At 36.9% G+C, this 288,358-nt stretch overlaps 1 protein-coding gene across 1 annotated transcript; it reads right to left on the bottom strand.

Moving 5' to 3' along the window:
• Positions 1-95,311: 95,311 nt before the first annotated feature.
• LOC134432264 (putative proline-rich protein 21) lies at positions 95,312-237,038 on the bottom strand (the record flags this gene model as incomplete). Its single annotated transcript, XM_063180785.1, has 4 exons — positions 95,312-95,561; positions 236,156-236,595; positions 236,686-236,735; positions 236,996-237,038. Coding segments are annotated over 4 exons (783 nt in total), but the record flags the coding sequence as incomplete, so codon positions are not given.
• Between the last annotated feature and the right edge of the window lie 51,320 nt (positions 237,039-288,358).

Raw genomic sequence — 288,358 nt, 5'->3', positions numbered from 1 at the left:
TTCAGCCATATGTCTTCATAAAATCCCAATGGAACACTTGAATCATTATTACTTCCACACATAAGATCATCATTAACACACTTACATCCAACAAATCTTGTCTGGAAATTGAATTTTAACTATAATTTGAATTTTTACAACATCTTTATTTGTGATGCACTGAAATAAATCATTCTGAGAAAGACAAGAAGGAACTGCTTTTTAAGACTTACTAGTTATGCCCATCATAGGAGATGATTGAAGTTTAGCTGGTTTATAGAAGATAAAATTCACAAATTACTATAATTTCATATACCTAATTAAGAAAAGTCCAGCCTAAACAACATCAGTTTTTAAATACTTATGGCATAACGGCAATTTTGATATAAACTGAAATGGAAATTAGCTAGAAAGGTAGTATCAGTTGAACCAGTATTCCTAGAATCTTTAACTTGTAAGCTTAAAAAAAAAAAAAAAGACAAAATCCCATTCAAAATTTTTGTGACAAAACACATCAATTAAGAACACTGCTAAAAGAACTGACAGAATATATTTAAAAGTTAATTTGTGTGGAGCATTTAAATTTTTATAGCTCTCTTCTCCTCTGTTTTTTAAATTCAGACTTCAAATATTTCAAAATTCCTGATAAACGCTGAGCTGATATCTGCGTTACAGAGACAATCCTGAAAGGATGTGCAAACCCAGCAGCAGACAGACCTGCTGTGTGTGCAGACAGAGTAGAGTAGCCACTGGGAAAGCTGCTTCCCAAGGTGTGCTTCCTGCAGGGGCAAAAATCATCTCTTGCCCATGGTCTTCTTGCAACAGTGGTACAACACTGTACAGCCCAGATGAATGCCATTGCCTTGGAAACATCATTAGACAGGGGTGTCACAGGAAGGAAAAACCACTGTCTTTCTGTGCTTCGAGTGTGAATCCATTTTATGGGGGCCCCATGGAAAATGCTCAAGATCTCACTCCTTGTTTAAAGCTTTAGCCTGGCTGCTGTGACTGAACACTGTGCCCAGTCTTTCTCCTGCTTCTGTTCTCCAGTACAGCATTGCACCTGGAAAAATGCAGACTTTTCCCAGCCTTCTCAATGTACTTTTGGCAGCATTATGCCTTCACAAACATAACAGGTGCAAACCTAAGTTACTCATACCTAGGGGATTTTGATTCACTCACTAGGACACTCTTCTTGTGTGCATTGAGACCTTCATCCATGGAGAGGCATTACTGTGATGTGAGTGAACCAAAGAAAGTCAGAGCAAAAGGAGGAAAGTAAAAGAGCAGAAAATAATCCCACTGAACAACTGAGGCTTGTTGAGATGAGCACACCTGTCTGAATTCAAAACAGAAGAACAGAAGAAAAAGAAAACAAAAATAATTAATAAAAATAACAGAGTGTGAATAGATGAGCAATGATAAACAGTAGGAAGCCTAAAGGTCCATAACACTTTATTTTTTTGCCTATATACAGTGAAAACTGTGGAAGCCAGCAAAGGAGAGATTTGGAAGGAAACTATGAAGGAAAGCATTCTCCCAGGGTCTGAACGCCCATAAGCTGACGCTGTACTGCACAAATCCAGACCTGCACTTCCTTGCACCAGCCAGAGAAACATTAAAAATGGTGATTCTGCTATGTAATTTGAATCCTTTTCAGGTATGTAGCTCACTGCTCACTGGGTGATCCCAGCCTGTTCCCTTTGTTCCCTTTGTGTTTACAAGGTCTGAAGGCTCCCTGAACATTAGAAGGTGGATGTTACAGAATGAGAGCCTTCAGTGAAGTTCAACAGGTTTACTATCAAAAACCCTTAAACAAATACAATGTTTTGAGATTGTAAAGTGGGGATAATTTCTGTTTTCCATTAACAAAATGGTCCACCAAATTAATTTTTCAAATACTAAACTGAAAAACAAATATCTGAACATTAAATTCTGAAAATCTTGGTGCTTGTATTTTTCTGTGTGTCTGGCAGCTAAGAGGACTGTTGTTTCAAATACTTTCAGCTATTAATTATGTTTCTAACAATATTCTGGATCAAACACTCTGCAGTGAGTTTGCAGTTCGATTTCTTTTTTAGTACAATGATTACAAACTGTAAACATCTTCCCTTTTCCCTAAAGATTATATAACTTTATAAACACAGAGAGAAGGGGTGGAGGGTGTGGAAAAAATAAAGAAAGAGAATCTATTGAAGTAGAAATAAAAAAGGAATGTTTGATATGATTAATAATGACTATATAATGGGTTTCACTGGGATATGGAAATACATTCCATGAAGAGAGGAAAAACCTGTGTGAAGGGGCTCAGAGAAAGGCAACCTCAATCTATTTTTCTTTCCCATATCCTTGGTGTTATCTCCAAGCCAGGCTGTAAGGACAACAAATAGTTGACTCAGGTCACTTGGATGTTTCCTTAGGATTTAATGTGGTTAGAGGACTAGCTTATGGTCTGATTTGTTTCATAGGGTGAGGGAGAGAATAAAAAGTAGTAGGAATTCCATGTATCCAATTCTTGTGAATACAACACAAGTATAATTGAGAGACGCTGTTGAGAGATACTGTTGACATTTAATGAAGATGCTTCTGCACAATGTTTAATTTTATTAATCTTTTGTTGAGTGCTTTCACCCTATTAGCGTTTGTCCAACAGACTCTTGAACGTCTGACAGCCTGTTGGGTTAGACAGCCTCCAGAAATTTGTGTTTGCCTGGGACAGCAGTGGGTGGGCCAGCCTCAGGAGGCCAGAATATCTCACTTGTGTCAGGTGCTTAAGTTTTTTAAGATCCTCTTCTGAAAGCTGTTTTAGGACAGAAAATTACATTGTACTAGAAAGCAAATATTTTTGCTAATGGAATAAATTTAGGTGGAAAAATATTTAAATCTTTAGAATTCTGCTTAATGATCACTGTTCTTGTTAGCTGCCCTAACTTGTGAGCCTGCCTCATTAAACCTGTCTCAGATCTGTTGAGACTTCTCCAAAGCCATGTAGAAGTCCCAAAACCCATTTTCCCTCGCCTCTATCACTGAAGATTGCTTTTGAGGCAGTTCAAACAGAGGTTTGGGCAAACTGCTTCTTGTGTAGTGTGGGATGCATTAGTTTGTTTAGATGGTAGTTTTATTCCATATTCCTTTTGATTTTGAAAGTAGTCTCCCACAGTAATTCATAGGACAGTATTCTGGATTTCCCAATCTAACTTTGCTAAATTTAGTAAACAATTTTATTTCTTAATGAGTATAGATTGGTTGCATATTTGTTTTCCCGATTTCAAAACATTTTATGACATTTTAGTGAACCCTAAAAAAGAAACAGCAAATATATATATATATATATATATATATATATATATATATATATATATATATATCCCTCAATTAAGTAAAGATTTTAATTTTTTCTTTGAGAAGTTAGGCCATACTGGATTTTATATAAATTCAACAGAAAAATGCATTGTCTCACTAATACTTCATTAGAGTTTGGGTAATACCTTGGGATTACACAAAATCAAAGGTCGTAAACCTGTCATACGGCTAAAATCATATTTATTTTCACAGAAATTTTAGCAGTGACATATCTGTGCTAATATATCTTCTTCCCATAATGGGAGCTATATGCCAAAAATACTCTAAGGACAAAATCAACACTGCCTTAACTATTTTAAGAAGACATAACAGTAGATGAACGAGTTGTTTATGACACATTTTTCTTCCATCGTTTAATTCGATATAGGTATCATAGGTGATTTTTATCATGCAGAGCTTTATTATTAAGCATTATTTCAAGTAATTTCAAGGGGACTGAGAAGGAAGGTGGTTACTTTCCACCAGGTGCATGTGAAATTTTTATTTATTTCTAAGCAAAGTATTCCACTTTTATTTTCTTCCTAAAGTTTTCATTATGTGGGCTTTCAGAGGAAAGTAGTCAAATTATTTTCCTATTTTAAGCTCATTCATCAATCTTTGTATGAAAGTGATTAACCCATAGTGCTTCTGTTTTAGCTTAAAATATTAATGCTTTAATATTTGAAATGAAATGTTCTTGGCCTTTTTGTGCATCATGTATTATGGTGTTAAAATCCATAAGACAAACTGCAAGTCTATTAGTGATTGTGTCAAGGGCTTTGGCACAAGTAATTATATGACCACACATGTTACATTTGAAAGATTTGTTTAATGCCTTTACTGACTAGAGGTTTTTTTAAAATGCTAGATTTTCACTGTTATGTTCTTGAAGTTGTCATATCATACCTATAAATCCCTTTAATTCAAAAGCATTTATACAAAGAAAAGCAAATAAATATTTTGTGATCCTTTAATCTTTCATATATTTATCAATAAGTAGATTGTTCCCCTCTTTCAAGCTAGGATTTTTCATTATCAATTATGCAAATCTTTGCCTTAAGTAATACCATAAAGGAACTTTTAAGAGAATCAGGAGGAGCGCATGGCTCATTAAGATCTCCCATAACTAACCTTGTCACTTTTTAATACAGGCTGGCTCCCTTAGCCTCACCAACTTGAAATGCAAGCAACCCTTATATCATCATTTATCTTGAAAATCTAGCCCACAACTGTACTTTCCAATTCTCTCATCCAGAAATGTGTCAGAATAATTCACACTTGCTTCTATTGCTGCCTTTGACAATTTGTTCCATTATTCAGTAATCCTCTGCATAAAGAAATTCTGTCTGAACTGCTTATAGATTAATCCTTTCTTTTAGATCTATCTATTATCTCTGGTTTTGTGTAAATTATTATCTCAAACAGTGCCTTAGTGACAGTCTGGTTCTGTTCCTTCACGATTTTACATGGGCCTAATTAAGACCTCATTCTGCTGAGATCTATGCTCTCTGTGCATCTGAATTCAGATATTTTTAACTTCTTTCACCAGCAAATGAAAGTGCCTTTTCTTTTTCATCTCTTATAGAAAAAAGCCGACAACAATACCACAATACCAGAATCAGAGGTGGAGTCTTGTTTACATCAGTTTAGCAAAGCAAAGCATATGAAAAAGCCCTCAAGTCTGACAAAACATCTTAGCACACAAGGAGTTTCCTGGCCTGGTTTCTACTAATAAAGTTATGACAAAAGGAGATTTTCAGGAGTCTTCATTTGTAATATCTGTTCTCCACTACACTGCTTGAGTGAACTGGCAGAAACGAAGGTACTTGGTTTCATCTCTTAGTATCAACAGGACTTTATAAAAGATTTTATGAAAAATGTTTTCCTTTCTGCAGTAAGCGAAGTAGTAACTTGGTGCTCTACTGTTTTCTGAACAGTCCTCCACTTATTTTTGTATCACTATATATTTTTGTGCTGTATCCAGATGTCAAAACAAGGAGCATGGAGGGGGTGGGGGTGAAAGAAGTAAGTTAAGCACTCAATACAAATATGGATTAGTGGGTTAGCTTGATGGGCTGCCTACTTGCATAAATCTCTCTATATATTTGTTTTGCTCCCACTAAGACTTTGTTTACTCAAATAGATTCTGCATTATATTGGTTTTGATTCATCATTACTTCATAAGCTGCTTTGAGATAAATTTACAGACCTGAATGGTCTACATAAAGCCAAAGTTTCTGCAATTCTTTAAAAACTTTGGACATCAACACTATACTTTAGTCAGCTCTATTACTTCTGATTTTCCTGGGTAAGGAACACTGTCAGGAATCTCTACTGATGTTGTCTTCTCTATTATTATAGTACTTAAAGTTTGTACTGCATTTTAAATAAATGAAACACAGACTTTTGATTCTTCTGTCTACAGTTCTCCACTCCTTGACAAATTCTGCTTGGAGAATCTTTATGGAAAGTATTGCATCATCTTGGGCTTGTTCTGGCTTGGTAATTAATTGCACAATGTTGACTTTGATAATGCTGCTACGTATTTATAGAATACCTGAGGTAAAGCTCTCAAAAATACACCTCTTTTTTTAAAATTCCTGAATGGCAAAAATAATTGACATCGATACTCCACAGACACATTCCTTATTGCAATCATCAATTTTGTGCAATATCTGTTATTCCATATTTAGTTTGTTCTAACTTTAGATTACAAAAATATGGAATTATTTTTGTTAAGATGAAAAATTCCTATGTTTTATACAGAAAGAGACATCATGTTTTAATTTGGCATTAAATGTTCAAAAGGGATTCTTAATGATTTGTCAATTCTACAGCACTATATGCAAACTTTTTACTTTTCTATAATACTGCACTTCTGCTTGAGAGCTGCATTTTTTGGTGAAGCTTTCGGGGTTGATAAAAAAAGAAAGAAATCAAAGGAAAATGCCCTTTTTCCTGCCCAGAAAAAGTATCTCATGTCTTCCCCAAAATTTTGATTTTTCAACAAATGCCTTTTCTATTAACTCAGAAGAAAAAATTATCCCCTTCTTTTCTATAGCAAGATTTTTGTTTATATTGTGCACCATAGGTGTACATGTTATTATATTTTTATACAATATATTATATATATAATATTATAATTATAGAATAAAATAAATGATATTATTCTATAATTATATAATATAATATAATATTATAATAATAAATATATTATATTTTTTCTCCTTCATTGTTCTCTTGCCAACACTAATAACACTTGGTCTTTTCACAACAGTGAGTGGAGGTTAGTGGTGAGCAAAAGTAATTTTTTTTTCTGTGTAGAAGTTTGAGTCTAAAGAAGCCCAAAAAGTTTTCAGCCTAAAAACCTTTTCTCTGTTGCTTCCAGTACAGACAGCCAATAACCTAAATTCAGAAGACATGTCATTATTAATGTTTCAGGGGAAAAGGACAACAAACCATGGAAATTTAGTACATGGAAAGAAAACAATTTTATTGTTTTCCATTTCTTTTCCTTTTTGAACACCCAAGAGGTTTTTATTTTGATTTTTCCAAGTTTTAGATCAAATATTTGAAATACAGTAGTTTAAGAATAATTCATCTTCTAAATTATAAAATCCTCATTTTTCATTTTAGAAAAAACTATTTGGAGGAAATGTTACTTAAAATTTCTTCAACCAAAAAATTATTCTTAGTTGCTTTTCCTCTGCTAAGAAAATCCTAGTTCTATTTAATTGACTAAAACAGTTTGCTACCAAGCCTCCACATTTTGCCAGAAGAGACAAGCATGCGGTGGAAAACTGCTCAGTAATTTCATACTTACAGGAAGTGGAGAAAGAGAAAAAGAAAATTGCACTGTAGACCTTGCATTTCTTTTGCAATATTATCTGTGATTCTAAGCATGTTTTATTTTCTTTTTTTTTTCACATGAACATGCTTCCCTGCTCACTCATCTTTTCAATTGACGTATCTGAAAATTGTATTTTAAACATTTTCAAAACTTCCTGCATTTTTAAAATTTATTGTGCCCTGTTCATGTCTAAATAAACAGATAGGTGGATGAGGGGTGGACATACACTTATATAAATACTCATGGGATGTCTGTACTTTCATCATCCTACTTTAATATTTTATATTTGTGCTAGACTGATTTGTTTCCTTTAATCCCTTTGTGAAGCAATATATTGCAGATCTTTTTACTTCCTGCTGTGCCTACTATTAAATAGCACAATTTTTCTTCTTTCTGTTTTCTGTAAGGATTATCCTACCCAGGTCTTCTTGCTTTCTGATTTCATACTGTCCACAATTTTTTTTGCAGTCATTCTGCAGCATTGTCAAAAGATCATAGACTCATAATCTTAAAGAACAAAACAAACTGGAATAAACCACCTAACAAATATTTAACTTTTGATAAAATTTCCAGATTACTTTTTTCCATCTTTCATTTGTCCATGTGCCCAGAGATGTGGTAAAACCACCTACCTAGGCACAGACACAAGGGCATTCACACATCTCAGTAGATACACAGTGAACTGAGGGAGATTTCCATCAGAGCACAGCCATGCTGATACAATGATGAAATTATATTTGAATCAGGATTTTCTGAAGTTTCTGCCTGTGGACAGTGTTTCCAAATTTACTGCAAGGCAGTTTTTTGTGTGTGCACTTTAAACCTAGAATTTCATGGGTTTCTGTCATTGAAGAAATAAAGCATATGCCTGCTTAGGCATTCTCTTCTCTATTAGACATTTTCAAGACTATGCTGTTATCTGCTGGCCCAAACACTTTATGCAGCTATGTCATAGGTCTTGAGCAACTGCAGTCTTATTTGACTAGAGCATTTTAGGGAAGCTCAGTTATGAACAGCAGAAGAGTTGTGCCCACAAAAGGGCAGCAATATTTTTTTTTCATTGATGAGATGAGGTCTGAACTTATTGGTGGTAAATGTACTTCTCTGATATTTTCCAAATGCAGCTTTAGCATAACTACCCCTCCCCAGTCGCAGTACAATTTTGCTTCTGTAATCACTTTTCCCAGGCACTCCCTCAGGAAGTAAAACCCTACCGCCTCCTGGGCTGAAGTAGCTGACATGACAAGAATACCAAGGAGATGCTCTCCCAGATGCTTAACTTGACACATTTCTGTTGTTGTTTTACTTTTGTTGTTTTCCAGCTCTTTAGAATTTTCTTCTCAGGAGAAGCCTTGGTTTTTGTTGTTTCTGTACACCAGATGGACCAAAGATATGAAAATCATCATTTTGAAAAATTTATCTCTGCTTAGTTATTTCCGTGGGCACATTAATAGAAGTAGAGAATCATAGAATAGTTTGGGTTGGAATGGACCTTTAAATGGCATCCACTTCCATGCCTGCTGCTACAGGAAGGGACATCCATCCCAGGTGAGAGCATTGGTGTTTCCAATGCCCACACACTCCCAAAGGCTGGCTTCTGCGTGGTGCAGAGCACCTTCAGCTGTCCGCAGTCAGACTTGCAGCAAGCTGCAGGGCTCCCATGCAACTGAAGGTTATGGAGCACAAATCTCATAAGGAGTGGCTGAGGGAGCCAGCACTGCTTGGCCTGGAAAGGCGCCTCATGGGGAAACCTTACTTCTCTCCACAACTGCCTGAATGGAGGCTGTGTGTCCTGGGTTGGCTGTATGATGCTTTTATCCCCAATCGTCCTGTTTTGTTTATGCTGAATAGTAAGTTTTGCACCTTTAAGACTTATTGCAGAGAGTGAAGGGGGGAGAGAAGTGCAGTATTTTTTTCTTCAGACACTTCTCTCACTCCCCCACATTCCTCCTCCTGGACTGTTGTTGTCTGCGGACAGACAGCGGGACAGAGCTCTTCTTTTGCTTTTTAGTTAGTGTTAGCTAGCTGAGGCAAAGAAGTTCCCTGGACTGTGTTTTTTTCTTTTCTTTGTACCTCTTGAACCCTGCTCTGGACTGAACACCCAGGGGAGCACCTGTAGCTCACATCTCTGGCCCACCGGGCCAGGCCTGGCCTGCAACAATTCCAGCACTGGAGGGACTGATCAGAGACTGAGTGAGCTGCAACCCGGGGACGGGGTTTTCTCAGTTTGTTATCTCTTTTAGAGTGGCAAGGGGTCTCATTGTTTGATATTGTTTTGCTTTTATTGTTTAATGAACAGGTTTTTTTTCCACCTTTCTCCAAGGAGGTATTTTTTTTCCTCCCGGACCAGTTGGGGGGAGGGGCCGATTGGATCTGCTTTTCCCACCGGAGCTCCTTTGGGAATTCTTCCCCAGATTTGCTCTAAACCTGGACACTGTAGCAGTCTGGGGGTTGGCCTCATCTCCCAGATAACAACGACAAGAGGAAATGGCCCCAAGTTGAATCAGGGGAAGTTGAGATTGAATAATAGACAAAATTTTCTTGGTTGAAAGTTTGTCAGGCATTGGAAAAGGCTTCCCAGGGAAGTGGCTGAGGCACCATCGCTGGGGGCATTTGTAAGTTGTGTAGATGTAGCAGTTAATGACATGGTTTAGTACTGGAATTGACAGTGCTTAGTTTACATTTGAACTCTGTGATCTTAGAGGTTCTTTCACACCTAAATGAGTCTATGATTCAACTCTAAATGTTCTGTGCTGCCAGGCTGGGGCCCAACAGAGCTATTAGGAAATATTAATTTTCTTTCCAACGTCTTTATTTCATGTTTAAAATGTGTTTTTTATCATGAAACAAATTTTGATTAAAGGTAAATAAATGAAAATCTGAAAAATAAAAAAATCTGAAAGTATAAAATGTTATTCTGTGCACAGCCTTCTAATACATGCAGCAGATACGTTAACATTAGTATTCAGATCTGTGGAACAAAACATTATTAAAGCAACTGAAGAGTTTTTAATATTATAAATATGTATGACTTTGTAGAATAGTAAGGAAATATATTCTGGTCAAAGCTCTCCTAATGCTGAATATTTTAATGAAACTTACAACATTTTAATATAAGTGCTATAAATTATCCACTTTAAAATTAGATAAAAACTATTTGAGAAATAATTATGGGTGTATGTTCACTAGATTAGAGTTGGAGGACTGAGAGATAAGGGCATTAGGTCAAGTCTTTCAATCTGACTCCAGATACTCACTTCCACTATAATACCTATAAGCACATTATGGCAACAGAATCTCAAGTGTTTAGAGAATTCTAATTCATTCCCACTCTCTTGCTGCTAGACAGTCATTCTTCGGCAGTGTACAAAAACACAAACACAGAATTTGAGCATACTCACAGCATTCCTCTCTTGACCCTTACTGCTGTCCATACTTCTTCTGCCGTGTCCTCAGGCTGCCTGCTGAAGGCAATCAGCATGCAAGACTTACCAAGCAGTTAGTAAATGTTGATTCAGACTGCAGTATTTACTTAATAATAGCATTGCTTTATCCTTGCTTTTAAGTTAATCACAAACAAACCTCTTTCAATCCTTGCCAGGAAGCCTCCCGTAAGTCCACTGCAAATCATAGACATAATCTGTGTAAATAATTAATCTGCTTGAATCTTATGCCAGCAACACCTGCACCAACACTGATTACCAGATATGTAATTACATTTTGTTTGTATTTAAATAGATTTGCCTCTGCTTTCTGTAGTGGAAAGTGCCTCACCTCCCCAGCGATCCAGGGCAGAATTTCTTGACCTTCATTTGGTTCCCTGATGTGAGTGGTCACTGAGGTAAAAAAAAGTGATGTCAGACCATGAGGTTGTACCTTGTTTACTTCCCTCTGAAGTTAGAGGTCAATGGGTTGATCAACAAGGGACAAAATAAACATCTCACAAGCTCAAGTAATAACAAAAAAAGGGATTATTCTTTTGTGACTCCACACTGTTTTCCATTGACTCAGAAACTACCACATAACTGACTTCTGTGGTGCATTGACTTTGGTTGGTTCTCACAAGCTGTATTGTTACTCCTTTTCTTAGTAGTATAGAGGGGAGAAAAAAAGACAGAAAAAAACTTGTTAGCCAAAATTAAAACAATTTATTAAAGCAAAAACAAAGGCCACATGCAGAAGCAAAGGAGAACAAAATATTTATTCTCTACTTTCCATCAGCAGGGGCCCACTTCCTGGGAAGCAGATGTTAGAAGACAAACACTGTAAATAACAAATTAGTGTGTCTTCACCCTTCTTTCTCTGAAGTTTTTTGGTGAGTATTTTTTTTCCTTTTTTTTTTTTGTTTGTTTTGCCTTTTTTTTTTTTTTTTTTTTTTTTTTTTTTTTTTTTTTTTTTTTTTTTTTGCTGAGCAGACCTATACATCACCTTGTTTCGTTTGGGCCAGCTATCCTGGCTGTGTCCCCTCTAATTCACATGGCGTGAGGTTAATGGTTGGACCCAATGACAGTAGAGGCCTATTCCAACCGAAATGATTCTATGATTCTGTCATCCTATATGAAGTGTTCTGCTTAGTAAATCAGCACCAGTTAATTTTACTCGCAAACCTGTACAGCCCACTGCTTTTATTGTGTCCTACTTCAGCTTTTTTTTTTTTGTTGTTCTTTCAGACCATCTGTTCATGACATCTTTCTTGAGAGGCAGGAGACCAACAAAGCATGTCTGCTTCTATATGGTTACAGATTTTGTCCATACAACTTCTCTCTGAAATTTTTCAAATTAGCAAAAACTTATACCATGACTTTCACTCTTGTTTCAGACTCATATATAATGATTTGGGACCATCTTCTCTTTAGGCATATATTTTACCTTTCTCAAAAGTTTGAAAATCTACTATGTAATAATATTGTGTTTTTTCCCATTTCAGGTGATTGCAAAAAGCAAAGGGATAAGCCAGATAACTACGAGGACTTTATATTTCCACACAGATTTAACAGAAGACCTTAACCTCCTATGCTCTAGAAAAAGGCAGACCAAAACAAAGTAATTTATAGTTATGGGATTAGAAATCCTCTGGAGCAATGATGTAAACTAAACCCACAAGAATATGGTATTTTTGACTGACACTAATAAGAGTCAGAACTTCATATAATTCAGTAATATTGTTGAGCAAAACAAAAATTTTCCTCTGACAAGAGAAGGACATACATGTCTTCATTACCCTAAGTAATCTGAAGAAAGCTAAGTATTACCTTCTGGAGTAAACCACATATTGAATTCCAGTGTAACAGTGTATCTCTCCTACAGATATTTTATCAAAATGCTGCCAACTAAAGAATAAGTATTCTCAAGCAGCTGTCTTTAAAAAATCCTTAACATCCTCTGACAAAATAATCAAAATACTTGCTGTGAAGAAGGGTGAAAGAGAGCCAGTGGGATTAGAAATACATTGTCAAATGGCTGTGATTAATTCTTCCAGCTGAAGAAAACATGGCAAGGCTGGCCTTGCATTAGAGTGGGTAAGAAAAGAAAAACCAAGGCAGACAAAAGTGAAAATGAAAGCCTGTAATTCATGTGAAATTAAAAAACTTACTAAAAATTAAAAAAAACCCCTATAATTGAATCTACACAAGGAGGAGAAAAAGAGACCAAAAGTATAGAAATGAAATGGCAATATCATGCTTTATGTTTTAGCTTTCATATTTTCCAGATTCTGTACTGCATTAGTATATAACTATGAACTTCATATAGAGTTCTCCTCACAGTTTAGTCAGACAAAACAATCCTTTTCCAGCCTGAGAACCAAGGACACCATTGCAGCTTCAGGCCCAAAAACTATAAACAGCAAACTAAGGAGAGCAATCTGGGAGGATGGGACTGCATAACTTGAAGCTGTAATTGGACACTTAACCCCAGTGTGTAAATGCACCAAAACCCATAAAAGTGTGAAAACCTGTGACTCAGTGTCCATCTTGGTCATAGCCATGGCCAGGATCTTGTACTGCCCAAGGTGTATCCTTAGAATAAATACCTACTTTATTCCTTTAACTCTGTGTAGCCTCTCAAGGCATCAAATGTGTTCTGTTACTTTGCTTCCAGCATGCACTCACCCATGAATACTGAATACATAACAATCAATAGCTGAAAGAGAGGAAAATTGCAAGCATATTGCTGATGCAAAACAGCATTCAAGCAGTTCTAGATCAGTCTTCCTTAGAGGCTTTGAGCCATCTCATGCCTACCCATGTGGCAAGACTGAGGCCGTGCCAGAATCAGCGGCTGCAGGTGCAAACACACTGGCTGCTGACTGTGTGTTAGCCGGCCCTATCTCAGGGATAGTAACAGTTTCCAGACAGTATGAAATATTTAAAGCTGGTTACAGCACTTACATTTTGCTTCATTGTTTTCAATAAGTACAGCCTTTCTCTGTGTTGAGTACCTGTTGTGGTCCCAATGATCCAGCTGGATTTTTGGCATTTTTCTTCTAATGAGGACTATATTTTTCATCTACTGCTTTAAGATGTAGCAGAGCCATCTCTTTCATCACTGTTGAATATATTCTAAAACAAGATAGCATACTAATGCAAACTCTGTAAGGACTGTCCTCACACTGGAAAGACATGGACTATATAAAAGAATTAGAATAAAATGTTCCATTTTGGTTTTAAGTACAACATTGAAATTTCTCTAATTTATTATAAACCTATCAAATCTATATGGGATACTGCAGCTTTCTGGGCCACAATCATTCAGTGCTGGCTTACATCTATTTTTTCCTCCAACAATATCACCAGGCCTTTTCCTGCAGGACTGTTCTCAATCCAGTCATCACTGATATTGGGGACTGACCTCACCTAGGCACAGGACCTTGAAATTGGCTTTGCTGAGCTTTAGGAGGGTCATGTGGGCCCACTTCTCAAACATTTCAAGGTCCCTCTGGAGGGCATCCTTTCTCTCCAGTGTATCAACTACACCGCACAGCTTGATGCCATCCACAAACTTGCTGAACATGCATTTAATATCATTTTCTGTGTCATTTATCAGGTTATGTAAAAATATTTATTAGTTCCAGTATGGACCCCTGAGTGACACCAGTCCTTACTGGTTCCTACTCTAAGATATGGATATTTAGTTAAGATATAAGATATTTGGATGTGGCCCTCCATTAAACACAAATCTCTGCAGTTCAGAGGTGGGGATCATGTCCAAGACCTAGCAGAAGCCCAGGTAGAAGACATCTGTAGGAGTTCAGTTGTTCTCCAAGGTAAAAGGTTACCTGATTAGTGAGGTACAATTGGCCTGTGGTGAAGCCATGCTGGCTATCCCCAGTCTTTCAAATGCACTGACTTATCTTCCTGCAAGATCTCTTTCACGATTGTAATGGCCACAGAGGGGAGGCTGATAGGTCAGTGTTTCTATCATCCTCCTTTTTACCTCTTTCAAAAAGAAATGTGATGGTTCCCTCATTCAGATCACTGGGGATTTCACCCAGCTGCCCTAATAGTAACAACATCTTTGTCCATGTTATATTTCCATATTTCGAATAACAAAAAAGTTTACTCGGACTGCCTGGAGAACTGAGGGCAAGAGAATAGGTGTTAAGGATTGGCCTGCTTTAAAAAAAAAAGAAAACTGAACATGAAAGTAAAAATCTGAATTTAACTGATAAAGAATCAGTAATTCTTTTCCAGTTAGACTTGTGAATGTATACAGCCTTAATCAAAGTAGAGAAAATATTAGTGTCAATTTAATCAATGAAAACAAATAAGGTATACCTACATTTTATACACATACACACATAATTTTATGCATATAGAGTTGCATAGAGACACACAGATGCTTACAGAGATATTTAAAATGCCTTGTCCATGCAGATATGTAAAGAGAAGTGGAGATTATGAGAATCACATGCAATTTCAGCCTGCATGTGTTCGCATGTCTTTGTAGACACTGTCCAGACCAGTCTCAGGTCAGGTTATAAGAAACAACTCACTCCTCATTACACTCATGAATTACTTAGCTTTTCAGGGGTACATCTTATATGATTTACTGATGGCGTTTGTTTTATAAGTTGTTCCATCCTCAGTCCTAGAAAAGCAAAAAATGAAAATTTGATAGACTCAGCTGACAATAAAGTGGGTTTTCTATATGCTGCCCTTCAAGCTGAAGCACCCACATGTGCACCAGCAGGGACATGAGGACTTAAATAATCTTTCCTAGGGGCAGCAGATTTCAGAGAGGGAAAGAGCAACTGAGAAATTAACAATTAACCGTAAATATATTAAAATGAGAGTAGTTCTCTGCCCAGGTTTCTGCCACAAAGTTAATTAATTTCAGTACATGTGGTAACATTTGACAGCAATAGAAATCCCACTGCAGTTTTGAGAGGAATATAAAGGTATACACACACACATGCAGTGCTTCATAACAGGTTTATGCATATTGAGACATACTGCCTCACCAAATAATATAGAGCTTTTCCTGATAGAAGTTCTCTTCCTGTCTGTTTAAGAGAAAAAGATAAGAGGTTTTGTCATAAAAGTCTTGTCCTGCTTCATATACAAGACAACCTTAAATGCTTCTGTTACTAGAAGTCAAGATTTTTCTGTTTAAATATCTGATGTATCTCACTCTCAGCTACAACTGTCAGAGTTGATGATGACAATTGAGTCAGCTATAGACAACCATGACACAGAAGCAGTGTCAGTGTGAATTTAACATTGTGAGCATCCTCACAGCAAAAAGTCAGATGTATGATATAAAGGAGTCAGTATTTCTGCTATGTAAGATTTTCCTAAAAATCCCTTCCAGTTCAGCTGAAAATTATAAATGAACATCTGAAGATCTGAAATTTGTAAGTGAAAACAATATAAAGAATTTTTTTGATTTTTAAAAATCTTATTTTTTAAAACTCATTCACTTTTTAAAAAAATGTAATTAATATCTAGTTCTAATCTAGGAAACTAAATCCTAAAATGATGAAAAGCAAATATTGTAGAAGTTTTAAAGATTTTTCAATACCTTCAGGAAATATTTTTAAAACAGTGTTTTCCTGTTAAGAGCTTTGAAATTACCTTCTTTGTCGAAAAAGTTTTTGCAATAAGAAATCCTTGAGTGATAGAGAACATAAAATGAATCGTGTGTATATTGCACACGATTCTTGTTTTCTATTGAGTTTTTCTTGCAGAATGCATTCTTTCTTTTCTAAGAAATCTTTTAAGCTATGTTTTTCTTCCCTTCAATATCTTTTAAAACAATGTTAATAATTTTTCAATTCTGGAGAAGAAAAATCTGTAAAATAAGGATATTATTGCCAGTATCTAGCTCTTCATCTAGCTCATCATCTAGTTCTTCTTATTTCCAGTGCTGGTTATCAGACTAAAAAAGCCCCTCAAGAATGTGAAAAACAAAGAACAACTGAAGCTCTGAAGAAGTCAATTTTCAGTAAAATTACATTTTGATTCAATCTTGTCTTTGATGTTTTATCTAATAATGTATCCATTACTAGTTTTGAAAACATATTTATATGGAGCATAATCTTTGTTTTACATTTTTACATTATCATATGTAATGTTCTTGTATAATTCTACAGAGCAGTAGATTCATATTCCTATATGAAACGTGTAATTAGCATAGTTTTTATTTTCAAGAAGGTTCTTTTTGGATAATAGCCAGTTACTTACACCTGCTAAGAAAGTATAAGGAAATAATTTGCACAGAGTTAAGTGCATATATGTATATGTACTTACTGCATACCTATATGCTGACTTACCTATATGTAAGTCAGCATATAGGTATGCAGTTATGATACTTATTGAAAAACAGAGATAGCCATAATTCTTTTATTGGTACCTAAGAAAGGAACCAAGAAAATGGGAGGTCTTTTCCAGGAGAGAAATCAACCAATCAACTACACAGAGAACAGGGGCATCAACGAAAAAAATAAAAATTAAAAATATGGAGCCTGCCAAACATCTCTGGCAAAGGATCAGGATGCAAATGCAACAAGAAGAAATGCTCAGAAGAAATCAGCATCTTGTGAAATATGTTGAGTATAACAAACACAAGAGATGATAGCTTTTCTTGAAAGGAATTTCTTAGTATTAAGGTATAAAAGTAAATTCAACTTTTAAACACCAGCATGAGGAACAGCCCTTGAATTGGGAAACAAATCTTGGTAAGCAAAGATATTGCATTAACCATCACTATTTAAGTCTCTCACCTTGAAAATGAAAACAACATGAACTTCCTCCACAGTTCTCCAGCAAGGTAGCATGCTGCCTGAGAAGATTTAAGGACTGGTATCAGGCTTACATGATTTCTGCTTTGAAAGTGGAAGACTGAGCTGTTCTGCACAAATTAAATGAAAAGACAAATGTGGATGGGATGTTCAGCACTGCAGGTGAAAGGCTACACTTCAATTTGGCAAAATATGTTTAAATTAGGCCTTATAATAGCTTGGTTCCCCATTATTTTGTGCCATTAATTTGGTTTTAGAAAATACTTTAAAACACCTTCACTTGTGAAATCTTTCACAGACAGCTGATTGTCTCCCTAACCGAGAATGGGAGGCAAAATGTCAAGAAGAGCAAGTATTACCTTAACCTTGTATTGCACTGATCAGAACTTGTCTCAAAGTCAATGATTGCAACTTGTTCAGAATAACCTGATGACTCAGTCTCTCAGAATGCTAATCTTCAAATTCAGTGCAGGCGACAAGGGGATTAAAGCCACATTCAGTTGTAATGAGATCAATCATTAAAGGCAAAACAGAGTCCATTGACATGAGATGTCTAGCATGTGTAAATGCTTTTACTTTAAAATTTTCATTAGGGCAAGGATTTAGAATCATTGTTCTGTCATTATATATTGCCTATTATTTTCATCTTATTCTTATTAGATTCTTAATAAAGCTCTCAATTTTCTGCAGATTCTTGCATTGGAGCTTCAATTTATACAGACACCAGGGTGTTTTTTTTGTTTGGCTGGTTTTAACGAGACGAGGAATTTGACTGCACAGCCTCTTCCTATTATTCTTCTGATTTTTTTCCTTTTGAATGTTTGAAAAGATTGTCTCATTCTGAAACTTGCTTTTTCCTGCTTTCTGTAAGAAATAGAACTAGAGATCCCTATTCCTCTCAGAATTATTCTCTGTGTCTGGCCAAGGCATTTGCAAACTGGATTGGGCATAGGCAGTCTCCTACTGGATGATGGTCTGTTCCTGCTCTGCTCCCCCAGCCTCCCAAAATTCCAGGAAGTTAAGGGAAGTGGGGAGCTTTGCTCCTTTGATTCTTTTTTTCTTTGAGTAAAGTATAAGAAAGCTATCTTCAAATGCTGCTTTTTTTTTTATGTTTCACTTTGCACAATTAATTCAGAGAAAGCATTTCATTCCAGAAAGTAAACTATTAATTTATTTGGGGTGGGAAATAGCAAAGGATACTGTACAGGAGTAATTAGCTGAAAATATGTACCAAAGGCAAAAAAATAGAGAAGCGAGAGTGTCAAATTGTGCATGATTCCCATTCACATTGTCTAGGGAGAGCAGTATAATTCCTAAATGTGCAGCTTTTGACCAAGTCTTCTATATTCACAAGGAATTTCGTCTCATTTAAGCCACACAGCAATTTTTTTTAATTGTTGGAACTGAGAAACAAACTGACAAAAATATATGAAACATGAGTAATAATTACAAAAATGCCGTTCTATAGCGTCTATCCCAAAGAATACTTACTTTCCATTTTCTTGTTATGCTCCCTCTCCCCTTTATTGCTTTTGCTGTATATACAAATATCTCTTTTGCTTTTGTGGATGTATTTCCTTAAAAATATGTTTTGAAGACTGTTAAATGAATAACAGAGGCAGGATTCTAAGAAATTCAAGGTAAACTACATGATCTTTAGGAGAGTTAAAGTAATTTAGACACTTGAAATAAAATAGTATTGTAATATTTTTTCCCTGATTCAATGCATGTGAGTTGGCTCATTAACAAGATATAGCTCTTAATTCCAGTATTCTTTAAGACTCATCTCAACTCCAGTGTTACATTGCAATTTTAGATTTATTACATCTACAAAACAGTACAAAGTTGCTGTAATTACAATTACCTATGCTTTCAGATTCCCATTCTCTCACACAGCCTTCCTGGGAGGTTTTAAAGAAAAATAGCTAATAAAATAGGTAAGTGAATCCTGTAACATAGTTGTCATATGACAGATCTCAAAGTATAAGCAGCAAGTTCACTACTGAAGTACATGGCTCTTCTTGTGTTCAATTTCTCCTTACTTACCCTTGATGGAGTCTAAGACATCAAAACAGAAATGAAAAGTAAAAATCCAGAAATTACACAATTTTTGGAAGCAAGAAGTGTTTAATGGAAGAGATTTTTAGTTGCAAGTTGTCTCATTTTCCTGTCTTAAGTAAAGATTCCATAAAAAGTTATTGCTTTCTCAGATAGTTTCCTGAATTTTGTTTCTATCTCACCTGAACATGACAGAGGCAAAGTGGGGAAGAGAGAAGAGAAAGACAGAGGAGTAAAGACAGCAGGAGAAGAAATCACTTCTACAGAGTGATTACTAAGCTAAGTGCCAAATATTCATAACACAAAACATAGACTGTTGCTGTAATGTCATAATTATCAGCTGGAATCTTGCCATGCCATATGCAAAAATAGCCATGTGCCATCTGGTAACCATTTTTTCTCAGGCAAGATGGAAATTAAGGACTATGGCAAAGTTAATCCCTTAGCCTTGGGACAGTGTCAGAACAAGCACACACCACTTGTTTGTATATTTATTTCCTAGGCATGTCCCTTGATACTAACATAATAACTCAAATAAAAAATTCTTATGTTCTAGAATAGGTCTTTCCTAAGGATCTAAGGCAGTTCATAAAAAGAACAGGACATCCATATTGACTAACACTAACTATATTTCTTTGGACTCCATCTTTCACTCTCCTGTTTTGAGTCTACTCTTGCAATGATGCTTTCAGTGTAGTTCTAGGATGCCAGCTCTTAATATTAAAATCTCAACTTTAAAAATTGAGCAAATTTTCTGACTTAATTCACAGTTATGACAGTGTTTAATATGTTTTCTACTGCATCTGAACAGCAATATGTTTCTTGATTTTTATAAACTATATAGCCTTTCCAAATACATCAATTTTTGTATTTACACATTTTGCTAGGCATTGTATGCTTTTTCCTTTAATTGATTTATATATTACTTTTTCCTTTGCATTCCTGTGAACAGAACAGGAGGACAGTCAAGAATAATAACAAATGATGACGTAATCTTTCAATTACTAGCAACATTTGTTTCTCATTAGCCAGAAATTACTTGCATAATGTACATGAAGACCTTAATATAGTTGTATTACTCCAGTACTTAACTTGACTCATAACTTGACTCATGACAAATTTGCTGTGACTAACTGCTCTAATTGCACATGTAACTAAATTCCTGCATCCTAAGTGCATTGGATTCCTGACAACCCAATTCTGCAAGTGTTGTTTTTGTCATTTCCCAAGAAGCCATCCAATATTATAATCCTGAAGATTGCCATGCCCTGAAGAAGGTCCATTAATTTTACTTAGTTTTATGGCTTTTATTATTTGTATACAAGGTCCTATTGTCTCAAGCACAGAGGAAAATCACAGGTGAGGCATTTTCATTTACAATGGTTCCCAAGCATGACTTTGGTGAAAATGCTGTGGCTAGTCCAGTGAACTTTTGCCTGTCTCTTGCTTCCCCAGTCTGCAAACAGAGAATGAGTTTAACCAGTCTTGGGTGACAGCTGAAGCAAAATTCTTTTTCCTTGAGTTCAGGCTGAAAGAAGTGTTGTGGATGCCTTTGACCTAGTCCACAGTACATCATGGGCCATTATTAGCTAGTGTAATCCCCAAACGCATGGATTCAAATGAAAGCAGTACCTTTGCTGGTACTTGTTACAGGTGCCTGAGGGACTGGTTACTGAGATGTATTTTTCAGAAAAGTTTGTCTACACCAGAGTGTTTAATGTAAATAAGGTATCCCCACAATGTTTTTTTATACCAATGTTTTTTCAGAAGCAGCAGAAAGATTCTAAGTCATGTGGAAACAAGGAGTACTCACATTTTGCTCTCTGATTCCCTATTGCTCTACAGTCCTTTAACCATATTTAAAGCAGTATATAGAAATCTCAGGGTTTCTTTACTTTTCCTTTAGGAGCCAGGAAGTGCAGATTTCCTAAATTTTAATAAATTTCCTGAATGAATGGCCCATACCCCATATGACAATGACTTTATAATGCCTGCAAGTCTCAGAACTTCTAGGGACTCTCCCGTGGGATCGGTCCTGTTTCCTTGGCCTGGAATTTTTCTGACCATACTGTTTTCTGCACTGAATTGAAGGTAACTCTTGCCATTTGAAGGCGAATCAGAATCCCATTGTATTGCAAAGGATAAGGTGCTGTTGGAAAAAACCCCATTTTCCTAGCCAGAGCCTCTAACTTTTGGCCTTGATTTGAGGACACAGAAAATTAAATTTCTTTGTAAAGTGTGAATGTTATGGACTGCCATTAAACTTCCCTTACCAGGCACAGTATCTTGAAATTGTCTGTTTTCTTTTTCAGAGGTAAATTTTTCTTTGTTGTAAGTTATCTCAGTCCTAGAAGTTGCCTTAAAAAAACACAAAAGTTCTTCTACTTCTTTTTTCATGCTTATCCCAATATTAGTTAGGCCACAAACATTATTTAATGGCTAGGTACTGAAGGAATACCGCTATATTAGGTACAAATCTGCTGTTTAAAATAAAGATATATGTTGAAATAACTACCTCAGTGAAAGTTTAAGGGGGAAATGATACATTGTCCTTTTTATTCTGGCTGTCAAATACCAAATATTTTGACAGAAATGTCAGTATTTCCCTAACAAAGAAATATTGGCCAAAGCAAGGAACTCCTGAGATAATTGGACAGAACAATAATTACCTTTTAAAATATCAGTGCCCTAATTTTCAAAACAAACCCACTTTTTTATATGCACCTATCACATGTGCCAAGAAATGAAACACCACCATTTCACCTATCACCATCCAAAACCAGAGACAACATGCCAACATTACTCTTTCATGAAACAACACTGTATCACCACCAAAATGAAAATGTCTTTGACATGAAATTACATAAAAATATTTTCCAAAAATATATTAAACATTAAAATACATTTCATATTTCTCTCTGTAAGAAACAAGGATCTTGATATCTTTAAAGGCCAAAAATAAAAGCCTTTCTTATGTAGTCATTGTGAAAATTGAGGCAATAGTAAACTGATGGTAATCTCACTTTTATTGCCCTTGATATTCAGTTTACCTTACAAGTCACAATCTTTGCTCTCAGGTTGAGCTGTAACAACATTAGATGGGATATTCCCAGTTGACTGTGCTACTTAAAATTTAAAGGCAAAATTAGATTTTCAAAGGGAATCAAATAAAACCACACAACAATTTTCCATCACTTTTGACAAGATACCATAGTAAGCAGAGGAAGATGTCAGTCACTGAGCATGGTTTGCAGGAGCTTGAGTATACACAGGGATGGAAAGGTGTTGTGCCTGTCCTTGGAGACTCCTTCCCTCTCACACTACTAAAGAGGATTTCTGGCTGATGTTAGAAAATGAACCATATGACAAAACTGCCATCTTCAAAGAAAACCAGCAGAAAAAGATGCTGGAGACCTGGAAGACCCAACTGAAAATTCATTATCTTCATTTGAATTTGCTTACAAAAAATCTTTTGACTATCACATAGTAGTACATTTATGAGAACCACAGTAGCTTGACATGAAAACCAGATGTATTTTGTAGTTCCTCTGCAAGTTTCAGCTTTTGGTATACATCTTTAATATTGTTGGAACATTTTCGGAAACAGAATACAAATACGTTCTTCAGCATATTAAAAGAAAAGGGAACTCACTAATGAAGACAATGAGTATGATGTATGTATGTTTTTTTTTAAAGTAGGCCTCAGGTACAGGTAAAAAGCATTTGTAATCTATTAAAAAGTATAAAACATTTCATAAATATCTTCTATTACATCTTCACTTAGGGAGAGAAAATTTTTTAACAGTCTTCCTTAAAGTAACCTTGGATAATTTTAGGTTAAAAAAAAAGTAAAACACAGACAAGAAGTCATATTTAGGCAGCCATTTAGCTAAGAATCAAGTTGTTTAATTGTTCTGTGGGAGCCAATATCTTTGTCTTGTAATATAGTATTATATCTAATATAATATTACCAGACTTAGATATAACTTCAAGATATAAAGATATAACTTCAAAATTTTATGCATGTCAAACATCTGTGTTTTGCTGATGCTGCCCAAGAGAGAGCTGTGAACTTTCACTTCAGGGTGGAAGCCGATTGTGTTTCTGTCTAGAAGACATCCATTTTCATTACTATGTTAAATGTGTCCAGGCTGGCATTTTTCACCTCTCAACAGGGCTCAGACCAATGTCTAGTGCTTCACTGATTTATTTTATCAGCTATCTCACATCCACCTATTCAGCAGCAAATGCCCACACGAGAAACACTTGGGTAAACTAAGCTCCTAAGGATGACATAGACTAACATCGATTCCTGCAGATATTAGGTTTTTGCATTTTAATTTCTTTTCTAATTCCCAAAAATTAAACCTATATTTACAGGAATTTGGCAACTACTAAGGTTTTATTCATGTCTCTTTCCAGAACCCTCTCCAGTCCTCTCAGTGTTGTAATCCCCATTGGTCTCTGCTGGCTGAAAAGAGCTCTGTATATTTGCTTTATGTGTATGGTTTAGGTAATGGGGGAGAGTACAGGGGTGTCTCCTATGACAGGATGCCAGAAGCATCCCCTCATATCAGAAAGGACCAGTGCCAGCTGGGTCCAAGGCATTGGCCAAAGCTGTGTCAGTCAGCAACAGAGGTAACGCCGCTGGGATAAAGTACTTAACCAGGAAAAATAGAGCTGTACAACTGCAACCCTGAAAAAGGAGGGAAAACATGTGAGAGAAGGAACTCTTCAGACACCAAGGTCAGTGGAGAATGAGTGGCAGCAGGTGGTCCAGGTGCCAAGGCAGAGATTCCCCTGCAGCCTGTGGTGAAGGCCATGGTGAGGCAGCCCATGGAGGTCCCTGGGGATGCAGAGTTCCATCCACAGCCCATACAGGAACTCAAAGCAGGTGGATGTCTAAAGGAGAATGTGACCCTGCAGGAAGCCCATGCTGGAGCATGCTCCTGTCAGGATCCTGGAGAAAGGAGCCCACAGAGGAGCAGGTTTGGTGGCAGGACTTGTCTCATGGGGGAGCCACCCTAGATCAGGCTATTGGTGCAGGGCTGATCCCTGAGGAAGTTTATGAAGAACTGTGGTTTGTGGAAAGGACTCACACTAGAGAGGTTTACGGAAGACTATTTGCTGTGGGAGGAACCTGACACTTGGCCAGGACAAGAGAATAGGAAGGGAGTGGCAGAGACAATATGTGATGAGGAGACTGCAGCTCCTGTTCCATGTCCCCCTATAGCACAGGTGGGGGAAGAATAGAGAATTGGGGGCAAAGTTGAGTCCAGGAAGAAGAGAAGGGTGGGGAAGAAGTGCTATAATGTTTATTCTTATTTTCCTAATTTGATTTAATTAGCAGTAAATGATATTATTTTCCCCAAGTTGATTCTGATTTGCCCATGACAATAATGGGTGACTGATCTCTCTCTGTCCTTACCTCAACCCAAGAGCCTGTCTTCATATTTTTTCTCTCTGTCCAGGAAGGGATTGATAAAGTATCTTGATGGTGCACCTGGAAAACAGCTGAGGCCAACATTGCATTTTGGGGAAGGAGGAGTTACAATTTTTTACTGTATGTCAGCTTAGCCACATCTTTTTTTCATTGTTTCAGCACTGGATGCTCAGTTTACAATGAATGTTCTTAAGAAAGAAATAGCATATTTGCCATCTCTTTCATTCTAATTAAAGAATGGAATATTGACAAACATATGGTAAATTAAAAGACTAGTATATAGATTGGGCTATTCAACTGCATAAGACCATAGTGGCAAGTATTTTCATCATATAAAGCAATAGCAACATTCATAAGGAGTTGGGTACAACAAAGGCAAAACATTTACAATTTGTGCCAATCTACCTTCCACTAAGTTAGGATCAAATTTGACATATCAGCATTTCTCAGAGAAAATTTTATCAAAATTGTTGTTCTGCTTGAATATACAAGAGATTGGCAAGTATGTGAGACAGGAATGTTAATGGTTAATGGCTCAAAACACTTGGCCACTTGCAAAAGCAGTGGGTGCTTTCCTGCAGATATGCAATGCAGTGCCTTGGTGCAGAGGGGCTGCACACTCAGCACCAGAGGCTGCAAGCAGGTATCAAGCCACTCTTCTCCATTATGTAACGGGCTCGCGTGTGAAAACTTCCCCTTAGCAGGTGGCCTGAAGGAATTCATCCCTTCCAGTGGGCATATTTGGGTCAACTGTGCTGATGTCAGAGGCCTGAAAAGGGACCCTCAAAGTGCCCCACGACCCGCAGCATAGAATCATACAGCGTAGAACTGCCCATCCCAGGGGAGGTACTCAGGTGTTCCCACCCAGCCTGAGCATACAGTAACCCACTAAACTGCCTGTTCCATGGCTTTATCCCAGCCCCAATGGATCAAGACCACAATCGTTGTCTTGACCAAGAAACACTGAAATTGCAACAATTATCTAATCACTGTATCAATGGGTGGTCACTTTATACCTTTCTACCCTTTTGTTGAAAATTAATTTAGCCAATTTTAACTTATCCACACAACAAAGGAATTTACTAGGGCATTGAATGGAGTTTTGGCTTTAGTTCTCTAATATATTAACCTGTGCAGGATGCCACATCAGTAAATTATGTTTAGGTGTTCAGAAGGATAAATCATATTGCTATGCTTGCTGCCATGGCTGCTTTTAAGAATTTGTACTGTGTACAGTCTGTTTGTTACTACAGAGGTTCAGCATAAAAAAGAGCCCGTTTTAGTTTCATAACAAAAATGAAAAATTTCTGATAGTTTGAAGTGGTACAGTCCATGTCAGAATACAATCACTGCAATTTTTTATCAATGACTGGGGGATCTACAGACTACTGGACACACTATCAATGAAAAGTTGATGAGAACACTTGGAACAACTCACAGTTTGGCTCTTTCCTTTAAGCAGAAATAAAGTATTCTACACACCATAGATGGAATTGTAATTTTTAAGTAGCTGATCATTTACCATTTTGTACACCTCTTCCCTCAATCACACTAATAGAATAGTGTTTCCTGTGTTGATGGTAAGGTGAAATAATCCCACACTTTCTCTGAATTTTACTTACCTCACAGCTTTATTGTCTGCTTTTTGCTAAATATCAATTAATAAATCAAATCAATAGAAGAAGTATTTGTAAGCAATATTTCAGCCCAGAAGATGGATATTATGCTACAGTTTGTGGTCGAAGATGAAAAATGTTTATAGTGATTTCTGCTGCACAGTGGGATTTACGGAAAAATAGTACTTATGATTAGTATGCAAAATAATTTTTCAGCATTATTCTGTCTTCAGAAGTGAAAAATGGAGAAAATAACTTGATTCTATGAAGAGAAATTTTTTCATTAACATAAGCATCTGTAATTTATGGATAAGATTCAGATTCAGAAGAATATTGAAAGATTTCTAATAAATTTTTTCTGGTACTTCTCTGTCCAATATCATCATGTTCTAATCAATCTCATGCCAGCTTGAGGATTTGCTCCACATAAGAGTTGCAAAAAACTCCCTGTAAATAATGATGTTCTATATATATATATATGTTTTGGTTTTTGGTTTGTTTTTTTTTTCAGACAACATGGTAGAATTTTCAGGGAAAAAACTCAGAATTTGAAAACATCCTAGAAGCTGCTGTTTGTAATGATATGTGCATCATATGGGTTCTGATGATAATTTTCTGTTCCTATTGAGAAGTATTTTAATTCTCAAGAAAAGGATTTTGGACACTGTAGGTAAAGCCAGAAGGTCTCCTGTTGCTGAGATTGCTGTCTTTTATAGGCTTATAAAACAGCAGATCCACAACCATCTGTTGGCAAGCTTCGCCTTGCTGAAAAAAACAGAACAAAAAAAGACCCAACCAACCCCCCCAACCTAAAAAGAAAAAAAACCTTTCCAAAAAAGTAAAGCACCAACCCCAACTAGCCTAGACTTACATTCATATTTCATGAGGTATCCAAGCTGAGAAAGTGGTTTATGTCACTTTAGAACAGATTCAAAGAATAGGTTGGCCAAATTTCAAATTAAGCCTCAGTGAAGTATTTTGTCATCTCCATGGCGAATTGTTAAATCACAATAGCACTCACAGACTAGAGTCTCATGACTCGATTAGGGCAGAAAGGCATCTTAAGCAAGCTGATCTAATTGAGATTGCTATTTATTGGAAACATTTATTGATTTTCCATTTGTCAACAAGGAACTGCATTAATTTCTGCATGTTAGGACAGAAAAGTTGGTGTGCCCTTATATGATAATGGATGTAATGAAAGTGAGGCTGTAAGACACTGAGAGTGATGCTAAATCTTTCAAGACTTTAGCATTGACCATTTAGGATGAAAAAGCCTGGTAATCAGGAAGGAGAGATAATTTTCTTTTGCAGACTGAGAAATGCAGACAGAGCTCACCAAAATTTAAACTGAGAAGTAACAAGCTCAGTTTCTGGTTGGGATGCATGCCCCCAAACTTCTCCTGTGCCTTCCACGCCCTTCGTTGTACGCTGAATGGGCAAGACCCCCATCAACAGAGAATCTAGGGACACTGTCTAAACAAGTGTCAGCACAACTCTTGTACCACTAAACCCTATTATTTACAAGGGTTTTTGTCAGCACTGAGGGACTCCAATGGCCAGGCTTTGCTCTGCCTTTACTGCTTTGTGTGGTATGGATATATTGTAACACAAATTATTTATACAGCTGTAGAATATGCCCACTACACTAACTAAAATTCAGCCTCTTTTCCTGTTGCCACTAATCGTGTCAATAAATAATTGCATGGGTTGTTTGCCTGGATAAGGATCCTCTCTAGGCCTCAGAGTGCTTACACAGCTGGAAAAAAGCTCAGTTAAAAAATCAGGTCTCTTTATTTTTGCGAAGTAGAAACATTCCTTTCCTCATTTTGAGGATACATGTAGCGAAGAAATGAAAAGTTCACTACTCATTAAGAAATCATTGGGCTCTGGGGTCTCTTTTGGAAGCCAGACTAAGTAATTTAAAGGAATCTCTACTTTGTGCAGTAAAGATTAAAATAACTGGTACAGGTGCAGGAGTTTGTAAGATCCTGGGGAGGGATATGAAGGGGAAAGATTTTTTTCAAACCCATTAGTGATTTTAAAGGCCAAATCTAAGCATGGGTCTAAGCTTCTGCAAAATTAGTGAGACACTTGACTTCAAAGTGAGAGGGGCTTTCAATTGCAGGTAATTCTTTTGCCTCTAAACTTGTGAGAATGGGGTGAAAGCAAGTGAAGCTCACAGCAGACCAGGGACTGCACCAGAACCCTTGCAGGGAGCAGAATCTAGGACTGCCCATGCTACCTGAGCAACCAGGTCAAACATGTCCCCAGTAATGAAGATCTATTCATTACTATAACATGCAGCCCAGCACCGTAGATCACTTTCATGGTCTCCAAAGAAGCTGAGCAGTTATCAGTAACGTTCAAAAATCCACTGGAAAGTCATTCATTTCACTTTATAGTCCTAATTAGCCATTTGTATAGTTCTATAATTAAATATGCTCCTTTCTCATCAAGTTTTTCACTTTAGTAATGATACCACTGTGCCACAAACAGGCCCCATGCTGTTTGGTTTGGGACTTATTCATAGCTTTTAATTGGTCACCCAGTGGTTAGCCAATAACCCCTTCTATGGGAAGCAACACTCCGAATGCTGTTAATGGGCTAGAGGCATAGTGATTGCCTCCTGGTACCCAGCAGTACTGGGAATAAAGCAATTTCCTCCACTGTGTTGTGTGCCCAATAGCTAATCCTCTCCACTCCTGAAATGTACACTATTTGGTTATAAGTATTTGTGCTGTCTTGCTTACCGCTGGGTTGTTAATAGGCAGTGATTCTTCAATGCTCCTTCAGTGAAGTTACAGTCTGGTTGCTGACTGCTAATTAAAATAAGTTTGTACTCTAACACTGCAACTAAAAGGTAGCAAGGTCATATTATTTAATGCTGCAGCTTTTTATTTAACAGTGTTTATACTGTATTTATTTGTGCATATTTTGCAGACAGGCAAAACTATTATTGATCCTGACAATATAGCCAAAATGATCCACAAACTAATAATTCCTTCCTTGGAGTATGATCACTAGGCTTTCCCTGCCCCTTAGTACACAGTTAAAGAACAGTGCATGCATGCAGATTTCTCCCTCAGTCTAGTTCTCAGCTTGGAGAAAATAGTGGTAGATAGCTAACAAAGTTCAAAAATGACTCAATCTGCCAGGAGTCTTCATAGAAATCAAAACACGTATTCATGAGCACTGGAGTAATTCTTAACCCAATTAGCTTTATAGAACAAAGTTATGACTTTCAGAAGCAAATATTATTTATTACTTTTTTGCTACTGTTTTAAAATCCTGTTTTAATAAGAGCCCTATCATCGAGGTATCTGAATGTAATATTCATCTGTTGCATGTAACTATTTCTTTAAGCTTGCCTCCAGCAGATGACAAGCTCGCTCCAGCAGAAGTAATTGTGGTCCATTTACTTTTGCTTCCTACTTTACTAACAGGAAGGCCATATTATTCTTAGCCATATTCTTACTGTAATTAATATCTGAGACAGAAATAAAAGGTTCTGCCTTTTTAAAAGTTGCTTCGAATCTTTCATTTCTCCATATTAGAAAATGAAAGTTTACTTATCTTGTGTCTCCAATGCAATGTAAAGCACTTCAATTTCAACAAGGTGCTAGCACAATGTCTATTTTGGTTATAAAGATTTTCCAGATATTTTTTCTTAAATAAAAGAGACATGCAATTTGGAAATGGGTTCAGTGTTTATGAAAAGCTAATTATCAGGGAACAAATACCATTTGCCCTCCTACTCTTCAATTCAAATATGGATATTCCATCCCAGTCTAAGAGAGATATGCTTTCTCAAGTTCACATCAATGGAGAATGCGCACAGAGTATTACAAATCCTCTAGTCATTCTCTGTAAGCTGAAAGAAAACAAAATTGAAGCAATTTTTTTTCTACTTTGATGCCATTTCTTAAACCAGGCTTTATTTAGCAGCAGTGACAGAGATGCTCAACCTCCAACTGAGTTTGCAGTTGTGAAGAAATTCATGCAACTTTGCTTCATCTTCCTAACCTCTGGAATATAGGTAGTAGATATTAATTAGAAAGAGAAAACAAAAATTTTAAGAAGTCTGGATTACTGGTATGTTTGATATTCACAGAGTTTCTGCATGCAATTTTTGTTAGAAATTCCACTTCCTTGTGTGATTTTTCTTCAGTCTCTTAATTTGTTTCTGTTTTACAGAACAATAAGACTTTATTAACTTCAGACTCAAAAAGAGCACATTTTGTATGTTTGTAAGGCACAAAAGAACACCCTCAGGCTTTTGAGGAAGGCTGATGGTCAGGAACTGTTCAAAATTGATTAGCTATGTTTTGTGTATGAGGCATTATTTTATTTCTCCTTCTCTGAATCAGGAAACAATTGCGCATGAGAGTAATTTCAGCACATTTAATCCTGTTCAGTAGAAATGTTCACATGCAGAGCTGATTGCACAGGCTTTATCTGAGTTTTGATAGACTAGGCATACTGGGGAAAAACACTTGGATAAGCATCCTTAAATGCTACATTGAAGGAAAAATGCAGGATTACATTCATCATAAACCTTACATAATACTGTAGATGGTATATTTTATAGGGCATTATTTTCATAATTTGGGTAGCATTCAAAAAACCCAGCTAAGTATCAGCTGAGGAACCCATTGTGCATTTTATGCATGTGCAGAAAAGTTTGCATATTGTTCAAATTGTACTGAACCTGCTGGAGGCAGGGGTGAGAGCAAGTTGAAAGGATGCTTTTGGCCCAAAGCTTATCTCTCTACCATTCAACACTTTTTAGCAGTCAACACGCCCATTATATTTTTCAAATCAGTTTGTTACTCTTTAATTTATCATCATATGATTTGGAAAATATCTAATTTAAAAAGATGTTTTTTACAATTAATATCCTAGCTAGCATTTCCTCCTGTTCCTCAACCCCCTCAACCCTTGTGAACCCTGCCCTGCCCCCTCTCAATGGATCTGCACAGCATCTATCACCTCAGGTAATTTGGCAGGAAGCCATTTACTCCCCCTCACAGAAAATAAAAACAAAACAAAAACAAAAACCACAACATTACTTGGTGCATAAAAATATGATTAATTTATTGGAAAAGTCAATAGAAATATTTTCATTGATTTTCTTAAGTCTTGAATCAGATTAATACCAAATTCTAATTTAGAGTAGCCATAGATTCAATCTCTGCAAAAGATGTGATAGTCTGTTTGTTTGATCTATGGACACTAAAACTCAGAGAGATTAAAGTAATTTGCTGTCATTTTGTTGGAGTCTATTCTGGAGACTGAAACAGAAGCTGTAATTACTGAATCTCAGACTACTCCCCACCCACCAAGCATAAGGATCAATATTTTTGTTTACCAGTACAGCTCTCTATTCAGCCTTATTATGCTAGGCATTAATAGCTGCCATTATTAAGTTTTTGGTCTTGTGAAGAGCAGATGAATATGTCAAAACCCACATGAACACTCTCTGTTCCCTGAAAGTGGAAGGAAGGTAGATTCCCTTTTAAAATATAACCAAAGCCAATAAGTTTTGCAGGCGATAGCCCCAGGAGCTGGAGCAGAGATTTCAGACACCCACCGGGGTTTGCTGGTGAACACGACCTGGTACAGTTGCTTAGCACTGCATTATGACAGCTCAGCTTGAGTGCTCCTGCTCAGCAGTCTGCTGCTCAGATGTAAGGTTATTTTATTGTCTAAGGTTGCAGGGTGGGCAATAGCTGACAAACTCTGCAGAGACAGTGTTCAGCTGAGTGTATTTAAAGACACCTGAACAACTCTGTGTGTCTGTGCCAGCAAGTGGGAGGAATGTTTGCATCTTCACTTTGTAAAAAAACCCACCCTAAACATGCCCAAAAAGCAGACTGAGAGATTTGTGTGCAAGAAAACTGCCTTCCATTTTTTATTTCTTTTTTTTTCAAACCAACGATACTGAGCATACTCCTTGCAAACAAACTTGAGCACATCAAAGAATACTGTAGGTCCACGTAATCAACTTTCTTTCCCAATTAAAAAAGATCCACAATATTGGCTGTTTGGGCTAAAGGGGAAATGATGTTATTATCACCTGGTTGGAAGAGTTAATCTACTCCACCATGCATCATGATTTAATTATTCCTAATTGATCTTAATGGATATCAAGTCTGGACTTGCTTGGCTTCAATTATAGCAATTTTGCAGGCTCCCTTTGTAGTGGATCTTGGAAAATATCTGATGATTTCTGCCTGTTTACATTTATGTTGGAGCACTTCTAGATTTAGCTAAATGGTACTTGAAGATTTTATGCATTATGGCACCAAGGAGAAAGATAATGGAGATTTTACAAGAGTTATTCTTTGTATATTCTTCGTACATTTTTTGTATATTCTTTGTATCCATTTCTAGTTTATAGAGTATTGGAGCTGTGTTGGTTGCTCCTCTGTTGGTGGCTGTTATGGAAGTTTTAAGGGAGAATGAGTGAAAAACAATCATACTTTTGAGCCAAACATATTTGGGAGTTATGCTTTTTTTTCCATTGTCATTTGATGGAATGTTCATGTACCACCACCCAACAAGCAAGAAAGATTTTTATGAACTAAGAAAACAGTTCTCTGACATGAATTGTTTACGTTGTCTCCTTTTTGGTGTTTTTATTTACATTCTAAATGAATTTAAAAATTTTCTCAGGCTGGCTATTCTAGTGGTCACTAGACAATTACCAAAACAATATTTTAGAACTGTAGAATGGTAGAATATGCTGAGTTGGAAGGAACTCATCAGGATTATTGACTCCATCTCCTGGCCCTGTGCAGAACACCCCCAGAATCACACCATGTGCCTGATAGCATTGTCCAAGCACTTCTGGAACTCGTATAGGTTGGTGCTGCGACCACTCTCCTGGGAGAATGTCCCAGTGCCCAGCTACCCTTCAGATGAAAAATGTTGCTCTGGTATGTCACCTAAACCTCTCCTGACACAGCCTCAGGCTGTTTCCCTGAATCGTCTCGCTGGTAATGAGAGTGAAGTGATTTTCACCTGTCCCTCCACCTCCCCTCCTGAGGATGCTGAAGACCACAATGAGATCCCCCCTCAGTCTCCTCTTCTCCAGACTGAACAGACAAGTGACCTCCGCTGCTCCTGTACTGGGTCGTCAGAGACTGAAATGTTATAGTTAATGGTTTAAACATTGTTGTGGAGGATTTTTTTCCCCTTTATGGCAAAGCTATATAATGAAGCTGCAACCACCAAAGCCCACCCCTCCCACAAAAGGCCTTCTGACTGGAATTTTGGACTGTGAGTTAAGCCAGTGGGAACTTGAGATAAGAAAAAGGTGACGCTATTGTTCTATTATCTCAGGTCTAGGGAGAAGTAAACAGGGCTCAGAGAAAAGGATGTATCTAGAGGAAAGCCAAACCCAGCAGCTGTCCTGAAAATTTTCTCTGGCTGGATCTGGGGAGGAGGAAGGCCACAACACACGGGCTCATCTGCTGAGGCCAGGTTTGCACACACTCCTTTACAACCCATTGGGGAGATAAGTAGAGATTTTGTGGGTGTAGCATAACTTCTGGCCAGAGGGAAATAGCACCCATCCTCCCGTGCACAAACTGGGTCAGTTGTGAAAAACCCCCACCGCAGGGATGCCACGTCCACAGGGGACATTCACATGGAGAGGCAGCTGAGGAGGTATCAAAAACCATCAAAGAACCCCAAAGTACCCCCAGACTCATTCCTGAGGCCTTGCAACTGATAACTGTGTGTCACATGCAAGTGATGCAAAGTGATGCAATAGATCCAGACTCTGTTGGAAGAGACTGACCCAAACTTGCTTCATCCAGTGAAGGTCCCTGGTCATTCCTATCTGGCCTGAATGTATATCAATCCATTGAACCCTATGTTTTGCAGGACTCCCACCACCGAGAAGACTAAAAGAAGAGGATCAAAAGGATACTGCTGTGATGCCTAGAGGGAGGGTTATTTTGTATTCAATCTATCTCTCTGTCACTCTCTCCTTCCCACCCCTTTTCTATTTCTTTCTATTTCTCTCTCTCTCACACACATTTACTGTTAAATAAAACCCATACTATTGACTCTGGCATATGGTCTCACTTGAACCTTAATTCAGGCAAAGCCCTCCAGTAACTTCAAAACCTGGATTTTAACACAGGTCCAGAAGAGTTGTCCTTTAAGAGTTCACATCATTGAAGATTGCACATCTCTCTAATTGGCCCACCACTTTTACCAGGCCTCTCTCTCTTGAGGAAATCAACAGCTCCTCCCAGCTTAATGCTGTTGGTGAATTTAATTAGTACTCCTTCCAGTCCTGTGCCAAAGACATTAATGAAGTGTTGAAGAGAAGTGGGCCAAGGATGGAGTCCTGCAGAACCTTACACGTGAGGAGAGCCCAGCCTGATGTCACCCCACTCAGTAATACCCTTTGTGACCAACCCATGACCAGCCCACCGAATTACTCAGCTGTGTGCTGAATATTTGTCCAGAAGGAATACTGAGAGACTGTATCAAAAGCTATGCTGAAGTTCAAAAAGATTACACCTGCTGGCATTGTAAGATTAACTAGGTGGGTTATCCTGCTTTAGAAAGAAATCAGTTCAACAAACAGGACGCCCTCTTACATACACTGAATAAGCAGAATTAGAGGTTTTAATCAAAGCATTTTTCTACTTTCCCCCTCATTAGTATGCTTTCATAACAGTAGATCAACTGTAATGGTTAATTTTTTGTGTGTGTGAGAAAAAAACTAAGAATTCTATTTTTATAATTGTTTTTGCTAAGCATTCAACACTACTGAAAACATGCTGAATTAAGGCATGAAAATTGACAATCTCTTCTAAGATGACACTAACTTCTCTGGTGCTATCTGAGAGAAAAGCCAGTGGTCCCATATTATGGGATATGTGTTCATAGGGAAATGACATAATTTCTTATTATTCATCAGAAGGCTGTAAACAGGCCGGAGCAACATCAACAAAAGGTTACTAAAACTATGCTTTTTGTGTGTCCTATGAAAAGGTGAAGGCTCAAGATGAAGAAATATGAAATGCTATAAATGTTATGAATAATCTTTAAAGAATATAAATTAGAACATAACTAGAAAATGAATTTAGAAGAAGCATGCATAGACTTTGAGTAAATTCAGTTGCTTGCATTCTCTGATATTTTGTTTCTGGAATAATTTTGATTGTACATCATAATAAATAACTTTAAAGGGAAAATTTAATGCAACTGTCATATTATGCGAGTAGGTGATATTAAGTATGCAGTAACCCAGTGATCTGATATATAGAAATTCAGAAATTTCAAGTATATTTTGAGGATGTCCCTACAAAATTTCTTGCCATTTGCCAGCTAGCCATATAAATGAATCTCAAAAATGCCAACAGATCAGAAAAAAATTTGGTCCTATCAAGAGTGTTAATATTGCTTGGATTATTTGTTCTCCATGGTACTTAAAGAACTTGCTGAAATAGCTTCTTTTTCAAAACAAATATATCTACTGTAAACAGAATGCTGGATGAGTTGGAGATGAAAGAAAAGTTTATTGGCTGGCCTTTCAGACAGTCTTTTCTTATTCCAAGGAAAGTGGTCACCAGAAGATACGAGGAATCCATAAGCATAAAGTCTACAGCCTTCTTTTTCTATTTACCTTAAAAACTTGGTAAGCATTAAGGACATAAGATAAACATCAAATCTAACATAAAATCTTCGAATCAGCAGCACAGGAGTGTTTTATGTCTTTGGAATGAAGATCTGCGTTTGTCCCTCAGCAGCTTGGTTCTCACATACAAAGCACTTGGCAATACAGAAATACCAAACGGCTTTGGTGTCTCGGTTCCCTCTGCACACAGCCATCACAGCCTCAGCTCTGGGATGGAAAGTTGTGCCGCAAGGGCTTGGGGACATCCCTCCTCCACAACTTCAACTGCATCCAATGATAGATACAGCAATGTATTTGTTGATCTATTACTTTGTCCATGGGCATTTCTGCTAGGGCTATGGCTGTCATAGGAAATGCATTTCACTTAGCTATTTGCACATATTGACTCTAACAAGGTTTTGGTACTTCTAAGCAAGTGACCTTCATCTCTCTTGATAGCAGATCAGTTGCTTAAAGAGCTTCCATTGGGCACTGCTGAAAAGAAAATATATTTGAAGAAACAGTGTGTAATTCACTGAAAAGAAAAAGACATTACTCAGCAGACATGTCACTCAGGCCCACACGGACTACAAAAATATGTTCCAAAGCTAAAATACTACATCTTGTTTGCACTTGAAGGGACCAAAAATGATTTACTGTTGGCAGGTTTACCCACAAATATTCAATTTGAGTGCTTTTTGAGAACTGTACCAATGCTATCATGTCTCACTGGGGAGTTATCTAACTGTCAAGACCACATAAAACACTGACTGAAAATCGGCAGAGAGGCAAGATCTCTATTCTCTAAATGTATCCCATATTAACCAGGGTTAGGATTTGCCATTAGTAGAATAGGAAGAGGCATGGCAGAGGAGAGAAATTGACAGACATGTATTCCTTTCGTGCTCTCAAAAATACTCCACATCATATTTTTGCTTTCCTCATTAATGTTGCCACTTTATCAAAAAACTGGGAAAGGAGCAATAGGAGGGGGAAAATTCCGTCCTACATTACACTGAAGATCAAGGAATCTCTGAAGCTTGTGCAAGGCCTTATAACCATTGCTTGCATGGAAGGATATCAAATCACATCTTATCTATTCTCCAGTGCACCTAACTGCGGTCTCATCCACTTCCCTCCAGTGATGAAGCCTTTTATAATGGTACATGTCAGTTAAATTAGAATCCTGACAGATCCATGCCTACTGGCCAGATCCAAAGTCCTTTAAAATCAATGAATAGATTCAAGCCACCACTGCTGCCTCCTGCCAGCTTTTCTGTGTTTGGGAAAGACCACAGGCTAAAGAGTTGTGTTGGTAATCATCAGAGTGAGTACCCCATATGAATAACTTGGAGAGAGCCAACAGAGCAATGCCTAATTAAAAAAAAAAAAAAAAAAAGAAAACTAACAACAAAACCCAGAGGGAAACTTCCAGTAGTTTCTATTCAATAGATCCAGACAAATTGTTCTTAATAACCAGAGCAAACTATTTTCAGTGTTAGAACCCATTCCAGAGGATTTGCAAAACCACATCAGCTCACCTAATCTAGCATCCACTTCCTAGTTCTGCTGGATATTTCAGGGAAACGGCACAATTTCACAATTCATCTAATAATATAAATCTACACAACTGGGAATGTCTTTTTTCCCCTTTCTCAGCTGCTAATCAGAATATGCCCTGAAGCATGAGGATTGGTTGGAGAGAAGATAAAAGCATAGAAGATAATAATGTAACTTATTGAAGTATTGCTTTAGACTCTAATGGATCCCACTACAAATTAATTCTTCGTAGTACAAATGCCCTGTGGTAATGCCCTGAACAACAGATGGATCAGCTGTGTCATGTACACCTAAATGGCTGTGCAAAGGTGTTAGGTTTTAAAGGAAAGATCACTTAGTATTCATATATAAAACACTGTTGGATACTGTGGAACCATGGCTTTGATGCCCTGGAAATAAATGTATTCCTCCTTCTCGGCAGTTTCGCTGTCCACAATACTGGATAGCCTAAGCTTTATGCCCTTATTCTTTATTCAGCCCACCAGTAAATAAATTAATAAGACTAGAAAAAGAGTTAGAGTGCCTGGGGACAGTCAGAATAGTCAATACTCTGTATTTCTACCTATGCTGTGTGCTTTTACATTGCCAAGGAAATCAGAGAAAGGAAGCAGCATGGCTTGTCCCAGTGTGGGATTGGCATTTGCAGGTCGGTAACCATTATGCTTACCTCTAGGCAGTCATTTTGCAGGATAGTACTTGAGGTTCTGAGCAAGCAATAACCATGACACCAGCACTGACTTGCATATCTCTGTTAGCTGTCCTTACAATTCAAACCCAGCAGAACAACCTATGGGAAGCGGACTGACAGAAAGGTTTGGCCATTAGCAGATTCCTTTGTGCTGTTATCCTTTTTATTATGTTCCAGAAAGGTTTTTTTTTTCCCACAGCACTGAAGGACATAGCCTGCAGCAGTAGCCTAGAGAAAGTAGGCATCACCAATGTAGGACAGCAAGGATGAATGATGAATTAATTGCACTGACACGTTTGGGTTTACAGTGTCCTTTCTCCTCTTAGAGAAAGAAGGCCAAGAGGGAGACATTACCTTCATGTTCAGTAGCAAGAGAGCATTTGTGCAAGTTGAATGTCTGTGCTTGAGTCATACGTACTTGAACTGAGGCCAGCGTGAGGGACACACATAAGCTGCTCATTCTGGTGTCTGCTTTCTGTGCTGTCTCCCACGCTAACGTGCCTCATGGAAATAGTGATCCAAAACTGACAATAAGAGAACAGCACCGAAAAAGAGAATTAAGGCTATGTGTGTTTGTCCGCTTCCTTTTATTGCAACTGAACAAGATCCAGACAGGGAAAATGTGAGGGGGGTGTGGTGTACACAACTGTATGTGTGTATGTGTGAGAGGGATCTCTGCTCTGTTTTGCCCTTACCATTAGATATGCTCAACACCTTCTACTCACTAATAACCCTTTTAGGCACAAACCAAATGAGGTTAGATTGCTGCATGCAGCTTCAGTCTCACTGCTGGCCAGGAATATTCTGAGTTACTGTCAGCACACCTCACCTGGCAATAGATGTGACATTCAGTCCTGCACTGTTTGCAGCACAAAGCTACTAAAGAGAAACTCAAAGTAAATACAGGATTGAAGTGGCATAAATCTTTACTCTCATGCTTCTAGCCAAAGAACTCAGTTGCTAGTACAACTGCTAGATTCACAGGAGATGTGACTGGAGTTTAATTTAAAAGGACCTCTTTTCTTTTGAGCGCTACTTTTATAATGAATATTTATTACCATTGTGGACTTCTGCTATATGGAAGATCAAGAGAATTTTTTTTATCTGAAAGTTCTGGTTGATCCCTTGAAGAAATTGACCACATCCTCTTTAATTTTTTCTTGTTGAAATACCAGATCCTGTTGCTACAGGAAAGAGCAATCCCTTTCAAACACTTTGAGAAAGCACAGATGCCAGGAAGTTTGAAATAAATGTCATGCCTTCTTAAATTGTTGGTCTTACTGTGCAAGCACAGCTCAATGGTTTATCACTTAAAAAATTGAAATTATGTATTTTGGATTCACTGCACTGTGTTTGCACTGTATACTTCTGTTCAGAAATTACTGAGTAAAAATGAGAGTGTTGAATAGGGCAAGTTGAAAGAGATTGGCAACATGGGTCTTTAAATGATAGCATTCCCTTCTTCAAAGATAGAGGTGTTAGTGGAGCAGTGCAGCTAATAATCTCCAGCATGTTTGTTCAGCATCAAAATTATTATTGCTGGACAAAAGCCTAGCTTAACTAGAGAGTAAATTTTCTCAAATAAATTAAGTCTAAAAAACCCAAAAAGACTACTTGCAACCAAATAGGTTATATTTCTTTAAGAAGAAATCCGTGCATACTTGAAGTGAGAGGTTAGAAAATTCTTTTAACCTTAGCACAATAGTTATGATACCTATATTTGGGATTAATCCTTAGTTTTGTACCATAGAGGGCTTAGTACAAACACCAGAGCTTAATGTGGCCTTGTGCTAACTCCCTACGTCTTTGACTCAGAGTCCTGTGTCAGCTTATTTACATTTATCAAATAATAATATGGACTAGTGGATGTCTTGAGAACAGAGGTAGAATGCCAGTCTAAGGAATGACAAGAGAAGTGCATCCTTACCTGACAACGTATTTGGGAAACTCCCAGTGAGACAAGATTCATCAGGAGGTCTGGGACTGTAAAATGAAATTTTGAAGAATGGGATGTTCCCAAATGACCACCAAAGACCCTCAAAAGACCCTTAATCATATCCAAAAAATTATGGAAATAATCAGCATATATGTACATATTCAGGAAATGTTAAGACTACATAATAAAAATGTGATGAATATGGATTAGTTTCATGGCTACAACCGGGTCTATTAGGTTGTCCTTATGCATGATTTAGGATAATACCCCATGCATCCAGTGCCACTAAAAAAGTAATATTGGCTTTCTAACCTTGAAAATTGTTTGGAGAGCTTATTTTCCAGTTTTCAGTGACAGACTCAACAATATAATAACATGACTGGCTGACTAATTTTTCCACTTCTATATGGGTTTTTTTTGTTTTTATTCTAGGTGAATAAGCCTTTAATCATTGTATTTTAACAGACAAAAGTATTAATTAAATTTCAATACAGGTCCATTTCTGACTTTCATTTATTGAATGCCACTCTGCACATCTTTCCAGTGCTTGAATCACAGGAGGGAGAATAATTGCAATTTTTTAATGTTTATTTTCTCACAGGTGCTAGTTGAAAAGAAAATAAAACATCTGTGGGAAAGAAGCAGAGAATGAGGCATCTGGGAGAAAGAGCATATGTTACCTTTATACCTCACCTGTTTCCTCTTGGGTGCAGCTGAGCTTAAGTTGAAAATTTAGATTAATTTTTCCACTGCTTTCCTCTTGTATTGACACAAGAGAGAAAGAAAAAGAAAGCCTTTCCAAAATTCATGTCTTCCTTTAAAAATAAGCTCAGAAAAAATATCGCTGGGGAAAAAAATACAGGTTCTGGTAGTTTTGCTGTGCTTTCCTTATTTACCCCCATGAATCTCCTCACAGCCAAAATGTAACAACACTGCAGCTGACTGCTTCTCTGCATAACTCTTTCCTACCCATCCAAATAATTCACATATTCATCAACATCTGAAATGCTGTCAGATGCTACGCTAGTCTTTGTCTTCAAAGCTAAATCTAGTTTAGAGAAACAACCTGCAAATCCTCATGAGTATGCTGTGAACCCCTTGTCATCTTCAAGGACCATAACAGATACCCATATTTTGTCTCTTTCTAACTCTATATGCATCACAATTCATTGATATTTCTGTCCACATCTCATTTAACAATATTTGCAAAGATGGTGATTATCAATTTGGATAGTGACTGCTCCTTTTTGCATACATTAATTTTTTACTACACCTCGCAATTTTCTTTCATTTCCTATGAGCTCTAAAAGTATACTTGCTATATGTTTACAGTGTCATTTATTAGACTTGATCCTTGAAAGCAAATTTTCTGGATGTTTTTGTGCAAGATAACAATGATGGAGATACTTTTTATCCTCCAAATTAACACTTCAGAAACATGTTTATCAAGCTGATTTAAGAAAAGGTTTGAAACAGACATAGCTGGCAGATGAAATTCTAATTGGAGGCCCTTTCGTGATGAACTGGATGATAGAAATGAAGTTACACCCCAGTCTGATGTAGCAAGAAAAAGCAAGAGACAAATTTAACTTCTTTGCAAAACTCAGCTTAGAGCCTCAGAGAGAAGGGGACTTTTGCACAGATCTGGGGGATAAAAAAAAACCCCAAACAAGAAAACAATGAAATCTTCATTCATTGTAAATAAGATGTCTATTGTTTCTTAATATTTCCTAAAGCCAAATATTAACTGAAAGCACAGGCATCCTGGAGTCATACTTGCACTCTTCTGTAAGGCCTATGAAGGAAATGGGTTTTGTACTGACTTCATCCAGTTAAATAAAGGAAAACTTGAGGGTTACATTTAATTTACATAGATTTTGGCTGCCACTGTTACTAGAAGCAAAGACATGGTTGTTTAACAATTAGAATACAACCTTGCATTTCAACTCCTAATTCTATTATCAATATTTGCCTGTTTTGTTTCGTAGTGGGAAAGCCCAGAAAAAGCCCTTTTTCTAATATATCTGGTTTTGCTCTCAACAACTAATAAGAAATGAGGAACATTTTCAAAGTATGATTCAGGACAATGTCAATAAATTAGAAAGTGTTCCAAGAAGAAAAATAAGTCTGTCCTTGACACCAAAACACTAGAATGAACAGCTGTGCTGTTTTAAAAATTATATGTTTAAAGTGTGTAGCTATGATGAAAAGAAAGATAACTTCCACTATACTGTTGGGTATAGCCAGTCTTTTTAACACATTAATCAGACTGGGAAAGTAACATTATAATAAAAAAAATGGGACTTTTTGTGGAGCAAAAACATTAGAAAGGAAAGCCCAGATACTGTCTTAAAACAGTTTTTGACCTGCTGTTATTGGGACAGCTCCTTTGCAAAAGATTTGCAAGAAAAAATAATACCCAAAACTCTACAGAAGGTTCCTTTTAATTAGTCAAGATCTAAACTTTTATACAAGACATGAACAAAAAGATACCCAACTTTTCCTGCACTACTTTGTAAATGAATCATTTAGTATATAACCTAGGTGGTTGTTTTCCTCTCTCCATGATTGGTACTTTATAGTTGTCAGCATTTATTATAGTACATTAACAATGCAATGCATTCATGACCTGGAATAATGACCCTCTAATAGGATCAGGGGACATTTAAAGTTCCTCTTTTCATATATTTTCAAGTCTCTTATGAGCAGAACAATCAAAATTCATTGCCTGAAGGATGTTCTGCTGTTGGACATTCAGAATCATTTGCAATCATCGTTGGTTAAGGCGAGACTTAAGTGCTATAGAAACTATGTAGCTCAAGCTGACCATGGTCAGTGTGTCACTTGTCCTGTTGAGAAAGGACAATTAGCAACAAAACTCCACTGCTGAAAGCTGTTTGCACAAAATGGTACCTTGCTGATATGAGACACAACTGTAATTGCTACTTATTCATAACTTAATAACTACTGTAACTGGTCCTACAATAAACTCTCCCAGAAATGGCAAATATTCAGCACACTTATTTTCAGGCTAGCGGACCAATGAAACCATTACTATTAGTTTTAAGAAAAATAGTTAAATATTTGGGGTAATATGCAGTGAAGCTGAATGCTCTCAGATAAGCAGTGAAATATGCTTTCGTAGTTTCAATCAGTAAATAAATCACTTGTAATGCCATAAAGCAAATTATTCCAATAGTTAGCTATAGGTCTTAAAAATTCAATTTATTTTATTTCCTTTCTGGTATGCTTAGGTATTGAATAATGTAAACCTATCTGTATTGCCCGTTGTTTTCCAGGTGCTAGAGGATTAAGAGCTCTGTGAGGAGAGGCCAGGCTCTTCCCTGTGCACAGGGGGTTCCAGTCATCTCCACTGGACACACCATAGGACATGCCTGAGCCCCTCAGCCAAGGTGGTATTATCATTTGATATTATATGAAAAAAAGAATTAAAAATGCTGGTAGAAGTTATGAGAGAAATAGTGAAAGAAACAGCCCTACAGACACCAGGACAGAGGAGGAGGAGGGGAGAAAATGATTCCAGAGCTGTTCCTGCCAAAGCTGAGATTTCACTGAAGCTTGTGGAGAATCATCCGATGGTTATGGTTGGAAGACACCTCAAAGGTTATCTAGTTCTAACCCCTCAGCTGTGGGCAGGAACCCACACCACACCTTTCTCTACACCAGGTTGCTCAGGGCTTCATCCAGTCTGGCCTTGAACCAGAGAAGGGGCATCCACAGTTTCTCTGAGCAACCTGTTCTTCTACCTCACTTACCTCACAGCAAAGAATTTCTTCCTAGAAACTATTCTAAAACTGCTGTCTTTCAGTTCAAAATCATTGCCCATTATCACTATGTGCCCTCGTAAAAAGTCTTTCTCCAGCCTTTTTTTTTTGGCTCCCTTCAGGTACTAAAAGTACGGTAGCCTTCTCTTCTCCAGGCTTCACACTCACAATGCTCTCAGGCTATCCTTGTAGGAGAGGTGCACCAACCCTCTGATCATCCTGGAGGCCTCCTCTGGACTCCTTCTTTCCACCGGCTTGATTTCCTTCCAGTGCTGGTGATCCCAGAGCTGGTAGAGAGGCAGAATTCACTCCCTGGCTGGATGCAGTCCAGGATGCACTTGCTTTTCAGGGTTGCAAACACGCTGCTGGTTCTTTCCAGCCTTTCATCCACCAGCACCTCCAACTCCAAAGAGCTGCTCTCAATCTCTTCATCCCCCCCCAGTGCTCATGGTGGGGTTGCCCTTATCCAGGTGCAGCACCTTCCACTGGGTTGAACCACAGGAGGTTCCCTGTGCCCTTTCCTTGAGCTTGTGCCGTCCCTCTGGATGGCATCCTGACCTTCAGCTGTTTTAACAGCACCACTCAGCTCGGTGTCAGCACCAGACTTGCTGTGAGTGCACTCAATCCCACTGTCCATGGCACTATGAACTTTTTGAATAGACCAGATCCAGTGTAGATCCCTGAGGGACAGCACTTGTCATCAGTGTCTACCATGACACCTTAGAGCACTGGCCTCTGCAGGCACCTCTGCAGCCAACTCAACTTATCAAGTGGAAAGTACACCAATCAAACCCATATGGCACCAATTTAGAGAAGGATATTTTGGGGAACCATGTCAAAGGAGCCACAGAAGTCCAGATAAATGACATCTGTAATAACCCTCCCCTTGTCCAGTGATGTAATCACCATGCCTTAGAAAGCCACTGGGTTGGTCAAACAGGATTTTCTCTTGGTAAAGCTGAGCTGTCTCTCCTGAATCACCTTGCTATCCTCCATGTGCCTTAGCAGAGTTTCTGGAAGGATCTTTTCCATGATTTTCCCAGTCAGAGTTGGGGCTAGCAGTTTGTTAGTTCCCAACAAACCAGTTTTCAGGAAAAAAAGTAAAATGTAAAATATTTCCCTGACTAAATACTTAATGTACCTTTGTTAAAGGAAGGCCACATGTGGATGGAGCCAGCAGTAGATGGCTGAATGAAAAGTGATCGTTCTATTGTCCTCACGTGCATTAAATCAGATTTTATTAGATGTTGTCCAGAGCTCCAGAATCTCCATAAACACATATGGGAAGATTGGGCTAGACTGATTTGACTACATTATGCAATTTTTCTAGCAATATAATCTTCATAGCTGTAGAAATAATAAAATATTTCGCATCTAATATTTATATTGGAGTAGCTATGTCTTAAAGAATTATACAATTCTAAATACATCACATGTCTCTGTTTTAGTTACTGCCTTTAAAAAACAAATATTTTTTTATAGTGAACATATATAACACTTCCAAGGCAAAAATACTCTTAAAACTAATTGAAATATTATTGTTTTACATGATTTTTTTTTTGTTTAAATGAAATTAAAATCAGTCTAGGTTTATTCTGTACTATTATTTAACTATGCACCTGAATGTGCAGTAGTACATCCTAATTAAGTCAATGTATCCAATTCTCAACTAGGTAAATAAGATACTATTGATTCTGTTATAGATTCACGAACCCTTTGAAAGCTTATTTTAACAGCAAATGAGCTAATGAACTTTCCCTCATTATAAATCTCAAACTGAATATCCTTTATTTTGAATTATTTCAGTATTCATCAATGACAATTTAATACTAGAGTCTATCATTTTTTTCTGTGAGAAACACAGTATGCCTGACAAATAAGTGATTTGGTCTTATTTCTTTATTTATCACAGTTCAAACAGCCATTGAGGTATCTGGATTTAGCAAAAAATTTATTGTGGAACAAATTTCAGAGGGGAAAGAAGAAAGGAGACAGGATAAATGACAAGAGCTCAGAGACCATGCACTTTATACAGGTAGCTTAGAAACAAAAGCAATTAGGCTCTGAAATGCACCTTTTTCTCCTCAAGCTCCTGAATTTGTTTTTTCCTGCATGAACTGTACTGTTATAAAGAGATTTACTTAGGTGTTCAGGGGACCCAAAGCACAGAGATATTTACAAAGAACACTGCAAGGTTACACTGAAAAAGTTTGGCAACAAATCTGTCTATACAAAGAAATGCCCATTCACATGTATTACTCTGGCTTCAGATGCTGGATAATAGTTGCTCTTTTTCCCCCACTTTTTAAAATTGTGATATTTTTGTAAATGTGTTCATGTGACCACAGTTCTGACTTCGTTTCTGAGAGGAAACTAAGTCAGTTAATAATCCAAGACCATATTTGGATAGCTTAATCAACTGATTGTTATAAATCTTACACAAGTGATTAATGACAAGTTTAATTTAACTGGTAAATAAGTACTAGAAAACACCATGAGAGGTAGCAAGATTTCAGTCCTTTGTAAGTTAATTGTGAGCTTATGTGGTAGCACCAAATAGATTGGTGAACTTTTTTTGGCCATACTGGTGCCCTGTTATGACATCATCACAATGTTTTGTATCTCATGGCTTTGTGGCATTTGACTCTTTCACCTGGACTTGTTTTCTACTTATCAGGAAGCCCAGGCTCCCTGGCTTAGTCTGTTGACTTTTGGGACATAAGCCTGATGCTCCATACCCGAAGTCGAACACTGGAGGAACTTAGGTTGAGAATTGATGGCTGGGTGTCTTCAAGTGGCTTAAACAACAGCTAAGCATAAATACCATCAGTTTTCCAACACAATAAATGACTATAGATACAACAGATAGCCTCAGAAGTCAGAAGGCTCTGCATATAAAACAACTTGCTGTAGGCTGAATTACCTCTTTGAAGGAGGAAATACAACTTCCCAATAAACGTTCCATGAGGACTTGTCTATAAAATGTGCAGACCACCCACAAGTCTCAAAGTAGCCTTTGCTACTTTAACATAGGACTTGTGACTGAATTGAGCCCTGTGAACACTGATCCCTGGTTACCTGATGTACATGTATTACTTTATTTTACCTGGCTGTGTCTTTATTGGAAGTCCTTATGTGGTTCTTTGGGTCTGTCTTCAACATCCTGTATCCTTTTTAGGTAGTTGCTCTTGGACTCCTAATTCTGAGTAAGTGAAATATTATTATTTTGTACAGCTTCTCCTTTGGCAGACTAGCAGAGCTGAGCTGGCATCACACTTGCTGTTGTCATGACTCATGTTTGCCTAAGTTAGATTTTTTTATCTACCTCTTCAATGTTGTGCTGTTCTCTTCTGCTTGTCCTTTTAAGCGCAAAATGCTGTTCTGTTCTACTGCCCTCCTACTGAACCTGAATTTGAGCCCTAAGTCTACATCTGTGCTCAGCTGGTTCAAATATTTCACGTGGTCTGTCAGCACACACGTTTAGACATGACTAATAAAAAATGCCTCTGATGAAAGAAAATGCATTAAAAAAAGCATAAAGAAAATGTTTATGACATGACAGAGAGAAATACAGCTACATAGAAAAGCGGTTGTTCAGTATACTTCAGTGTCCAGTAATGTACCAAAAATGTAACTTTTTTTTCCTGAAGACTTCCCATAGGTTTGTGAAGATTTTTTTTTTTAATTTTTGTTCAACCTAATAGTTTGGGGTTTTGGAAAATTTTGGACAAAAACCCTGACAAAACTTATATCTCATCACTCATTCAGAAGGAGCAAATTTATTTTTGCCTTCAGCTGAAGTTTGATCTGCAGTATCCTGGAAGTGTAGGTTAAGGCTTCCATTGATTATGGTAGACCATAGATGCAACTCTCTAGCAGCTAGAGAAGAATTGCTCTGTTATGCAAACTTAATTGACGCTTAAAAGAATCCCTGTACATAAACACAAATAGCTTCTGCAAACAGGAAGAATATGTTGTGAAACTCTTGGGGTGTAAGGTATCTCCCAGAATATTTGGCACCATGTTTATGCCCAAATGGTAACCATTAACCTATTCAGGACAGGAACCACTCAGTTTACAAGTCTGGTATGTGATGGCTTTAAATTTATCTGTGTTTTATGCCTGTTTTGAGGCAGCTTTAAATCTGTTTTAAACCAAATTTATTTAAAGTCTTTTCTGAACATTTTTATTTTGTCTTAAGAGTATCTCAATTTGATAAAATTTAAACCTCTACCTAATCAAGAAAAACTCCTAAGCATTTCAAATTTGAAAAAGCATTCTTAAAAGTACACCTAAGCAATTTTCATGGGGAATAATTAGTGTAAAATCAGTTACATGAAGAAAAGGCACAATAGCAAATTAATTTTTACCCCAATATAATACAAAGTAGGTATTTGTTCTAAAACCCTGTTTTTATTTTCAATTCTCAATTAGGTTATCTGTTTTCTCACCTTTTGAGACAACTTTGAAATATGCGGTACCAAAAAAAGTTTTCCTTTGACAAAAAGCAACTTCTCTAAGATTCAGAAAGGTGAGTTTTTTATAGAATAAAGTTAAACTGAATTCAACACTTGATGAGTGTTCTTGTGTGCTCTACATTTATCATCATCAAAGTATCCTTAAAAATCACTAAAGAAAATAAATTCTTTAAAGATTTAAACATCAGTGTACAAATCAAACCTTTTTTATTCATAAAAAGATACACATATAAGAGTAAAGGAAAACATCAGTCCAAAGAAGTTACACAGACGTTTGATTTTCTGTTTTGAACCAGAAATGTCAGAAAAAAAGTAATATGCCAACTGAAATTTATTCCCTCCTCTTGCTCATCTCAGGAAACACACATGTGAAACCATAACATTGGGATATACAAAAGCTTTTGTGTAACTTTTTGGTGTTTTTTGGCCTAAAGTAAAATCAAGCTGAATTTCTGTGTGAAAAAAGGGTACATTTAGAATGCCAAATACCTTAAATATTTTTTCTTTTTTCTCCATTGTGATGTGAGATCTAATAGCAGCACTGATTTGAATTTGCAAAAAATCTAGAAAACATGGCATTTAAAAACCAGCAAACCTACTTAACCATTTTGATTGTCTGCATCTAAAAGGCAGTTTCTATGCATTGATCTCATATGTAATGTAGTTTGACATCTAATTCACGATTGCTTTGAAGTCTCTGACCAGACCAAGATTAGTGATTCATTGAAAACAGAATCCACAGCCAAAATTGTGTCTGACTTGCCACCAAATACCAGGGGTTTTTATGCTTTTAGTTGTCAATGACAATGTTTGAGTTTCTGTTCCAAATCACATTAAGATGTGACATTTTGCACTGTGTGTATTGTTAAATTGTATATTTTAATTCCTGTGTACTATCAACAACATGTTTGGCATACTAAAAAAGGTTTGATTTAGGTATTACCTAGAATGGCATTCAGCAAAGGCTCTTGCTTCAAGAAATAATTAGTACACGAACTGCCAGATATTTAGGTTAAAAGGGTACCATCAGCTATGTCCTCTTGAATTCAGCAGATATATTACTACAGATTTAATTATTGTTCTGCCCTTGATTCCTTCAAACTGAAAATTAGCTATTCCTATAGCATATGTCTATAATGTGTGATCTGCCAGAAAGATCAAAGCCAGCTTCAAGCAGGCATATTTGAATTCACAGACCAGCCAAACATGGTGGCTAACAGGTTCATGGACCAAATTTATGCATTTCCATGGTGGGATGAGCTGGCTGAGGACCATGAGGAGGATCATGCAGTGCTACTTGCCTTGCTTGAATTGACCCTTACTTCCTTAAACACTGCTTCATGGATGCTCAGGGCAAATCACGTATTGTTGATAGGAAAATTGACAAGGTCTCAACTGAAAACCAAAATTTTACAGACAAAAATTTACAAAGGTTTTCAATGTAAAAACTTCTTTTGGTTTAGTTTAAAATATTTTGGGGACTACTATAAAGTAATTATTACAATGAGAAGAGCTATGGAGTAACCATCTCCACTACTGATTGTCTATGAAGAAAACTCCAGATGTTAATTCCTTCTAACTATCATAGGAGTGGCTGGAAGTGAAATGCAAGTCCAGCACAACTCAGTAGCAATTCTGAGTTTTACTAAGGAGCCAAAATACTAGCTGTAGGCAGGTCAGAATTCGGTGATTACATGTGGGGTGTTTTTGAAAATTCTCTGAATATTTAAGGCGGAAATACACATGTAAGGTTGTCAATGACAATGAGTCATCCTAAAGTTACATTTCTTTTATTTGTTATTATTCTAGGTTTACTGTTTATTTATTGTTCAGTCAAAAATGAGACATTTGTGAAGATTTTACAACACACTAAAAACAAGAAGCAGTACCAATTAATACATGGAAAACATAGTCAACACATAGCAAATTCAGGATTCATTGATGTCTTGACTAAAAATATGAGTTTAAATAATCTTTTAGACCTACTCAAAGCATGCTGCATGGGGGAGGGGGTGGAAGTGTGAGGGAGCAGCACATGGTTTGGAGTGTTTCACTGGCAACACACAAACAGGGGAATGTCAGTCCTGAACCATGACCACAGTGTTTCAGCCGACGAGTGAAATCCAGGTTTCACGTAAACGTGTAGACCTTCATTTCTACTGGACACTTCTGTGAAGATTAGAAAAATAATTAACATCCCACAAGGCTGATTCGCTGTTATACGTAAAAATAAAGCTAAACTTGCTGTGCATGTACATGCACACCCTGTAAGCTGTCAATTTGATTATGCCCTTCTTGCACAGACAAGTTACCCTCCTGCCCCCCTTCACCAAAATTTTGGTGCTTACTGTATTTCAAGTGTTTATATTGTTCTAAGTATATGCATATTAACTGAATGCCATTATACTCACTTTACAGTCAGATATTATTACAATATACCTGTAAAAAGTAATTGTACCATATAATTTCTTTACAGACTAACTAATATGGAGCGGGGAAAATGTTAATAAATATCTGCTGGTGTAGAATGCACAAAAGCACTTTTTCTATGTGTGTGAAATTCTTTCTGGGTAAAGATTCTTACTGACATGCATGCATAATTGTGTATATAAACATTCTTTCCATATGTTGTGCATAATGTGTATTTTTATGTAGTAACATATATTTGTAGGTAGCAGTGCATATGTTCACAGATATGGGTTGACCTTGGTCAGATATATAAGGGATAATTGGCCAAAAGGAATTTGGATCCATACTCTGCTGCTAGATGGAGTTGTAGATAAAAGTGCTAATTTTGGCATATTTTTAAATACAATGTTTAGTAATGTATGCCTACTGTCTCATGGGTTATTCTGTGAGACTTTCAAATGAAGTTCAGCGCTGCTGATTGGAGAGATGGATTTTGCCTCATGGGTGGAGAAGAATAATTGGTTTTACAGAAAGTTTTCATGGAGTTTAACTAAAGCATGCCTGGATTGACTTAGTGTTGAATGTATTATAGGAACTATTGACAGCATAGAAAGGTTAAATAAATTACTATTTACCTACTTGTTTGGCAAATACAGTTACATTAAAAATATTATATTTTACATTTAAGTTGTATATTTAAAAAAACCCCATGGTTTTATGTAATTCTCCATCGTTGATAATATGCTGCATTTGTTCAAACACAGTTAAGAAATTTTAAGGTCATTATTTGATGCAGCTACAGTGGTTGTAAAACCCCAACAAAAGTTTAGGAAAAAGTCTCTAATTAAAATTAGTTTTTCTTCATAGATGTTCTTCCCAGAGAAATTTTTCTCTCTAATGTTAAACAAACAAACAAGCAATCAAAGACAAAAAAACCCACATGAAGAAAAAAACCATAGAGTAGAAGGCTGGATTTAATTTTAGGTTATATTTGCAGAACACTTTTGGATATATTCAGCTCTATAGGAAAATTTTGGATTCTAAAAACAGCTGCAGATATGTTCAGATTCTTACTTTATCTGCATTACCCCTCCTATCACAGATGAAATATCTGGGCAGTGATACCTATAGTATCAAAGGTCAGGTGATAAAAGACAAAAGAAAAGGAAGATCAGATGGGAGAAAGATATTTAAGCTGTTGCCAAGACTAGATAAAGGAACCATGCTCAATGCCTCTGAGGAGGATCCCTTTCGCAGCTGCCAAAGCCAAAATAAACAATTTGGAGGGCTTTTCTAGGACTGGTTATCTCTGGCACAATCCACTTAATTCCTTTAAAAACTAAAAACTGGCTTCCACTTCTCAGTTTGAGAAAAGGGAAAATTTGATGAACAATCTGCTTTCTTCTCAGACAATCAGGAAGTGTATCTAAGTTTTACAAGTGATGGTAGCAGCTTTGTCTCATTTTAGTACCTATACTTTGTGAATCTAAAGGCAAGGCATGACAGCCATAAGTACAGCTCATGCTTTACATAGTATTTTTTGTGGAATTTAACTCTTCTGCCCATTAACACACCAACCAAGTGTCTTCTGTCTTTTCCTGAGAGTGTCCATCCACCTGTATCTGGCTTAGATTTGAAGTTACCAAAGGGTACATTGCAATCCAGCTGAGCTGTAGCTGTTTAAGTCAATGTTCTGTGGTTATTGCAAATACAAAGTGAGATAAATTTTTCTCTGAGAAAAAATGTTTGCCTGTCTGCCACTTGATCTACAGAGAAGTAGGAGATAGACCATATAGATCCACATACCCATTTGGTTTTTTACATTGTTTATAGGTGTGTTTACAGAAATGTGTACACATACCTGAAGCAAACACATCAAAAACATTGTTAAAATTTTCTTTCACTCCTTGCTCTTGGTAAGATTATTCCATCTTTTATTAGTTATATCTACTTTTATTAGTATTACTTATTAGTTATGCAAGTGTTGAAAACTGTCTGAAAACATTAATATCTTTTAACACACATAGATTCTAATATCTATTACACTATGGAGGGCTAGTGAGTTAACTCTGCATGAGCTTCAGTTCTGCTGGAATCAAAATTATACTCAGAGTGCCTTAATCAATTTGCATTTAACCAATGTATGGAAATGAATTTAAGAAATGTTGAAAAATTGGCAGGATGACTTTGCGGTTTAGGCAACAAGTTCTATAGGTTCTTTAAAATACTAATTCAGTCTACAGAAAGAAACTTCTTTCCAGGGAATTTCATAAGACATTCTATTATCTCTTGGTTACAAATTTACAGTTCTGACAAGTAGACCTGACTGATGATATAAATCTGCAGAGTAACTAAGCTGAAAGTGAAACTTCCTTACTTTCACCCTTTTGGGTTTCAAAAGACAGCTGTTTTCCAGCATGTGTTTACCAGCGTATGGTTGGCTAACATACAGATAGTATGAGTCCAAACAACTGCATCATTTGAAAATAAATCTAAAGAAACCAAATAAAATGCCTGTAGGACTGAAAGTATGGTTTTTAGAAGCTGAAATAACAGAGAAAGCAATAAAAGTATAATATCATCAAACTGTCTTAAAGAAAGGCTACTGAGTCCAGCCCTTTGAGGGGTAAGGAGATGGGACCAGATTCATGTAGAAGAGACTGAGGATAGGAATGGATGCATTTTTTGGTATAGTCTTTTTGCTTAACAGTGTCTAAGGGATTTTATTTTCTAGAATTTAGTGTGAGGAGATTTCATCAAGACCGATTTGAGCTCCAGTTGTGTTCAGGATCCCTCTCCTTCACTTTTTCTCAAGAGGCACTGCATATCCCTCAAGCTTAGTTTTTTTTCTTGTTTTCTGCAGGCTTCTGTAGAATATTTACTGCAGTATTTTTAATTATTTTTCTGTTTTAGTTTGTTTCTTGCTTTGTTTTGGGGTTTGTTTGCTTGTTTTTAATCATGTATAGAGACAATAATTCTCTCAAATCTCCCCTTGTAAATTGGGAAACACTTTAGCCAACACAATTTAGCTGTGCTCAGGCTCAGCTTCTCATTTAGCACTTTTCCTTCATCACTAAACAAGCACATCCACACATATAGTCTGCATTAATTTAGCTGTCATTCCTAGAAAATTTATTGAAGGAGTAGGACTCAGTCCTCTTCATGAGCTGAGACTTTTCCAAAAACTTGTAGCATGGAGAAAATTCTATTATTTTTAAGGGGGGAAAAAAAATCATCATGAGGATTTTCAAACACTGGAAGAGGCTTCCAGAGAGGTTATGAAGTCCTTCGGGATATTAAGATACTGATTTGACAAGACCCTGAAAAAGCCACTCTTCACCTTTCCTGCTCTGAGGAGACTAGCCTAAAAACTTCCAATACTTCCCCTCAGTCTACATAATGCCATTATTCTGAGGTTATAAATGACAGCTGGGCACACCAGAAAAAAGCACCTCAAACCACATCAGCAACATGAATGCACTGTGAAATGGGTAAAAATGAGAGTGTCAGAAGTTATTTTTATGTGAGCTCAGACTCTTCCCACCTAAGAACGATCCTGTGTAACTGAGGCAAAGTTATTCTGAGGGGCCTTGCCCTACAGTGAGGGAGTTACTGCACTGGCAATCTCCATGTCTCTCCGCTCTCCAAACCCTATGTGGGGAACACCTATCAGTGGATTTTGCATTTGTTATGGCCTCACAATGCCACTTACAGTCAAAACTGTTTAGGAGAGTCTTCACGACACATTCAGTTCAATCAGGGGGCAGGACACTACATATGTGGTTTATGATCTCATAATCTTTCAGTTCCTACTCCTTGTATCTGCCAGTCTTCTGTGTGTGCTGATGGGTGATAGCCAAGGTTTAGGCAATTACTGTGTTTGTTCTCTCATGCTAATGGTAATACCTGTCATGGAGGAGACCAGTGCTGTGTCAGCACAATTGAAGTGCTCCATCTCAGCTCAGTAAGCGTCCCTCAAGAAGATCACCAAAATATTCAGTAGTGATCCAGTGATACATCCACTGTGTTTTTCTGGTAGTGGGCTAGGAAGGTGTTGGCACAAGTTTTTTCAAGTTTTGTTGAGTCTAGGGAAGCAAGGGCATACGTCCCATGCCTGTTTGTGCTGGTTTTAGCTGGGGAACAGTTAACTTTCCTCACAGTAGCTAGTATGGGCTGCATTTTGGATTTGTGCCGAGCACAGGGTTGATGATACAGAGATGGTTGTTATTGCTGAGTAGTGCTTCCAGAGAGTTAAGGTCTCTTCTGCTGTTTGTGATGGAACAACAGTGAGGTAGGGCTGCATGGGAGCCTGGGATGAGAGACAGCCCCAACAGGTGACCCACACCGACCAGAGGGATATTCCATACTATATGACATCACTCTCAGTATACAAAGTGGGGAGAAAAGGGAGGAAAGTGGGGAAACATTTGGACTGATGATGTTTTTCTTCCCAAGTCACTGTTACGTTCACCTGGAGATGGCTGAATGCCTGCCTGCCTGTGGGGAGCAGTGAATTAATTCCTTATTTTGGTTTGCTTGCATGTGTGACTTTTGCTTTCCCTATTAAATTGTCTTTATCTCAGCCTGTTACTTGTCTGGATTTCTCTGGCTTTTACCATTCTGCTTCTCTCAGCCCAGCCCTGCTGCGTGGGACAGTGATGGAGTGAGCTGCTGTGTGGGGCTTGGTTGATGGCTGGGATTAAAGCACAGCACTGTTGCTGAGTCTGTCTGAAATGGAAGTCCTACCAAATGTAAATCAGAGCTGAGATTTATACAGTAGGTGTGTTCTGAAAGTATTAATTTGCTATATGTTAAATAAAATGGTTATTTTTCAAGTTTTACGTCCTATGGCTGGATGAGAATATTTTTTACTAAAGCACAGGAGAGCCTTTTCATCTGATTCTTATAAATATTTGCAGTTAACCAGTGAAAAATGAATATTGTGAGTCACGAATTGGAAATCTGAATAATAAATTTAAAAGCAATTATCATTAAATTAGGATTAGTTAGAATTTGGAGCATTACTCAAGCAGAGAAAAAGGCAAAATTCATTGAATAAATTTTTTGCTTTGCATTTTTTTACTCTGCTGTGTCATTTGACGTCTGTTTCGGAATTGGGTTATGTAAAATTTTTGAAGAGGAAAACACAAATACACCATTACTTTGACAAGATATAGCTGTATCCTATTCACCATATCCATATTACTTATTAGCTACAAAAGAAGAGTTCATTCCACATGGTTATGTCAGTGAGTTATTATTGTTTAAAAACTCTGTTTTCTCTATGAAATATATGTGGTTTTTATGGCAGGTATATGAAATTTAGATTTTTTTTTAATAATTACTGTGGTACATTAAATATTTGTAACTAATTGACTACATTATCTGTGGCTTAATAAACCCATGTTAATAATTTAAATACTTTGTAATTTCCTAATTTTTAGTTTCTACTTTTTTTTCTTTTTTTATTCATTTATTTTTAAATACCATAAGCTTCTCCTGTTTGGCGTAAATCCTTTTCCACTGGGATCTAGTACTATATGCCTGCTTAACTAACACATGTGTCCTTTCACATTATATGTCTACATTTTTAAATGAAATTAATATTCCTGCGAAACTTAGGAGATCTTTAATGCTGTTCTTTATTAAAAAAGCCTTCTGTGTGCAAGACATACAGAGGAGAGATGGACCAGTAAAACGCTTTTTGGCATTTTGCACATCAGTGGTTAACCAGCGTCAATTTGATTCTTTCCTCCACATGTTGAAACACAGCTCAGAGCATTAAAGTCATTCTCCAGTGATTGGGACAAAAGTAGGTTAGTGGAGTGGGTTGCTAGGAAACCAGTGTCAGTGTCATCTATGACCTTGCAGAGCATAAAGAGACCATATAGATTTATTGAGCTCTGTGGCACATTGTCCAAGTCCTCTCTTGGCTGTCTTATTCTATTTCCATCTGCCATCATGCTGCTGTGCTCCCTCACACATGGACACATGCCCTCCTCCCCCAAAAGCAGCCATGTAAAAGGAGAAGTGCCTCTGCTTTTTGAGACTTCCTAAAGCATCACTGTAATTATTCTGTGGCATTAAGCTACACCATAGTCTCTTAGCTAACTAGAGAAAACAGCACAAGCAAAACTGCATCCTTTTAACAGATAGTTTCATTATTCTGTGGCTGCGAGAAATATCAGTTCTTCTGGAAGGAGAATTATTAAAAATTTATAAATGTTGCAAAATAATTGTGCTGCCACATTCAAAACATTTTTTTCAAATTGCATCCACAGTTTTCACAGCTGAGGTGACTTAAGGTTAAACAATCACATATTGCAAGGAGCTGTGACACTTCCCTTTTTAGAAACAGCTAAATGTTGCAGGTAGGAAGGAAAACAAATGAAAATTTCATACTCACAGAAAGGAAATTTTAAAAAAATTCCTTTGAATATGCAAAATCTTCCTGTTATAAAAATTTCTCTTCCTCTTAGGCAGTTTTAGGTGTTTATTATTTGATGTTGATGTTTGTATTATAGAACTAGAAACAATATGCTGTGGGAGCCAGATAATGAAATCCTAGTCAGTTATGCTAACATTTTACTTTAGAAAAAAGGATCAGGTTTAAAAATCTCAACTGAAAAGTACTATGTTGGGTGTCTGGACTATTCTATGGTCCTCTCCATAATTCAAAGTGGATATATGTTATTTTGTCATTCAGAAATATTTGTGATAGCAAAGGTTATTTTTAGAAAGGGAAGGATCACTTTTCCTATGCAACTAAATTATCCATATTGCTCTCCTTCACCCTGCTAGGTCCCAAATGAATGCTAGAGTGCAAGCAGGTTGCTCTGAACACCACTGAACTCTGTACCACAGCAGCTGAAAAGTGCATTCCATCTTGAAGGGCCTTCTTGGAGGCAATTCCTTGCTTCTTGCATTTAAAAAATGCAAGAAACCAGGGACTGCTTAGGAGAGCATTTCAACTGACTGTATCTGTCCTAGAGGTTCTCAGGCAGCATGGTGACTCTTGGGACATCAAAATTCCAGGCCACATGTGACTCAGTGCTGCCTGGAGATAAGGCTTCTTAACCAGTCCCAGTAAAAAGTAAGCAATTCAGTAGTTTGTTCATTTGTTATTGCTCCCTCTCATGGTATGAAACATAAAAATAGGAGAAATGATGATATATTAGGCAGCTCTATTTCTTCCACAGGAGTTATTGAATCTTTACGTGTGATAGGGCATAGAAGTGAGATACACAAAGTGCTTAGTTTTCCAACATAGCCTACAAGCACAATTCAGGATCTACTGTGCAATCCAGGCCCTAGCCCACCCCAGTGACTCCTCTGGCTCCTAAGTCAGCAAGAAGAGCACCTTTTAGACTCAAAGGTGTGTGAGTGACCTTCGTGACCATTTTAGACTCAAAGTTCCATGGGATGTTCACACTTTTGCAGTTGGATATATCTGCAGGACCCTCTACCACACTAAGAGCCAGAGGATGCTTCATCCCACATTTAATTCAGACACCATGCCTCTTGCAATGGCCAGCCCTCCCTGATGCAGGCCATTGGTGTGAAACAGTGCTCAGCTTGGCACATAACCTAAGTATCATGGACATAGTCAGGATCTGTGCCTCTGCTTTTGAGTTTGTCAGGTAATTAAACAAAAGCTGCCCTAAGTTCTTAATTCAATTTACACTGTTTGTATCATATGACTAATATGGATTCTCAGGTGTACAAGGACACAGAATTTAATTTTTTTCCTGTTATTTTTTTATAATCCATATTGAACTATGTCCACAGGTGGCAGAATAACTGTATAGCTCCCTCTGCTTATAAGTGGATAAACACTGCCAGAGCTATTCAAAGCCTCTCAGCAGGATAAAAAATAAATGCTTTGAAAGTTTCAGGAGAAAAAAAGAGATACAAAAGGGAGATGTATAGCCTTAAGACAGAGACCTGAGTGAAGAGAAATCTCTTCTATCTCAATCTACAACCAGGGGCTCACTAGGGCTCTGACACAGGCCAAAGCGAGTGGCCACTCTTGTAGCTTTGTGTCCTACACAGCCAGCAGCTAACTCTGTGCCTTAAGTGATGGATTAGCAGTGTAACCATAAAAGGTCTTCTAAACTGACTTGAAAATAAGTTAGTATTTTTTTCAACTGGACAGAGAGAAGACTGTGCCTCTCAAATCTCCTAAAATAGGGAAGAAAAAGTTTACATGCATAAAAATTCTAAGAAAAATTATTCAAGTATAAATCTACACTGTTGCCAAACTTTTACTTTCCCACAGCTTTGACGTCCCTCTTTACCTTAAAAGAAACACTCATCTTTAAAGTGAATACTATCTCAGGAAAATAATTTCCTCATCTCAATATTGTTGCCTTTATGCAAAGCAAGGGATTGTACTGTCCTCAGGGTTAGATGGCACATAGTCTGAGGTTGTGTATAATTAGTGTCTGAGATGCAAAGTTGTATTACTGTTGGTCTTCTTCAGAGCAATAAGAACAGTTGTGCTCTTGATTGTCTCTTAAAGCAACAATTAAAATAATAATCAGGAATTTCCCTTTTGCCTCATTTGGATTAAAGTTAATCTGAGGCTATGTCTATATTAATAAGTTAAGAGAGTACCCAGAAATAGCATCATCTATACTAAACTCCCAGATTACTCAGTACTGTGCTTTGCCTTCTGCCCACAAGTACTCCTTGCTGCTTCTGGGCGTTGGTCTCAATTTAATGCCAGGAACATTACCATTAAGGAGTATGCCTACAACTCTGGCATTTTAGAGGTTACAGGGTCAGAGGATTGGGGTGTCACATTGGGTATCAATGATGCCATGGAATACACATAGGAAAATTTTATTGGTACTATGTTCACAGGGTGCTTCAGTGCAGGGACACAAGATTTTTAGGAAGGACCAGGTAGGAAGTTATGGGTGCAGAGTCACCCTTTATGTGAAAGAACAGCTTTTTGGAGCTCTATCTAGGCACTGATGTTAAGCCAACTGAAACCTTATAGGTTAAAGCAGACCAGCATGGCTAACATATATGGTGGTGAGGATTTGTTGTAGGTCAATTGACCAGGGAGAAATGGTGGGCAAGACCTTGTAAAATTGTCTCCAAGTAATCTCGTATTCACAGGGCCTGATCTTCAAAGGGGACTTGACATTTGAATGCTGAGGGAACACAGAGGATGAAGCCAGGCTCTTTCGAGCAGTGTCCACTGACAGGGTCGGGGTAAATGGGCACAAACTGAAACATAAGAGGTTCCCTCTGATCCGCAGCACACTTTTCCACGGTGAATGTGAGCAAGTGCTGGAATTTATTGCTCAGGGTTGTTGTGAAGCCTCCATCTTTGGAAATCTTCAAAAGCTGCCTGGACTTATTTTTTTCAAAGTTTCATCAACAGTTTTCCCAGCTGAGGTGTCTTAATGTTAAACAACCACATATTGTAGGGAGTTGTGACACTCCTGCCATCTGTAATTGATTCCAGATGACTTTGTTTGGACATGTGATTTGGAAAAATGACCTCTAGAGAGCCCATTCAATCTTGACCATCTTGTCCCCAGACCCATTTCTTTTATTACAAATATGTATGGCTGATATAACACAAATTCAGACAGGAGACTCCTAAGTCTTAGCAGCTGACTGAATTTTGCCATCTTTGACTTGGAATTTTGATCTGGTGTAGTGACTTTAAGATGTTTTTTCAAAGTACTCAGTTTTAGTATCCATTGGTGTAAGCAGCAAGATCAGATGTTATAGATGAGTTATGATGAGCTCCCACAAATTATTTTGTGTGTTAAAAAGGTTTATGAAGGTTTAAAGTTCTTTTGCTATCTGACTCTGTTGCTGTAGCTTGGTTTTGGACCCCTTCAATCTCCCTTCAATCGCCTCTTCTCCCCTCGCTGTTGTTGCCCCAGAGAGCTCTGTCCCTCAGTATGTGCACACGTGCCCCTTGCATGGGACAGCTGGGAATGGGGGAGGCCTGTCCCTGGGGGAACATGGTAACACCTCGCCAACAATCAAACTGTGAGAAAGACTCCACCAATGGACTACAAAGGAGAGTCAACTGGTAGACTTTGTGAGGGGCCAAGTATATATATAAGGAAAATATTAAAATATGCTCATATATATTCATGTGGCTGACGCAATTTCCCAGGTGTATAAAAGGCAGAGCCACCATTTCGTGAACGAGCCCCTGGCATCAAGCCACGCTCCTGGCACTGCCCCTTGTGCTTGGTGTATTTTTATTTGGTTCTCAATGAAACTTTTGTTACTCATTCCTACTCAGGGTCTGAGTTGCTTGTAACAGGATATGTATGCAAACCTTGCTAGCTGCTGTTTTAGTACAGAAAGAGTCATAATGATGCCCCTAGATCAACATCTGATGTGAGCACAGGCTGGGGGATGAGCGGATCATGAGCAGTTCTGGTGAGAAGGAGTGGGGGTACTGGTGGGTGAGAGGCTGCACCAGAGCCATCAGTGGGCTCCTGCAGCCCCAAAAGCCAACCCTGTCCTGGCCTGCATCAAAGGCAATGCGGTCAGAAGGTCAAGGGAGTTGTTTCTGCCTCTCCACTCTTGTGAGACCCCACCTGGAGAGCTGCATCCAGCTCTTGAGTCCCTAGCACAGGAAGGATGTGGAGCTGCTGTTGTAAGCCCAGAGAAGGGCCACCAAGATGGTCAGAGGGATGGACCACCCTTCCTCTGGAGAAAGGCTGAGAGAGCTGGGGCTGTTCAGGCCTTTTGTACCTAAATGGGGCCTACAAGAGAGCTGCGGAGGGACTTTTCACAAGGACACATAATGAGACAACAATGTCTTTAGACTGGAAGAGGGTGGGTTTAGACTAGGTTGAAGTTCTTTCCTGTGAGGCACTGGCAGAGGTTGCCCAGAGAAGCTGGAGATGCCCCATCCCTGAGAATGTTTCAGGTTAGGTGGGGCTCTGAGCAATCTTGTCTAGTAGAAGATGTTCCTGCCAAGAGAGTGGGTTGGAACTAGTGAATGATCTTTGAGGTCTCTTCCAACACAAACCATTCTATGGTTCTAGGCAGCTGGGTAACATATTAGCATGTTGATCTAATACTTGCTGAACACTTAGTGATTTTAATTGCATGGGGTGTATACTGGCTTGAAACCTCTGATCCTCATTCAGGCAATAGATATATTTTGAGGAAAAAAAATCACAGGAAGAAAAAATATTAAATTCTCATTGGTAGAGACAGGCTCATCTGAAAGGTAGAGTTAGGCTGGATGTACAGGAGATTCTCAGGCTAACCCAGCAATGTGAGGCTCTCGAGCCTCTGTCCTCTCCAAGAGGAGAGGGGTTCAACCATCACAGTGACACATCAGAGATGTCACCAGGCACATCAAAGAGCAGCTGCACAGCAACCTTTCTTGAACCATTCATCAGCTACATATAACTCAAAATTCCCACCCCTGCAGCATATGGACAGAGTTTAGCAAAAGTATAGCCAGAAATTGTCTGAGCAGTTTTATGTCAAAGGGAACTGGAGGATATGTCAGTTTTCACTTGGAATGTGTTTCCTTTGGCTGTTTATTGTGGCAGAACCTACTTGGAGTGACCAAAGGAGCATAAAAATAAACAGCACCACTTTTTACACTGTATAAGTTAAAAATTATTCATTGGAATCATTGGACCAAAAGATTTCAACCAAAGTATGTGTCTTGTCTTCCATTCTTTTTGTCTGAATGCAATCTTAATTCAACAAGGAAATAAATTTAAAATAGAATTGAATGGTATATCATAAATAATGTTCTTAAGTAGAACATTGAGGGAAAAAGGATAATTTTTAATGTCTGAGTGACTGGGAATGTTACTACAAGAAGCACAGTAGACAGCACAGTAGACAATGTGAGGCTGAGCCCTCTCCCTTATCAGGCATCAGAAGAGTGAGCCTGCCCAGCACAGGACAGGTCTGTGAATGTCACTGCTGCTGCCTTCCCATGGTGCAATCCATAAGCACAGTCTCATAACAAAGAACAGTCTGCTCCAGCTTTTTGGCCCTCAGCGTTCATAAATGCATGTATACAGCATCCTTGCAAATGTCAGTCAGTCAAATGTTTCTGAAAGTATTACTTTCTGTCACTCGCCACAGAAGACTTTATTTTGGGGAAAAATTCAGCCTGAGATGGAGAAATATGTGACTGTAAATAGGAGCCATGAGAAATGTACTCAGATCTTTAGGCTAGTCTTGGAGCTATGTGGATACACAACTGTGATAGTGGTCACAAGGGTTGCAGGTGAAGAGAGAGGCGAGAATGTTGACCTCGCCTGTTCAGAAGGCTTGATTTATTATTTTATGATATATATACTACATTATAACTATACTAAAAGGAATAGCAGGAAAAGCTCTCAGAAGGCTAGCTAAGCTAAGAATAGAAAAGAATGAATAACAAAGAAGCTCTCTCCGACTCTGTCCCAGAGAGAGCTCGGTCCTTGATTGGCCATTAATTATACACATCCAACATGGGCCGATCACAGGTGCACCTGTTGCATTCCACAGCAGCAGATAACCATTGTTTACATTCTTTTTCTGGGGCCTCAGCTTCCCAGAAGGGAAAATCCTAAAGAAAGGATTTTTATGAAAAGATATCTGTGACAGACAACCATGTAAGGATCTAACTTTTTAAAAAATAAATATTTTTTCAGAAGAACCTTGAAGTGTGCCATTGCAGTGTAGCTCAGATATTAAATGACAGGGCTACCTTGCCACCTAGTTGAGTATTTACAATTACACATCCTTCTTCTAAATGTGGTTTGGATTAGAATTAGATGTAAGGAAGAGATATAGGAAGTTATTTTTATAGTTGGCTGTCCAACACTACATACTTCCAAAGTGTCGTTAGGCAGTTTTTCCAGACCTATATTTTAGAACACTGATGTTCAAATGGATGTAGATATCCTTATTTCAGCTACTCATCAGATTATTTTTGTGAATTTACAAAAGTGACCCTTACAAATAGAGATTAATATTCACAACAGAAATTTGATTTTCAACTCAAAATTCAAAGAATTAAATGTCTCATAGATGGATTGTTAGTCACTACCTTGTGAGTATTCTGCAGACTGCATGTTTCTACTGAATCATCACCTCACTCTTGGATTTTTTTTTTCATTTTTTCCCTTACCTATTTTCCTCTTTTCCAACATATTTTTTAATTTTTCAGACCCATGCATGACTGGGTGATCAGAACAGAGATGATACACTGAATGATCAGAAAATTATTATTCCTATTCTATTGGCTTATTTTTCTGCTAGTTTGATGAAATTGATCTGTTCACAGTGTGGTCTAAAGGTTGTCATAAACACTGAGTATCCTGAGAAAGGGGAACAGAGCTTCATCTCTCTTTTGGTGACAAAGACTTATCCAGTAAACTTAACAGATCTATGGTGCCCACCATACCAAATTAATATTTTGGTCCCTAAAAGTTTATAGATACATGTATACTATATGGTATTTACATGTGAATCAAATGTAAGTGAGATTGACCAAATCATTCCCATATATGTGGCCCCGGCTCCATAAAAGTGTGTGCTCGGGGAAAAGCAGCAGCAGGTCTACTTGTACTTTGCACAGTCCCAGTGTTCTCTGTCAGTGTGCTATTGATCAATTAGGCCAAAACATGTATCCCCAGTTTTCACTCTCAGGATTGTTCTGGGACTCGCCATGCCCTTGTCCCTGGAGGTGCCCTGGGAAGCAATGGGCAGGGAAGCACACAGCAGCGCACCTGGGAGCAGGGCAAGGGTGCTGAGGCTCAGCCTGCTGTGTTTCCTGCACCTCTGCTGTTAAAGTGCACGTTCAATGCCCTGCTGAACCTTTTGCCTTAGCTTCTGAACATATTTGTGTACCCCCAGCCCTTGCCAGGAAGGAGGTCAGCCTTGGGTCTCTGAGAGTGTCTTCTTAGCTGCAGAGATTGCAGTGGTCAGACAAGAGCAAATAGCAATTTCCTGCATGCCACCTGCAGAGGCTTCATCTTGGATGCATTTTCTCTGGCAGGCATACCCAAGTCATGGCAAGGTCGCTCTAATACAACTGGATCAGAATGATTCAGCCTAGTATTTGCATCTGTGCTATTGTGTTAATGTGAATACATTTAAATTTCTTCAAAATTTCTTCAAAATTTCTTCTTGATAGTATATTAAAGCCCCCAGGATGCAACATATTCCATCTTGGTTACTCTGCCTTTGATAAGTAAGCAAATAATCTGTTACTTGTAAGCAAAAGAAAGGCATCGTGTATGTGCCATGCATTACTACCTGTCTTTAAAAATAAGTATCTCTTTCTGCCTAGGACCATTTTATATTAGACCTTTAGATATACTGAATAAATGCAAATTATATCGTTTTTATTAATATATGTTATGTTTGCACATATGAATTACTTCAGCCTTGTTTTAAAACAGCTCACAGTATTTCTATCTTATTTTAGGAAGAATAAAGATGATAAAACATGATCTCACCCTGCACCCTGCACCCTGCAGTCTGTGGGACATAAATATGTATTGCAATGCACAAATAAATGGAGTCTGGGCACAGAACACCTTGTAAATGTCTAATTTGAAGATTACAATGAGGGGAACTGTTGAAGTAGAGAAAAAAATGCAAGAGTTCTGAAACAAATTTCTGTAATTTTGATACAGAGTCATTGAGGCAAGCAGCTTCAATGTAGTAGAGCTAAACCACACAGAACAACTTAATTCTTGGACTGAGGGCTGCTTCACCTGCTTCACCTCTTACAGCTCCTATTCAATGAAAAGTATCACAGTAGAGGTTTATCCAGGTGACATTGCTAAAATTATGCAGGAACAGATAACATCCTCAGGAATGCAGAAAAATAGCTATTGGCAAAACAAACTTTTTAGAAGATTTGCCCTTTCAGCAAGAAAGCAAGTGCCAAAAAACCTACAACAGACTTCACAGGTTCCCTGGCCTCCGTGTTGGGAGAGGTAACTAACTCATACTTGCAAGACTTTTATATGCTTTGATTAGGGGTGCAAAACAAATGACCTTACTGAGTCAGCGGAATCGGAAGACAACTGTCACATGCAATAAATGAAACAAATGCAAGTGTTCCTTCCCTGTCTCTGCCCTTTTTTCTTCCATTTCAAGGCTGATGGGCAAAAGCACTAGGCAATAGCAAAGTATTCCTTTTGGACTTGCTTCAAACCATGCAGTTTAACATTCAGAACTTATTGTTGAGGGTTGTCAATGAGGTTAGGTGTCAGGGCAGGGCTGGCAGCATTCAAAGCTGCAATAGCTAGAGAAGATGAAAGTCAGCAGATGCTGTGGCTGGAATTTTGTTCTGCAGAGAGATTAGTGAGTAGCCGGTTGTTCTGCATAGTGTATCCTGAGACCTTTTTACAAAATTCTTATTTCTTACCCCTTATACAAACAGATAATAAAAAAAATGACATCATCTTTCAATAAAACAAGCACACAAAACCCAACAAACAAATCAAAGACAAATAGTGCTTATTATAGGGTCATGCATTTCATTATCTCCTGCCTTTCTTTAAGCTGCCAAACAGGGCCCAAATTCAGCAATGGCTAATATTGCACATTGTTAAACATTGATTAATTAATATGTTTTAACTTTACTGCATTGCTGTGAAGTTCTGGTTATAACAATACCAACCTTAGCAATAAAAATGTTTTGAAATCAGCAGGTCAGACAAAATTGATATTACAACATGCTCGTGATTCTACCAACTTTATGTCATTTTTTTCACTACAGTTATTTTGTGAGAAGAAATCAAGATATTTCCCTTTGAGTTTTCTTCTGTCATAAATATCCTTTTAGGGAAGCAGGCAGTGAATAGGTAAAGGTGCTTTCTACCCAGACTGCCTTTCATAAAGCATGTTCATATACTGAAGTGTCAAAGTCAAGCTAAATATCATCAGTCTAATGTAGGTAACAGTATTCAGGTGTGTGCTTATGAATACAGAATACACAATGTAGTGACTAAAGAATGTCACAGAGTTGAAGTTACTAACAAACTGTAGCTATGAGCACTTCATGGTACTTTAACATTTGAAGGACCTACAGCACAGGTAGCTCATGCAAACATGACAGAAATGTCATAAATAGGAGTTAAATCAGTGAGCACTCGTTTGACAAAAAATTACTTGAAATCTGTTAGAATCTTCTCTTTAATTCTGCTTGAAATTTACTATCCATGGATTGCTGGATTGCCCTGAAGAATGGGGCATTTTTGTCCACTATCTATATGCAGCAGTAGGGCATATATTACAGCCTGGGATATTTACTGAAAGGGATGCCACTGCTTTGGTTCCTGGACTCTGGAATTTATAAATGCATATGCATATGTAAAGATATGTTCTGCCTTTCTAACCTTCATCCCTCACACAACATACAACAAAGCAGAGTGGAAGGGTCAGAGCCATTGTGGGTGCAGTCTAAACAAAGGCGTGTTTAAATGACATATGCAATACTAAGCTGGCAGAATTTTTTGTTTTCAAACTATTTAGTGACATGCAACTGAAAACAGATTTAGGCTTATAAAGAGATGACAAAGAGATCTAGAGATGAGGGCACATTTCCCCAGCAGCTGTGATGCACTCATTTGTCACACTGCAGCACGGCTGCTGCCTGCACAGCACACGGCTCCCTCGACCTTACACCCTCCCTCTGATCTACTGTGGGAACTGTTGCTGCATGAACTGTGAGAAATGCATGCAGGATGAAAGATTCAGGTGGGATTTTGTTTTCCATTCCCTGACAGACCACTTTTCCTTTTCTTTGCAAGATTCCCTATCATAGTCTCTTCCCTTCACTGCCCTTTATTTTGTCCTCTTCCTTGCTGTGATAGTTCCCACAGTAGCCAGGGTGGGAACTTGACAGACAGGCAGTCCTGGTGCCTATTTGGTTTGTTCTGCTGCAGCAGAGACATCTGCAGCAGCACCTGACCTTCCTAGCTGTACAGCACAAAAAGCTGTTCCTATTTATAATAACCATATTTTATAAGAAAAATGAATTCCAAGTTAAGAATCTATGCCTCACCATATCCTATACTGCCTGAGACCAAACTACTCCTGTACCACGAAGTACAGTTTCAGTGGTGTCACTTTCAAAATATACCACCTCAAGAAGCAAGTTTTCTGCATGCTATCGTGTTATAGTGTATTTTAAATCAGAAATGTCTGATAGGCAGAGTAACCTTTCATTGTTTCTTTATCTTCTAAAAGTAGGGTTGTGTGAACTGCAGCTTCCTTCTAGGCAACTGTAGAGAACCTAAATTGCCAAGCCCCCTTTTCTCCAGCTCCCTTAGCTGTTTCTCATCAGTCTTGTGCTCCAGACCCTTCACCAGCTCTGTAGCTCTTTCCTGGACATGTTCCAGCTCCTCAATGTCTTCCTTTGCAATGAGGGGCCCAAAACTGAACATGTACAGAACCCATCTACCACTGTTAACTGACTTCAGTCCCCATCTCTTCAGCTGAGATCTTTTACCCACTTTTAACCAAAATAAAATAGATGGAAGAGAAAGAGAGTAGGAAAAAAGTAAGTAGAAGATCCAAAATTCCTACTCTGGTTCAGACTGGGATGGTTTGCTCTGTTTAATCTTTTTTTGACTCAAGGTTTGACCTTGACTTGTTCAACTATTGCATACAGTAGATGTTTTGCAATTCCACAATCATGACAGCAGCAAAATGATGCAAAGCTCCAGCGAACTTATTGTCTTGCACAGGTGCTTTTATTTTGCTTTCTTTTGTTTTCCTCTCCCTGATACAAAGAGACTTTCAAAAGAAGTCTGTTGGAATGGAAATCCAAAAATCAGCTTTTTTATTTTTACACAGACTTCACATTTCTACTGTGATTTCTTTCATAGATAATTCTCTATTACCATATAGAAGATCTTCCAAGCAATAGCAATTATGACTCTATAAACATCTGAATTCTGTTTCAGGAGATGAGGCTGCCTTCCTCATTGTTCCACCTCCACACACAAAATACTGGAGCTACACTGCCCTAAAAAACACTGCAGTAACTTTCTTTCCTGTGCAATGGGAATATCAGAACACACCCAAGCATGAAGTTTAGATAATGTAAGAATAGCTTTTTTTCTTTTTAGTTAAAACCCAAAACCATTAACACCCTTTGCCCCTCAAATGATGTATTAAGAGAAAATCTACAATTTCCTTGGAACAATACACTTGACTCTTTTTGGAGGTAGATCAGATGAGAAATGTTCTTACTAATTAACTAATACCTGCTATTTCCTGGGCTCTACTCATTGCAAACAGTTTTGTTATTCGCCTTCTTAAAGAGAGGCTCTGAAAGGTAAACCCAAATCGTGTATTCTACGCCAAACCTTTTTCTAGTTGAAGAAAGAAAAGAAGACAATACCTTACCTTTTTCTTGCTTGAATCCACCTTCCCACAACAGTGAAATGACCATAGATAATTAAATAGGCCAGCCTGCAGCCGATTTCTGTATTCCAAAGGAATATGTACTTCTACTTGTATGTTAGGAGCCTTTAATTTGGAATCAGTAATGCAGCTGACAACCTGAACCATGTGGAAGAAGATTATCAGTATTCGACATGAATTCACTAAAGGGAAACAAAGCTCAGTGAATCTCATGGTGTCCTCTCACGACATTACTGCCTGGTTGAGGGGAGAGCAGTGATTGCTGTCCACCTTGACTTCAGCAGGGTGTTTCTTACTGTCTCTTATACGTCAGAAAGTGTGGAGGGGATGAGTGGGCACTGGGCTGGATCGAGAGCAGTCTGAATGGCAGGGCTCAGAGACCTGTGGTCAGCAGCACAGGGTGGTCTTTCCCAGGGGTTAGTATTGGGCCAAGTCTTACCCAGCATATTCATCAGGGAGCTGGATGAAGGGACAGGGTGTACCCCCACAAGTTCTCTGAGGACACAGAGCAGGCAGGAGTGTCTGATGCACCACAGTGCTGTGCTGCCGGTCTGTGCAGACTAGAGAGCTGGCCTCACAGGAACCTGATGGAGCTCAGCAGGGGCAAAGGCAGTGCCCTGTACTTTACAGGATAGAGACTGACCTGCTGGAAAGCAGCTCTGCAGATATGGACCTGGGGGTCAGCAAAATTTTCACAAACCAGAAATATGTCCTTGCTACCACGGAGGACAATGGTATCTTGGGGTGCATTAGGAAGAAAGGGGTCAGTGGGTTGAGGGAGGTGATCCTTCCCCTCTACTCTGCCCTGGTGAGGCCACATCTGGAGCGCTGTGTCCACCTACAGGCTCCCCTGTTCATGAAAGACAGACAACTATTGGAGAGGGTTCACTGGAGGGTTACAAAGATGATTTAGTGACTGGAGCATCTCACTTACAAGGAAAAGGATCTGTTTGGCCTTGAGAAGAAAGACAGAAGGGGAATCTTACCAATGCAGACAAATATCTTACAGGTGAGTATGAAGAGAAGAGGGCCAGTTCTCTACAGTTCTGCCCAGTAGCAGGACAAGTGGCAACAGGCACAAACTAAAATTTTAAAATATAAAAAAAAATATAATATAAAAAATTATTCCATTCAAATATGCAGAAAAACTTCTTTTCTTTCAGGGTGGAAAAGCACTTGAATAGCCTGCCTAAAGAGACTGTGGAGTCTCATTCTCTGAAGATATTCAGATGGATGTGATTCAGTACAACTTTCTCTAGTAATCCTTTTTGAGGAAGGGGGATGATCTTCATAGGTCCCTTCCAAACCTACCCATACTGTTGATTCTGTACCATAATGTACGGCAAAAAATAAATTTATTGCAAATACCTTTCATTCACAAATGACATGAATGCAATATTTATAATAATAAACAAAAAAAGATTTCGTTTTATGATGTTGTTTGACCTTTAGAAATGACAGAGAGCTGATTTATCATTTAGCATTCTCATACTGATTACTTAGAAATATATGTTTCTAACTGTGACGCGTCTTTAATACAAAAATATTATCAAATATTAAAGGAAGAATGCTTTAGCAGGACAAATATATTTTTAAAAATCCATTTATCAGTCTAAAGGCCACAATTATTTCTTAGATCTAAGACATGACCAGGAGGAAAGACTTCACAGAGGTTCTCTTTAGTAACTGCTAGAAAAGAAGATGTTGAGTAGTACTTGAATGTCCCCTTATTTAATCAGAACTACAATAAAAGACACTGGTGCAGTCATATTTTTTGAATATTCCAGGACATGCATTTGATGCTAATGGCTAGTTTGTGATTTTGTGTATTTCAGCAGGCCAAGGACAGATACAGGTCTTAAGGGAGGCATTAGAAGTTGTTTTGTTTCATTCTGTTGTAGTGAATTAAAAGTTTGGCTCTGACAGGATGTATTTTTATTCTCAAGCCACCTACAATCATAAACTGTTCAAGGTTTTCCCAGAATACTGAACTATATTTGAAACTTACAGTAGTTAACTTCAACAGAATTTCTTTAGTCATATGGTTTAAACTTGATCAAGATGAAAACAGATGCAGGTTTGTAGGCTTTTTAGTTCTTCTGCATATTAAAAAAAGGAAAAGGAGGTGAACAAGCCAGCATTCAAGAACAACTACTTTCTTTGCAATGATGATTCAGGTAAAATAATACAATGAGCAGCTTTCTAACCTAGGTACATGTTTCATAACTGATTGCTTCAGCAATCAGTACTAACTGCAGTTTCTATTGCATGTTGCTTGGCCAAATACTACTGAAATGGAGTTTGTACAGAAAGAATAGTGGAAGGTTAAGATCTGAATTTTTTAATACAGGTTAGGAGATTTTTGAACTCTTTTCTTAGTAGAGCTTTCCTGCTGAATATAATGCTTGTAATTGCCCATTAAAGACATTAAGACAGTATTCATTCCAAGACAAACTATAAAAATATACCACTGTACATTGACTTTCCTTCAGTGAACCATAAGGAACCAGCCAAATTTTAATCTAGAAATTAATATCAGCCTATAGTAAAGGAGTATGTCTTAAACGACAGCAGGTAAGAACTCAGACTTGAGGGGTTGCACAAGTATGCAGAAGGAAGAGCAGAATAAGTCAGCTGGTAGAGAGAGGAAGGCAAGCCAAGAGTAATGCTCTTTCATTTGAAGTACTGCTGACTATTGGGGGATTTGAAGCAATGATGCTACAAATCCCCCAATGACTTCTGTTGGTCTTCTAAGACAGTAAAAGGTCTTGCAGTAGGTGCCCAACTGAACAGGTGCCAGGTGTACAGTGACAGAAACTGCAGGAACTCTTCATTGAGGATTACAATGATGTATTAATTAATATCTTCATTAAGATATTCTTCATGAACTCCTTACATTGACAAATTGAAGAAATACACATTGGTGTTTTCAATTGTACTCTAAATTTCATAAATCATGGTGTTTCTACATACTTGGTACTGAAAACCATACCTGCATACCCAGAAACATAGATGAACAAAAAAATCTAAATGATCTGCAGAAAGGACTCCTGCAGTAATTACACATATACCCTAAAATCCCATTATCTTAAAAGTCAAAACTTAAATTATGGAAGAGATCAAATTAGGACAAATGAAATAAATGAGAATTAGGCAAAAATTGCACAGTGAGGGAAGTATTGTAGTTATATTGTCTATATTCCTTCTTAATAATTTCAGCTACTTAGTTTTCAAGTTATTTTGACAAATTTCAGTTTTAGAAGTGGTTTGTGTAAAATTGTCCTTTGACTTCTACTTTTGCTTCTCCAGGATATTGAGAAAGCCAGATCAGGTACTCTCCAAGTACTGTTGGAGAAGATAAAAATAATCTTGACTCTTCTGTGTAATATTTAAAGCTGAAGCCATGCCAAGCCATGACAGATGGCCGTGTAACACAGATAGAGTGAAAAGCCATGGTAAAACACAGAGGACCAGGGGAAAGCATTCCAAATAATATCCAAAGCTGTCTGCTGAACTGTGGCTTCTGTTCCAGGGAGACTGCTTGTAAATTCTCTCAGAGACAGGAGATCTTAACACTTGCATTGGTTACACATCTTCTAGTCTCAGAAGCCCTCTGTATAATAAACAACAACACATTTGTAGTGTAAATTTGCAAATAATGTAGATTTTCACAGATGAAAAGCCTCTGAGAGCAATCAAACTAGCAATGATGTTTGTAACTCAAGATTTTATAATTACCATAAATATTATCACATCTAAATTCCTATGTTATTCCTGTAAGAATTGCTGTGCTAGGCAGTAGTTTTTAAAATCTGCTTTAATTTTGCCATCAGAAAACCATATTTTCTTTGGCTGGTTGGAATCAAAGTTAACTCTTCCTTTTTTGAACAAATTCAGTAGTTGAATTATCCACAAATAAGCACAGCACAAACCTACAAAAATTTGATATTAAGATATTTTTTAGCTAATTCTCTAAACGCACAAGAATTTCCTAAGACAGATGGATTTATGTTGCGTCCGTTCAGCTACATTTTCTAGTATGCAGAAATGTATGTATTTTAGGTTTCCCTCTGAGTTTTGATGCATGGTAGAGCTTCATTAGAGTGTATATATATCATCCGACAGGGTAGGATTATTAATGTAATTAACATTAATGGTATGCTCCTTTTGCTATCACTAAGTAATGGTGTCTGAACAGAAGGCTGAAAATTTGTTTCCCATTGTCATGTGGGCTGAAAACAGATGAATTTACACAAAATTCTTAATCTTCACTGCAGGGGAAATTTCCCCATGCATCCATTTGATTATTACTTAATATTGCTGGAAGCTTTTCTGCTCCTAGCCAGTTGAAGAAGAAGACAGTAGGATCAGATTGTAACAGGTGCAAACAGAGTAATTCCCACAGAGTGCCCCTCGTTTCTTTAAACTGACACTGAAGTTAATTTAGTTACAGTTTCTCACTGAGGACTTCTGCAGGCAGGATTGCAGGACACAGTATTGGCCTTGATTATTTTTCTGGGAAACAAAATCACGTTAATAAGTAGTTGCAATAAGGAACAAGAGTATGTCTAGACGCTGATTGCTTTGTCCTATGTTTCAAAATAAAAATGTGCATTAAACAAATAATTTTGCAGTCTCAAAAAATAAAGATTACTCTTCATCCATGAAAACATCTCAGTAACTGAAACGGTATTTGATTTTTCCTCATCAACTTCTCTGGACCACAGATATATTTTATTAATATTTCCCTTCATTTGTGCAAGTATGTACTTAAGAACTACCTGTTCTTTATTTTAATGATTGCAATAAATAAATTTTTGTAATACATTTATATCTATCCATTCTCTTAAAAATCTGAGAAGTATGGTGAGTAATTTGAAAATATTACACACACACACACACACACACACACAAAGTGTTCCCCTATGCAAATAATGTATTTCCAAAACATGAAATACATTATTTTAGTTTAACCAAAAAACTAGCCCCCCTCCAAAAAAACCAAAAAAACCCCAAAAAAACAAACCAAAAAACCCTAAACCAAAATGGTGTAATGTGAACAAGCCATGGAGGGTTAAGTGGCATAAGCATAAGAATAAGCAATCTAGAATCATAGAATAGCTTAGTTTCAGAAGGTCTAATGTTTCTCACTTCTTCCTGTGCTTAGCTCAAAGCAGGAGTAACTTAGATCAGGGCCTTGTCCAGTTGTATTTTGAATATCTGCAAGAATGGATATATAGTTATTTGATCTTATGAGGACGGCAATACAATTCTTTCTATTTAGGTAGGAGAGTTTGTGAAAAAACCTTCATAATCAATCCATTTGCATTTGTGAAAAAAAGTAATTTCTGTGAGTTTCATGAAATTTTAAAGAAACAAGCACTGTTTTATAGTTTTTTATATTCTTTTGAAATTTGCAATAAATGCATCAGGTTTTCAGTCTCAGATTAGATGCAAATGTCAAATGAATATAAGATTCTTTTATTATGTCATTAAAAATAAAAAAGGACAAGGTCTGTGAACACGAATATTTGCCTGGCGATTTATATTGTTTTTTCTTTACAAAGTTGAAGAAGTATTTTCTAATGTAAGTCCATATTTTAGTGATGAAGCCAGATTAATCAAACACACATTACTATATTTAATATTTGACTATTTTGCCTACATTGCAAATACCTGGAGGAAGTCATAATGAATGTATCATGAGAAGGGTGACAAGATTTAATACAAATCTATAACTGAGGAAAATTGAGAACAGCCTTCCTTCCCCATCTCCACAAAATGAGGCTCTTCCAAACTACATGAGGTGCCTCATTTTATCTTTTATATCACTTTTTGCAAACTTTGTGTTATAATGAACTTAGGCCTAATATTTCCAATGTTAATATAGTGTTGGTTTCGTGGATTGCACAGCTGAAGTTTCTAAACCACAAGTGAGTTATTCTTAATTTATTATTCAGGCACAGCACAGCACCAGTGTCTTAGTAAAACTATCTCTGTCTTTCAGAACTTCTTTAAAAATGCAAATATATATAAACATTTTTAAAGAAAATTGTATTCTTGTAACATGACAAACAGAAGAACAGGACTGCTGTCTTCCCACGCGTGGCCTTGCTTGGCAGAAACTTTCACAGTAAACCAACCCATGCTAGTCCTAAACCATGTACAGAAGAGATTATTGAAGAGATGGGTTTGGAGTTTTTTCATGGACTAGATCAGTGCTCTTAGCTAGCTGACCTTTTGTCTAGTAGTTAAAAAATCAAAGGAGATTTCATATCTGGAGAGAGCTATATATGGGTTATTTTATTAATAGGATGCTCTTTCCAATAATGATTCCAAAACTCTTCAAACACAGCAGTCCAGAAGGACTTCATCCTAAACTCACAGAAATAATGCTTTTAATCTCTTCTGCATGGTTCTCCTATTATAAATGTGCTATGAAAATTCTAATACATCATTGCAATCCTCAAGCATTTTTGTTTATCTATCAGAACTGTTCTCCTCAGGGAAGTCTTGTAGGTGTGAGATAAAATTTAATACAACATTAAATTAGGTATATTTATTTTTTCACTTCTTTCTCTCAAAACAGAATAAACACCTGTGTTCATTTACCTGTAAATTTCTTGAAGTTTTTTTATATTTTTAAGTTCCTTTCCATTTGTGTCCTTTACAATACGCTTCAGCTCTTGGGAGAGGTAACACATAACATTTACTAGTTTCAGTTAGAATTTTTATACCATTACCATGAAATTAAATTGTATCTAACACATTTATTTTGACTAAAAAGAATAAACTTACAGAAGAGCTAATCTTTACCAAAGCCATTGGTACTTTTCAACACAAAATACCAAGGTTTAATAATTTCAGTAGGACTCAGCCATGATAATTTTTATGACCACGCCTTGATTATTTCACTTAGATAATTGAGTAGTTAATTATGAAAGAGTTTGAATCTGATGACTTTTCTTGCAAGGTCATTTCTTATAATAAAATTTTTTTTTTTTACTGAAAAAATGGCTTGATACTTCATTTTGCATCAAAGAATAATGGATGAACTCTTGTTATGCTTTTACTCCTAGCTTTGGAGGCAGGATACAAAATGTGTGTGTTAAAAATAGATGCACCATGCTATCCTTTAATCAGTATGCATTAGATTCACTTACTTATTAGTTCCATTGGCAATAAAATAAAAGGCTGATGATCAAAACATTAATCTACATTAATCTACATTTTCTCTTCATAAGCTAGTTGTGTTTAAAATGACTAAAAGTTATTTGCTAGCCTCAATGTTGCATTTTCACTGTTAGTAAGAAATAAATAAAAGACTTTCAAATGTCTTGTAAAGCTAAGTCCTTTTTCCTTGACTGCATTCTTTCCTCATCAATTCTACCAAACAGGTGTATATGTTTGTTGTCAGCTGTATTTGTCACTGTACAAGCTGTCTCTTGCCAGTTTTTCAGCATGTTGCTAGACATGATTTATTGTGTGCTGTCATTCTATAACTTTACAAAGAAGCCAATCTGACAACAATTTCTGAATTAAGAAGTCATCCAAATTGCAGTCAAAAGAGTATAGAAAAGAGCACAGTTGATAATCTGCAACTTGACATTCACTAAATCTCATAGTACTCCATTATCAGGCATCTTGGATGAGAACAAAACTGAAAGATAATGTATTTCATTCTCATGGAAACAATAAATACAAGTTTATACAAACACCATCAATATTCAAAATACTTTTAAATTAAAGAATGCAAGTTTTTTGCTGTGGTTTTTAGTGTTAGATTGAAAATTAGTCTCCTTGGGCCACAATTATCTCATCATAAAACTGTTCAAAGAAGATAAAACATAGATTATATTCACCATCATATCATAAATCTGGATCAGGTAGAATTAAGGATAACCTAATTGCCCATTTACACATCTGCAATGATTTGTTCCTTTCATGGATACATATATATATACATCTCTGATAAATTGGTATATTGCAATCATATACACAGGGATATAGGACAAATTACTTAGAATAAAATGGGAAATGGTGATATACAAGCTAAAAGATCCATTCACTGAAAAATCTCCGGTCCCCACTTCCAAAATTTAACACCGGTGTCTGAAGATATGTGATGTTATACAAACTCCATTTTCTTTACAATGTTTTTCATTATTCAGTATTCAGCAGAGACAATTCACTTCATATAGTTCCAAATAAAGCTTATAACTTTCTGGTGTAAGATAGCTATCTTCTACAGTACACATTACCTTAGGAAGGCCAATCAATTGGCATTAACATTTGTAGGTTGCTAATGCTGTCTTTTCAAAGTGCCCATTGAAACTTTCTTTCCATTTGACAGATTTTACTGCTATTGTCAGGAACATATGGGTCTCAAGGTGAAAGCCATAATAGGCAATACAAATGTCACTTTGATGCTTCCAAGTGCTTGTTATTATTTTGCAGGGAAGTTTCTGGCCTTATTAAGTCTACTAATGTTGTTTTATCAAATTAATTCAACATTGATGGGTACTACTTTCTGTCTTTCATTTTGTAGTAAGCCAAAAGGAGTTTTCAAATCTGAATGTGGCTAGGTACATGTCCCTTGCATTGACTTCTGATATCAGGAAAGAAACCATATGCAATGGATATGACACATCACTTTTTCCTAGCTTACTACATTTGTTGATGTCATAGAGCCTTCTTGGACAACACTGGTCTCCTCAAATCTGAGTGAGGTTGTTACCAAAAAATCAGTAAAAGGTAAAAAAACTCTTCAACACCAGTGTGACATTAAGAAGCAGGCATTCTTTATTTAGCCAGCTGCACGATGGGATATTTCCTCCGAAATATTGTGCATACTGTATACATGAAAAATTCTCTTTATATACTGTATTTTACATACACATTCATTGATTGTACCAGAATAAACATACATATGATAATAATTTTCCTGAAATCATGAGCAGATTTTCCTTCTCCTTTATACAGGTGCTCTTCTGCCCTGGGGGCCCCTTCGGTGGTCCCTTGTTGTCAGGGACCCAAAAAGAGCTGACTGACTGACGGGTGAACTGCAGAAACTGGGGCTGGGTACCTCCCAATTCTCCTTCTTACACAAAGGGCATTTTGCAGTTCCATGAGCCAGTGGGCTTTGAAGAATTGTAAGCATTGTGTTAGCTCACCTGGTGTAGACAATTTTTCATCTGGCAACACTAATACATCCACAGAAAATAAAAGATACACTTGAGATGAAGATTCATCTAAGCATTGTCATTTTTCTAGTACAGCTCGTGTTGCTTTCTATGAAGGAACTATTTTGACATTTTCCAGAGAAAGAAACCTAACTTTTTTCTGTTTATAGCCCTAATCATCATAAATCACTCAGAGTAAATCATCTCTGCATGCGCACTGAGACTGGAATAACTAATTTGGGTAGCCTATGATAAAAATTATAATGGCAATAAAATTACTAAAAAAAACTTCGAAAGTTCTGGATTTGAAATTTTGATTAAAGACTCTAGATCCACCGCTGAAAGATTAACAGATTGAGCACAGCATAATGTATATTTCCACACAGTATATTTTTGCTATATACAGTGTCCAAGCAGAATTGGCAAAAGTAGGATTCACAGGAAACAAATAACTCAATAAACCCAAGCTGAAGTGGCATATGCCTAAACTAGCCATTAAGAATAGATTAAGAGATGTTTACATTAAAATGAGCCTATCTCTTGAGTTTCAGTATCAACCTTGCGATATTCCTACTCCAAGCTGGTAGGAACTATCTGACGTTCTTGCTTTGAGCTGTGAATCACAGCTAGCCCTTCCTCATAAAATAAATGCAGTGGTCATATTTCCTTCTACTTCATATACTGAGGTCCAATGAAAAGAGTATTTATTCTGTTTCTTCAAAGTCTGTGAGCTGAACACCTCTGGAACCAGGAGTGGTAGTTATGTTTCTTCTTTTCTGTATCTTTTCTGTCTTCCCTTTTTTCTCTTTCTCCATCTAATTCTCTCGTCTCAGAGTTTTGATTAACTTAAAATTGGATGGGCTTGGAGTTTGCTCAGTTGAATGGGCTATGCTAATGCTTTGTGGATGGTTTTATGTTGATTGAATGCTGCTGTAAACTTTTGCCAAAATTCTCTGATTTTCTGAAGATGCCAGTAAAATTTTTTGTTGTCTTGACCTCTGGAGGATACCTTAGTATTTCTCCTCTGTGTTTACTTAGAGCACATAAAAACTGTAAGCCCTTTTAAGAAGCTTATTGAGCCTTAGTTTTTTGTGCCTTACACCATTCCCCAAACTTATTTCTGTATGTGTATTTGACAAATTAACCTTTGATTAATCTTCCATGAAGACTAATTGAACATCCTCTTGGTACACTGCCACACTCTGAAAAGGAGTGGGTGGTTCTTCCAAAAAATATTAGCTCAAGCTCAACTTTTTATTTTTGCTTTTTAGGAAATGTTTTCCAATTCCATTTAAATCTCCTGCTGTGATTAATATATAGTTATCTGTGTCAAAGCTAGACACGCTAAAGCTTTCTTGTATAAGTGAATATTACACTGCAGTCACAATAGTATGAAATTAATAAGTAAGTTAATTACAAAATTTCTTTTGCCCACCTCCAGCCTACAGTCTGGAAGAAACAGAATAAAAAGCATACAGTGTCTTGGTACTGTGCAAGCAGGGTTCAACAATAGCTAATGCATTCTTGAATTATGAGCACTGGTTTGGTCACAAATCTAAAGCAGAGCACAGCATGGAATATTATAAGGAAAATTCACTTAATCTCTGCTAAAGTCAGTAAAATGGGGAAAAAAAAATAAAAGAAGAAGATAATTAAAAAAATAATTTGCCATGAAGGAAAATAATCCTTCAAGTAAGACAGATAAAAGAAAAACCCAAAAACATTCCAGGAAAACCAGTCTGTATAGATTGAAACAAACTTGTATATTCTGTCTTTTCCTTCCTCTTGTCTCTTTGGAGGCTAGATGTCTTTCACTTTTGATTTAATTGTTCAGAAAATAACAGCATGATAAAAGTTTTTTTATGGAAATTTCTCACAGCAAGACAATCAATCATATTTCCAACACATTCTCTGTCTTGAGCCTCTAAGCCTCAAAGACTTTTTTTTTCTATGGAGCTTACTTGTTAATTTAACACTGATCAAAGGCTAAAACATTTATCATGCTTATTAGTGAATAAACCTAGCAGCAGGTATCCCAAGTGAGGAAGCAAATCCTCATTTCCTGCAAGAATGAACTGGAAATTATCCAAAACATTTTTCAGGAGTGATGAGCTGTCAAAAGGAGGCAACTGGCAGATGTGGCAGTTCTAGGGTTAGGAGGAATGAAAAAAAAAAAAAAAAAGAAAAAATAAAAAGGAAAAAAAAGTGCATTGTAAAGGTATCTATAGACTATTTCATGGGGAATATTACACAGTTTCATTAAATTTAGTTCTGAACTCCTGCAGCAACTGACCTTGGAAAGAAGTTGCATTATAAATTATAGTGGAAATTGATCACATTTTCTTCTCTAGTGCTGCAATCTTTCTTAGATCCTAAAAGTGAATGTTGACAGGCTAGGGAGGATTCTTAAAAACGTCTTCTGTACAAACAACTCCACTGTGACCTCAGGAGAAGTAGTAAACCTACATTTACCAGTCTGCAGTAGAAGGAAACAAGGACTACATTCTGCACTGGTTCATCACAAAAGTTTTGGACCCATTCACAACCAGGTAATTTATCCACAAAAGTTTCTTGGGGAAGCAGGATCTTGATAAACCTACTGAGCTAATACTCAAAATAACTAGTAGCTATCATCAGATAACTTGCTTTATTTGATGAAGGTAATCCCACCAACAGTTTTTGATTTGTGCTGCTTGCCTTTCAGCTGAAGATGCTACTGCTTGTCTTTTAATCTTTCCTCTTGTGTGCTTGTTATCGCTTCACTTGGACACAGTCTGATCTTCATCTTGCCCCCAAACACCACTCTATGTTGCTGTACCCAGACCATCTTTGATTCTATCTCACTGAAAGCTGTGGATTTCTAAATTCTTTGGTATCCTCTCTGTCCGCATTTATCTTTCAGGGTACAATGTTTTCACTTAGCTAGATGTTCATCTTGATGTGCTACCCAGGAGCACAAATAGTGTGGGATTATTGCAGTATTTACCTGCAGCGTTTAACAGTACACTGCTGCTCTATAGTTAGAATATATTAACACAGGCATACTTTTTCAGCTCCAGGAACTGCAACACTTACGGATTCTGCAGCAGAAGGGGATACTACATGACAATCTATACAGGGCAAGACACATACATGGCATGAAAAAGGAAAATTAACCTACAGCAGAGACAATAGGTGTCCTGGTTTCATATAGCTGTTATGGTTGAAGTGTATTTTTTATGGATTGAATTTGTGTATTTGATAATAAAGATCTTATAAACGGTGAAATTAGGTAAGAAACTCAACACAGCACACTGGCTGGCAGAGCCAAGATTATGGCTTCAAACCATTCTGACTGCTGGATTACTTTTTGAGATTTTTAAGAATTTTCTTTTTGCCTGGATTACTTCTTTGCAATAGGAGCCCATCAGTATTCTGTGCAACAACTCACTCATTTGCTGTGGAGAAATTTCCAGTTTAGAACTGAATGATATGAAAAGATCTTGTAACTATTCATCTTGGCCACTATTTCCAAGAGCAGAAGACTATTTGAACATACTTTCTTGTGTTAAACAAAGTTTATCGGTAAGAATATAGTTACTATTTTCCATGAAAAAATTAGAAATCCATAGAAATTAGATTATGTGTATGACTGCCTCCGAAGACAGAACACCACAAATAGGCAAAGATTCCCATATTTGTTTTTTTTACACATTTTATTTTCTTTACACATACAAATTTGGTTATTTTTTTTTTCTCTTAATAATCAGCAGCTATTTTCTTGTCAAAGTAGGTAAGAGAAAAGGAAAACACAACAGTTTCAGTGTTTGCACTGAATGTTCTTTGTAGTTCTGAGCAGTAAGTAAGTCAAGGATGTAAGGGAATGCAGAAGTCATGACGTACTTTAAGACTAAGATTTAAATGGCAAATTCCTCAAATGTCTCACATATTGTCAGAAGTTCATAGGCTTATCTGTGGTCTTTCAGATGTTACAAGAGCCTCATTTTACAGACAAACATGACAGCAGAAAAAAAGACCTGCAAAAACTAATTTAAAATGCATGGAAATTATTTTTATTTTGCAGTGGATCTTACCAATTTTATGTTTTCCTGCTGAAGAGAAGTGTGGTTATAATTTGAAGATGTTGTGCTTTGGTACCTATTTTATATTCTCTCAAAGGGAAAATGAGAGGTCTTGTGGAATAAAATAAAGTCTCCTACTTCTTCTGCTGCGACCTTTTCTGAGGATCCTATAAAAAATACAGACTTTCTGGTTGAAAATATGTGATAACAGCTTTTTACGCCAAAAAAGTGAGAAATCAGGATTAATACTCCCTCCTTACCTGCTACTTTTTTTGTCACCAACATCAGTAGTAACCACAATATTAGACATTTGAAACTAACAATAAAAATAATGTCTGAAAAAGAAGACTAGGAACGTGAATGAAATATTTTTCAATTAATGAAACTGATATAACAGTTATTTTTATATATATATATATATTAAGAATATATATATATAAATAAAAAATATATTTATAAATATATATAAATATAAATATTAAATATATATTTATTAAATAAATATATAAAATATATATTTATAAATATAAATATAAATATAAATATAAATATAAATATAAATATAAATATAAATATAAATATAAATAGAAATAGAAATAGAAATAGAAATAGAAATAGAAATAGAAATAAAAATATATAAATATATATATTTTTTTAAGAATATATATATATTCTTAATATATATATATATTCTTTTTAATATATATATATTTTTAAGAATATATATATATTCTTAAAAATCAGATAGGGTTATCACAAGCTAAGACAAAATTCTGGAACAACTTAAATAATTTAAAACAAGCGCGAAATTTTGAACTTGATAAAGGCAGAACATCTTCAAAATCTTGTTTCCTTTTCCTTGCTTTTATTTAGTATTTTTGCATATAAACAGAAGCAGAGCAAAAATTCTTCAGTGCAGTAAGTCGAGTAAGACACATGATGTTTTTAAGTGTAGAGAAGAGATTATATTTCTGATCTTTTCCTTAAAAAAATCAGAAATTGAAATGCTACTATTGCTATGTTCTGCTAAATATATCAATAAAGTTGTGCCAATATGTGTTTTGAAAATTGAACCGAATTAAAAAATCAAACTAGACGTTAAGTACTATTTAGTTATGAAACAATCTCTCTTGAGAAATGGTTGAAAAAAGCTCCATCTCTAAGAATGCTAATAGTTTTATTACACTAAGTATTGGAATATATTATTTAAGGAATAATTTCGTTCTGACAGCAGTCTGGACTAATGTACCATTCCCCTTCTGTAGTTTCTATAATATCTGCCAATAATGTGTTTAGTTACTTGATCTTAAACTCTCCTTTGAATCAGCTGGAGACTTTGATTAGAGCACATATTTTAATAATCAAGTATGGGCTCTGAACATCAGGAGTTGTATGGAAACCTGAGTAATAAATAATGTTTAAAATGTACTAAGTTTCTTTCATGCCTACCAAACATGGTTACAATGCATATTTGAACATATTGTGAGATACCTGTGTAGCATTCCCCTCCTTTCAGCAAGTGTCTTGGGCTAACAATTAAAACCAATATGACATTATACAATCTATTCCTGGCTTTTGAATACTGTAGCAAATATAATAAAGGAAGCAGGAAAATGCCTTGAAAAATGACCATCCAATTGGCCCAACGCAATTCCTACAGAGAGATAAATGTTATTGTTCCATGGACATCAAACAGGCACATAGTAAAATATATTTTACTGAGAAAAGTTCTCAAGCTTTTTTCTCCACATTTTTTTGCAGTTAGTACTTCTTTCACCAAAATCAGGGGCTTTTACCTTGTCTCAAAACGTCAATATTTTGTACTTTTGCTTCATTGTGGTGTGTGATTAAAAGGGCAGGGTACAGAAGAGGTTCCAATGAGCCACCAGCAGGCACCCAAGCTGGTTAGAGCATGGTGTTAATAACATCTAGGTAGTGGGTTTGATCCCTGCACAGGCCTTTCACTTAAGACCTGGAGTCAGCAATCCTTGTGGGTCCCTTCCGACACAGAATATTCTTGAGGAAGCAATGAAAATGATTATTCTGTATTCCAAATACTTTTATGTTTCTCTGTTAAAGCATCCCTTATTTCCTTGATGGACTAAGAGAATAAATTCTGACATTATTTTCATTACCAGTCTCTTCCTTCTTTTTACTTTGCCCCCACATTTTTGAATACTTCCAAGTAATCATTTTATTTTCAGCTACTACAGTCAATTACACTGGAGAATCAAGATCTGGGTCCTCTCAGAGCCAGGCCCAGCTTCCCTAAAAGCCTGTGGCTCCTTCCACTCACATCAGCTAAGTCTCTATTCAGGCTTTGAGGAGGAATCAACTTTTACAGTTACTTACTTATTCATTTATTATTAGGGAAATTATTTTATGATGAATAGTTGCATTACAAGAAGAATAATTTTGGTACTAGTGACACTGTTTTTTGAAAGACACCCCTTGTTATTCAGTTTGGATGACTGCCTGCCAGACACAGATATGGAAATGGCTTTTCCACCTTACTCATTTTAGCTGTTGATTATAATTAATTGGAGCTTCTTAAGGACAAGCATATGTTATGCAGTAGCAGATGTTCAGTATAAAAATTTGTCTTGGGAAAACACATCCAATCAGTGCTTATTTGTGAAAGAGGACTGATGACAAAGAAATAATTAGTGTTCTGTAGACAAATGCTTTAGGACCCTGAGTCCCTGAACTGTGAGGCCGCAGTGTATTGATCTCAAGATATGCCTTTACATATTGCTCATCTGCTAATGACAGGGTAAAACAGAAGAACATGAACTTAAATTCCACTGAACTCAGACACTGAATGACCTAAGGGCTAGAGGATCTTGTGGGCATATTTGGAAGAGTCAACATGCAGAGAACCACAGAATCATAAAACAGTCTGGGTTAGAAGGGACCTTACAGACCATCTAGTTCCAAATCCCCTGCCATCTGGGGCAGGGACACCTTCCCAGATTACTTATGTTCCATCCAACCTGTCCTTAAATGCTTCCAGAGTGGGGTATCCACAACTTCGTTGAGTCACCTGCTCCAGTGCCTCACCACCCTCACAATAAAGAATTTCTTCTTAATGCCTCATCTAGACCCATTCTCAGTTTAAAACTATTTCCCCTTGTCCTATCACTACGTGCCCATGTAAACAGTCTCTCTCCATCTTTCTTGTAAGCTCCCTTAAGGTACTGGAAGGCTGCAATCTGGTCACCCTGAAACTTTCTCTTTTCCAGGCTTCAGAGTCTCAATTCTCTTGGCTTTTCCTCACAGGAGATGTGCTCCATTCCCCTAATCATCTTGGTGGCCTCACCCTGGACTTGCTCCAACAGGTCCTTTTTCTGCTGGGCACCCAATGCTAGACATAGCATTCAGGTGGGGCCTCAGAGCGGAGCAGAGGGGCAGAACCTCTTCCCTCATTTCTCTGGCCATGCCGCTTTGGATGCAGACATGATTGTTTTTCTGGGCTGCAAGGGCAGCCAACTCTTGTCCATCTTCTCATCTACCAGCACCCCCAAGTCCTTCTCCAGTGAGCTGCTCTCAATCTGTTCATCCCCAGGCTTATATTGATAATGGGGCTTGCCCCCATTTGGTCTTTTTAAACCTCATAAGATTTCATGGGCCCAGTTTTTGGGCTTCTCTGGGTGCCTCTTGATGGCATCTCATCCTTCAGGCTTGTCAGCTGCACCACTCAGCTTGGCATCATCTGCCAGCTTGCTGAGGAGCACTTGAGATCTTTTTCTGTGTCTTTAATGAAAACATTGAATAACAAAGAGGAAAGCTTAGCATTTTGTTAACTAGTTTATATCAACATATGACAATAACATATGAGCTGTTGCTAGCCACAGTCAAGCAGTGGGGTAGATGATAGACCAAGTAATGTTGCGAAGATGTAAAATTTTACAGGCTAAATGTAATTTCCTTAAACATTGATAGACTCCTACAGTCACTATGTTGCTACTGGTCATTTCACTATGATTTTCTTGTTCCAAAGGCTCAGTTACAACTATCATTCTTCTCTGAAAAAATATGTCACACTAATAATTGAGTAAGCTCGGCTGAATGTTCTTCCAGGTTATTTAGAACTCAGTCATAGTCTGGGGAGGGGTGATTTGTTGGGTTTTATTTCTCTGCTTGATAGCTGTAGTTAATATCAGAAAAAAAAAAACTTGTGCAAACAGCTCATGAAAGGCAGATGTTCCTCAAATGAAATGATAATTCAAAAGTTTGGCATCATTACAGATTATTTTCTTGTAAAGATAAGTAAATGAGCTCATCAGAAGAATAATAACATATTATGGGGGTAAGGTAAATTTAAACACATATAAAAATGGCATGCATCTGAACATCAACCACTCTCTCTTTACATGGAATAACCAACAATTGGAAGAACAGATTAATTTGATTCATGGTTTTGGTTTTAACTTACCTGTATAAGCAGGGAAGAACAACAAAATAACACAGTAATGTGAAATTTAGCTGGAAGTCCTTGTAGGAGATCATGCAGCAATATTTCAGCTGTGTAGACAAAAATAATATAGACAGAAGGATATGAGTGTCCTTACAGCTGATTCATTTCAAGGAGAATCAATAATGAAGTGGTTTGGCTTAATATTTTTAAAAGCAACGTCAACTAGCAATGTTAAGCTCACTGCTAGTTAATCACTGCATTTGCAAAAAATGGGAGAAAACCTCCCTCTGCTCTTACAGGAGACATCTCAAAATTGTATTTATATTAATAAAAGGCCAAATTTGTACTGAAAATCTATGGAGAGATGACCAACAAGATTGTTTATTTTTTCCAAGGGTGCTGCTGCTCCAAGTGTTGTTTATTTTTATTGAGAGGGTGGTTTCCCTGCCCTGGACAGACTCTGTGCCTGTGTGCAGCCACAGCATCCCCCGAGAGGAGCAGAGTGGCCCTGCTCCAGCCCAAGGTGCCCCAGCCCACCAGCAGCGCCTGGCTCAGGCAAGAAGGCACCAAGTACAAGTAGCCCCAGCTGCCTGTGTTGCCATCTCCTGCCAAGAGGAAGGTGAAGGCCCTCCCCAGATTGTCTCCCCTGGCCGGGTACCAGCCGCCAGAGCGTGCAGCTGGCTTTGCCGACGGAGCAGCTGCCACTGCTGGCGAGACTGGGGGCTGGAAAGGGGCAGGGGCTAGAAGCCATTTCTACCTTTGTCTCCCTACAGCAATCGACAATGGGGGTCACCATCCAGGGCAGATGCTACTCTGCCATTTCAATTTTCTCCTAGTTCCCAAGGATTGGTGAGATTTCAGCAACTTGGTAGCTAGTGGCTATTACTGTTATTTTTTGCCTGTTGCTATTTTGATTTTAAAACTTATTTTCTCACTTGTATCTACTTGTATTTGTTTATCCTTATTGGTAGAAAGGGGTGGGTTAAACTATAGAGGAGGTAACCCATTTTAGGATGTCCTCCTTAAGCTGTCTTAAACCAAGACACTTGGGGTGCACATTAGTGTAGTAGTACCTCAAAAACTACATCAGGGGTCTCTGTTACAGGCACTAGAGTAAATGTATTTTTAAAGTTCTGGTGTCTTTTTCCTCAGATTCCCTGATAGCAATTCTCACATATAGAATACCTTGATATAGAAATTGGGCAGATAGAAACTTTCTAACTCAGTTTTGAGTATTAGAAATCTGTTATTCTTTATTGCAGCATGCTCATCACTTGGAGCATCCTCCCTCTAATTGAGTGCCCTAAACATCAGGTAAAGAGAGTTTTTGCAATATGCACTGATTATATATTCATCAGCTATTCCTGATTATCTGGTATATATCTATCATTTTATTTTACCTGGTTGTTCCCCTATCATAAGTCCTTACATGGCTCTTTGAGGTCCATTTCAGTGGTCTTCAATGTCTGGTGTCTTTTTTAAGTGGCTGTTCCTTGAGTCCCACTTTTGAGTAAGTGCAATATCATTGTTTTGCATAACTTCTACTTTGTCAGCCTTGCAGAGCTGAGCTGGTATCCTGCTTGAGTTTTGCACAACTTCTGCATGCCTTAATTACATCTTTTACCAATTTTTGCAGTTCTGTTCCAGTTCTATTGTCCTTTTCAATAAGAGAAAGGAAAATATTCTTCAGATAAAAGAAAATAGGTCTACTTTCTTGTTCTGGAGTTTCACCTGCTACAATAGACTTATTCTTATCTATATCTTTCCCATTAAATAGTTGTTGTTGTTGTTTTGGCTTGTTTGTTTTGTTGTTTTTATATAGAAGAGTGAATTATCCATGATGAAGGGTAACTAGGTAAAGAATCAGAGTTAGTGAATTTTAGAAATTCAAGATAAACAATTAGTAATAGAAAAAAACATAAAATTAAAAAGTAATCTGTACTTGAAATACATTAACTCAGTTTGTGCAAATTCCATGCAATGCTGAGGTACTCTTTTAAACACTGTAAAGTAAAACAGAATTATAGATGAAGGAAGCCTTAAGGCAAAGAATTAATGAGAAAACTACCTTGTTGTGAAACTCAGCAGATTAGCAGCTATAAAAGGGGTATTATATTTAGAAGTGTTAAAGCTGGTTTGAGTTTTTAAATTTCAGAACGGGAAGTAAGATGAACTCAATAGTGTACATCTGTTAGCAGTTAACTAAAAATAGTCAACACATTGCTGACCTTGAAAATATCCAAGGAAAAAAAAGAAATTAATATAGTGGGAAGGTAAGTGAAAGTTCTGACCTCAGAACAATTAAACAGAAGTTATTCTATTGGTTGATATAGTTTTTAGTGTCCTAGAGCCTCTTGATCCCTAAATGGTTTCAGAAAAGGTAAAGTTGAGAGTCCTCAGAGAGAACCCACAATCTAATGAAAACTACTGTTAAACAAGCACTTTTAGATCCACTTGAAGGTGACAACACTTAATGCTTGAATTACGTTCTTATTTACTTACTCATTTAAGTATCATTACCTATATATTTAGCCCCTCAATAAGGAAAAGTTGCCCCCTTCATGTTACTTCCTTTAGGCAGAAGAATGGAAGAGACACCTGGCCCAGTTCCTGTGATTTAATGCTCAGGTAGACCAGGATCAGTGAGAGGTTGGTGGTGTGCAACACTCAGCAAAAAAAGTCTGAAGCAATTAGAGGGAGAAGGCAAAGACACGCTGGAGGAAGGAGGGGCAATTGATTGTACACATATGCAGCCATCAGCTCCAGAGGAAAACATGCACATCTTCAGTCAATTACAAACTGGACAAGAAACTTGAATGCAAGATTGCTGTCCTTATGAATGTAAGCAAAAGTTTGCATAAGGGAAAAAAATACCAGACCCTAACATTCCTCTCAGCAACATCCATCTGCCTTGGATATAATGAATAAAAGACATATTTCAAATTTTATGCAAAGAAGGGGAGGGTGGAAAATGTGTAGTCCAACAAGCAACAAACCTTGTATGCATATAGTGCAGATGAGCCCTGAGAAATGGTTATGAATAATTCCACACTTCCATGTAAATCAATGGGATTAGCAGGGAAGTCATTTGCTAGTATCAGAGAGAGTCTGTCCCACAATATATGTACAGCAAGATATATAGTAAACCATGTTATGCATGCCTGAATCAATAGGGTTAAATGTGCCTGCATGGATGAGGCATGTATCTAGAGTGAAGAGACATAAAAATTCATTATAATCACATGTGCTTTTGCAAAAAATGAAAGCAGAAAACCCCACATTAAAATATAGTAAAAGACATCAATTGCATTTATACTGCCTACCTTGAACACTTTAAGAGTCACTATGTTCAAGTCAAAAAAAGCTAGGCTGAAAAAGTTTTATCTTAAGCTCTTGGAAGGCAATTAGGGCAGAGTAAACTATGTTCACTTTTTATGCAGTTTAGTCTGAAGTGAGACTCTAGTATGTGCTATAACATTAAAGAGTCTTTGACAGGTTTATATCCTATTGAAAAAAATGCTGACAGTTAGATATCATAAGGGTTTTGCTTTCATATGCAAATCCAAGCTTTTGCGCCTGTTCCATCAACAGTTCAGGAAATTGCAGACATCTTTTAATTAAAATGTTTTAACAATAAAACCTGAGAAAAACTATCCTGAAGTCTCTTTGATGTAACAGAAGATAAATTCTAGTGACAATTTTGCTAATGTATTTGAAAGATGCAACTTTTTTTCCTTTTCCAATAATTGAGTTTAATGTCAAATCACAGATCAGTTCATTATCAATCAGGGCTAGAGGCAGCATGACCCAGTTTAGTGTATTTTGAACTGAGGTGTAAATCTGAGATTGGATTGAATGGTCATGTTTTTCAGATAGTCTCAAGCAGTAAATCAGACACTTCACTTAGAAACAGATTTATTTGAATGGTGTTAGGGGCAGACATCAATAAATAAATTTTTCTTTGTCAGAAGGACTAATTGCTGGCAACCTGAGTTTTAACACGATGTAGGAGCTGGATCACTAAACTAATTTATTTAATCAAGAAAATATCCTGAGACAGAACAACTGAATTTTGAATTTTGGAGCTGTGGGAAAGGTTACAGAGGGATAAGAAAACGTACTTGAAGTTAAATAGGCAGCAGACCTAAAATCTTGTCATAGGATAGTGGCATACAAACTTCATGTCTTTGTTGTATCCTAAGTTTTATTAGGTTCTGATCCACTATTGCTATCTTTCGTGATGCAAAGGGTTCATAAGCTAGTTAAACTGGAAGAAGTCCCACCAGAAATGTTTGTCTGCAGCCTTGTACAAGAGAGTAAGTATGAGCAGGGCCAGTGTTGTGCTTTGTTCAGCTCCTTGCAGCAAAAGGTAAAATACAAAGATAGCTCAAGGGATTTTACTGCCTGTGCTGAATTGAGACTATATGACCTTCTCAGTCTTCAGTTATTCAAGCATTTTGATATCTCTACTATTTTCAAATACTTCCTAGGTTAAGTAAGGATTCACAATAAAGCTGCATGCTTTTACCACAGTAACCAAAAATATCTTCTCCTGCTCTGTGGGAAGAGAAACACAAATTTGTTACACAAAGGAGCACATGGAAAGAATAGGTCTAAGTGAGGTGTCATTGATTCCAATGTTAGCATCTTGTCTTAGTTTAAGACAATTATATGAGGCAGAGACTCCTAAATGAGCTACCTCCCCTTTACTTTTAACCACTCCCCTTTCACCAAAAAAGAGAGATGAATGCAAGATTTTAAGTGAAAAAACAACAGTTTACTAAAAAACGAGTCAGCAGCAACCAAGGTAACATCAATAACCATTAGACACAAAGGTGCTGAATCCTGGGGGCACCGTGGGAGCAAGGAAAACAAGATGGCAGAGAAGGCCCTCCTCCCAAGATGGCAGCTGCCACAGCAGACAGTGTGGCAGAAAACAAAGACAGTATGGAAGATAAGCTGCTAGGCTGATCCTTCCCCCAGAACAAAAGACTGGGAAGGCAGGAGCTTTCCAAGCAGTTCCAGTGGCAGATGGGAGATGCTGGTGTTGTGTGGGGCAGCTCCAATGTGAATGACAGTTTCCCCGTTTTCCCTGCTTCCTGGCTGGACCAGTGCTGCAATTCCAAGTCACTGCTGTGTTGCAGGGGGGAGAAACAGTCCCACTGCGCACTGAGAGGATGCAGCACCAGGTTGGGTGTCCCCTTGTGTTGGTGTGGTGTGTGGGGTCAGTGTTGACACTGCCTCCTCCTGCTGTACTCAGCTGGTGTTGCTGCTGCTGCCCTGGGTCACGGCCCCAGTGTGGGGGAAAATAAATTAAAAAAAAAAAAAAAAAGTAAAAAAATAAATTAAAAAAAGAGCTCTGCTGAGCACAGAATAGCGGTGGCCCTGGCTCTCCCAGTCTCAGCTTGGCACGGTGGCTTGTGGAAAAGTGCTGCAAAATTACTTCTGAAACAGTAATGGATTTTGAAATGCAGCTTCTTGGGTTGCTACTGTGAGACCTGAACCAGGCAATCTTCTCGAAGGCTGGAGAGAAACAAAAGAGGGCTCGAGCATGTATGTTCCCTATTTTTAGACAGACACAGTGCACCATTCATCCATGAATTGGGGCAAAACACACAAGTTAGGTGTCAGGTTTTAAAGAGAAAAGGATGGTTATAACGTTGGGCAAACTGGCATAGAGAAGATATGGAGTACTCAATGATTTTTTGGTTCATCCAGATCGGTTTACATATCTATTGAGATAATCAGTCAAACCCTAAATGGAAATAAATTGAAGTGATGAGAGGAGCAGATACAGAGGATGTACCAAAACCAGACTCAAAGGTGGGAAGGCAAGCAAGGAGGGAGGAAGGCAGGAAGGGAGGGAGGAAGGCAGGAAGGCAGGCGGGACAAAAGGAGGGCAGGAGGGAGGGAGGAAGGGCGTTGCCTTCACTCATTTCTACTGCTTTTCCCAGAGCTGGTGGTGACAGTTGCTGTTTACAGCAAATTCAACCAAGGTGTGTAGTAGTGTCATCCACTCCACCATATATACTGTATTGACAGAGGCTTTATCATATGACAAAGATAAGCTGGAAGTCACTGAAGGTTACCTGCGTATCCTTTAGCACATGAGTTAAACTTCTCCACTCCCCCTTATGCCTAGATGAAGACACTGAGAGAGTCATTAGCCTTCTAAACTTGTTTTCTTATAATGTCTGTTGAGTTGCTTGTAGTTTTCACAAAGTGCTTTTGAGGTAGAAATTAAAAAATACTAGTTTTGAGAATTCTTGGTGGCATTCTTGGTCTGGTGATTTCCAGTCCCATGGTGAAAAATTGATTGAAATTTGGGCAGGATGGGAGTGTAGGGTAAGATGGTCAAACCTGTTGCTTGTGATATCATGGCTCAATGCACCAGTAGGACTACACCAAATACCTATTCAAAATAAAAAGTGCAGGGGAAGCTTGTCACACAATCACCTATAGAGATAGACATTGGAGAAATAAAAGTTAAGCAATTATAAACATATTTGTGTCTTAGTCATGTTTCAGTTCATCAGCTCCATTTCTCTGTCTTTTCCACTTAGTGATTCATTTGGTTGAATTTCAGATCAAAAAGAAAGTAACAAATATGCTGTGCAAAAGAGAAAATTGTTCCATTTTCTCAGGGCATACTCTCTTTAGGTCAGAGACTCTAAGGTGACAGCTACAAATGTACAAATGTATTTAGTATACAGAGACATGTAGCTTCAGGGAGATCTTTTATATCTGTTATTCCAGTTGCAGTTTCTTTAAAATATGGCTCTGAAAATCTCAGAGGAGATTACAGCAGTTCTTATTAACAGGTAAAGTTTAGGTCTGGTCATTTTCTCAGAGAGATTTTAGCAGTTATACTCTTTATTCTTAGTAACATGCCTTCATGAATTTTACCTCTGTCCGCTTTTTACAGAAAAGCAATTCTATGGACTGAGGTGACAATTTACTTTGGCACAGTATCCTGGCTCTGATAATGACCAGTAGTAAACAGGAAAGACATAAGCTTATGGTTTTGCCCTGATGTACCCCACCTTAATAGATCAGTGATTTGACAATGGGCCTGTGGATCATTCAGCTTAGATGACCTTGATGGAGTTAATCTCATAAAGTTGGTCAGCCTCATTTCTCTTTCATGTGTTTTGATTTCAATATTTCCAAGAGTCTGAGTAAAAGAAGAAATGAGTTTACACTCTAATTGTTTGTGGTTTTTCATATTTTAACTTAATAGTCACCAGTCAGAAATGTATCACCAAATAAAATTGAAAATGAGACAAATTTTAAGTTTTAAAATTTTAAAATTTTCCAATCTTCAAGAAAATTCACTTATAAACTTTTGGTCAGAAATGTGCTCTCCGTCTCTGTCTCTGACCTTGTCATTGGTCCTATGAGGGTCAACACACTATCTGAAGTCCAAATCCATTCTCATGGTACATGAGTTTGTAGGTTAAAGATCAAAACCTAAAATTTCAGCATGTTTCCAAAAGAATCAAACAGAACTTTATTTTTCTTTTTCATTACTGTGTTTTACTGTCCTTTCCCTCTGCCAAATGAATGCTACTGCATTTGGTCCTGTGGTACTTTCCAAGGCACTGCTCTCCAAGCTCTTGTTGCCCAGGGTTGTTCCAGCCCAGGTGCAGAATCTGGCACTTTCCCTTGTTGAACTTCATGTGGTTGGTGATTGCCCAGTTCTCCAGTTTGCCAGGTCGCTCTGCAGGGTCACCCTGTCTTTCAGGGAGTCAACAGCTTCTCCTTCCACTCCTGATTTTAAATCATTTATGGAGATGTTGAAGAGCACAGGGCTGAGGATGGAGCCTTGTGGAACCCCACAGGTGGCAGGTCACCAGACTGATGTCACCCCATTCACTATCACCCTTTGTGCCTCACCTGGGAGACAGTTGCTCACCCATGCCATGATGTGTTTATCCAGCTCTGTGCTGCACATTTTCTCCAGAAGGATACTGGGAGAGACACTATTGAAAGCTTTTCTGAATCCATCCACTGGCTTCCCTTGATCAAGGGAACCCATAAGGGCAGTTATTTTGTCATAAGAGGAAGGCAGTAGTTTCTCCTCATGAAGCTGTGCTGGCTGTAACCAATGATTGTGTTGTCTTCCAGGTGTTTTTCAATACTCTGAGATTAATTTTCTGTATAACCTTACCAGGCACTGAAGTGAGACTGACCGGCCTTCTTGCGCTTCTTGGAAATTAGGACAATGATCACCAGCTTCCATCAGCAGGGACACTTCTGGGTTCCCAAGACTGCTCTGAAATAATTGGGAAAGATTTGGTGATGACATCAGCTAACTCTCGGAGGATTTTTGGATGAGGCCCATGAGACCCTGTAGATTGGCAGGCATACAGGTGGAGCAGCAGATCCCACATTATATCAGTGTCTGCTGGGAGCTGATCATTCTTGCAGCCACAGTCCTCCAGCTCAGGGTACTGACACCTCCTTGGTTCATCATCCCTGTTGAAGACAGGAGCAAAGAATGCATTATATACCCTGCCTTGTCCATATCCCTGTTTTCAGTTCTCAATCTACAGCTCAATGTAAAGCAAAGGATGTACCATGACTGAAAAGACATACATGATTTGGTTTGGTAAAATTAATTTAAATATAAATTATTTTAAATACTGCTACAGATCTTCATGCCAGCATGCAAAAGAAAAGAAATTAGGGAAACATTCAAAAGGTGTTCAAATAAGATTTCAAATGAGTTTGGCAGAGTTTAACAGTGTAAATTGTACTCTGCATGAATATATTTAGGAAGTACTTTTCTTACAGCTGCATCTTTAATCTACATTGCACCTTTCTAAACAGTGAATTGTTCTTATGTACTGTGGGAAGTCTTCAAGGCTTTTATATTATTGATATTCACTTATTGATTCAAATTCTTCAGTACTGAGAGTGGAAACTGTTCATGTAACACAAGTACTCATTATACTGCTTAGTGGCTAAGATAATGGTTAAATAATGTACATTTTCCATGCATATTCAAGTATACCCTTTCCATAAAATTATTTACTATTCCAGATAACCAATTCATCACCCCAAGACAAGCAGGTATTTGAAGTTTTTACCAAAATTAGGCTGGTGATTTTGTAAATTGCCTTTGTGGCAAATTCATGATTATTTTCAATGTTTACTATAGTTCTATATGGAATGATAGCAAAATTTTTCTGGTATCTCCACAGGCATTTCCTTACCAACTGAAACAGAGTGAGACCCATGTAATAGATACTTATCTTTAATACCTTTTTCAGTGCTACTAGCAGAAGGGCTACTCAGGTAGCCAGCTGAGAAACCAATTCTCTCTGACCTCCTCTCAGATTAAATGGCCTCTGGAAAATTACTTATAATAGCTTGTGAGGCCTCTGCCATCATCACCCAGGGCTGTCCAGTCACTGGTTTTCTTTTACAAGTTTGATTTTATTGTAGTTGTCTTTGTTATTATTATTATTTAGTGGAATAACAAGCTTGGGGAGGGAGGAATGAATTTTGGTTTAGTCATTCTGAGCCATGTTTTCCAGATTATTTCTAGCATTTTAGGTGCTTGAATTCTGTTTGCTTCTTGTATCATTTCACACCCTCCCACTTCCCAGACACATGCAGGATTTTTGTATTTTAATTGTGGGGTAAACTGACATCTCACAAGAAAATAGTGGGATAGGGAATTCTTTGAAGATAAAGCATTACAAGATTCCCTTTAGAAAGTCACTCATAAACCTCACTGCTGTGTAATCTCTTCTGCTTACACCATCTCTGATGAACAGTGTTATCATGAGAAGGCAGCAAATCAAATTAATGCTTGTCCTTCCAGTTTTATTCTATCTGAGCTGCTGTCAACATTTATCAAAACTACAGCATGTGGACATTCTCTAACCCCATCTATAACTACTTTACATTCTCTAGCACAGTTGTCATTTATTCTGAACATTGTTGCCTCATTCCAGCCGGCAGCTCCACAAAACTGGCCGGCATCTTTATTGTTATATAGATGGTTTAAAACCATGAGCACCTCAAAACCCTAAGTAGAACATACCAGGATCTGACATTGCATTTTTTTCAAATTTTTTTTTTTTTTTTTTAGTTTGGGAACTAAAAATAGTTTATTTAGTCAGAAAATCAGAAAATTACTTGTGACTAGTTCTGTGCACATGACATTTCTCTTTCAAAACAACAGCATTATTTGCAGGAATGGAGGAACCTAGAGAAGCCTCAGAATTCAGATTACAGTGGCTTTTAAGATTTTTTAGGTTTACATTCTTTTTGAAACCAGACATGTAATGGAGAAACTGTCTCAAGACTTTAGGACCTAAAAGTTCCTGAGGAGGGATCAAGTGATTTAAGGCTTGCTGGAAGCAAAGCTGAAGTCCCAGGAACTGAAATCTCAAATCTGCAAGGTGTCTTGGCAGTTTTTTATCTGTAACTGTGGTTTCTGATGGAGAGATCTGCTGAAAGATTTTAATATAGTTGGCATTCCGTTCCAGTAAAGCAGTTTCCTGTGATTCACCAGAGATTTTTGAATACAGCTGGGACTCGTCCACATTAAGAAAATCTTATCAGAAAATCCACAAACTGCTTGCAATTATTGTAACCCCAAATAACAGGATAGTAATTTAAAAAATTGCATACTATGCAGTAAAATTAAACATGAGTCTTTCATTTTTGGAGAGCAAGGATGTTTGAATTAAAAGGGTTTTTCTTGTTGGAGTTGGTGGGTTTTCTCCCCTGCCATCCCTTGCTTTTTCCATTGAGAAGTGTGTCAAAAAGATGGAGCAGCTTTCACATCCCATGAGTTTTTCTTGATAGTTTTAATGGCAATGCATTAGACCAAGAAACAATCTTTCAAAGCGACGTAGAAGGACTGCACTATGCAGCTCCTGTTAAAATCACTGGAAACCTGCTGGAGGCTAAACCTCTTCCTGGCTTTGAAAATATACCCTAAACTGCAGTAATTGCCATTTATCTCTGCTTGAATTAACTGGATGATTAATCATAGTTCATTTCTAAAGTGTTATGAGTCCACTTCTGGGTACCAGTACAGTTGTGTTCCAATGGTATAACTTCATAGTGAAATCCCAAAGCAAGCTCTTTTTCATTTGTCATGTTGTAAGCTCACATATACACAAATGTACGATTTTCATTAATTTTATCAACAAATTACCTTATTTGAAAATAAATAGAAGAGAAATTGTTGTGATAGAAGGGAATATTGTTCATTTTTTATGCATGTTAACTTTTAAATAAAATACTCATAATGAGCTAATGTGAATCTTTGACAAATTAATTGAGCTAATAGACATTGGTTGTAACGAAATGTAATGTTATTATTTGTAATTCTGAAAGGTTAGTGCATATGTACGTGCAAAAATCTCTCTACAATTAATTAAAAGAAGTATTGCAAGCACTATTAAAATTGAAAGATTTATGTGATTGTCTCAAAATGATAAACTATAGGGCTGGGCAACTGACAGGCTGCAATATACCCCTTAAATGTATTAAGAGTATGTCAGCCAACGTAGATACTAGGGGTCTTGGTCTGAAGCTATTAGCACTCTGTTTTCTCACTTACAGATGTTTGACTTTTGATACCAGTGTGTGACTCCCAGTGATGGATTACTTGAGCACAGTGTGAGAAACAGCCTTTTCATATGTTTCTGCATTCTGTAAAAATACTTTCATAAATACAAGCCTTTGTAAAAGCCTTTCATGTCTCTGAAATGTAAAGTGAAAACATACAATATATGAGAGGGATTAGATTATTTGAATTTCATTATATGTACCCTTTGCTGCCTTACATGAAGGTTTCCTTAATAAGTATTAAAATAAGATTTTGTTTAGCCTTACACTACATTCAAAAGGAAGACAGATGTCAAAAAGTTCAGTGAAACTGATTTGTAACTTCTGATACAAGCAGAATTTAAAACCAAAGCCAGAGTTTTGACAGCCTTATAGTAACAGAAGTCTTGAATTTTAATTTGGGTACAAATTTTGTGACCTGTGATTTTTGTTTTTTGTTTGTTTGATATATTTTCTAAATACAAGTCTTTTATGGTATAATGATTAAAATCCACTATCTACTTTCCAACAAACATACTTGTTCAAAACAAAAATATTTTTATCAATGCAAATTCAAAGGAATAGATTCACAAACAAGTAGAGCAATTTCTCATGAAGTCAAGGGATTGGTTCTGGTTATAACAATCCTTGAAAAATCTAAAATCTAAAATCCACCAATATGCTGAAAACCTTCTCAGAATCAAAGGGAATGGAAGCCAGCTGTAAACCAGAAGCAGCATTTCAGTTTGCCACAGCTAGAGGCAAACATGAAACTGACAAAAAACCAAAAACCTGTTACAGCCAAATGCCAGAAAGGATAATTTCCAGATTTCACTGCCTGTCTTTTTGTAATTAACAACAAAAAGAAAGGGGATAATGATAGCTGGTACCAAAATTCACAGCAAATTCTGTAGTGCAGTCATATTTTAAAAGGTCACAGAAACTAGGGGAACAAATCTATGTCACATATCTAGAGTAAACATAAAATCTTAACTTAGACTGTAACACAAAGATTCAGCTTCAAATTATCACCCAGGTCATGGAGATTATCTGAACATGAAACTCGTAGTTTCATGTAGTCCAACAGTAGTCCTACTTGTATTCCCTCTCTTCCGATTTTCTGCTCTCTGAACTTGTCCCACTGTAGTCCGTGCTCAGTATCTATTGTCAATAAAAAGGGAACATAGCCACAGCTCTATTCTCATTTTGACACCTGATAACATCATTAAATCTACATTCCCTCCAACAACAGGCTAGTTTGAAGAGAAGATCACCTTTAGAGTATGTAAAGAACTGATTTAAACAGAATCTGGGTACCTGACTAACTAAAAAATCTATTCTTTCCTTCCCCATCTTCATGAGCCTGGAGAGTCACGAGCAATGAGTGCAGTGCTTGCTCCAGCACAGGTGTCCAGATTTGAAGTTGCTGTTATCACAATGGGTCTCTCAGCAGCTTTGGTAGGCACTGTGCAAAGTTAAGGAGTGTTCTTTGAGTGTTCTGTATATAGGGGAGACATCTGCTTACACAGATCTGTCAGACCTTTTATTTCATGACCCTTGTGTCTGCTATTTAGCCATTGGTCCCACATGGATATTTGTTAGGCAAGAGTCCTTTGCTCAAATGATATAATTGTACTCTAGGTATTAACTGCACTGCTGATTCAAGTTTATTTTGCTCAGGCACGGTAAATTTAATTTAATTATTCACCCTAATTTTCTACTTGGAAGCCTCTAAAAAATCAGAAGTAGGTTGATTTAAACTTGGTTCAACATTATTCTCCAGGACACATTTTCTTTCTGCAAGTTTGTCTGTTTCTTTTCCCAGGTTTTATTTACCTCCTGATGAATGGACTAAAAACACGTGTTGGTTGGCACCAGGTAGCTTGATGTTATCTGAAAGTACTGCGTTCATACTATGAACTTCAAAAATGCAACAGAGTTCCATCTACAGCTTCTTTCCTTCACTCTGAAGACAAAATGAATAAAAATTACTACTTTGTAACTTTTCTTTATCTGCCTTCTAATAGGTTTCATTTTTTCTCCTCTGATTACCAGCGTGTCATGCTCCCTATTCTGGTTCCTTAGCCCATTTGTCCTTCAGTGTGTAACCAGTCCTAGATTGTGTTGTCAAAATCCTCCTCTCTTTTCCATTATGAATTTTTTATTTCTAATTCTTCTGACCTGTTTCCTCCATAGAATGAGTGTCTGCTCATTCTAAAATCATTGCTTTTGTCTTAATTTCCTCCTACATTCTCAACATTTTTTCCATGCCAGCTTCTTCCCTTCCATTGCCACTTCTTACCAGTCTAAACAAACCCCTGGTTGATGATAACATAAGTTCTTCCTCTTGTAATTTCCCTTTGAAAATCTATTCCATAAAATAGTGATGGTTTTCATAAAACAGAATATATTATTTATCATAGTATGGCAAGTACTGGTTGTGTTCAACAGCTCACATGAGTCAACTCAACAATCCAGTGGACTCAATGCATGCTTGATTCTTGACCATTTATAGCTGCCTATGTTCTCACAAAAGAAAATTTATTTCCCCATCAGAAACTCATGTCACTGCTGAGGAATGGATGGGATGCTGCACAGCTAAAATTATGTGAACAAATGTTCTTCTGACAAAAAAAAAGAAAAAAAGCCAACCAAAAAAACCCCTAAAAACCTCGAAAAACACCACCACCACTCCACCACAAACAGAACCAAATCAACCAAAGCTCCACCTGGCTCAAGTCCAAATTATTTCAATTTATGGCCAGGGGTTTCAAGCTAACCAGTTTCACTAATGATATTGAAATTTGAAAAATCTGTCCATGTAACACCAGAATAACACAAGGCTGGCTTTGGCAGATTCAAAGAGTTCTAAGTCAAAGTGTTTGATACACAAAATCCTTGTCTATAAACTGGAGAGACATTGATTTGACAGGTGGACCACTCCGTAGGTAAGGCTGTATGATCACACTCAAAGGGAGTGTGGTCAATGGCTGGATGTCTGGGCGGAGACCAGTGAAAAAAGAGGGTGAGTAACTGCTTTTTACTGACCCCTCAAGGGTCAGTATTGGGCCTGATGCTGTTTAACTTCTTTTTCAGAAATATGAACCGTGGGACTGAATGTGTTCTCAACAGTTTTGATGGTGACACCAAGCTATGTGGTGCAGCTGATGTGGTGGAGGGAAGGGATGCCATCCAGAAGGACTTTGACAGTCTTGGGATGTGGTCTCACGGAGTTAAACAAGTCCATCTGCAATGTTCTGCACATGGGTCAGGGAATCTCCCAAAAATATTTGGTGAGCAGAGATTAGATTGAGAGAATAGAATTGATTTCTGGGCAGAAATATGGGGGATGCTGATAGACAAGAAGAGTCCATCACCTCCTGGAAATAGGCACTTGCAGCACAGAAAACCTCAAAAGAAATGTGGGCAGCAAGTTGAGGGAGCTGATTCTCCGCTGCTACTCAGGTCTCCTGAGATCTCACTTGGAGTGCTGCAACCAGCTCTGGGGGTCTTAGTATGAGAAGACATATTGGAGAGAGTCCAGAGGAGGCCATGGAACAACCGGACTGGAGCATCTCATACAAAGACAGGATGAGTGAGTTCAGGTTTCTCAACTAGAGATGAGAAGGCTCTGGGGAGTCCTTACAGCAGTTTTCTAGTACCTGAAAAAGGTTGGCCGTGAGAGATATGGAGAGGGGTATATTACAAGGATATGTAGTGATGGACAAGATGTAATGGCTTCAAACTGAGAAAGAGTAGGTTTAGATTAGATTTTAGGCAAAAATTATTTACTGTGAGGTTGGAGAGACACTGGCACAGGTTGTTCAGAGATATTGTCAATGCCCCATCCCTGTAAGTGTTCAAAGCCGTGTTGGATGGGGCTTTAAGCAGACAGGTCTAGTGAAAAGTTCCCCAGCCTATGGCAGGGCATTGGAACTAGATAATCTCTAAGATTGCTTCCACCCCAAATCATTCTGTGATTCCATAATTTCCAGATTTTGACTAATTTTTGTGTCTCAGACTGCTTTTTGTACACAAAAATTATGGCTGAAAAGATCAGAAAGTAAATTTCTAAAAGAGGTGATGACTATTGATTATGAAGTTCCTCCTACTGTAATTCACTCACATCCCTTTATGTATGTCTTCCTCCACAGAATCATAATATATGCAATGGAAAACAGCTCTTTTAACAATAGCACACACTTAATTTACCAGAACGGTATGCTGCTCTTGTCTTAGTAAGATGGAAATTTTTATCTTCCTTGGAGACTTGCTTACTGTAGTCATTTCAATGTAGATGAAATGCCAAGCTCTTGGGAGTATAAGTTGTGACATATAGACCAGTAATTGCCGTGGGAAGCTTCAAGGCAGTGAGTCAATACAGGGGACAGGAGAGCTGAGTAATGAAGATGCTTATTCATGGGAAAAGAGAGAACACAGTCATAGCAGTTTCTATGATAAATAAAATAAAACTGTAGCTATTAAGAAGCTAAAATCCCTTCACATTTAATCAGAGAGCTCCTTCACACTCATGAAATTGGTCCCACCTGTAAATGTCTTACCAGTAGGTATGGAGATGCCAGTCCTCATTCTTGCATAGTTCTTCAACTAAGAGAACACAGTTGTGTTGCATATTACATGGATCAACCTATTACACTTTCATAAAATGTGGTAAAAATAACATGAATTTAAAATTAAAATGACACTAAAATATTACATTAAAATAGTTTTGCTGAAATCTGATTTTTAACATGAATATTTAAAATGCAGAAGCTTAGCTGCAAGACATAAATATATCAAAAACATTTTCCATACAGTGTGAAATAAGCTAAATCTTTATGTTAAAATTTGGACTCATGCACTGCAAAACTATCCTATGTGTCCTTAGATTGCTTTAACTTCTCCAATTTGGAGGTCTCATGCTGGACAACATGGCAGAAATTGATACAGTTTTTTGTAAACTGCCCAGTTGATTAACTTTTCTTGACCCTGGACTGAAACGTCTGGCTTGGTTTTTCCCTTTTTCCTTTATAATGAATAGTCCTTAATAAACGAGCATAACAAATGCCAGGATGCAAGTACAAAAGATCATTTGTTTCAAGAGTCTCAGATTAGAAGAGCAATGAAGTGGCCTAAACGCTATGAAAAAGGGTTAATGACCTTTTTGTAACCTCTGACATGGTGGTGAAAAAATAAAGTAAAAACAAAGCATATGGGGGTTTTTTGCATTTGAATTACATAGGAATTTTTACTGTGAGCATTAGACAGTGTTTCATCCTTCTGTTAGTATTTTGTTTGGAGTTGACTTCTCACTAAGAAACCTATGTAGATAAGATATAACTGTTACTCTGATAAACCTGTGAAATTAAGGGCTTCATAGTATAAAAGCTCCGTATTCATATTTAATTGTATAATTTATGTTATGTAGAACTTTTTAGTGCTTGCAAACCAGTTATAGACATGATTACAGCTAAGTTAAAATAATTTTCTTACATTCTTCAGTTTACTGCAATTACAGCTGAATTGAAAATCAGGTGCGAGTACACTCTGAATATTATTCCACATAATCAACACAAGTTTCTTATTAAAAGGAATTGAAACAAACACATGTCTATGGGGATTTTTTGAAAATTAATCCTTCTCAAATGTTCGGAAGATTTGACACCTGCAAAATGTGACTTTATTAAACCTAATTATTTAATTCTGCAACACCTATTAAAGCCAAATCACAGTATGTCGCAGTTTTGCTTGCAGGTGGAGGGAGGAGCCTAGAGCTGTGTGGGGGTTGTATACCAAGAATTTCATCAGGGGGGCATGGCTTCGAGGGCAGTTAAAAAGTGAACACACCCTGGAAACAGCACCATTTCGTTCCATTTCTCCCTCGGGGAAGTTAGCACGACCAACACCGCAGATTTTGTCGCTCGCCCACCGCTGCCCATCCCTTCCTGTCCCTTGGGAAGAACACAACTCCAAGTGCCAAACTCAGCTTTGCTCAGGGGAGTCCGTGTGTGCCACGGTGCTGGTGCAGTGAGCAGCCGTGGGCACGGAGGGGTGCACAAAGACCGAGCCCAGCTGAGCCCCAGCCAAGCTGAGGGAGAGGAGCTGAGCTGAGCTGAGTTCTGCTGACCACAGGTGAGCCCCGTGTCTGAAAAGCAGGTGATACAATGTGGATAATTCCGTCTTGTTTCTGTTGGCTCACGCTCCGGGACAGGCAACACCAGCAGGGGAGAGCATCCACCACCTTGTCCTTCTCTTGGTGGGCCATGTGGAGCTGAGCTGAGGTGTAAACACCTTTTGTGTGTAAAGCATATTGTCTTTTGTGTGTTTTTGTTACTAATATCACTGCTGTTACTGTGGATTTCTCTTTCCACTGCTGTTTATTTTCAGTAGATTGTTATCTCCACCCACAGTCTCTGGTTTTGTTCCTCTCTCACTGGAGCAGGGCAGAGGAAAGCAGAGATGCTTATTTGGAGTTTAATTCTCAGCTGTTTTTTTAAACCACCACACATGACAATCTTTTTCCATCATCATTAATTTCCAATTCAGATTTTGAAGAATTTTTGAGAACAGGAGACATGAACCTCCATGCACTTTTATTAACTATAATCTGTAACTGTTTAACTGTACTGAATCTGAGTCCCATTCATAGACAGCTTAGTAATGTCCATAAAGTAAACCAAGATTTAGAAATATTTCAAACAATATTCTAAATTCAACTGCTGCAAATCAAATGAACCAGATCAACTGAATCAATAATCAACTTATCTCTCCTGCGTAGTATTGCTAAAGTAATTGCCAACCAATCACAGTAAGGTTATCATACGTGTGCTTCAAGCTGTAGTCATGAACTGAAGTTTCCTGAGGAAGACTATATGACAAAAATTTTCCTAAATTACTACTTGAAGGAAAAACTTGTTCCTCAAACACGCTTATTTAGTACCCAAATTATCTAACATGGGGTTAAGTGAGTTTACTTGGATTTTATTGTACTAAGAGTAGGTCTTCCACACCATCTTCATGTTGGCAACATCATTATTCTTCCATTAGTTCAGAGCTAAAAGTGGCCCACTTCACAAAGACCTGCTTCAAAATATTTATGGAATGAGTCATGCCTCAGAAGTTTCTGCTCAAAGTGTTTTCCATCAGTTTATGCACATCTTGCTGTCCAACATTGTAAACCAATAAATCAAAATATCAAAAAGCTGCATTGTGCATATTATGAGGAGTGAAGTCCAAATACCTTTTTCTGTAAAAGGTTTTTGCAATTCCTTCTCTGAAACTTGCAAGTGGTACTCAGAGTCCAAGTATTCTAGCTTAATTGCCAACATCTAATGATATTCAGCAGCACCTTCAGAGTAAACATTTAAGTACTTCTTTACTTCATGATTGCTAGTGTAGACTCAACTAAAGATCAGAAGTTACAAAAAATGTTTTGTAAGGTTTTATTTCAATGGGAATCATTCTATTATTTGTCTGGGAGATGGTCCTGATCTTTTAAGAAGTCACTGCACTAGAAGGTCAAATGATTCACACAGTGGGATGCCTCAGCCTGCTCTGAGAAAATAGGCTGCCCCAGCTCTCCCCAGACCAATCACAGGACATGTCAGCTTCTGGAGATCATAGTGAGCATCAAAAACAGCTCTTTAGGTCACCTTTGGGACTGAGGAGAGCAGGGCACATGCCGTTGGATGCAGGGAAAGTCCCTCCTGGGGCTGCCCAAAACTTCCTAGAGGTTCCCTGGAGGATATGGGAGCTGGTGACAACCATTGGATGCATCCAAGTGTTTTAACCTCACGGCTGAAGGGCTCTGCACTGCACATCTGTGCATGAACTTTTTTGTGAGTGCCCCACCAGTGTCCCTGCACATCTGTGCATGCCCTTCTTTGTGAGTGCACCACTATCCCTTCAGCCCAGAGAGAGGAGCAGGATGATGCTGTTGCTGTTTGTGCTTGTGTGAGTGCTCTGCTGTCTGTGATGTGTATGCCTGGCCATGTAGACACACATTCCTGTGGTGTTTTAGCCTCACTGTTGGTTGTATGGTGTGTCCTGGAGCTGTAGCATCCTTGTCCCTGTTGGGCTGCAGTGCTTGGGTGTCTTTAAAAAACACTAGCTTTTGTTAAAATTTGGTTTAAATTTAAATTTTAAAACTAGATTATGTTGAAATTTATCAGAAAGGTATGACACCTTTTTACAGAGATTTCTTTCAATCTAAGAAATTAAAGGGGAAAAAGCAGGAATGAAGAGTAACTTTCATGTTATACATAACTTTCATATATATTATTATATAAAATTTGTTTTAGCGTCCTCATGTGTTCTAAGTCCTGGAATGGAACTCTATTCCATCTTTCTTCCTTACATTTTCTGTATACTTTATTTCCCTCCCACTGAAAAAAATAAAATGCCATTCATGAACCTTTTTCAGTTATTAATTCTAGGGCAAAATTCAAGACTTTGATAACAAATATTAGCATATATTAATACATATACAGCTTCAGTATGACTGAAGTCACCTTCCAAAGGGCCCGATAGCTCATGAGAGGTACAAGGAGGATTTGTACCTACCTTTTCAAACATTTAGTTCAATGAGATGCAAACTCACTTTTCTTAAGAAGCAGCTCATTTTTCTAATTTCAAAAACATCTTCAAGGGGGTTATCGTAAGTATTTTTCGTTGGTGAATATGTCTCATCTGATTCAAATTATAAAATAATAATAAAAAAAAAAGATAAATAGAATTAAAACAAGCCCATAGATAGAGCAGTTTAGTCTCAATGGGGGTAAACCAGATGGAAAATCCCAAATAAAAAAAAAATTGCATAAGCATTTATTGTGTTTGGATGCCTTAAATGTAAGGACCTTGGTTGACAACCTGCAGTTAACTTCCAAAATGTAGTTTTGGAGGAAGCTAAAATCATTCCAATATCATACTTCAAGGGAAGAGGGAGGGTATAAAGAGTCAAAGCTAATGGATTTTGTTGGCATTTCAGATAAAATTTCATCCACATTTCTACTGATGAAGTAAAAACTAAGCATATAATCTCCAATCAAATATAATACACAATGTTACAGATCCATAATATAAAAAAAGGTACCTTTTATGATTTAAACAAAACCATCTTGACATTATCTAGGTAAAACCACATTCAAAATGCAATTTCTGCTGAGTAAAATGGGCACTTTATTCACATAAATAAAGACAAATCAAATCTTATTACTTTGAGTGAACTTGTCAGTGAATATAATAAAATCAGTGAATATAATTAATAATAATAATAATAATAATAATAATAATAATAATAATAATAATAATAATAATAATAATAATAATAATAATAATGTTTGTTGTTGTTGTTTAATATGCCATGATTTTATTGTAACATTTTCTCTGTCAATAATTTTCTTTGTACCTTGGAAAAGGAAGAGGCGTTGGATTAGTTCATATCAGGATGTACATTCCAATCTAATTATTCTATGATAAACAGGATAATGTTGTTGGTAAGTGCAGGGAGAGGCTTGCTCTCTGGGGAAAGGATATCACCTTCACCTGGAAGGGTATAGTTGTTTGCTCAGCACTGTCAAGTCAACCCCTAAAATATTCCAGCTTTTTAAAAATTTTATTTTCCTGAAGACACCCTATTTATTTATTTATTTATTTATTTATTTATTTATTTATTTATTTATTTATTTATTTATTTATTTTTATGTATATTTATATTTATGTACGATTATATTAACGAGAGGACCAGATGCCTTATCTTCCACAGTTTTCAGAGTGGAAAGTTTTTGAAGCATTTTGTGCCCTGAAATTTTTATGAAAGTGAGGAGAAGAAGTATTCCTGTCTCCAGATACTTGTGCCTCCTTTGCCTTTAATGAGAAATAAATGTCATTACCGTCTTTGTGAAATTTCTGATGATAGTTCCATGTATAAATTATCCAGAAATATGTCAAAAGCCTCCCCCTACTTTTAAATGAGTTGGTTCTGTTATGTCCTTGAAGGACTGTAAGGATTCACTTAGTGTTTAGACTCTATTATAACACAATATGGATTAATAGTTAGGGCAAATGTCATTTTTAAGGATGAAACCCTACACAACACTGCTGACTTTTATCATGAATTCACAGAATTAAAGATGAAAGAGAGAGGAAGACAAAAGCTCCATTTGCTTAAACAAGTCACCTGCTTTCCATGAATTGTGCTTCTTACAAACACATTTCCTGGTGCAGCCTCGTTTTAAAGTGACAGTGGGCTGGGATACCTCAGTGCTCCTAACTGGCTTACAAGAACCAACACTGTGGGACTAAAAAGATTAAGGGCAAACTTTGATTTCTGACCTTTAGTTAGATTTTCGCAATAAGACTTGGTGCTATTTTTCAGCTTTCATTCAATCTCTTCTGATTCTTGTCGGCTTATACCTATGTGTGATGCAGAAGAGGTCTGCAAGCCTGCAAATATGAAATTCTGTTTATTAAAAACTGTTACATATAGTTTAGAAAAATATATTAATGACAAATGTGCTGTTAAAAATATAGAATATTCTAAAACCAAAAAAAAAAATCAAAAGAAGAAATAACGCAAGACAAATAGGAACATGGGAAGAAACTCCTTTTCAATTCTCCAAAATTCATCTCTTGTTTGCTTTCATTTACCAATATTACATTTACACAAAATGCATTATTTTGAACAAGCATTCACTGTCTGAATTGTTGAAGAATCGTTTTCAGCTTTCAGCAATAACGTTTATCTTTATGTTGAAAGCTTTATCTATGAAGTTAGAATTCTGCTTGCAATGTAACTTCATCAGAAATATATGTTGCACTAGCATCACAATTTGTACTGATGTGGTATTTGTAATGCTAAGATTATTAAGCAAGCAGTAGAAATTCTAATCAAACACAGCAGCCATCTCTTCTTGTCCATAGAACAGTTCCAGGGTTTCTTTGGGAACTGTGGGTACATCAGGTCAGTTGTCTATTCTGCCCAATTAGAGTAAGACTCTCTTCCACACCATGCCCAAATCATCTTCAGTTAGGAGATTATTCCTCTTCTATGCAACAGCATACATTACAGATGAAGTAGAGTATGCCTAGATGGAGCAGTGGAGCTCCATGAAGGCATACCAGTTTGAAGTAAGGAACTCCCTGAGCATTAATATGCAATGCTAGTAAACCCTACATATTCTGTATGGCTATATCTTTTTCTCTATCAAAGAACCTGGTCAAACCAGCAAAAAAAAAAAAATCCAATCCCAAAACAAAAAACAAAACACTGAAAAGTTCTTATTATAGTGTTTTCTAACCTCTAGGGTTTAATGCAAGCATCTATTTGTTAGTCTGTCTTTGTTTTTCTCTCCAAAGCCTGCATATTTTACAGAATGGGAGACCCATTTCTTGCTCTATCTATGGTTTGAAACTTTCTTATCAGCCTGCTGCACTTATTTTTTTTTCTTTGTTTCTTGGATCTCTATCTGAGGAAATAAATTGCACCTTGAGTCTGTACACAAAAAAAAAAAAACAAAAAACAGCTTTCTTCTGAAGGCAGAAATCCTATGTATCCATTTTTTACCGTGTTTCTTAGGGACAATCAGTACCAGTATTGCTGTCTTTGAACCACAAGATTATTCTGTGGTGTACTTCCAAACACCTCAGACAGTTGTTCGAAGTATAGGAACAGATGGACTTTTTAGACCCATCACGTCTAAGAAGAGCCCTTTGTGTAAATGTCTGACAGTCTTATTTTATTCCTGCCTGTGGAGCAGACCACATCATACAGTCCTCCACTAATATCACTGAAATAAGGAATTTCACTTGCGAATGATGGTTTGGAAATATTCTCTCCTAAACAAAGCCTTTGTGTATTCCTCAGACTCAATTCATCAGCCATTCTGAAGGCAATCATCTGAGTTTGGAATACACTGACAGCTTTGGCTTCTCTCTCCTCACCACCTCGCTCCAGGTAAATGTTATCCCAATCCAGCCAAAGGAGGCACAGATTGTGGTTTTTGGGTGTAAAACAAACCTGCTGTACAAAGCAGGTTTGTACATATCCCATATCCATGCACATATCCCATGGGAAAAGCTTCCTGTTCCCATGGGCCAGTGTGTCTAGCGCAGCAAGAGATCTAGAACCTTTTATCTGTTTCAAAACATGGAATCTGACAGTTACAGATTGTAACATACATACGTGCCAAAAGGGAACTTGCCTTCTATACATTAACAGAGTTGAACACGTGTTAACATTCACTCTTTAAAGAAATTCTTAGAAGAAGATAGCATGCAGGTTTAACAGAAAATTGTAAAGTGCTCACTGATGCTAGAGAAGATGTGGGTTTGCCAATACAATTCGTATTTTGGGCGACAAAAGCCTCTGAGTGAATAATTACTTTGGGAAAAGTTGTGCATAGTCAGCTCTAGATTTTAGAATGAAAGCAAAAGGGATTTTTTATGGTTTTTGCACAAATAGTTTCCCTCTTTTGAAGTAACAGATTTTTGTTAACCCTTATTAAAATTTATTACTGAGCAGTAAAGAACCTCTGCTGGAAAAACACTTGGTATTAACTATATAAAAGTTAATTAACATAGATATTGTGGGGTTTTTTTACAAGGAAAGTAAACATAAATATTTTAATTAGTCATATGCTAGAGCAAAAGCAGATTGGTCTTTCACAGATTCTACATGAATTAGTGGGGAAATAGTTACCTATGACACAAGAAAAGGAGAAAAACTAGAAATTCAAAAGGAACATAAACTGGGAACATGTTTTTAAATAATTATTATGGTAATCATTTTGTGTTTTTGTAGTAATGAGCCAATTAGCATAAGATGGCATGGTCAGGGACCGTATGCCTTTCCCTCTGTTGTCTCACCCACCAAAAAGAGCATTTCCCATTGCATATGCATATGTGTTTGCAGAGACACATATCTTCGTCTGTTTGACCAGCCCTGCAGTGATTTAAAATATCACAGCAGCAGTAGAATGCTAACATTGCAGCTAATCCCTCAGCCACTCACTTCAGACTGTAAATACATGTCAAAAGCACGAGACAAAACATATTAGGATATAAGTCCACAGAAGATGGAGAAAAAATATTCTATTCTGCATACTCTTAGTCCTAGTCAGTGTTAAAAATTGCTAGTTTAAGGAAGAGATTATATATATAGGCCCTCCATTCCTGCACCAAATTCAGCATTTATAAAGGTATGCATGTCCTCACAAGTTGTGTGGAACTATTAAAAAAAAAAGATTTTCTGTCTGTCTGTTAATATTGCCTACAACTTAGGAAGCACTAGAAGCACAGACTTTTTGTATTGTAGCTTGGTGTGTTCCTAGATCTATTCCCAGAACAGACTGGAGAGCGAGTGCTCCTGCAGTACATGTGGATCCAACCATGATACCAAAACTGAAGGAAACAAAATCTGGTTCTGATTCATCACTGAACATATGATGCTGATATTTATGCCCCTCAACCACTTTCTGGCACATTGGGGCCACAGAGACAAGTCATTTTCAGAGAGAAAATTGCTTCAAAGGACTGAATATGCCAAAGCTGCTCTTAACCTTAGTTGCACGCTATTTTTCACATTCACCTACAACATCAATATTCCTGGCGCAGTTTTTAGTGTCTTTGACAAACAGAAGTGTAAAAACCATGTGTCTCTAATTTATGGCTGGACAATGAAGTTCTTAGTGATTCTCTTTGAGAATGCTGTGAACAAGCTGTTCCTTCTTACTTGAACCTTGACCTTGTAGCAGCTTTAGGTTCTTGCCTTTTCCTGTTCTGTAATGCTTCACATAGTCACAAGGTTAGAAAGACAGGTGAAGAAGCATATAGATAGATTTCTATTATGGATAGATAGTAACAGGTGATGGATTTGACCAGCTATTACAGGGAATTCCAGCAAATTAGTACTAAGTGAAGGTAGTATCCCAATCCCACAAAGCTAAATTTCATTATTATGGAAGCATTTGTACTTCCAGCACTCAAATGCTATATCATGTTGGATGTCGGCAGAAAGAACTCTTCATCTCTATATGATTGATCAGGCTCCAAACCCTTAATCAGTATTTTGCTAAAGCAAATTATTTATACTGACCTGAGGATTAAAACAAAAAGCCCAAATAACCCAACAAGCCAACAAAAAAATCAACAAAAGATATTTCTGATAATGATATAGCTGCACAAGCTAGAAACAGAGCAAATGAGTGCCTGATCATGTCCTTAGAGTAGAAAATCTTCAACTGATATATGGCTCTTGCTTAGACCACAGTGAATGCATTGTTGTGCTTATATGATAATAATTATTAAAATCATTGAACCCCAGCATCAGTAATGTCAGACATTGGTCATATGCACCAATATTTCTTATGAAATACACAAACTACTGATTTTTATTAATATACGGTCTGATAGCCAAGCATCACATTAGCTCTGGAGGCTAGCATGTTTTGACCACACTGATAAATTACCATTGCCATTCTTTCAGAGGGTGTTTCAGATGTAGTGTGAACAGGAGGCAGTGCTGTGAATATTTGTATTTACACATGCAGCTTTTTTGTACACAATACCCAGTGGGTTCTCCAGGAACAGTGAGGAAGGTGAAGTGTAACCTCAACATACAGCTTCTGAAGTAAATCTCAGAGGATAAATATGCACATTGCCATTCAGAAAGATGAGAGCTAAAAATTATTGTATTCTAAGTGAAATGCAAATTTAAATTTACTCTCCTCATGCAGACTGAAGTGCCAACTTTGTTTTCAATATTTTCCAATAACCAGTCTCAATTAGATGCTTAGTTTCTTCCTACTGGTAATTATAGATTGAGCATCAATTACCTCAGGACTTCAATTAAGAAAAATCTAAACGCTTTAATTTTTACTTTATGTTTTTTGCCTATGTGCTCATCTCTCTTTAAGTAAGGATTTCTGGAAGAGTGCAAAAAAAATTTAGGAAGTGAAGAACAATCCAGGACATCAATTGCAGGACTTCCATGAGGTTTTGTTGCATGTAAGTTCACGGTATTACAGAGAAAAAGGGAGTAACTTAGGGAGATTGCAAGTAACAGAGTGGTTGTGCTTGTGCCAGAATGGAGCCATATATAGCTGCAGTTGTGCTTGGAGTCGTAACAGGGAGAAATAATGACCAGAGTTAATGAAATGTGACTTTTTTCTCCAGTAGGACTTGTGGTGACACTATGGTCAACCAGTAGTTATTGCTGATGTGGATTACATAAGCTTCAAGACAACTAAGGAATCCTTTTGTGTACATGCCACTGTTTGATTTTAGTGTTCTGTTTCTGTTGTAGCTTAGGAATGGTTAGTGCTCCCACCAAGACTCTTCAAACCACATGTTGCCTGCTTGTTTCCCGCTCTCCCCCTGTGGTGGGATGGAGAGGAAAACTGGAGGAACAAAAGCTAAAGATTGTGGGTTGAGGTAAGAACACACCTGAACCACGAGCCCATCTGCAATGTTGCATCTCCTCCCTGATGACCTGAGGTGTCACAGGCTGACCAAGACCGAAATAATTCACCCTTATTTTGCCAGTCCAGATCCACCTTTGCCAGTCCAGATCCACCAGATACACTTTAATCCTGGCAGCCCAATCCACCTGCCTGTTGCTATGATGTTCTTCTGTAGCCCTTTTTTCTTCCCTGCCACTTGATGGAGATGTTTTTAATCTGACTGCAATCTGGACTGTGCACCCTCCAAAAAGGTACAGCACCCGGAAAAGCAACACTGGGAAAGAATGTCCTTCTTGATAGTTGGTGGGGACAGCTATTTTGTTGACCACATTCATTGGAATCTGACTATGTCCATCTTGCCATTTTACTCCTAAAAACTGAATTACCTTCACAAGTCCTTTGGCCTTACTCTGTTTTGTGGCAATGCTGGCTCCCATTAAAACTTTCCAAACCATGCTGACTCTTGCCTGCAGTGGCATGGAGAGAATCAGAGGCACAAAAGATAAAGGTCATGGCCTGAGATAAGAACTATTTGCTGGGAACAGCAGTGGGATAAGAAAATGAACAGTAACAACAAAAATATTAATAACAGAAGTCTACAAAAGAGACAGAGTGATTCACGTGCAAAATGCTCACTGCAGAGCCCTACCCCAACATGACCACTGCTATGCTACCCTGATTGTAAGAGATTCCTTTCTTTTGACCTCTGACAATGATGTGAGGTGATATAGAATAACCTCCATGTCCTATCCATTGCCTCTCCTGGCTACTGAAGCAAAGACCTTATCCTAATGAAGTATGGTGAGCATGGCAGCAGGGTGAGTAGAACAAATGACTCTGTATAATTAAGATGATCTGGCTGAAATATTGGAGATGACAAAACATCACAGATAGTAATTCAGTTCCTAGTTTAGCCTCAGACTTCCTACAATCTTCAAATCAGACCTGATGTTCTCTTTCTGTCCTCAGTGTGAACAGGCAGTGCAATACTCCCTTAGGACTCTATTTCTTCCTCTCCTCTTATTCAAAGAAATTATGTTTGTGGGATTTCTAAGCTGAGGGGAGCTCTGCCTCTGAGGAGGGAAAAATTATTCCATAGGGAATTTTTTCTCTCCCACAAGTACTGTTTTAAGCAATATTCATCAGGACACAGAAGCAAAATTGCTGCAGCTTGCTTTTCGTAGAGTTCATTAGGTAGCTTCTCATTCTACCATTAATTTTCATCTATTACTCCTGATTTTTACTCAAGTCACTAATTTTATATTGTCAATTTCAGATCTGTGCAAAAAGCATCATACAGAGAAGATCTCTCTTCTAAATATACATGCTATGTGAGATGATACTGCATTCTATTTCCCAGGTGCCAGAAAACAGCAGACCTCAATAAACAAATATGGTGTCTATGCATCAGACTTACTTTTAAGAACCTTCGAGTTTAACAACAATAGATACTTTCAGGCAAATTATCACTCAAAATGTATGGGTTTGGACCAGGCAAAATGAATTTCAAAAAAGATGGAATTAAAAGAACTCTTGAGAAAAACTAATTTAAAGCATTTGTATTTAAAATATTGTTTCACATAGCTGGTATATTGAAGCAATGCTGAGCTCCATGCCTCTCTTGGACCAAGGAACACAGAACTGCACACAACACTCCAGGAGTACCTCACCAGGGACAGGATTCCTTGACCTGCTGTTAATGCTCTTCCCAATGCATCCCAGGATACCATTGGCCTTCCAGACCACTGGGCCACGTTGCTGGATTGTGGACATCTTGTTGTCCACTCAGACCCTCAGGTCCTTCACTGCAGAGTTGCTCTCCAGCAGGTCAGCCCCCAGCCTGTTCTGGTGCTTGGGCTAAACCTGTGTGAAGGGAGGGAGGGAAGAAGGTGATCTTAACAGCAAAGACAAACATCCTGTGTTTTAATAATTTGTCGGAAAAGGCCCTTCTCTGAGTGCTTGTCAGAATTATTTATCTTTGAATTTGTGCTGTTATTTTTTTTTTCAAGTACAATATTAATCTATAAAAGCAGTAGTGTGACACTCATATTTTTGCACGTATTTTATAGTTCAAAAATATCACTGCTTTGTTTTAGGACAGCTGCAGTAGAGAAATGCACTTAATTAAATGCACACATGATAGCTTCATATGCTCATGAAGCTCATTCTGGATATTTTATTCTCAATTAGTTAAGTTCCTGAAAAACTAGATCTCAGCTGGCCTTGATCCAAGTGGGATTTTACACAAATTGACCTTCTGATGTCCCTTTTTACCTAACTTTCTTGCCTGTTTTTGGGGAACAGGCTAATCATTAGGAGGATACAAATTAAAATTAAAATCATTTTCTAGTATTCAGTTTCACTCAAAAGTGTCCAAGATCATCCCCATTTTGAGAAAGAGCTACCAGAACTTTGTTTAATAATTAAAGTGCCTTAGAAGACTGAACACTCAGGTTGAATGAAGTCATAATTTAGTACTAGGGATGCTCCCTTCATAGATCGACAGCATTTTTAGAAAGAATAGGAAGTTACCAGAGATTAAGACTGATATACGATAAATAGATTTAAATTAATGATGGTACTTATCATTCAGTACTTTTATTAATGAAGCAGCTTTATTCATTTGAACATGGATGTAAGCGCTTAATTTGTGACATCTCCTTTTAGGGAAAAAAAAAAAAGGCAGGCAGAAGGTTTATTCAGGAAACCATGGGGAAAAACCAAAGATCTAGTGAGACAGTGGAGATTCACTAAGGAGTTTCCTTTTTCCTATTAATTCAGCAGTGTCTAACTAGATTTGAAAGTGTAATTAATTATACCTTGCAATCCAAGAATGACTTCTGCAGGACATGCAAGAAATTGCAAAATTCTTCTTCCCTGCAGGCAAGGCATATTTCTTATACGGTACCATTTTCTTTTGTCTGTAGTGGTGGAGAAAAGGAAATGCTACTATGTCCAGCTAAAAACACCTGTTACAATAATATGTATTTGATAATAGATATGGTATTGCCTTAAGAAACAGAAAATGTAGTCTGAACTTGTGTTGAAGCCACGTGACACTGAAAAAAGTGGTAATTGAAAGATTAAGGAAAATATTGTAGTTTTACAAAGCCATTCCCTTTTGACTTAAGCATTTGCCTCCTGAGATCTGTGTTTCAGTTTGTATCATCGACAGTCATGTTACAGTTTTATTTTTAAGAAGTTAAAATATGAGAATGAAAGTGAATTTGTCTTTTACATACTGAAGCATTTATAGCCCAGAGAAATTTAATCATGTTCAATGCTCAATCTACCTCAAAGACGACTATCGTGGTCCAGCTACTTTTAGAGTAGGGAAGCAAGATTACATGAAACTCATTAGGGACACATAATCCTTAAGCACTTTGGAAGTACAGAAAAGGCTTCCACACTCCCAGGTAACTTTGCTGAACATAAGAGGGTGAAAATACTGAGTCTAATCAATTCTTTTTCATCCTTACCCAGGAAATATCAGAAGCAAAAATTAATTTCAGTCTTCTTTCTCAAACTGTAATCAACAAGAAAGAAGGGCAATAATTTTTCCATCTGTCTAGCTGGGGAAACTTAACATCAGCACTGGCACAGCAGTTCAAGCAGGAGTATGAACCATTCTGACAGAGAAATCAATGTTTCTGATAGATTAACCTATGGTTGATAATCAGCCTCTTCTTATTATGTCTTAGACCTGTATAAACTCCGGAGAGAGGCAGGCAGGAAGGTATGCGTAAGTACTGAAGTTCCCTTCATGCCAGTCGGAAGTCCTTTATCTTGTGCAATTTGAGACAGATTAAGAAAAGAAATACCAGATTTTTGCTGAGTCAAAAGCAAATTTAAAGCTCCAAATCCTGATTCTATTTGGGTTTTTCCTTAATCCAAAATCCTCTTCTTCTAACATTTCTTACCTATATAGCATATGATTAACTGAGCATTTTCTATGTCTGTCTCAAAGTTATAAATTCTTTCACACCTCCATTATTTAAATAGAAAAGTAAAATTATTATTCTTCTCCTTTTTTATTTCTCTTTTAATTTTTTTGTTTGTTTTTAAATAGTACAACGATCCATTTATTCAACACTGGAAAATTAATTTTATTGCTAATTCAGATGTTACAGAAGAGCTGCCCTTCTGTTGCCAGGTAGGCAGGGAGGGACTCTGTCAGTGCAAATGCATTTTGCATCAGCATGTCATCAGAGAATTCAGCAGAGGGAAGGAGCAATCTATTTTAAGTGTCCGTGAATACCTATGGCGAAACATATGGCACTTCTGAATACCAAATGAAATCATTATGATCAGTGATACTCTAATGAATGCCAAATGAATGTGCAATGAGAGGACCCTAAGCATTGTTTTGATCAATTATGTCACAATGCTGTGGGCGTATAACTACAGTATTCTTGGGCTGGAAGCTCTACCCTGACTTTTAACTATATAATTAACATGCACATAATTTTTTTGCAATGTAAAACAGTTGCAGGAAGTACTATATGTTTGACAGCTATTCAGACCAGAGTGCAACTCCTAAAATCTTATCACTTGCTTGGGAAATGTAATCCTTTAAAATAAAGGAAGAAATGGCATGAATATATTAATAATGTATGTTTTTTCCATGAGAAGGGGCAAAATTTTCCATGGGATATGAGATACTAGGAATGAAGGAAGAGATCTGGGGAGACAAAGTGATTTATATGAATGAAATAATAAATGCTGTGTTAGTTCATATCTGTGCCACCTCCCAAGTCCAAGGGCAATTGCTGAGCTTTCTTTAAGTCATCGAAATGCTCTTCCCTTTTTGTTCTTCAGCACAATATCCATTAACATTCTTTTTTCTCATTCTAGTCTATGCTTGTGCCAGATCAAAATCATAACTTTTCTAAAATATCTTTTCATATTAACTCACATTAAATACCACTAGAAGAGCAAGATGCAATTGAGGAAACCAAATGCATAAATGAATGAAATAATGCACATAAAAGTGAATGCCTCATGCCCAAATTGTCTGATATAACTTTTCTTCTTGCCTTAAGCTTCCCTTATTTGTTATAGACTGGTTCTCTAAATACATACACAGGGAAGTAGCATACCAAGACCCCTAAACTAATTCTGCAATTTATCAAAATCAGTCAAAGTGTTACAGCCCCCAATTATACATTGTTTCAGTAACTAACTTTGTTCTTCACAAATTAAACATGTATTTCAACTACTGTCTTTTAATTAAGCTTTTAAAGGAATGTCTTTGTTTTGATTCACTATTTCCTTGGCAATGTTGATCTTCAGCCCTTCCTTCTGTGTACAAAATCTTGCAACTTTGAGGAGGCAAATTAATAGACCATTGCACTGAGAAATTTACTTCCCTCGATTTCTTACTGTTATTTGTAAATTTGAAAATCTACAATGGAAATCCAAAAATTCTTCTTTCATGTTCACTACAACTAAGTATCTTAAAAAAGCCAAAATGAAACAAAAACCCCCAACCTAAACACATCAAAACTTATGTTCTGAAAAATGGTGTTTTGAATCATGTGAGTTTTGCAATTTGCTTATTGCTTTCGAAAATCATAAAATAGAGGTTTTCCTGAAGTTACACACCAGACAGAATTTTTTAGTTCTTACCTGTATTAAGGACACAAAATTGTAATGAAATAGCCCTTCAATGTAGTCTCTTTCAGTAAAGTGAGCTTTCAGTATTGCTCACTTGCATGCACATTTGCTAAGACATTGGTATTTAAAATTAAAATCCTTGGCTTTTAATGTACAATACCACCTGAAGTTCTTTAGAGAGGTTGCTTTTAAAATGAAAGAAGATGAAAGAAAGAAGAAGAAGGGAAAGGCTGAACTGACAGATTCCCTCATGCCCAGAAGCAATAAAACTTGCTTCCACAGAAAGACACTGATCATCTACTGTTTTCCACCAGTTTTGCCATCAGGCAGCAACTCCACTTTTGCAGTCATTGAAATCCCATCTATGAGCTCTGCAGGACATGGGTCAGGTCATAAGCACTCAAATTGCATTCCTATATTTTCCCTGAGTTGTAGGCAGCTATGATGGGTTGAAAGCACCTGCTTGTTGCTCACAAAGGCTGTAATGTAGCTGCATTAGCAATTACCTCCTTTAGTTTACTCAATCCCTCTATTCACCAGGTGCATCAAAGAATCACTCCCTCACTGGGTAAGTGCAAAAAATATAGATTAATTATGCTAATCATGCACTCGAGGCAGCAAATGCAGAAAACATCTGCCTCTTCCATTTCTCCAGTCAATTCCATTCCATCTACGCTTCTTACCTCTGTGTCTTCTCAGTGCGCCTGATTTAACGCAGAGCCAGGATTTGGAGACCAATTCCAATATTTTCTCTGGTCGTTCAGTGCTGTCAAACCATGTTAAGAAGCATCACTTCTTTAAGCTACTGAGGCTGTATTTAACTTGTTAATTTTTCAACTTCAACTCCAGAAACTTTTTTTTGAAGCATTTCCTCACCCCGTTACTTTTCTATATCTATTGTATGAAAATTCAAAAATTAGACATTTTCTACTGTCTTCTTTTTCTTTCTCAGGTAGTTTATATTTCCCGCTTAGTAACCTACCAAACTTACGGGTTTTTTTTTTCTGCAAGGTTCACATGTAACAATCTCTGTATGACTACATTTTCCTTTTTTTTTCTGAAGCTAGTCAGGTTGCATATGCAAATCACTTCACAAAATACAGCATTTCTTCAAAATTTAAGGCATAGAAAAAAGTATTATGTGTATAAGAATTAATTCTGATTTTTTTTCTTGTATGGTTTTTAATTTGTTTAGCATTTTCAACAGTTTTACAGCAGAAGATGATTTCCAGAAATCCTTCTGTTGCAAAGTTTTGTGACCAAAGAACAACGTCTGTTAAAAACTATAAGGGTTTTTCCTTTTAGTGTTAGAAGGAAACATATAGTGTATTCAACAAATATAAGATTTGCTGTGCACTGAAATGTGCACAGATTTTCTAATTGCCACAATTTGAAGGTGAATATTGCAGACTCTCTGCTGTATTGTGGCTGTATTAGCAAAAGCATTCAACTTCTCTTTTCTGGCTGGATTTCCCAGTTTGTGAAGTCTCACTAAAAACCTACACAATGAACAGTGTGTTCCTACCTCTTTCAGTATTTGCATGTTGTAAATGTTCCCTGGGTACTAAAGTCTGGGAAACATATAGTAACTTGAATTCAAGTACAGCAAAAATAAAACCAGGTCTATGCTACAGATGCTCTCTTTCATTTCCATGTTTTACTCAATGCCCACTCCTTTTTTAGATATAAATAACACTGACAGAGAAATGCCAGTCTGTCACACCACAACAACACAAAAACTAGGCATCTTGCCATCACTACTATGTCTTTTTTTGCCAGAGCATTGTCCGGAATAGATATTTGAAAATTTATAATGTTACATTAGCTTAAAAAAGAGCCAAAAATGTTTTAAAAAAGAAGACCTAATTCTGTTAACATGGGACTGTGAATTCCCTCAATTAATTAACTAGTAAACAATATAACAGTTAAAGTATTGCAGTCATTTTATTGGTGTTTGTTAGGATAAAATATTTGCAGATTTTGAATCAACTGACCTTCTTTAACCCTGGTACCCTGCTAAGCCAGGGACAAAGTGACGAATCAAGGTTGTTTTTCAGCCTATGTTAACTAGAATGTCAATTACTCTTTCGCTCTTCCACAAAGCAGTCACAGAGAGTTAGTGCACAGGCTCAGATGTGGGTGTATGAAGAGGGACAGCCTCAAGATATATTCATTCTGCTGCCTTTCTAACCTGCTTGGTAGTCGATATGCTATTCTTTCGGGTTTTCAGTAGTTAATTCAAACACACTCCTTTGTATTTCCTTTTTAATTGGATTATTTCCTAAATATCATTTGAGGAAATTTGTGTAGTCAAAATACAGTTCTTTGCTTTTTACAGAATCACAGAACCACAGAATGGTTGAGGCTGTAAGGGTCCCTCTGAAATCATCTTGTCCTACTAGCTGCTGCTTAAAGGGGATCACTTGAAGCAAATAGAAGGACCATGTCCCGACAGCTTTTGAATACATCCAGGGACAGAGATTCCACAACTTCTGTGAGCAACTTGTGCCAGTGTTCAGTCATCCCACAGTGAAAAAGTGATTCCTTCAGTTTTTCCTCACGTGGGAAATATTCCCACCCCTTTAACACCATAGTGGTGCTTCACTGGGCTCTCTCTTGTGCTGAGAAATCCAGAATTTAATGCAGTATGCCAAACGGGCTCTTACTTCTCCCTCCATTCAATCGTTAAGATTAACTGTTTTAATTACACAAAAGTTAATTACAGAGGACCCTCCCCCTTCAAATTCTGTATTCTACTCACTGTGTAACTATGGCTAAATCCAAACTGTCAACAGTTCTATTGCAAAATGGTTGGAACTTGAATATATGATATTCTGAAAAGTATGTCACCAGGTTAATGTGCACAGTGCAAAATAGACAGAATACCAGAAAGAGAATGATTACAGGGATCCAGGCCACAGGGGCAACATGTGAACAAGTGGCAACAGGCAGCAACAGTCTGGCATGTAGCAGCAGATAGAAAATTGGTGGGAATAATCTGTAAGCATACCATGTGCAAGAGCCATAGAGCTTTTTGTCCTGTAGACTAACTGTATATGAGATATAAAACACACTGTGGCAATGATGAATAGGCAAAATATCCTCTTCTGAGGATCTTTCTAGAGTAAGGTTGTGAAATGGTGTCATTGACTTCAGTGACAGTGATGTTACTTTGACATTTTCCACACCTCAAGCAAGGGGCGGGATCGGTAGCATTGTGAGGTCAGTGGCAAGACAAAAAAAAACCAAACATGTTGTCATAGTTTAGTAATGGTATTCTCTAGTTTAGTGTTCCCACCGAAAACACTCCAGACCTCATGCCACTCACCCACTCTCCACCCCACTACTCCTATGCCACAATAGAGAGCACAATTGGGTGCACAAAAGGTAAAGACCATGAATGAAGAACGTTTTACTTGAGGCAGCAGTGAAATAACAAAAGAGCATCATCAATATTCATAGTGAGTGTACAAGACAGGCAGTTGATTCACACGTGAGTGCTCTCCATGCAGAACCCAGTCCTATCTGCCCGCACACTGGAACTAATCAGGAAAAGAAGCCGCCCCCATGTATGTGGTGTGTGGTGGTACAGAAAAATCCCTGATCCTGGACATGCTCCTCCTGCCTGCTACAGAAGTGAGCCCTGTCCTGGTTGGAACAAGGACAAGTGCATGTTAGAGCTCATGACTGACTCCTCTAATCAATTCCAATCATTTAAACTCTCTGTTTGGTTCACAGTAAAGTGATTTTTTTTTTTCTGAAATACCCTTCTAGAACATTCTAAATAGCTTGCAGCGTCAAATATGAAATTGATTCCCTCCTATTTTATTCAAAGTTGTAGTCACATAAAGATAGCCCCAGGTATTTCCCCAGGCTAGAAAACTTTGAATTCTGAGCTCAAGTTGCCCTGTGAATGTCACGAAAACTACCTAAAAACTGACCTGTTGACAAACAATTTTTTTCTAGATCAATTCAATCTTTAAACATTACCAGGAATTGATGAAGGATTTATTGCAGAGGAGCTGAGATGTTACAATTTAGTCTCACAGTGCCCTGTAAGGCTCTGGTTTTTTACCTCCAATCTGAAACAGCTAATGACTTGCTAGACAACCACACCTACATCTTTAATATTTAATGGAAACTGGGAGAGTCAGAAAAATTATTTGTGCATGTTACTACCTGGCTCCAAAACATGCCACACTGCATTAAAACCTGCTGTCTAGGTATAAGGTTCTTTAGAGAGAACTGGAGACTTTTTCTATTACTTTGTAAACTTTCTGTCCTAAGCTGGGCTAGTGGAAGCAGACTCCTTTGGTCATGGTGGTGAGAGGCAAAGACATGCACTTGTTGAGGCAACTGACATTTCTGACCAGGAACCCTTAGCTTAGTACTGGAGTTATATAAAATGTGTGACTAGAGGCATAGCACAGAAAGACGTAAAAACTCTGTTGTGGGTCACTTCCACCCACATCTAGTCACCAAGAATGTATTATTACAGCTAGTTTTATATCTGTATGTATTAAGGTAATAATTTAATAGCTTTCATGGGTCTATTTTCTCTGTCTAAGTACCCACTTCATTCTGAAGGAGCAGGTAGCTGCTAAATTAGAATATGTGAAGTGTCTCCCAGGAAATTTAAATTGTTTTTGCTACCCAGACACAATCACCCCATTTTAGCCCTCCCTTCAGTGTTCACTGACCTCAATAAAGAGTGCACAGCCATTTATGGACCCCCGCAGGCTCTGTTTAAACTTTACAGTGCTACTCAGATACTTGGTCCAAGTTTATGCTCCAGGTCAATCTCATCATTATGACTGGATAAAAATCTAGGTTTTGTACAGCCTAGCTCTCTTGAGAGGTTTGATTTTCTTTAAGGGAAAAAAAAATCCCAAAAACTTGACAGAGATGAGCTAGTAGAATGATATTTTGAATAATGGGCTAGTCACCACTTTGGACTATTAGGAATACAGCCAGCTGAGAACCACCTCAGATTGTGACCATGAAATATGGGCTATATTGGGAAGACTATGGGTGAAGTCCAGTTTAATCAAAACCAAAATTTTTGAAGAAGAACAGACTATGGCTAAAGAAAGAATTTTAATTTGTCTGATACATTTGCAAAAGTATCTTCAAAATTGTAATATTACAGTGCATTTTGAAATACCTGAAATAAGAAGCAGATAATAAGGTCATTGGTTTGTATCCATGACACCTTCAGGGAATACTGACTAGATTTTTTTAGAAATGTTATTTTCACTTGATGTTTCTTCTGCATGTTTCAAAATGGTACTTCTGTTTCAGATACATAATTTCTCATTATATTCTCTAACTGTAATATGTACGAGTGTATCAGCAGTAAAATTCTGTGAAATGGCATTGAAATAATGTATATGCTCCATAAATATAAGAAAAAAATTATATTTATTGGAGGTTTTTTAGATTTTTCAGCAATGTGAATAAGAATTAGCTTTTATTAAATTACTTGATAGTCATAACATGCTATCTATATAAAATTCAGCTGAAATGACCAAGGACTGCCTGTGGAAGTGCTAAATAAAGAAAACAGTAGATAAAAATCCATCACAAACTAACCTTTGAGTTAGTTTGTATTGTGCTATACTCTCTGGATGGCATATTTTCATCACTACTATCTTTTCATTTGCATTCTTTGTGCAGAAACACATATATTTTAAGAGAAGGTAGAAGGACATATATGTACCATCTCTTTTCCCCTTATAATTGCAAATGTATCCCCGATGTAATTCTTCAATAGGATAATTTTAAACCATTCATGATATCTTTAACTGAAGAAAAAATATCAGTCTCCCACATTCTATGTAGACTGCCTAAGATTTTGAAGGAAAAGGAGACCTCTAGAAAGTGATACTATGAAAGAAAATAAGAAGTTTCTCACTTTTTTGGGAGAAAGAGACTTGAATCTGTCTTCAGAATTATTCCCTGCTCTGTGGACAGTGAATACTTGGGCTTGTCAGGAGCCTGATGTGCATGGCAAGGTGTATGACAACCACATTCTCATCACATTCTTTGTGCCCCTCAAGAGGTGGCCTTCTCTGGCAGGGCTGAATTTATCTGGGTCGCTGGTTTTTATGCTGGTTTGGAGCTGACTTCAGGACAGCTGGCTTTCCCCAGCCAAAAAAAGGTTTGCACAGATTTTTAGACTGCAATCTAGGAAATCCAGTGCCCCGAATTAATGATTTCAATACCTATCATCCTTACTGCTGTTCTGGATTTTGCCATGAGGTCTTTTCTTCTCTGGAAATCTGTGAGCTGACTTCTGATTTAATGTGCTTTCAAATATTTCATGAGTATAAATTTTCATTTTCCTAGTCAATAGCAGAAGTTCCTTAAAGTACACCGGATGGCTGCTGGGAGGAGCAGGAAATTAAATTCTGCATATATGACTGTAAAGACCTGAAGTAGATTTTAAAGACTGAACTGTCTCACTGGACATCTTGAAAATTTCCATCATATATTTACCCCACCAATGATCATAGGCTGTATCTCAAACAACCATCTCCTAACAGTAGCATTCTTATTCCTTACAAAGTAAATATTAATTATAGTTTTGTCAGAATATTGCAGCTCCCTTAAATCTTAGAGGAAATTGGTTATAGGAATCTGTTTTCAAAATCAATGCGCTTCAGTTGTGATGATTGTATGATTTTTTTTTCTTTTTTAATCTTTATAATTTCTTATTATATCCCATAAGGTAACAATTAAAACTTGAAAGCTTTAAAAGAGAAAATGGCTTCCTTAAAAGACACAGATCAGTTTAGCCAAGCGCTTTGGGCTCTGGCTGCCTCATTCTTCCCCACCCTGCTTTTGCCTCAAACCTTCCTTCTGAAAGCCTGTTCTTCCTCAAGACCAGCTATTCTTATCAGCCAGTCTTAAAGGAAAATGCTCATCTGAAATGGGGAAGGGAGGAGTCTAATTCAGTAGGGCAAATAAAATTTGCATTTACATTGCCAGAATTTTTACTCTGCATTAGATACACTCTTCTATTTTTAATTTATTATCACAACAACATTGTAATAAATCGCTGTGACATTGGTCAAACCATTAGAATACAATGGTATACAATTTCCACTGGTGTAGATCTTTAGTCAATGATTCCAATATTCAAACTCTCTGATACCTGAATAGTTCCACTGAGTTTAGTTATGCCGTGTACATGTGAGAAACCATTCTCATACATAAATGTCTACAAGATGGGGGGCCTGAATTTTAATTGCAGAAGATCAAAGAAAATATAATTAACAAAGAAGACATTCCCATGAGCTGCCTAACAATTCTTATGAAGTACTGAGTATCCTCTACAATCATTAGCTTCATTAAAATCTGAAGATAAGTGACATGAAGCAAGACTAATACTCAAAATTCCAGCTAACCTACATTTCTTTTTGTAGCAACAAGGAGGTTTAGTGAGGCTGAATCTGGAATACTGTGTCCAGTTTTGGGTTCCCAAGACAGAAACAAGGAGTTCCTAGAGTGGGTCCAGTGAGGGGCAACCAAGATGATGAGGGGCCTGGAGCATCTCTCTTAGGAAGAAAGGCAGAGGCAGTTTAGTCCTCAAGGGAGGGCACGGAGAGGATGGGCCAGGCTCTGCTCAGTGGTGCCAAGCAAGAGGACAAGAGGCAACAGGCAGAAACTGATGCACAAGGAAGAGCATCTGCACTGTGTGTGTGACTGTGAACTGGAACAGGTCACCCAGAGAGGCTGTGGAAACTGCTTCTGTGGAGAAATTCAAGGACCATCTGGATGCCATCGTGAGGAGTGTGCACTAGGAAGATCCTTCTTGAGCAAGGATGCAATTAGCCCACAGAAATCCCTTCCAACATTAACCATTCAGCGATTCTGTGACACAGTCTGTTCAGTTCAAAATTCATGTAAAGCCCAAATCTGATTTTATGGCTTTACAATTAGTCGTGTCATTGGTTCCAAAGGTCAGTCAAAATATAATTATTTAATTATTGTGTGTAGTGTATATCATTCTAAAGTTACATAGTTTTCATACAGAGATATTCCAAAGGCAGTTTTGGAAGACTAATAATTTTTAAAACTTAAAGAAAAAGAAACATACTTGCATATATATTTTAGAGAAGGAAATATTACAAAAATGTGGACATGCATATATGTTCATGTATATTTTTCTATGTGTGTGCAATTAATTAGAGACATACTATTTTCTTTCACCTCACCCTCTCTTCATCTGTAACTAAATATAGTAGTGCACTTATATAGTAGTGATAGTTTCATGAATCTAATATGTGTCCATGTCTTTGTTCTCTTCAAAATGAAAGGGTTACCAAGGCTAAAATCAGATTCTTAAAGTCTATCTATTTCCATTTTTGTCACCCACAAGATCAGAATGGGTCTATTTACTTCACCTGTTTTGCATGCAAACAAAATCCTGTGGGAACAGGCTAACTCAGAAAATATTACCTCCAAATTACAGAAATTATACTTATTTTCTGTTATTGCTATTACTTACACAGACGTCAGTGGTTTTTAAATGGCTTTAAATGGTTGGAGATGAGAGAGGCTGACATTTAATAACTGACATAATTGAATACTTAACATTAGAATCCCCACACACCTACCCCCTGCTCTCCCCCCATACTCACAGAGATTATGAAAGTATGAAAATGAAAAAGAGAATATTAATAATAATATTGCATTTTAAAAACTGTGGCTAGTGAAAATCTAGGAACAAGAGATGCACATGGTACTGCTGGCTTAAAAAATTACCAATCTCTATCTTCTATAGATATCAGGTACAAGCTAATTTCAAAGTTGAAATGTGCATATAAAGAGAAAGGAAATCAACTCTCCTCAGAAATTAAGAAATACAATTTGAACTAAGCATGGACTTAAACTCTTCAACTCAGCTTCTATGAATCTGTGCTTCATGGATTGTAGCAGGAATTATGAATTATGCAAAAACAAATAGTACAGTGCTGTCACATATTCACCTCAGCAGCAATATTTGGATTGCTTGATTAATCAGAAGATCTTTAAGTCTTACTCTATAATAATATAAGCATTTGGAGAGGTACCACAGGGATGTAATCCAGTTAAGGTAATACCCTTTCTATTTCTCAGGAAAATGTGGGTGATTTTTGACCAGCACATATCTTAACAGTAACATATATCACACAGTAAGATATATTACTCAATCTAAATATATAGGGTCTAATATGAGTTCAAATAAGTTCAAATTCCCTGCTATGTTCACTGTTACTCAGCCTCATGTATATTACATTTATTATTTACAGATATCTGGAGGAACTTGCTTTTTTATCTAGAGAAATAAATTTTCTGAGTTTATAGTGAGCTCAAAGACAACATATAAGACATGACAAAGGAGACAGGTGGTGTATGGCACTATGCCAGTAGCAAGGAGTTGCATCTCATTAGTTTGCAGGTAGCATTAATCAAATCATATACACAGTGCAGAATAGTCTGGAATACTCTCAAAGAGGGACTGCTCTGAAAAATACATGAGATAGAGTACAGGTCTCTTGAGGGTGCTTTTTTTCTTTGATCAAATGTTCTTATGCATTTCTCAAAATACTGTAATTTTATCCACTTTGAAACATACTCTGTTCTGAATAACAACATTTTTATTTTTAGGAAAACGGATAATGAAAATAATTGTGCAAACACAATGCAGGAAAAGACATCAGGTGGTAAGCCTAGGGTTGGGGAAGAGATCTTCCCCTTAGTGCAGTATTTTCCTGCACAAAAACTCTATTCCAGAGCCTTCTCACTCAGAGTGATCAGCCAGGAGTCTTGTGGGTAGGTGGCTTATCTCATCCTGTGGGTGGCCTGACATTTCATGTACTCTGCACAATGAAAAGCCCTTGCATATTTGGTAGGCTTATGTAGGTAGAAGAAGTGATAACTCTAGTTGAAAGGTCGTTGTACAACATTTAGAGACCTTTATCTTGGGGATTCAGGTATCTTCATTGCCCTTGCTAACAGCCTAAAGGCATATTTTCATCCTGGATGTTGAGAAACAGCTGGGCAGAGAGACCATGAGTTTGTTCATACACATTTGCTTTGATATCTAAGACAAAGTCCCACTCTTGATTATTTAAACTGTGCTATAAATACACGCAAGGAAACTATCCACTCTGTCTCTGCATTGTGTTTCTGTTTTTAAAGTCAAAATGGCACAATCCCTAAATGTAGTCATAGAATGGCACACTTTGGCTTTATTTGCAGGAAATGTTACGTTTTATTTTAATTAATGGTTAAGATTTATGAAACCGAATGTTTGAATAGAGCAGCCTGGAGCTTGTCTTTGGATCTTGAGATTTGAAAGCTGAATCATTCTGAAAAACTCCCACTGTGATTTACATATTTTGTAGAGAGTGAATTTTATTACAAAGCAGAAAATCATTTATTTTTGGCATAGTTCTAGTAAACTAGTTATTGTAACAAAATTCCCTAGCTGTCATGTATTCCCCATTCATGACTAATGATGGCTATGTTGATTGCTTATGAATTTCTCTTTTTTTGGCCCAGAGGGATTTGAGTCAGAAGGGAACCTCTGAAAAAAAACCCATTTCCCCTTTCACATGCAGCAGCACCCCTGGAGATCTTGTGTGTTACAGTAACTTGATCTAGAAGGGAAAGAGTTGGAGAAATGTTCCTTTAGCTTTGCAGACAGAGACCCCATGGATATAATTTGATTTATAATTAGCGTCTGAAATGTTCAGGCACCCTTACCCAGTGCAATTCCATCCTACTTACAGTCTGCTCTGACTTTTAGATTCACTTCAAGTAAACCATCTTCTTTGTTCCACGCATTCTGTTTTAGTGAAAATGCTTTAATTTTTGGGCACAATACACAAACGCCACTAAGGAACAGTCTTGAATTAAATGATAAATTCAATGCACTTGAAAATAAAAATAAAGAAAACAGTGTGACTATCACACTTATTCCAGATATGACACAGAGTTAAGTGAGAGCTTTAGAGATAATGTTGACATTCAAGGGCAAATTCAGACCTTATTAAATGTGAGCAATTGAGGTCATAGTTTTTTCCTTAGGACTATACTATATCCAAAGCTCACAGGGATTTTAATAAAATTACAGATATAAATTGAGCAAATTTGTACAAACCAAATACATCCTAAAGGAAAACCGTGTAGTTTAAGTTCTGTTCTTTCTGTAAAATAAAGATCTAAAAGTTTTGTCTTTGTTTCTTTAGTCCTATTTGTAAAATTTATTTTCTTATTCTTCTTTCTTTTTATTCTAATGCTATACGTATTGGAGTAAAATATTCATCTTTATACATTAATCAGGGAAAAAAGTTAGCAAGGAAAGGAAAATATTCCTGAGATGCAGCTCTGCATCATGAAGATTAAACAGAGTTAAAGTGAGAAACACATTCTTTTCTTTAAATGAGGTCAGTATTAAAAATCACTTTCCAAGCTCTTTGAGAACATTCTACTTGAAGAATTTTTTTTATTTTATGAGAAGAATTTTATGCTGCAATTAAAATGTTTTTTGCTTTTTTGTGAAATTATATTTAATCTCTGTGGCACTGTGCTGACCTGACATCTTACAGAATACTTTTACTAGCCAAAATAGGAAAGAAGAAGGGACATTCCTTCAGTCAATTCTTCACCATGGAAATTCTGAGTCATGCTAGTGTCCTCACTGGTGGAAAAAAGAACTTGAAGAGGAAAATAAATATAAAATATCATTTTACTTTCCAAAGGAATTTTTAGCTGATATTGTTGCTGAAGTTTTCCCATAAATAAAAGCTCTCTGCATCAAATACAGTCTTATGAATATTTTCAGTGAAATTAATGTTGAAATAATTTCAGGAAGCTCAGAATTGTAAAGGCTATCTAATAATCTCTCTTTGAGGAACTTTGGCCTAATTTGTTTATATTGAAAACAGTGGCCCCTCTGAAATTATTTTACAAGACTCAGCACAGGGAAGATCCTTCAGGGCACTCATTCATGTCTCCTACCATTGCAAACAGAGTATTCTGCAACTCATTGTTCTGATATTTTGCGGTGCAATATTTCTTCTACAGTTCACAGGCATCCACCTTGTCTTAATTCCTGTCACCAAATTTTCAGTAATGCTATTATTTGATGGCAAAACAATGTGTTTGTCACTATACTATTATTATTATAATATATATTATATATTATTATAATATATAATAATAACAATAATAACAACAATAATAACAGTAACAATAATAATAATTCTTCCATTATATTTTATATAGGGCTCGCCAATTCCTTGTGCTGTGATGTCAATAATTTTCATGATTTCACAGAGATTATGTCACTCAAATCATTCTAAGATCACATCTACTCTCTTTACATCAGCGTAATGATGGTTCACACTAATTCTGCAATTGTTTACAGGTTGTCTTTTCTAAAAATCTGATTGCATTAAAATTTATTGCACAAATACTGGTAGCTAGAAACAGTGTTTTGCACTTTCTTTTATAGGTTTTAATTCTGTTTATCCTTTGGCTCCAGTCTTCGAGGTGATACAAGCTTTCTTTTATTTTAGTAGAAAGGGTGTCTCCAGATTTAACTCTCAAAACTATCACTAAGAAACTTTGAGCAAATATCTGCTGTTTCAGCATCATGGCTAAGGTAAGTTCTTTCCATGTCATCTGCTAAAGCCTATTTTTCCAATTTCAGTGACAATTTTGCTTGTCCTGCTATTTCAAATGCTTAACCAAACCTAAGTGGCTTACATTCAGTGAAATCCTATTGTCCACAAGACATCAAAGCCAAATATCAAGTTAATACAACACAATTCTGCTACAGAGTTCATGTAACAGGTTCATTCCCTCCCTCAAGGTCTTTAATCAACTTTTCTTCAGGATTTGCATAAAAATTATGAATATTTTCAAGATCAAGTTAGTGGGCTTGTATCTTTCTGTATCTTGCCTTTCTCTTTAATTAACTATCAGTATAACATGGCCTTTTCCATGTACATTATTCTGACTGCTTAACTTAGTCAAAAGAATTTGCTATTTTACAGTCATATGTTACTTATTTAGGATCCACAGTTGTAACTTCAAACTTGCTCACATCTGAATGCATTAAATCCATTGAGATTTCTAATTCAGTCATAATATCTCCCATTTTTAAAACATCAGTTTCATTTGCCACGCTGTCATGCTTACTAAAATCTAAGACAATTTTTAATATATTTTATATAAATACTTTTAAATGAAAAAAATAATTTTAGATTTAACTGCAGAATTTTAAATGAATTTCCTAGATTGTTGAGAATACATTTTTTAAATCCACCACATCTGTCTCACATAACACATCCATTTGAAGGATGTGTTACTTTTGCATGAATGTAATTTTCAAAACATTTATCAGTTCCACTTTTGCAATTAATTCCCATAATACTTCAATTTTGAGACACGACTTCTCTTTTGCTCTGTAGGTATGAAGTGGTTGTATATGGATGAGATGAGGAAGATCAAGGCAAAGCTGGGCCTGAAATTGGCAAGAGATACAAAAAATAATGAGAAGAGCTTTTTGTAGGTGGGTTTATCTGGAAAGAAAGAAAAGAAAGGCAAAGGAGGTGAACACCCCATTAAACAATGCTGGAAAACTGGTAACAAAGGACAAGGGGAAGGCTGAGGTACTCAGCTCCTTTTGTTCGTCTCAGTCTTCAAAGACATTCTTTCTTCTCATGTTGTAGTGTGTTCTTAAGTTTCTCGTTTTGCTCCCCTATTTTATGTATTGTTCCCCCCTGTTTTATGTAAAATGGTTCTGTCCTCCCCAGTTTTCCCGCCACAAGCCTTTTGTCGGTTATGTTTCTATGGTTACCCTGGCCCCCCAGTTTGTCAGTCACCTAAGTTATGTAACTTCTCCTCCCCTATTTGTCCTTATAAGTAAACTTTTCCTCCTCCCTGGGCCCAGTCAATCACCCTCCCACTCCTCCTAGCCTTCGAGAACCTTCTTCTCTCTGTGGGTTGTGGTTGGCTGTGGTCCCAGGGCCCCTCCTTTACTTTGTATTTATTGGTTGCTTTGTATGTCAGTTAGGTTATGTACCTCCCCATACCTTTCCCTATTGGCTAGCTGGGCATCCCTCCCTTCTCCACCCCTTGCCTTTAAAACCTTGCCTCTCCCTTTGCTCCTTGCCATTTGCTGATCAGTGCCTACCTTGTGTTGGTGCCTACCTGCCATGAATAAACTGACTTCCACCCCCAGCAAGTGGTCACTCCTTTCCTCGTCTCTTCTGCACTGCGAATCCGGTCCTCCATCCAGCCCAGCCCAAGGCCAAGACTCCAAGGGGGGCTGGCCTTTGATGCAGCAGAGGCGTCGGCCTTTCACCTCCTGCTAGCCGGACCTTTGGCCACGTACGCCCTCGCGCATTCTCACATCTCATGAGTAGATGGACGGCAGGATGGGAGCTGAGGGAGCAAAGTGATTGCCAGTGTAAGTGAAGATCAAGTCCGTGACCATCTGAAGAATCTGAATGTGCAGATGTCTATGGGATCCAATGGGATGCATCCCAGAGTCCTGAGGGAATTGACTGATGTAGTTGTCAAACACTCTCCATGATTGTTAAAAAGTCATCGTGCTCAGGTGAAATCACAGGGGTCTGAAAAAAGCGAAACATTGTACCCATCCCTAAAAAGGGTAGAAAGGAGGACCCTGGGAATCACCAATCTGTTAGCGTTACCTCTCTGTCCAGGAAGATCATGAAACAAATCCTCCTAGAAGCTCTGCTAAGGCACAGGGAGGACAGGGATGTGATTTGGGATAGCCAGCACAACCTCACCAAGGACAAGTCCTGCCTGACCAACTTGTTGGGCTTCTGTGATGGAGTGACTGTGTCAGCAGGCAAGGGAAGGGCTGCAGATGTAATTTATCTGGAATTCTGTAAAGCCTTTGACAGGCCCCCACAACATCCTTCTCTCTAAATTGCAGAGAGATGGATTAGATGGGTGGGCTGTTAGGTGGATAAGAAATTGGCTGGACAGCTGCAACCAGCCAGCAGCTCTGTGTCCCAGAGACACCAGTGGTGCACCTCAGGGGTCCATATGGGAGCCAGAGCTAGTTAATGTCTTCGTGACAGCAGAGACAGAGGCATCGAGTGCACCCTCTGCAAGTTTGCTGATGATACCAAGCTGGGTGGTGCAGCTGGCACTTCTGAAGAATAGGATGCCATCCAGAGGGACCTGGATAAGCTCAACAAGTAGGAAATCTCAAGTTTAACAAGAGCAAGTGCGAAGTGCTGATATGGGGTTGGGGCAATCCCCAGTTAAAAAACAGGATGGGGGATGAACATGACAAGGGGAAATAGTTTCAAATTGAAAGGCAGTAGGGTTAGACTAGGATGGAATTATTATTAGGAAGGAATTATTTACAAGGAGTGTTGAGGCATTGGCACATATTGCCCAGAGAAGTTGTGTCTGCAACACTTCCATCTCTGGATTCTTCAAGGCCAGGTTGGATGGAGCTCTGGCCAGTTAGTCCTGGCAGAAAGTGTCTCTCTGTGTCAGGGGGATTGGAACTAGAGGATTCTTTAAGATCCATTCTGATCCAAACCATTCTGAGGTTCTATGATTCTATGAACTTAAAGTGGTATTGAATTAATGATAATTTATCTGATTCCCATCAACTCATAACACTGTAATTAAAAATACCGATCAACTTGTGTTATCCTTGTTTATCAAAAAACCTTACTTGGGGAAGAGATTTCTTGAAATCTGCAGTGAACAGACTAAGAGACAAAGTTAAAAGATCAAAAGGCAAAGCATTCCGATTTCAATGATAAGGTAAAGCCAAAGAACAGATCATAAGTGAGATGGATGTTGGTCTCCAGCAGTCATTTGAAATCAATATATTGTCCCTTGAACAATCAGTTTAAGAGGAAATATTATTTTAACTAACTTACGACACCAACTTATAAGCACAAAAGGCTGAAAATATAACTTACAATGTGGAGTCTGACTGGTCAGATTTTTTTAACAAAAATTAAACTTAGCAACACTCTAAACACTATTCTTGAGATAGTGAGAGCATTATAGCATCCTGTAATTTTAAAATAGTGATTTGATTCTAACCAACCTCAAGGAGATATAAAGCACAAATGGAGAAAAGTACATGACTGCAGAGCCCATGGCTACTATATGAGATGGCACAATAAAATATGGATAAAGTAGGCAGCAGTTTGGAAAACGTAAGAAAGTAGGAACCAGAAAAAATAAGGGACACAAAAACTAATTATCTGTTAAATTTTCACCCAAAATCTGTGTAAATAAAAATGTTTTAAAATTTTTATTGAATATGATAAGCTAAATTTCAACAGGTGTAACTTCAAAACTTTTGAGTGTTTGGGGAACAGATTTCAATAGGGGAGAGGAGTCTAAAATTACTGGTTTGTGATCTAAAGGTTGAACACGATTCTTTGGCTCTTCAAGAGCACCTGGTGGACAAGACACAGAAATTTTGAATTTACTTCAGATATAGCAGGATGAGCTGCATCAGGAATCACAACACCCATTATGAAGCCACATAATGAGAATGAGAGATAAACTTAACAACATACTATATGTTTGTATTTAAATAAATGTATGCATTCTGCAAAAGTGATTTATAAAAGAAAAATAACTGCACTATGCATGTGTTTTCATGGCAGTGCTATCCCTGTAGCAACCTACAGTTGCAGGCACATGAACCACATAAATTATTAGGGTTTTTAAATACTAATATCATGGCCACAGTCAGTCCTGGTGTGAAGAGTAGAAGTCATTCATTAAACATAAACAATAGTGGTAAACAGTAAGGGAAAATATGGTCCTTACGAGTTCATATTCTTTCTGCTTTTAGTGGATACAACAAGCACATCACAAAGTATCACGAAACAAGGGAAGGAGATGAACCGGTAGAAAGGAAATTGATTAACACAATCAGAAAATAAGCACTCTGTCTCTATGGGTTGAACTTATTCCCAAATAGTTAATAGATTTTAGGTTGTCTGCAATATCGAAAAAATTCTAAGAAAATTTGATAGGTGAATGGACACAAAGTCAAATGTGAGAGTTTTTTCCCAAATATTAATTCAAGACTTATTTTGGTTTTCCACGGCCACTGAGCACAGAATTGCTGTATTATTAACTGAATTATTTACATGACAAGTACCCAACAGAGACAATGGGTGAATTTGGTTAGTTGTATTTTACAGTCTTGCTATTTTCCACTGCCCATTTTGACCCTCACAGGTTCCCAGAATTCCCACTCCTGTTTTCCTGTTCAAAGGAAACATAGTCTATTAGGTATCCAGAAAACATGTGGATATTTCTTTTCATAGACACACAGGGGTTAAATGGACAGATTTTTAAACCTTTTAGAGTAAGTTAAATTGCTCATACTTTTGCTAGCACAAAGCACTTATAGCCTACAGTATCTGTACAATATCAAATGTTTAACAGATGAAATTGACACCTTACAAAGTGAAAGAAGCAGTAAATGTGCCACTGAAAGAAAACATCCAATCTGCAGGGGAAAGAACTGACCATATTTTAAAGTAGAATGAAAATTTTATCTCAAGTTGTTTTGTTTTTGTGGATTTTTTTCTTATAGAATTAAGAATCCAATCTGTTTTTTCTTAAACTGATTCTTTTTTTCCTTGGAAAGACTGGAAAAAAAAAATCTGTAATATATATTAGAGCTACTGGCACCCAGGTACCAAAATACTTAGCAACTCCTCCCACCAAAATCTCAAACCTCCTTGGAGAAGATTCAATGAAAATTGAAAGGAAACTATTTCCATTAAGAATTTGTATTAAGAAAGTAGTATTTCCTTGCCATTTTTTTGCAACACATGTAAATGTATTTCACAGCAGTTTTTATAATGAATCCAAATGAAACTACTGTCTTGGTCCCCATAACCACACTTGATGGCAATTCTTTATGTCCTACAGATTAAACCCTAAAAATGCAGGAGAACTTGAATTACCAGGAAAGGAGATTTTTTTTCAAGTCCAAATCACCTTTTTCAAAAAAAAATTCTCAGATATGATTAATGACACATTCATATTGTTGGAACCTAGAGATAACCTGTGCATCAGAATGTCTTGGGAAAATCAATATGTGAGCCATTGCAATTTTTATGAGCACATCCAGTACATACATTGCTGCTAGCTCACATTCAGAAAAATCTAACCACTATCTATCTGTAGGGGAAAAAAGGAAGGATTAATGCATGGCGTCTGTATATAAAATCTAAGTGAAAATGCCTAATTTATTCAGCTTGAATATTGAAAAAATTTCTTACAATGGAAAAATAGAAAAATATTGGGCACTTTGGTAAACCAGTTTACCTAGTTAATATTTGAGCACACATGTTTAACTAACAAAAAGCCTTTGGGACATATTAGGTATCAACAACAACCCCAAAGAAGAAGGTGGTTGGTAATAGCCATGACCCTTTTCCATAATTTTTATTTAATACTGAGAGATCTCTTAAGTACATCTCTATAGGAAATCAGCAAATGAATTGACTTAGCTCAGAGCCACTTATGTCAATACCCATAACTATGAATTCCACAGAGCACTAGCAGCATAACATCCAAAATATACAGAACCCTGAAATTTTCTTAACATGTTTTTAGCACTATTTATCTCCCCATCTTCACTATCCAAACCGTAGAATGGTTCTGTAAAAGTAAGTTTGTGCATGTCTTCAGAGCTTCAAGTATTTCCACTAATTGACACATAAACATTTCAGACCTAAGGTTTAATATGCCAGTTCCCAGAGAGGCTTCTGTCAGCATAGTCCAGGTGAATATCCATTCACAGGAGGGGAATAAATGAAGGACAACAAAGAAGCAAATGAAAAGTCCACTCGTTTATGTCAGCCTGTCTCTGCAGTCATTGACCTTAATGGAGCATCATGCCTCTAACTATTTTGATAAATCTACTTTACCTGTACAGAATCATAATTTACAGAATGATAGCTACATTATCTCTCTATGACAGCTAAAAATTTCCATTTCCATGCCTATAAAAGAAGTGATAGTGACAGCACAGCGAGAAGAGCTTGGTTTGGCCAGCTTTGATGTTGCACAGTCTAGGAAACATATGGGAATGTAAACAGTGATGCATTATCACCAGAGCTATGTTCAGAATTAAAATGACTGATGATTTTAACTATTAACTATACTCGGGATAATTACAGTAACAATTGGACTGCACAATAAAGTAAGTGGGTATGGCAGAGGTTTTGTGGCCTTCTATTATTGTGATGCTTGTTTGGTTTTTTTCTAATATTACTAATGCCAGAACTTTTTGAAGAGCTGAGTCTGTTCTCCTTTTCAAGCAGCATTCATTCAATGAAAAACAACAAACTCCAATATCACTGAAGCCAATTTCATTGGCTGCTAACTTCAGTGTAATTTAAATATCATCCAGTATCTCTAATAGATTTACATCAGGTTTTTCTATTCTGAAAAGTGCTATGAATGGCATCTATTTTTTGCTATTACTAGGACTGAATTTTCTTTTACAAAGGAATATTGATTCCCAGGAACATTCCCAGGAATAACAAGGAAGGAAAGGAGAATATTACTTCAACATCATGGGCTTAGTAGTGGAAGTCCAAGCACAGCTTAGTGACTGCCATGTGCTGTTCTATTTCAGAAGTAGGTTTAAAGTGATCATATATTTCATGTCTGGTAGACAGATCTGCAAGGGACATCCTATGTATTTCACAAAAAATCAACATGGATGGCATTATTTAGAAAGAAAGCTAACCTTATCAAAGAAGATAACAAACTAATCTGCCACATTCTATTTCTGGAATATTATGGTACATTTTATTACATTGTCCCATTTTGTATGCACAAAACCACAGACAGAAAAACATTTCTAAAAAGAGCTGTAGGCAAGACCTATTCTACCTATTAGAAAGGTGGGATTTCTTGATGAGAAAAGAAATATTTATCAGATTCAGAGATGTGAATCATGAGGCCAGCCACAGCTGCGTAGTAAGGAAAAACAGGTAATCAGTGTTTCTATATCTATATCTAATCTATATCTATATTATCTATATCTATATCATCTATATCTATATCTATATATCCATATATATATATCTAAAAGAATTTCCATTATTCCATCATGCACTGAAAACAGTGATTGGCATATTGCTATTATAGGTTTTATGAAAAGTGTTCATTCCATAAAATATTTCTTCTAAATTATTGTCTCACGTTCTTGCTCATATCATTTCCTATTTATGTTTACCCAAGCCAGGAAAGTTTTACCTTTCGGATAGACCAGAATCAATTTTTAAATGAACATGCTGTGTTACATTTCCCTTATAGATGTTTAGCAGGTTTCTTTATCTTGTGATGTTATATTATTCCATTAAGTGTATTTGGTCAAAGACAGTTCCACACGGTTTTAGTCTAGTGGTGACACAGGACAGCATAGAGCTATGAGAAACAGTCGAGAAACAAGAGTAAATGAAAAATTAAGGAGTGGTGTGTGGGTTCAAAGAGGCCATCTAGGCATTCCAACACATTTCCATGAAACTGTTACCACCTTAGAATCACAAACACAGCTACACAGTGCGCTAAGAGAAGATGCCTGCATACTTTTGATTTTTTTGGGTGGCAAACTCATCTTCTTGCATTTAAGCACTATTTGATTATGTGCTTTGTAAGACTATATACTTCTATATAGGCAGAAAAAATTTAGGTATAAAAGGAACTTTGAGGTTTGCAATGGAATGTTCTTCCAGGTACTTATTTCTGCATTATCCAGCTTCAGAACTTTAAATCAGAAATCGCTTGGAGGTCTGAAAATCAGTTTATATTTTCTAATGTAATAAAAATCAGGCTTGGGGGCGGGGGGGAATGATTAAAATCAGTATCAAATAGAACAACACAGTGATTAAAATCTCTTATTTGCAGAGTCTAGTCTTTCCTTGTCTTTAGATAACTAGAGTAATAGTTGCTCTTAGCAAAGTGGTAATAACCATTTCAGTCCTGGAATTCCCAACAGCAGGACATTTGCCTCAGCAAATGAATATGACCAGAGCACAACTTTACTCAGATCTTGAAAAGAACATTGTAGGATAGTGAGAACATGGCTACCAGGCTTGTTGGGATTTTGATGGTTTTTGTTTGTTGGTTCTGATTTTTGTTTTCTTGTTCATTTGGGTAATTTTGGTTCTTTTTTGTTTCGTCTCCGGTTTTCAGGGCTCTTCCCCTGCTTTTTTAATTTTTTTCCCTATGCTATTCTCCCCCTTCCAGCTTCCATTTCCCCCCCAAATCTGAAGGCTATTAGGATGCAGCCCCAGGCGCCATTGAGCGCAGTGAGTCAGGGCATCCCAAAAGTGGCGAGTCAAATGTGATGTTCTTGCACTTCGTGTCTTTGAACTCCTTACTTATTCCACCACTGTCTTTCTACCAGTACTTGTTGTCTCTTGCAGAACCAAGGCAGCACCAGTAACGACAGAGATGGTCAGCCTGATCCTTTTAGAGAGATGGCCTTTACTCTGGTGGGACAAGGTGTGAAGTTTTACATCAACAGTAGAGTTGATCCGCTGGTGGTTGTACAACTGGTGGGTTGTACGTTTGAGTTGTACACTGCTAATATGCACAGTTTTAAAAATACCTTATTAAGGCAAACTTTGAACCTAATGCAGGTTTCTGCCAAAAAAACAACTAGGCATGAAAAGCATGCTTATATCCTCGAGTCAACCTGAAGTGGGCTGATTCACTGTTCCCTCTTAGACTGTTTTGGGTTACAGCAACAAAGTTAAGAATGGGAACTGAGTATCACACACATTACTGCAGTCCTTTTCGTATCTTACAGCTCAAATGTACACTCAGTTACCATCTCCTGACAATTTCACTCTCTTTTCTTTCTTTCATGTCCTTTCAGTCCCATCTTACCCATCCCTGTAATAGTCATGGTAAGATACTATATTTTTGTATGTACATGAACAAAACAGGTATATCGCATAAGACATCAAATCACACAACATTTCTAGTGAAATCATGGTGAAAATTACTTTTTTGGTCACTATTTTATTTCAGCTCATTTAGCCAGCTCTGTCAACATGCTGATGCTTATAAAATGCTTTTTGTGAGATACCAAACAGGAATGCAAATACACCCTTGATCTCCTGGCATTCAAGCAGCTGTTTGATGATGAGACTAGTCACACATCTTTTTCAATAATAGTTATTGCTTTTGGCTTTTATTAATAAATTTATTTGTATGAATTTTGGTGCAGAAATAGTGCCATATTTTATATTGGAAAAACCTATTATTGCATTAGAAGAAAGGAATGAGTCCTTGGGATAGAATTCTTCTCTTCTGAGTAAAAGAAAACATGAGTCATATGAGGAGACTAAGATGTCTGAAATGCTGCCTTCACCATCAGTTCAACAAGTAACTTACTCCACAGGGCAAGGTATTAATCAATACTTGGTCACCAAGTACTGATCTGTTAGTGATTCAGCCCTCCATGGAAAATAATTGCAGTCTTTAGTGTAATAAACAGGCTGCAAGATTAAGAAGCTAAATCCTGAAGGCAGTTCATGAAAAATTAATTTCATTCATCCTTAATTTTCATGTTCTAGGAAATCCGCTGACATGAGAACTTTTTCTATTTCTCCTTTTCCCCTCCCTTTTCCTCCCCATCGCACCCTTTATTTTTTAGTGTGATGGTACCATTTTTAATGTGTGGTTTTTGTATTGGGTTTTTTGCAACCTTTTTTTTTCTGGAGGAATTTAGTCAGAGCTGCTAGGTGCCAGAGAAAGAAAAAAAACCAGAGAACCAACTTTTTCCTGTCTTAAAACATAGTCACAGTGTAAGAACTGACTGATGGGAGAGCAACCACAATGACTTCAGGTGTGAGAATAGATATAATTGAGGGGTTTTTTGCTGCCAGTTATACTGCCAGACAGGATAATTACATCCTAGAAGAAAGACATAAAATACAATTAGATGGTCACTCCATTTTAAGGCAGGGAAGTTGGTTGCCTATTGGACTACCATTCCTTTGAAAATCCCCCTCAAGCTCTCCAGAAGGATATTGTCTTTGATTTGTGCTTGTAAAATGAGTCACAATACAGCAGAACAATAAGTGGCCAAGCCGATTGAGCAGATGTGGAAGCCAGAAATATCTGCTGCTTGCCAGGGAAAAAAAAAAAAAGAGCATAGTGTTTCTATCAAAATGACACAAGTTTTCAAAAACAGTGATAAATGAGTTATTTCAAAGGAATGCAAAAACCCAAAGGAAAAAAAATATCAGCTAAACCATTTCTTTTGGAGGGTATCATGTTTAATCAGTATTATGAATACTATGCATGAGTATGATAATAACTAAAACATAATTTTTTGTTATGATAATAACCAAAACATAATTCTTTTTTAGATAATTCTGTGTCTTTCATAATACACAGCACACAGCTGCAACTGCACTCATGAGGGCTGACAGGATATAGATCGGATTCTGGCTGTGCTGCCACTGTGTAAAGATGAGGAAATACTTGCACCACCTGTTTTGCAAACAATGAAATAAAACTAAAATTTTAAACTGGGTGGGAAAGGGGAGAAAAGGAGAGCAAGGAAGGCGGAAAAAAGAAGTTAGCATGTAATTAAGGATTACAACATGACGCTTACTTGTTTTACAGAAATTATTGTTGCTTACTAGCCACAGAAAGAAATGTACATATGAAATAGAACCAGACAGATTAAAACGCTACGTAAGTCCTTTATTGCAAAGTGGCCACTGAAATAATTTTCTTACTCCTAGGAGGATGATTGTGATGGAAAGGATCCAACAAAGGAAAGTGTGTTTGATGAGAAATTAGTCCTATTTTTGTTCCAAAAAAAGGAGGGGTTCTGTTTTTCACACTTACCAAAAACTACTTTTGTGGTGGTACAGCCTCAATAAACTGCATGTTTTCTACTAATTTTCCTCAGTTTTACTCAAGGGGTTTGTATTCTAGTATTAATGTGAGCTGCAGAAAACAATTTAAAAAAATTTTTTTTTTCTTGTATAAGGTTCGCAGGAATACATTTTCTAGGAATATGAGATGGAACTTCCTACAACACTAAAGTCCAGATTTGCTAGGTTGCACACAAAAGTAGCAGTCAGATGCTTAAAATCCAGTCACAGCAGAGGGAAAATTTCTTCATCAATGGAAAATTTAAACTGTTCTGTTTCAATTGAAAATATAAGCACTGTATGTTTCTTGCTGAGGAAACTGGGAAAAGAGCCAAAGTCCAGACTTTTTAATAAAGCACTCTGTAGTTACATATAAACTGAAGATTGCTAACTTTACCCTAAGATGGTTAATTCCCTCAGTTCTAAGAAAACATGTTTAGTAGTATTGTAGGAGAGATTCTAATAGCTGTTGCACAGAAATGTAGGATTTTGTGTTATGATATACATGTTAAATAGCAACTTCTTTATGAAAATAAAATTATTTTCTTTGGACATTCCCCCATTTTCCTGGAAAACAAACAAAAAAGCAACAGCAAAACCAACAATATAATTATGCCCGAAGCTACATAATGTCACTCTATTTTCCTTTCTTTTATTGACTCTTCAAGCATTTTTTGTCTTGTCTTCATAATAAATCTCTTAATGTTTTGCATATAATGACTGAGACGGAGACTAAGACTATAAATGAGTGTCATATATTACTGCTAAGAAGCAGTTAAAGAAAATACAGTAAAAACACTATCAAAAGTAAGAGCACAAGCCTCACAATGAAAAGTTAAAGGCATTTATGAAATAGCATCCATGACGGATACACGGTTTTTGTGTAAAAGGGCAGAGTTTCCTGGACAAACTTGAACTTCTCTCTGCTTATGGTTTACCATAACCAAACCATAATAATATTCATTTCTGAAGAGTGTTTTATTCCATAGACTTACTTTTATATTTATTTTCTCAATGGGTAACACCTTCTCAGTGAAAAACAGTGTTTATCTATATTTTCATGACTTTTTGGAAGTGGACTGTAGTTAAATACAAATTGAGAAAAAAAAAAGAGCAAATGGAATCTGTTTGGACAGGACTGTTGTCAAACCTTCCTAAATGACTAGAAAACCTCAGTTACATCACTGCATTTAAGAGATAAATGGAAATATGCTTCATTTAACTGTCTGAAGTCAGACAGTAGTGGAAAAGCAGTCACAAAATCTGCTTTTAAAAAATGCTAGATAAAAACAGATGCAATCATAAATACAGTATAGGTAGTATTCTCCTGATCTAGGAATCTATTGAAAATTCACTAGGTCTCTGGTCATTCATGGTTAACTGCAGCGAGGTGTGTCCTTAAAGTCAGGTGTCCAGCTAGCAGGAGGGCGGCCAACACCCAACTGCAAATGTGTGAGCACCCCTTGGCGTCAGAAGGCTTCAGGCTGTGCTCACAGCGGACGGAATCGCTGCTGGCCAACGAGAGTAAAGAGTCCGGACACTCAGTGGGGACTTGTCAGATTTATTGTCAACCAGGGAGTGACAGACATGCAGGTGTTGAATCTAATGTGTCTGCCAGCGAGTGACAACCTGGCTGGTATCTAACAGGTGTCAGCCAGCGAGTGACCAACAACAAAGGGTGCAACAGGATTACAAAGGGGAGGAGGGATCTCAGGGAGGGGTTTACAAAGGACCAATAGGGGAAGGTAGGGGAGTGAACTTAGGATAATGGACATGAGAGAAAACCCAATAGAAACAATGTAAAGGAGGGGCCCCGGAGCCGCAGCCAATCAAGTCTCCCTAAGCACAGAAGATTCTGGCAAACTGGGAGGAGTGGGGAGTGATTGACTGGGCCCAGGGAGGAGAACAAATTCACATATAAGGAAACACAGGGGAGGGGAAATCATATAACAGAGAGGATTGACATAAACTGAGGCAGGAGTAACCAAGGTAACCAAATGACAGACAATACCATGGCGGGAAGAACTGGTGAGGGCAGAACCATTACAGAAAATGGGGGAGTGATACAGAAAATAGGGGAGTAATTAAATAAACTAACAGAACACACTACAACAGTTAACCATTCCCTGTTTTCACTGTGCTTGTGTCAGGATCCATCCTAGTGAACAGATGACCTCATGGTTCGTAGGAATGATCTCAGAGTGCAAAAACCAACACGATACAAGGGGGTTTGCAGTAATAATCAAAACAAATGCATTTTTATTGAAATAACCACAGCCAAAAATGCAATGGAAGGATTAAGGGAGAGAAAAAGATAGAGAAAGAGAGAGAGAGAGGGAGGGGATATAGCTACCAATGCAGATACGAAGTCCTTTGGTCCAGTCCAGTCGAGGGTCCTCCTGCTACGCTGGGGAGATCTCAAAGGCTCTATCTAACTCAGAGGATTTTATTACTGAAAATTGTGAGGGGGGGGAACAGATACAATAGGGAACAGATGTAACAGGTAGTCTATGTTCTCAGCAGTAAATGAGAGCCATTGTTTTCTTGCTCCAGTGGTCACAACCTGCAGGCAAACATCTCGCTTCGGTCAGTTTGCCTCCCACACACCTTCCCCGGGCTGGGGGTTTCAGTCTCAGTCCTTGGAAGGAGCAGAGAGGCCTTTCAGGAGTTTCATGTCTCAGTCCTTCGTGGAGAAGCTTCTCACATCTCCATCTGTCTGTCACGGTGGTTGTAAAACAGGCGAGAGTCTTCTGTGGGAGACCACCTGAGACTCAGGAGAAGTCCAGCCAGGCCGAGAGTGGGACAGCTTCCAGAGCTGCTATTGTTGCAAACGGGGCATGGTGCCCTCTTCTTAGCATACAGCAAACACTCCTGTGAAAACAATAGCTCAACACTGAGCTTTCAGGTCTCAGGGCCCATGGTGTGTGACTTTTCTCCTTCAGAGCCACAGATTCCAGACAGGGGGGTGGTCTTCTCTTCAGTGGTCTCCCAAGGCTGATTGTGAGGCAGATGAGGGAAAATTCGGACAGACTCTCACAGCTTGCAATTAGGAATAGCGTTTTCACATGTCATACTAAAAAGGTTAAAAGTCATTGCAGTCTGACACTTAAACTCTTAAAATATTTTCCTTTTCTGTTGATTTTCACATATTTGCGAATATCCATGTGTTGTTTCCTTTGTATTTTTCTGCTGTTTTTTCCCTGGTAGGAACATGTGACACTTGTTGTTTCTTGATCTAAAAGAGAATAACCCGTATATATTCTATTGAAAGAAGTGGTTCATCCACATTGAGGCTTTACAAATGCTCATGGAAAAATTTCTGAATTAGGCACAAAGGTAGGCTTTCATTTGCACATGTGCAAGTGGCCTTGCTTCAAACAACGTGTACAAATCCTTTTGTCTCTTGAATGCAGTAATGCAGCTGAGGTTTTTTTAGTCATTTAGGAATGTTTGATGGCAGTCCTATCCAAACATATTCCATTTGCTCCTTTTTCCCTCAGTTTGTATTTAACTACAGTCCACTTCCAAAATGTCATGAAAATATAGGTGCACAGTGTTCTTCACTGAGAAGGTGTTACCTATTGAGACAAATTATATCTTGGAAATTGCCTGTTTCTTGTGGTCCTCTGACTACTTCCACATCTTGAAATTGGACTTTTCATTGTCATCCTCAAGCCTATCCTGCTCAGAAAGCCCACTGTTTAGGTCCCCCTACAGTTCCATTAACTACTCTGTTGTCCTAAATGATCATTTCTCATGGCTATTATGGATGAAAAAGGGAGTGGTTTTGATACAGTCTTAGTTTAATGAAAATGCCAGTCAAGGTCCATGCCAATACATCTGGAATAGTGGGAGATTAAGCATCAGGTAGGGAGGCATCCTTACAATTGCTGCAGAAATGACTATGGTGAATTCAGATATTACTTAAACCAGATGAATTGTTAATGTCGCTTTGTGTCTTTCCTACAGTTTCTATTTCTTCCTTCAAAATATGTCCGAACGATCAGGGATTTAATTTTCAATGGTGTTCAGTAGCTTACGCTACAAAGTGTGCTTTCACTGTTATGTAAATTACATGTAAATGAAGAGCTCTCATCAGTCTGACCTCCAGAAGCAAGAGCACTGGAAACAATATCTTATGCTGTAGGCAGAAGTGGTGGGACCTCAATACATTTTTCCTGTAACAATTGCGCATTGTTTACTCACAAGAGCACATGTTTCTTTCATTCACACTTTAGCCCACATATATTGAAATGGTGGATATCCACCTCGCTGGAAAAATGTCACTGCTGTTGTTTTCAGCATATTTTTTCAACTTTCATTTAAGTTTGCTGTCCTTAGTCAAATGTCAAATGTGGTAGTGTAATTGCAAGCCTACATTCATGCGGTGTTTGTATACTTGAAGGCCTGCAGATTCCTCTGCGCATACAACCCCATGAACAATGTATTTAAGTGTCTTGAAATTTACCCAGCTGTCTTGCTAGCATCTGAATTAAAAAGACATGGAAGCCTTTCTGAAAATAATATTATTACTCAGTTTATGCATGAACCTGAAATTGTTGTCAGTAGTGAATAACATACTTTTACTGATAAATCACCACAGTAATGGAGTCTATAATGTAGCTGGGGCTATAAGTCATACTGTTTTATTATATATTTACAGTGGGAACTAATGCCTTTGCTTACATGGTAGAAAATCATATTTATTGTTTGTGGTTTCGGCTGAAGCACTTAGCTTCTCTGCTTATTGATGTACTGAACGGCAAACCTGAGTTATTCTCAAGGTACTCCATAAAACAAAAATATCCCTCAGGCACATTTGCATTTAGAGGGAAAAATTTTACTTTGTAGTTGATGGTGAATTGTGTAACTCCTGAATAAATAGGGTGACAGGTGTTTTTATTTATTCATCTATTTATTTATTTATTTTTATGGATGTTTTGCTCTTGGACTACAGTGAGACCTTTCTAACTTGACTTTACTTCTGGATAGGAATGTTCACCAAGATTTTTTCCATCTAGTGTAGTTACAGAGACTCATGTCTATTACACAGACTCACGTGAAAGAGGAAGGAAGTACTGACACAAAATTTCTGTTCTCAGTCCATGTAGAGTTATCTGAAATTATTTAGTATTCTTAGAGATTTGATTTTAGAAGCAGATAATTCTCATATTCATCACTGGGATGCTGGGGTGCTGGGGAATGTGTGCTAAAGTTAATTTACTTTTTGGTGCATTTCAAAGATGAATCTTTGATGTAGTAAAAAGAGGAAAGGCTTACTTGAAGTTGTTTTTCAAGTCTCCAATTAAACGCTCTTGGAGGTTGTCATCTCTGGGTGTACACGTGAGAAATAAAAGACTTGACATCTTTCTTCCATAAAACTTCACCACTATGAATCCAAAGAGCAGCCTTGCAAACTTCTCTTAACATAGCAATGTAAACGACATTTGTCAGACTAGCAAAAATCACATATTCAAGTCCAAAATTGGCTGTACTATAACTTTTTTGTTCTTGACTCCTAACAAGAATGTATCTCTCCTGTTACAGTGTACTGTAAGAATTGCATAAGATGAGTTCTGGAAGTAGACTAGGTATTTCCTGCTGTGGAAAACCACCAAGCAGTACAGCCCTCTGCTGTTCATCTGTTTGGAGAGCCATGGTGGTGGCTCTCCAAAGGCAAACTGAGAGATGGGACTTAGTGTCTCAAGAGACATTGCATGGCACAAAGAGATGCTCTAACAGGCACACTGTGAGACTAATGAAGTTAGATGCATTAATCCTTCAATGTCTTAGGAAAAACAAAAGACTATATGAAAAATGAAAAAGGCATGAAAAAGGCCCATTTTATTCTTTAGCATGTATTAACACATAAAAGACACAGTTAAAATTTATTATTGCGAGAGCTTGGAAATGGAAAAGTCAAACATGGCACAAGGTTTCACCCTTATTGCTAGCCTCTATATTTTATGGAATAGAACTCATGTTCTAGTTCATGTGGAAAAGTGTCACGTCTAACCATTATTACAGGAAAAGTGGAAGTAGACTTGTGTGTGCTTATGCACATTTATAAAAATACTTTCTCTGGAAAAGAAAGTGTTAGAGTGTTAGAGTGTTTCAAAGACAAAAAATCAGTTTCCCAACAATATTACTTGTTATCTTAGAAACTTAGAATCACAGAATATTCTGCGCTGTCAGGAATCGAGTCCAGCTTTTAAGTTAATGGCCCATACTGTAATGTCACATAATTTTAGCTTGTGGCTTAAAATAAATTATTTTAAAGAAAATTATTTGATTTGAAAAGAAAAATAAAACATACAAATATGATTTTAGAATTTTCTCACTTTGACTGGTTCTATCTCATTGAAAGTCTCCACAAGTAAATAAAAATTTAAACAAAGAAGAAAAGCTACTTTATTTTCACAATTGATTGTGAAAGATAGTTCTCCTGCAGAGCACTCACAGGGGCAGGGGTCATTTGTGTAAACAATAATGTAGTACAATGTAAACCAAAAATAAATACAAAGGAGTCCATTTCAGACTCCAATTAACATTACATTGGAGATCATCAATACTGAAAAGACTAAAAAATTAAATCTGAATTTTGCAAATCCCTGTTTTGACCCTTGCAGATATGAGAGATTGCAGTGAACAGATACACATTCAAGGGACAAACCTGGTAACTTGGCTAAAGTAAAATGTAAGTTTTCACTAAAGTTTCACAGATGGAGATTTAATGTGAGCGTTGTCCTGTTTAATATTCCTTTGGAGTTTTCATAATTAGAGTCTTTAAAACTTAGAATGTGCTTATTTGAAAGCAGTTGCAAGAATTTCTACTTTTTCTTCATGTTTCTTGTAGCTAGCTTGCAATATCATTTTAAATGAAAGATGTTTTATCTCTGCCTCATATAACTGCATGATAAAAACCATCAATTTTTATTTATAAAGACAGAGAATTGTCTTCTCTTAGGTTTTAGCTACCAAGCGCAGTTTTCTCTTGTGTCCCATTTGCAGTACCTTCAGAATCTAACACAAACCTTCAGACCTTTCAAAATGTATTCATTTTCCCAAAAAAGATACTTTCCCACAGTGTCTTAACTGATTTCATCAAAGTGTGTCTGATGAGTTACTTCTCCTGAATGAATGTCATGGTGGAGAGGACCTCAATGGACAGCTCAGTCGCTTCATTGAATCCATTTTGATTACCATATGAAATGTCAACTAATTTCAAGACTTTGGTTTGCAATCACTGATCATCCATGTCAGAAAGCCTTAATTTAGCTTTTATTTCAGCTATTTTACTTAAAACTAGACCAGCCAGATTCCTCTCATTACCAGGATGAGACATCTGCACAAGTCTTCGACTTCAGTTGTTTTCCTTCAAGAGTTCCAGAATTGAGGCACGGAGATCCAATTAAACCCTGTCACCACTGCAGCAAGAGAGTAACCAGAGCTTGCAGTTCAGGCTACATGTTTCTGAATTCAGGGAACTTTGCTCATGTGTCTGCAAGACATTAGGCATCTCAAAAACAATCTACATAGCGCTGAAGTCCTCAGGAAATGCTGCCCTTAAAAGGTCCACCTCTTTGATTCATATGTGAAAGGTAGAGAAAAGTGTCCTTTCCACTCTGAGGAGACTACTGCTTGATCTCTACATGAACATTACCACATGGGTGGTGGTAGTCCTGAAAATGAGGCACTAAACATGCAGTATGAGGCAGTATGTTCCCATTGTACCCGAGAGCCACCATGGTATATCGAGGATCAAGAACACTGTAAGTGGCATTACTGCCTCACCTTTAAAAAAGCAGAAAAACTCTATTCACAAATGCTCTGTAGTTTCGTATGGCTCAGAGGCACTTAGTGCACTAGTTCATTTACTCATTCCTGTTTTTTATTCTGATGTAATCCATACTTGCTAGAACACTTTAAAACCCTTCTGACCCATTGTATTTTAAAATTAAACTAGTGGGGGAGCAACACAGGATTCCATACATTATATTGTATGTGCTGCAAATTCATAGAATCATAAAATCATAGAATGGATTGGTTTGGAGGGGATCTTGAAGATCATAAATTTCCAACACCTTTGCCATGAACGCTTGACCATGGTTGCTCAAAGCCCCATCCAGCCTGGCCTTGAACTCTTTCAGGAATGAGGCATCCACAATGTCTTTGTTCCAGTGCCTTACCGCTCTCACAGCAAAGAACTTCCTCCTAATATCTAACCTAAATCTATTGTCTTTTGGTTTAAATCAATTCTCCCTTTTCCTCTCACTACATTTTCATGCAGTATTTCACTCTGATATAAGTATCCTGAATGATAAAAACAAGTTTAAACCTTAAAGATTGCTGAATATTATGGATATTTCCCCTAAGTTCATCTTTCAATTTTTTATTCACAGAAAGAAGAAAGCTTGACTATGTTTCTGAAGATCATACTCTCACCTAGAATAAATCATAACAGTTCTATTGCTTTAAATTTGGCTATACAGTTTATACTACATGAAGAGCTGTGGACACATTAAAAAGCTCCAAAGAAAACAGCTCCAGAGCAATACTGAAAACACTCAAGAAAATCCAGAAGGAGAAAGAGATATTAATCTGTCAATAAACAGTTGTGTTTTAAGAGAAAAGCTATTGTGTGTTCTATTTCATTGAAAATACCCCTTCCAAATTTATCTTACATTCTGCATCACAGCAAAAACAAGCTTGGTTTCTTTTTGTTTGTTTTGGCAGGTTTTTTGTTTTTTTTTTTGCTTTGGTTTTAGTTTTGGTTTTATTTTGGGGTTTTTGGTTTTTGATTTTGTTTTTGTTCTTGGTTTATTTTTGTTTTTTAATGTACAGATTCTAAATTTCTCTAAATAAACAAATGGATTGGAGAAAAACTTTTGGGCATAATTCTATTTAAGGAAGGATGGATGAGAAGAGAGTAAATAGAAAAAAAAAATCTCTTCCTTTTACTAAAACTGATTCAATTTGCCAGAAACAGAATTCAGATTCAGTTAATTATCTGTATAACAACCATCAACAATTTAATTTCAGATACATATTAGGACCTTAGCTATGATGAAATTTGCTGTTGGACCACTTGCCTATTATTCCTTATCAGAAACTGGATGAAAATTTTTCTCTAGCCTCAGACATAAGGCCTAAATAATGAAAACTCCAAGGGCTAAAAGAAATTCTGGTTTGAGGGTCAATTTTCTTCTTGTTTGGGGTCCCAATTACTAGAAGTCAACTGAGGGGTAGAAACTGAATCCTACCAAGATGAATTACTGCTGTGAGGGTACACAGCTGTTGTTCTTTGCTTAAGTGAGAGTAATCCATGACTACAGAATACATTTGATGCCAGTTGATACACTTATTGATCAAACAACCCTGAATAACAGCCTCTAAAAAACCCCAAGGACACCACAATACTTGTGGCTGTGACATGAGAAAATCAAATATGCATTTAGGTAGCCTGAGCCCAAATGACTACTTGTTGAGCTCTGTGGAGACCATCAGCTGTGATGACCTAATCAGAAAGTGGCTTTTTTACTTTGGTGTTATGAAATTCTGTATTCATTGTGTTGTTCTTATTTCAATATGAAATACAATTATTTTAACTAAAAGTAATTACCTTCCCCCTTATCACTGGTTTATAACATTTCTAGCTTCCAACAATTAGTATCTTGCTTGCCACAGGTAACAATAGAGAATTTGCAAGACAATTTTGGAATCTAGCTATACCTTTAAAGCCAAATGTCTTTAATTATGATAACTCTGGGCTTAAGTAACTTTAAATAGAATTTCTGACGGTCCACTTTGGCCACCAAATTCTTTTCATCTTACAATAATATAGATTTTGGGGTCCACAGTGGCTAGAGTAACTATCATTGAGAACAAAATGAAAAGTGCATTTAGATTTAAAATTTGTTAAAGTGACGTGTAAAACAACAAGTCTTAGGTACTTCAAATTTAAGCATTCCTTTCTCTCAATAAAAGAACATATAAATAGTCTTTCCTTATTTGCTAGGCTTTAAAACTCATTGTATTTTCTGTTGTGAATTATTGCATTCTCAAAAGGTATCCTGAAAATAAGTTAATGGCTGTTTAGTCTCCTGTTCCATCTTTAGTTCATTTTCGACCATTCTATCAATTTTTGTCTATACACCATTTGAGAATTAAGGTGTTGTGTAACTTAGTTCTCCAAAGGCACTTGTTCTATTACATACAGAAATGGATTTTAAAAAATTTCAGATTTCATCAGATACCTGGGAAATTTTTATTATTTCCCTCTAGTAGCAGACATTCTCCATTCCATTAAATCACAGGTGTAAGCTTAATTAATAGCTATTTTACACTGAATTTTATCAGTCATTTCTCCTGTTCTTGAAAGCACGGCACAAATATGAAATAAGAAATCATACAGAGAGATACATTTTTAGTGTAAGATCACTAGTGGTAAAGATTGTACATTCACTATGACTCCAAATACTTAAGTGTTATAGAAAGGATATTTTGTCTCTGAAACCATAGGTGTGGGGAAAAATATGGCTCTCATTTATTAGGCAGTTGTATTGTTGTCTTTGGGGATTGGACTAGGTGATCTCCAGAGGAACCTTCTAACCCCAAGTATTCTGTGATTCTGCTACATGTGTGGGTTAGCTCGTTGTTAAAAGAGAGCAATTCAAAGCATTTAAACAAGTCAGTATGAAGCCACACACCTTCTAAAAACACAACATTCGTGGGCCCACTACTGTGTAATGGTTCCATGAGTGACTCACTGACTGAAAACATTGGGAATCACACTCTGAAGCTGGCATATTTTTCATTCCATATGTATATGTATACACATAGAAAAACTGTCGACTTATTTAGTTCTGTTTAGGAAGTTAGACTTCTTTTACATAATTAATTGAAAAGTTTTAAATCATCCAGTAACTTACCAACTCAATGGGCTCTATGTAAGTAGTGGTAGTATCTAAATGCTTTGAGAATGAAAAAATGGCAAGTGATTTTACTTAATTGTTCTTTACTATAACTTTCACCCTATGACATTAAACATAAGCTCTTTTTTGAAAATAGTCATTAACCTTTTGCATGATGTATAACTAGCTTTATCACTCCGGAAAAAAATTCCACTTTGAGTTCTGAAAAGAAGATCCACTGGGAGACACACAAATGGTAAACCACACCGAAGGACACAAAAAGGCCCTTAAAACATCAGTAGGGTTATAAAGGTCTATGGATTTTAATTGCTGTGTGCCATTGGGCCTTTACAAAGCAATCAAGCAGGCAATCTCCGAAGACAACCCTGCCATAATACATTTAACAATAGAGTTCTCGCCCCATCAGCAGACTAGGGTTTATGAAGGTCCCAATTGCAATTAATGACCTTGTATATTGAGAGAAAAAGACAAAATTACTTAAATTAACTACCCTTTTTGGATACATATCTCAAGTATCAGAAAGTGTAATTTCAAGACAAGAAGTGACAAAGTTTTGATTGATGATGGACAAATTCTTATAAGGCTGATATTCTTGTCTATGTGGATTTTTAAAAGTACAGAAATCTGTCTTTCTGCTGCTACATAGGAATATTCTGAAAAAGAGAGTGTAATGCTAGCAGATGGCAGATTTTGCTTTGGGTGGCATGTTACAGAGTTCTAACTATTCTAACAATTTCATTCCTCTCAAGAAGCTCAGAAATTCTATATTTCTTATATTGAGGTTGAATTAAAATTGTAAATATACAATAGTATAAATAAAGGGAGGGAATTTCCCAAAGCTTCTAAAAATGTGGCCAGCTGCAGTCCTAATGACTATAATTTGGTTTTTGTTCTAGATCATCCAATGTTTTCCTAGGTTTTAGCAGAATGATACCTTTTTCAGCAACTTCTTTAGCTGCGTTATCAGCTAAGTGATTCCCTGTATTAATTTCCAAACTGAGAGGTTTTACAGTGCATCACAGCCACTTCTTTCAGTTTTTACACTCTCTAATCAGTGACTAATTTCTTTTACTTAATAGGGGACACCTATAAGTGTCCTATAACAATCTCCTTTCTTTCCATATGGCTCCATGGGCATGTAATATTCCAAAAGCATATTTTGAATCAGTCCATATATTTACTCTTTTTCCTTCAGCAATTTCTAGCAGTCAGTGAAAAGTCATTAATTCTGTTTTTTGTGCTGATGGGTTAAAAAGGTAAAGCCTGGGCTTGAGATTTGCAGCTGACAATCTTCCATTTGGTACCCACTTCTTTTATCAGTGTATAACCCTCCAGTTCTGGGTTCTGGATGGGATTGCTCTTGAGATCTGATCTGCCAGAACACACTTGTTCAGTGTTACCAGGTGGTGGTGGTACAAAGGTCACTGGCCTTATTCTGAAGCCTAGAGAAACATGGGAGGGTTCATAGAAGTAGTTACCTTAAATTTTACATTGTCTTACTCCAACAGGACAACTTGGTATTTCAGCATTCTCCTTCTTGATTCCAAAACAGCCATTACCTTGTGGGGTATGTATACTGTAATCTTCTGTCAGCTTTTGTGTTTCCTGGATTAAAGCACTGCAGGTGCCACTACTTTCAAGCATCAGAACCATGCTTTACTCGTGTTGCCCAGTTGTTTGGAAGAGCAGCCCATTGGCTGCTTCCATGACCGCAAGTACTGAGCCAATTCCCCTGGTGCCAGGTGCATCCTTTCACTAAAAATAGCTCAAATGTTTTGCTGAAGTCTGGGAGTCTCAGAGCAGAGGTTGTCATTAAGGCTCTTTTTAGGGCTCTAAAGGCCCTCTGACTCTCAGGAGTCCATAACACATATTTTTTGGTGGAGGATCATACAAGTGTTTTTCAAGTACCCCATAACTGACAATCGGTAATCCGCACCACTCAGCCATACCAAAGAAGGCTCATAGATCTTTAAAAGTCCTGGGCTCCAGAGTCTGACAAATGTCTTAAGTTCTTCCCAAACCTCTTTATCCCTTAGGCTCTCAAAATCAATATATGTTACTGCTTCTATGGCTAGTTGTGCCTTTTTCTTTGACATCCTGTATTCAGCTTGTCCCAAAAAATTTAACAGACTTTTACTGTAGTATCAAGACATCCCTTTCAGTTCTGGTTGCTAGCAGAATACAATCTATATTTTAGTAAGTTTCTACCCAGAATTTCTTTTTTCCAGCTTTCCAATTCTTTTGCCAACTGATTGCCAAATATAATGAGGTATTTTTGAAGCCCTGGGGTAACAGCGTTCATGTTAGCTGCACCTTCCACCCCGTGTTTGAATTCCCGCACTATAAAGCAAACGATTTCTATCTCTGTGGGAGAAAAAGTATACAGGAAAAGGCATCTTTCAGATGCATCCTTAAGGAACACTGTTAGTCATTCACCCTCCTCTATAAAGGAAGTTAAAGGAGTGTTTTACTGCTCTCAAATCTTGTACTAACCTGTATTCTCCAGTATTTAGTTTCTTTTCTGGTAAAATTGGAGTGTTATAATGTCCCATTCTACCAATAAACCACATTACAGGCATTTATTAATTAACTTAGCTGTTGTGTCATGTCTAGTTTTACTGATTTTTTTTTTTGACTCACCAGTTTAGAGCTGAGCTTCAATGGCATTTTTACCAGCATTGTCACTTTGGATTTTCCTGGTGTATCCATTGGCCACACCAAAGGAGTTACTGAATTCTCTGCCTCTTCAGGTATTTCTTCTTATTCTACCTGGTCCTGCAATATAAAAGTACTTGCTCACACAATTTTACATTTTTTAGTTTTTAGTTTTATTTCTCCATTTTCAAAGTTAGTTTTTGCGTCCAAGTTACTCAACAAATCTCTTTCCATGAGGGACCCTGGGCATTCCAGGATACACATAAATTGATGTGTCCCCCACTATTTTCCTAATTTAAATGGTAGTGCTTGTGAAAAAGGCCTACTACCTTTTCCCCTTGTCACATCCACAGTGCTTACGGGTTCTGATAATACTGATTAAGTTGCTCTTGGATCAATTTTAAAAAAAATCTGTCTTTTCCTTCCCTAGCTATAATGTAACCAGGGACTCAGATGAGGATGATTCCCCTGGTCTCCCTCAAGGGGATTCTTCATCTTCATTTAAGGTCATGAGCTTGATGGTTGAAAGATCCAGGTTTGGGTTTCCTGTCTGATTTTACCCAGCCTGGTTGAATATTCCTTTTACCAATGCCCCCTTTCTTTAGAGGTTGCGTACTGATCTTATAATTTAGGGTGCCAGACTTGGGCCAGTTTCTCTGATTGTTCAAAGTGTATTTCAGACACCAATTCCTACAGTACTTCACCAAATCTTTCCAAGTGATTCCTCAGATCCATTGAAATTCCGGAGTAGTGTACTATCCGTGTTGCCAGAAACTGTTGCCGAAATATGGTCAAAAACTTTTTAACACCAACACAGCATTAAGTAGCAGGCATGTTTGTTACAGCTCTGGATGTGTGGGGGATATCTCCTCCTGTCATGCATCTCAAGCACAGAGAAAAAGTTCCCCTACATATACTGTGTTTTACATACATATTTCATACATATTTACATACATATTTCATTGATTTACATACATACATTCATCTACGCACATTACATTCATTTACATACATACATATTTCATTGATTTCCCCAGAATAAACATACGTATGATAAGCATTTCCCCAAAATCATTAACATAAGCTCCCATCCTGTTGTGTAGGGGTTTGTCTGTCCCAGGAGTCCCTCTGATGGTCTCTAGTGGTCACAGAACCCAGGGTCACAGCTGACTGCTTGGTAACGATGTCACTTCCAAATATGGAGCTGAGCTGGCGTATCAGGGCTGGGTCACCGTTTTGTGCCTTCTCTTGGTCAATGTTTAATGCCTTTTTGATTGTGCAGTTCCATAGACTAATGGTTTGGCAAAATAAGCACTGTATTAAAATCAGCTGAACAAAAAGTTTGTCTGGCAACGCTACAGTCTCAGATGTTTTCATTTTTTAATTTCATTATTATTTATTTAGACAACAACTCTGAGAAACATTTACGTGTATTTAATGTTATTAAAGGTCCTTTAAATATTCCCAGCGGATATATAGCTGATAATCTGCTAATTACTGAGTTCATGCAGACCTGTAATTATTACATATATGTTTCAAATCACTGGGTTCTTTTTGACAGAGCTATTGTTTTTTGAGAAGAACTGGCGTTAATTGTTTGTTTGTAATACATATAATAATATATGTATTGATCCATTGCCACAGATAAATGAAAACATTATCAACCTCCTATGTAAAATGGATCTTTTTGGAACTCTTTTTGCAGAGGAAAAAAAAGTGAAAGGTATAATTTGTTTCCCTGCAGAGAAAACTCTTTATTTCCTACATATGTGCTTTTTAAAGGTAAAGCTGTGATACTCACTGGTTTCCTATGCCTAAGGAACAAAATTATTCACTGTCCTTTTTAGGATGGAGCTTCAAATGCTCTTTCTGGTCTGGAGACATCAAGCATTTTGAAATTGCAGACTGACATCTCTAACTTTCACAATATTCTAGAGATTACTGATGAGGCGAGTAGAGCAGACAATAAGATGAACACCGTAAGATGAACACAAGTAATTTTTTCAGTGTTACATTTTGATGAAAAAGGGATTGTATGCATTTCTTAGCTGTTTCAGGGAAGAGTACCTAATATTTCTGTGTCCACACAGGCATAAGGCTATTGTTGATAATTGTTAACCAATGCTAAAAAACACATCTCACAGATTTCGTAATCAACAAGCAACTGTTAAGCTTTGAAAAGCTGTTTAGTTCCAACCTTCCATGCCTCTGGTTTAAGTAGATTGTAGTCTGAACACTTTCTTATTTATGACACTGTGTTGCAGTAGTACACGCCTGGAGTGCATATTTTAGTCATACTGCTTATACTGCTTTTGTTTCCTCTTTTCTTCTCTTTTTTAGTTCTGTAAGAATTTATTAATAGTTACTTATTAAATTAGGTAAATGGTTTTCCATCTTGCTGAAACAGATACTAAAGACTGGAATTTTTTTCAAGATAGGAGCAGTGCTTAACTTACCTCTCTGGTTAAACTAAAAGCAGCACAATAACTAAATTTAGAATAGAAATAAATAAGGCATGAACTAAAACACTCCTGCTAATGCTTCTGTTACTGCAGCACCAAAGTGTGTGGCCTTACCTAAAAATGAGAATACTCCAAGAGAGCCAAAGCACCAGGACTACTGACAATGAAGAGAGAACTGAACCATTGACCTGTTATTGTTTTGGCTGTTGTATAGGAGACATGCAGTGTATTTGATGATTAGAGCTTCATAGACACACAGAAGAGTTATAGAGTTAGACAGATGAAGAGGGATCATGCAAGTCAGCACAACACAGACATTGTTTTAATAAATAGCTTATGGACGAAAGAAGCTTTGCAGGGAGAAGCTGAGTAAGAAATAGGTTAAATAATTGACACAATAAATATTTACCAAAATTCAACGACTTTTTTCTTTTCTTGTCTCCAGTGGTCAAAATAGTTTAGAAAATTCCAGACTCTAAAGAAATATCTGTGAACATACCTTTTTTTTTTATCTATCAGAACAACTTAATAGCAACAGCAGGCAGCTTCTATAGAATAGATTTAGGAATTTTTCCCCTCTGTTACTTTGATTTGGTGTTTTGTATTGCAGAAGAGTAATGCTATAATATGATCATTATTTTTGAGACTTGTTTTAGCCATTTTTATCTTGCAACCGAGCTTCAGAATCCAAAGTGCTGATGTTTAGCTGCTCCTCTAATTTGTAAATAAAAAAAAAAAATTAATAACCTGTTTCTAGCTCTCTGTTTTCTCAAATGCATTAGTCTACTTATCCTCATGGCAAAGTGGTAGAGTCCAGCAAGGACTGATGTGCTATGGCTTGTAAGCTTTTAGTTTTCTACCTTGTTAACCTTAATTGACTGAGATTTTAGGTTCTACATTGTAATTATATATCTGTTCTATAATTCCTGTTAAAGTCACAAATATTTTTCCTTTGGAAAGTATATCTTACAGAGTAGACACTAAGTTATAAACTCTGTTGGTTACAAAACAAGAAAGTTCTAATTGTAATGATCAGTATAGACAGAAAAACTCTTACCATTCCCCACCATGGCCTGTCAAAATACAGTAATGTTATATTTGGCAGAGTCCTCTAAACTACAAGTGCAACTCTTGGATTTTTTACATGGTGTAAAAGTCGACTTTGATATTGTCACTACTCTTGGAATTTAGGGAAGAAAACTACGTTTTTAGGGAAAGCAATTGCTTGTAAATAACCTAAATATTGCTTGTAATAGAAAGCAATAAAATACTGTATTTTAAAATGTAGAAAGACACTAAAGATTCAAATTCCTTTTTGTTGACTTGGTGAGAGAGAATGGAGGTCCCAACATATCCAGCTAGGTTAGCCTCAAATATCTTGTTCCCATGAGTTAGGCACCTTTTGGAATTGCCCTTTTCAACTTGCCTCTGTATTTGCTGCTGTTTCCTAATTGCCTTTTAAATATTTTTGGAATGTTCCTTTCCCTTCCCCTCTTCCCACATTTATTGCTGTATATAGAAAATTTGTCTAGAGCAGCTCTTTAATCTCCCAGTCTTTGATAAAAGATATTTTGACGCACATTTATCTTTGTTTTTCTAAAAAATTGCTTTTAAATATGGGTGCAATATTTACACTCTTGTGGTGGTTAGGAAACCCCATGAGTTCACATAATTTTGGGGACAAGCAAATTCCTTTTTTGATGCTGTTGATCCACTGACTGTAGACATTAAACACAATCCTTCCTACTGCCCAGCATTTCTTTTTAAGCACACATGCTTAAAAAGCATCTTCTTTCATACACATAATTAATTCCATAGGCTCTTGTCTGAGTATTTTTGCTCTAATATCTTCCTGTAGCAATTTTTTTTAGTTCCACAGGTTCATTGTTTTGTAAGCAAGGATGCTCTGCCTCAGAATCTGTGAAATGTACTGATCTGAAACCTCAGTTTCCAGTCAAAGAATATTGATGTATTTACTGAATTTTAAAATGGCAATAGCAAAGTTTTAACAGAGGTATAATTAGATAAGCTGTATTAAAAATATTTCAAGCAATGTTGTGACTCTCTGTGAAATATCTCCCCAGTACAATCTTGTGAATTACAGTAACTTAGCGATACCGAATCTACTAGAGTTCTTTGGTCCTAGCAAAGACAAACTTTATTTCCTTGATGAAATGAGTGATATCAATTGTTTACTGATTTAAAATATTTTTTGTTATTCCTTGTTAGGAATTTCCAAGAGGAAATAAAGAGAAAGTAGTCTGGACAGAGGACCTGGGCAGGAGTTAAAAATATATGATGAAGATTGTTCACAAGCAAAAGGGATGCTGATATTTCATTAAACATGTGTTTTGTATCCTTCTATTTTGTACCTACTTACTCAAATTTAACTTCAATATTAAATACATTTATATGTTTAATTATACATTCAAAGACAAGGTAATATTCCATGGCATTTTTCTGGTGAAAAAAGTAATAATTTCACTAGAGGCCATACATAACATCAAATGCTTTTAAAATAGTTCTTGATGTGCTATTGATCTGTATCAAGGTTTTCAGTCAGTAAAAACATTTAATTTACTACATATGTATCAATGTGCATGCTTCATATACAATATCAGAATTAAAGACCCCTGAAATATTAATAGAAAAATTATGACCCCATTTATCTTCAAACTTCCATAAGTAATCCAAATGAAGCAAATAACAATCAGCTTCTCACCTTGTACTGAGTTCTGAAGTCACCTCCCTATGCAAATCTCTCACAACTTCTCCCAAACACCTTTAACTGTGCAAAAGGAAGAATACCAGCTAGGGAAAATTAATGAGATATGTGCACTTGATAAAAACCTGAGAGAAATTAATAAGCAGCTATTTGTTCGAGTCTTTAGCAAGGTTGCAGTGGCAGAGGAGGGAACCAGGCTCTTCACTGAATAAACAGTGAGACATGGTAAAAGACTTCAGAGATGGGTGCAGATAAAAACTGGAATAGATATTCAGCAGTAAGATCAACAGAGGAAGCTATTCTGTTAGGAGCTTAAACCTGGAAACCATTGCCTTCTAATTTATCCAAGCCATCTTTTAAGTGTCGTAATAAGAAACAACCTTACTCCTTTTTTTGTAACTGAAGGGAACATTTTACATAGCTGTTTTTATTTTTTTTTTCTTTTTAATTTCTATGAAAGATATCTAGAAAAAAAGTCTGGAAAACCTGGAAATCCATTTCCTCTACATGGGAAATTGACAAAACACTATGGTTTTCAAAGCTGAAGCCTTCTATGTACTTTTTCAATCAGAGGAGTTGGTATGACTTGTGATGACCAAAATGCCTTATGATGAAGATTAGTGAGATTGTAAACACCTAAATCTATTATGATACTTGCAATTATATCATTCCATTATCATAAAATATCATGCTATTATTAAACCTTTGGGACAAAGATAAATGATGTTTCTAGACATGACACGTGGAAACTAGATTCTCCTTCTCTTTATTCACTCCTCTTGACATTCAGTTTTTCTGATGTCCCAAGTGTAGGACTCATGCTGAAATTACTAGTAAAAATATGGTAATCTAGGAATCTTCTATTTTTTTCTTGCATCCTGGATTGAGTTCCTAGGTACAACCTAATCTCAGGACACGCAAAGCTTCAAGAGATACTTGACAAATAGAGAAAAGGAAAGAGAGACAAAGAATATTTCCTTCCATTCACCTTCTTAGTTGTAGGAAGCAGCAGTGGGTAAGGCTGACCGGAGCTGGCATGGAGGATTGACAGCCAAGGCAAAGGTGCAGTGGGGCCAGGAATCCCAGAGCACAGCTGGGACAGGGGACCCAAGGAAATACTGCAAAGATGAGAGACAAGGAAAAAACTTATCTACACACGCTGAATTTCTCAGGACAGTAAAACTGCAGGATTATTAAAATGTCAAATGGAAATCCTTCATCTCTTTTATGTAATCAGGCTCTCATGCCTTTGGGTTTGGATTTCTGTAGAAGATGTAATTGATCAAGCCAAATATCTTTGAATAGGAAAGAGCATATTCATGTTCACTTTCCTGTAACTCCACTCCAGATTTGAAACTGTTTCTTTTCTTGACTTCCAATGAAATCAGTCCTTTTACCAAGAAAGATCCTTAATTTGCAAAACAGAATAATTCAAATAAGAAGTGAATGGAAACTATAAGAAGTGAATGGAAGCTTTTTTCAGGTCATATGTAAACAAGCTAAAGAACATTAAAGTAATAAAGAATATTAATATTATTTTTATATATTTTGAAAAATGTGTCCTTGTAATAAATTTTGACATATATATCTGTACACATTAAGATTATGACGATTACACATTAAGATTATGACATTTGAGGAAATCTGTTAAAAATTTATTGCTATTGTGACAGCTCTATCTGATCCTCCAAAATGATCTTATTTTTTTTCCTTTTTTATAAGGAGCATGTAGGGTAGGAAGGATAATTTAAAGGAATGAAAGGAAGTCATTATTCTAATGAAAATACATGAGATAACACTTATTTTTTTCTTTTCTAGGAGACATTGACCACATGCAAAAGGCCACTGTGACCTTTCATTGATTCACTTCTGAATACTCACTTCACTTGGAGAGATCTCTTATAAGGCTACAGACCACATAAAACCTCTCCTGCACAGCCTGTCTACAGCTCCTTTACATGTGAAATCAACACATCAACCCTTGAGGGCAGGTTTTACAGCCACCACATAAGGACTAAGCCTCACAAAGGAGATGAGAAACATCCCTTAATACTGACTGCACAGTTGTCAGAAAAGCTCCTCCTTAAAAACCCTACAAACTTGAAATATTAAATGTCTTAAAATATTGGAAAACAGAAAACACTGATTACCAAGAAGTAAATATGAAACTTCCAACCATTTAATAACATTGCACTGTGAAATGTTTTTTTGTTTATTTTCTGCTTCTGTGAAGCCTCAGTCTTCTTCGTCTGTTATTTTTGGCAGTTGCTGAAAGATTTCTTTTGCTTCCCAGGATTAGGTGAAAAACATGAAATGTTTGTCTAGGCGTTTTATTCATCAAAGTTTTTAAATAAATCTTCTATGAAGGAGTCTCTGCACAGATTATGTGGCAATTACATTTTTTTACTTCACATGTTCTTATTTTCATGATTTCTGCATGAAGAAAAACTTTCCAAGTAAGAGCTTTACAAGATAGGTTTTGGATTAGAATAAAACATAACAAAAGGTTTTACTGAATTCAAAATTAGTTTAGTCAATTTGTTTTACCACCACAAGTATAGCAATATAGATACAAAGAAGAAACATTTCCCTCCCATGTTGTAAAGAATTGTTGATAGGCAAAGAGTTCTTCATAATTTATTAAAGAATTATTTCAAGAAGAAAACAGAAGAAGAATATATGTGTAATGCTATGGAAGTTTTGACTATTTTCTTCAAAAATGTAAATGGAGGAATCTCCATCCATCACAGGTCCCCAGTTCCCAGATTAACTCTTCGAATGTAGAAAATTCAATTTCATAAGCATTTTTTATCAGGCATAAAACAAACCTTTAAACTAAACATGATGCATCATGTTGACATAACAAATGTGGACACTAATTAAAGAGCAGCAGAATCCAACAGAGAAGTTTGCCCTCCATCTGCTTGACCTGAGGTAATAACAATGTTCATTTAACTAGAGCTGACAGATTTTCTTGTGTTGGTCTTGAATCACTGAAGTTGCCACCCTCAGTATGAATAACAATAACCATATGTGTGACATCATACAAAACAGGCAAGCCACGGTTAGCTACCCCTTGAGTTTGCTGCCTTCTCCTTACTTGTTTTTCTTCCCTGTTACCAAGGTTCATGCACGCAGATCAGGTGCAGGCTTGGACTCTGAATCTTTCATACGTACACAAGCCTTTAAAATACTCCTACGCCTCCTACGTAGGAGCCTTTAAAATACTCCTACGATTTGGAGAGGTGTCGTATTGCAACCCAGATACTTTTACATTGTCAGAACAAAGCAAGATGCTCAAACTGTGTTTCGAATTCTTCAGCCAATGAATAGATAACATTTCTGTCCTCATCATCCTTTTAGTCCTAGAAGCAAACAAAAGGCAACTCACAGCAGATGAAAGCAGATCAACTGGGTGAAAAAGTTTGGTAGACTTCAGCTTTAGTAAATCAGAAACCCCAGAAACCTTGAGTATAAAAGACTTTCATCAGAGTTTTCTATGGGAATATATGTCTCTTCTTTCTCTTAGCATGTTATGTACTTCATACTCTTGCTGGATTTTTTTTTTCCCAGTTACTTAATGTTCACTGCAAGAACCTGAGGAACTGCCTATCTGCTTGGAAAAAAAAAAAACCCTTTGACATAGTTTAAATGTATCCTCTACCCATCTCTAAGGTACCTTATGGTCACACAATAACCCTAAAAAATAAATGAAAAACAGTGACCAAATCTTGAAATACTTATGGTCAAGGGCAATTCATAACATTTAATGACAAAGCTGTAATTTCAGCAACATGCACACCCTAATGTTGATTTTTAAGCCTGGACAAATCCACAGTAGGCATGAGACAGAAATGGGAGCCAATTATAATTGAAGGAAATCATATAAGAATTATCAGGAATCATTTCTGTGGCTAAACTTAGTCTGCAGAGCAAAGTGTAGTAGTATTATCAGCCATGTTGCAACATTTGATGGTATGACAAGACCAAGAGATCTCCAAAAAATGAAAAATCAACTAACAATCAATACTGCAATGAAACAAATTAGACTCAATCATCCAGTTTATTCATCAAGGCATCAAACAATCAGATTATTTTGTCCTCTGCCTCATTATAGTCCCAGTGTCTTGTGATTTTTATCAGAAACACACACTTAAAGGTTTTCCATTTGTTATACTGCAATGCACAAAATTCCTTCAACAGAAGAGGAATGTAGGTAGTTTAAAAGTAAAAGGAAAAGGAAGGGGAAAAACATTTCATGGTTATTTGTGTGGAGGAGGTTTGTGCATTTTTTTCTCAACTTGTAATTGTTTGTTCCCAGCAATAAATAACATTCTTTTAAATTATCTAGGTTAGTCAAATCCTTTTGTTGACCCTCATGACAGGAGAGCAGCCTCACAAGTTCAAAACCATAAATCCAAAGATTATAAATATGGAGCAAAATTCATGAGAAAAGCTTGAACTCAAAAAAAAACCCTTTTACAAATACAGATTGGATGTCAGTGCTCCTTTGAAACAGGCAAATGGCCATCACATAATGTTTCTTGAAATATTCATTTAAATTTCCACCTTCTCCTCTGTTCATTCTAAAGTAGCAATTGTGTTCAAACCAGAGAATTGCATAGACTTCAACCTCAACAGGTAGGAACAACAAATTCTATAGTTAAGCAATTGGAGTTGTGATTCCTGGACCACTTATGACTCCAAATTGAGCTGCAGTGTTGTATGAAAGCATCACAGAGTCTTTATTGTTATACTCAAGAAGGAAACAACATCAATTTCATCTGGTTTGGGTGTTCTGTTACAAAAACATATTCCTTTTTATAATGATACAGAAATTCTTCTTTCATTTTTTAAGGTTTTCATGTTGCCCTTGAACAATTGTTTCTACTGCATGCATTAATTTCTTCTCCCTAATCTTTTTGCTTCAGATTTTTTTTCTTTTGGGACAGGAAACTAAGGACAAAATGTGCAAACAGATTATTTTAGTCCATTTCTGGTAAAAAGCATGATTCAGTATTCTTAACTCTTTCTGAGAACTTATTCAGATTCCAAACCCTTAATTTTATTTTTTTTTTTTTTTGGTCTAAATTATTAAGTCTTCAGAGACCTCCTTGGAAGCAAAAATGAAATAATATCCCATATCAGCATGTTTTGGTACAACATTGCATAGGAAATTAAAAAAATTCTTTTTGTTGCTGGAATTGACTCATGAACAGACTGCATTTTGCTTGGTCTGGAACTCCGATGTCAGTATGAGTTAAAATATTCTCTCCGTCTCCCTGATCACTGCTGCTTCTCCCTATCTCCTTATAAAGATTATGCTTATGCTTAGTAAATGAAGAAAGGAATTAGTGATGCTCCTCTCATTTCCTGTCTTCCCACAGATGGTGATAAATTCAAATTCAGACTCCATTAAACCTGAGTAGAGAAACCCAGCAGGTGGCTACACTAATGGAAAATCCTGGCCTTGGAATAATGGGAATTGCAACCGACAGCTCTTCTATACCACAAAAAAGATGATGTATTCCTATTGACAGTGTTGCATTTGAGTCCAGAAGGCTGATCTGATAGTTCAGGCTGGGCACAAGGGAAGCAGAAAGCCCCATGGGTATTTTTCTTGGCTACACCACTGTAATTTTTGTCATCTGAACCTCCTATTACAATTCATTGTAAAAATTTCATGCAAGTTGGAGGGAGAAGAGGAAAAAAATCCCAAGCTTCTGCATTCTGGCCTACAGGCATAGATTTGTTCGTTTTTCTTGGTTTAAAGGACAAATAAAGGTTGACACACAACAGCATTTCCAGCCACTTCTGTATTTTTAGTGCTGACATTCTTAGCCCAAGTGCTTTTAGTATTTCCAGACATGCCCATCTAAGAGACTTTTTGTTAAAAAGATTGCCCTGAAGGTGTAATGCCTGATGTTCAGCTAAAATCTGTAAAAGAACACTGTATTTATGGCCTTTTCTCCTCTAGATTTTCCCCCCTTCATTTAGGTCCAGGGACTATATCAGCCACAGTTCTGCAAAGCTCACTTGGGAAAATGATTGGACAGACCTATAGACGGAACAGAAAATTTAAGATGTATTTTAGAAGATGAGGAGAATTTTTTTTCTCTGTATGTTTTTATGCCCTGTCAGCAATTTTTAGGTGCAATGCATTATGGTTTTTATCTTAGTATATATATTTTTCCCTAGGTTTTATACACTGAGTTAGTAAAATAGAGGAATTGCCAGCCAAAGGAAAATGTAAAGTGTCTGCACTTTTGCATTATTGATCACAAGATTATTTGTGCTACACTTACTTGTTCACAGAACTCAGATTTGTATCAACTTAGGAAATGCATAGTAACAATTGCAAAAGTTCATACAACCAATGTCTTTAGCCTAAATTATTCAAAGTCTAAATTATTTTAAGAATTATTCTGAGTACTATTTAAGGGAGAACTGAAAACACTCTACTGTATATCTCTTTTGAAAATTAATAATTTCTGCAGTGGCTTACTTAGAGTTTTCTGCTTGTTGCTTATGAAATGCAAAATTTGCACAAAAAGTACTATAACATATAGAATTTAGAAATGTCATAGCCCATTTCAAGAAGTGTCTCTATACTGGTATTTTTAAACCTTTTTTTTTTCCTGCTGTTAGCAGTTTTTAAACTTTTCACTAGTTGTCAATATAAAATGCAAGCAGACAGCATCATTTTTTTCTTGCTTTCTTTTGTTCTATTTTGTCTTGCAATTTTTTGCCTCATGTAGCTTTTCCTTGATAATAACAAAATGTCTTTATATATTTCTAAATATATATTTTTAAATATTATCTAAATATTTCCTTTATTTTTTTCTGAATTCAGACCCAACTAATATACTGTCCTAGAAGTAGGACAATACTAAAACCAAAATATTTTTTCATTGCTTAGAAATGCTTTAAAGGGATTGTTTTCTTATCTAAATTACTAAATTTCCCCATCTTTTTACCTGACTATAATGCTAAAGGTGATTCTCATGATGGATATTTCTTTCAATGTTATCACTGTTCATTTCACTGTCTTTTTTGTCATTAAAAATCTAATAGTCATGATAGTGACTTCTAGAAAAAATTTCTTTAAGATCGTGGTTTCCTAATTCCTATTGTATCAATATTTTTCCTTGACACTTGCCTATCATCCACGACATTTACATCGTGGTTTAACATGAAAAAGATTTCAGTAAAGTAAATAACAAATGAAATTAACATGCTCAGTATATCAATATACCACAAGGTTTCATGCATGAGGCAATAATCAGTAATTCCTGCTCAGCGTTCTCCATTTCTACTCCACATAAAGCCCAAATACTTAAGTTAGACTGAAGTATTTCAGTCTTTTGAAAATGAAACTTCCTGAAGTAAGGGAAGAATAGAAGGATTTAAATCAGGAAATTGAAAATCTAGATTTGTCCTCAGAATCATTGCCAGTGGAACTGGAGGGTTTTCACAGAATGTCCTTTTCATGTTAAACCTTGTGAGGGTCCCAGTCCAGCAAAAGACATGCTGTCAATCTGCTCTCTCATCCACACTCAGTGAACTTGAAAACATGCTGTAACAGTTCTTTGCCATTTTAGCATAATTATAATACCAAAACACCTTTTGGCCTTGGAAACAGAACTTTATTTCAAGTCTGGTTAATTCTGACATCACCCAACACTTAGTACATCTTCTCATGGCTTTGCTGATAAGAGAGAAAAAACCACAAAGGGATATCCTCTTAAATAGAGGCATCCCTCCTCTCCTCAAAATTCTTGTTTAACATCTTAAACAGAAACACGTATGTCTAATGGAACTTGGGATGGGGACACTGATGCAATCTCTTTCTGTACCTACCAGCAGGAGAATGTTTAAAAGTTCATTACACAATGTATTGCAAGGAGGAGGCAATGCTCTGGGCTTGCCGGTAAACAAAATCCTCCTAAATCTCTCAGGATGAGAGTGACACTGGAACTAGAGCAGAGGACAGAACTATTTCATTTTTTGTAGCCCTGAATGGAGGGAATATTTTTTGTAATCCTAAATGGAGGAGGGCATTCTGCGTTACTGTGAATACATCCTTTATTTTTTCTTGTCTTGTTTATACAAGGTTAAAAATATTGAAGAAAGGTACTGAAGATAAATAAAATGGCAAAATGGTTTGTGTTTTGGTATGAATATCTTATCAAAGTAGCAATCTTTCATTTTCCCATATTAGTGATATATCCTGTTATGGTGACAGGCTATGTCTTGGCTTACACAAAGTATCGTCTGATAAATAGATTTAATGCACAAATGTCTGTTTGGAGCATGCAACAGCAAAATGGGGACAGATGTTTGGCTCTCTTTGGAGCTCATCAGCACAGTCCAACTGCTTTAGTGGTCAGATTGGTTCAACTCTCAGTCCAAATGCAGAGAAGCTCAGTATTTTGATACTAACTAGTACTAAGTGAAAAATGTGTAGCAGCTAAAACACTCAGGAAAATTTAGCCTTCTGCTCAGAGAATACTTCTGAGTTTCTGCTTATTTCATTGAACAAATGTGTTCAATTCTCTTTTGAAATATGCTATTACGTGTATTAATTAAATGTGCAGAATTAAAAATGCTTGGTATTTTTGTTTGAGTTTTTTTTGGGGTGAGGGGTGGTCAAAAGAGAGGGAGTGGATGGTGAAGTCACAGTTGCCAAAATGCAGGCACTTTGTAGTGAAAGGGATAGGTCTGCTGTACATGCTGGCATGTAACCATTTCAAGTTGGTTATATATATATGTGGTGCTTTGGGGGAAAGAGCTTCTTACATGGTGTGAGGTCAGAGGGAAAGAATACAAGCTGACTTTGCAGCTTTTCTGCAATGTTTCAAGGCAAAACCTTCCTGCAGAGGTACTGGCACACAGCGCAGCTTCTGCTTTCTGAAGCTCCCGGGAGTCCTTATGGTGCCCTTTCTCATCTGTCTCATTCTGCCTTTGGGAAAATTGTGGGTTTAGATGAGGTTATGCAAAAATTCTTGGTTGTCACTGACTTTTAAAATTTTTTGTTTCCTAGAAATTGGAAAGATCTTGGGTCATCAGGTTCATTCTCCTGCAAGTAAAAGATTGCTCCCTACAGTTAGATTTCTTAAATTATTAATTGGTGCTAATTTATCTGATTAATTAGAACCTTTTAGTTAAAATAAATTATTCAGATATTGTCATTATCTGACCAGCTTTGCAGGTGGCTATATAATATTCTGAGAAGAGTCTGTAGACTACTCTGAAGTATTACCTAAATGCCCCAGGAAGAAAAATATTTACTGTGCTAGGTTTTGTAAAAGCACATACAGGAAAACATAGCCCTTGACACGATATCTTTATAGTCCAATTAAAGACAAGTGATTAAACCACACAGTAGGAGAGAAGAAAAGACAGTGATAACAGTGTAATTTGTGAAACTTCAGAGTATTTGCTGCATGTGTGCTCTACTTATTCTGATTTATGGGTGTTTTAAACATGAGTTTCCTTTCCTATCACATTCTTGTCTCTCTTGCCTAAAGCCTTTCTAACTTCTTAAAGGTATCATGTTATATGCTTCCAGATAGAGAATTTGATAATCAAAACTTATGAAATCTTGACAAATATTTCAGTCCTTTTCCCCGAGACTTCCTTGAATCAGATATTCCTACTTGATAAAGTAGTGTGTTTTTAGGAAGCAAGTAATCTACTTTTGACCTGTAGATAACAAAGTCATGATTCAAAATCCTTTGAAACCAATTACTTCCCTTGTTTTGTATCAAATCCTAGGCTTCCATTCTGTAAACATTCTAAGGGAACATATTTTTAAATCAAATTTAACATTGACAAAAAGCATTTCCTCCTGAGAGGATGTTGTGTGGAGCTTTGTTAGCCTTTGGTTACAAAGTTATTTTGACTTTAGGCTGTGGTTTAAAACAAATGGTGGGGTGTGTGCTTTTGGATGAACTCTCAAGACTTTCTGAAGTTCCGCTGCACCACTTTTACCATAAATCATTAGCTTCCCACTCCTGATGTCAGAGTACAGTAACAGCTCTCTAGTGCCTACCTCCACCTAACCTTAAAATAGATCACGCCTTCTGGCAAGGGGCAGGAGCAAGAGTTTTACTAAAAGACTGTATTTAAGCACAATGGGTGAAGACCTGCTACAGTGTCACTGCTGAAGGGGAGGTGAGAATGTCAGAAACATATTGAAGATCAGGGACAGCAAGTTTGATATAAATAACCTTTGTGTTTTTGTTGAAGGGGAGGGATTTGCAGTTTTCACAGAAAACTCCCCTTTCTTACCCTAATCTTTATTATTGATTTCCACTTCAAAGTACAAATGCAGAAGAGGCAGAACAACTGGGCTGTTCAGCTGGAGGAGAAAATAGAAAAATATGAAACATGTAGTCACATTTGACAGTAGTGTTAATGGAAACCATGAGGGAAAAAAGGCCTTTTCTCTAGCAATAATAATATTTTGCTCTTGTTATGCAGTAAACAATGTTATCAAAAAAAGCCCCAAAACTTTGGTGTACACTACCATACCTTTCTTCAGAGATGAAGAGAGAAATTATACTGTTTTATTATATCTCTTTAAAAGCCTTTCTAATTGCTTGATCCACTTAGACATCAGGAAGGAAAGTAATGATAGAATACCTAAATACGATACGAGAATGCACATATACAGAATTTTACAAATTCTGTATTTAGAAAGCACACTGGTGAAGAAAAAAAAGCAGTAGCATATGCATTCCTACATCACAGAAAATACCCTGAGACCCCTCATGTTCAGAAGGAGCAAAAGCAGCCCCTGATGATGCCTGCTGTACAACAGGGAAAGCAGCAGATTTAAAAGATGAAGCAAAATATGTGAATATTAAACCTAGATATGATTATTGTCTCTGAAATGAACACCATTATTTTGGTTGAGTGCATAGACAAATTTTTTTTTTTTTGTTTTTTTTTTGTAATATTTCCAGAATTCTGTTGTGTCTTAGCTATATTAGCTTAAATAAACTGTCTGCTACTATTTGTTCTACATCACGTCTATGTCTTTTTTGTTTAATTCTACAAACAAATGTTCCCTTGCTCTCTCATCCTTAGTAATACCAGATTTTACTTTTACCCTCCTCTTTGAAGGTTATAAGATTTATACATCAGCTCTCCATGACAGATTCCAGTAAACTAAGTTGATATGCTTATTTCTTACTTAATGTGTTTCATTCTAGAGGTCTAATAGAGTTTTAGCTTCTAAGTAGCTTACTGATGTGAAGGAGCACTCTGAGAGAGAGAAGGTCTGGAGATGGCTCCAGAAAAAGCCTCACAGGCTGGCGTTGGTGCTCTCCATGGAGGAAATGCAGCACACAAAGCGGTCTGATATTGGTGCCCTCTATGTCCCAGTGTTTATAAAGAGGTGAAGCATTTCTGGATTAACATAAGCTTTTAAAATGTCAGGATGCCTCTGCCTAACTCGGCTAAGCCTGTCTAAAAATAGATTGTGAAAGAAGATAAAGCAATATGTAGACTGTCATATGTTTTTGTCCTCTGTTTCTTCCTGAGTTTAACGTCAATAAATAATTATGGCTGAAGCCCTTGTAGTAAAAACTGCCTCACTCTGATAAATCTCCAAGATCACACAACAAGAATAGATAAAACAGTATAATTTTATATACTATCAGATTTACTCAGAGACACACAGTATAGGAGTTTTTGAACTAGAAGGAACAGATGTAGCCACTTGCTTTCCCAATATAATTTTATCAGGGCCTACATTGTTACAGTGTTAAAATAGCCATTAAAAATAGCATTTTCTTAAAAAGAGCATCAATTCTGCCACACTATGTGATTGAAGCTTTTACAGTCTGTAGCAAAGATAGGCTTATGTTGAAATTAATTTTTCTTTAATGTTCTCCTTTTCAAAGCACATTTAGTATTTTATTTGTGAAAAACAGATTAGGATTTTCTTGAGTGTCACTGGAATTGAGCAACGGAAGTCAAAATGAGCTGGGCACATAAGCAGCAGTAGGTGCTTTACAAAAGTGTACCCTAAACACCTTTGCTTATGTCAAATGCTAAATTTATCCCCATTGGGAGTTAGGTTGATGGAAAGTTGTCTGTTTAAATGAAACAGCTTTTGTTTTCTTTTAATTAGTCAAGCATAAACATGTCCTAATTTCATGTATATATTTAGGTTTCCAAAATAATTCTACAGAATTAAATTTTTGCTTCTTGAAATAAGTCTCTTTGGCTTAAACTATGCAAACTATTAGAACAATTAGTTGAGAAATAAGATTTTAAAAATTAAAGAAGTTCATGTTTCAGAGTAAAGTATCTGAATATAATAAATGCAAGACTCTTCTGGCTCATTAACAAAAGGAAAAGAAAATCCTTCAACAGGGCAGGACAAAGACTTCGCAGTAGTCCAATAACATTCAGTTCTATATACTTTATTTTCATCATTTTCGCTATGAATTGGAAGCATTTTCTCTACACAAAAGCATTTCTAATTATTTTCTTCAAAGATACTTCCCTTCCATCCTGAAGGACTTTCATGTGAAAACAGCTTTGGGTAAGAGATAGGGGCATTACAGGGTGCTGAAGGAGCCTTTGTCTATGCTCTGCACAAGTTCTCTCTCACCAGGTCAGCTTGCCCAGGCCGTGGGCTGCAGAGAGGCTTTCCCCCCAGAGGCAGCAAGGGCTGCTAAGGGGTGATCTGTACATTCCCCTTGCCCTAAGCAGGAGTCAGAGTGGAGCCAGGGATCATAGCTGTGGAAAACACTGAAAAGCCACCTGCAGTGCAGGCTGCCCAAGGGCACCTTCCATTCAGTCATTTGTGGTGGGGTCTCCTTTACTTTAGCAGCCCTCCATAATTAGGTGTCAGAAGCTGCAGAAATTGTCATTGAATGCCCACCCACCTGGGAAAAAAGACCCCAAAACCAGACTAACAGGGGTATCTATAAAGGAAAGGAGGACAGAGAGGAGGTGCTAAGACAAATAGCCAGTTTGACTTCAAGAACTTGGCCCATACATGAATTATGCATTCATAGCTTATAGATCACATAAGCAAATATGAGACTTTGCAAAAATTGCTCACTGGTCATTAGATCCTCCTTGCACTGTTCATGTTTTTTCCTGTGGTGCTAATGCTTTCAGTGCTAGGACTTATATATAGTTCCTATGAAATGACAGTATTGGAACCCCATTGAATATGACTAGTTCAGAACATCTCTGGGCAGCTTGCAAATACCCTTTCAATTCACATTAGTATATTTCCAGTCTGAATTTTCTTTTAATTTTAAAAAAAGGACTTTTAAAAAGAACAAAAAGAAAGTTCGATGTTTCCTAAAGCAACATTCAAAGCAATTAAATGAAACCTTTTTAACAGCATGATATTTTTCATTTTCACTCTCACCTCTTTAGCCTTAAGTAAAAACCAAAAGAGGCCTTTGAAAAATGATGATTTTTTATATTTAATAAGTGATCTTTTCATGTTTCTGCTGTTGTATGCTTTTGAGCTATCTAACAACTATGGATATATAGCTGGCAGAAGGGCAAACTTGTCTCATATCCTGTGAAGAGGTGACTACCTGAAGTGTGGGTATGAAAGAAAGTATAAGAATTCTCTGAAAGGTTTTACTACAGAGAATACAGGGCTGAGACCTTCATCTAACCCTGGATGCACATTATTCTTAATAATGCATATCCGCACATTTTTTGCGGACTTTAAGTAGTGAGCTTACTAAAATTGACAATATTTTACAGGAACAGAAAAAAAAATCATGTTTCCTGTATCATACACAGTTCTTTAATTTGTGACATATCACTTTTATCTCTTTTTCCTTTAACACCAGATTTGGTTTAATTAAATTTATGTCAAATGAACACATGAAACGAAAGGAAAATCAGAAAGCCTGTAAGTTGCCCATTAGTGAGTCAGTGACTGCACAGTGAAAGGCTTTTGAAGCCTGGCTTACTGCCAGAACAAGCTTGCAATGATGCTCAGAGACACCCATGATGCTTTGAAGGGAAGAACTTAGCTGACCTGAACCTGTTCTGTGGAATCAGTCCAAATCCTCATGGGCTGGATTTAAAATCTATAATAAGTCTTCTGTCTTCAACCATTTACCTCTCAAGTGAAAAGAGGGTGTGAAACTACAATACTTGCACATAATTAATTAAAATAAATCATTCTTTGTGTAGTACATGCTTTAAAAATTCACCACATTTGAATAATTTTTTAACTCAATAGCAATTTTTTTTTCCTTTTTTTTAAAAAAGTGGATCTAGAAGTCCTTAAAACATGAAATATCACAACCTTACCTTCCCTGCAGTGGAAATAATGTGCGTTGATCATGAGTGTGTCTGTCAGAATTCGGCCCTCTGGGATCCTGAATCTTTGCCAGTTTTGACCCATGGATCATGTGAAGTGAAGCAGCACACAACTAAAGTACTTGGTGGGTCTGGGTTGAAGACAGTCAGCATTTTTCAGGTGGGACACCGATGGCATGGTGCAGCTGCCACCAGAGGGTGACTGGCTGACACAGGCTGAGGAGACTGCTAAGAAGGTGCAGACTCCTAGGTCTGTGTCCTAACAATAAAGCCTGTCTTTAGGAAGAAAGTGTTGTGAAACCTGGTAGGCTACATATCTAATTATTCTGTAAGATTTTGAGGTATGGCCCACAACGAAAATGGTTTGCATGGTCAGCTTAATCCGCTCCCAAATGTACAAGGAGAAGCAAGCTCATTTCAGAATAAAAGCCCCTGTACCAGCAGCTGGGTTGAATACCTACTAAGCATTATCTATTTTATATTCCCTTTCCAAGCTCTTTCTATTATAAATAAAGCCTTATAAACAGGTTATGTGAGTTTAGACTATTTATTTAAATGTAGTTGTCTTCATGCTAGGCAAATCACACATCTATCACTCATGATTTATACAATAGAATAGAATATAATGCTAAGTGGTAATTTGATAGACTTACTTGCCAGCAAGTAGTGAGACAAAGAATTCTCACAAGAATTCTTTTTTTACTGACAGTCTGTATCCAGTTTGGCAGCTGCTAACTCTTGATCCATATCTCACACAGACAATAAATTAGCCCCTGGAGTTTCAACACCTCAAAATATCAATATTTGGTCAACTTATTTCAACCTGAATTTTAGATTACTATGGCAGAATAAGGCAATATATTTTTATCTTATCTTATTTTAAAGTTAGATATTTTTTTTTTCAATTCTCCAGACTGAAGGTTATAAAAGCAACTTTCATTATTAGGAAATGTAAAAACCAATTTAGTAGTCACAAGAAAGTTAGCTAATCACATTACACCAATTTCAAGAGCCTTCAGAACTGTGATATTTCTCTGCACTTACTTTTTTTCTCAGCACTTTGTGACTTGCTACTGCAGGTCAGAGCCCATTCTTTTAGTCAGTCTGACTCAGTGAGATGTACACCTTCAAGTGACAGAAAGCTGCTGCTCTCCAAACCAGTGCCTTCATTCTGACAGGTTTATGAAATAGTGTTGGATCTGGAATAAGACAAAATTTAATAAAAGCATGCATCTCAATTGAAAATTTGAGTGTTTTTTGGAAACAGCAAATTTAGAATACTTACATGTGATGGAAAGATGAAAGAATAATTATTTACATTCTAGAAATTAAGTAGGTCACATGAGTACTTTGGTTCTGGAGGACCCAATGCATCATTGTTATGTGATAGCCTAAATTCAAATAATGGAGTTTTTTTAGCTTTCATTTTGACTGAGTCCTTACAGCACCATATCTGTTACCTGACAGAAAGACATGTTTTGTGTGTCCCTCCCTGCTTTACTTTTTTGAATGATAAATAGAAATAATACTTGGCATAACTTTACTGTATGTGTGTATGTATGGTTACTTTCAGTAACCACTGACCATCCATACACTTTTGGTTTTGGGGGATTATGAAGTTCGAAGAATTTTCAGTCCTTACTTGTGAGTTAACCTTTTCAATTTTTCTTGCTATGCACATTCTATTTTGCTAAATAGGATTTTTCTATAGTATATGCAAAATAGGATTAGTATAAAGAGAAGGTATTTTCAATATTATTATCCTTAAAGTTAAATGACTGGGGAAAAAACCCAGCCCAAGAATCTAAAGGTGCTAATAACTGCAACTGTGAGCTTGTTCTATTTACACGACAGAATGGCTGTAACACATGGCTTCATAAAATGTATGTAAGAACTTTCTCTCACTTGTATTTAGCTTGATTCTAAAATCTTTGTCCCCTGTCAGTGTTCTAACTATTAAGATTTAAGAAATAGTAACAATGCATTCAAGTTCCTCAGATTTCAAACACAGGATGTATTCAAAGGAAAAAAAACAAAATATTGAAGGTGTCAGAAGTCTGATGTCACCAGAAGAAATGGGGTTCATTGTTTTTATAATAATGAGAACCTTCTCTCTTTACAAGTACAGCTGCTGCTTGTACTGAGAAAAACCTTGTCATAGTAATCCTTAAAAAAAGCATTTTTAAAAATGGAATGTTTCACCAGAGAGAAGTTCTGGTGTGAATCAACTGTGGTTTATATCATAAGTGCTTGACATCAAAAGTGTGATAAAAATACTTTTGTCATGCGAAGTGTCAGTTTACGTTTTACATATGCAACTTCTAATTTTGCTGCACAGATTTACATAACCACTTCAAAAGTAGTTTATTTCCTGTGGGAGTGGTCCAAACCTCAAAAAACAATACATAGATAAGTTTCAGCAGAAGGTAGAAGAAGGCAATAATAATTCAGGCTGTGCCACTGGCAACAGGTGCTTTCTATACCACTGACTAGCCTACCCATCAGGCAAAAGGTGTGGCCAGATTAATTGAGATTTGGGTTAATTCACTGAAATGTTTGAAGTTTCTTCAAGGATTTTAGATTAGAATTTTTTTTCCTTACCAGATGTAAAATACAAGCTTTTTTTTCACCTTTTAGCTCTTCTAGTCTAGAGTTAATGGTAATTTTGTCAGTAAAATAGACTGTTTATTAGTTTTGTTTCATGTATTAACAAACAAGGAGAGAACTTGAGAAAAAAAAAAAAAAAAACAAACAAAAATTATCTACACTGTTAGGAAAAAGGATGGAACTAACCCTGTGATTCTTTGCGGATATTTTCAGCAATATTGTCATTTTCAGTTAGAAATTACCAATTTGTTTTTATTCAGGTTTCTCTCTCACTCATAATTTGTAGTTTTTAAATGAAAATATTCCCTAAAAAGTTGTAAAGTCTTTCTGTATTTCATTATGTTTAACAATATCACCTCCATAGTGTGGATGACGTTCCCAAACTTGCTTACTAATTGCCTCCAGAACCATCCTCCTTCCTTTTGAAAAAAAATAAACACAGGGAAATTATAGGAATATTATTTTATTAGAATTTCCATGAAAAATTCATGCTTGTAGAAAACAGGATATAAACCTCTGTATCAAGAACAGCCTAACCAGAGTATATCACTACCTCTTAGATGAAGGAGAAAGACCCTCCTTTACTTAAAATCCATCTCTTACATAAACATCATGGATTTTCAGAGCTGACTGACATTTTGACTTGAGGAATTATCCAAATCTCACTTTTTTCCATTATATCAGTGCAGCTTTATTTTTCCTTAGTAAATCACTTCTCTGCTGATTTATAGTATAACAGAATAAATTCAGAAAGCTGATAAATGCATGCAGAATATTCTGGGTTAATTTTATTCATTCTCTTTTACTCATTCTCTCTTTTTGTTGGTTTTTTTTTTCTTTGTTTGTTTGTTTTTTTTTAAATTATGTTTTCACAGCATAACTTGCGACAATGGGACAGCTACTTTTTAGCAGCCTGGTTATAACCAAATGTTTTGATGAAAATATGGATTAGAAAGCTACCTAATTCTATCCAATGTATCCTTGCAAGGCAGGGAACCTTACTGATATTAAGATCAAGTGATGTCTCAAACCCTTTTAAACCTACATATTTACTTTCAGACCTACAATATGCTTTAAAGGAAGAAATTTAATCTTTGCAAATCAACAAAAAGAGCTGTTAAAAATGAATTAATTGTTTAATAACCTGAATTAGAGAAGGGATCATTGCTACAAAAGACCGAGTGCATGTTTTTGATTATTAGAGAGAAACTTCTAATAAAATCTTTTAGTAAAACTAGCAAGTGAATCAAAGTTTTTAGTGTATTTGTTTTATAGGGATTGTTGGTTTTTTTCAATGAAGTCATGAAGTATGAAGATTCATTAATTAGGATGAAAAAACCCAAAAATTTTGCTGAAATTAAACCCTCTCCTGAATAATGTCATTTCTATGGATTTCTAAAGGAATTAAATAATGTCATCACCTAAAACTGGTAGTCAAAATACTTTCAGATGTATTTTATGGATCAAGAAGCATCTCTGCTGGTGAATCCTGTCTTCATAAATTCCCTACGTCCATTAAACATTCTTTGTGATGGAATTGCAAATTGAAATAAACATTATCTTCTTCAACAAATAATATTTTAAAGCTTCTAGTCAATTTATGGCTTACAGAAAAATCTCTGTAACTATGTTTATACACTTCACAGTGTTCCTGAAAACAGCTGCTGCCTCAGTTTATAGTACATGATGAAAGAAGCATCTTTTAGTACGTGTTGTTCTTTAACACAGAGTTTTCGCAACAGAAGTACCTCACAAATATGAAATTTAGTGGGAGAAGGAAGAATCCTCAGCTCATTAATTTTCTTTGCAAAGCACCTAAAAGGCTGCTTAGTTTAGAAAATGCTGTTATCTGGGTTAGAAGAAGTGGTAAGTGATGTGTCTCCAGAGAGAGAGAGAGAGAGAGAGTTACATGTTGGTTAAGAACATGCAGTGAATTTATGTATCTGCTTTTACATACACTATTTAATATCAATGAGATGAGGAAGGTAAATCTGCCAGTGTAATCACTTGAGATTTTGCAAGTCAGTTGTCATGTTTCAACATATTAAACACATAAGGAAAATGTAGTAGGAAGAATACATTCCTTGTACTGAAAAATTGGAAACTTTATGACTGATTATGCATAGTTAAATGACTGCAATTACTGTTTTCTGTGAAGAACTCTAGACAACATCAAAAAGAAAAGAAGAAAGAAATAATCCAAGGTAACTGAAGTGATGGCAAAGTTTTGTCTTTCTGTACTGTTTGTGTAATCTGCTTCTATCTGGCATTCTATATGCACAGACATTTTTACATATATTTTATGTGTGAGCCTTGGCATTTTAGCCCTCTCCTGCAGAGGCCCCTTAGTACCATATGCTTCTGTTTTTCTTCATTGCGTGATGTGATCTCTTCTGACTGTTACATGCACGTGAAAGGACAGTGGGCTTTTGGGGGAGAAGAAACCATGCTTTAAGAGAGCACACGTCAGTTGCTTTTCAGTCATTTGGAGCTGATTGGATCTGACAAGTGTTGTAGCTACTCATCGTAATGGATGTCTCTGCTTTAGCAGAGGAGAGGTGAAAAGGATGCAATTCCCGGTGGAAGAAGGCAACATAAACTATTATTTAATTACAGGCTAATATAAAAAACCCTAGTAATCCCTTGTTGGTTTCCAGACTTGTCTCTTCCTTTCTCTACAAGGCAACAATCAGGGCTTTTAATGCAGCACTGACAGCTATGCCAGTTAGGAAAATAGCTCATAAAAGATGTAGTATGCTCATTCCTTTCTTTTTTGAAGCATAAAGATCTGCATAATATGCAATCAATTCTTGAAATCTAGAAATCACTCATATTTTTGTCCTTTGTTTTTCTTAATGCACAGCTTGAAATAACAATTCCATGTCAGACGGCAACTTTGTCTCAGATTTGAAGGTTGCTTACTTTTGTCATCAGGAAAGCTTGATTACTTCTCTGACTGAATGCCTGCAACTTATTTTGATTCAGTTAAAAACACATGGCTCAGTTCTCTGTGCATCTGAGATTCACAGGTTTTTTCTTATCTAGAGAAAAAGAAAACTTTTATTTGTTATGTCTGCTTTGGAAATAGAAGGCTTGTGATCATTTGCTTCATCTTCATTATGTGCTTTGTGTCTGGGTAGTAAAAGACAGCAGTGTCCAAAGTGACCTTCAGGCTTAAACACTGCAAATACAGTTAAGATTTTACACTCATAATTAAATGGGAACTACAACTGAGATTTCATAATTTAGAGAAAATTGAAAAAAACCCAAATAAACAAGTAAATTATAAAATCCCCAAGACTTCAACAAACAAACATCATCCCTGCAATCCTTGCAGGTTACCACTCAAGGTAAATGCATTGTAGTCTAAGTATGGATCCGTACTTGCCAAAACAGTTTTCAGTCACAGATGCACATTCCTGTGCATTGCTGGGTTTAGACATATTTATTGCTATGTTTTATTTTTCCTTCAACTAGTGTAAGGACAACAGAAGGTGTTCTACTAAAGCTAGCATTAGCATATGAGTGTTAAAATCATACTGAAACAACAAAACCCTAAGATTTATTCTACGCATAAAATTTTAGAATTCTTACCACAAGACAAATAAATCAGAATTAAATAAATAAATTTCTTAGGGAACAAAAAAGAAGAAAAATTACTCTTCCTGTAAAAATGGTCCTTTATTTCACAAGCTGCTGCGCAGGACAATTTCTATGTAGGAATTTATTAAATGTCTCAATATAAGTGGCTAGATTCTCACTCTGGGTACAATCTGTGAAAAAAACAATGCCATATCACAGTTAATTATTGTGTTTGTACAATTTTCAGATACAGTACTTCACAAAACATGCAACTTTCACCACACACTTATGTACTCCTTTGATTATTTTAAATAGAAGTTGCATTTCGTTTAAATAAAAAGGTTGAATTTTTAAAAATAACTTTATTAACCCACTTTAAGCTGACAGGGAAAATTCACCACTGAGTATCTGCCACATAAAAGACCTTTAATACTCAATGGAAGCCAAGAGTTAAGCATCTTTTCCTGGTTTACACTGCCTCAGATCTTCCAGTTGTGCATTTCATGATGCATTTTTTTACCACCAACATGTAATAGACCCTGAGATACATGGATTTTTTTCCTTTTAAAATCCAATTTACAAAAATATGAACCAATCACATTAATATTTTGCCATGTAATCCTTTTTTTACTATCCTCATTCACTTAATAATTCGTATTTCTCCTTTATTTTGAAATTTTCAGAAGTATAAAGTTTCTTTCCATTCTAGTCCATTTCTTTTTGAACTTGAGGCGTTTTTGAGTTGGCATAATGCCTTACTGTATGTACTCCAAGGAGGGATACAGAGAGTGATCCATACATGAACTATCAATTGATACCAATTTTTTAGTGTAAATGATTGGGTGCTGTGGAGTATCTCCTAAACCCTTCTGCACCTGAAAATATTCCTTCAGAAGATTCAAATCTGGCACAAATTTTATCAATAGACACAACTCTACCTCCTAAATTAAAGATGAGTGAATTCCATTCTGAGTGCCCATTTCAAACAGAGATAGCAAAAGAAGGGAAGTTTGTGTTAGAAAACCTGACCAGGAAGAAGTATTCCCTGCATATTTGAGAACTAGGTTGAAGTTCCCTTGCGAGTGAATCAACAGTCACAGGAAACAGAAGAGCTCAGATTTTGTCTGATGCTTGTCTTGTGTCAAGAGAAAAATACAAGGATGATCTGCCAAAAGCAAAAGGGTAAGGAAATCAGGGGAGCCAAAAGAAGCAAGGCTGAACTTCGCACAGCAGGGAAAAAAAAGAGGTTGAAAACAAAGTATTTGGAAAGAAAAAGGTGTAATTCACATATACCTCCAGGTTCTTGATTTCAACTCCCTATTTCTGCTTTTGGGTAAAATCCATGTTCCGAGAGAGTGTGAACAAAAGAGGAAGGAGAGGCTGACCTCCTTTCAATGAAACCAATGTTATTTTGAACATTAATGACAGCAATGTTTTCCTCTTCAGTCAGGATGAATAATGGAAATGGCTAGCTGTTTTTTAAGGCACTGAACATGGCTGGGAAATTTGGCCAAAACCGGGGGAAAAAAGAGGAAAAATAACAGGAAGAAAATTGCAGGTTCTTTGTCATGCATAACATAGGGAAACAGCACACCTCATTGTCTGGATAGCAGAACCACAGTGCCAGGCCTGGAGCCACATCTCAGGGGACTGAGTGGCTCTCAGCTGGCTTTTGGGCAAAACGGAAGGAAGAAGTGCAAGTATTTTAGCATCCAATTTGTTGTGAAGGGATGTCCCTGAAGGTCAGTTCTGGAGGGCAAGATGTGAAAAGTATTCCCTGCAGGTACATCCCTCAATTGATATTGCTTATGTTTTCTTGGCTGCCAACTGTCTGGCAGATAATTTAAATATGCCTATGGCTGCTTTAGCCCTGAGCTACAGGCATGGCAGATGAGAATAGTCTGGCCAGGCTCCTCTGGGTGCACTGCCTTTGTCAAAGGCATTGCACCCCGCTTTTCCATGATAGTGCATCCTCAGTGTCCTCTGCAGCACGCACCATACGGGGCTGCTTACATCGGAGGAAACATAAGGATGGACAGTATTTTGCACTTCTTCCTACCATTTTGGACAGATGGCAAGTGTTTGTGCCTTTCCATGTGGCTGCACACTGGACAAGATGATCAAGACAGATGATTTATAATGGAGCTCACTGGAGATCAGATTCAGTCTACAGTGGCTTAATTTCACTGGAATGCCCACAAATTGGGGCTGCTCTTCATGGCTGCCTAACAGGATCCCTTTGAAACAGCTTTGAGCCAGCCACCGTGCAGCATACATAGATTACAGATACGCCTCTTATTGTGAGGGACTTTGAACATTTCAGACCTGCTTACCTATATATAAAGTTAGAATTGTGTGCAGATTACTGCTGCTTTTCTTTTTCCTTCACTGCCAGTTGTCCAAAGACATTAAACACATAATGTATTAGGCAGCAGGGCTTGACTGTGCCAAGGAACAGGAGACAAGGAGCGCTGGGGACAGTGACGGGAGGGGAAAGGATCCTGTCAGCTCTGGAGAGAAAGCATGACATAAATCAACCTTTTCCCAGAAAAGCTGAACAGCCTGCTATAATCTCTGAAAACCATAGTAGAAAGTATGCAATTGAAGACTGAAGGCTCAAGCACAAATCCAGAAAAAAAACCTTTGAGATTAACAAATGCTCTTCTAAATCATGAAGCAGGGGGTCCTTTCCTCATTTGTGGGTCCACTCACAATCCAAACAAATCTGAAAACATTACAATGCATGGCAGTTGGTCAACAGTGTGGAAAAACCTCATTTACTGACTGGCCAGACAGTTTTAAAACCTTCAGATTTTTCTAAGTCTAGGTTATTAACTGTCTGACTGTAATCACATCTTCACCATAGGGAGCTTCAAAAGCTTTTCATTTGCATTGAATCAGTTGCCTTCCTCCCTGTCTTTTTCCCTCTGGAAATAAGCTTAAATAATTCAACAAAATGCACACATGGCTAGTGATTATTGAACCATTCTGAAACACTCAAGGCAAATAGACCATTAGGTAGCAGGAATTAAAACTTCCCTTGCAGTCATTGGGAGAAAGATGTATACATATATAAGCATAACCCTTGTCTCTCTCACAAGTGAATGTGTGTGTGTGCCAGAGGATGTGCAGAGGGCTGCTTACAAGTATTTCCTTCTTAGATCAACCCTGTGACGGTCCCAAAAGGTTTTTGAAACAGTGTTCAGAGACTATGTCAGAGATGAGCCATGACAGTTTATGATGAGTAGAGTGAGAAATTTTGAAGGTAACAAAAAATTTTTTCTTGTAACACTACATCTTTTCACTCTGACAGGGAATGACATTTTTTTTCATGCTACGAGTTTGTGTGAAGACATCCTAGGATGCTGGTAATTAATTCTTTAAGCTATGTATACACACGCTTATATCCCTCTACCAATGTCATGTATGAGAAAACACAAAAGAAAAAAGAGAAAACAAATTTATGTGTTTAGTTAGTTATTTTTAATTGAGTTTAATTTAGTTATCTCTTTTTAATGCTTTTAATGGATAACATTATTTAGTTTGTCAAATTGAACTTTTTAGAGCAACTAAAAAAGTAGAAGAGGCAAGAAAACCTCAGCTCAAAAGCAAAACAGACAGCTTTTCACTATGTAAAAAGTTATGGTTGTATCCAATACTTCTAGACTGAGTGTGTTACTTAGCCTTTGGCTTTCCTCCACTTCAGTAGAGGTTCTGTCCTTACAGCTCTGTAACGGGAAACCTGCGTTAGACACATCTATATGTCAGTGGCTACTGGAAGAAATGAGAAGAAACAAATAAGCAAATCTAGCTTAAAAAGTCTCAAAAAAATTAGTCTCTGTGATAATATCAACCTTTAGAGTAGTTAATAGGAAAATGAGGGGAGTGTCATGAGGCACCTGATAACGCTAAAATTACGTTTGCACCTAGTTACAGCTTCTTATTCAGGAAAAGACGAGCCAGTACACAGTGACAAAAACTACCCCTGTGTTTTAAGGACACAGTACACTTGTTCCCTAGTTGCATTTCATTCTGACATCTGTTATATGGGCACATATAATGTGAAAACAGATAAAGAAGTAATGTCCAGAAACACATGAACTTGAACAGAAATGTTAGATGCTTAGATGCATAAATACTGAAATCCAGGCAAAACTTCTTGGTACAATTCCACTTCTCCATTATGTGTGTGTGTATATATATATATACATATATATATATATATATATATACACACACTGCTAGTTATGCTGGTATCAAATATTTCAGTTAAGGTTTTACCCTGTACTTAAGACTCAGACATCTCAGTAACAGGCACTGGGATTCCCAGCTGAATAAACAAGTATTTTCTTCTCACTATTTAGGAAAATAGGAAAGAGAGTTTTAAGTGTGAAGGCCATGACCCAACAATACTGCCCTCCAATCATTACTTTTCTAAATATATATGCACTATCAGTTGGGATATCAGAATCTAGAAAGAAAAGTGAGACTGGGAAGCAGTATTGCTCTTTGTAGGTGAGCGCCAATTTTGTGTATTGAATCTTTTATAAAATTTAGCTATGGCTATGAATATTAGCATATTGTAATTGAAATAATAGGAAATAATTTGCATCATGTCCCTTTTAACTTTAAAAATTGTTGTACTCCTGGGCATGTTAAATTAATTGCTTGTCTATTTCTGTTGAACAATGCTGCTTGCTGACGACTAGAAATAAATCCTGTAATAATAATCTTCAAGCACCACTTATATTTGATTGATGTGTGGCATACATCCAAGATGCTCTTGCCTGAATGTCTTCATGGGTGAGATTCTTTCATTAGAGAGGTTGCTCTGCAAAGCAGTTCAATGCAATGTGATTTTAAAATGCTTTTAAAGTGCCCTTTACCAGCCTATTGAGGATCAGCCTAAAATAATTATCAGTAGCCTGGACCTCACTATGGCTCCAGTATAGCAAGGGAAAGGAAATTCAGAGAAGAAAAAGAGATATGACAGTGTAACATCCCTGTGTTGCTGTGGTAAATAAAAATCACACTGATTGTATCGTATCAAGACTGCATTTAATCACTACCAGTTAGCTGACTGGCCTTTCAGAGCTACCACTATCATATGAAATGATGGTGGAAAATAATTCAAATTCTAATATTTAAACTCATAGTTTAAAATAGTGAGAAATACTGTTGCTCTACAAACATTTCTGGATTAGAATCTGTCAGTTCATAATCTGAAGAAAGAATCATCCCAACATGTAGAAATATCCCTGTTGAATAGGAAAATGGAGTAAAAGAAAGAAATCACGGATTTATGCTCAAATTGTTGGCAAGTCTATATTAGCAGAAGTTAGGATTTGGCAACAAGGATTTACTGTCACACTTATTGGAAAAAAATGCTCCCAATATTACCAGTTAGATTGTGCCTGGGCCAGTCTGACCCTCGCTGCCGGGCCAAAGGCAGCAACTGCGGTGTATCACCCCAGAGATACCTTGGCTTGCTGGTGGTTGCAGCTGGGCACTGAACAAGTCCAGGCTTGTTAGGACCCTGTTTACCTCAGGAGGAATAGCTTCAGGCGATGGTGAAGAGAAAAAGGAGAGGGTTCTGCTGGAGGGTTTAATGTCCAGAGGTTTATTCCATGGTTACAGAGGTCTGAACGTGAGCAACTGCTCCAACAGAACCGGGCCACAGGCTCTGATGACCTTTTTAAGCTCAGGGACAGGGGGAGGGGAGGTACAGGTGAGCCACCAACCAGGTGAGAGGGGCAGGGTCTCAGGGGAAGATGACACCCAGACAGGCCAATGACCTCTGGGCATAGGGGCATCTTTTGAACTTGACCAACCACACGACGCCTTGCTGGAACGTTTAGCCTGATTGACAGGACTCACTCAGCATGGGGGCAAGGGGAAGGGAGAGAGGTATAGGCACACTTGGGGAAATGACCTGGAAGGCCAAAATGGGACATTACAGCACGCCACAACAACACTGAAAATCAAAATATGGGCTCCAGGAGTGCCATCTCTTGCTTCAGCATTTATTGTGCTGATATTTTGCTTGTCCTGTGAGAACTAGGCGACCTAAGTGAATTCAAGACAGCTGATTTTCCCTTTGTAATTTTCTTCTGAGAAAACTTTTCCCTTCATGTTTGTGTGCAGTGTTATCTTTTCCTCCTGTTATGACCCGCCAGTGAGACAGGGTAGCTCAGGTTCCTCATAATATATCCATGGGGCAAATTAAAGTGAAAAAAACTTTATGAGTATGGGGCAGATTTATTCAAAATTAAAGAAGTCATGCAGCCATTTTGGTTCCTTTCTGTAAATGTGTAAAACATCACATAGAAAATACATAAGGAAAAGAAAGAAAAAGAGAGATAAAAGTACATAATGGAGAAGAAGGTATCACAACCCATGAATCCAGTAACTTGATTGCTGCAACTTTAATGTCTGTGATCAGAGTAATGGCTGCAGTCTTGACCATCTGGGTGTGGGGGCCCACAAAACAGTTTTTCAGGTTTCTCAAGTACATTCAATTTAGCATGGAAATGCCTGGATCCCTCCCTAGGGGGGCAATTCCTCATGTCTGAGGCAATGTTATGGAGTATGCAAAATATACTAATGGAAAATTTCCAGAAGGGCTGGGGGGGAGGGGGGTTGTGCACTAGCTCTAGGCTCCTTGGTGGGCCTTGAACTTCCCTAGGGATGTGCCTGCAGTTTGACCCCTGAGAAAATGTGCCTTACCATGAGAACGGGAGAGTGGGCTTTAAAAGAGCACTGCTCCGCATGTGGAGGATGTTCTTCCCACCATCCTTTCCCCTTGTTTGGTCTGAAAACAGTTTGTTTAAGATATACCTTTCCCAATTGTCCTAGGTACAATCAATCACAGAGCTACCTAGGCAATTTTCATGTTGCCACGCCTCCCAGGCATCCCATCTAGTGTCTCATTTCACCCCTGCTCTGCCCCCCAAACATTTCCATTTGTCCAGTCAACTAGAACTTAAGTGGAATGAGATTCAACCAGTACTCAGTACTACAGCGCAAGGACAAAATTCATGGCCCTAAAACTATTTGATATTTGCACTGAGTTTAGGGCAACTAAACTTCGAGGTTAAGCTGACCTAACGCCTAGGAATACACTGGGACTAAGGAGTGTGCATGTGCAATGTGAGACCACAGCTCTTACCAAGTTCTATAGGCTGTTGCGAGTTTTATGTCCTTCAATTTTGATGAGGTTGTTTGATGTAGAAGCAGAATTTGGCTTCCATTGTTTATCTCATGAAGCTGTCTACCAAAAGAAATGACTGAAACTGTATGTTATTAATAAAAATGCCTCAAAACTTCACACTAAGCTCTACAAAAGCTCAAAGTTTTGAATCTCATAAAAAAATCAATTGATTTCTCTTCATGTCATCACTTCCTATTTTTCTATTTCTTTGCAAGAAATAGAAGAATATTATATTTAATTAAAAATTAAGAAAGGAAACAATCTAAAGAAATTTTACAGAACAAGGAGGTTCACCTGGACTTATGTGTGAATCCAAAATGCAACATACTAATATTCAACTTAGATTAGTCAGGAGTACGTGCCCTGTTGTGAGTTACTGGTCAATTTTGCATTTCCTGTCAAGATTATGAAATGGAATTGTACCTTGGACACCGATAGCTGAGATTTTCCATTGCTAATTAGTAATGGAAGCTTTGAATCCCAGCTCATTTTGTCATGATGTTCATATTATGTAGGCCCACAAATTTTGCTGCAGTCATCAGTTTGACACAGTACCTGTAACTATGCTTAGACAGAAGAATAAAATGTGTCTCTGCTCTAATGTGGATGCAATGTGATTTCATCTAACCATTCACAAATATATTTTTCTGAATTGCACTCTTGCCTTTTATAGGCCTCCAAACTCTGGTGATTAGACAACACGCAAAATTCAGGCATTTTTCTAAGTTGCAAGTGTTTGACCTCTGGAAACAAAAAATGATATCAAAATCCTAATTCTGTTTGCCTCACCTCTCCAAATTCAAGGCAAACTTTCTGAAACCTGTAAGGTATAAAGTAGTTGTAGTTTCCAAGACCTTTAGAGAAAAAACATAACTCATTTTCCAAATGAAAGAACTGGGAGGCAGCTTCTGGAATGTTTAGGCTTTGTATATCATTCTGTACTTACTCAGACTCATTTTGGGGGTTTGCTTTACATCATTTTAGCAAAGAAGGTTTTAATCAGATGGTATGTTAGGCCCAGTTGATTAATTACTCTGTTATTGAGGCAGGATTGTACAGGGGTTTAATGCTAAGAATCATCGTCCCTAGTCCTATCTCCTGCCATCATCTGTCAGATTATGCTTCATTACTAGTCCATTCATTTTCCAGACTGCTCAGACAAATAAGGAGCCTGGTTGTCAAAAAAGTGTTTTTCATTTTTGCCAATTATGGAATAAGGAACTAACAACAGATGATAATTTTGTCTCCTCTATGGTATGATATTAAAAAAGACAGCTCCTACAATTCCCACTTGGAAACAATTCCATAGAGTGCATAAATTAATACACTGAGATTTGGTGGATCCTTAGTGGCCTTAGAAAAATGTGTATGAAGAAAAGTGAGGATGGTGGTTTTTTTTTTTTATTTAAAATTTGTCTAACCCTGTTTCATGAGTAAACATTGTTGGGGGAAGAATTGCAGTATCTCATCCAGAAATGCACAAGTTTTGTCATCACAAATTCAAATAATTGTAACAGAATCATGTTGAAATTGTGAATAAAATTCTGCTTCCATTTGCCATAACAAAAAAAAAAAGAAGAAGAGAAGAAATTACCTACCTTACAGAACAAGGATAGTTTATTAAAAGTCCTTATTTTAAATACTTGCAAGTGGGTTTTGTTGTCTTTGCATTTCCTTCTTACTGGCTAATTTCTTCAAATATCTGCTGAAGGATGGTTATTATTATTGCAAGTATTTCCTGAAAGAATGTTTAGATGATGAAGTTTCAACAATTGTAAAAAAATCGTTGATTTTTTTCTGTTTCTAGCACACAACATCGCAATTTTGTAAGTTAAAGAATCTACTTTACTATGGTACATATAGAAATATAAGTGTTTTCTTTCAGTTAGTTGTCTGCTTGACTGCCTGTTTTCCAGCAGCACACTTCTTGATATGAAGAACAATACTAATGCTAAAGAAAACCAGGCTACTTATTCATGTTAAAGAAAAATTCAGTTGGAGAAGATTATCACAAAGAACATTAGGCTCCCTTTACTGCCTGTCTGCTTCTTGATTCTGAAAATAAAAGCTAGAAAATTGAATGCTCTCTTTGTAGAGATGAGATTTCAAAATTGCAAGCCTAGCACACTTGAAAGGGTTGAGCATCTGGAAGTCCTGTTTACCTCAGATGTTTTGTTCTGATATCACTGAAGACTACATTTTAGATATTGCAAGAATAACCAAACTGTAATTTAGTTATCAAAATCATGTCAGAACACAAAGCAAGCCAAGTGACAAAAAGGTTATCTGTTATCCAGTTATCTGGATTGTTCTAAATTTGGAAAAATTTTTCCTTTTTAGTTTCACAATTATACTGTTTCTATGAACAGGGGGATTTCAGAAAGAAAGATTAGCACTTCCCAATATTCCTTAAAGGAAAATCTCTTTAATAATTAAAAATTCTGGGTTTAGACTCTTTCTTTGCCCAGCTTTTTGCCACAAAACGTGATAAAATTCATTAATTTGCTTTATATTATCTTTTTAAAAGTACTTAATGTTTTTACAATTTTTTTCAAACTTTCTAAATTAAGAAAATATGGGAGCAGGAAACATGGCATTAAATTTCCTTTTTACGATATTTGATGAACATTATTTTCAAATCTTGGTTTTCCAAAGTGTTTTGGTTGGTTGGGTTTTCCTGGACAAGATTTTCACATTTTTAAATCATAGCAGGTATTAGAGTGCAGATTTTCTTCCCTTGTACCTCCTGGCCTTTGCTGTCTGAATTGTGGCATCAACAGCACAGAGACAATAATTTTAGGTATTTAAGCAGACAAAACCATGCAAAATGTGGTTATGAAGGAAACAGAGTGGAGAGCCAAAGGCACTGGGAAGGAGTGATGGGAGATCAGTTTTCTATGTAAGGACTACCTGAGAAAGAGGAGAGATGTACTGGTGAGATTCCCACAGGGCAACATTTCACAAAGAAATACATGATCAAATTTGTCAAAAGCAATTGAACAACTATGGATGAAGACAGACTAGACGTCCTGAGGGAGAAAAAGACCTTGACAAAAGGAAATATAGCAAAATGCCTGTGTGTGGGCATTATGAGAAATCAAAAAAGGGACTTAACGGGAGAGTGGTCCTTCCTGGTTGCAACAGATGAATAGGTGCAGTAACTAGGGTGAGAAAGCAAAGAAGCAACAAAAGGCAAGAGAATGAAAAAAGAGAGTGAGGTTATTACAGGGCAAATGAAAAAGAAGGTAAGGAGCAATAAGGGGAGAAATTTCTGATCACTTAGGGGTTGATGTGCTGCTCTTCTGGAGCCACTCATGTCTTGAACAAGGGACAGACATTGTCTGAATAAGGAACTGATAGTTATGGAGTTGGTATCTTCAGGAGAAATCAGAATAAAAAGATGAATCATGGATATAAATTCGGTAATAAGTTATTGTGCCTGAGACAGGATGAATCAGGACAATCTCCGGGGACTTGTTATTTTATCGTGTTCCATAAGAGTAGAGCCCCACAAGAAAAAATAGCACCACCTTAATTTTTATGGCCTTTGGATAAACAGAAAAGAGCTCTAATGTCTGCTTCATTCATGCCAATGCATTCATCAAATAATGAGTATTGTGGGTATTAATGCTGAAATCTTGGCAGAGGAAAACACTGTGTGCCTTCTCCACAAGAGTGAGACGAAATACTGCAGGTTAGATATGACTGGCACTGTGAATGGTTAGAAATTTTTTTTCCTCATTTTCTGTGCAGATCCCACAAAAGTTGGTGATGCTCCCAAGAGCAGCTCACATTTATAAGCTCATTAATTGTGACTGGACAATATGTTCTTTCGTCTCAGAAGCTCCTTCAGAACAGCAGAAAGGAAACTTTCATGCTCCTTTCCACTCCATCCTACAGACACTCATGCTATCTTCTAACACTGGGAATCTAGGCCATTCTGAAATGGTGTTAAAAAAGTAGATGAACAAAAAAAGCCAATGAGAATTCTTCTTTTACTTTTTAAATAGCTAAAAATATAGAAAAGGTTTTATAACAGGATCAGGTACTTCTCTACCTTCCAGACTGTTTTCCATAAATATGCATCTAACTCATCGTTCAGCACAGAAAATAGTAGAATTTCTATGATTTAGCAACAGTGAAAACTCTAAAGAACACTTCAAAGTATTGTGGATATAATAATTTGTGTAATAAATATTTGTGTTCATTTTGCATGATATGGGTGCAAATTATTATATCTATTCATATGGCACCAGGGCTACAGAATCAGTGATCCAGAATATGGGATTTTTTGACAATGTACTGAGTGCCTGATTTTTCATTTGGCATTTATTTTCTTGCACCTGTTTAGCATTTTGGTTCTTTTACCTCTTCATTATAATCTCCATATCTTTTTAATGTACCTTTTACTGCTTCATTCACTGGCTGTAACTCAGCATCAAACCTGAACTGGGTTAAATATGTACTAGTTGGAAAGCATTTCCATAAACATGTCACATAACAAGGTTTCCATCCTGATTACTTTTAACTTGAACACATAACAGTAGCAACTAAACAGTGAACACAGCATAATGTCCCTTTAAAAAGAAATAAGTATGTAATTGTTTCTTTCAGATTCACCATACAAACAGTGAATACAGGTCATTCTAAACTGTGAATTTCAAAGAATTTACTTATCATCTTTGGAAGTACCATTTCACAAAAACTGAAATTTTTATCATTATAAATATCTTTCTTGCCAAGCCAGTTTTAAGTTTCTATATACAGCCGCATGAATCAGAGCAATTGTAACTGAACAAAAAATTATCAAAGAGTTGGTAAAGATGTTATTCAAAATAGCAGGCATAGCAGCTAAGGAATTCTGCAGATTGATAAAATTGGGTTAGAAAGACAGAGGAAGTTTGCATAAATGAAAATAAGAGGTTTTATAGAAACACAGAGGAATTTCTTCCTACTCTTTGTTTAGAGGAAGGGATTATGTTTGCTTATTTTCTGAATAGGATTGATAGAATTTTAGGAAAAATAGAAGAGAAAAAGACTGCACCAAAGTTGACCTTGTTATAGGAAGGGATATACAAGGGTGACTCAAAAAGGAAGAGAGGATTTAGTGAAAAATATTTTCATATTCACTTGAATCTACACAGAGTATTTGCAAATGTCGGTCACTAACTACACATATAAACAACACATTTGGAGATAGAGTGTCATATTAATTCATATTCTTTCCTCTGATCAGAAACACCTTTTATTTCACATGAGTTTGTGTTTCAGTGAGGACACAGAATACTTAAAACTTATTAACAATCCCTGCAAAGCTATTTCAATGAAAGTATTTTTAAGCCATTCTTTAACACAAGGATGACATAGGAGACAAATCAGATGAGCGCTTAATGGCTTCAATACTGTCAAACTATTTTGTGCTGCATTGACTCTACACAGTTTTTTTTTTAATGATAATATATAAGTGCAGCTTTAATAGGCAATTTTATTAGCAGAAGGGGATTTTCTCACTTTAAAAAAACCCAAATGTCTTCTTTTTGCCAATCACAGTACTTTTTTTTCTTAAAACTACATGAAGGTCTGTGTTTTGCTACTCATCTCCCACTGAAAAATTTAAGATTCTCTGCCTATTCAGAGTTATATCATTAGAAATTCAGTAACCACAGATGGAATAAAAACCATAGTGCAGTAATGATGTTATCAAATCACGAAGTTTTTCTTTCAGAAATTTCTTCAAGCTTAGTGAAGAAACTTAGAAAGTAATCCTAATCACTGGGGATTTTTTCAAAGACATTTCCTCACTCAGATAATGGCAAAAATCTCAAATTGCTAACCAAGGCAAAGACAAGCACCATAGTCTTTCACAGGGGCTTCATTTTAAGGTCCTACATATATAGATGATTCTAAAGTATCTCAGTTGAAAAAGGAAGATACTGTATTTTTGAAATAGACACATTTATGACATTTTGTGGCCCTTATTTCTGAAACATTGAATACAGATTGTGAGTGCTAATAATGCAATTAAACTTGTGTGTCTATATGCTAGCACACAATACACAAACAATAGGAGAAGAGTGTATGTGATCCCTTAGCTACTCAGCAGCTTTTTAAGGATACTGCTAAACAATGCATTGCAACTTTAAAAAAAAATTTTAGAGAAGTTTTTCTCCTTTTTCAGTAACTCTCCTTCTCCTCTCTCTGTTACCTCTCTTTTCCTTTCCCTATCACAGAAATCGTGATTTCTACATGAAGCTGATCTCCACCTTTTCCTAGAAGACCAGGAATTTCACCGTTTCTTTTTCCTAGCAAATTTCGTCATCCATCTGTTCTAGGTATTTCTTCCTCCTCCACGTCCCGAGGACTTCTGAGGCTCCCATGGAAGTAACATTTGTTGTCATTGTTCTGCTTTTCCATAGCCTTAAGGGCAGTAAAAGTTATTCTTGCGCCTTAGAAAGAAATGACAGAAATTCTGTTACCAAAAGACTGGAGTACATATAGAAGGAAAATGGAGGAGGGAAAATAATGCCCCTATAGTGCAGGAGGATAGAAGGTCACAGTTAACAGGGCTGGGAAGAGAATATTTATTTAATAGGAGGCATTGGACATGAAAATATCTCCAGCTAGACACTCCAGAATGTCACTTTGGATATGGTAAGATAGTCTAATAAAGTCTTCCTGAAAGCATTAAATCTGACCTCAAACACAGAGTTGCCTAGAAAAATTACCTATCCCAATCTTAGAATGAGAAACTGTTATTTGTCCCAGAATTATTCAGTGGGACTCAACACAGTTTTTTTTCTTGATGTATAGAGAAATGGGGAAATGGATGCTCATAAAAGATTAAGACCCTCACAAATGTTCCGTGACCTGGGTAATATTATTTTATCAATAGCTGTTGGGAAAAGTGGCCTTGAGCAGATGAGTATTTTTGCTTTTAAAACCCTATGACTATTGCTGACTGCAAAAGATGATTGGAAAATAATAGCGCCCAAATTTCCTTGAGGGCTGACTGTGAAGATATCATTCATACTGCAACTTCACTCAGTTAGAAGACATAGAGCTTCATCAAATCCAATATTTGTGTTAACTACAGATTTTTCTTTCTCTACGTCAAAATGGTTAAAACAAAGGCAAAATGTAGACTTGTTCAGATTTGGCCTGTAAATTCAGAAATCTGGAGACACTTAACTTACTAATTCATCTTGTAACATACATATATAGAAAAAAGAATTCATGAAATAAATTACTTGAAAACATTTGTTTTCTAATCTGTCTGTATAACATCTTTCAGAGTCTTTGGCCTCTTACACAAATGTTTAAAACCAAGGAAAAAAATAATTCAAAGCCCATCATTGAGAGGATGGATTAGATTCCAAGAAATTCAAATTTCTTCAATTGTGTAATCTGCATTACTTAATAGAGCAGGGAGCCAATTAAGAGCAGTCCCCTATTCAGTTTAATTAGGCTAACTACAGGTGAGGGAGTCATATAGGAAAGGGAGGAGCATTCAATAGAGATTCTTTCGTTTCATGTCTCTTCGACTCTGACAGAGCTAAAGAGATCTAGTTCTTGACTTTTTACCCTCTTAATTCTAGAAAGTAAACAAGTCACACATTTTATATTATTAAGACTTTGAGATTGAAAGCCCAAGGCATTCTGTCTGATGCTAAGGGGAGAAGGGAAAGGGGAAGATGGGATGCAGCTGCTATATTCATTCTTTCAAATCAATGACACCTCTATGACATGTATAACTCTTAATTGCAGCTTTCTTATATGCTTGCATGTTCAACAAGTTCACATAGCTCTTTGCTAAGCTGACCAGAAAGAAATACTTATTTTGTGCCCTAAGCTGCATTCTAGTGCCAAATTAGAAAGTATAGCTAAAGTTGTACATTACAAAGCTGAAAAAGATGCAAGATTGAGACAAGTGACATTTTTCCTTCAAAGGTATCCATCAAGGTATGAGTTACATTCTGGTATCATAACTCCAGTGATCATTCTTCCTATTGCAGATCTTCCACTTTACTGATATTTTGATAGGCACAGATGATCAGACTGTGGGGAGTGTACAGACAATGAAAATAAAACTAATTAAAAAAGACAAAGAAGACATAACTATCCATATTCATTAACAAAAACATAAAGACAAAAAAAAAAAAAAAAGAAAAAGAAAAAAAAAAGAGGAAAGCAACTAAATTAATACCATATAAAAAATTAATAAATCTACACTCACACTTGAACTTTGACAAAGTCTGTTCTCCCCAGTTTATTATTATCATACTTGACAGCCTCAGAATCTACTTACGCTGAGGAAGGAAAGCATTGCTTATAGGTGGGACAAAGACTCTATCACTTCAGTTTAATTTCAGTGCAGAAACACTGATTAAATATTTTTTCCGTGAAGCATTTAATCTTTTATCTTCCTGTAACTTTCATAGTTTTTACAAACAAAACATCTCATCATGTCCAAAAGTGTCTTCTCAAACAGTGGAGGTCACATAAATTCTCAGGCTCAGGAGTATTCTTCACTGTTTACACAGGGTAGGCAGTGTGCGCTCCAAAGGCAAGATACATGGTGGCACACACAGTGCTTGGGAGAAAAGATCAGGTTGAACACTCTGCTGTTCTTTTTTCCTTCTATTGTGACAAGTAATTCTTGCAAAACAATACACAAGGTGCAATGTTCTCATAGCATAACCTTCCCCTTCTTTTTCTTCCTATCAGCTGCATCTCTGAATCTCAGGATTCTGCATACAGCAATTTTAAATTTAAAAGTGTCAGTTGCTACTTCTCTTTAGAGAACAGGAAAATCCCTGTTAATTACATCCCTGGTATCCTAAGGAGTTCACGCAAATCCCTGCTATTTACAGTGTTCACATTCACATATCCTTTGCTCTTCTACTCCCCTTATTGACTCAGGGCTTCTTTAATGGGAGGTTGCCAATGAGTTCTCAGATCATTAGCTAGCATTAAGTTATGCCTTTGAACTAGTCCTTACTTTAGACTACATGATGATTGCAGCTGAAGATCAACATGAGGTAACTAAAATCATACAGGGTAGTCCAAGGCTACCAACCCTGCTCAAGTTTGAGAAGAGAAACCATATTCAAGTGTCCTATTTTACTTTCTAATAGCAATGCTGTTGTCAACACTAAAGGCAGCTTTATGCATAATTTCAGGTTTTTTCCTTGCCTGATGAAACTATCCATTCCCATATGCAACGCTATAGAAATGACAATAAGAGTGTGTCTGGTATTCTTGGAAAATTAAAATGCTTAGAACCTGCTTTACTGCAGAAGGTCCAAAAGAACATCTATCTCCACTAACTCTTTTGAGACAGAGTAGAATAATATTTAATTTCAAAACTCACACCAAGACCTATGCTAATGTATTTTCCTCAGCTATTAAGAATCAGTATATGCCAGCATGCATCACTTTGTAACTATGCAAGGTGCAACAGAAAGTTTAAGAAAAATAAGCAAAGATTAAGTTTCAATTCAACTCTATACATAAAAGAATATATGCCAGCTTTAAAAAAAATTAAAATAGTGCTTTTATGACTGATTCTCTTTTGAGTCTCTCTCTAAGTAGGCCTGGGACTCTAAATACGAATAAAGATTTTTAATCCCCAAGAAAGACCTCCAGATGCACATCAACAGCATTCAACATTCAGAGGGCAGCTGGTAAACTGGATTATATTCTTTTTGAAAAGCACTATGACAAAGTTGTTTATTCGGCAAAACAAACTGTTCTCTGTGTCCGTTAACAAGGCTGGCTTTGTGCAGCACAGACTTCTGCAGTACTGACTCCTGTTTGGAACCATTTCACACTAATTAGAAATAAGAGAAAAGGCTGTGTTCATAAACAACCCAGCTCCAGACCCCTTTCAAGCCTCTCTTTCTGAAAATTAACTCGCTTGTAACGCACTATGAATAACAGAGCTACACCAACAGGACAGGGAAAAATATATTGTTAATAATTGTCAGCTTGCTGTGCAAAATGCCAATGCAAATTGTATATAACACTACCCAAACCATATGAAATTGCAAACTATTAAATGCTGTGCAGTTTCATCTCCTAAGGCTACAACCATGGTGAGTTTTAGGAACAGTAGGAATATGTGATGAAGAAAAGAGTTATTGTCATGAAAGAAATTAAAAAACTGAATGATGCACTAAACATAGGTGTAGATCTGTGTATTATTTAGATATTATTATTATGGAATACTGTGCCATCCATAAAATAGGAATGAGAATATCAGAAACATTTTGATATTGAGGAGAGAAAAAAAGAGAGAAGGTTCTTCAGCATTTGCAATACAAAAACATATGGCAAAAATATTAAAAAGTGAACCTGGAAATGTCATATAGGAAATGTTTTTAGTGACCAGCTAGACACTGGGGAGGCTTATTTCTAATTTCTATAGGCATCTTGCACTTTAGGTGGCATTTGCTCACAGAAGTAATCCTCCCTAAATCCATGGGGCTACTTGTGGAAGTGACAGATGTCATAAATCATGTCATAAATGTGCTTCAGAATACATTTGAAAAGACAGAAATTCTGAACATATTTATAGAAAAAAATATAGTAAGCTACCACTAAAAACCTACCTTTCAAATTATTTGGCATGAATCCAGTGGTTTTCCTCATAATTCAGCCTTTTTCCTCATATCTGAAAAAGAATCCAGCAAAAATCTAATTGGGGAAAAGAGATGCCTTCAGGTCACAGGAGAGAGTTTAGCTTGTGATTTATATACTAAATTACTGTTCTAAAATCAAACCTGCATCTGAGATCCAGCGAGAGTTATGCTTCTTATATCTGCATAATAAATGTAATATATAAAAAGAAAAAGAAGTAGAAATAAAAATAAAATTGGTCTATGCTTTTGTTAAGAAAAATAATACTGTCTAGAACTAACATGCAGCACACTCAAAGGTTTTTTTTTTCTTATGGGTTTTTTCCTTACTCCACTCTTTCCTTAAGGAAATAAAGATTTACAGAATTTCTCCTATGATTATGACAATAATGTTACAATGCTTGGGACTTGTGATCCTGGGTTCAGGATTGTTATAAAGTAAGTGGAAGACTAATTCTATTTCCTCGTGAGCCTTGCATCTCTCCATTGCTTTTCTTGAAAACAAAAGTAGACCTTCTTAACAACATGTCAAAATGAATTGAGTTTGCTTCCAAGGATCAGAAAGAAGTGGAGGAATTTTTAGATCCCATATAGTGGGATTGAAAAGATAGTTTCAACTATTTTGAGCTTGCTTCTGATGGACAGAATGAATCAAGGAGAAAATATGCTGCTACTATAAAGCTTGTAAGAAATGACATCTAAACATGATGAATTTACCTGGTTTAAGAAGTCAGCATTAATTTGAGGAATGAAATAGTTTGCAGGTGAGAATAGTCTTGTTTCCACAAATATGTGTCTGTATTTAGCTTTCAAGTACTGAAGGGAAAGGCTTTCCTGCAAATTATTCTAATGCCTCTAGTAAAAAATTAAAGATGAAAACACCTCATGGTCTTGCCGCTCAATTTTTCACCTAAAAAAATAGTTAATAGGTTAAATTTCAAACATAAAAACCAAATAAAATTTCATATAGGTCATGTAGTTCAAATGTATTTTTATCCTCTGATGAATTGATAGCATCATATTCTAAGAATCTTTTGGTAACTTCCGAGAAGTAATTAATTTTTTTAATAGATGTCTGGGACACAACTTACAGCTTACTGTTAGTAACACCATTATTGCAGAAGAATTCCTTCTGCAAATATTTAATTGCATGTTACTAGGCTTTCTGTTTACTTTAGTTTTGCTTTTAACAGAACATGTGTACATAACAGTTATATCTTTGATCCTTCATGTAAATTTTAATTCTAATCTGTTAGCTGTAGTATATCTATCAAAAAGCATGGCAGATCTTTATCTCAATTCTACTTATTTTCATTGCCAGATTTCAGAATTTGTTTCTGTTGTCAAAACCTGTGTATTTTGTGTGTGTGTGCATGTGTGAGCTCTTATTCTTCTGAAAAAATCCCAATACTTACTACATATTTTAATTTTCTTGTAGACCTGGACAAAGCCATATAAGAATATGCAAGATGGAGGAAAATGCTGTTTAAAAAGTTCACATTACAACTATCTAGAGAATTTTCTGGAGCAAGACTAACTTTGCAATGCAAAAAGACTCCCCAAAGATTGATAATACACAACTATGAGTAGAATATTTTATTAGTAACTGGATTGCTTGCTTTACACATTTTTGTTTTTCAAAAGGTGAGCAGAGGAAGCATTTTAGCTAGACAGACTTTACAGAATTTACAAAATGCTACATTTTGCCAACAGTGCTTACCTGTGCTACCTGTCACTGGTCGAGTCGACTCCCTAGAAAGTTTTGTCATTTTCAGAAATGCTGACATGAAAGCAATGTCATGTATAATGTTATCATCAGCCAGTCAACAATCTATGGCCATTCTTCTGATATTTTTGAAAACACTGTCCTCTACTGGTTGTGATTTTGGAATAGAATACTCAAGAATCGTGTCTTCAATGACAGGTCTCCACGGACAGGTCAATAGATTATGAAAAACTTTTGTGAACATGAAAAACATCTGTTACTTTTAGCAATATATAAAATGCACCAGCTCTCTAACCAATACACACTTTCTTCTCAGATGACAATAACTATTAGTAGTAACAAAGAAAACCCAGGTTAAATCATGATTGTTGTTTCAGCCTCATTTACTTTTCCTTCCTTCAGTGTTTTGCTTTCATGGTATTTTTACTTTCTCCTTTTTTTTCCCCCTAGAGACAGATCCGAAAATCATTGAAACTCCAAATTTCCATGATAAAGATTTTTCCACAATTTAGTGTGAGGGTAATCCTAGCAAGTTCATAACCAAGCAGTAAAAAAATACAGTTAGCTTTCGAGGGTGATAGGGCAGTGATCACAAATTGCAGGCTGTTTTTTAAATACCTCTATCAGGCCTTCTGGAATAACAGAGAAAACACAGAGCAGCAAAAGGACAGAGAATTAAGGCTTGTAGATAAAATTTTGAGGAAATGACCACTGCCTTTCATCAAGAAATGATACATGTAAGGGCAGAGTGTGGAACATTTCTACAGCTCCATGTCCTTATTCTGATGAGGAGAACACAGCTGGGAGTCTCTTTGGACTGACAGGTTTGCTAATAATAAATTGTATGTATCTCACCTGCAGGTGCTTTTTATTTTATTGTCAATTATCTACTGCTATTATCTTTCACTTGCCACCCAGTCCTGGACTTAAATTGGAGAATAAATCATCAGGAGACCTGCTAGTTCTAAAACCTAACTTCAAACCTCTCCCAAGAATCTTTTGTGCAAATACTAAATTAATAACTTGAGCATTTTCATGTCCTTGTTCATTCAATGGATGGTTTCATTGCAGTTTTCTAATGGTCCATCTAAACTGTGGCTCTCCATTTTCATGTCATACGCATGGATAGAATTGGAACAAGTTTTCATCATGTGTCTGACTTTCCTATTGATTATATTAAAGTAACTGGGCAGTCCTATTAGAGGAAAAGTTTGTATAAATACAGACAAGTTACATTCCTCCTAGCCATCAAATACTTTCACTGATCTAATTTTTTTCGACCTTTTACAGGACATCAGTTCATTATACCACCAAAAAATCCAGTTTCTGGCATGAAAATTGTTTTAAGATCACTATTTCCCATTTCTTTGTTAACTGAATACATTTTGCTCAGAATAAAAGTAATAGAAGAAAGCATGGGCTGCATAGAAGTCCTTTGTTAGAGCTTTTGAACTCCCTAGTTGTGGACTACAAAGAGTGCAGCTCGCTGCCTCTCACCACCACAGAACAGAAGCACTGAGCGCTGTCCTTTTTTTTCCTTTTTTTTTCCTTTTTTTTTTTTTGGTGTGTGTGTGTCTTGATATACAGGATACATTACTAAGTGCCTGTAAAATACCTTGATGGAAATCAGAGGTGAAAATGACAGTTCAAATGTCTGCTCTGGGTTTAAAAGATCTATGGTAATCTATTTTTACTTATAACAGATACTGAGAAGGAAAAAAAAAGACCCAGCAAAGCAGTGTTCAGACTTATATTACACTCTTTGTCTGCTCCTGCCCTTTCCTGGAGCTGTCAAGCCCAGAGCATTCTCTGAAAATGAAAGTGATTCTAGAGAGGTTACCAATATATGTTATTTCTTATTAGTTATCTTCTTAGAATATTGCTAAGACACAAAGCCTATATGATTCTTTTCAGCTACAAACAATGAGTCAGGATCCATGCTGGCTTGAAGCATGTGTCATTTCTGGATGTCAATGCAATGGCCTGGAATTGAGTTTTTAATCCTTTTTTAAAAAACTTCCTATTTTATATCAAAAGTTTTATAGGACAGTCAATCAGGCAGAAAGAAAAATATGCTGGTTATTCAATTAATATTTTAATAGCTTTTGGCAATTGACATTTAGCATTACACCTCAAGAAAAAAAATACATATCTTCAAGCAAGAAATTTTTTTTGTTCTATTATTTTCTGTGAAACATAAATATTCTTTAGATTCAGATCCAATCATGAAACACCACCTGGTTCTGTTTTCTTCCACTCATCCAAGCTACTTTTATTAAACATGGAATTTTCAGCAAAAATAAAATCTGTTCTGTTTTGCAGAAAACCCCATCTCCATTCCTTTGAGGGAATAGGAAAAATAGTGTTGTTTCCCTTTTTCCTAGTTCTTTGTCAAAAGACCTTCATACTGAAATAATTTTTAGATCATCTATATCTTCTTTTTTTTTACTTCCATGTACTGACACTTTGTGGAGATTCATATCTGTTGAACTCTGAAGAGCAAAAAGTATCAAGTGCTCAAAAATGTCAGCTCTGGAAACTATACCTGCTGTAAAAATGCTCATCATTTGCACAGCTCATTATCTGCTCCAAAAATAGTCACAGTAATCAGTGGCAAATATTCCCAATCATTCTCAATGGACTTCCTATCTGCTGAGACTCCAAATCTCCTTTGGAAATACCAGAAGACAATCACTGACAATTACCACAATCATACATTAGAAGTGTATGGGTGCCCTTCATGATCTACATTTTAAGACAGGCACAAGTTGCAACGCCAACTTTCTCAAGTTGAAGGAGTTTGGGTGCTTAATTTGTAACTCAGATAGCTCTCAAACTTCTGGGCATATAACATCACAAGGGCTTGGTACCATGTTTTTCCTGTCTCTGAAGAAACACATCTAAAAGTGTAGCACTTACTATTATAATATTTCTTTTGTATATTAGACCCACCTTTGGTCCCTTATAACAAGTGAAGATCATTGTGAGGAAGGAGGATGACCATCAATAGTCAGTGGATACATCAGCTGGTGTATGAACACAGGCATGAACTCAAGGAATTTGTAATTGTGACTGTAGAAGATCAACAATGACAAGTCTTTAGCACAGACATGATTGAAAATTAATGTCAGACAAATAAGGCTTTATCTATTCAGACAGTTTAATGTTAATAAGCTTGGGTTAGAATTTACAGTCCACTAACTCCTCCATACAAAGAGCACCTTTAAGCAAGGCACTTTTAAGGTAAAACAAGTTGCCTCATGCTGTTTCCTCACAGGGAGTTAATGCAGAGTAACCAATGTACTGTAAATTTGCACCCCAGTTTACCATGGAATAACTTCCCTCAGCAGATAACTCTTAATACAACGCGGATAGGGAAATCAATAGCTAAGGCTTGGTAATTAGTATTAAAACTATTCAGGTTCTGAAGTTTTCCATTCCATTTTTTTCCACCCATCGCAGCTTTTTCTGAAGGATGGGTTCTGGTGCAAATTTGCCATCTGGTTATTCTGCTCAAGATCTAAGTGATCACATGTAAAAAAATTGTCATCTCCAAGGGAGAAAAAATAATGCAGCTTTCCAATTGATTGCAGAAGTGCTAATATCCTGTTCATAAAATGTTTTGTCAACACATGAAGAGGTGGAAAGCCTTTCATGCTACTTAACTGATGAAGATATTACAAACAAAAAGATTATGAATAACCAAACACAATCAGTTTAAATTTGTTTGTAAGGCACTCACAAAATGAAAAACACTTCTGCAAAGCCATCAAATCACTGCAGAAAGAAAGAAGACATATAAAATAATCTCATTCTTGGTATATGTAATTCATTAGCACTCATAGAATAAGAGATAAGAGAAAACTTGGCATGGAGAGGATCTGAAATCTGCCTATAAAAATAATATAGCAGCAAATCTGAATTATTATTACCTTTTTGTTGTTGTTTTAATGGTCACATTTGAACAACAATTGCTCTATTTTGTAGCTCTTCAGGGATACATCAGGAGACCCACTAGAAAAGAGACCATTAAAATGCAAATGAAAATTCCAATCACCTGAACATTGGCATTTTTTTCTTTGCCAGGACTAAGATGTAAGAAGATCACAGGAACATTTGAAATGTTAGATTTCAAGAGGGGAAACTGAAACAGTAACAGGTTTGGGAAAAGAAAGCACTTTAGAGTTTCCATAGTAAAAAAGCCAAGTGGCAATACACTCATTTCTGAAGACAGGACATTTCAGTGGATAGAAAATATTTATATTAGAATAAAAATTATTTTTAAAAGACCCTTAATGAAAACTCCCTTTAAAAATAAGTACAGAAATCAACACATTTCCTTATATCATGAGGAGAAAAGTGAGGGCCAGGGTCAAGGAAATAAACATGATTACACCAGAGATTTTATACAATAGGGATGATAAATAGGTTTTTGATATTGGACAATCAGAACCGATATACTCAGATTTCTTACAGGAGAAAACAGCTCTCCTGCTTTCTGAGAAGTTGCTATACTGAAGAGGGACGGACACCTTTTACATTTCCACCTATATCTCCTTTAAGACTCTTCCATATTTCACAGGACATGCCCTCTGGGAGTGTGCAGAAAGCAGCACAGCAGGAAGAGCTGCGTGGAGCCCAAAGGAGGGATGCAACAAAGGACACATCCATTTTCTGGAGTCAGTGGAGCTCTCCAAACTTTTGTAGACTGCCATCACCATTGTGAAAATTTCAGCATGCCTTTTTTCACAGAGGCCTCTTGAGCCAGAAAAGGAGTGGGGTAAGGGAAGATAAACTGTTTTCTCCTGCCACTTTGAGCTGTTGGTCTACCTCGTCCAGGAGGGCAAAGTAGATGGAGAGGTTATAGAATATTTTCTTTGGGATTGAAAACATCATTTGATGCCAATGCTGAATGATGATCACTGTAGAGGGTGCAGGAATAAGAGGCATTTTAGATCTTCAGAGAAAAGCTTTTACTCTGGGGTGATGCAGAATATGCAAGAAGCCAACCTCACTAGGCTGCAGGCTGTAGCAGAAGTCTACTCTAGATACTCGTCTTGATGAAATATTTTCATATTTGCATTTGGAGGAAAAATTGCATCAGCTGCATGTGTTTTTTGGTTGATTGGTTGGTCTTTTTTTTTTTTGTTTGTTTTTGTTTGGTTGGTAGTTTTTGTTGCTTTTGGTTTTGTTTTGTTTTGTTTCTTTGGGGTTTTCATTTTATTTTGGTTTGGTTTGGGTTTTTTTTTCAATTTGTTTCATTTTATTTTTGATGTATTTAATATAATTTAGATACCACTGATATCCTATAGTGTTGCGCTGCTTGGTTTGTGAGGGCAACAGCAGGAGATGGCAAATAGACATTTTTTGGCAGATAATTGTAACAACCCTTGTCTAAACTGGTACATCTGCAGAGAAAGGAAAGTAGAAAATCAACAAAGCATTACTATTAAATAAATAAAACCTATCTTCTCTGTTGCAGCAAATTTTAAAATATTTAAACTACTTTAAGTAACCATCCATTGTGTATCAAATGTGGTTGGAAAATTATTCTGGTGGAATATTCAACAATCAGTTATTAGTGTGAGAGTCATGAAAGAATGGAGAAGCACTTTAAGACAGCTATGTTTATGTGTTTATGAGATATAAAATTATAGAAACATCAACGTTAGAAAAGAGACATTTAAATTATCAACTCAGTGCTACCACAGGAACTTTGAAACCACTAAATATTGTTCATAGAATGTTAAGGTCCGTAGGTTTATTTGGTCCATAGGCTTGTTTATTCAATAGTATCCAGTTCAAAATTGCTTCTCAAAAGGTTTCAGAACAAGTTTTTCCATTTACATCACAGAAGAGCAGAATGACAACTTGAAAAAGGTATTTTAAGGCAAAGGTAGTTTTGTGTCCCATTCCTGAACGAACACACAAGGTAACTATATGTAAGGGCTTGACTTAGACTAATGAAATTGAATAAAATTATTATGATCACCAAAAGAAAATAAAGCAGTCTGTCAACAGAAGCAAAGCAAAAATATTCTGTCCCAAAACACTCATGAGAAAGAGAAGAGAAAGTGGATGTGCAAAACCAATTCCTTGTGTCCACAGCATAATCACCTCCAGGTAAATGAAAGTTAACATGTAATCTCAAGTGGGGCAACTTTTATAGAGCTCTGGATATTTTTCATTTGCTGTTGCCTCACTAATAATTCATTTGGCCCAAGGGACCAATAAAGTCAATGGAATTAACTCAGACTTGAAATCCTACATCCACTTCCATCTCTTCTTTTTCACAGCTTATAACAACTTGATATGATGGAAGTCCTTCTGATGAGTAAATGCTATTGTTAACCTACTTATTATTATTAAATGCTCTCATCACTACTCTTGCATGGATTTAAAATCAGCCTAATAGATACACCATGTTTATTGTACCCACAGCACCAAGCATTAAGAATTAATAGGGATTTTGTGGTGAATAATTATCTTCTGAGTTATCACATAAATAATAAAACAGGGACTGTAAACAACAATGCTGAAAGGAACTTCATTATCAGGACTCTCAGAGAAACATTTTCCTGTCAACTCTGAAACAATGACAGAAACTTTTAAACTTATTAAATATTCTCTTTGCCTTATTCTTCATCAACTCCATTAAGTACTACCTCTATTACTGGTGCTTCAAATTTTGAATCTAAGTCCCTAACACTATACTTAAAGACCCACATCTGAATCTCCAGTCTTGAAGTCACATTTTGTTGTTGACCAAGATAAGATGAAAATATTTATAGATGTGCTTTCTTGAACCGTGCAGCGTGTAGATAACTGAAATATGTTACCTCAGTGACTTTAATCACAATCCAAGAAAATGCTACAATATATTCTAATTACAATAGATGAGCACAAATTTCTTTGCAAAATAAGATGGATACAAGAGAGTGCTGCTACAGCCACTGTCCACTGTTAAAATAATGATCAATATTGACTGTGTATTTTGAAGTTTATGTCATCCTTTCAAAGACAATACATCAAACAAGAAGAGGAGGGCAGAGATGATAACTAAAAACTCTTGACTAACATTTGGTATCTCATTTGACATCAATAATAGACTGTTTAAAACCATTATCTCTTGTTTCATGAAGAAAATTTAGGAGAAAGCAAAAACACTCTCTTAAAATATTGTGTCCATTTAATTAATCTTCAGAAAATTAATCAAAATGTTGCAGCATTGAGAGAAATAAACATTTCTATTATATGATATTTTTTGTCTTTATGTGGCGTTCATATTCTGATCCTGATATTTAATTTTGAACACTGTTACCAGGAAACATGATTTAAATTATTCCGTTGGCCTTTAAAAGACAACTTGGTACTTATTCTTGTTTGTTTAAGAATATGACAAATAGGTTGAAAGAAGCAGGTATTGAAGAAGTGCTTCTATATGTGCAATACTGCTATCTCATACAACATTTACATTTTTAAACTGAATTCTGATCTCATTCAAGAGAAAGGTGAATTTCCAATTAACTTTGTTTGGAATCATAAGTGTCCTGTTACATATCTTGGCATCTGAGGAAAATTTATTTAATCTTAATCCTATTGTTTTTTGCACTTTGATGCCTATTTGACCTAGGCATCTGGAGATTCCTTTTTTTTACAAAATAACTTTAAGTTCCACCAAACTGTGTCAGAAATATATTATTCAAATATATTCACCAGACTGAGAGAACAGAGCACACACAGGAAAAGAAATAGTATTGTACCAAATAACTTGTACTAGCAAGCTCCAGGTGAGATTTCTATGTCAAAATATACTGACTACAGAAACTATACAGTTTACTCTAAGGCAATTTCATGTTCATGCATGACATGTCTGTCACTTTTTTAGAAGTCCTTGCAATTCTTTGTAAGGGTAAATTTGCTGCATATAAATATGTCATTTAACAGTGAACATTTTAGCCTGTGCAGAAATCTAGTGATATACTCATCCATATGATGAGTATATCACTTCCCCATATGCACTATTCCTTTGCCCAAGCCACTATCAATTCTTTCTACCAAACTTTGCAACTTTCACATGCCCAATCTCTCTTCTTTAATGAGTCCAATCAAGTTGCAACAGTAATTCTCATAAAAATGTACTAAATATTTCAAGAATATGTGCTAAACATCAAAAAAGCATCCTTATAATGTATATTCTAAATATGAACTAAGTATACAAAATAAGTACCATCGCCTTCAAACTCACTGTTGCACCATGTAGCAGACCTCTTCTTGGAGTCCTGTGATTGTGTTTGTGTCAAACTTTACTGCTACCTCTAATGTTTTCTTCAGCCATTCTTTTGTCATGATTAGATATATGACTTGTTTATTTAAAACACATTAGTATATAAAAAAATTTCTCATAATGCCATGCTGAGTTCTATAAAAATGCGTAGGAACTACCAAGACTTTCAATCATGTAAGTGTGCAAAGCCTTGCTGCGTGAAAACTAGGAATATATTTGTTTTGGTGAAGGAAGGCACTAGAAGAATTTTAAGCATCAGCTCAGCTTTTTACATCCCTGTTGCCCCTTCCTACTCCTGTAACTCCTGTATTACATGTAATTCTACCAGTAACTTAGGTATTTCCAAATGCTGCACAGTGGCTCATCTCCTATAGAGTCAGTTTCCAGATATTAGCAGGTTGACTTGAGAAGACAACAGACTGAAAACCCCAGAAACCACTAACCTCTAGCAACATATCATAACAGTCTTTACTGTGAAAATATTAACAATGCAATAATGCATATTAAGGTACAGCTACACAGGAGTTGCTTGTAAGAAAAAGTCCTAAAAGAAGAAAGAAAAAACTGTCATCCTAACAGAACATCTAAAGCATGAAGATTTTGCTAAGGACATGAAAACTGATTTTTTCAAGGACAGCTTTTCATGATTTTTGCCCTTTTTATCAAGGACAGGTTTTTACAATTTTTGTCCTACAGGAATATGGAAAGAAGAAGTCTGCTTAGACACGGACACAGCTCTCATGTGAAAACTTTATGAAACAAAATAACACTAATGCATCAAATAAACAAGAAAATTTTCTGCTTGCTAAATAAAAAGCCCATTAATTTCACAGTGTTAAAACAAAGAAGCAAATAAAAGTCTTTTTTCTTTTTCTTTTTCTTTTTCTTTTTCTTTTTCTTTTTCTTTTTCTTTTTCTTTTTCTTTTTCTTTTTCTTTTTCTTTTTCTTTTTCTTTTTCTTTTTCTTTTTCTTTTTCTTTTTCTTTTTCTTTTTCTTTTTTCTTTTCTTTCTTGCCTTTCTTTTCTTTCTTGTCTTTCTTTTCTTTCTTTCTTTTCTCTTTCTTCTAATACAGACCTAGAGATATTGTCTAACACAGTGGAGATAGCAATTTACAGCTCAGTGTGGGGATCTGAAATGCAGTATTTCAAATTGACTTTCACATACAGGGTAGCAGTTATGATATTTCTATTTCCTTTGCTGTTAGCCTGGAAACAGTAAAGCCCCTGCTGGGTCTCATATCAGAGATGTGGACAAACTAAAGGAAAGATCAAGATCACCTCTGGTAAAATACAAGATGAACACCCTGAGCTTTCATTTAAATGCTCAGCTTCTGGCTCAATGCAGACTGACTCGTGAGTTTCAATAGAATATTAGATCCTCTCCTTTCCCACCTATATAATTCACTTTGTATGTACATTAAAATACACTGCGTGATCTATAAATCTGTGTTTTATGATTCTTAGAAGGTAATCCTTCAATGAGAAGTCTAAAAGATGTCAATATGCCTTACATCAAAAATATTTATTTTGATAGGAAGCTATGTATTCATCGGCAAAATCAGCTTAGGTTGCAAAACTTACAGAAATTAATGATACTTTTACTCTTGAAAATAAATTTATTCAAAGGTATTTAGTTCCACTGGCAAGATTTTCAACAGCATTTGGCAGAGCTCAAAGAGACTCCTTAACCTATACTTACAAGGGAAGACTGGAAATTATATTGATGAGCTAGAGTTCACAGGATGTACTAGCGACAAATTCAGTATTCAGGTCCCAATCTCATATTGTTTATGAGTTGCAAGATCAGAAAAATCAATCAAAACTCATTTATTTGGTGAGCCATTTCACTCTTATTCACTTGTGTGGCGTTTTGTACCTCAGGAAGCCCCATGTGACTGTGTCCATAATTTGTAGATCATACAATTACCTTGGAAATCTTTGCTTAACTGAAGGTTCTCTCTTCATAATAGGAGGGGGTAACTGCTGTGGTGATATCATGTCTTTATTCCTTTGTCAAACAATTGGCTAGAGTTCAAGGTGTGCTGAGAGCGTCAGATTGAAAATGTTAGCCAATGCTTTTGAAAGCAGAGTTAGAATCATTAAGAATTGTTATTTTCTTTATGTAGGGTAGAAATGGATCAAAATGCAAAAAACCTGACTCCTGCCTGACCTTTCTCAGAATTCCACAGTATGTGCCAGTTGTAGTTATACAGAGTAGTGAAGGGCTTGGTCATCTTTCACAAAAACATTCCTATTGCCATTTGTTTTGCCTGAAATGCAGCAATTTCTACCAAGTAAAGAGAGAAATTTCAAGATAGTGGATGTCAATTATTTATGGACTAGATTCATTGAGTCATTACTCATCACAGTAACTGAACTGGCTATCTGCTTCAGGAGCTACAAGTAAAGAGATTGCAGTTTGATGTGTACTTTACCAGCCATTTAAATACAAAGAAAGCACAATCCAATAAACCTTATTCTTGTCATTTTATATTCCACACAGTAATGAATTTAGCACATACATTTGCTATAAACCTGATACTATAGTTTATTATTAGTACCAGCATTTTGTTGATGTTCTTCTCCTGACAGGTATATGTAAATAATAAATTGTGAGCACAACAGAAATAGAAGTTGTGTTCCAGTCACTCCCAATCACAAAAAGAAAACAGTAACTAGACAAATTGAAAGGGTAACATAACTGCACACATAACTACTGCAGATTCCAAACTCTTCCACATTTCATTCCCAGCCTCATAAAAATAGAAGTTCATTTGGAGTAATAGGGAGTACATACATCTTGTATTCTGCTTTATTATGTATGAACAGCTTTAAAACATTTAAGAAAGCTACATTCAGAACATCCAAGAGTCATATTCTTTCACATTTCGGCTTTCCACAGAAAGCAGCGAACATTTTTTCTCATGCCCTTGCTTCAGAAATTACAGAGTTTCTGCAGAGTTTAAAAATTCTCTTTGGTATAAAGAAGAAACAGTGAGTCTTACACTTGACCCAAAGGGATTTTCTGTGCAGAGAAGTGAATATGTGCTGAAACTGTGTGTCAATGGCTTCAAATACTGCCTCAAGGTTTGCTATAGGGGAGGGGCAGAGGGAGGGAGGGGTAATTGAGAAGATCCCAGAAGGGCAAAATCCTATTCACAAGTGGTTGAAATTCATCAGAACAGAAAAGAAAAATTGGTCTTCAGGTGACAAGAGAGACAGGAAAAAGTCACGCACCAACTCTAGGACACGAAGAGAGCAGCTTGAAAGCTCTGACTATCAGCTACCTGGAGAGTTCTTAAAGACAGGTACATGTCTTGTTATCTATAGAAGAGCTGGAGGAAGGACAAAAAAGGTTCAGATTCAGGATAAAAACTTCTCTGAAAACCTTTCCTACCTTGAATGTTATTGAATAGAAGAACTGGGTTTTATGAGGAAAAGCAGCAATATCTGGCCTATGTCAGTATGTATATTTATACAATAAATGTATATAAAGACACAGGGGTATACATGGATACACACATATTTTTATGTCGATATATGTGTATATGTATATATATATATATATATATATATATATATGTGGTGTATTTATTTACAGATATAGATACATTATGCAGATGTTATAATGTAAATGCTTGTTCATTTGGGGATATATTTTCTTAATTGCATTTCCCTTATAAGTGTTAGGATGGTTTCCACCCATGTTTTCTGGGGATCCCACCACTGACAAGCACTCATCATTTCACTCAACTCTTTTAAGAAGTTATTAAATTGACAAGAAAGTTCTAGGATTAATGTATAGTTATGACTGTATGTAGAATTTAAACTAAAAGTTGATTGCTATGTTTATATGCAGGATGGTGAAATCTCCAACTGGCAATCAAACATGTCTTGGAGCCCACTGTTGACTTAATCAAAATAAAAAATTGAGGATATGTATCATGACCAAAGGGGGGGGGGGGGGGGGGGAGGCAGGAAGGACTGTCCTAATCTCTGAATTCACATTTCTATACCTACCATGCTCCCTAAACAGAAAGACAGTAGAGAAATTTAAAAACATCTGTGATAACTAAGATTTCTGTAAACTTAGAGTATACATAGTTTTTAGTCAGGCTGTCTTTTTTACCCTGGGGTGGGGGTTTTGGCTTTTGGTCAATTATATTGCTGCAGACAACATGGCATAGGGAAGTCAGCAAGGCAAAATTTACTAAGAGGGAAAACAGTTTTGCTAATATCAGCTAAAAAAAAAAATTGAAGAGGTTCTGCTCCTAAAAGCTTTTTTGTTTTCATCAGTTCCCTTAACCAGTCTAACTAAAAATTTTGCCTGAATGTGACATTAACCTGTGCTGACAAAGACAAATGTGATTTTTCTTGGTAGGTGAACTGCCCTCAGACAGGTAGGCAGGCCTGGCTGCAGGAAAGAGTAAATAGTTCAGAGTCCCTGGTGGAATGTAGGTTGAAGCATAAATTGCTGAGAACATTTTTCAGGGTCCTCTTGCAACTCTGGCCAGTTAGTTCTTGAATTGTATTGCAGCAACATCTGCAGGAAATTATTTTCTAGTTTCACTTTGTCTTTGAGAAAAGATGGCAAAACTTTTTTTCAGTGGGCATGCAGAGACTTTAAAGATGTTAGGGCATGTAATTTACTTGGTCAATCTAATTTATTGAATCCCCAGTACCAATAAATGTCATGGAATTAACAGATTGGGAGCAGCTCTGCTGAAGGAGGATGTGGAGGTGATGGTGAGTTATCACAACCAGCAAGTGAAAACTGTCCTGGGATGCATCCAGAGCAGTTTGGGCTGCAGGGCAAGGAGGGGATTTTGCCCTGGTGAGACCTCACCTGGAGTGCTGCATCCAGCTGTGGAGTTTTCAGTACTGGAATAGCATTGACTTGCTGGAGCGTGTCTGGGGGAAGGACACAAAATATGAGCTGTGCCACTGGTCTGTGAGCAAAGGCTGAAAGGCTCTTGGAGCTGCTCAGCTTGGAGAAAAAAAGGCTCTGAGGAGATTTTATTGTGCCACTTCAATACTTAAAGGACATGTATAAGAAAGATGAGGACAGATTTTTAAGCAGATATTAAAGAAACAGGCGATGCTTTAGCGGTTTTAAACTAAAAGAAGATAGATTCAGGCTAGACAAGACGAATAAACATTTTACAATATGGGTAGTGAGATGTTGGACAGGCTGCCCTGAAAGGAGGCGGGTGCCTCATCCCTGCAAATATTCAAGGTCACATTGAACGGGGCTCTGAGAAACTTGAGCTATTTGAAGATGTAGAATGATGCTAATTGCAGGGTTTTGAACTAGGGGACCTTGGAGTGTCCCTCTCAACCCATACCAATTAAGGACTCTACCTAAAATCCTTGGAGAAGGATTTTGCCAGTCAAAACTGCGCCAGATTTCGCCAGATTTCTTTCTTCTGAACCAGCCTTTGTCCAGAACAGGAATTACTGGGTATGAAGCAGGCCATGTCTGCCAGCTGACCTGACTGAAAGTAAACAGGGATCAATTGAGGCTGTCTTATTTAGCCAAGTTCTTTTGGATTGTAGAAGAAAGAAATTTGTCTCCTTTTCTTGATCCCACTTATTTTTTACAGTTTCTGATTATTGGATGTTATTTCTCATCCACATCCCTTTCCACTTTTCAAGCACGGGAGGGGGTGTGTGTGAATGGTTGCTTGGTAGCTATCTAGCTGACAATAAGCTTTGCAGGGTGGGTGCTGTGCTATCTCCATCTTTTCCTGTACATGAGTACACAGGAGTGAATCTGTAACAGTTATCTGTTGTTAAGTGTATGTTTCCAACTCAGAATGAGCTCCATTTCTTGTTAGTGAAACAATTTGTCATGTGTCAGGTAGTGTGCACAAAATTGTACTGTACAACCGTACAGAGGGGCTGCTCTGTCACGTCTAAGCAGGATGTGTTTAAGTGAATGAATTAATCAGGGCATTCCATTTCTATCTTCCCTGCTTTTCCTCCATAAATCATCTTCATTTATTTCATCCTTAATTATGGAGCTATGACCTTGTGTTTTGCAACCTTTTCTTTTATCTCATTATCAACCTAAAAGATTTGCACATATCATCTTTAATTGACACCTCAGTGTGACATCAGCAAATGGAGAGGAAATAGACTACTGAGAACAGCACAATGTTCTAGTCATTGCATCAATTATGTTTCACCAAAACACTGGGGACATTTGGGATTTCATGTCTTTGAGTAGGGAGAATTCTAAACTGAGGTCATGAAAAAGCCAGATAATTTCTTAAATCAAAACACTCACAACTAAAATTTTCTTGTACACCTCGATGTGAGTCACTAGTAAAATTCCATGAAAGTTCCAAGGACATAGATGTGGGTTTTACAGTCCTCAAGAATCTGGGGAATATTTTTTTATATCCTTTGCCTTGGCTTGTCTAGTATATAATGTGATATAAAATTTCGTTCAGAGTATTCAGTGTATAAAGGATTCAAACAGTCCTAGCATCACAGGTTGTATTAAGAAAATAAAAAGAAAAGAAAATTCTCATAAAGAGCTTGCAAATTTTTATCCCTTATCCTAACAGCTATTTAAACAAAACAGATGAAGACATGACCTCTTTCAAATTAATATTGATGGGTACCGAGTTGAATGCATTCACATCAAAGAATAATGTTTGAATCTTCCTGCTCACCATAATTTCTAGGAAGCAAGAAAATAAGGAAGGCGGGCAAGAACTTCTGTGCTACCCTGTCATCCTACAGTACAAAAGAAAAAGTAAGGGTTCTAGGTTTTCAAAACTCATCTATTTCCAGGGAGATTTTCTATTGTTTGCTGTATTTGCCTTTGAAATGGAAATTTCAGAAACACTAAATTAAAAATTTTAATAGCCTTGACATTTCATCATGTGCTTTGTGAAACTTAACATTGCATACTGTTCTCTATGACCTTGCAGGAGTGAGTAAAAATACAGTAGCTAAACCACATAGTTTAAGAACTAGATCACTGCTTTGAAAACATAGTAAAAAACCTCGAGGTTCCTGACATGATCCTCCAATCCCAGTCACTGAACTTCACAAGGTACCGAGCTTGTCAAACCTGCAGCATTACTATTAAGAATAGTTTTTATCCCTGAAAAACCATCATAAATTTATTTGTTTAAGTCATTTGTCTCCTATAACATTGGGAGTCAGAAGAAAAGTAAACGCAATGTTGAACAATTTTGCTTTTAAGGCTAGGAATTAACTAGAAAATTTTACCCATCTATCTTCAGAGATTATTTATTATTTAGGAAAATTTCATTTTGTTATTATTATTTTGGCAGGTTTTCAAGTAAAACAGGTCTATGTTTTGCGGTATATAACTATATATAATTTCACTACGGTTTACCGTGTACTCCTTATCTGTGGCAGACCTTGTGAAGTAATTCAGCATTTTGACCAACTGTCTCGACCAACAGCTGAATTGGTCTGTGTCAAATATCTGAGCAGCAGCTTGCTCCAATGTAAAACATCAATGAGAGAAAGAGTGAGAAGAGTCTCTTCTCCAGCAGGATCCTGGCTTACAGGTATTTTTAAGTACGCTATGCAAATGCTAGGTAAGCTTGGTACAGAGATCTTACCTAGAGCTTGCATAGCTGTGTAAGGAACATATAAATCACATCAATGATATTAATTTTCACATATATGAAAGCTTTCTTGGACATTTATTTTCAGCTATGCATTTTTCCTCTTTTTACAGAAAAAAATTGCAAAATGCCAGTAAAGTGGACATGAATTCCCTTTGCTTGAACAAAACCAAGATTACCTCTTCAGGAGATAGCCATGATTAGCCTTTTCTCCTTCCCCTGTATTTTATCAGAGTGTAATTTTCTCCTATGAAGAAAGATGTATGCTTGAAAAAATTATTGAACTGGACAAAATATAGCAATGAATAGGGTAATGAGACTTCCAGAAATGTCTGAACTTTTTGTGATTTTTAAACTACCTTGTCCCAAACACATATCTCAGGAAACATGTTTCACTACCAACTTCAGTTAGCCAAATGTTTAATGGGTGTTAGTTAAAGTAATAAATTGTGTCATTATAAAGTCATAAAAACATTTTGTTTTCCATCAGAAATAAAAAAAGTGTTGTTGTACCCAGAAAAGCTTAACTGACTATAAGCTTGGAGGTAGATTAGCAACTTCCTTCACAAGTCTAGCAAAAATATCCAGCATTATATGAACAATCTCTAGTTTCTTCTTTTTGTGCCCAGCTTCCTCACCCAAGCAAAAATACATGGTGACAAAGAAAGGAATTTCTCAAACTGAAAAGGAGTGTGAAAACTAATAAGCAGCTGAGCATGAGCAACACCTTCCAGATAGTTATGCCCTGGTACACAAGACCAACTAATTATTTCCTGATGGTCCTCCTTTATCTTGCACCTTTTCTTCACACAAATATGACCCAGACCCTGGAAATAGACAACTATGATTTCCTTGAATCCAATTGCATGAATCTACAACTCTTTAGAACCAGTCCTTACTTGGCCATCTCACCTCTTTTCTTCTCAGGCCTTCTTTGGATAGTGATTGGCATCTCTCGTTTCAGTATTTTTTCTTAACATGATATAGCTAATGGGTTTGAATATAAAATAGTATCTTCTCTCCAGTGACTCTGACGAGCTGTTATAAGAGTAATTTGAGCCTGTCTTATTTCCTGATTAATTGCTGTATTTCTTCCAACCACAGAAAATGTTCTCTACAAATAACTGGTATTAATTTTCATAATCTTTAAACAGGCACAGACTTCAAACCCAGGTCACTTAGGACAGTCTAACAATGCAAGTGTAATTTAAAGCAAATATAACGCATCTCTATCCTATACAATTTGGAAGATGGACAACTGGTTTTATCACATGCAGATCTTGTGATCTACACTGGCTTTTCCCTGCAATATGTTATTCACTGTTTTTGTTCCTCTTTGAGGCCACACATCAGTCACAGTGATCTAATATAAACAACTATCAACAACATTACATTTATTATAAGGTACTGTTCCAAGGTGAAACGTAGCTGTAGTTGTTATCAAAAATTGAAATCTTATGATTCTGCAGTTCTTTCCCATATCCCTCTTGGGTATTTATACCTATTTCTATCATGTATCTCCAAAGCTCTAACCTTAGCTGAGAGCACTTTGCCTTCACTGTCCAGTCCTGCTGTGCTTGCACTTTCTCTTCAAGTTTACATCTCAATTAAACCATATAGTGTTGGGTATCCAACTGAACTTATATGAAAATAACAGAACTAGGTGACAGCTATGGAAAAAATGAAGTATAAATTAATTTAGTAGTACAGAGATAAAATTCAAATTGTGCAGGGTTTGAAAGGAAACATATTGTTAACCAGAAAATATTTGGACAAGTTTTTTGATTCGCAAATTCAGAGTTCGGTTAATGAAACTCCAGTACATCAAAGATAAATTAAAGCACCTGGAGTGCTTTAATCTTCATCAGGAAGATGGCAACATCAGGAGAAGAAAAGATGGGCAAAGTTACTAGGCTTCTAAATGTTGGAGTGCCTGCAAACTGAGAGCAAACAGTGTAAGGAAAAAGAGAAGGAGAGAGATGGAGAAAGCAGATATTGTGACTGGAAACAAAATACAAACATAGCAGTTGATAAAGTCATGCCTCCTTAAACAGTAAGGATTACAAGTGACAGATATAAAACTCTCAGGAGTAGCCACGTGTTTGTTTTTTTTTTGCTATTTACTTAAAAGCCTTTCAACAGTTGTCAAAGTGAGAAAATTACTTATTATGCTCATAAGCTCTAGGGAATATCAATTTTAAAGTCACTAAAAGTCAATAGTTTAAGAACCCTCTTTTAAAAATACTGGATGTGCTGTGCAGTAAAATTATTTTGTTTCTGATAAGTTTTGAGTGTCTTTTAATTAATTACTTTCTCTGCCAAGCAATTTGAGCATCAATGAATTTCAGTAAGGCTGAATGCAGACACATGCGAGATTATTTCTGGCATGCATTCTGTATCTGGAAACAATTGATGAACTACAACTTCACGTAATGGTATCTTACAAAGGCTTTGTAGAGCTCTAGTTCTTTCTAAAGCATGTTGTGACAAGAGCAATTTTTACCATAATATTATAAAGATTTATGTTTTAATCAAATCATGTCACTATTGTCATTAATAATTACTGGTAGCTCTAACTACCATTCTGTAGTTAAATATATTATTTACATTAATTGAGTAGCATATCATTTTACCTGAGAGATCAAAGTAGAACACTGATATGGATATGACAATGGGAACAGCATACTTCAAATTTTCTTTCACTTGACACTTTGGTTAACATGTCAATATCTGATTTCTTCAGAAAAGCCTCTGTTTTTAATCCACACAAGTGAAATTACTCAGAAACATCCATCGCTTAAAACTAGGCAAATGCATTTGTCTAAATAGGGACCAAGTAAGGATTTAATTTTATCCGTGTGCTTGTTTAAAATGTCAGCTAGTCAAAACAGACTGAGTTTTCCTGTGTACCTAAAATAGTGTTGAGCAAATGCTTTCTTGTTATTTTTCAAATAAACGCATTATTACTAAATATTTTAATTATGTTTGCTAATTATGTACATATTCATCATTGCAGATATACAAAAGTCTACTGATATCCAGTTTGTTTAGCAAAATTAAAAAAAAATAATTCATATTAAGACGGCATTTTGATCATCAAATAGAAATGTGTGGCAATGAAAGGTAAATAAGGTGAAAAGGTGAATAAGAATCAGTTCTGTTTCAGAGCCTGAAATAGTTGGAAATGTTGTCCATGATAAGAAATTTTAACTTAGTTGTCTGGAGTATATAGCGAGAATAAAGTGTTTAGTATGTTCCTATTCTGTGCTATAACTCCTCTGGATTTCAGATAACAGACCTTTCAGTTGGTGCCAAGAAAATGAGGAGCACAGGGAGGCTAACCACAGACTTTTTGAGTGATTGCTTATTGTCCAGCTTGGCAGGTGACTGCTTGGCAAAGGGAAAGAGGAATTCATTTCTTCAGCATATTACCCTCATCATGACTACCTCACAGAGGACTTCTGATATTTGCACTGATTAGAAATTCAACAAAAGTGTGTTCTATAGTATTAGCAACTGGTAAAAATTGAAAGTACTTTAAAAATTTGTTGAATTCTGACAGCATTTTCAGTCTTAACGTCATTTTATCACAATTTTCTGAATTTGGTATACAGATGTAACACAAATACTTATTTAAATACTCTCATAAATTGCACTAATTGCTCTTTCTCTTAGAATGTGTACAATCAGTGGTTGGAAGCCACATTTTATTTTCTGTTTAGTTTTTTGCTCTCTAATGCATAATAGAAAGACAGTAATCTTTGAGCAGGATACAACAGGAATGAGAACCTGTCCACTAAACTAACTTCAGTATTTCCTCACCTGAAGTAAAGAACAAACAGTTTCCTACAGGAGATTGTGCTCCAGATTGTGCAAGAAAATATCCCTCTTTCACATTTCTGGAGCAGCTTGACAGAGAGATGGACACAAGATAGACTTCTTCATTTTGTGATGAATTTGAAAGTAAGCAAGTTTGCAAGCAGACAAATTTGTATGGGTTTGTTTATGTAAGGACCTCCCACTTGATACTAAAATATTAACTGGCATTTATTTATTTATTTGATAATTGTAGGGATGGACTAAGACAGAATGGAATGTTTTCTCTTCTGCCTCACATACCTCAGCTCACAGCAACACTTAACCTCAGATAGTAATAGGTCAATTATCAAAAATCACTTGAAGGGGTTTTGTGTAATCAGGAGCTTCAATATCAACCTTTTGATTTGTTTCCAGTAAAATACGTGCTTATTTCTTCTACCTGACGACAGCTGACTCTGGTAAATTCCATGATTACTCTTAAGTTTTTAGCAAAACTGTACAATAGGGATTGCATTTATTCCACTGCTATCCAAAAGTTTGTAACTGTCCTTCTATGTGTAAACATAAGGCATGCCCAACATAATCACAAAAAAGAAATTACTGATTATTAGTCACTTTTGTTCTATATCCACAAAAAAGTATGGAATTATGACATAATTCTAACATATATTCTATTTTCATATTTTGGGAAAATGACTGCATGCGTGCATCTGGAGTGCAAAGTGTCTCCATGCTCCTTCTGTAGGAGAGCTGAGGTGACGTTGTGAGATGGTAAGGTACAGGTAAGTCCTGTGCTGTTCTCTGGCTGCTGGTTGGATGCATTTGCGGGAACAAGGCACATCCCTAAAATTGTTGTATACAAACAAGTCATTTTATACAAGTGTACAGAAACAAAATTTAATAAGAGTATGAGTCAGCTCAACTTTTGATATCAGATCAACCATGGCTTAGTTGTTCTTTCAGTAAATTCAAGACATACTTATTCAAAATTCCATTACTTGGAACGTAGCCGTAAGATTTGGAGATTTCCCTCTGGAATCCTTTATTTTAGACCAGGGTAATTTTTTCTCATCATTGTATTTTTTTAATTATTCATTGCTGACATAGGCTAGGGTTGTTTTGTTTTGTTTTGTTTTGTTTTGTTTTGTTTTGTTTTGTTTTGTTTTGTTTTGTTTTGTTTAATAGCATGACTCCTAGCTAACTGACTTCCAGCAGAAATACCTTTTTTCATCCTCCTTGGCATCAATGTTGCAGAAACCAGAAACCCTTGCTGTCGAGTTTCAAAGCATCATTAATGCAGAAAGAGCTATAGACAACCATGCTTCATATATATAAGATGTAAGGATATCTTATTTAAGTTGAGAAATGAATGCAGATAAAACAGTGCAGATCTTCATAATTATTCTAAGTCGAACATTGTTTTAGAAAATATGATTCAATGAAATAAATATTGTTCTTACATGATTTATAAAATGCATCTACTTGACTTCTGCCAAATTCAATCCCAGCATATTTACCAATTACACTCTTTATTGAAAATATGCAGTGCATCAAAAAATAAGAATTTTTTTGAACAGGTGAAGGAAAGAGAAGTTTCTTTTTTTCTTTTTTACCTTAGTCAAATTGTATTATTATTTCTGTTTTGCACTAGTCTTTGGTGCTTGAAATCTTCCACAGAGTTCACTATTTCCAAAGTTACTTTCAAAGTCAACTTCTTTTCATTTTTTCTGTGCACTAACACAGAAGCCTACCTACTTATAATAAAAATACTTGCAAAAAGGAATTTAGTTAGACATCTTGTCAAACTTAAATACACAAACTGACTTAAAAAAAACAAAACTGTGTAACTTCTAAGAAAGTCAATGAAGTACTTGAAAGACAGCTATTAGTATAACCTCTATTCCCTTCCTTAGCTAACATTCACATTGTGGTGCTTCCTCAATATAACACACAAAAATACCAGATATGAAGATCCATGTGAGAATTCATGTTTGCCAATGAGGCAGCCTAGCCTGCCTGCCCACTTTTTACCTCGGACTTAATGAAAGTTCACACAATAAATGTTGCTTCCAAGGTTATTTCAGACTCCTGTTCCATTTACCTGTCTTTTTCACTACCCATTCCCTGTTAAGGTGCATTCCTCAATGCATCTTTTGCATCTGCAAAAGACTGTCAATCCATTACTTTTCAAATGATTTTTCTTTTATTATTTTTGTGTTCAAATTTTAGGCTTGTAAGTAAGTACAGAGAAAAAAAACACATCCTGAATATTCCATATTTTCATGCTACAAATAGATGCTTTAGAATCTGACCATCAAGGATGATATTTCTAAACAAGATAAATTATTAATTCAGGGACAAAACCAATTTTTACTATAATTGTATTGTAAAGTTGTTGTTCATTTTTTAAAAACAGAGATGACAAAGACTTCCATGTTACATACTTTCAATTTGGAAAATCCTCTAAATATCCACTTGAAAGAAATACAAAAGCTTTGATATTGTTTTGAAAGTTTTCACAAGACATTTAGGCAGCCTTTCAAAAGAAGTTGGAAGACATCACTGCTGCTGTTTTAGAAGTGCTGTGTGCTGGTGTTTATGCCAGAACTCAATACAAAACCAGATGATAGTGAGAAATACAAAGTTAAAAAATGTACTTATTACTGTGAATATCATAGTCCTCTATCTAGCAAAAAAAGACTTGGAGTGAGGACACTTGAAGGGGAGCTGGAAAAGGCTCTGGCATGGGGGACGTAGAGGTGTTCAGACGGGTGAAGAAAAGACAACTTCAAAGTAACAACAGAAGTCACAGGACAGACATTAGTTGTTCAGTTACTTGAGGTTTGTTAACCTAGAACGACCTAGTCCAAGAACAGTAATAAATATTTCATCAATGTTATCGTCTTTCTACCATTTCATGTTTTATTCCTACTAACTTACTAGTCTTCCAATTTTCTTACATGAACGGCTGTGAAGGGAAATTTAATAGATCTGATAAAATATATAAGAAATAATTATAAGACATTATATATTGGTGTAGGTGTAATGTTGATACTTTCCAATACTTTATATCTAGCTCTATAATTTTTACTAAGAATTCCAGAATTTTCTAATGTAAATATTTGGTAATAACTTAGACATTGCTAAAAGTGTCCAAATTACAATATTGATATTGCATATGTTTCATATGATTCTTCATGATCTTACAAAGACTTTTTTTAAAAAGTGTTCCTTGTTAGCTGAAACACACTGTTCAGATAGAAAGAATAAACCCAGAGATACAAGTTCATCATATGTGAGTTGGGAAAGAGAAGATGGGGTTTCTCCTGTTTGGTTTTTTTTCCTGATTGGTACGGCTCCCACATTAGCGTACCAATATTAATGGGACACCATCAGTGAGCTTCCATGCCCTTCTAGTTGAAATTTGCTACTTACAATTCCTGTTTGCACAATGTAAAACTCATCAATTTATATTTTTACTTGGCATTTAGCTTCTGGAGGTGAGATGTCATGTAGAGATTTATAATGAGAAACCTGTAGTTGTAATTAGGTTTGGAAGCACCTGATTGATGTCTCAACTTGAATGTATGCACTATGGTTCAAAACGTTCCCACACCACTTCTAGACTGCACAGTAGCTGAGTGCACTGTGCACATCAGAGAACTGTCTGGAGAGTAAATTAGCCAGTTGCAGCTCTTTTTTTTAACTCCTTCACATGCAGGGGCAAAGGAAGGAAGACGGGTCAAGGAGGATGTAAAGCATTCAAGGGTACTTTGCTGAGGAACTGGGACTTGTTGAGAAGTTTAAAATTTTTCTTGGTCCACTGGCAAAACTTGGCACATCTGTAGCCCACATGAAAGCTTGGCTGCCTTCAGCTCTAGAAGAGCCATGCCTTGAATACTTTAGGTCAGGAAAGATTAATATACTAAACAAATCAAATAGAATGTTTATTTCGAACAGCAATCATACAGGAACTGCTCTACATTCTAGAACTTTCTGTGTTATTTGGTTATAAACTACTAAGGAATTCAAAATAGATGATGAAATCATAAAACTCATTATATGCATTCAGAACAAATAAAACATGAATTTTACTGAGCTATGAAAGCTAAAAGAACCACTTGGAATTAATTTAAGAATTAGCATTAAATCCACTCATTTAATCATGTGGCCCTTCAGCTCAGCTTGTTAAAGCAACAATGTAGGGAATATTTTCCAGAGAAATGAAGCAGAATTCTTCAAGACAGCATGCAGAGTGCCTCTTTTTTTTTTTTTTTTTTTTTTTTTTCATCCCAGCATATAGGTTGCTGTATTTAGGCAGTGATAAAAGCAGAATAACTGCAAGGTAGTGCCTAGGGACAGTTTTGGACTGAGCTGACGAAACAGTGGCTCAGTTAACACATTCTCACTCATGTGTCAAATGAACATGTGAGCAAATAAGTCTTGTCATCTGGTCAATGGACAAGTTATCCTTTATTTTGTGTCATGGCTTCCAAGAGTTTTAAGTCTGTAAACAATCCTCACAAGCTTGACATGAAGCGTATGCGAAATCATTTCTCTGACAGTTGAGATTATTTACAAGAATCTAGCTCTGGTGCTTGCATAACTTCCTTTAAAATATCTAGATTTGGTGCTTTTCTTAAAGGACAATGATTAGTGTGTGAGTCAATAAGTTGCTGCAATTGATCATAATTCATTTCAATAAAGTGTGGAGAAGGTATATACAACTCTGTGTCATCTGGTTATCAGAAAAAACTATGATTGATTGCCAAAGTTTTAACAGTTAGTATTCAGATGTTTTACTCCACTTGGGCATGACTACAGTCTTTTCTATATCCTATCTTCTAAAGGCCCTATATAAATATAGAGTTTTTAAAAGTTTACATAACATAGTTTGAAAGTGTCATCTAATAATAATCAGTTGAACCTTGCAGCTGCAATGAATATGTTCTTGAACCTCAAACACATTGTGTGTGTTCTTGAACTCCTTTGGTCTTCTGACACTGCTGCATTCTCTGTTTCAGTCAACCAGGTATAGAAGTTCTTCCAGTTGAATTTTGTATGATTTTGATCAGGACTTAAATGTCTTGACTGTAAATTTTAAAATATATTTAAAATATATTTAAAATATATTTTAAAATATTTCATCCATTTATAAACAAATATCTGTGTACCCAAGTGTTACACTCACAGCCAGAAATACTGGGACAGAGTGTTGCCTCTAAAACAAAACATCAGAGCAGTCACTGAGCTTCCGACTTGTGGTTGTCACTTCATAGGCTGCAGCTTACCCAGTCTGTGGTTGCTTTCAAATCAATTTTACTTCCATTTTCTTTTTAGAACTTCTTAACAAATATTTTACTTTAAAAAAATCTAAGCTCTATACCATTCTATTAGTTTTAGTCAAGCATTAATTTATAAATATTGCCTCATCTAAATTCAAGTGGAGAAAGGCTGAATGCCACCAATAAAGTCAATATGAGTCTTTTATAAAGCAGAAATCTCTTCAAAATTTGCAAGGTCAGAGCTTAGGGGATTCTGCTTGTTGTCCTCTTGGGGTTTTTTGGTTTTCATCTATGTTTTTGGGGGTTTGTTTGTTTGTTTGTTTGTTTGTTTGTTTGTTTGTTTGTGTTTTTAGTTTTGGCTTTGCTTTTGTTTGTTTGTTGTTTGGTTTGGTTTGGTTTTTTTTTCTGACCAGTATTTGGCAGCCTTTAAAAAGTGAAGGAAGGCATCTGGCTCTGAAAAGGTCTTGTGGTCTTTTGGCAGCGATTCCCTGGGAATTTGATGTCTTCTGGCCGGTGACAGGCTACCTGACCGTAGGCTGAGTGACAACACTGTAGGTGCTCTGGATTTCTAGCCCCTCTTAAACATTTCTAATGCTGTGTAAGTGACTTCCTTTGCTCCAGATGTGAGGGTCTTTCATTGACATGTAGAACAGAGAACATTCAGTCCCACATCAAGGGCTATTAACTTTTTTCTTTTTTTTTTTTTTTATATAATTTGCTTTTTGTCATCAAATGGAGAAGACTCAAGTTGTCGGAATACTATCTGAATCCCCAGCATCCTTGAAGTTTATTAGTTATTCATTCAAATTTTCTATTTCTGAGCAAGGTATCTCAACTATTCCATGTACTACAACAATCCTAAAGCAAGGAAAGAAATATGAGAGTCAGTCAAATACAAAACAATCAGCTGAGGTTAATTGCAAGTTAATGCCACAATTTTCACTTTAACATTATCTAAAAAAGGGCTTTGGGGAGAAAAATTCAGGAGAAACGTAGACCACAAATTATCATTTTCATGTGAACCCTTACAGAATTTTTTTATGGTGGTCATGAAAGTCATACACATAGCCCTTTTTAAAAAAAAAAAGTCCTGTTTTAAAAGAATATTAATTTGCCATGTACCAGATGAAAAGAAAAATCAACTACGAAACAAGGAATATCTATTATCAAGTGTATTATAGTTCAAAGCCTTTAGAAATCTCATCACTTTTCTTTGACAAAAACATGTAAGGATTAAAGCACTCCCATTTGCTTTAGTCCTTGCAATCAATTTATGTAAGCAAATGCATTGCTTTATTCAGCAGTACCCAGTGCATATTATGATATGACAAAACACAGGTTTCTCATCTGCTTAACTGATTTGAGTGTCACCAGCCCCAACGTGCAAATGATGTTAGTTGACTGGTTAAATATTATGGCCCTGTCTATGCTGAAAGTATATCCCAATTATATGTTTATGTTGGAAGAGCTTTAGTGAAAAACCTGAAAATCCAAGTCTAGTTGATATTATCTTTCCTAGTCTATAAATGGCTTAATGCATACTTAGTGGCTGGCATTTTCATATTACTGGAGAGATACTCCAAAGCTCACACATCATGTTGACTTTTTCATTTACATCAGTTTTCAGCGAAAACATTTTCTAACATAGTGTTAATTTGCAGGAACTCCAATTCTCTGGATGATATGAAAACATGTAGATGTGTGCCTCTTCATACACACATGTAGAAGAAACAGGAGACTGTGAGAAATACTGAATTTTATATGCTTGTTTCCAGATTGTTATTATCTGATGAAACTCATTACATGTTGTGCGATAAAAAACATTTTAGGATAATTCTTTCACATGATAGAAAACCTTCTGTTTTGAACTGATAGCCTCAATAGTGAGAGGAGAGTAGCAGCAGTAGTGTGCTAAGATGTATAGGAAACTGTCATTCTCAGGAAGTATAAAACTGTCCTACCAATAAAGTAAATGCTTCTTATGTCTAAATGGTTTCATCTCAATTAAATATTAGAACATATAATATGCTTTATGTCAATTATTTTTCTCTCTCTGTTTTATCCCTTTTCTCACTACTAATTTCTTGTCCCTCTCACCCCTGCTACCCACCTGCCCTACAATGGAAGTACCATTTTTAAAGATCAGGATTATTAGAAGTATTAATGCTTACAAATGCCCACGAGTAACACAATCATGACTGTGGTTCAGAGTCATTAGTAGGATTAGTCATTAACAGTGATTTTTCCAGTGTTATTAGGATAAGTCATTAACAGTTCTGACTTCTGTTTTTCTGAGAAAAAGAAGTGTTCGGGAAATGTGAGTAGCAAAATGTTAGCAGAAGACAACTTTTGAATAGGAAGGATGAGAAAAAGATTATTCTGAACCTTGCAGGAAATGTAAGAGGTTGCAATTAGCTGTGGAGAGTGACAGGAAAAATACAAAAAGAGAACCAAGACAAGGATTAGAGAGAAAGGGGAAAAGAATAGGTCAGGAAAATATAGAAAGTTGCAGTAAATTAATTATTTTGAGGAATGAGAATAATTTTAAATTATCTTCTGAAAAGAATACAAATCGAGTCAAAGGGATAGTGGATGAAGGCAGAAGATTCTTATCTCCTAAAGCTGAAGAATAGCCAGGTGACACATTAATTTCAGGATGTATAAATATAATGAATGTTGAAATTATAATAGCTGGCATAGGACATAACAAAATATATTAAATACAGAATTCTAAGGTAACAATTAGAAAAGTATCTATGAACCAAATATGTAGGCAGTTTGCTGATCCCAAGAGGTTAGAGCAATAAAGTATTTGTACCAAATAAAGGAAAAAATTTTAAAAATTTAGATAAGTTTAGAATATATATATTAAAATTTTAAAATTAAAAATTATCAAAAAAAAGCAGCAAAGCATAGAGCTCCAGATAATTTACTTGACTTTCTGCAAAGAAAAACTCTGAGCAGGTTTTAGTTTGGTTTCCTTGGTTTGGGGTGTTTTGTTGTGCTGGGTTTTTTTAATTACTCCAAAATGCAAGTGGAGTCAGGTCTTATGGGAGTTTTTGTAAAGCATGATGATCTAAAAATTTGTTAAACTTTATTTCTGTGACAGAAAATCTTGAGATGTTTAAGGTTACATTTTCATCATCACATAAGGATTTAGTCTGGTAAATTTCACTGTGGCTCTCTATAAGATATAATCCCTAATGTGTATTAAGCACTATAAAGAATGCAGTTAGAAAGACTGAGGATTGCAATGTCAGATGTATTTTATATAACTGTTGAAAGCACTGGATAAGAAGAAAAAAAAAAAGAAAACACTGCCAATTAAATACTCAGCTGTACTTTCAGACAGGGTAGAATGAAAATGGCAATCATTATTTACAAAAGGCTTCAGGATTTGTCCAGGCAAGTATAGTGATGTTTTCCTTCACTTGACACAGCATGTCTGTTTCTGCAATGAGAAGCACCTGCAAATACTAGGTTTTCTATTTATTCATTAAAGCAAAACAGTAAATTCAAAACCTACTCTGAAGAACCATGAGGTTTCTTCCCAGGACTTCAATTTTTCAGTAACAATTCTTTTTATTCAGTGGGAACCCAATCTGTTATTCTTTTCCTACTAGACTGTATATATTCATGTTTATGTTATTTTATATATTTTTAGAAATGTGTCGTTCTGTTCAAATTAACATTTACATTTTTGAACTTTTAAAGCATTTACTTTATGTCACAGCACTAAATGATTGAGATGTAAAAAGTTGCCCAGTTCTACAGAACGTATTTTCCTGGAGCAGTGGTGGCTGCACCTCTTGCTGTCAGAGGCTGCTGCTGGCAGGGTCTGTGCTGAGGGGGTCGCACACCTGCAGCTGCCCACTGGCCTGAACTTACAAAGCAGCTTGCAGGGGCAGAGAGGCCATGGGAATGACATCTAAGGGACATCTTACGGGTCCTGATTTTGCTGGACAAAGATGCAGACATCGTGATGAGACAATACTGTGGCATCCAAGGACATAGTAAAGATTCACTTTCTATGAGTTTCAGCGCTGTTTCGCTTCTTCCTATTAACGTCCCAAAGAAGATTGCCACCATGAATTCATCATTTTAAGGCCCTCTTCCAACATTGTCATAGAAGCTTCCAAATGTGTATCCCTGGACAGAGCCTGAGTCGTCTACCAGCAGTCTGGTACAGGCGCACATGTTACCAAACCTTGTCATTAGATGCCTCTCTGTGATACCTGTGAATCCATTTTCAGCTTCAGCATAACATAAAAAATTATTTAGATTGTGGGCAATTTCAGAAAGAAAGAGGAGAATCCCCCGTCACTCTGGACAGCTGTGGATCAGGAGGTTCTTAGGAGAATCATTGTGGGTCAGAGCACAAATATGCGAGCTAAGACTCCCAACAGCGACAGCAAAAACTTCCTGGGAGCTCCAAAATCCTAAACTGAAAAATGTCTTACTGTTGCAACCACTCTGTTTCTTGGAAAGGAAAGTTCCAGGAAAGGAAAGGAGATGAAAGTTCAGAGAAGGAAAAGAAAGTTCCAGGAAAGAAATGGAAAATTTTGGGAAAAGGAAGGAAAGTTTTGGGAAAGGGAAGTTACAGAAAAGGAAAGGAAAGTTCCTGGAAAAGAAAGTTGCAGGAAAGGAAAGGAAAATTCAATTCCAGGAAAGAAAAGTTCTTGGAAAAGAAAGGTCCAGGAATGGAAAAAAAAGTTGCAGGAAGGAAAGTTCTAGGAAATTAAAGGGAAAAAAAGTTCCAGGAAAGGAAACTTCAGGGGAAAAAAAAAAAGGAAAGGGAAGTTCAGGAAAGTTCCAGGAAATGAAAGTTCCAGAAGAGTTCTAGGAAAGGAAAGGAAATTTCCAGGAAAAGAAAATTGCAGGAAAGAAAAGAAAAAAAAGTTCCAGGAAAAGAAAGTTGCAGGAAAGTTGCAGGAAAGGAAAGGACCATTAAGCTTCCCCCAGGAGACAAAAATCTGTTATTGCTCTACCACATTAAGAAACATTGAGTATTATTTAGAAAGCAATGTTATCTCTGTGTAGGAAACATTAGTCAGACTCAAAGAAGTTTGCAAATAACAGCTTTAATATAGCAGAAAGTGATGCTGAACTGATTTTTTTCAGAATCTTTCAGCACAACTGCAGGCACTGCTTGGGAGGCAAAGTTAGATGGACTGGAGCAAAATACAAAATATAGTGCAAATTCTTCACCCTTAGCATATTTAAATATTGGAATAAATAAAGCAGGAACATGATAGATTCTTCAAACACAATACTTGAAATAAAGCTACCTGTCTTTCTAAATCATATGCTCTAGTTCCAGACAGAGCTATAGGCCCATGTTAAGCAGGTCAAACAGGATGACCATGATGGTCTATGTGTGCCTTGCATTCTACAAACAGATGAAAATGAAGTCATTAATTTCACTGTCAGAACAAAGTTACGCCCTCAAACATGTTATTTTACCTGTCAGTTGTTCCTTATTTATTTATTTATTTGGTTCCTTGGTTTGTTTTTTTTTTTTTTCTCTACATAGTTATCTTTTTTGGAGCTTCATTGTACAGAATGGTCATTAACTGTGATGGAAATGCCAATGTTTCCATGGAAACCTCTGTCCACTACAGAATATACTAGAGCAATATTTGAACCATTTGTCCATTTGATTAATTATGTCTTTGTGCTGAAGGCGGCTTGGCTAGATTGTCTCATCGTGTATTAGAGAAGCTACTGCTCTAACAAATGGAGCTATTGTTTTGGGTCTATTCATCTTGGTACATCCCTGAGAGCTGATAGACATGTCAACAAAACGACTGTCACTTAATGAGCTGCAGCTTGTCAGAACTGTTTAGGGCTTCATGCTAGGCACAAACTACTGTCATGACAGCTTCAGTTATTATGGCAATGAGTAGGATGTCCATAAAAGAGTCTATAGAACAGAATGACCCTGGTTTTGATATCACATAGTTCGCAATTATCAGCTATATATACACTATGGGATAGATTAATAATAGATTCCAAAGCTTTGAGACAATTTACTGATGAACTAGTTCTTCAGTCACAAAGAGCGTATAAAATATTTTCCCTAATCTCTTTAGCTGCTTTTCAGTAAATACAGAAAACAAAACCCACAAAACAGAACAGAACAAAACAAAATCTCACAGAAAATATCAGCTAGTAATTGCTTGTAATTTTGCTTTGTGGGTAAATCATAGACATTGAAGCTTTCTGTAGCGAGGTAATTTCCATCTAAATTATATTTTTTAAACTTTCGTGTTACCTATTGCCTGAACTGAAAATCTACTAGGAATGAAAAAAATTTAAATGCCACATGCACGGCCTAAAAGGAACATTTTTTTCTAAAACAATATTATGTAAATCTACACAAAATTTACTCTGGTTCTTGCTCAATTTGCATCAACATTTTTGCAATTTTTGTGGACACATCTGTCACTGTGTTGTTTACATTACTGCATATCCAGTTCTTAAAATGTAAGCAGCTTTGGCAGTGTGGGATAATGTCATACCCATACCTGCTTATTTCTGGCAATGGGTTTCATATATTTTGAGTAATAGTGAAAATATTAGAAATCTGTATTGATTTTCATTGTGGTCTAGAATTTCACCTACAGAAATGTGAACTTCTCAATTGGCAAACATACTTAGAATCAACAAAACATGCACTAAGCTTACTCAAACCAGAAGATAATTACGAAAATCAAAACAGACTTTCTACATATTTTAAAAATGTAGATTTATAATTTTCATTCTTAGATGCTACATTCAATTAACAAACACTAAGAGTCACTGTATATGTCATTTGCTTTAAATATTTCCCTGTGCAGCATCAGTGATTAAGCTGTGTCCCTAATAATCACAGATGGAAGTCAGCACCCTGTAGCTACCAACAGCCACATTTAATCAGTTAATAACTGTGGATTAAACTTAATTCAGATTAATTTGTATTAGTATAGAATTTGTAACTCAATTGCTTTCATATTAATTTACATGTTGTCTAGACATGACATCATATTGACTCTTTGTTTGGCCCAAACACTAATTATGAACCATGTAGCTAATGGATGCAAAACTTGCAGTTTAGAAGCAAAACAGAATTTCTGACTACACCATACTGAGGATAGTTCAATACAGTTTAGAGCTGCAGGCTGGGCATAGCCTGGGAATGTGCAGTTCTTCATTTGCACTTCAACCTTCTTAACAAAATATTTTGTTCCTACATGAAGAATGTGGCTACTGAAAACAAAATTACTACTCTCCATCAAAAATTGTTAGCCTCAAATTTTTCTGGGAGAAGTTCAAAGAGGAAAATGAGGGATTTAAAAACTTGAATTGGCTTAAAGCCAAGCCAAGCCAAGCTAAACCAAGACAAGCCAAGCCAAGAGTCAAGCCAAACCAAACCAAACCAAACCAAACCAAACCAAACCAAACCAAACCAAACCAAACCACATCAAACCACACCAAATCAATGAAGGAAAGGGAAAAAAAAACACGTCAGAAGAAGGGGAAAAAACCCCACCTGCTAACAATAATAACTGTTGTGGTACAAATTGGACTGAACCACTGCCAAGGTTATTTTATCATTTATAAATAATTTATATACCTGTTCTGGGGTGACTTTCACATGAACCTGAGGTCAGTTATAATTTCTTTCATAGTACTCAATCCATTAACTTTCAAATCACATTTTCAAGTAAGAGAAAAATAATTTAAAAAATCTTTGAAATTAATTAGCATGATATTTAATTCTCAATTATTTTGGTTTAACCAGATTATGTGTCTATATATACAAAAAAGGTTCAAGTTAACTTGAAATAAACTTTACAGACAGTGTATTCGTACTTACTTTTATGCCCATATGTAAAATTTTACAGACAGTGTATTCATACATATTTTTATGCCCATATGTAAAATTTTAAAGACAGTGTATTCATACTTATCTTTATGCCCATAGCACTTTTAAAACTTATGAAAAAAGAGAGAATCACTCATTTATTACCTTGAAATTTTCATGAGTGATAATGGGAATAATAAATTTTTTTTAAAAAGTTGATATATATTACTCTGAACATTTGACTTTAAATTTTAATTTGTCTGTAGAACCTTCATAAAAACCACCCTGGATTAATGCTTCAAATAAATAGCAAAAAAAACCCCTCAGATTAGGAGGCTGAGATTATGTCGCTGAGCTGAGACTTTGCTATTCCCATCTACCCATTCATTTCAATGGTAGTCAACAAAGGTAATAACTGAGCAACAAAATAAGACCAAACACATTTTGAGTTGTTTGTTGATTTTAACTTTTTATTTTTTTTTATCTGAGTATGGATGTTATACTGCAATAGATGTTATCCTGGTATAGACGTTATCCTGCGATAGGTGTCATGCTATAGGAAAATCTATTACTCCGGCGCAATTTTTAGCCTGCTGTATAAATACTGTTGGGCGGGCTCATCCGCGGGGTGGCAGTGTCACCTAGCGGCCCCCGCTGCCCGGCCGCCGGCTCCTGGTCCAGCCCGCCGCTCTCCCTCCCTGTGCCGGGCGGGAGGCGCAGCACACGGGGCACGGCACGGCACGGCACGGCACGGCACGGCACGGCACGGCACGACAGCGCTCTCCGCGCTCCCTGCGGCAGGGATGCAGGGACGCAGGGATGCAGGGAGGCAGGGATGCAGGGATGCAGGGACGCAGGGATGCAGGATGCAGGGACGCAGGGATGTAGGGACGCAGGGATGCAGGGACGCAGGGATGCAGGGAGGCAGGGATGCAGGGATGCAGGGATGCAGGACAGGGATGCAAGGATGCAAGGATGCAGGGACACAGGGATGCAGGGACGCAGGGATGTAGGGCAGGGAGGCAGGGATGCAGGATGCAGGGATGCAGGGACGCAGGGATGCAGGGGCGCAGGATGCAGAGACGCAGGGATGCAGGATGCAGGGACGCAGGGATGCAGGGATGCAGGGATGCAGGATGCAGGGATGCAGGACAGGGATGCAAGGATGCAAGGATGCAGGGACACAGGGATGCAGGGACGCAGGGATGTAGGGCAGGGAGGCAGGGATGCAGGATGCAGGGATGCAGGGACGCAGGGATGCAGGGGCGCAGGATGCAGAGACGCAGGGATGCAGGATGCAGGGACGCAGGGATGCAGGGATGCAGGGACGCAGGGATGCAGGGATGCAGGGATGCAGGGACGCAGGGATGCAGGATGCAGGGACGCAGGGATGTAGGGACGCAGGGATGTAGGGACGCAGGATGCAGGGATGCAGGACAGGGATGCAAGGATGCAAGGATGCAGGGACACAGGGATGCAGGGACGCAGGGATGTAGGGCAGGGAGGCAGGGATGCAGGATGCAGGGATGCAGGGATGCAGGGATGCAGGGGCGCAGGATGCAGAGACGCAGGGATGCAGGATGCAGGGACGCAGGGATGCAGGGATGCAGGACGCAGGGATGCAGGGATGCAGGGACGCAGGGACGCAGGGATGCAGGGATGCAAGGATGCAGGGATGCAGGGACGCAGGGATGCAGCCCTGAACAAACCCCGCCACAATTTGCGGTTTTGGGAGGCAGAGCTTTGCATCCGCACCCGCGCAAACTGCGCTCTGGCGCATGGGGAAACAGAGGAGATGCACTCCTGCCAAACACACCTTGGGCTCGAGCTGTCCAGAAGAGCAAAGGACACTCATCATTTATCACTTACTGTCGCAGGCACATGTTCTCAAAGTATAGGAGGGGTGAACGGGACACACAAAATAATGTAATTTCAACGTGTAAGGTCCATGGTAATAAGATATTTTATTTTCATAAGTAACTTACTAAATTAGTATCTACCAATGAAGTACTTACAAGATTATAGAGCTAAATTCAGACGCTAAAGAAAGATATTTTATCTCCTTTATGGATGGAATGAAAAAACTTCTTTAAAAAATTTAACTTCTTTAAAAAATTCAAAACATTAAAAACTGAAAAATGAAAAAAAAATTTATTTAATTTCTTGAAAAAATTAAAAAATGAAATTATTATTTTCATCTAAAATGCATTTGTTAGCTATGAACTGAAAGTAATAGAAACTTTATAGTACAGATGAGTGAAAAAGCTTGAATTTTCTTTCTTCATATCATAAATGAGCTAAGCATCAGTTTAGCATTTGGAAATTCATAATTAAAAGTTCTACAAAAATGAAAGAAAATACTATAACTCAAAGTTATTTAAATGAGTATCTCTATTCAAGGCTAATGTTAAACAATTTTTTAAAAAAGCAGGAACATATAAAGTGACCTCTGTAAAATTAAGATCAACAAAATCAGATTGACACTTTAGCATGTTGGCATTTTTAAATTTTTTTTGTAAACAAATAAAGCTGTACATCATCACTCTATTCAATACACTCATATATTTCCAACAAAGTAGCTCATACCCCCTCCTTCCCGATTTTTAAACTAAAAATCCAATTCAAATGTAACAAAACCAGACAGAAATTTTTAGACCTATACAGAATACAGATACTGTGAATTACAATGTTCCATACACTTCTGCAGACTGTAAGTGCCAATTTCCCTAATATTAAGAGCTCCTGAAGTTTTTAAAGAGTTTATTTACAGCTAACAGCGCATATTAACATTGAAATTAAACTCCACAAAGCAATTGCTAAACTAATACTCTTAATGTTGCCAGCTATGATCTTGGTAAGTGTGTTTCAACAGTCTCAATAGACTGAGAAGTACAATAATGCTGGAACTCTTCTTAGAATCCTGCTTCTTTCTTGCACATAGCCAACACAACAGCAGAGTAAGCAATTTCTACATGATTAATTAAATGTGAGAAAAGATGTCCAGATGATACTGAAGTGCTCTGAAAATATGATTTATTTACTATATTTACTTCTGCTTTTTATGTAGATTATACTAAATATGTATCTCATTTGGCAGTTGTCTGCTCTTAGCATCTGCTAATGGTTTAGTATAAATATAATTATTTACATTAAAATAGGTGCATTTCTTGGACATCTTTATAAATTAAAGGTATGGGGATAACCTCTAGCTTGACATTGACATCATTGCTTGGAAATATATTTTTTAGTATTTCCATGTCTTCATAAAAACCTGAAACAAATGAATTCACATGTTTCCACTTTCCCTCCAATCTCATTGCTACAGGTGTGGGCAGTGATGAAGACATGGTGAGTTATACCCAGCTGTTAAGGCTGGGTTGAGGTCAGAAAACACACCCTGTACTAGGCAAAGGGAGCAGTGGATTGAAGAGCAAAGCCAAGAACATTGTGTAGGCATATTGGAAGCAGTACGAGAGGAGGAAACCACAAAGTGAGGATCCAAACTGAATATGTTGGACACTGGAATTTTTTTAATTCTCTCCAATGAAATCCTTAGAAAGCCAAAGCCTTGGAAAGACCGGAGCTTTGATAATTTGCTTTAATCCAAAGCAACCGGTAAGATCTTCCCACAGGTAACACCAGTCAGATTTACAACAGCACACATGGCATCCTGGCAAGCTGGCTGTGGGAACAACTATCTGACTCTACAATGAATGCCTGAGATTGCAATAGCTTGACTCATCAACAAGGAATGTCCAAGGTAAGAGTGACTGACTAGATTTCTTGTAAAAAAATTTTGAAGAGCTATGGCAGTAGAAGTTGTCTCTGGGAAAAGTAAATCTTTATTGCAGCTTTTGCTGGGGTGTAAAGGTTTCATTTGTTTCTCAACAATACAGGCTACAATACCTATATCTTGGCAATACAGCCATCTTCAGCCAGCAGTGTCACATTCCTCAGCTGGAGAAAGCTGAAAAGCTGATACTGAAAAACAAAACCCACAGGCACGCATTTTCAAATAACAGGGAAGAATTTTGTTCTTGGAGGCAGCTTGGCATATCTTCTCACTGTAAAACTATACAGTCTGCACATGATACAAGGACTTGCAGAAGTTTGCTACAGTAGGGCTGCTTATTACCGTTCTTCACTGGTTTGTCATCTTTTCCACACTATGCCAGTGGCAGTAAAGCACTGAGAGGATGTCCAAGCTTAACTGATATTAGCAAGAGGCTGAGCACTGAAATCAACTCCACTCCGCTTGTAATTGAATCTTAGGAGCTCTGTCACTGGTGTGGAAAGGGTCTCACAAATCTGTTTCTGATAAAACTGCCATTGAGAGAAGAGGAGCACAAAGAAATAGGCAGCCTTGAATGGAAGGAGCCCTACAAGTTAAGCTTTGCAGGCTTATAATCTTTGTGTCATATAAGCTTTTCCCAGCACACAGGTTATATGACACATGAGCTGGCACACGGACTCTTCTGGGGGAGAAAATCTGATTGCAGCTAAGCATATTGTGCTGCCCAAAGCCCAGATATCCTCTTTTTAAGGAAGATACACAGATGTGAAGACTGTTGGCAGGAAAGTTTTTCCTTCCCTGCAGATATACCTACACCCCTGTCTTGATGGATCTGCAGGGTTTTTGCGAGCCCTGTGCTCGGACCACGCAGTGGAAACCTTAAAGAAACAGAACCTCTGCTGCGGTGGAGAATTTCTGCCCTGAGATACAGCCACTGTCTCAGTAGGGATGGCTATCACTGGACTGCTTTCCTGGTCTCCTTATCTGTATATCTGCAGGGGAATTGTGCATACAGTACCTGAGTTCTGCCTGTGTTCCAAGAGAATAATACATATTCAAACAAATAAAGGGCAACTGCCTAGATCCCCATGGCAATTGTTACATTTAGTAACCGCACTCTTCACAGGTATCTGTACTTGCTAGCTTCACTTGGAAAGTTCCCCATTGCTTAACATTGTTAAACCCTCATATTGTTTCCAATCTTTCATGAAAAGAATCATCAGACATCTTTCTTTTCAGGTCAGGGACTAGTTTGAAGGTGTCACATGAAAACTCTGACTCTCTCCACAGGCCTAAATAAATCTGTGACCAGAAGGCAATGGCATTTAGTCTTCAAAATGAGAATGTTTGGGTTTGGGTTTCGATTTTGGGGTTTGGGGATTTTGTTAGGTTGTTTGTTTGTTTTCCCTCTGGAACATGAAATCGCATCATATTTTTTACTTCTTTGTTATCTTTTGAAAAACAATGCTCTGGTTTTCTATTGACAAATGATTTGAATTTGATTGCAGCTTCAGCTGAAAAACTGTTACTTGAATGCAGAGAGATATGAAATGCAACTAGTGTTTGACATTTTCTAACTGATAAATGATTTAGAGCATTATTTCCCAGGAGTGCTATCCACCACACACAAGTTTTTCTGGTGTAGATGCTTCAGTGCACTGTTCTGTGTAAAACACTGCTATAAACATGATCATAATCTCTGACTATGGTGATTTCCACTCCTGGATCGTCACCCCAACAATTAAGCCAAAAACCTTCTGGGCCTCTTTCTCTTGCTCAGGGTCCACAAATGTGTTTCACTTCTTAGCAAAGTTTAAAAAATTTCTCTCTGAGAATACTCAGCAATCCAAGGGAGATGGTGTTTGCCCCAATAAACAGAAGTCTGAAACCCTGCTCTGAATTAGAGTAAATTTGCACTTTGGCCTCCCACCTTATCTCTACTTCACTGAACCTTTTCAGAGTACTGCTTAAGTAGCAGATTTCATTTAAATTTATATATATGTAACTTACCTTTTCATAATCTTTTACCTCTTCATTCCCCTCTCTACAGAAAATATTTCCTTGACTACATTTCCATCAGCAAACAAGACTTTACACTGCTTAACATGTTATTAATCTTCTCATGTAGAACTTCACTTCTTACTTGAGGTACCCATGTGTGCAGTAAAAATAAATCCCCAAATATGTTTTTTATTTATTTGAAACACAACACACACACACTTACAGGCATAAATAGACACAGATACAAACATTTTTGCAATCAAATTTTCATGGTTGCATCTTAAACAAAAAATGAACAAAAATATACCCACAATAGCCTTTTGAATTGGTGACAATATAATTATTTTCACAATGGGTAAAATACAACTCACCAAGAGGGAAGGTGCTGCCTCAGTATTTCGGACTTTTTTGTTTTGTTATAAAAAGTGTATATAGATGTGACAACAGTTTTAAACTGTGAAATATATATATATTTTATCTGTCATACAACTTTTTTCTGAGGAAGCTGTATGGCAACTACAATTTTAACTCGGTGTAAAAAGTGCTTTTATCACTTTCTACTGTGATATTTCAGAAAAGTTTTTCAGGGAGAATAACCTGTATTTATGTTCCTGACTTTCTCCAGCCTAATGTTCTGCTTTCAAATTCAATATATGACCAGCCTAACCAAAGAAATCCTGCGGGATTTACACCTGATAGTAGATTAGTAGATTAGATAGTAGTACTTTGGCTGATTTTCTAACAAATGTCCAAGGAATAAGAAGATTGAAGGAAGCTTTCCTTTTTAGTTCTGGTAAGGGGGTTGGGAAGCCATGGGGAGAGAAGGGGAGGAAAGACCACAGACTCTGTGCTTGGAATTCCTTTTTTGCCACCAAGTATAGCAACAGGGGAAAAGACTTTAAATGCCCTTGAGCAAAAACTGGCAGGTATGGGAGACAGAGGATCCTTTTGCTCACATCTAGCACAGTAAAATATCTGTTATGTCTTTCCCATACCTGTGACTGTCAACTTTGATCATTACCATATTATCTGGGCAGAGAAATAACCTAACCTCAATCCTTAAAACTTTATGCTGGCACTGTGCACATTTTCCTAATGCTGTCTCAATACACTAACCTCACTTCACTGTGTTTAATAAAGTACATTAATTAAATCAACACTTCTTCTGACAGAAATGTTAAGAATCAATCAAGAGACATTTGATTTTCCTTATATTAATATATAATTTTCTCATATAATTTATTGAAGCAGAATTTCTAAAGAGTTTTCATCTACTTTGAAATCATGATTAAAATATTTCACTTACAGGAGCATTCTGCTATTTGTTTTTGATGGAACTTCAAGGATATTCTGGGTAAGGGTGAATGTTTCTACCAATAGCATAGATGTCAAAACACAGCCAGAAATTATCATGTATTAATTCATGTTATAGGAAGCATAATCTGTTATAATTAAGGCTGTTTAATGCTCTCCATTAAACATCATGTTTTTTGTATCTTGGTCAGGCTTCAGGTTTTGGGGTTAAAACTGTCTGCACTGAATATCTGCATTGCACAGATTTTATCTCAGTGTCTGCAAAACCAGATCAGTAATTTCTCAAAACAAAATTAGGAAACAGATCCTTCAGTTCAAACAATTTTAGGTGTGTTTTGAAACAAAAACTAGACATATGCTTTGGAAAGGACTCGGGAACACAAGTCTAGCACTCTAGCAATTTTTATCTCTATTAAGCAGGTAAATATATGAAAACATCTTCCTCATAATTTCATCTCCTACTTGAAGTCCAGCCCACTGATGTGGAATTGAAATCCTTCTTGTAAGAAATTAGGAAAAAAGTGCCTGCCTGGCTGGTGGTAGACTAAGCTGAGGAAGTCATCATCAGTTCCCTGGAGAGTGGCGCTTTCCATCTCAACATAGGGTTTTACATTGACAAACTGTATTCTTATGAGTCACTAGTAATAGTGAAAATTTATTCTATTTTCTCTGTAGAAAATACAATCTATAAAGTGATGAAATTTTCAAGGATCACTCTTCAGAAATCTCTTGTCTTCTCTCAAGATACAGGTATGGTTTACACTATGTAAAGGTAAATCACAAACCTTTGAAATATCTGTCAATTAATATAGCAGAAAATTCTGTTATAAATAAAAAATACCCAAAAGAAGGAAGGAAGGAACACAGCAATTCAAAATACTTCATATGCCAGTTGTTGAATCCATCAATAGCATGACGAAGTATCTACTACTACATTGAACTGACATCAGAAGATGCAAAACATGACATGAAAGCACAATCATAGTAAAACTTAGTAAAACAAGCAATGCAATATTATTTTTTATGCAGCACTAACTCAGGAATATACTCATATATACTCATATCTGACTTTCTTCTACAAAAATATGTCAATGAGATAGAAAGCAGGCAAAAGTTGAGAGAGGTTAACATGGTACGCTCCATACAATGCAACTGTAGAAAATCTTGAAAAAGAGATATGAGGAAAAGATATCAAAATTAAGTGTCAACGAAATATGATGGTGAACTGGTCAACTGAGTGGTTTTTTCCTCAGAAGATCTTGGCACAATGGATTTTAAAATTCAAAAATCCTGAGGTGCTGTCAGACAACCAGACTCTTTCTTATCTACTTTCAAAAAAAGGCTCTTCCAAACAAAATTCTTAGGGCTTTCTGAGCAGTAGTTCTCCAATGCAGAAGTAATTCTCACAGTGAACTCCAATTTATTAAACAAAACTTTCTGGTCTCTTCTATCTTATGTTGCAGAAGAACTTCATGAAACTTAGGTTTGTTGCTAACAGACATTTTCTTTACAGATACTGCCAATGAAATAGACAAAACACTGATTTTCAGGAAGCTACAGAATCAAATGCCTCTACAAACCCATTTGCAATGAAGTTATCTAATTATGTTCAGCTGGGCTTAATATTTCTGTCATAGGAATCTTAGATTGGTGCTTAATAATTTTACTGTAAATGCTCATTTAAAATACCCCAAACAAATAAGGATGGGGATGAATGGTGTTTGTGTGCTCAGGAAGCACACAAACTTTAGAATCACCCCAAAAAAATGGTAGGTTGACAGAAGAAATTCAGCTTAGGTATCAATGGGTTAATGCAGTCACAACAAGGAAGTCACTGAAGCTCCATTAGATGTGCTCAAAGAGATGGTGGATGTTACTTGAGGAAACTTAATGCATAGGTTGAATCTTGCACCAAATGACCCAGAAGCTCCCTCCAACTATAAGCTCTATGAACTGTGAAAATTGTAATAAGTGGTGGCACTTGTGGAATTCCTTCCTGCCATGAAGGATAAATTATTATATAAAGGCTGTCACACGCGATACATCATCTACAAATTTTTTGAGTTCCTACTGCAGCTGCCATTTGGGAAAAAAGCCCCACCAGACCAACAAAGAACACTTCCCTTAAAATACATGAAAAAAACATAAAGCTACTTGGCATGACAGAAATTCATCCTAAGGCTCTCTACAAGTACCTTTGTCTTTGTTAGATTTGTCATTGGTGATATGAACATCCATAGGACACCAAAACTTATGAAAGAAAAGTCATTCTACAATTAAGTGGAAAAGTAAGTATTCCAGGCAAGATTTGCTTCATTCTACTTACTAAAAGGTAATAAAAAGAGGACTGGTTTAACGCTGAGATTTTGGTCCATTTCTCATAACTGACAAAAGTGAAGAAGATGATATAATCTAGATGACAAGTCCTTGAATTCAGCAACATTTTAAAAATGCCAACACATTTATCATGTATTTTCCAACAGAATCTTAAGGATAGAACAGAATTCAGAGGTTGCATCCACTAATGTTTCAGCTCACTCATTCCCAGTTTTCCCCTCTTACCCCACCATCAACCCCATACCATTGTATATTGCAGGAAGACTACAACACAGAAAAATATTGAATCAGTCTTTAATATATTCTCTGTTAAATATTATCTTAACTAAAGAAAGAACAAGGAATTGACTACTTGATGCCCATGTTAGATTTCTTGGGCGTTGTACTGAAATGAAAATTGTTACCTGACCTGTGCACTGTTATTGCAACTCCTGGTCACATAGGCTTGCATGATAGTGACAGAGCATTCATTACAGTAATTCTTTCTGTAATTTAATTTTCTGAATTCATTAAGAATAAGGTAATGCATAGCTGATGTCTGACAAAAGGTCAGGCTTGTTATACTAGAGAGAAGCAACAAAGTTTGTAATGGTTTATCAGCATTCAGTAAAATGATTTATCTATTGCTCTATTATGATAAAATTATAGATTTTATCTATGATTAAATTATATTGATAATGTAGAAAATATTCTTTAAATATGCTTTGTCTTAACAAGCTCTTTCAGCAGCAGAATTATATAAGATTATTAACAATTTAATTAATCTCTACATGCACATATAGTCAACCTCGTATATAATATATAATTGTGTATATTATGTATTATATAGCATGGAGTATGATATGTATATCATATTACCAATTAAGTTTCCAATACTGAGAGAAAAGGAAGATATTCTAAAAATTATTATCAGAATCATTCTGATTGCTGTCCATAATTGTTGGGGTTTTGCATAGCATGTGGTATGGATGAGTGATAAGAAAACCTGAGTTACTGATATATATTCTTTATTTTCTGGGCAGCTGCTTTTTTATAGCATTTTAATTTTCTTTAACTGAAAAAACCCATTTTGAATTGAGAAAAAGTAAAAAATTAGTAGGATATTCTATTTTTAAACTGACAGGTTTAAAGCTATTTCTTTTTGCTCCTTAAAAGTAGTACAAGAGGGGCATATACTGTCGTCTTCATTATTAAAGGAAACCGCACAGCTCAACCTTTTCTGATGACTGAAACTGAAAGACAAGACAAAATAATAAATTTAAAGCTCATGTTTATCTTTAATATTCTATAGCCATCAGTGGGAACCATATTGTCAATGCTGACATAAATTTAGTGTCTGAATTGTGCAAAAAAATAAATGCACTGAGAACCCCATTTGAGTCTTCTTTTAATTGCTGTTAAGCATTTTTAATACTGTTTGGTGTAGCTGTAAGAGATAAAAAATAAAATATGTAAGAAAAATTATTTAGTTTTGATTGTTAGCAATAGTTCAAAGAAGTATTAATGGAGAATCCACAGAAGTATCAGAGTGTTTTTATCTTTGAATCAGTACTTATAAAATGCTCCAGCAAAAAACCCAGCCAATAAAACCACAAAAGTTCAAGGGTACAATCTGGAGCTTCACCATTTATATCAGAAATAAAGTTGGCAAGTCATCCCCAATTGTACTTATTTCTCTTAATTTCATTCATTTATGTTTTGTCACTCCTATTTCTTGTGAATTTAATTGAGGTTTTATCTTTTTTCTCCTCAAAAGAAACATTTTCTTATTTTTCTCTTTCTTTCTGTATATTTCTTCTATTCTCTGGTTTCTCACTCTTTGTATTCCTCTTGTTTCACATCTCTGCCATTCCACTCCCCTTCAACACTTATCACTACCCTGTTATGCACACACAAAATACCCAAACAGACATTTCAGGATTGTTGGTGTAAGTCGTCAAGTTATCCTTTACTATAGACAGAGTGCAAGCACTCATGGTAAGTAATTTTAAATGAAATTTCTTCTTGAGAGAACATAATCCAAACATGCATTGACTATAATTGTGAGCCAGTGGGGAAGAAATCTTCATTGTTTATTCTACAGTGGTATCATATGGTACATCTCTTTCCATTAACTAATGTACGTAGCAGGCAATGCCAAGCCCCTTTTTTCCATCTCTAATTATGTAATTCACTAATCTGTATATGAACCATGCTTTAATTAATACAATATATATATTTTATCCTCTGCATAATATGACTCATTTGCCCTCTCATATTTCTAGAGGTACATAACAAAAAGCCTTCATGAAAGAAAAATTATATCCTGGGTTTACAGCTTCTATCATATCACTTAGCAACTAGTAATGTTCAAAAAATAGTGTTTTTCCCTATAAACCATCTTGGACTCCATGATCAAAAACACCAGCTGATTTTACCCACTGTTCATCTGTTGGCGGTCAATATATCTGCATAGTTATTGCCATACCACAACGTGGAAGACACTGGAGAAAACAAGCATGCAAAGTGGACAATAATAGAGCAGAAAAGATAAATAAAGCAACAAAAAAAGCGCACCAGATTAAACTGCCTTTTCTAACAGTATCAGATGAATATTGCACTGCCAGTCATCCGCAGCATTCAGTCGCCATTCTAGGGCTGCTAATCTGCAGGAAAGCAGGATTAAAGTCTTAACATGTGGTAGAATCCATACAAAATGCATTATTTATTTGAAGCAAAGTATGCCAGGATTTCACATGGTTAAATTAAAACTTGTCATTTGAAAATGAATGCAGTACTGAAGTAGAAGATGTAGCAGAGAATGATGGAGCAGCCTTATTGCAAGATCTTATGACATGAAGAATTTTTTCCTAAGAGCTAAGCAGTCATCTTTTTAATGGCACAAGGGCCTTTTAAACTCGTCTAAACTACATTAATGGAATTTATATTTTATTTTTAAAAAATTCAATTTTTTCTTAAGCAATAATGTTTTCTGAATATCTTTGTGCTTCTTAAAGTACATTTTAGGCTTCAAAGAAAGTTTGCTATTTATCTGTTGCTCGCTATTCACTGTGAACTATGACCTAGAGAAGACCAGGGCAATTTGCAGTCCACCAAAACAATCCTCTTCCTCTTCCTCTTAAGTTTCTCACTGGGAAATAATCTTCTCTTCTGGCTGTTTGGTTGTCTAGATGGGCTACTACAGTTACACACAAGCTTCTCTCAAGTTTTGAGTTCTTTCCTTTAAATGTGTCAGCTTCTGATGATACATATATGTGCATGTTATGGTCTCTCCAGCCATATCCAGTTTAGAAGAAAATAAATAACATACTGTCTTCTTTAAATTCTAAATAAAGCAGAAAATAACACATGTACAAATAGTATTTAAAAATCCCTCAAGTCACTGGTTTTAGCTGGCCATTCTAATCTGTTCAGATCCTGTTCTGTCAGGAAATATAGGGACAGAAATGTAATGATTTTCCTGCACCATTTTTGAATAATAAATAATGTACCATCAAATGCAGTGTTCAATTTTATATTTTATTTTATAAGAAAAAATAATTAATTACATCACTGATCTGTTTTCAATTTCTCTGTAGACTGTTCTTTTCCACACAGGGTCTTTATAAAATTATTCAAAATATAGATATTATCATGTCTCTGTGCATTCGCTTCAAGTAAAAAAATAAAAGGTAATGATATAGATTATGTGTTTGTTCAATTTTACTTGGAAAAATAGATCTGTAGTCACAAACTCATATGACCCCATTTGAACACTAAACATTTGAAAATCAACTTTTCATGCAGAATAGATAGAATACTTTAAACTGCTGAAAGTATGAAATACATTGCATGGTTAACATTACTACCATTATTTTAGATAAGATACAGGGCAAGAACACCAGTATATTGTGTACAAAGCTTTCATTTTCACTTAGATCAAAATTTAAAAGAACAGCAATTCCTAGCTTTACAAATATAAATTGGCAGGTTTTAAACTACAAGTTGTAGATATGTCTAAATTTTAAAACTTGTACAAACAAGGATTTCTGGCTGCAAATCTGTGTTATGAGTGATTCTTGGAATGTGGTTAAGAAATTCAGTTTGTTCTTATGTGCTCACTGAGTGCAATCCAGCTAGCTTGGATTCATTAGTGCTATAATTCAGTAAGTCTTATTCCTTCTTAAGTCTCATTGAAGCCATAATAAATTTTCAGAGAGACATTTGAACCCTGCATACTTTGTAAACTATATACAAAGACTTTGTGAATTTGAACTATTATGTAATTATAAATATCTTTAAATAAATGCAGTTATCACTGGTTCTATTTAATTCCCAGTCAGAACTTTGGCTGATTGTCAATTGTAACATAAACATATAATGTTAACTTTTATTTCTCACTGATAGTGCTAAAATATATTCAAGATAATTTTTGGAAATCTGGTAGAAGTATTTTCTCCCAGGCAGAATATTTTTATGCAGGCTTCAGCCTGAAGCAGATTTTTCATGGCAGATTTCTCAAAACAGAAATTTCTAAGAGAACTGCTGACACAACCTTCGCTCCTACATAGGAGTGTGAACTTGCCACCGTAATAATTAAGCAATTAGGCATGACAGAGAGTGTGAGTTTCCTGAGATAATCACACCCCTGGGGTATTAGAAGTCATGATCCAGAGATAAGTGGTTTTAATCCCCCAAGGGTGTGATTACCTTATGATAACCACACCCCCTGGAGGAAATTTATAAGTCACATAAAAATCTTCAGTGTAAAGTAAAAAGTGCTGGTATTGCAAGAAAAAGTCTGCATACAGAGAGTGCTATGTGGTTCCTCAAATTAAGGAAGAATTGCGATGCACCACAGTATTTATACAATTACCCACCAGTCCAATCCATTTTACTGGAAGGAATATCTAAGAACATTGGATGGGGCTACCATGGATATGTGTACAGACTGGGGAATGGGAAGTTGAAAAACAGAGTAATGGAAAGGGACTTGGGGTCCCAGCTAGTATGAAGCTGAACATGAGCCAGCAGTGCCCTGGCAGCCGGGAGGGCCAAGCGTGTCCTGGGGGGCATCAGGCCCAGCATTGCCAGCCAGGCAAGGGAGGGATTGTCCTGCTCTGCTCTGCTCTGGGGCAGCTCACCTCAAGTGCTGGGGGCAGTTTTTCTCTCTTACTTCCCCTGAAATGTCATTCAACATTTATGAACACTGATGTTTGATTGATCAAATCAAGATATTTTGGAAATGACTTCTGCACAGTTCCAACTGTGCTTACACCAACTGATATATGTAAACTCTTTGGCTTACAGCAGCCTTACACACACAAACCTTGATGCACCTCTAGTGCATTATGCATTAATGTTTCTACTGTTTTACAATACACTTCTACACAATAAAATGTGTAGAATTGTAATTGTATATATATATGTTGCATACAGTTATTCCACCATTACATCAAGATAATGAAAACATCATACACTCCCAATCAGTGAGCAGGTACTTTTTCTTTGTAATATTTACCATTAAGGTGTTGACAAGCTAAAGACTTTAAAAAATTCACTGAAAAGTTTTGGGTATTGGTCAGGTTCAGTTTCATTTTCTTGTTCCACCACTGTAATTAGATACAAACAAAAGTGTCCTGAAAGGAAGATTTTTACACCTGTAAATAGTCTCAAAGTTTGATGTCCTGTATTTGTTGGAGGCCAATATTGGTAGAAGCCTGGACTGCAGTGATTGTGCCTTGGTGAATTTTACTTTCTCAAGGGATATAGACCAAGCAGAAAGTCAAGTGAAGAACTTAAACCTTGGGAAAGTAGTCTTTCAGTTGCTTAAGGAACTGGTAGATAGGACAGATGTTCTGCAAAACCTCCTTCAGGAATAAAGGTGAAGAAGGGATCTGTCAGATATTTAAAGACATTTTTCTTAGAACACAAGACCTTAGCAAGAAACCAGACAAGGACAATTGGAGACCAGCATAGATTAAGCTGAAACACAAGATGAAAAAGGATAGTCACTATAATCAGGGACACACATTCTTGGAAGATCATGGGGATGTGAGTTGGGGGTGTAGCAATGAGACTGAGAAAGCTAAGGGACAAATCCAGCCATAAGCAAATTTGGCAGGGGATGTGAAAAGTAAAAAGTACTTCATAAAGGTACATTAGTCAGAAAAGTAAGACAGAAGAAATTGTACCCCCATAAGACAGGATTTGATGACAGCTGACATGGGGAAGACTGAAGTACTCAACATTTTTTTTTTCCATTTTTCACTGGAATTTGCTCTTGTTGTATCACTTGGGATGTTCAGTCTCAGTGCAGAGACTAGAGTAAAGAAGTCCAGTCCCTTTCATCATAGAAAAAAATCAGGTTCAAATAATCTGATATGATCCACTGATAAGAGAAGTTGGATGAGATAAAGACAATTTAATACATAGAGCAAAAGCCACATGTGCAAGTCAAGCAAGGAATTAATTGTTCCATGGGCAGGCAGGTGCTCAGGAAAGCAGGGCTCCATCAGGCATAACTGTGACTTCAGAAGGCAAGGTCTTCACTCTGAACATCCTTCTCAGAACATTCTTCACACAGTTTTTCATTCATTACCATATTCATGACCATCATATGGTCTCATGCAAAATCCCTCGGATCATTTGGGACCACCTGTCAGAGCTGTGTCTGTTCCCAGAATCCTTGTTCTGCCTCAGCCTCATCACTATTGTATGGGTAAGAAACATCTCTGAATTATCAACACTGTTTCCAAATCCAAAACTAAGCCCCATCCTAGATACTGTGACGAAAATTTACTCTATCCCAGCTCACACTAGCACATCATTATGCAATATGGAAAACAAAGGGCAGAACACACTGGCCAGTTTTCCTAAGACATTACAGAGTTCATCAGAGTTCTGAAGCCTTTTAATACCAGTTTACTCTGTTTATTTTTTTGTTGTCAACCTTATGTCCACTTATGTTCTTGCTGAGTTAGAATACGAGATTTATTATGGGATCCAAGACCATGGGTTATTACAAGCAGAACCAAAAACTCTGTAAGAGATTTGTGTGGTTCTTAATGGTGTTAAAAATCCAGGGATTTTTAATCAGATCATCAAGGAAATTAAATTTTTTTTAGAGTTTAGACAAATATATAGCATAGCACAACTTCTGCTAGACTACCTCTTACTTGCCACTTCATACAAATAAAATCAGTATATCTGGACATTATTAATGATTTGGGAATCCATAGCTTTGCATTTTTTCTATGTAGCTTTGGTTGCTCATGTACATTCTATAAACCTCAGGATTTAGAAATTAGAATGGAATGGATCTCTTCAAAGTACAGCTGAGAATTTCCAATTACCATGCAACTCCATTTTATACTCCTTTTTGCAATACAGCAGCACAGAAAAAAAGAGAATATAGGATTCCCTTTTAATTTGAGACAAAAAATAAATATTCACTTAGAGTTGATCAGCTCTTAGGCAAAGATTTGTACTCATTAAATAAAGTTATCCTTTGTTAATGCATTGATAATACCATCATCAACAACATCTACAGTAACAACTGTTGTTTGTAGATGGAATAAATTTTCTGAGCTGTAGGATTTTTTTTAAACTCTCCTATTATATCATGTCTTACACTACAGCTTTCTTTGCATCACCTTGCAAAACTTGTACAGAACAGTACAAGTCAATGTCACTGCAAAGAAGTGAAAAGACAGCAAGCTGAGTGATGATAAAATGAAACTCTTAATCAAATTTCATTCTGGGTATAGCTTTAGACCTCTAGAAGCAATGCAAGCTGATCAACTTGGCAGCCAGTCAGCATTTTTGTAGGAAAATTGACATGTTTTAGTAGAAAGGCAGGAATCATTTTCATATTAGTAGTTAAACAGAACAGCTTTGTGGAGTTCTGAAGTGATCAAAACAGTGGTAAAGGAAATATTTTAGGAAATAGCATTAAATTTTTTCATAATTTTTAATCCATATTCTCTGGAAAATTGAAAAATTATGTACTAGTTTTATTTATAGACAGAGCTCACATTCATTTAGCTCTCTCATTTCTCACTGTACCTGTCACCATAAGGTCGTTCCTGTTCCCAGTGGAAATGGCATATATTTAATTAAATTTGAAGTTTTTCTTGTGCTATTTCTTGGTTTGTCTTTTCTTTGTTGATTTTTCAGTTTATCTTACAGGTGGCCAGCCCGATTTCACATCCAGGGTTTATCTAAACCCTTCTTACTTTCTGAACTGAACTGTTGGGTTGCATACTTTCCTATCCATCCCCTCAACCATGAATTCCAAGCAGACACCATATTTTCTATCCCTTCTAATGTATCTTGTGCTTTCCTCTTAGCAATACTGTAGTGATCCCTACAGATTTTAATAAAGCTAAGATAGGAAAATTAAGTTGCTTATTGTTTTTTGTCTTTAATTCTTTTTTCTATCTAAACTGAAAAGATTTTTTTTTAATTTGGAATTTGTTGTGGGAAACAGATTTAACAAAAATGTAAGAGAAAGATATGGAAAAGCCATCAAGAAAAACAAATGTTTTGATCAGCGGTATATTTTATTTAAGCTTTGGAAGCCAAGGGTGAAGGAAAAATGAAGGACAAATTTTAGAATTTCTAAAACAGCTATATTTTAGAAGAATTTTTGTTTAACCTTCAGTATATCCTGCCAGGTATCTGAAACTAGAGGGAGTTAACAACAAAGGAAGAGATGCCTACAAATTTTTATCATATTGAAATTTATTAAATTGAAATAAAAGTAACTCTCACCATGCTCAAGAAATTGAACAAATGGTCAAGAAATCAGATTTTTTTCAGAATGACTACTTTGCACTTAATGAATACAATGCTTATTTAGTTCACAACACTCTCAAAGAAAATTCAAGATATGATCAAAACATAGCCTTGCTTTGAGTTCTCCTTCCTTTTCTCTCCTGCTTCCTATACTGTACTGCATTAATAGACTTATTAAATAAAGTCTATCTCAACTTCATACACCTATCAATCAAATGAAATCAAATGTTCAAATCAGGATGGATTTTAGCATCCCTTCTGAAAGGTGCATGAAGCCTTCAAAGAAAACCGGTATAAAGATTTTTTTTCAATAAATACTTTCAATGTTTTCATAGTGCCATATATTTTTTATTCACAGGAAGTGCCCTCCCACAACCCCCCAAATATAAAGAAGAACTTCTTTACTGTGTGGGTGACCATGGACTAAAACAGATTGCCCAGAGAGGTTATAGGTTTTCCTTCATTGGAGATATCCAAGATCCATACAGACACAATCCTGTGCCATGTGCTCTGGGATGGACCAGATGACCCACTGTGGCCTGTTCCAGCCTCACCGATTCTGTGATTCTGTAATGCAGTGATTATGCATCATAATGGGTTTAATAATTTCAATAAATAGGTGCTTCTAAAGATGAAAAGAACACTATTGAGTGACTAAACTAATTCTTAAATCAGCAGGTTAAAGATTCAACATTTATAATATCTTTTTGTAAAGGTTACCACGAACATTTCTTAACTGTCCATTCAATATAAGCCTCTGATTTTCAACAGGCTTAGAACTGACATACAGAACTGTCCAAACATAAATTGATCAGTTTGATGTCACTTTAGTAAAAGCAGAATCATTCTGCAAACTAAAAATCACCAATCATCTATGAAAACTTTGACAACTTTGATGGCTTCCTAAATTTCATATAGTGATGACTTTAAATTTATTCCTGAAGACTAGTAATGCTGGGAAAAAACAGACTCAAGCAAGCAACAATAAAAAACACAATCAAAAATCCCAAACCATATAAAAAATTTCTAACTTTGCATTATATATCTTCTAGACATCTAAAGACATGATTGACATTTTAGCTTTGCACAAATTTCTGATGTTGCTGCCAGTATTATGCTTTTGATTGCTGGCCCAGCAAAAAAAGTCTCATTTCATACCATATGGAGTCAGAGTAACTTTAGCACAACTCCAGTATTCCTAGATGCTCCAGTGATTGGCATGATTTCTGTGCTGGTTTTGGAATTGGTTCATTCGCTAATAGAAATATTGACAGTGAGCTTGGTTTGATTTCTAGACCTCCTTCTGATCTTCCACAGCCAAATGGAGATGCCAAACTTTAGGCTGACACATCTAACCTCTAAAACTCATCATAATGTAAGAATGCCCAATTTAGCGCTGAATGGGGCACAATGATGCGAGTGGCAGTCGGATTTTGGGGGGTATAGCTCAGGCTCCTGCAGTCTGTTCACTTCCTGTACTGAACACAGGTCATGCCATGCTGCATTGCACTGCAGAAACACTGCACTGCTGCTTTCCCTTCAGTGTGAAGGGATTTGTCTCCTCCAGAAGATTTATTCCAGTACCTACATTCACTGCCATTAATACTTGGGAAGGTATGTCCACAGGGAGCAATGGTGACACTAGAGCCAGTGCAGAATTTATAAGAAAAATATAATTTGGTGGTAGTCCATCTCAGGAGCAAAACATCCATCAGGCAAATGTTGGTTTATTCTGTGACTGTGTCTGCCTAGCGCTAGAAACAGATTATATGATGGAGATAGTGACACAAATATCATGGAAATCCTGGACATCAGTTTAAGCTGCCTGGTTTTCTTCACTGAGACTTGGCCCTTCCTAGAATATATGAGAGGGTTCTATATAAATGCAAAAATCTTCTTTGTGCTTCTTTATGATCTCTCATATATCAAAGCCAGCAAGAAAATACTGACACTGATGAAATCTCTTTAACGTCCATCATTCTGGAAATTCATGTCATATCCATCTGAAAAAATGAATGTATTCCATACATTTCTGGTTATTTTGAAAGCAGTAGACATAAAAATGTTATTTTCTATTATAAACTAATACTTCATTAATATTATTTAATTAATTGCATATTTTGTTTTCTTATTTGCAGGATATTACTAGACCTTGATTTGCCTCTCCTCAGCAATCTTGTGGTTCTTTTCTTTTTCTTATTCCCTCCTTCTATTTAGTTATCTTTTCCTCTCTTCACATCGCTCCTTATCCAAAAAGTACTTCCAACCAAACTTATTTTGCATTAAGCTGTTTCTTATCAAGTTGTTTTATTACATCACTTTACCATGTACAGAAAAATCTATGACTTTTCAGACCAGATTCCCACAAAACCACCTCTACCAGCCAAATCTGTCAAAGACCAATATTTGTTTTCAGATCTCTTTCAGTGCAATTGAAATGCTGGCTGAGAGTGTCATTAGGAAGAACTATAACAGCAAAGGTATTCTATATAGTAGCAGTGTTTTAAAGTCCCTTACAGGGAGCCTACCAATTTATTTACAGGAATTAATATAAAATGGTATAATATTGGGTCTAAGATAGGGACATTTATATGTAAACTCAGAACAACCTGAGACTGGCAGACTGGCAAAATGTTTCAAGGAAAACTAAATTTTAAAATTTAAAAAGTATCTATTAATATAGTAATTGATTCATCCTTTTTTTAAGTCACTGCTATGGCACATGTGGGTAGTTAAGTCCAGATATAAACTATGATCAACTAAACACACTGTACTTCTAGGCTTTAAAAATCACTTTCTGATTCAAGGATTACAGAAGAAAATAAAATAGGAGAAAGAAAAAAAAAAGAAAAAGGAAATACCTGTGGGATGAGAGCAGAGCACAAGTTGTATTCGTATATAGCTCTTCAAAGAAGTATTAATGTCTCCGTTTCTTGATTCTGCTTGCATGGCTGCAAAAGTATCAGAATCCATAAATATTTCTGTGATGTTAAGAAGTCCAAGTCAAACACAAAAAACCCTTTCCAGGGGCTTATTACCCCATTTATCCCGCTCAAAATTAATTAAATTACAAGATATCACCAGCTTTTTTTGTCTCCATTTCATCTTGGTCTGTACTGCTTTCCTTTGGTATAAGACATAAAGTGGATATAGGATGTGGGATTAGTCATAGGAAAAAATAATCAAGATTAACCAAGATTTTGTCTATCTCTAATTGTGCAGGCCTTGCTAATGAGCTGGAGCTTAACAATAAGTTGACCATAGACTCCATTTAAAATACATTCTTCACTTCTGCTCATAAACTGCTGTCTGCCTTAAATTTCTGAGGATATTGAGTGTCATTTGAGTAGGCATCCACATACAAGTGAAAATAACAAATCAGAATAAAAGTAATCTCTATGTAGACATGGTGGACTAGATGAAAGGCATAAAAACCAAACAAACCCTTGTGGTAGCAATGACCACATAGTATTTGAGGTTAAACAACTTGAAATAAAATGCCTAAGGAAATTTTATGATTTCAACAGAAACTCTGGCATAGGGAATAGCACACAGATACCTTTCAGGACTGTGCCTAGTGTAATTGATCCAACCTTAGGCAGGGGAATGAGTAAATGATGCCTTCATCTAGACCTACATTTAAGCTACAAACAACATAATGTTTATGTACCTATGTTCCTTTCTCCACTTAATGCTGCTCCAGTCACAGTTCAGTACATTTACTGTAGATTTTGTCTTAACCATAGTTGAAGTGTGCAGTTACATGAGTTTCACAGAACATGTGTAGCATAATTAGACTATGGTGTACCAGGAACACGTGAGGGTTTTCTTGCTTTACAGATGGGTAGCCTTTTTAATTACTTCATTATATAACATCATGCATTTTAACTAGTTTCCTCTCAAAAGAAACTTAGAATCTTGTTAATCTGACTTTGTGTGTTTTCTCTTCTTTATACATGCAGATTTAAAAATCTGCCAGATGGGGTACCAACCTCTGCCAGCAACTTTCCAATTTTCTGCCACTACCTCTTAGTTGAGAAAGATTTCAGAATTTTTTCCTTGAATAAAAAAATTATATTCCCCTTGTATTTTGACTTTTTTTCTGAATGTAAATACAGTGCAGTGACAAAATTTCTTACCATGGAATCTCAATATTTTATTTCACTCTTCAGATTCCAGAACTTCCTCACAAGGGGAAGCAGAGCTGCAGGCACTGATCTCTTCTCTGTGATGACAGTGTCAGAACCTGAGGGAATGGCCTGAAGTTGCATCAGGGGAAAGTTTATGTTGGATATTGGGAAAATGTTCTTCACCCAGATTGTGGCTGGGCACTGGAGCTGACTCTCCAGGAAGGAGGTCAGAAGCCTGACAGAGTTCCAGAAGCATTTGCACAACACCCTGCGGTTTGTGGTATGATTCTCCAGGCTGTCCTGTGCATGTCCAGCAGCTGGACTTTATGATCCTTGTGGGTCACTTTCAAATCAGAATATTCTGTGATTTTATGATTCTGTGATTATAAAACCCTGATTTTCTCCTTCAAGCTGCGCTGCATTCTTTGTCTGCAAGGGAGAAGGTGGAAAGGAAATATAGACATTCAAAAAATGCCAGAGGATTACATCACTGTTCCACATTGTCTGCTCTACTTGGTCTCCGTAGACTCCTCTTTCCTTCTCTTTCTGAGGACACATAGTAGAAAAAAATATGAAGAAAATTTAACAGAATATATTCAACAAGCTGAAAGGTCTCAAAAAGATGGTATAAATTTCTAGTGCATAGGATTAAACTGCCTCCCCCTGCCTCCAAAATCTCTCTCATCACTATTATTTAGATCAAGCAGTGAATGATGAAGGCACTCCAAAAGTACGTCACCACTAATAAAAGGGCTTTTTTTCTAAATAAAATTGTTTTCTTGCCAATATTAAACAGTACAGAAAGAGGATGTATAAATATTCAAATTGTAAAAAAGGCTAAGAATGAAATAAAATCCTCCACTTGGGTTTTTGGGTTGGTTTCTTTTTATTTGATGTAACCCTGCAAATTGTGTTTTAGATTTTTTAGAATTGTTTATAGATTTTTTAGAATAGACAAAAACATAAAGCTGAAATACATTATAAACTAAGTCATTAAGCATGTTCATCACTGTAAGCCAGATGCTCTGGGTGTGACTGCTTACAGAATTTCTGCTGTGGCTTTAGAGGGAAAAGGCAAGACAGAAAAAATCTAGCTGTGTATTTTGGTTTTAGAGATGACCAAAGAGAGCTTTCCATTCTCCTGATTGAAAGGTTCTTTGAAATCAGCTAGAATGACTGGCTAGCAGAAAAAAAATACAGCAAAATGCAGGTCTTTTCATGTTCATGAGGTGATATTCCTGTTTGACAAACTTAACTTTCTTTTACAACATGGTAACCCATACAAGGGAAGCCAGTTGGTGTACTCTTTTTGGATTTCAGTAAAGCTTTTGATACTGTCTCTACAGTATCCTTATGGAGAAAAAGTCCACAGCTGGATAAACACATCACATCCTGGGATTGGTGAGAAGCTGGTCATGGGTCAGGCACATTGTGTGATAGCGAATAGGGTGACATCAGGTGGGCAACTTGTCAACTGTGGGATTTACCGGGCATCCATCTTAAGCACTGTGTTATTCAACTCGGATATTATTGTTATTCAAATCTTCATTGTTATTCATCTTCAAATCAATATTGTTATTCAACATCTTCATTAACAACTCGGATGCAGAACTCAAGTTATACGGCATAAATTCGTAACCACTACTAAACTGGGAGAAGCTCTTGACTCTCTGAAAGGCAGGTTGGCCCAACAATGTCTCAACATATTAGATGGATGTGCAATCACCAGTCATATGAAATTCCACAGGGAAAGTGCCAGATTCTGCACCTGGGACAGGGCAATCCTGGATGTATGTACAGACTGGGGAATGGGAGACTGGAAAGAAGAGACAGAAAAAGCGACCTGGGGGTCCTGGTCAGTGACAAGTTGAACATGAGCCAGCAGTGCCCTGGCAGCCGGGAGGGCCAAGCGTGTCCTGGGGGGCATCAGGCCCAGCATTGCCAGCCAGGCAAGGGAGGGATTGTCCTGCTCTGCTCTGCTCTGGTCTGCTCTGGGGAGGCCCCACCCTGAGAACTGTGTGCAGTTTTGGGCACCACAACTTATAAAGATATAAAGCTATTAGTCAGCTTCAGAAGGAGGACCATGAAGATGGTGGAGGGTCTGGAAGGGAAGCCATTTGAGGATCAGCTAAAATAATTTGATTTGTTTAGCCTAGAGAAGAGGACACTCATCATGGTACGCAACTTTCTCATCAGGGAAAGCACAGGGACAGGCGCTGACGTCTTCTCTCTGACAGGTCCAGGCACTGATCTCTTCCCAGTGACAGGTCACCGCGGAATGGCCAGAAATTGTGTCGGGGATATTTAGGTTAGACATTAGGAAAAGGTTCTTCACATAGAGAATGCCTGGGCGCTGGAACAAGTTCCCAGGGAATTGGTCGCAGAACCAAGTCTGCCAGAATTCCAGCATTTGGAAAATGCTCTCAGACACCTAATGCGATTTTTGAGCTTTCCTGTGGAAGGCAACAAATTGGACTCAATGATCCTTGCATGCTCATTTCAACTCAAAATTCCCTTTCCAGCTAGCAATGTTTGCTCTGTTCACCCTAGGACATTCCTGGTCCTCCTGGCTGCCAGGGCACGGCTGAGTCATGCTCAACTTGCCATCAACCACAACCCCCAGGTCCCCTTCCATGGCATTGCTTTACAGACTCTCATTCTTCAGTCTGTACGTACATCCAGGGTTGCCCTGTCCCTGATGCAGAATTAGGGACAGTCCCTTGTTAAACTTCATACAGTTGGTGATTGTCCAGCTCTCAATTTGTCAAGGTCTCTCTGCAGGGCCTCTCTGCACTGAAGAGAGTCAACAGGTCCTCCCAATTTCATATCATCTTCAAACTTGCCAAGCATTTCTTTGAGCCCTGCAGAAACCCACTAGAGAGCAGACTGATGTCACTCCATTAATTATAACACTTTCTGACCCGTGAGCCAGTTTCTCACCCATCACAAACATGGTAATCCAGCTGTATCCTGGACATTTTGTCCAGAAAGGTCTTGTGTGAGACAGTAGCAAAGGCTGTGCTGAAGTCCAAAGAAGACTGCAGTGACTGGCTTTCCAAGATCAACTGTGTGAGTTACCCTGTTTTCCTGCTTTAAGATAATTTGAGACTCTCTTAAATGAGTTGCCATCCTTTATGGTATTAAAATAATCCCTTTCCACCAATCAGAAACAAATACATGTCCATGTAAGTGAAAAACTAACAGTTTACTATGAAGTGAAACAGCAAGAGGCAAAAAAAATCTGCAAACACCAAAAAATAGCTACAAAAGTGATAAATCTCTTTAACTCCTCCTGGGCAAAGATAAACCTAGAATGGTAGGGTAGTCCGTCCCCATGGCTGCTAGGGGCAACCTCGTGTAGGGAGATGAAGGAAAAATGGTATCAACCTGTAATATACATTATTAAATAATTCATGTTTAAAGAGTGAATGTATTTTATAAGACTGTAAAATCCAAACAAGTCTCTGACCACAAGCAGCCCAGGGACAGATGTCTACTTTGGAATCTGGAAATTCCTGAAGGTAGCAGGAGAACAATACGCCCATTTACCCATGAATGGATGTGGCCAGGCAATGAGCCCAAGAGGCCAAGAGGCGCCCAAGAGTGATCCTCGCTCAATTGATACCATCGACCAAGATAACAGAAGTCACTGGAAAGATGCATCTGAATACACGACTTCCCCTGACATGATCAGCACCCGCCACCACCCAGGAAACAGCGATTGTCCAGCCCTGCACAGTGAAAGGAACTCTCATGCATATGCAGGGTTACAAAAGAAATTGGGGCACCTCTGCCTCAGGCATAGAAAATGGTATAAAACAGCCCCTCTGGAAACTGCATAAAACAGCCCCTCTGGAAATGGCATTTGTGAGCAGAGGGAGATCCGGTGCCAAAGAGGTTGGATCTAGGTTCATCCAGCACTGATCCCAGACTCGACACTGTCTCTTTGGCTGTAGGTTTGTGAGGACTGTATTTTGGTCATGGAAAATAAAATCTTTCGCATTTTGATAATTTGGCTTTTCGACTGATCATTTATAACAAGCCTCTTCCCCTTCTACTTATGTCTCCAGCAGCAGCAGCTCTGCCTGCAAAGCTGACTGGCAACTGTGGTGCTCGCTGCTCAGTCAGGGGCTGGAACTCGGTCTGGGACTGGAGCTCAGCCAGGGGCTGGAACTCTGTCAGAGGCTGGAATTTTTGGAGGGACGTTGGCTGTGGTGTCAGCAGCAGAGAGGGAGCGGCCGGCTGGCGTGTCCCGGTCTCCGTGCCCCTCGGCCCCAGCGAGGCGCTGCCAGCGGCCGCAGTGACCACACGGAGCACGGCTGCTCGCTTCTCCCGGCCTGGCGCCACCGATGCGGACAGGTGCTGCAAAATTCTCCGGAACAATTTTTGGTCATGAAATGCAGCTTCTAGAGTTGGCACTGTTGCGAGTAGAGGCAAACCAAGCAGCCGGAGAGGCAAAAGCCGCACAGCTGAAGAGAGCACGCTGCCTGGGAGCGCCAACCATAAAAGCGACCATGCCATCCTCTCCCGTCCCCCCACACCCACCCACTCCAGTTTGTGGCCGCAGGGTCTAAAAGAGACAGTAAGAAATCTGGGCATAAATGGATATGGAATGCAATATTTTGTGTTGCCCTGGATACCTGTTGTAGAAGGAAATCAGTTGGACAAACAGGACTTCTCCCTCACGAGGTTGGCTATGACCAATGATTGTGTCCTCTGGTTGTTTTACAAGACTTCCCAGAATAATCTTTGCCATTGTTTTACCGGGCACTGAAGTGAGACAGACAGTCCAGTAGTTTATGGGTTCCTTGTTCTTAACCTTCTTGAAAACTGGGAAAACATTAGACAGCTTCCAATCAGCTGGGACCTCTCCAGAATCCCAAGACTGCTCAAAAATCATTGAGAGAAGCTTTGTGATAAAAGCAGCAGCTAGCTCCTTGATGATTCTTGAATGAATACCAGATAGACAATTATACATTTGGTACAGCTTTGAGGTTTATCTGGGTCTATAACCATTATATTAGCTCTGCTTAATACAGTGTGCTACAAACAAGTAGCTCAGGAAGTAAACATGTAGGTTATCACAAACTTTTATTTCTTGACTGAAAAAGCAATTATCAAATGTAAACAATCTGTAAAACAGTGAATCACTGAGATTTTGCTGTTTGGGCAAGTCATGGGAAAAAAAGAATTGAATGGAAGAGTTACATTCAACTATACTTAGGAAAAATCTCTTTTAGCAATCATAAGGACTACACATCAAGAAGTGAGCAAAGAGCATACACTAGGAAGTATGTTTTTAAAAATACAATCTGAAAAGTACTGTAGAGAGTTGTAAGACAATACAGGTGTGCCATCTAGACAGATTTGTGAGCTATTTTACTACTGTTTAGAGACACTGGAAAACACTGCTCTGAATCTGTTTGGGCTGGTGTTTCCAATTAAACAACATGATTCTTGCCAAGGGAGCAGTTAAGTGTATTGTATGCTGTTACTATGGTGAAACACTGTGAGCCTGCCCTAGAAGACTTTTGTATGGTACACCTCTGTTCCAAAAAAATGGATGTGAGATTATAACGCAAAATTCTCCATGAAAACTACCTCAGAACTTGTGAGGTATAAGAAGTAAACATATTTTAAGTATTTTGGATATTGAAAAAATTTTCTTTCTAAAAATATTGGAAAACCAGTCTAGCCCCCAGGTACATGTTTCCTGGAGGACAGACAACTAGACAACCATGACTAATAATCCTAGCAGTATCTGCTAGGATTATTAGGCATGGACTTCATCAGACATCGTAACAAAAGCTGATGAAACCATCAGATATGAAGGGCCTAGGATAGACGTCACAAAAGGCCAAGGACTGCCTTCTCCTGATCTGTGAGCTGCTTTTAAAACGTCTCTTGCTCTTTGCCCTGGCTAAGCTGTACTGATCCTGGCCATCATTCTCAATGTCCTGAGAGTCACATTTCACCCTGTTGTTAACAACAGCTTTTCTAGAGAAGCAATAGTCTTGGCAACTTAATGATATGATTTTAAAATTTGCTTTCTTTACGTGAAATAAGTGCAAGTGTAATTACAGAACTTGTCTTATTTCAAAGTTCATTCAAGTTCTGATTGACAGTGTACAACTTCAAATAGCTTAGCTGGGATGTGGAGGCTGGCAAAGTACTTAGAGTGCACTTATCCTCCAAGCAAGATCAAAAATTTAGACTGAAGCAATTAATGTTAGTGAAATCCAGGTCTTTCCTTTTGTAGAGAAAAAAAGTATAGAGACCTCTTATACCTTTTTCCTGATACAATGTTCTTCATTATAATATGACCTGTTTAGTGTAATTTCATTAAAATATATGTATGCTGAAAAGGATTCTTATTTATTCATTTATTATAGATTCAAAATATGTAACTTTAAGTCATCTGTTTATACATGTTACAATTGATTTTTTGCCTTTAATAATCTATGAAGTAGATACATGGGACAAATATTTGTGAAGAAAGATCATGAAACATCAGTAGTATCTTTAAGTATCTGCTAGGTGAAGTAAATAATGAGGATGTCATCATGGAAGTCGTCTACTAGGCTTCCTAAGGCTTCCTAACCAGGACAATGATGACATCAATTTACTCACTGAGGAATTAAGGGACACTTCCAAGTCCACTGCCCTTGTCCTTAGGTCCTTCAACTTGCTGGAAATTACCTCAGAGTATCTGAAAACTAAGGTCTGAAGATTCCTGAAAAACCTGGGTGACAACTTTATGAAGCAGGTCCTAAGGGAGCAGATGAAGGAAGATGCCCTGCTTGATGTACTGCTTGCCAGAGAGGATATTATGAGCAAAGTGGAGATTGGCCACAGCCCCAGTGTCTTGGCCAAGATGATCACAAAGTGCTCAAGTTCAAAATCTCTGTTGACAGAAGGAAAAGTACCAGCAAAACCTCAGCTCTGGACACAGGGAAAGCAGATTTCAGGTTGCTCAGGAATTAGTAAGCAAGGTCTCCTGGGGAAATGTTTTTGCAGGTCCTGGGTTACTTTTTAAACATCACCTGCAAAGGGCACAGGAGCAGCAATTCCTGAATACTTGAAGTCAGGCAGGAGGGTCAGAAGGCCATACTGGCTGAACAGGAATCTTTTCTTGGAAATAAGGAAGGTAAAAAAGATAAACCCAGTGGAAACAAGGAAGAATACAGACATGCTGCTTGCCAGTCTAGGGAGAAAATTTGTGCAGCTAAAACTCAACTGGAGCTGAAGTCAGACAGAACAGTGAAGGATAATAAAAGGACTTTTTTTCAAATACATTAATGTATTTGAAAATAGGCAGTGTAAAAATAAGAGGCAGTGTAAAAATAATAGACAGTGTAAAAATAACATCCGCACGTAAAAATAACTACAGGATGAGGATGACCACCTCACACACAGGGGCATGGACAAGGCAGAGGTATTTTAAAGCATTCTCTGCCTCTGTCTTCAGCACAGATTACAGATCATGGGGGTCTCAGTGCCCTGAGCTGGAGGACCATGACTGTGAGAATAATCAGCTCCCAATTGACTCTGAGCTGTCTGAGATCAGCTGCTACAGTTGGACCTCTACAAATCTGTAGGACCTCATGGAATTGACCCAAGAATCTTCAAAGAGGTGGCTGATGTCATAGCAAAACCTTTCAAAGATTTTTTAGCAGTCTTGGAAATCCAGAGAGGTCCCAGCTAACTGGAAGCTGGTAAATGTCCCAGTTTTTAAGAAGAGCAAGAGGAAGGACTCCAGTAACACCAGGGGTAAGTCTCACTTCAGTGACTGGTAAAGAGAAGATTAGTCTGGGAGGTACTGAAATACATCTGAAAGACAATACAGTCATGTTGTTGCTTGTATTAGAAATATTAGGACTATGAGATACCATGTCAGATGGAACTGTTCATACCACATGAGTGATCTGAAATAATTCTCCTCTATTCCTGTGCTCTTCATGATTGTCATTCAATAGGGCATCTATGCTATGAACACAGGATCAATGGAAAACAACACAATTATTCAATGTGTAATCCTGATCTCCCATAGAATTTTAAATGAGGAAATGCTAGGCAACAAGAAATCTGTAAAACTTGGATTTGTCTTCATGGATAATCATTCTATGACCCTCCTCCGTCTGATTTTCTCAGAAAATATATAATTACTGTGAACTTCACACACAGCTAGGCAGTGTGAAAAGCCGAAAGAATACCATTAAAAGAGGAAAGGGATAAACGCATGCAAAGTAGGATAAGTTAATTTTCTTCTATTTCTCCACTAAAGCATGAGACTGTATCAAGATAACACTGTTATAATTTATTCATTAAACTGTACTTTGCTTGAGATTGTGTTAGATTTATAAATGCGAAGTTAAAATTTCAATCCATGTAAGAAATATTTTCACAAGAGGAATCCCAGCTACCTACATGGACAGCCCAAAGAAAGAACGACACGGAGTTATGTCTTTTCTGTATCCTGGCTCCACAAGCAGCACAAAATCACACATTTTGGTTTCAGAAAAAAGGAAGTTTGGGCACATGGGATGAAAAACAACAGTGTTCCATGGCATTAGATCACAGATACAGATGACCAAGGCACCCGTTCTCAGGGTGTGTGGCAGTGATGCGTCATTTTACACAGAGTTTGGGAGTTCAGTTAAAATCTGTAATTTTAAAAACTGATAGCATTTAATTTTCCTAGAGTCATAAAACAGTATGGCTTATACTTCTGTGATTGCTAAAGAAGAGACCAATAAAGATGATTATTCATTGACATCTCAGTTGCCATATCTAGAAGCCTAAATAATTGTTCCATTATATTAAATAACTTGTGCTTATTTTTGACAGTTAGCTGTTGTTGAGATATGGCAGTTAGAGCAAAATCAGAATTTTGATCTTCAATTTGATGTCTTAATTGATAGATTTTATGCTTTCTTAAAAAGAAAAAAAACCAAAAAACAATTGCCAAACAAAAAGAAAAATTGAACATACAAAAACCTCAAACACACAAACCAACCCTTTAAAAAAACCAAAAAAACTCCAACACAAATTAAATCATCTTACAATAGCATGCAAACTAGAATTAATGTAAGTATAATACACTTTCATTTCTTTCCTAGGCATGGCAAATGCATAAGTCTGGCCCAGCTATGGCAAAATTCCTACTTGGGTACTTAGCAAAAGACCTGGCATTGCTTTCTGCTGTTTGAAAGGATGACCTAGATCATACAAAATTTCATACAGCTTCCTCTCCATAATTCATTAACCATAATTCAGACAAAATGCAATGCATAGAAATGGCAGAAAAATGAAACATTTTGTCAAAAAATGTAAACTAGATTACATAATGTAATCATACTTCATGTTAATATCTTTGTATAATTTGTCAAAATCACTCACAAAGCTAGATGTTGTAGGAAGATATCTAGATTTTTTGTGTATCTAAATTCAGATCACCAACTATTACTCTAGAATATGTGTTCAGACATTTGTATTAGATACTAGTTGTGCCCAGTAAAGCAACAAATATGTGATTCCCTAATCCTGATTCAGACAGATTTTGATCACCTCTTTGGTCACTTTGACTGGCAGAGGAGATTTTGGAATTAGACATAGCAAGATTAACTACCCATTTCAAGACTGATCCTTATTCCATCCTCATTGGCCTCTTTATTTCCAGAACAAAATCAAAGTCTATTCAGTTACTTCTTCAAGATTTTAAGACTTGTGGACTCCTTGTACCAACAGAGTAGTCCAAAATGTTGCTTAAAGGCAAGCAAAATTCAATCATATAATTTATTACAATGCTGAATTTTTGATCCATATTATTGTAAAATATTTATCAGCTCTTAGAAAACAGAGGGTAAAAATGCTGGCTCCTTATAAATCCTTTCTACATTCCTTCAGCAGCAGAGTGCAAGCCACAATTTGCTTTCACCTGGAGGGATGTCCAGTACACCTGGTACTGACTGCCACAGGGGCGGAAGCACAGCCACACAATTTACGTTGGACTGATCCAGGCTGCCCTGGGAAAGGACAACAACATTTGTGATACATTGATAAAATCATGTAGGGCAACACAGCAGAGGAAGTTTTTGAGAAAGGGGAGAAGACAATCCAGATCATTCTGAAAACTGATTTTGTCATAAAGTACAACAAGGTCAATAGACCTGCCCAGGAAATTCAGGTTTTAGGAATAACATGGTAAGAGGGACACCATCACATTACAATGGATATGGTTCCCAAAATATCAGCCTTGTCCCCACCAACCAGCGAGAAGGAAATACAGGCTTTCCTAGGTGCTGTGGGTTTTTGGGGGACGCATATTCCAGACAACAGTCAGGCTGTAAACCCTGTCCAGTGACATAGATTTCAAGTGAGTACATTTGAACAAATTAAATAGGAGATTGTTCATAGAGTAGCTCCTGGACCAGTCAGGACAGGACAGGATATAAAAAATTTGCTCTACACTGCAGGTGAGGAGAACAGTTCTTCCTGGAGTAAAGAGGTAGCAAGTGGTAGCAAGTGGTAGCCACAGGATTCAAGGGATTCTGGAGACAGGGATACAAAGAATCTGAGTCTTGCTACACCCCAACGGAAAAAGCGATCCTGGCAGATTATGAAGGGGTTTGAGCTGCTTCGGAAGTGATGGGCACAAAGCACAGCTCCTCCTGGCACCCTGACTGCCAGTGCTGGGCTGGATGTTCAAAGGGAAATTCCCTGCCACACATCATGGCACTGATGCTACCTGGAGTAAATAGACTGCTCTGATCACACAACAAGCTTCAATAGGAAGTCCCAATCACCCAGGGATCTTGGAAGTCATCACAAACTGGCCTGAAGGTGAAAATTTCAGACTATCATTGGAAGAGGAGGAGAAGGTGACATGCTGACGAGGCCTCGCCATATAATCAGCTACCAGAACATGAAAGGTGACATGTTCTCTTCCCTGCTGTCTTGAAGTGATATATCAAAAATGGAAAGCTGCATTATGCTGTGGCAAGTTGCAGAAGCTATTTAGGGACGGGGGGATTAAGTCAGGTTGCAGTGCTGAAAAACATCCAGATGGCTTTAGATATTGCTGAACAAGAGGAATGGACAGCATTCTACACTGACTTGTAGATGGCAGCAAATGTTCTGTAGGGGTGGCTGGATTGATGGAAACAGAACAATTAGCAGAACAGTGGTAAAACCATCTGAGCTGCTGCAGTCTGACAAGATGTCACTGCCTGGAGAGGAAAGCTGGCTGTAAAAGTACCTCACGTAGATGCACAGGCACCTGTGAGCTGGGCTACTGAAGAGCATCACAACAATGCACAGGTGGATTGGGCTGCCAGGATTAAAGTGTCTCAGGTGGATGTGGACTAGCAACATAAAGGTGAATTATTTCTGGCTCAGTGGGCCCAGTTACAGGGAAGAGATGCAACATACAGGTAGGCTTGTGATCAAAGGACAGACTTCACCACAGACACTATTTCCCTGGTTACACATATTGTGAAACGTGCTGGAACCAAGCAGGCCCAGCAGGTAAAGCCTCTGTGGTATGGGGGGAAACGGCTAAGTGACAATATCATGCTCCTACAAACCTACCAAGGGAAGTTCTACATGCTGACAGTGGTGGAAACAACCACTGGATGGCTGGAGATGTGTCCTGTGCCTCACCCCACTGCCCAAACACCACCTTGGGCCTGGAAAAGCAAGTTCTGTGGTGACATGGAACACCAGAAAGAGGCCAGCCAGACTGTGGGGCTCATAGACCCCTGGGCCAGAGAGCACAATTTTTAATGGGTATCATATTTTTGACCATGCAACAGCCTCTGGGAAAATCAAACAGCACAGTGCAACACTAAAAACTACACTCAGACATTGGGATCTACATTAATGAAAGTCATCTGGTTAGGATGTCATTTCCATCTTACTCTGGTCCTTGAAAAAGATAAATTATGTCCTTTAAGAGGCATGATCAATAACTGTTGCTAACCCACGGCAAGGGGTGATGCTGCTGCTCCTGCTGCTCTTTCTGTCACCCACGAATGCCCAGGGCAGCCAGCCCTTGTCCACAGTGACCCTGTCTGGACCAAACAGCTTCCCAGGCACCACTGGCCCCACTCTGGGGAAGGATGGGCTGGGGCTGGTGCCATTTTTGTCTTTGCCTCAGGCCACTTGGGGCATAGGTCAGTACCTGAATCACCCTCATTTTGTGTACTTTCCATATAGTTACTATTCATTACTCTTTGTTTTTCTTATTTCATTGATGCTTTGTTTTGTTCAAGTAAATGGTTCATATCTGAGCTCAGAATCTGTGCTCCTAGAGTCCCTCTCGCCAGGCGGGAATGAGGAGGAAAGAGAGTAGCTTAAGTGGAGTTTAATTTTCCAGACAGATTTTTTTTTTTTTACCAGCACAAGGGGAAACAAATAGATTTTTCTTTTCAGTTAAAGAAAGATTTTGGTATCTTCGCAACATATGGAATAAAATCTTAATGACCATCAGCAAATTAATGTAATATTTTAAAAATGAAGTTTTTACACTATGATAATTTGAGAGCAAGATTTCTATAGTCCTAATCAATCTGACTTTTTCCCTCTGTTTCTCCTTCATAGCAGAGATGTTATTTCTTAGACCTGTGAAAGAAAAAGAGGATAAATGTAATGCTTTGTTCATTTGAATGAACAAAATCTGTTTTATCAGTCTTATGTGGTCCAGAGATTCAGAAGTATTTTCAATTCTGGCAAGTTCCTGCTAGTTTCATTATTTCATTGTTTGACTCATGTTTGTTGGAGGCAAAGATTAAATTGTGAAAGAATAGGAATAGCAAAAGAGGTTTCAAGAAGTTAACTGATCTGTTCTCAACTGTACTTAAACAGTCCCTGACAGACTTTCTTTTGCCCTGTAGTACAGGCTGTCAATAATTTCATCAATTCAAAGGAACCTCTTTGAAAATTCATAGGCTTGAACAAGAGGGTTGTCATACACAGATCTCCGTGGCAACTTAAACAAAAGCATCTGTAGGTTTGACAATGACAGCCATCTGGATATGATGAAAATATGTAATGTTTGTAATGCTGGAGCTAATTTGTTTACCCTGTAAGAAATTTAATGTACCTCATGATCACTCTTACTGCAGCTGAGAACACGAAATCCTCTGCAGGAAGAAGGAGGCATCAATTCATGTGGCACTCGTGATGTCTGTGCCATATCAAATCTAAAGTGGTGATTAGGACCAGAAAACATAGGTGAGGGGGAACCAACCACCTTAGCATGTATCTCCTGGCCAGAGATTTTTCCATAGACTCTTTTTCTTTTCCCAAACAGAAAGAGCAGTCAGGTTATTGATGGGTCACTGTGCTGTCAAAAAATTTATTTCATATTAGATTACTAATATTTACCTATTTTTTTAGCACTGATGGGAATATGGGGTGTTATCAGACTCAAGCCCAGGTATAGACTTTTAACTGTTCTCTTCATGGGTTATGTTCCTTGACCTCCAGAAAAATCAACAGGGAATTGAGCGTAATCACAAGCAGACAGAAAAGGCTCAAGTAGTTGTTGCCTTTCAGATATCTAGAAAATTGTTACTGAATTTATGGTTTAGAAAACATCATTCATTTATGCTGTATTTCTTCCTCTTATTAAGTCACAGTGCTTAGAACAAATGCTATCACAAGAGTAGGATATCCATTAACTGTGTTTACCAAGACTCTCTAAGAGTTTTCAGAGCATCCCTCAAACCTGATGTTTAGATCTAAAATTCTCAGCATGTTCAGCAGAATGTTCACAACACAGCTATCTGTTTTTAGAATAAGTGTCTTTCCCTATTCCAGTTAATTGAAAGCAATTCTCAATCACCCTCCTGTGTTTAAAGTATCTGGATAAAGTTATAGTGGCAGAAAAGTCTCAGGGTTTTAAAGACTTATAAACAACATAGTTGTTTGAACAGCTGACAAATAAATTCAAGCTCCCCAGGATACTCTTGTTTAGGATTTTCCCAATTAGGCATTTTATTTGATCTCTGGGTCTGGGTGAGCCACAATTCTCAAGAATTGAAGAAGAGATTAATGGACTGGATACAATGGCTAATTCCTCTCCAGAGTTTTGTTCATTGCTTGTCTTTGCTAATTTAATACCATTATATTCAAAGTGAAATAAATCAAAATGAGAATTAGGCTGCAGTGCAACCAGCCTTTGAAGGGAGTTTAGAGCTTCCAGATATTAAGAGTTTTTACAATTCTAAACAAAGCCATTTTTCTTATGGAATGTTGCAAAGATAGGCTTGCAAGAAAGCTTTTGTAAGAAGACAGAAAGTAGCAATTTTACCTGTTAGACAGAAATGTACAATCACTTTAAGACAGAGACATTTGAAAAAGGAAAATAAGAACTGAGTCCCTAAAATATTAAGTATTTGAAAAAGGTCTGGGCAGCTGGAGCACCAGGAAAAATATTTGAGGGAAAGCCAGTGCAATGTAGGACACAGATAAAGGCAAAAACAGTTTTGTGCTTTGTTTGTTGGGGCCTTTTTTTCCTTTAATGGCTGCACTTGAATCTGAAATTAAGCACAGCAGGTAGGAAGATACTGAAGGGATTTTAAAAGGTATCACACATCTGTATGCTAACTGAGTTTGGTTTTTACCCATAGAGATGTGGACCCCACAGTGTTTACAGTCACAAATGGGAATTGTGTATTTCCTGCAAGTATACTGTGTCCTGTTGACCCACTATTTAGAGCAGATAACTTCTATCTCTTAATTGCATTTGGCTTTGTTTTAAGAAACAGGTTTTTTTGTTCAAAACTGTATTTTACCCAGGCTCTCTTCCAAGATCGTGTATTTTTCCTTTCTGTGACTGCATCAGTCTGGACAGGAAAGATTTATATTCCGGGGGACAGGTCTTCAGACGTACAAATAAGCCTAACCCTCCCATAATCAGGTATATATGATAGACTGCTTGTCATTTCAAAAAGGCTATCTCTTTCTCCCTTTTAAACTACAACACATGTAGTGTGCAGTTCAACAACTATGGTACATGTTGTCCAAAATTTTGCAAGTAATAAAATGGTCAAAATGCCCATCCTACAGGAGCTTTCTGAGAAATCTGTGAAATGTGACGAGATTAGAAAGACTATCCTTTCTGATCCTTTCCCAAAATGAAAGTAGTAGGGGGATTTTTGTTCTCCAATTTTTAAAGCGACCACCACATTTTACCACTCCTGATGTATTCAAAAATGTCCTCATTTTTTGGGTAATGTAAAAGTACACTCAAATCTGATTATTAGTATTAAAAGATCTTAGTCTAAAAACTTTGTTTTGTCATCAAACGATATTTGATGTGAGACATTTGCACATCCAGCTCACATCAATGAAGCATAAACTGGTCCAAGCAGAAAAATCTCAAACACTAAAAAGAGAGAGAGAGAAAATTAAAAAGTATGAAAGAAAAAAAAAAAAAAAAAACCAAACAAAGCAGCCCAAATACATTGCATTCTTTTTGGGACCATTAAGGAGCTACAGGCCAGATCAAGTTCTGTGGTCTGGTGCTCCCAGATACCAAGCAGAATAGAACAGAAGGTCACAACCACTTTTTCCTGGAAGTCTTCCAGGTCTGATAAAAGCCTCAAGGTAGATTTAGCCAGGCTGTAACCTACGTTACTGTCCAACCTCAGTAAAGCTGAACTATCTAGAAGGAGCTCAAATGCAATTCTTTCAGATGCATCTCTGGGGAGGTATGTAGCAACAGTTAAGTCCAAAGCATTACAGATACCACACATCACCAGTCCAGAAGGGGATTTTCGTTCTTTCCCTAGGTGTGACAGGACAAATGACTAAGGCCAGAACTGCCTTAATCAATGCAGTGTGTCTGGGCTTTTTTTCTCAACATCAGTGAAGGAGTGGGAAACCTTAATGAGCTCACTGCAATGGAAGACTGTGTTCCCCAAAAACTAGATAATATTATTCACATGGGGCTCTAAATCCTATTGGAAGTTATAAATCTCTGCCATTTATGTATCTTTTGCATTTGGAAAATAACTTATTATCTCTGTGTTTGTTGCAGGGTCTGAAGAAAAGGAGTTAATGAAGACAGTAGGCCTTTATTAGCTCTCCAGTGTTCTAACCATTTCCTGAAGACTTTTCTGTCTTTACTTTTAGGTGGCTGATAACTGAGGCTTTTCTCACAGCATTATGAAGATTTTTCTGCAAGGGATGGTCAGGCCTGTTACACAAGACATTGCTCATGCACTTGAAGAAAAATTGTCTTCTTTCTTTAGAAATCCTCCTTCAAAGCAAGCTCATGACAATCCTTGAAAGCTGAGAATTATCCCCAGCTTAACCAACTCTCCACAGCTGTGTCCCACCTAGCTTGCCACTGCTACCTCCATTTCTGACTTTCTGTATCACCTACAAGGAAGGGCAAGATTAAATCCAGACCTTACCCAGGAGCTCCTTTCAGTTACTGTTCACTCTAGCAGGAAAAATCTCCTTGCGAACATGATGAAGATTTGGTCAAGCACACCCAGAAGCTGCCCTTTCACATGGGGTCCTGTGACTTGCTGCAATCAAAGGAAGTTGGCAGTTTCCTAGGTTTCACAGACTTATTTTGTGGATTAATAAAATAACCAACCAAACAAACAAAACTGAAAAAACCCCCAAAAATTTTATTTTGCTGAAACAGTGCATTCTGCTGGGCACAATGTTTGGCCATTGTCTTTGTCAGTTGTTATGACAAAGCCAGTAGTTACTGTTTTGAGCAATATTGTAAACCTAACCTCTATTAGGGTTTTACTCTTCTGAAGTTTCAGTTACCACAATTTTCAGCATTTCGGGTAACTAGTAATGGTACTGCTATAACAGGTAAAATATGTCTTAGGGAAAACAGCTGGAGTCAATCTCAAGAAAATGTTATGGAAAATGTAGTGAGAATTTTGTAGGTAAGCAGGTCAACTTTGGAGACATTTTTTAACACTACAAAAAGAGAACTTTATTCCTGCATCTCATATGGCTACAAGTGTGATCCTGAAAACAGACTGAATTCAAACTGATTTCAAACATATAAGCCATATATAATAACTATAAACAAACTTAACACTTTAAAACTGTTTATGGAAGTTTTTTGTTATTATTTTCATTTTTAGAGTCAAAGGGAAAGAAAATAAAATCATTCTTATGGACAAAACAAAGATATTGGTTTTATGACCATTATGCAAGTTATCCCTTTCTGTTTATGGCAGAATTTGTAACACCCTCTGGAGTCCTGAGATGCTGTCTTTTAACTGCAGTTCTTCCTGCTAGCTTTTTTGGCACTGCTTACATCTTTGAATATAATTTTGACACCACACCACAGAGTTATAGCTCATATGCTTCTCTGCACTTTTAAATAGACAATCCAACAAATGCAACTGTCAGGATTGTTGAAAGATTTGGCATTTAGACCAGATCTTTGGAAATAGCCAAGATATGAGGAATGCCACTCTGCTTCTCAGACTCAACTTCTACAGAGAGATGAGTACACTAGGGATTAATCCCTATGGTGACATCATCAGTACACCTCTAGATTTCACTCCTTTACTGCTTGACATTCTCTTTTGTAACTCTAGTGAGACTAAAAAGTTCAACACCAGAAATCATATGAGCATCCTATTTATCTTAAGCAGCACTTTTAAATAATCCACTTTTTATATCTTCTATCAGTACTGTTTGATGCCCAAAAATATTTACTTGAAGTTAAAACATTATCAGACACCTACTGTCCCTCTGTAGTACCTCAGGGGGAATTCAAAACCAGACAGCTTAGATCTCTGCACTTCAAAGAATTCCCTTGAAACTATGTTTACAGCATAAGCTGAAAAACAAGGTCCCTTTCACCTTTTGTACTACCATTAAACACATTAAAGCACAATATTACCCTGAATAATTCTTCCACAACATACAGACCAACTTCACCACAGTCTAAAATTGGTCAATTGCTTTCCTTTTAGCATGCTAATATACCACTGCAGAAACCCAATACTGGAGTGACAAGAATGTTTTACAGTAATTTCTTCCCCATCCTCTGCTGCTGCATTATTTCACAGCTTCACAGAAGTGTAATGTAAGATACAGTAAGGTCTATATTGGATTAAAAAATTATTTCAAAAGAGAAATTTTAAGAATTTCCTTCCTTAGCCTCATGCCTTGACCATCACAAAGAGATTTATAGCAGTTAATGAAATCCTTTTTTTGTCACATCTTTCTTTTAAGTTGTTCTTTGTTTTACTGTAGTAAAGGTTATGGCTGTATTAAACAGCACACCCTATTTATGCTCCAATATATATATTTATATCTTTAACCAGCAAATGAGAGGTTTGTACATAAATGTATACACTGTACCCTCCCATCATGTGTGCAAGCTCTCCAAAAGGCAGCTACAGCTGTAACTATTTGTAGAGGGTTGATTTTGGGTGGCTTTCAGATCTCCACCCAGGTTTTTTCTCTCAAACTCTCCTCAACACTAAAAGACACTAAAATGGCCAAGCTCACTGGTTGAGATAAAGCCAATTTAATAATGAAAGCAGAAGCCACACATGGAATTAAAGCAAACCCAGGAAATTTAGTCTCAACTTCCCATCACCAGGCAGATTTCCAACCACTTCCCAGGCAGCAAGGCCCCACCATGCATAGGAGTTGCTTGGGATGACCAACATTATAAACTTCCAATGCTTCCTCCTTCCTTTCTTCCTTCCAGCTTTTATTGCTGAGCGTGATGTTGTACGGCATGGGGTTGGTTATTTGAGGTTCCTTCCAGACTCCTGCCCGGCCCCAAGCCTTCCCGTGGGGAAACGGAGGGGTGCTTGGTGCTCCAGCCTTGATGCAGAGTGGGCGCTGTGCAGCAGCAGCAGCGGGAGCGCCAGCGCTGCTCACAGCAAACACAGCGCCACAGGGGCCCCCACAAGGAAGGGAACCATCCTCCAGCCACACGCGGCCGAGCAGGGCCACAAAGCGCGCTACATTTTAGCAGCAGTTTCAAACCCGATGCTTTTTGTCTAACAAAAAATTTGTGACAATTTCATCGCAATCCAAAATCAGTCTGCTGGATAAATGAGATTTGATGCTGGTGTGTACAAGAAAGGTAATTTATAGAGTAATGCAGCTTGCATAGCTAGTTTATGAAAGCCTGCTACAACCTTCTACAAGTTTCTAAAGGCATGGGAAACAAATTTAAAAATATTGTGTTTTTCTTAATTTGATTCGCAAGGCTAAAAAATGGAAACTCATATCTAAAAGATGTCAAATGCATTCAGGAATTTCCTTTGCTGCTTCCACTTTTTCATAGCTATTTTCGTAGTTGTAAATACAAAGGTAATGTTAATGAACCACTTTGTTTTAGTAGTGTGTAAAGTCTTCATATACTTCACTGAACTTTAAATGACACAAAACATTTAAAAACCCCACTACATTAAATATTTCTGATTTTCTTTTAAATTTTATATTTGATCCATTCCTACAGACAATTTGTCTTCTACTCTGATGGGTATCTGTTAAATTTACCTGGTTTCCTTATTTTGCAAGAATAATATTTAAACACCCATCAAACCCAATGGCCCTCTTAAGCATGATAAACTTTATTTGAAGTTAGGATAAATCTGTACCATTTCTCATTATCCAAAATATTTAAAAGCTACCTATGCTCTTATGTAAGAGTATAAAGAGAACTGTAAAGTGGAAAGTAATGTATTCTATTAAGCAAAATAAAATGTAGCATCAGTGAAACACGTAATTCCTTTATGGGAGATACTTGAATCCTTTTCTTAATGTTTGCCAATTCTTATGCAGGTTGCTACCAAGTAAATAATCTCATAAATAATCCCTCAAAACTCTTCTAACTGAAAAATAAAGAATCTGTCTCCATGTACATGTCTTTGGCTTATAATTTTGTATCTATCTAATCTAATGAAATCAAGCACTTATGGCCAGTTATTTGTTTACTAGTTCAATTTTCCTAGAGGATTCTCATTTTAGAATCATTTTTTTAACACACCACTGAGATAATCTATCTCTCAAGTGTATTATGTAACATGATCTCCAAATTATATTTAAATCCAAACATATTTGACAGCAACTTCTCTAGATAGCTGCTTCAAATACTCAAATTTTTTCCTTTAACCATTCCATGAAAGATTCACTTTAAGACTTCCTTGAACAAATTTAATTTCTCTCCCCCTACTCTCTTGTTTTGTTGTAGTTAATTTGAGATTTTGTTTTGGGTTTTTGGTTTTTTTTACAGTTGTTTGGTTATTTGTTTGTGGGGTTTGGGGCTTTTTATTGTTTCCAGCCAAGAAGGTTGTTTTTATACCTTCAGTTATATACTAGGGAAACTATCAATAGGAATGATGGTTTCTTTGTCTTATATAAATCACAAAGGAGGAAAGAAAGAAAGAAAGAAAGAAAGAAAGAAAGAAAGAAAGAAAGAAAGAAAGAAAGAAAGAAAGAAAGAAAGAAAGAAAGAAAGAAAGAAAGAAAGAAAGAAAGAAAGAAAGAAAGAAAGAAAGAAAGAAAGAAAGAAAGAAAGAAAGAAAGAAAGAAAGAAAGAAAGAAAGAAAGAAAGAAAGAAAGAAAATAAAAAAAGATCTTTTCATTCTCAGATTAATTCATGAGAAGACAGCAGGCTGTTCTTGTCAGTTAGGAAGATCATCCTCGCTAAAGAACAATATTAGTATTTAGTTTTGGTGAGGTAGAGGACATACCATGTGTTTCACTCTTGGTGAAATTAATTGAATGTCACATGCCACAGTTCAGGGTCTGTTGTCCCACAGCTTCTGAATTAATGACAATGAAAGATGTTTTGCACTTGGAAGAGCTGACACAAATTTGCAACTGAAGTTCTCACAAATGAGAAGCAAACAGGGGTTAATGTCTTGACCTCATGCATTCAACTGTGCTCTCAAACCAGAGAGGGATTTTCACCCACTTTGCAGCTATGAACCGCTGCTAATATTGGATGAAACAGTGACATTTTACCGATCTCAATAACAACTGATTAGTGCCTCCTGTTGACAGCAGCACTGCGTTTTAATGAACAAATAAACAGCTTATGTACCATTCTTGGCAAGAAACCCCATTCACTGAGGCAGAGCACCAGCTCTCCCAGTGTTACTTGGGCTAATTGACTCATTGGATGAAGTTAAATCACACTATCCCCAGTGGGATGTATGTTTCCCAGTAATCAATAGCTCAACAAGATCCACATGGCAGGTAATTAAGTGGAAATTAATTAATACCAATCAAATGTTTCATTAAGTTTGCCATTCCTTCACTCAGAAGTCCCAGTGTACTGTAAATAAGGTGCTGAAGAAAAGAATAAATACACTCTGTTTCCTAACAAGCCAAATATTATTGCTAAATTCTTCTGTGCATCATTTTAAAGTAGCATCTCATACACACAAATGTCCTGGTATTACATCCTAGTCACACTCCCTGAAAGATTTGCCTGTTACCGGAAAGAAAAGGTGGTGTTTCAGTCCAAACCAAAATAATTACACTGATTGTGGAGAGCATTTGGAGTACTCCTTTTTTCAGTAGAATTTTACATGTCATACAAGTGAGGCAAAAGGTGCAAGAAAATGTAAATATTTAACGTTCTCAAAGAGAGCTGGAATGAAACATTCAAAACAATTACTCCCAGCTATATGAGCAGATGACCTCCTCCCATTCTATGTGCCTGGTATTTCTTTAGTGTTCCTTGAGCACACTGGAACAGGAATTTAAAAGGATTGATTGTAATTTTTTATATAGAGTAAGATAGGGATAGATTTCTGCTCTAGAAAATTTCCTGAGTGAATTCTCACTGTGTCCTATGGTCTACAAAGGTGGAAGCCACCACAGGAAAGGAATCTTTCCCTCACCACGAGAAGACTCATTTCTTTCTCTTTTACCAGCTTTTTTTAGCTGCAGAGGTTAGGCTGTTATTAAAATAACAGTTCAATAATTATTCTGTCTCAGTGCTTCTTAGTTTATACACAAATGAGTGGAAACAATAAATTAGGGAAAAACACTGAATAAAAACCCAGGTGAGCAACATGTGAGAAGAATGGTAAGCCTAACCTTTTGCCTCGGTGAATGGGGTTCTTGCCAAGAATGGTACATAGAAAGTTTCTTTGTTCATTAAATAATACACAGTACTACAGTCAACAGGAGGCGTTCATCAGTTGTTATTGAGATTACTGCAGACTCTCTGAAACAATCAACTTTTTTTTGTGGAAGACAACTTCCAGTTTGGGTAGACCTCAGCATCTGGAAAGAGATTCTCCTCTGTATAATAGCAATTTAAGGGTAGCCTGTCCAACAGTGCCCTCAATTATGGAGTAAAATAGGGTGAAAATATAAAATGAAGGCAAAAAAGCAGTTTATTACTTTTGAAGTAAATAGATTTAGGAATACATTCACAGACAGCATTTATAAGTGCAAAAAAAAAAGAAAATTCACAAAGGAAGACACAAATATTTCCAGATTGCCTAGTATTTTATTCCAATTTAAATTTTCTACTTGTTCAAAACCCACAATTTTGGCACCTGTTACAAGTGTTTTCTCTCTTGCAGGGAGAAAATTGGAAATAACAAAGCCCAGGTAGAATTTAATCTGGCTACTGCCAGTGTGGGGGCTCTCCAAAAGTCAGCTACAGCTGTAACTATTTGTAGAGGGTTGATTTTGGGTGGCTTTTAGATCTCCAGCCAGGTTCTTTCTCTCTAACTTTCCTCTACACTAAAAGACACTAAGATGGCCAAGCTCACTGGTTGAGATAAAGGCAATTTAATAATGAAAGCAGAAGCCACTCGTGGAATTAAAGCAAACAACTAATGTTTTAACAAATATATCAGCAGCAAAAGGAAAGCAAAGGAGAATCTCCACCCTTCATTGCTTATAGGCAGAAACATAGTGACCAAGGATGACTGAGATACTTAATGCCTTTGCCTCAGTCTTGAACAGCAGGACCAAATGACCTCAGGGTGCTCAGCCCCTCCCTAAACTGGAAAACAGAGATAGGGAGAAAATGAAGCCCCCATAATCCAGAGTCAAGCATTCTTACACCCACAGGGTCAGATGGCATCTACCCAATGCTGCTGATGGAGCTGATGGAATAATTCACTAAACCACTTTCCATTTTTTGCCAGCAGTCTTGGCTAACTGGAGAGATCCACATTGACTGAAAATTATCACATGTGATGCCCATCTACAAGAAGGGATGGAAGGAGGATCTGGGAAACTAGAGGCCTGTCAGCCTGTCAGCCTCACCTCAGTGGCAGGGAAAGTCATGGAGCAGATCACCTGGAATGCCATTACAGGACAAACAGAGGAAGTCAGACCCACACAGCACAGATTTAGGAAAGGTCTTGCTTGACTAAACTGATCTTCCACTATGACAGGATGACCCATTTAAGCAGATGGGAGAAAGACTGTGGATGTTGTTTCCTTAGATTTAGTAAGGAATTTGACACCATTTCCTACAGGATTCTCCTGGAGAAACTGGCATCCCATATCTGGGACATGTGCACAGTTCACTGGGTGAAATGCTGGCTGGTTAGCCAGGCCCACAGGGTGATGGTGGATGGAGCTGCATGCAGCTGGCAGCCAGGCCCCAGTGGTGTTGCCCAGGCTCAGTCCTGGGGCCAGTGCTGCCCAGCAGCTGTGTCGATGGCCTGGATGAGGGGATGGATGCCCCTCAGTGGGTTTGCAGTGACACCAAGCTGGGCAGGAGTGCTGCTCTGCAGGACAGCAGGAAGGATCTACGGAGGGCCCTGGACACACTGGATTGATGGGAGGAGGGCCGTGGTGTGAGGTTCAACGAGGCCAAGTGCCGGGTCCTGCCCTTGGCTCACAACAACGTTCCATGGGCTGGGGCAGAGTGGCTGGAAGTCTGCCAGTAGAAAATTACCGGCTGGGGATGCTGGTCAACAAAACTTGACTATGAGCCAGCGTGTGCCCAGCTGGCGAAAAAGGCCAAGGGCATCTTGACTTAGATCAGAAAGAATGTGGCAAACAAGACCAGACCAGTGGCTGAAACCCCTGTTCTTGGCACTGGTAAGGTTACACCTCTAATCCTGTGGTCAGTTTTAGGACGCTCACTTCAGTAAAGACATTGAGGTGCTAGAGAGAGTCCAGGGAAGGGCAACAGAGCTGAGAAAGGATCTGAAGAGTAAAAGACATATGAGGAGCGACCGAGGTGCTGAGGGTGTTTAGCCTGGAGAAAAGGAATCTCAGGGAAGACCTTAACCCTCTCCACCTCAGTGAAAGGAGGCTGAAGACAGGTGGGAATCAGTCTCTCCTCCTGAGTAACAAGTAATAGGACAAGAGGAAATGGCCCCAAGTTCCACCAGGGCAATATCAGAAAATATTTCTTCTTTGAAAGGATGATTGGGCATTGGAGCAGGCTGTCAAAGAAAGGTGCAATTACCATTCCTGGAAGTTTTCAAAAAGTGTTTGGATGGATGCGGCACCTGGGGATATTGTTTAATGGTGAACAAGGCAGCACTGGGTTAATGTTTGGACTCTATGATCTTAAAGGTCGTTTTCAATCTTAAAGATTCTATGATCCTGTGAACTCACTCTTTGCCGAAATGATCAATTCTCTGTGTTCAGAAGATTGAATTGAAGAAAGCACACACAAATATAAGACTGAATCTAATGTGCAAACATGCTCAGAACACAGTCAAGTGAGAGAAATAATGCCTCTAATATAAGCACAAGAATTGGAAAACACAAAAAATAATCACAACTGAAATAAATAATAAAAAAACACCCTCTATTTTCTGTTAAAAATATAACTTATAATGTGGGTAAAATATTCTGTGTATGTTTATATGTATACTTATTTTAAATCTATTTTGATGTGTACTGTATACATTTGTTAAGAATGTCCTAGTGCAATAAAATATACAGAGTAAGATTAGCTGAATTTATGGGCAATATTACTATTCTGAACATCTCATATTTCTTATAATTTCTAGATCTTCCTATACTAAGTACAAAGCATTTGGTTGAACAAAAAAATTCTTCTCTGATATATACACACAGAGTTCCCATTGATTTCAGCAAGGCTGACTTCAGTGGAACATGAATGTGTGTACTGGAGGGCAAAAGACACCTATTTATAGTCTATCATTCCCAGGAAAAATGAGCAGACTGGCTGTCCATTATACTCTCATCTGCAGTATCTCTAACACTTTTTATATCATCTTCTCTCACTTAATCCAATTCACTGCAAGTGAGCTGTAGTAAAAGATACCTTCTAATGAAACAATTTAACAACAGAAAAATAGAAAATTATGTACTTATCAGCCAGCTGTGAAACATAAAATTATAAATTTTTTTCCTCGTTTCTAAATAACGTTTTCCAGTTACCTTCTACAGATTATCTGGAATTTCTCTTTTTAGTAAAGAAGAATAAGTAGACTTTAAGAAAAAGCAAAGCTTCCTCAACTCTGTAAAAATAGCAAAAAAGGGAAAAAATTAAATAAAGAATTTTCATTTATGTTTCTTCCTTTTCCTTTTTTTGGAAGAATGCAGCCACACAGATGGTCGGCTGCTTCATAATGCTTTTCTGTTATGTCTGTTTATTTCAAAAAATAAAAAAAAAAATATTTTGGCTTTAAAAAAATGTAAAGGAAAGGGAAGATTCATTCTAGGTTCCAAAGTGCAAAATAGGAAGCCCTCCTTTCTCTGTATGTGAAATTGTCCCACTTCATTTTCCAGCCAAGAGGATCTGATGTTTTGCAATTTGAAATCAGAAAGGATTTGTGGGGAAACACCTCTTTATCTTCTGTCTCAGTTTTGTGAACAGAGTAAGAGTCTGAAATAGGTTTGAGTCACATCAGGCATGTAGTCCTTTAGGAAATAGGAAAAAGAAAATTTGTCTTGGGTATAGGCAGAAGAACAAAGAGGTTCAGAAAAACATAGATATAAACAGTCTTGAAACAAGGCCAAAGCTCAGTTTGACCTGTTGAATTTATCACTTTTCAATCTGACTCAGCTGCTTGTTCTCTTAACTGAAGAACAGCTTCCCCATCTTTCCTATAATCACTCTGTAAAAGTTGTCTTTGTAACTGTAACACCTTACTGAAACAGAAAAGCTCTCCATTAGGAATTAGGCCATAGTCTTTGAAAAATGCTATTTGTAAAATGCTTATTATCTATGGAGAGTGGTACCACCAGCAACTCTATATGAAATATTCCTCAAAGACGTATATTTTACCTGGCTGGATGGCCTTATGAAAAACATTCTGGAGTTTGATGCTAGGACATGCCTTCTAAGAACAGCAGGGCTGTGTTTGAAAACCTGCCTGCAGCAACTACAGCTGTGTGTGCCTTCTGTAACCACATAGTAAGGGTTGCTAAGAAAATCATAATCACACCTTTAATGTGACAAATGGTCACTGGATGGCAGTAAAAGCAGTTGCAGGGGAAACGGGGAATGTAAAACACCCTAGGAACAAACAGTAAGCAAAACAAAAACCAAAATAACAAGTAAAGAAGTAGCATTACTAAAAAATGGGAATGAAAATTGCAGAAAGAGGATTCTCTCTAAAATACTGCAATTGTAGAGAAAGTGTTCATTTCAACCCTGATTCCTCCATTAATCTCTTGGCACAAGTAAAATTGTAGATATTTAAGGACTGACTCTTCTGCCAAATTCTCACCAAGGTGAAAAAAATCATTTGTTTGCAGACAACTGAAGAACTAAATGTTTTTTTTTCAAGAACTTAACTTGTTTTCTTGGAAATAAATTGTCAATATCAAGTATTCCAGCTGTCACCGATGCTACACCAATGGTTTAAATGATATTTATAATGGCTAACCTCCACCAGAAGTGTCCTCATTTAATCAGTTTTAGGATTCCTAACAAGTGTATTTTCATGGCAAATGTTTTCTGGCACCTCATTAAACAGAACACTCTGTAAAAATAATTTTAAATCAAAAAACTTTTGTCTAAAGATTCACCTAATAAAATAAATGCATATATGTATATATTACTGAAAATGTTATGTTCCAAGATCTTATCCTGATTGAAGAAAGAAGAAAGATATAAAAATATTTCAGTTCAGTGACAGAACTAACATTTTAGGCTCACTATGGTTACACCAACAGAGTAAATCTTTGGTAGCAGTCTGGAAAAATAAAACTTCCTGTAAATTAAATTAAAAGGACAAACTGAAAAATGATTGCCTTCACATTTTCATGAATGTCCCTTTCATCTTTTGTTTTAAATGTAAACGAAGTGCTCTATATAAATTACCTATATGCGCACAAGAAGTGTCCTTTGTTTTGATTGACTGTGTTTCCAAGGCTGCACTTCCAAACCAGGGAAATCCAACTTGCAAAAATGAAGCAAACAAGCCACACACATGATTCTTCCTACCACACTGTTCAGGATGATGGAGGACATGCATAGAGTGTCAAGAGCTAGATTTGTTTGGTCTCCAAAAATAAAGAAAAGGCAGGGAAGAGAATTGATGGCTGTCCACAGATGCCTAATGAAGAGGAGAGAATGAGAACAAAGCTGAGAGATTTGTTAGGAAATGCTGGATAAATTCTTAAAAAGCCTTTTTCATCATGAGTGGGTTCAAGCAGTGAAACAGATTGTTCAGAGAGGGTGTGAGATCACCTTCCTCACAGACTGTAAAAATTTAGCTGGGTCTAGACATGAGCAAGGAATATTAACTCAAGGTATATTGAGTGGGGTTTGGATCGAATACTCCCCTTGATCTCCCTTGGAAACTAAAATATTCTTTGGTTCCAAATGTTTACATTCACTGTTCTCAGGCCTGAATAAAAGCTCCATTCCTGGTCCTCCCTAGGGAATCCCACTACTGACTACCAGCATAAAACAGGAATTAACTTAGTCTTACATACGTAGGATCTGGTTACAGCTTCTCAAGTCTTTTTTCTCTAAGAATGACATCTCCCAAGTTGATAACTATGACTTCCCCAAATTATTGTAAGCCAACAATAGTTTATAATTAAATTAGCAAAAAAAAAAAAATTATTAAAAGAGGAAAAATCAGTGCTTATTCTTAGTGGAATTTCCAAACTGTAAAACAGAGAAATATTAAGAACTCATGCTGTGATTGTGTGATATTCAGTGAAATGGAAGAATCCGAGGAAAAAACCCTCCCTTGTCTTCGTAATGTGGGAGTGTGGAAAGGATATTTCCTCAAGAGCAATGCACCTAAGTCAGACTAAGAGATAGATTCTTTGCTCAGGCTCTTCATAGCTGTTTGAAGAGGCTCTTTTCAAGCCTCTTAAGTGAATCTTGGTGAGCGGTGGGGGGAGGGGGTGTGGAAATCAACCATAAGATTTACTGTGTTCTGTTTTCATTTTGCAGAATGAACAGTGTTACCAGGTCACAACATCAAACCTAAATGCAGGAATCAGCAATAAATGTTCTATTAAATTCTGTCACAAAACAGAGGAGTGGACGGGCATTATGCTCTATGGTTTTGGCCGGAATTATTTACTGAGTTCTCATGTTCTTCATTGTTATCCTCTGATTCCTTCAGCAGAGAAAACCAAAGCCCACCAAAATCTACTCTCGTGTATAGGCATGAATGTATGTAGCATTGTGGTACATAAAACTTGTCCTAAGTTTTGTGTATTGACAAACCTTGTCCAACAATCTTTGGTTTTGCGAGTTTTATTGCTGAAACATGTGTTTTCCTCTCCTTAGAAAATGAAATTGCAAAGTTTGTTCCAAAATTGCAAAGTACAATTTTTAATCCAATTTGTGTTGAAACATAAGCAAGTCATCAATGTACACTTCATGGACCAGAGGAAAACAGCATCTCTTTTAAGAGAAGGTCCTCCTGTAGCCAAGTTTAAACCATTGCAAGCTGCTAGGAGATTTAATAGACATTTCTTAAAAGTTCATTTACTTGAATAAGGAGACCTGAAGAAAAGCCTTTAAGAGATTCTTCCATGTTTGTCCGCTGTCTCCTACAGAAGGCAAAAATGATTTGCTAATGTTTCCCAATGGGAAACTCTTATACAGTCAAAGACCTACAGTCACATATCTTTTTACTCCCTTTTTCTTTTTCTTTTTCTTTTTCTTTTTCTTTTTCTTTTTCTTTTTCTTTTTCTTTTTCTTTTTCTTTTTCTTTTTCTTTTTCTTTTTCTTTTTCTTTTTCTTTTTCTTTTTCTTTTTCTTTTTCTTTTTTCATTGAGGGGTAAGGACTGCATAGCAATTCGGGTTTTCTCAGTACCACTGAGCTCAACAGTGAGAGCAGCAGGAAGAAGCACAGTGGAATCAAATTCTATTTCAGTTTTTCTTCATGTTTTAGAAATCTGTGTGGGGTTTTACATGTTGGTTGTGGCCAATTTTCTCTTTCTCTGATTTTCTCTTAGGCTCCTTAGTTGTCTTCCTGCCTAGTCACTGAGCTTTGGTGTAGATCTAAAATCAAAAGTTCTTTTTCCTTCTGTTCTTGCCCTTGACTACTTTCAAATCAGATCAAAATATATACTGTCACAGTAAAAAAAATAGGAAAAGGTACAAAAGGACACAGGGAGAGAGAGGGAGAAAAAAATGAAAGAACTTCTTCTTTCCATTAGATAGTTTCAGAAAGAAAAAAGCTCCGGAAAATATTATTTGGGGTTCTTCCCTTTATGAGAGTCTCTTACAGTAAATGCTTTTTAATAGTAAGAAAGTATAACACAGTGTTTCTCTAGGATCTGTGGTCTGTGTTAGCTGCATGGTTTTGGCTATGTTTTTCTGATTTTTCTATTCATGAACAGAAAATAATTTTGCTTGGGGGTTCACCTGTCAGCTTTGATTACATGCAGCAGTTGTACAATATAAACCACAGCATGAAGAGTACAGGTAGTTATCAGTCTTCACTGAGAGGGGGGAGAGGAAGAAGAGGATGAGAAAAAGGAGTTTATTTGGGTTTTAGGATGTTTTTTGCAGGTGGGTGGTTTTTTTGGGAGGGAAGGTGTTGATTGCTTCTTACTATTTAAACAGAAAGTAGCTGGATTATTAAAATTGCATTGTAATGTAAATTTACATTACTGCAGAAAGATAAATATAAAACAAAGAACACTGCTAGAAAGATCTCTGGCTCTTAAGCACAATGTGAATATTTAAAGATGAACAAATGTAGAAAAACTGAGAGACCTCACAGGATCTCCACAGAGGAGTCTGGCTTGTGAAAATCTTATGGTGGGAGAAAGAGAGTAAATAAGGCTGATGCAATTCATTGCTTCAAACTATAGAATTAAAAAGACCAAGCCACAGTTTACAATTAAAATATCTAGCTCTCACAATGGTCAGCTCCCCCCACCATAAATATCTCTTTTCTGCATTCACAGTCCTCCATTTTTTTAATACAATAGACTCAAACTTTCGATGTCAAGAAAAATATCCTCCTGTTGAGATATTCTTCCTCTTAACATTCTGTGTTATGTCCTGTTAATGCAAGTCTGGAATTATTAATTTAATTACTGTTATCACTATAACTATTATAATTTTAGCAAGCCTTCTGCATATGCACTTTTTGTTGAAAAATAATCCAACAGTCAAACACTAATGGCCACAATTTAGGATCAAGCAAAAATTACCTTTTCTGTTATTGCATGATAAGGCTTCTGTATCCTTTTTAGTTACAATG

The sequence above is a fragment of the Melospiza melodia genome, chromosome Z (assembly GCF_035770615.1).
Source record: "Melospiza melodia melodia isolate bMelMel2 chromosome Z, bMelMel2.pri, whole genome shotgun sequence".
NCBI classification, from domain to species: Eukaryota; Metazoa; Chordata; class Aves; order Passeriformes; family Passerellidae; genus Melospiza; species Melospiza melodia.
This window is presented reverse-complemented; position numbering and strand designations above follow the sequence as displayed.